At 41.9% G+C, this 203,464-nt stretch overlaps 8 protein-coding genes and 1 long non-coding RNA gene across 17 annotated transcripts; 4 read left to right on the top strand and 5 right to left on the bottom strand.

Moving 5' to 3' along the window:
• The first annotated feature begins 2,599 nt into the window (after window positions 1-2,599).
• Window positions 2,600-49,654, top strand: pxdn (peroxidasin). Of its 2 annotated transcripts, XM_086127608.1 has the most exons (23): window positions 2,600-2,826; window positions 13,542-13,613; window positions 14,668-14,739; window positions 20,522-20,593; window positions 22,303-22,374; window positions 26,072-26,143; window positions 26,803-26,972; window positions 28,075-28,192; window positions 28,292-28,461; window positions 30,261-30,533; window positions 31,075-31,350; window positions 33,860-33,972; window positions 34,907-35,063; window positions 36,161-36,269; window positions 38,408-38,565; window positions 39,583-40,589; window positions 40,710-41,206; window positions 41,316-41,450; window positions 41,696-41,904; window positions 43,495-43,606; window positions 43,724-43,856; window positions 44,356-44,469; window positions 45,393-49,654. In XM_086127608.1, exons 1-23 carry the CDS (start codon window positions 2,639-2,641, stop codon window positions 45,525-45,527), a joined length of 4,434 nt encoding a protein of 1,477 aa, XP_085983734.1. In that variant the 5' UTR covers window positions 2,600-2,638; the 3' UTR covers window positions 45,528-49,654. The 2 variants fall into 2 exon arrangements, with proteins under 2 accessions (XP_085983734.1, XP_085983735.1); XM_086127609.1 differs by lacking the exon at window positions 20,522-20,593.
• Window positions 49,655-54,062: 4,408 nt separating this feature from the next.
• ccr6b (chemokine (C-C motif) receptor 6b) lies at window positions 54,063-58,703 on the bottom strand. Its single transcript, XM_086127471.1, has 2 exons — window positions 58,438-58,703; window positions 54,063-55,500 (listed from the first exon to the last, which is right to left on the bottom strand). Exon 2 carries the CDS (start codon window positions 55,489-55,491, stop codon window positions 54,403-54,405), a length of 1,089 nt encoding a protein of 362 aa, XP_085983597.1. The 5' UTR covers window positions 55,492-55,500; window positions 58,438-58,703; the 3' UTR covers window positions 54,063-54,402.
• A 1,496-nt stretch (window positions 58,704-60,199) lies between these two features.
• On the top strand, window positions 60,200-100,176 carry crybg1a (crystallin beta-gamma domain containing 1a). Of its 4 annotated transcripts, none has more exons than XM_086126665.1 (23): window positions 60,205-60,644; window positions 76,569-76,710; window positions 79,591-80,921; window positions 82,361-83,400; window positions 84,049-87,677; window positions 87,945-87,983; window positions 88,087-88,205; window positions 89,650-89,827; window positions 90,840-90,979; window positions 91,332-91,458; window positions 91,545-91,580; window positions 92,384-92,538; window positions 92,650-92,776; window positions 92,871-93,016; window positions 95,459-95,585; window positions 95,691-95,717; window positions 96,395-96,507; window positions 96,745-96,877; window positions 96,999-97,138; window positions 98,260-98,383; window positions 98,513-98,671; window positions 99,017-99,179; window positions 99,510-100,176. In XM_086126665.1, the coding sequence occupies exons 1-23, from the start codon at window positions 60,304-60,306 to the stop codon at window positions 99,596-99,598; spliced, it is 8,625 nt and encodes a 2,874-aa protein (XP_085982791.1). In that variant the 5' UTR covers window positions 60,205-60,303; the 3' UTR covers window positions 99,599-100,176. The 4 variants fall into 4 exon arrangements, with proteins under 4 accessions (XP_085982794.1, XP_085982791.1, XP_085982793.1 ...); XM_086126667.1 differs by lacking the exon at window positions 60,205-60,644 and adding an exon at window positions 78,585-78,716 and having other exon boundaries at window positions 76,646-76,710; XM_086126666.1 differs by lacking the exons at window positions 60,205-60,644; window positions 76,569-76,710 and adding an exon at window positions 76,801-78,716.
• A 688-nt stretch (window positions 100,177-100,864) lies between these two features.
• rtn4ip1 (reticulon 4 interacting protein 1) lies at window positions 100,865-108,063 on the bottom strand. The gene is made up of 9 exons (XM_086127291.1): window positions 107,591-108,063; window positions 106,637-106,788; window positions 106,089-106,157; window positions 105,860-105,984; window positions 105,731-105,779; window positions 105,517-105,653; window positions 104,402-104,585; window positions 101,363-101,455; window positions 100,865-101,022 (listed from the first exon to the last, which is right to left on the bottom strand). Exons 1-9 carry the CDS (start codon window positions 107,844-107,846, stop codon window positions 100,897-100,899), a joined length of 1,191 nt encoding a protein of 396 aa, XP_085983417.1. The 5' UTR covers window positions 107,847-108,063; the 3' UTR covers window positions 100,865-100,896.
• A 95-nt stretch (window positions 108,064-108,158) lies between these two features.
• On the top strand, window positions 108,159-116,187 carry qrsl1 (glutaminyl-tRNA amidotransferase subunit QRSL1). Its single transcript, XM_086127290.1, has 11 exons — window positions 108,159-108,271; window positions 108,725-108,884; window positions 109,319-109,417; window positions 109,495-109,591; window positions 110,986-111,147; window positions 111,226-111,401; window positions 112,508-112,620; window positions 112,991-113,183; window positions 113,377-113,494; window positions 114,152-114,357; window positions 114,729-116,187. Exons 1-11 carry the CDS (start codon window positions 108,248-108,250, stop codon window positions 114,941-114,943), a joined length of 1,563 nt encoding a protein of 520 aa, XP_085983416.1. The 5' UTR covers window positions 108,159-108,247; the 3' UTR covers window positions 114,944-116,187.
• Window positions 116,188-123,788: 7,601 nt separating this feature from the next.
• LOC147196019 (uncharacterized) lies at window positions 123,789-125,127 on the bottom strand. Its single transcript, XR_015102698.1, has 2 exons — window positions 124,989-125,127; window positions 123,789-124,311 (listed from the first exon to the last, which is right to left on the bottom strand). It is a non-coding gene; the product is annotated as an uncharacterized LOC147196019 (long non-coding RNA).
• A 340-nt stretch (window positions 125,128-125,467) lies between these two features.
• On the top strand, window positions 125,468-146,059 carry iars2 (isoleucyl-tRNA synthetase 2, mitochondrial). Of its 4 annotated transcripts, none has more exons than XM_086127171.1 (24): window positions 125,468-125,844; window positions 126,339-126,458; window positions 127,077-127,230; window positions 127,311-127,459; window positions 128,102-128,151; window positions 130,466-130,575; window positions 130,686-130,773; window positions 131,795-131,910; window positions 132,480-132,649; window positions 132,742-132,832; window positions 132,947-133,098; window positions 133,213-133,373; window positions 133,473-133,575; window positions 134,271-134,364; window positions 135,584-135,664; window positions 136,071-136,179; window positions 137,616-137,718; window positions 142,564-142,686; window positions 142,778-142,909; window positions 143,442-143,548; window positions 143,637-143,782; window positions 143,866-144,056; window positions 145,371-145,515; window positions 145,590-146,059. In XM_086127171.1, exons 1-24 carry the CDS (start codon window positions 125,578-125,580, stop codon window positions 145,733-145,735), a joined length of 3,108 nt encoding a protein of 1,035 aa, XP_085983297.1. In that variant the 5' UTR covers window positions 125,468-125,577; the 3' UTR covers window positions 145,736-146,059. The 4 variants fall into 4 exon arrangements, with proteins under 4 accessions (XP_085983297.1, XP_085983296.1, XP_085983299.1 ...); XM_086127170.1 differs by having other exon boundaries at window positions 128,102-128,232; XM_086127173.1 differs by lacking the exon at window positions 135,584-135,664.
• Window positions 146,060-149,021: 2,962 nt separating this feature from the next.
• Window positions 149,022-171,339, bottom strand: rab3gap2 (RAB3 GTPase activating protein subunit 2 (non-catalytic)). 2 transcript variants are annotated; one of them, XM_086127456.1, is made up of 36 exons: window positions 171,316-171,339; window positions 170,955-171,073; window positions 170,648-170,739; window positions 169,630-169,744; window positions 169,176-169,257; window positions 169,026-169,073; window positions 168,852-168,927; window positions 168,677-168,778; window positions 166,734-166,833; window positions 166,242-166,340; window positions 163,580-163,728; window positions 163,415-163,494; window positions 163,090-163,182; window positions 162,495-162,634; window positions 161,778-161,973; window positions 161,516-161,659; window positions 161,087-161,169; window positions 160,609-160,673; window positions 158,096-158,186; window positions 157,882-158,003; window positions 157,537-157,750; window positions 157,315-157,412; window positions 157,125-157,233; window positions 156,902-157,062; window positions 155,791-155,965; window positions 155,552-155,710; window positions 155,364-155,470; window positions 155,205-155,271; window positions 152,759-152,829; window positions 152,651-152,686; window positions 152,500-152,574; window positions 151,117-151,332; window positions 150,692-150,781; window positions 150,118-150,342; window positions 149,878-150,042; window positions 149,022-149,257 (listed from the first exon to the last, which is right to left on the bottom strand). In XM_086127456.1, the coding sequence occupies exons 2-36, from the start codon at window positions 171,055-171,057 to the stop codon at window positions 149,105-149,107; spliced, it is 4,101 nt and encodes a 1,366-aa protein (XP_085983582.1). In that variant the 5' UTR covers window positions 171,058-171,073; window positions 171,316-171,339; the 3' UTR covers window positions 149,022-149,104. The 2 variants fall into 2 exon arrangements, with proteins under 2 accessions (XP_085983582.1, XP_085983583.1); XM_086127457.1 differs by having other exon boundaries at window positions 155,791-155,959; window positions 170,955-171,331.
• Window positions 171,340-182,247: 10,908 nt separating this feature from the next.
• kcnk5a (potassium channel, subfamily K, member 5a) lies at window positions 182,248-201,402 on the bottom strand. Its single transcript, XM_086128159.1, has 5 exons — window positions 200,913-201,402; window positions 185,768-185,879; window positions 185,440-185,606; window positions 185,178-185,346; window positions 182,248-184,428 (listed from the first exon to the last, which is right to left on the bottom strand). Exons 1-5 carry the CDS (start codon window positions 201,096-201,098, stop codon window positions 183,482-183,484), a joined length of 1,581 nt encoding a protein of 526 aa, XP_085984285.1. The 5' UTR covers window positions 201,099-201,402; the 3' UTR covers window positions 182,248-183,481.
• Between the last annotated feature and the right edge of the window lie 2,062 nt (window positions 201,403-203,464).

Raw genomic sequence — 203,464 nt, 5'->3', positions numbered from 1 at the left:
TTGCTTCCAACATCTCTAAACACTGTCTAGTTTGTAGTGATTTGGAAAGTGGTTCATGAAAAGCATCTGTTTCGGTTTTATGGAGGGCAACCATTAAGGCGGACCCCACGTTCAACTTTGACTCCGACGACATGTTTAACATAAAAAAAAAAAGTTTAGTGATGCACACTACGGACTATTTAATTATTCAATGTAAAGGTAAAATGACTGCAGAAACTGTCGAGGAAAAATCTGCCTCAATAAATGTACATAATTAATCCTATGACTTAGATGTTTTAAGACATTAAGTAAAAATGAAACCACAAGTACATAAAAATGCAAATTCCACTCAGTTTCAAACCCCGAACCTCAGAAATGTGAGGCAGAGACGCTAACCACTAATGCCATGTGCTGTCTATCACAACCAACCAGCCATTCCTTTATCAAGGATACTGTTAGAGAGAATGAGAGTTTGAACTTTTCACATTTCAATGGAATGACAGCTGGTTCACCACCTTAGCCATTCTGTGAATGCTATACTGGTCGTGCGGTATAACCCCATTCATTCATTCATTCATTTTCCGAACCGCTTAATCCTCACTATGGTCGCGGGGGGTGCTGGAGCCTATCCCAGCCATTCCTCGGCACAAAAAAACAAACAAACAAAAAAAGAACCTTAAATTTATCTCAACATTAAATCTATAAGCAAACTTGTTAAAAGCATCCGAATCATGTGCAAACATTGGATTAGAGGACAGTATTTAAAACTCAGTTTGGCCAAATAGAAAGCGTTTGTCTTGTACAGTGACATGCCTGTAACTGTAGCAAAGTATAACAAAGGCCGATAAACATGTTTATTGAATCGGTGATTCAATGAACACAATCAGAAGAGCACATACAGTACACAGATGTTTCCTGTGCTTCACTGAGGTCAGAGCACATTTGTGTCTCCGGAACATGTTTAAAAACAGGATGAAAAACAAACAACGCAAATGTGATTATTGTTGGTGTGTGAGGGTTTTGCACTTTGAACAACAATGTAAACCATTTCATGTTTGTACTGTACTGTTGTCCTGACATGTATTACACACAATGTAGACTATGTTGGAGCCCCATTACAGGCTCCAATCCTGTACGGACATAATGTGACTCTGCCATCTTTAAATTTCAGACAAGAGAAACTGAGTTAGTAAAACAATAGATAGAATGAGACATTTTTAGTTTCCAGCCAATTACGGTGGAGGGGTCAAGTTCTTTCAATTTGGCTGATGGGTGACTGGGCCTTCGGAACAGTGTCAAAGTGCCCTGAACCAAGGCATTGACCCCAAGTTGAAATAATTGATTTTTGAGACCTATTTTATCAGTATTGTTCATCTACGATTTGGGCATCGTTGGAGCTAGAGGGGCTACAAACCTTACACCTGTAGTTGTGTTGTCACAGTAGTTCAGAATACCATTGCATCGTTACTTCACTGGGAAATGGATTAGGCGCTAAATGACACACTCGTACCTTGGGCCTCTCTTTTTCCTGATGCATCCACTTCTTTGCATAACACTTACTCCCATTAGGGGTGCTGGTGAGTTGGAGCCTATACCAGCTGCCTTTGGGCAAGAGACACGAGACACCCTGACTTCACTTCTATTGGCAACTCATTCCATTTGCGTGCAGCATAACAGCTAATACTGCTTCACCATGTTAGCTTTGCACTCTGAGCTCCACAAATTGAGCCGAATGTGCAAAACTAATTAGCCAGTCCCTCAACAATGAAGAGGGCCGTTATGACTATAAACTGAAATAAACGTATGACTGCCTCATATACCAGTTTTTTTCAAAATATTATTATATTTATTTTAGATGGGGAATTTGAAACAAAAAATATTTCAATGTTTTTAAAAGTGAAAACAATTTGCAATTTGGGTATTTTAACAAGAAACATCAAGTCAATACACGTAATTTGTTATTGTGGGCCACATAAAATGATGTGGCATCCTGGATCTGCCCCCCCCCCCCCCCCTTCCGGCCTTAAGTTGTGCTCTAGTTGTTCTCTGATGTGTGGCTACATTTTTAGCAATGAATGCATGAAACCTGAGTAAAATTGGGGTTTTTTTCCAAATGCGGTACATTTTTTCCGCTTTCAGTTATTTCAGTACATTCATTAAATTAGAATTATGTTGGATTTGATTTTTAAGTACATTTAATGAAATCTTTGAGGATTGTTTGTTTTTAAACATTTAGGCCTCTGTGGAAATTTTATTTAAGTTTTGTGAGCAATATATGTAAATTCCATTATTTGTAGGTACAGTTTTTACGCTCTTATTTTCAAGCACAGTGTTAAAGCCGCATAATGTTTTCCAGGGTTCCAAATATGCCTTTTGGGAATAAAATCGCTGCCTTGTTTTTGATGAATGCTTTTATTACTCCACTGTATTTTAATGTTGGCCATCATAGCGGTACTCGTAGAGCAAAGTATTTTTGAGGAGTGGTGCATAGAGTTTGAGAACCACTCGCTAAAATACAGATCATAAACAAACTGCAAGACTGCTTGACTATCTCGCCCGCGCGTGCCCGCGTATGCGCGTGAGCGTCGTCCCTCGGAGGCTGTGACCGTCTGTGCTGGGTTGTGCTGTGCTCGGCGCTGTGCTCGGCTCACAGCTAGCAATGGCGCTGCGGGCTGTCCAGCTCCTCTCTCCGCGTCTGCTTCTCGCCGCGGCTTGGCTTTTGCTCGCTAGCGGACCCCAGCCAATTCTGTCCTGTCCGAGTCGGTGTTTATGTTTCCGAACCACTGTGCGATGTATGCATCTGAATCTGGAAACAGTACCGGCTGTCTCTCCGCAGACCACCATTCTGTAAGTCGCACCCGATTTTCTTTTCTCTTCACTCAAACGGCAACGAGAGAGCCGAGATTGTGCATGCTAAGGGAACCATTTCCGTCCAACATTTAAACCCTCGTGATAACCATTATTGTCCATCGTTTTGTTGTTGTTGTTGTTTTAAGTTGCAGTGGCGTAAGCAACTTTCTCGACCACTGATTTCACGTTGCGCACAAATGCTTTTGAACGTGGCGGTATCTCTTTCAATATGTCCCAGGAAGTTTTCAACAACACCTGCTGGTGAGTTTAGCTGTTGGAACGCTGGAGTCTGGAGGGGTTAATAGTCAGGGTTTTTGGGGTCACACAGCTGCTGAAGGGGCGCTGCTTGGACAATGTGGAGTGTGAAAGTCAGTCAGTGGGGGTTCTAGCGGCAATAGTCATGCTTTTGCTGGTTGCTTGAATTTGGAAAGTTCGAATACCCTCGTTGAAGGACACTACTGACCACTGTGTGATTAAGTTATTGTTATGGAGCAGTTGGCTTCCTCGTGTTTTTTTTTTTTTTTTTTTTTTGCCGTTGTTGCTTTTGTTCTATTCTATCCCTGAGGGAAGGAATACTGTACTTGTCATTCATGAAAGATTTGTTACTGTGCCCTAGACATCCAGAAGATGACGATGTCTAATATTGTAACTTCAGAGTTGCAGTAGCCTGTCGCTGGTGTGTAAAACCTTAAAGGAACTGTTTTTTTTCCTGACACCTTTTAAAATGGGAACATATTGATCTTGTGTTATTCATAACTGGTAATGTGTAGGAAAATCAAAAGCCGAAAGTCAAACAAGAACAGTGTAGATTTTCGAGACTCTACTCAATCATGATTTTGGAGCCGATGTCCGAGCAGTGAGTTCAACAAAGAAACAATAACGGATAATCGATCAGAAGATGGACCATTCTTTCCAATCGATTTAAGCAACTTGTTTTTTTCTCCCCCCAATTTTCCTGCTGTAGACTGCAAATTTCCCCAGTGTGGGACAAATAAAGTTTATCTTATCTTATCTTAATTATTGGACAGTCAACTTTTACGGGGGATTGGGACCTGGCCCATGAATAGGCACAATTTGCATAAAACCATCACCCATTGAAATGCATTGTGGAAAAATAATAACAGTTTAACCTTAAACATATTCCCCAAAACATTGATAAACATCATTCAAAACATTGAAAATTCTGTTGCGGGGACCCAGCACCCCCTTCCCCCCCCAAAAAAACCCCTAAAATAAATCTCAAAAATTGGGGAGAACATTTGAAAAAACCCCATCTGACTAGTAAAAATAAATAAATAAACTCAATTTATTTGCAATACAAAATATTTATTTATTTATTTCAGCGAAAAGCTTGAAATCGACGAACATGACTTGCCTTCATGGACCACACAATCCTGTACCTTTTTAGCCCTAAACCGAAAACAGTTACTTTGAATATCATGAAACGTCCCTGCCTACGGGGTCAGTTAGTACAGATAATATCAGCTTGGGAATGTACCTGCACCATTTTCAGCCCAGAAAACGTCAAGCGCTTCAGGATGACGTTGACTGAGAGAAAGAACTCACACAGAACCACTTCTTCTGACATTATCTACTGCTAATGACATATAAATGGAATGGTACCCACAAAGGAACTGCTTATGTACTCTTGACCTCCTTATTAGGGAACATAACTGGACTTTTTTTGACCTTGAAAATGTACAAAAAGATAACATTGAACTTCAATATTACCTCACTGTCATATATTAGTGCAGATTGTCCTTTGCAAGACAGAAATTGAGTCAGACTGAACCCCTTTCTGACTGAGTGTACCAAGCTGAATAGCTCCCCTTTTCACACTGGAGTCAATACAGACGCCAATCAAGCCAACTCCTCAAATACATTGCCGCCTTTGTGTGGAATTGGCACTGGGATCCAGTGTCGAAAGGTCCAATGCACTGACCTATTAATAGTTACACTCTGCCAGGAAACAGGAGGACAAAGAGGCATCTTAGTCAGCTTGAACCGAACCAGCCACGATCCAGAAAATGGCCTTGTGCTTTAACATCTGGTGCCACCCCATGACAGCCTTGCAGTGAACTCATGGTCCAGCCCAGACCAGACCAAAACAGCCTAGACACACCCCACACCTCACCCCCACCCATCCTTTGCCACTGCAATAAGAGTATTGTTTAGGTGTTCGAGCAGGATGTCTAAATTTGTTGCAGGGTTGATACAACACAAGTGCATGTTGTCATTTCCTGGATGCTTTCATGCTTGAAAGCTTTGAAGTCAAAGCCACTCGTTGGCTCTCCTCCCGTCTGTTATCAGGTCAGGACATGAATACCTGGCTGCCTGATATTTCACACACAGCTGACCCTGTGCAGTAGAAATAATTTAAGAAAAAAGTCTGTTGCCCCTGCAAAAACATCTATTGGCGTGTATTAAATGCAAATAATTTATAATGGAGTCAAGCCCTCCCCTTTCAAGTACTGTCTACCATTTATTAGTGGTAGAACAAAAAACATATGTTAATCGCATAATCGGTTTTGATTTAAAATATGTGAGTGTATCAAATCAAACCAAATGAAATTGTTCCACAAATATAGTGAGATGTGCATCTACCCTATTGAATCAAATAGAATCGTAATCTCTGAATCAAATTGTTCCACTTGAAAATGAATCATCCTTGAATCATTTGGCGCCTCATGTGTCGAGATATTGAATCGTCTTTATAGGCGAGATGCACACTCCTACTCTCTCTCTCTCTCTCTATTTTTTTTGTTTGTTTTGTTCAAGTAACAAATAGTTACTCAATAACAGCTTGGGATCTCCCCAGGAAGAGTTGGGTTGGTGGATTCCTTCCTAAAGCTGCTTCTTCTGCTGCCGGACCCCGGATCAGCGGTAGTAAATGGATGGATGGGTGATATGTAGCTGATTTAGGATTTTACTGTCATTATTTTATTTTTTTCCAAAATTGGGTGAAATAAATTTTTTTTTTCAGAGGAAGATAGAATGATGTTTACACTACTGGTTAGCTGGAAATACATTATATTTATTTATTCTCAGTGAATGCTGGGTTTGTTGTTCGGTCGTGTATATAGTACTGGTAATTGGATGCAAATATTTGCTGTTTAAAGGCTACATAATTATGATCAATGGTACTATTTGAGCAGTCCAATTAAGGCGATATAATGAATCTTATACAGTATGTTCATTTTCAAAAAAACAAACAAAAAAAATGGCACTAAAACACTCAGGCTTGCTGCCAAACACTTTTCTTCAAGATATTTGCAGGAAACGGTAATGTTTTTCCCTCAGTATTTTTTCTGGCAGCCACGTGTTTTTCAGCTGTTTTCTCTTGGGATTCTAGGCATGCTAGTACATTATATTCCCTCACAGCAATTACACATCGGTATAGTTTCTCAAGGATTTGGATAAGAGATATATTTTTCCAACATTGGATTGGATGTTTTAATGTCTGTTTGTACCAGTACAAGTACTGGGCTAATGGTGAAATTACCTTCGAATTGAGTTGTGGATTTTAAATGATTTTGTTAGCATTACTAGTTACAATAGCATGTTGATCACATTGTTGTGATTTAGTATTTTAGGAGGGATTTGTATTGGCTTCTTCGCGCATCATAGTATTGCACTAATTAATTGCATCGCACAAGGGGGAACCCCAGGGATGCACTGGATTCCACCTTGATTTATTTGTTGCTCAGAAACAATGCTGTAGTAGTGTGACCCTACTAAAGGGCAACAATGCATAAACATGAATAAATGTGCAGCCGACCCCCACATATCATGACGATCCCCCTATTTGCAAATTTATTTCTAATGTTCAAAAAAAGTAAATATTTTTTAAGATAGTCATCCATCCATTTTCCAAACCGCTTATTCTCACAAGGGCCAGGGGCGTGTCGGGGACTATATCAGCTGTCTTTGATGCATACGCGGGTTACGACCTGAACTGGTTGCCAGCCAGTCGGTTTTTTTTTTGTTTGTTTGTTTTTTTAAATTAAAAAACATTTTTCAGTCAGACTCAATTACTATTTTTTAGCTAGAAAGCTTATTGGAGTTTTGTTTAGTTTTTTTAACAGGAAATTTTCTGGGTGGTTAAAATTAAAACTTTGCTGGCATGTTCATGCATTCTACATAATTACTTGGTTAGTAGTAGTTGTTCAAATGATTAAACAGGTTTGTTGTGTTGCCCGTTTTTGAGGGACCTTACCCATTGGCTTAATTTCCTCCACGTCGCTTTAAAGGGAACCTTGATTGTAATAACGTGAGCTTTGTGTGTGTTATTTGGTTGGCATAAATCATTTCCAGTTTAATACATTTTGTAGAAACCTTATTTGAATATATATTACCATTGTTGTTTTCGTCGATGCATTCTGGATAGTGACATAACATGGTTGTGCGCTGTTTTTAGCAGTCACAGTATTCTGTTAGCAGTGACGAACACCTCTGTTCAGCCTTTTCAATTCAAACCAAACCGTGGTCAAATTGAAAATGTCACATTGATATCAAATGTTGATGAAAATGTCAAATTGATGTCTTGTTCACCTGAGTAGCTGTGGTCCACGAGTCGGACATGCATGTCTCTGTCTCTGTTTGTTTCCTCCTCCAGTGGCAGGGCTGCAGTTACTGCAGAAGAGGCTTGGTTCATGGTGAGCACCGCACGTAAAAAGAGTCTGGCCAACTCGCTTTGCAGGCGTAATCTTGCAGCCCAGCCTCAGTGACACACACTATGATACAGTACACCCTCAATCACATTGTGTCAATAATAATAATAATAATAAATGCTCTTGCAATGCGAGGTCCTGGTCTTATTCGGCGGTGTTGTCACATTGCGTACAGCCGATCAGCTGCACCAGCGCCTGCCAATGACCACGGTCATGAGCCAGGTCTGCTGCGTCCTCCAGGGTAAGCCCCTGGTGCTGGAGATCCTCCCTGATGACATCAAGCCATCTGGTTTGGGGTCTGCCGCGTGGCTTTTTCCAGCCGGCTGTAGCTGGGCCAAATGAAAAGATGACATGAGTGGGGTGTTCCAGGGGTAATCGGAAGAGATGTCCAAGCCAACGGATGTCCCTCTGGGCTGCCAGTCGAGATGCGGGGGGCTGAAGGGTACATTTCTGGAGGTGTGAATTAGTAACATGGAGGTGCCAGCTGGTGTTCATGATGGTTCTGAGTGACCTGCACTCAAAGCCATTGATCCTCTTGGCCAGTTTTGTTTAAAGGGCAGGATTCTGCACCATACAAGAGAATGGGAAGAACTGCTGTATTATAGATACGCATCTTGGTCTTTTGGGACACTGAGTGGTGGCGCCAGAGGGGCCGCCATTGCGACTGCATAGCTCCAGCTGCGAGGCCGCGTCTGCGGTCGATCTCTGTCTTGAGATCATCCTTGCTTGTAATGTTGGAGCCCAGGTAGATGACAGAATCGACGACTTGCACTTCATCTGAGCCAAAAAAACAGGAGGGATGGGTGGGGTCTGTCACCAAATTACATACGTTTTGTTTTCTGCCATTTACTTGGAGGCCCAGCTTTGCTTCTTCTGTTTGGTATATTGAGAGAGCACTGCTGAGGTGTTGGAGGGAGTTGCTGAACAGGGTGCTGTCATCAGCGTATTCAAGGTCGGTCAGGTGGAGGTTGCCAAATGACACGCCTGAGACTTGCTCCCGGACTCGGATCATGAGGTGGTCAATGACACACTGACCCCACTGTTCATGGGGAACCACTCTGAGTCCTTCCCATTCACACAAACACAGCTCTCTGAGTTGTTGTAGAGTCGCTGGAACAGCGTGGATATTTTGAGTGGAACTCCAAGGTACTTACGCATGTTCCAAAGGGAGCGGTGGTCAACTGTGTCAAAGGAAGCTTTAAGATCTATGAAAGCTATAAAGAGAGTGGCATCACTGCAGACCTGCTCAAAGAAGGTGGTGACTCCATGGCCCAGTGGAGAACAGCCCCCCACAGACTGAACCCGGGGCATCATCCTGCCATTCTCGAAGTGAAAAGTGGACAAGCTACTCTGCAGCAACTACAGAGGCATCACACTGCTTTCCATACCTGCAAAACTGTTCACCCGTATCCTTCTTACCTGTGCTCTTCCTGCCATTCGAAGCCACCGTCACCCTCAACAAGCTGGCTTCATGCCCAACCGGTCCACTATCGACCACATCTCCACTCTTAGACTCATTCTTGAGAAGGTCAGAGAGTTTCGGAAGGACCAACATTGTGTAAAGCAGGGGTGAAAATCGCTTTTTACTGATTTGTAACGATGTTTAAAGTTCTGCATTATGATTCACTGCTCTTCAGGTTGGTTCCTATCACAGAAGAGTTTCAATTTATTAACCATTTCTGACAGCACTGGTGGACTGGACATTTTTGTGTTTAAGGTGTACATTCACATGGCAGTTGCCCGATATTAGATAATTAGAGGTGTGTCCGATCAACAGCAACTAGGGATGCTCCGATCGATCTGTGGCCGATCATTATGGCCGATATCGCTGCGTTATGTTAATCTGCGTCACATAAATAAAAGGGAAAAAAGATAAAGTATGCTCTGTATGGATAGCACACATTTTGGTGTTGACCAAACGAAAGGGAATGAAAATTGAATTGTGATGGAAAATGTCAATTCATTTAATATAATTGACAAATATTTCCAGAGGAGTGGACGGTCTTAAATTACCTCTCGAGTTGGGCGTCTTAATGTCCCTCTCTGACCCAAAACAGTGGACTGGTCTGTCTGACTGACAGTGAGTCAGGAAGGGAAAGTGATGGTCCATTGTTTGGAATTTGCTGCAGTTGCAGGCTTTGTGAAGCACTCAGTCTCTGCAGCATTATGGAATGCAAAGCCAGAAATCCCCAATGCTTTGCTAATTTGCACAGTTAGATTGGCCCCAAGATAGTTGTTGAAAGAACTACACTGCCCCTTCCAGCAGTCATCCAACAAGACGATTAATGCGACAAACTTCTTTTGAATTGGATTCTGAAAATAACTCCCAAAGATTTTTGTTTTATTTTTAAAGTTTAACAAAACATATTCACGTGTCGTAACAGAGAGAACATGTCATTGCAATTTGCTGCTGCACCTTGGAAAGCCCCTTCCGCAGAGAACAATTCTGCAGAGAAATTCTTGATATCGCAGGCTAAAAGTTGATGTTCCATGGGCATTTAAAAAAAAATACCAAAAATGACACGTATGACACTTAATGACAACATGAATCTAATATTTAATCATTTTCCACAATAATCTGATTACTTTCCACTTCGATCGATCGCTGTTTAGCGAATGAACAAGCTATGCTTAGCTAAGCTAAGTTAACTGGAGAAGCTTTAACTTGCACCGAGACAAATTTAATTAGGCACAACGATTTAGTTGAAGGTATTTTTGTCCCATAAATTAGTTCTGGGAGGTACTCTGACAAGGCTTAAGCTTCTTCAGTAGTTTACTTCAAAAGCGCCAAACCGTGAGCTGCACTTAGTGAAATGAAACGGGCACTTACACAAGTGTCTTTTGCAAAATGAATACATTCGTTTCTGGTCTACAAATACCACAGGGTGCATTCTAACTTGTAAAGGTAGGATATACTGTATTACATTTGCCACAGATGCAAAAAAAAAAAAGAAAAAAGAAAAATCCTACCCAGCCGACTTGTAGTCACACGTATATGTTCCCAAGTTTTTAGCGACAACAAACCTTTTGGCATATTCGTCAAAGGAAATTCCTACTGACTGAGTGACTGAGTCTGTCTGCAACAAAATGGCCGTGTGGTAAACACTGAAGTGGCTAAACATGGTTCCCACATCCCAAATGTGGTTTTAAAATTCTTAATTATAGTTTTAAATAGACATGTTTGTGTCGACCAAATTTTGTGGTCAAGTTAGCTGAGCTAGCTATTTTTCTCCTCACCCCTACATCCCATCTGTGATAGTCACTGACCTGCCACAGATGGGATGTTTCATAGCAACTTTATGTAGTGGTGAAAAGGGTCTTCCGTGACATTGTGGTACTGTATTTTATTTGTAAGGTGCAAAGGTCAACACTTGGTTGTTGTGATATGAACAAAATATTTGGTTTGGTTTCAATAAGAAATCTGTAGTTCTTTTTTCTCTCTTTTTTTTAGGTGTATTTATTTTCCAACTCTTTCAGGTTCAGTAGTTTTCCTCCATTCTGTAATGTTCTTGTTTAACTATTAATGAGTCACACAGTCCCAGACCTACACAGTCTGTGGTAAATGTTCTTGGCCATGTGTCACAGAGCTTAACTACTTTCTTGACCACAAACAAAAAAAGGAGGAGAGGCTCACACATGGCATTCAGATGGAGGATTGGGCACCGTCCAGGTTTTCCCATTGTTTGAGTCTAGGCAAGTCCTTAAAGAAACATGTTTTGTAATGCTGCTCATCTGCATATAGTTGAGCGTCTTATAATGTATGAAATTTCATCGACTGAGCTCAACTAAACATAAACCTTTTGAATGCAGACAAACTTCCCTATAAGTACTGGAACAATGACGCCATTTAAAAAAATGTTTTTTTTTTTTTTTTTGCTTTTGACTGAAAACATTTGGCTTTGCTGTAAATACTAATTAGCATTATTTGCAGCAGAACACCAAATCTTTAGGTATGCTGAAGTTTTGGAACTGCGAGACTAAACATAGATTTAAGTTAATAACACTAAAAAGGAGACGTATTATGCCTTTTTTTTTCATAATTTCATGCGATTCACTGGAGACTTCATTTAAATGTCTGTGACTTTTGAACATTGTCAAAATACCTCAAGTATTACATGACAATGTACACTTCACATGTTTTGTGATTGTGTGTGAATGGTCAGACTAGGATTGACTCCAGCATAATGTAACCTTCAACAGGATAAGTATCATAAAAAAAAAGGGTGGATGGAAAGATGAGCGGATGGATGGATTACCATACAGCGAACTTGTAGAATAAAAGACGCATCTTGTTCATATGTATATACATACATACATACATACATTTTCCGAACCGCTTTATCCTCACGAGGGTCGCGGGGGGCGCTGGAGCCTATCCCAGCTGTTTCCGGGCAGTAGACGGGGGAAACCCCGAATTGGTTGCCAGCCAATCGCAGGGCACACACAGACGAACAACCATGCACGCCCACACTCACACCTAGGGACAATCTAGAGTGATCAATCAGCCTGCCATGCATGTTTTTGGAATGTGGGAGGAAACCGGAGTACCCGGAGAAAACCCACGCAGGCCCGGGGAGAACATGCAAACTCCACACAGGGAGGCCGGAGCTGGAATTGAACCCGGTACCTCTGCACTGTGAAGTCGACGTGCTAACCACTGGACTACCGGGCCGCCCCCATATATATATATATATATATGTATGTATGTGTATATACAGTATATACTGTATATGTGTGTGTGTGTGCGTATCAAATCACAGGAAAAAAATGGATTTCGATGGAAATGCAAAATTATTTTATCACATATTTTGATCACGGTATTTCTCATTTCCAAATACCGTATCTTGCATACCATACCAACTGCCTGCAAATATGCACGTCCTAAATCGTGGTGCATATGATAAAGCATATCTGTGCTCAAACCTTTTCTCTGCAGAAATGACAGATTATAGTATTCAAGACTTGTATTAAATCGGCGTTGCTTGAACCTGCATTTGGTTCCTGCATGCCTTTATCCCTCAGAGCTGGAGGCTGCTGGTAGGTGAGACAGCTGCCTCAGCATGCCCTGGAAGTGCACTCTGCATCTTGGGCCTGTCGCCTTGTTTTCCTTAGTAGTGCTCCTCTTCACCCTGCAGTGATCCCTGCTTTTTCCAAAGAGGAACCTCACCACCCGTTACTACACCTTTGAAAGATTGACATTGATTATGCAGTGATCCCTCATTTTTTGCAGTTAATGGGGGCCAGAATCTCCCGCAAAGTTGAAAAAAATGCAAAGTATGATGGGTCCCAACCATCTAGGAATTTTTGTGTATGTGTATGTTGGTACCAGAATGTTAAAAATATGTAAACAGTATTTATACTTTACATATTTGAGAATAAATACAGTATGTTGGAAAAGCCTGTTAAGCACTGAAGCCATAAAAAAAATGTGGCTGATGCAACACATGATTGTGGCTTTGCTTAAAAAAAAAAAAAAAATCTGTTGTTTTTAGCACTGGGATCAGCAACTTTTGAAATTTATACATATATACATACATACTGTACATGCATACATACGTGTATATCCCTCACAGCCTGATTTCTAATGAAGAGTGCAAACAAAGTACGACACCCACCCTGACCCCGACATTTTGCTCCGACAGAAACAAGTCAACGCATGGAAACCTTGGTCCTCTCTGATTGAATCCTTATGTGTGGGGGCTGGGCTTGTACAGAGAGAGTGACCCATTTAAATTGGGAGTTCACCAAGAATGATAATGCAATTCACTGAGCCCTAAGACGAGCCTTGTGCTTTATCTTTGGGGCAAAAGTTATATAAATGCACCCCAGTAATTAGGAGCTTGATAAACACATTCTCATGAGATGAGTAATGAGCTCAATTATCCGAGATGCTGATGACATGACCTGGAATTTGTAAGCTTCATCTCCTGCTGCCAGCTTTGTGTACTTTTACAAAGATGCTTTCTTGCTGAGTATTTTTTTTTGAGTGTTTCCTTTGAAATCATTTTGTGAACATAATTTGTCTTTTCTTTTGCTTTGCAGGGACCTAAGATTCAACAAAATCAAGGATTTACAACCGGGATCGTTTAGCCGATTAAAGAATCTCAACACACTGTAAGTTTTTGTTTTTATTTTGCTTGAACTAATTTCTTTTTTTTGTGCAGTCAGATCGCATTGACAAAACATAAACTACTGGTATTAAGCCTGAAAGTTTGTAAGTAATGAAGCTTAAAGAAACACTCCCTTTCAAAAATCTTCTAAAGTCTTCCGACTTTCATTTAGAAAAACTGTCACTTCCGGAAAAAGTCATGCTTGTATTGCACGAACATAAAATCTTACTCGTTCTGCTCCTAATTTCACACGTGGAGGTCAGTTTTGTAATTGTAGAGGAATTTATATATCTATATATCTTTTTTTGTTTTATTTATTGTTGGCTTTTAATCTTTGTGCCTGAATGCTTAGATCAGGCTTCACCAGCCTTTTTGAAACTGAGAGCTACTTCTTTGGTACTGATTAATGTGGCTACTCGTTCGATACTTCACTTCTGAAATAACAAATGTGCTCAAATGATGTTGTCATCAGTAATTAATAATATTCATCCACGAGAAGACACTTCTCATGGTAATTATGTCTCACAATCATGATCAACAATGATTTCATAAGTTAGGAAGTATGAAGCAACACTTTTATTTCTCTAAATCAATGCAAGTGTTTCCATATTTAAATGAGGATTTTTACAACATTCCAAGAAAATCACAATGTCCCATCCCTGGTGAGCTTGATCAACACTAGAGTGAGATGCCCGCAAATCATGCTTCATCCAACAATCTACAGCCACGTCAAGTTGCTCGATGTCCTTCATCTTTTATTTATTTATTTTTGTTTGTTTTTAAATATGTCGTGAGCCTCTTAATTATTTTTAATTCAAATAAAAATGTATTTATTGGTGAGATGCACTGCTCATGTATAGGTGTGTCAGGCTACGTAGCGAACATTGCTAGGAAAATAGGGCCTGCAATTTCCTGCACATTTTGTGGTGGAAATTCAAGTAAAATTGAATTTGGAGGTGTTCCGCTTCATCCAAGACAAAATGCTGCATGCTTCCTCAAGTTGGTACAGAACATACATGTGCATATAACATGTAACCTCAAAATAACTTTCTTTGCAGCCTCCTCAACAACAATCACATACGAAGAATCCCCAGGGGTGCTTTTGAAGATCTTGAAAATCTCAAATATCTGTAAGTTGTCCTGATGTCAGTCTTTTTTTTTTTTTGCTTTCCAGGTCATGTAATGAGTCTTGAAACCAGATTGCTTAGCGAGCAAAAATTTTAAAAACAAAACTCTCCCTTAATCACTGCACATAACATCACGAGGACTGTTCTTGCTGAATGTTATTGAGCTGGTTTAGGTTTTGCATTCATTTTGAAGTTGACGCCTGGAACCCGTTACAAAAATTATGGCATGTTTACTTCACACTTTTGCATCAGTCTTCCTTTTAATTAACTATACTCAGTAAGCAATTGGGAACTGAAGACATTAGATGTTGAAACTTTGTGGGTGGAATTGTTTGCCATTCTTGCTAAATGTACTACATTGTTGTATTTTGTGCTTTGTAATTTATGTGGGAGAGATCTGAACTGCTGGCACGCCAGTCGAGGACTCGCACTCTTTTACTGCAAAGCCATGTTGTTGTCACACTTGTAGAATGTGGCTTGATGGTTTTCATATTTAGTTAGGTACTTTTTTTTATGTATCGTATTGCGAAGTATTTAGCAGACTCCAGACAATTTGGAGACCGAGAGTCAATGCCATTTTCACTATGAAATCATCATTTCCGCATTTCAGCTGAGATGCAGCTGGTCTGCTCTTCGACATGTTGTGACTTGACACTTTGCCGCTTCCACATAGAACACATTTATTATGATGTCAGTATTGCTACATTTACATTTTTGTGTCATGTATGAAAAATGTATACACTCAGGATCGTCATTAGGCTTTTGCAAAGCTTGCTGATGAGCATATCATTTGTGTTGGAGAAGGGAAACGTCTAAAACATGCCGGATAGCGGCCCTCAAGGAACGGAGTTGCCCACCCTTGGTCTTGGCTGTTGTCCGTTGTTTGTTATGCAGGATATGGGCATTTAAACCTTTTTTGGGCGTCGGCTTTAGCGTCTTTATCCAGCACAATTGCATTGATGGCTATGACTGTGTACAAAACCTCAATAAAATCACTGCAATACAGTAATGACACAGTGCCATAAAGTGTTTGGTGTTAGTGCATGTTGTCCAAACACTTCTATGATGTGTAAAGTTCTCTTTAGCACGCAGTTGATGCCCACGTATTATATGACATAGTAATCTGCCGGCGAAGCTTCACTGAAAAACTCGCAGCTCATGTTGTGCCATTCTGTGGTCCTGCTGCCGCCAGTCTCAATCTAAGACTAGTGGTGATCTGGCTAGCGACAAGAGGCTAACCACAAATCATGTCCCTTGGAGGCAAATCTTTTGTCCTTAAAACGCAGGATGTGCCGGTCGTGTTGTTTCTGCTGGTGTTGTTTCAGTGATAAAGGTCATTCAATCTGAAGTGTGGAGCAGAGGTTTGTCAGAAGCAAAAAACAAAAAAATTCTGAAAATGATATCACAGTGACTCGGGGTTCAGCTTGCGAATGTCCTATGACAAACCCAGAAAAACAGGTGAGTCGTAATTGGTCGTTACCTGAGTAACTGTGATGTCATTTTCAGTCGTCAGCAAGTGGCACAATGGCTGCTTCCTGAGACGGATAAAAATGGCTGGATTTTATTTCATATTCTGCGAAGGCAATGTTCAGCAGAATTGCTTGTTTTTACTAGTGGGGGCACATACAACATTATTGTAAAGATGAGTCCTTAAGGTTGGGTGGCTGACTACTGGTTTTGAAAATGCTTGATTAGATATGCAGCAAAACCTGCATTTGAAATGTAAATATCTCAGGCGATCCGGTTTATTTAATTGTGGCTGCCAATATCGCGATCAAGATAAAAATAGCATTAATTACGCTGCCCAAATGTATATTCACCATTATCGAAATGTTTCTAACCGACTAACTTGATTAACTTTTAAAAAATAGAATTGCCAACACCGTACGTGGCCTTCCATGCTTCTAATTTCCACTTTTTTTGTTCTGTCAGCATTAGATTCTTCAAAAAAAATAAAAAAAGATTGAAATGTATTCTGAATTATGTAATGTACATCTATGTCACGATGTCTCCAAGAATCTATTTTTGTCTCTCATCCCAAATCTTAATTTTGTATTGTTAATGTGTGCCTGTATAGATTTGTATACAGTAATCCTTCCTCTTTCATGGGATTTACGTGCCATGACCCACCACAATAACCGAAAAGCCATGAAATAAAAATACCTTATTTAAATTCTCCTCAGCTGTTTTTAGAGCATTGATTTTTTTTAATGTCTTTGAACGCATCAAAGCAATAAAAACACACTTGTATACAAACATATATTCAGAGACCTATTGTACATATATTCAAACATATTGTACAAATGGTGTGTGCGTTCTGTGTAAATAAATAAATAGTGGGACCCCGCTGGGAATTACTTTAATTATAGCTTTTATAATATAAACGATGCTTGTTGAAGATAAACTACATTGGCAGAAGGAATGGCCTGTGAGTCGAGGAAAGGTATTACCCTCCAGCTAATATGTTGGATCAGTAGACTTAAGTGGGTTGAGTGTTTAAAGGACATTGTCCCCACTATATATCTCTTTGTAGCTCAATGGCCTTCCAACATGTCAGGGCTTGTAGTGTCCCATCATCCAGTACACCCCCACTCCTCATACTTTTAATTAAATACCGTTAACTATTTACAAGCTGTTTTAATGACAGAGTCCGTCTCTTTTTCAAGCACCATTTAAAACCCACACCATTGTTCTGCCCCTGTGATTAGTTTAGAATGTTCCCTCTGCATCCACCCCTAGCTAGAGTTCAACTTCAGGCTTCAGTTATTCACCTTGTCCTAAAGCCTACAGCTTTAATGGCCATTGAACCAAATCTCCACTCCACCATCGTTAACAGGTCAGATCAAGGTTAGAGAGCATGAGTCTGACAGACCATAACAGTGCATTTGACTATTTGGAAATTATAGTGTACACACCTACTGTAAATGGTGACAAAAGAAATGCAGCAAACTACATTGTGTCCACACACTTCTAATTCAGGTGATCAAATACATAACGTATTGACACAGCACACCTCGCATCTTACCCAATCGTTTCAGCATACAGTGAAACTCCTCTACAACGAAACCTACATGTGCAAAAATACCCCCTTGTGTGAAAAAATCTTGATGCATTAAAGCCATTCCCTGTTTTCTGCTTCCGCCTACAACGAAAAGTCTCCCTGTTGCGCAATATGAAACCCTTTTCTCCACCCTTGCGTCGCAATGAGGTTCACTGCAACGGAAACAAGCCTTCCGCAAAAGTCTAATCCAACCTCAGCCTGCCACAGCCACCGCTACTACTTAGCTTGGAAACTGCAACAGCAACCACCGCACTGGTTTACACATGCACAGTAGTGCACGAAGTATTTGTTATTGTTAGCACATGGTTAGAAATGTCACTTGTAGTTTCAGACACAGCACGAACATTTCATTGCTTGGTATAAAATGGCTACAAAACGGACCTTTGCAGACCAAGGCTCTTCAGAAGGAGTGAACAAAAGAAAAGCTTTAACACTTGAAGACAGGATAAAAGTCATAAAGATGAAAGATGGAGGAAGCAAAGTAAAAGACATTGTGCAAGAAACTGATGTAAGTGAAAGTGAATGCTGATTGTAAATTTCCCAATTTCTTTCCCTTTTTCTCTTTCTACGTTGGTTGTATGAAGTGTCAAATAAGTGAATGCTCATTCTTAGGCGCTATTGGAATAAAAATTAAAGTACACATGTACGTTTTGTGTGTGTGTTTGTGTTTACGTCTGAGATAAAATTTGCTATAGTGAAAACGTCCCCTGTTGTGAAAAATTTCTGGCTGTGTCAGGTTTATCCAATTTGACACTCAGGAATAAACAAAAGGAGGAGACAGGAGACTCGATTCTGGTACCAGGAGGGAACGAGGAGAAGCGTTCGGTTTCAGTTCTCCGCACGTAACCCTAACGATCTCCCCCTTCACCTCCTCATTTATTGGGAAAGCTACTACATAGGTGTGTCCAACCTAAAGGGTGGGGGCTGTTGAACACACACTGAACTTGTTTGACTATGTGTGTGTATGTGAGTGCAAATTACGTACATGTGTGCAATTGTCACAAAAACATCACGCCGCAGCTGGTGTTGATGGCTCCATTCACTGTTCACCCTTGCTCACTGTTTAGTCTTAACACTTATCTCGTCCCAACCACGTCCTCGGAAAGGTGGTTGCGTCCCTAAACTTCCACACAGTGCACCAAGCATTCTTGATTATAAAAGTGAGTATATAATGGATAAAATGTGAGTACATAATAAAGTATGTATCTTTATTAAAAGCAGAAGCGTTCTTCATTGCAGGCATAGTCAATTAATGATTGCAAGCATAAGCGTTCTTCTTTGCAAGCATAATCAATTTATCATGTCAGGCATAAGCGAATGTATGATGACTAAAAATAATCAATCCAACAGGCTGCAAACATGATTTCGTTATAGAGGAGTTCTACTGTATCAAGACATTATGACAATGCTGTGCTTCCAAGTTTCATTGAAAAGCTTGAAAACTCTTTTCCATCATGCATGGCCATGCTACAGTGTACAAAGTGAGGTCCATAAAAGGCACGAACAGATGAACTTGATGTGGAACAACCCATCAGCGACATTTGGGTTGAACTAGAATAGAGATGGTGAGTCTGTCTCTCTTCCAACAATGGTGACCTCTGATGATCTTCCAGATGAATGGCGAAAAATTCCAAGGACCACAGAAGTCATCTAAGAGAGTGGAGGCTGTTATAGCAACAAAAAGACGACAGACTTGTTATATTTGGATGTTAGCAATTCTCCTAGGTGTCATGGCCAGGTGTGTCAAAACTGTTATTCCTAGAAATCTGCTGAAAATACAGTGCGTCTCTTTGCAAAAGTGTCCACTAACTGACGGCATGTTCCATTCACCTGAATGCGATTTGAGTATTTCAATTTCATGGAACATTATTCCTTATTTGATCCGCACGATCCTGAAACCTGATAGCGCTGACACGACACGCTTTAGCAATGACGGAAGAATGCAGTGATGAAAAAGGGTGTTTATTTTTCCATACACTACATCGCATGTTCCACAAAGGAGCTCCATATCTGTTGCCGCGGGTGCGATGATGGAACGCATAAAACAGACAGGATTCGGAAGACAGCTGCAAGCAATTGCTTTGCTTGTATCACATTTCTTTTAGCGTGTAAGATTTCCACATTAATGGGGGGTTCTGTCGCATAGCAAGGCTGAGATGCAGCCCAAGGAATTTATGACATGAAAAACATCTTAGACACTTTTTTTAACCACTTAAAGAGCACTTTTTGAAAAACTTTGAGATTCAAAATTGTAGTGCAGGGAAAAAGATTGCAATTGTTTTTGTTTTGTTTTGTTTTGTTTTTTAATGTATGCAATTCTACTGCCTCATAGTGATGTGTGCAGTTCCCAAATGCGGTTCCTTGTCCGATAAACAACTGTGGCGTGCATTTGTAATGTTTGTTATATTTTCATTGTGAACATAAGCACTTTAAAAGCAAAGTGATTATTCAGTGGAGTGTGCACAGTATCTAATTGCGCTGTGGTCTGCTGCTAAAGAGAGAACAAACGGTGCAAGAAGTAGATTAGCAACTGTTTGCTTGACTTGCTGCAGCACAGTTCCAAGTAGGTGTGTGAATTGAAAACAGCTTTTGCCGTCCTCAAGGCCAAAGACGTTCGACCTGGTCTTTTATTTTGTCTACCGACTTTCTTAACCACCAGGCGATATGCACACGATGCAGATGTCTGTATGTGATACTAATGTGACTGGTTATCTTCCCTTTCAGCTATTTGTACAAGAATGAAATCCAATCAATTGACAGACAAGCATTTAAGGGGCTTGTCTCTCTTGAGCAACTGTAAGTGAACAACTTTTTCGTCACCTTTTCCATTGGCCTGTCTCTCTGTTCCTGCTACCCGCGAAACAGCTGCTCGCAACAACTCATGAAGAATAGAAAGCGCTCCATGGTCATGAGTTAGTTCATGCCGTGACTTTGCAGGCCTTTCACAAGTATCATGCATTGCTCCTTTGCCTGTCAGTGCAGTTATTCCTCCGCGACGCCCGCCATTATCCACCTTCCCTTCGCCACCATGCATGCCGTGTGTGCACCCACCCTTGTGTACCGCGCTGGCCCCCTTTGACCCTTTTTGCATGACTCGCATGTCTTTTAGCCTCGAGGACAGATCTGCAGTTACACCGCCCCAACCCCCATGCTTGTAGCTTGATGTTTTTGCCGCTGATAGAGTCATCATAATGCTGAGCTAGAGCGTTGCTTTTGCCACTCTCGCTTTTGCTGTCGCTGTGTCCACATTTCTGAGAATCCTTCAGTGTGTTCGAACATATTTTGTTGTCTGTGTTAAAATGTGACTGCCAGTCAAGACACAACACATGTAAGATCTGTTTTTACTTAAAAACAAAAATGCTTATCGGTGGATTTCTAATTTTAATAGTTCAATTGTGTGTATTGTGATATTTGTCATAAACAGATCTCTTGAACCATAACCCATAATCAACGTGGGCGATATAAACAATTTCCTCAACAAACGAGGTTCACTCTAATCTGTGACTTCACTTAGCTGCATTAATGCAGAACAAATGTCTAATTCACTAAATCCTATTCCAACACCAGGCTCACTGCCCAACAGATGCTTTGAATTTTGCGATAATATAGGGTTTTATTAGCAAGTGACAAGTTATGAACCAGCTTTCAGACTGAGAAATAGTTTGACTACATCTCACACGGCAACATAAATATGCCAATACCTGACATTGCATGCTTCTTTTCAGGGAATGAATTGATTTGAAGGCATATCCACTCACATTTCTACATAACCCACCAACAATGATTTCATTACAGCTAAGCATGACCCCGCATCTCAAATGTGAGCAAAATATTGACCAGAAATTGGAATGCAAAGCAGGTCGCGGCAATTAAAATCCACCCTTGCAAAAGATACACTGGCGTAAAGGCGTTTTAATGCAATTTAATGTTGATGGGCTGGCTGTTTGTACCAATAGTGGGATTAAATTCTTTTCCTTTTTCCCCTTTAAGACATGTTATTTAGGACACATACAAAAGTAGTAATTTTTATATATAATGTAATTGCACAACACATGGGCACCTCACTTATAGACATATTAACAAAATATTATTTTGTACATAGTGGGGTTTTTTGGGTGGAGGGGGGCCTTCGAGACCTGCTGTGCCTCTTGCATCCCATTTAAATGAGCAGCGTTTATTGATCAGTTGGATTTTATCTTTTCTTCATGATTATTGTTTTAGTCTCCACAGTACAAGTGTATTTGGTGGACTTTTGTTTTTGTTTGTAGTACTTGATGTATTTGTCTGTTTGTCACTTCTATACTTTCTCATCTCCTCTCCCATATAATGTGTATATTATGTTTAAGATAAAACATGCCAAGCCATCCATTCTTTCTTTTATTAACCTATAGCACGCTGAAGTGGCCTTGATTCTGAATTGCCAGAAATGACAGCTTTGCATTTGTGAATAGTCAAACGGAGACCAATAATGCACTGTGCTTTGTCTGTAATTTGTTCTTCTTCAGGTACCTCCACTTCAACAACATTGACTCATTGGAACCAGAATCATTCAGTCACCTACCAAAGCTTGAACGATTGTGAGTGCTCTTTTGCCCATTGACGTGGAATAATCCTATCCTCTAATTATCACTTTAATCAGCAGATCAATTGGACACCTGCTGAATTCTGCAGGACCTCAGAAGACCAAAAACCATAGATAGTCCCTTGTACTTTGGATTACTTGCTTTAGAATTCAGGGTATGAATTTTGGATTAAGTGCGCATTATGAACGTGAACTATTTACCAAACAAATGACCGACATAATGTGTAGTTGTTAAATAAATAAATAAATACAACAGTTAACAATAATCATCATCTCCTATAAATATCAACACTAAATACAATTCACTTTATCCAAAAATCACTGGGTGATTTTTGGATAAAGTGAATTGTGTTAGTGTTGAAGATAAAAAGAAAAAAAAACATACCTGATGTCCCTTAGTCAAGCTAAATTAATAAACAAACAAACAAAAACAAAGAATGTAATTTTGAAAACTATGTTTGTGTACAATTGTAGATTTTTTAAAAATGGCACTCCCGGATTGTGTTGCATTGTATTGTATGAACTACTCAAGCTAGCAAATGCAAAGCATGATGAGAGAAGACCATCGAGTTGAGTCACGGTTAGTATTTATCCATCCATCCATTTTCTGATCTGCTTATCCTCACAAGGGTTGTGGGCATGCTGGAGCCTATCTCAGCTGTCTTCGGGCAGTAGGCATGGGACACCCTGAACTGGTTGCCTGCCACTCGCAGGCACACATAGACAAACAGTCATTCGTGCTCGCAATCACATCTACGGACAATTTCGAGCACAGGTGTCAAAGTCAAGGCCCGGCGGCCAGATCTGGCCCACCACATCCTTTTATGTGGCCCACGAAAGCAAATCAAGCATGTCAAGTTCCATGATGCTTGCTAAAGTCTGAACCAAAATTTCAAATTGTCATATGTAATCCACAATAACAGTCATTATTCTTGACTTCTGATTTTAAAACAAGTTATCCATCAATTTGTTGTGCGCTGCGTATGCAATATGTGGAGGTGATTAAAAATTTATATGGTTTCACAAAATTCACAGTCCTAACGGCCCTCCAAGGCAAACCGTCACTACAATGTGGCCCGTGACAAAAATGAGTTTGACACCCCTGATTTAGAGTGTTTCGTTAACCTGCCATGCATGTTTTTGGAATGTGGGAGGAAACCGGAGTACCTGGAGAAAATCCGCGCAGGCACGGGGAGAACATGCGAGCCACACAGGAAGGCCGTAGCCTGAATCGAACCCTGCCCCTCTGCACTGTGAGACGGACGTGCTAACCAGTCGCCCACCGTGCCGCAGTCCCTTCAAATTTAATTTGTCTTGACAGAGCTGTGAGCTGTGAAATGATCCAAGTGTTCTTTCGCTCTGCAGTATATTTGTTCAACAGCTGTCAGGAAATATTGTGAGGCCAATTTCTTTCACGGCTTCCAAAAATATTCTCTTTGGTACAATCAGTCTGGGAAAAACGAGAGTAGCGGAACAGGAAGAGAGTTAAACTCCTGGATTAGGCTGATGACTGAGTACATATCCTTGCTCCATCAGTTGATCTGAACAAACCCCAACTTGAAGACTGTTTGGCTGAACCAGCCAAAGTGTGATCATTCACGTCTCGCTTATTGGTGACGAAGGCAGCCCGGGCTGCCAGAACTCGACACGTGACCGTTGAGACTTCATACGTGCCTCACATTTATGTGCTTCAATTGTGCAATGTACCGTATTGGCCCGAATATAAGACGGTGTTTTTTGCATTGAAATAAGACTGAAAAAGTCGGGGTCGTCTTATATTCGGGGTCTAGAAATTATACCCATTCACGAGCTAGATGACGCCAGATATCATTGAAGCGAATGCTTAACTTGACTCCCCGGGCCAAAGTGAGCCCCTGTCACGAAGAATAAAAATAAAAATTGCGGTAAGAAGGAAAAGAGAAGAAAATAATAGAAGAAATAACTGAAAATGGAGAAACGTAGTGACAATCTGGAGAAAAGTGGGTCGAACATCGGCCAGTTTAAGCGGCAGCTGAGGAGAAGTTATGATGTAATTTACGTTTCAAAAACCAGAGGCCATTCATTTACGAATGTGATTGCACTTTAGTTTACAGATTTAAATGTTCAGATATTAAAATTTGAATGAGGCAAAATAACATGCTTTTTCTCTCAAATATATTGTTACAATAATTTGTTTCAGATGTACTGTAATTATTTTCTGTATCAAAATTAATTTGGTGTTCAAAAAGCCTTTTTTCAAACTTGAGTCTTAAAAAAGAGGGGTCGTCTTATAATCAGATATCACGTCTTATATTCGGCCCAATACGATACTTGACACAGTGAGATTTCAAGTTAGTGTATTATTGTATCTTAATTCAAGTCAAAAACACCTACCAATATACAATAAATCAATGTTTTTGAAATTACAGTAGCATGAAATATTTGGTGTCTCTCAATGTGTTTCAGGGCTTGACAGTGCACCCAATATGCTCACAAATGCAGCCAAAGTTTCTCTGTGCTGGTAAAAAAAAATTCATCCGGTCACACTGGCGCAAGTGCATTTTTTAGTGCTCCTCGCAGTACTTGCGGGGGTGGATGCAGTTCCAACTTTGTGGGTCTCTCAGACTGCACGCACAATGCACATCTGTGATGCGCGTCATGTTAAATCGTTCTTGTGTATATAAGAACTTTGCCATGTCAACGGCCGTCTCACTGAACGATTGTAGCTCTTTTTGCTTTTCAATGACGGCGTCCCATTCATCTTGATCCCATTCACAGAGGCACTTACGACCCACTCTGCATTTCGGCATTCGACACTACGCGCTTGTCATCCAGTGTTCCGTGTTGAATTATAAATACTGGTGGGCACACACTCAACCTTTGTGGTTCAAATGGGCAGTGTCATAACCGGATCATGGCATTAAACTTTGAAACCTCTCGTGTTTGGCAAGACACGAGGAAGACAGAAAAATGTCCCTCATTGCATTAAGCGTTCATAGCTACAAATATCCAAACTGTGCGCTTTTTCGATCGATCTATAAAACCAGACATATGAGAAGAATGATGAATGACAAAATCACTTTGCTATTTTCCCTAATTGCAATCGATTGTCCATCTAGTCACTTACTGTATGTTACAATCCCTAAACAAATCGCAAAGGGGCAAGATGGAAAACATACGGGAAAACGGCACCACGAGGACCAGAGTTTGTCATCTATGCTAGATGTTCAGGGACCGGGAGCAGTGGAGCAGAAGGCGAAATATACAATAAAAAGTGACGCAGTCTAAAATGAACTTGTGCAGTGACCAATGAGACCAAACCTTTTGTAAGTGTGCAGGTCAGTTATCACCGTTCCCTTTCAAACATCTGATTATTACCAGATGTTTAAGTCCTGTTGCATATCTTTCATTGACGCCATTTGTGGGCTGGTTTCTGCCAGCCGTATTCATACTCAGAACATCAATAACTATAAATTTTTCATGAAATAATAAGGAAAGGATGGCATAATGAGGCACATATTTCTGTGGTACACAGTGTGTGCGTCACATTGAAAAACCTCAAGTCTTAACTGTTTTGGGAAAATCTCATAAATATCTTCAAAGGTCATGAGTTACATTTTTCAACCTCTGGGCTGTGCTATGAGTGATCCATCAGTCTCTAGCATTTTTTTGGAGTTTAGACTCATAAATTTGCTTGTGTATCTCTCCTTCAGGTTTTTGCACAACAACAGAATCACCCAGCTGGTCCCGGGAACCTTCTCCAATCTCCAGGCCATGAAACGACTGTAAGTGGAAAAGCTCCATGTCAACTTCTAAAACAGCTGTGTGGGAATGCATATCTGGATCCATGTCTACCTTACAAACCGTCTCGCCCAGTGAAAAGCTGGACTTGCTAATCAGTTCCAGCACATGCCACCACAGTGTTCTTTCTGTTCTTTGGGAACAAGATGATTTCTATCGCAAGGCTCACAGCATATTCTTGGCACTGTTTGTCTGAGTTCTTTGTGTCAGCTGCAGAACTTTAATTTATTTAAGAATTTTAATCCTCTGTGTACTGACAAGCAGGGATTCAAAATTGGCATTATGTTTGCAACAAAGTATGTTTTGTTTTAAGGTTATTTATTTATTTATTTATTTATTTTAGTTAATCTTAATGCCACATCACTTAAGTGGACAAATATGTTGGTGGACTATCAATCCTTTATTTATTTATTTGTTTATTTGCTACATCTGTGCTTTTTGATATAAGGCTTCTAAAAACTACGCGAGATACCAAATTGTTGTTTTGCGTTTGTAATGAATAGTTTGGCTTCCTTATCTCTTGTTCCTTAGATATTAAATATTCAACTGTTGGCTGGATATTGAAATTTCTCTTGAAAATTCTACTACAATGACTGTCACTATTGCAATTGTGCCTGAGTGATTGTGCACATTGTGTGTTGAGGCGACTGGATTCCAATTCGTTGAACTGTGACTGTGAGTTGCTGTGGCTGGCGGACCTTCTGAAGCAGTATGCGGAGTCAGGAAATGCCCAAGCTGCCGCCACGTGCGACTACCCGAGCCGCCTGCAGGGAAGATCAGTGGCCACACTAACAGCCGAGGAGCTCAGTTGTGGTATGGTAGAGGAAAGCTACAACCATGCATGCCATTTCAAGAATGCCATTGAAACTCACTAGGCACATTCACAATGAAAATGTTCACATAGTGTCAAGGGGAGAGGTCGCCCACCTGACTGAAACCGAAAGCTGCTTCTTGGATCCTGCATTAGTAGAGTGGAGCTCAGTAGATTTTATTTATTTATTTATTTACATTTTGTGAAGTCATAATGGTAAGCATATCATAAAAAAAGGATGGTGCTACATCAACTGCATCAAACTACGTATGTTGACATCAGGGTTAATTAAGGCTCGCGCGTAGACAAGCATACAAACAATAAACAGACTGCAATATAGGCATTCAATCCCCTTCAGGCTTTTTCCTATGCCAAGTCACCTGGTCTTACTCACTGCCTTGCAGACATACACGCAGGTGCATCCCCTTTTGTCGTGTCTGAGTTAGTCAAGCTGCGAGCTGCTTCACCCAGACGTTCAATTGTATATGTTCTCTCTTTGATTTTATTGCCTGCAATTGAAGTTCGTTATCACCATCAGTAGACATTGTTTCGAAATCTCTGCACCTCATTTGAACCCTCCTTTGTTCCTCAGTATATGACTACTCTTCAACATTTGGGTACCAGGAGAAAACGGTTTACTTGATGGAAGTCATTCCACATGCCCGACCCACTTAGCCCCCACCAACTGCCCTCCCCCAGGCCCCTTGCCCTGTAAAGGCACGACACCGCACACCAATCCAAGCAGCTGTCAAAACAGCTGCCCTCCTTGCAATGAAATGCCATCTTTCTTCACAGTCTAATTGATTATTCTGTATTTACTTAATTTATTTGAATATGATGCAGACCTGGCTCCTACAAACTGGATTTCCAGGCTATGTTGTTCAACGACTCATCGTCATTTGTGTCGTTGAGTTTGATTTCTGGCAAGCCAACATGTCAATACAGTCCAAGAAAGACGGTTGTGTATTGTTAGCGTTTTACCGGCTCTCAAGCCTCAGGCGAAGTGATGCGTGTCACGTAAAGCAACACACATATGTAGAGACATGTCATCATACCTATGCATACTTGCTATCCTCAAACCTTCCATTACAACGCTCTCTGCAGAAGTACCCAGGATCACCTCAGAGCCCCAGGATGTCGACGTTACATCAGGGAACACAGTCTACTTCACCTGCAGGGCTGAGGGAAACCCAAAACCGCAGATCATCTGGCTCCGTAACAAGTAAGCCTTTTAAGTCTGTGAGAATAATGATCAAACATTTTAAATGTTCCGCAATGCAGACAATCCAATGTTTAATCATGGTTTGTCCTGTTTCAACAGCAATGCTCTTAACATGCGGGATGACAGTCGTCTGAACCTGCTGGAAGATGGGACACTGATGATTCAGGACACAAGGGAGACCGACCAGGGTGTCTACCAGTGCATGGCCAAAAATGTGGCAGGGGAGGTCAAGACCTCAGAGGTCACACTGCGATATTTCGGAGCCCCGTGTAAGTGACGTTTTATAAATTCCTAGCTCATGCATTTGGGAAATATGAGCAAATGTTTCACTTGGATTTACACCTAAAATGTGAACATCAAATTTTGGGACAAAAAAGCAATGACAATGAACTAGCTGTTTTGTGTACTGTATACACAGGGGTATCAGTGATGATAAAGCTAGGAGGAAAATTCTCATAGCAATACCACAGAATCCCCCCCCCCCCCCAAAAAAAAACAAAAACAAACAACAACAAAAAACGTAAATTACCAGGAATACAAAAAATCCCCACGGGATGGGGCCAATTTACTGTATTGGCAGTAACTCAACAGGTTCTCTTTATCAGGGATGGCAATTTTCCGCGGACACGCGGAAATCCGCCGTTTCATTTCTTAAATTGATCATTTTTGTGAATCGTCTAAATCCGTTGAGAAAATTTTAGGGGGGGTCAGGTACCTTATTGTCAAGTTTTCACGAGCTCTCCCGATCAGTCTTTCCATCTTCCGATTGTAAACAGCCCTGCGATTGGACGTGTATGATGTCTTACTTGTTGTGATTGGTCGCCCCGTCCAGGCCACGCCCCTTTCCGCTTTTTTCATCGCTAGCCATTGCCATCCCTGCTTTATGTCAGCTGCTTCAGCAACAATGTAAGGCAATACATCAGTCACATCAAGTGACCTTGGACAAGATAACTTCATTGTATTGTATCTTGTCCAGTATTGTGAGTTCTCCTCATGGGTTAAAGATTGGGTAAAAGTTTAATTTTCATGAAAATTGACTTTTTTCACGATTGAGGCAAAATCGGTTCTATTATCCGAAGTCGACTGTGTTCATTATATACAGTACACGGTACATATGAAATGATGACGCTGCACATTTGATTCAAATTTCATGATAATAAACAATCACAAAAAATATTTCATTGAGACAATTGCAACAAAAGGGTTTGAATTGAAGTTTGCCAGGAAAACCAGTGAAACATTAGAAACAAAACAAGCCATTACATTCTTGATGTATTCACCTAAGACAAATTTCACGTTCACGCGGTAGTTAGGCACGAGAATTTATTGCATCCTGCAAAGTCAGAGTGCACTGTGTCCTTCCCACACAGTGCAAAAGACTGACATTACCTCCGCATTTTAGCAGGTCAAATGACTTGGATATCTCACTTAGCTGAGAGACGAGCAGAGCATAAGAAAAAAAAATCCCTCTCAACACACGCTCACACAAACACACACACACACACACACACACACACACACGCAAACACAAAGACTCTCCTGCAAACACAAAGTTTGTTTGTGACATTCACTAACAATTTGCAACTATGTCAATGGTTTTTGCCACGGCTGTGTTTTGAAAACCACAGGGTCATTACTGGCTTGGTAGGTGGCCCTGTGAACATGATGTGCATTTCCTGTCTTTGAGTGATTGTAAACACCAGGCCCCTTGCTGTGCACAGTTTTGCTGAGTCATCGCTGTAATCATTGGCCAAGTATGGACAGAGGGACCACAATCTGTGATACAGATGGGAAGTTGCGTTTGCCATTATCAAAGCGGCTCTATAAACAGAGAGGTGGTCTTTGTAAATGACTCCTCAGTTTATCAGCAATGATTAAACAGTATTTCCCAGCACCAGGAATAATTTAGAATGGAAAAAAAATATGTTTTTAAATTTAAAGTTGCTGACCTCGAATCTCTCTGACTGGCACGCTGTAAATCAATTCTTCAGGATAGTAACGGATTCAAGCCAGATGATTATCCTTCTGATCAACTGTCGTTCCTTTCTGTTCGCCTCTACCAATTCAGCACGGCCAAGTTTTGTCATCCAGCCCCAAAACACAGAGGTACTGGTGGGTGAGAGTGTGACTTTGGAGTGCAGCGCCACAGGCCAGCCACAACCCCGGATCTCCTGGACAAAAGCAGATCGGACACCACTGCCCAGTGACACGCGCATTAACATCACTCCCTCCGGAGGGCTTTACATTCAGAATGTGGTGCAGACTGATGGAGGGCAGTACACTTGTTTTGCCTCCAATAATGTTGATACAATTCACGCCACAGCTTATATTATTGTCCAAGGTACGTTAACAGAATCACCTCTAGCCTGAAACACCAAACTCTTTTGCATGCTGCATGTTGTTCTTCCAATGGAGAAGTATTCCACTTAGAATTAAACGGCTGCTCTGCTTTCCTTAATATCTATATTCTTGTGACATGATTGAATATATGATATTACATTACATCATATTCTTCTGTCAGAATATTCTGAACTCCTTCGTGGATGTAATTTAACCCCCCATAGCTCATGTCATTCCACGTAGTTAACAGACAGAAACCTTTCGGCCAAAAATGCATTTTCAGTTTTCAGCTGAAAGACTTGAAACAAAACAGCCGAAACAGAATGTTGTGATAATGCAAGTAAAAACCTTAAAGGCAAGCACACTGGCCTACTGACACGTTTACCAGTGTGGAACCCTGGCTTCATAATACAGTATATTGATTATCTCGTTTGTGAATTATCGTACTCTCTCTCTGTGTTAAAGCTACCCATCATGTAATATTGCCTCATTTGTGACTTGAATACACTTTCACGTTATTATATTTATCTCGGCCCCCCCAGCAATTCCCCAGTTCACGGTCACACCACAGGATGAGTCTGTCCTTGACGGCCACACTGTGGACTTCCCGTGCGAGGCGACGGGATATCCCCAGCCAGTTATCGCCTGGACTCGTGGAGGAAGCCCATTACCTCTGGACCGTAGACACTCAGTCCTGTCTTCGGGCACTCTTCGAATCACTCGGGTGGCAGCACACGACGAGGGCCAGTACGAGTGTCAGGCTGTCAACCCAGTTGGGACTGTCCGCACTGCCGTGCAGCTCAGCATCCAACAGAGAGGTGAGTGTATAGGATGAAGCTTTAAAGTTAAGGTTGGTGGAATAAATTGCGTCAGTGTTTACTAACGTGAGATGACAGAGTCATGGTTACTGCTCCACTCTTCATCATGTTAGTTTTCCGCAGGCTGTTAGCGTGGCAAACACTGCATGTTTGTCTTAGAGGAGTTGAGGCATGCAAGGTGGCAAAATGTCAACATTGTAAAACTGACACACTCTTCTGAGCTAATTTAGGTTAAGTCTGTGCCTTTGTGTACGTGTGTGTTGCTAATTGCGACAGCACTGTTCCAAAGTATTTACTCGCTGAAAGAAATGCTGCAGTTTCCTCTTCTTGTAATTCATTCTGTTTTGTGTTTAAAGGCGAAATTGAGGATGATTGTGTGTCACATGCCGCCTTTTATCGGGTGCATGTTGGCGTGTGCGTACAGGATGTGTTGGTGGGATGAACCAGTGTTGAAATTACAGCGAGGGAAGCATGTCAGTCCGTAATCCTGAGACGACGCCAATTTTCCAATGGCTGTTAACATGGCTCAAAGTATATGTTGTTAAATGGTTCCACTTTTAAAATCAGCACAATGCCACACAATCATGGTGATCGAGTGCGATGGATGTGCTATGCGTCGACTGACGTGCTTCGTGCGTTATAATCTAATGTTTAGGAGATAAACGCAGGAATTAATAAAATGTGACTGTTTGACTATGAACATTAATAATAATAATTTATTAGTTGTAGTACTTGCAAAGCAATGTACCAGTACATGTCCTGCATATTCATTACCATATTTTCCACACTATAAGGCGCACCTAAAAGCATTGAATTTTCTCAAAAGCCAACGGTACGCTTTATAATCCGATGCACCTTGTATATGGATCAATATTCAGATTTGTTTTGGATGTAGTATTTTGTTTTTTATTCTGTGAAGCACTTTGTTCCAGCTGCACCGGCTGTGAAAGCTCGCTATAAATAAAGCTGTATTGTATTGTATTGTATTCCCTGTAGCGTAGCTCCATCAACCGCAGCCACTGTTGCTTCTATTCTATGCGGCTTATCATGTGGTGCGCCCTATATATGAAAACAGTTGTAAAATAGGCCATTCATTCTACACTGAAGCGCCTTATAGTGCGGAAAATACGGTATGCTATTGTTGCAGTACTAGTAGCATACTGTGCTGCATTCATGAGTGGATTGTAAATTGCTCTGAACAGTGGGGTTTTCAGGAAGCTCATCTCTGATTTATAGACAATTATTAGTCACGACCACAAATTATTTGTGGGAGGTTAGGATTTTCCCTTGCCAGGTGGCTCTCAGTTGCAGCATGGGAACGCTGCAGGAATTTGAATGCTGTGCGTGGGGGAGGGCAAATAGTTGCAGTCCACCAAACATCTTGACTTTCTGTCAGCTCCCAGACAGTATAACATGATGACTCATTCTGTATCAAACCAGTCCTTAATTTGCGTGTATGATAGAGATGTAGTCTCGGGGCACCGCATGCTCAATACTCAAATGAGAAACAGCTGTTTTATCAACACGTCATATTCAAATGTTCACTTGCTTGCAACCGCATTTGTGCGAATTGCATATCTCTTATAGTTTCAGTTGGGTTGTTGTTCCCACAATGGTTTCAACATCAACTGTTATAAAGCAAACCAAAAAATAAAAATAAAAATAAAAACAACAAAACAGTTTGGTTACTTTTGACAAGCACAAAGGCCCAAACAAACATTTTTTTTTTTTTTTTAGGAAACAAATATTACTGGAGCTCTACAGTAAATATCAAATTTCCTGAGTTTTTGCATTATCATGAAAACACTGATCCACAAGACTGGAAGAGATTTATTCCAGGGTTTTTATATTTGATCATGTATATTTATAAATACATTTTTATGAACCAATGCTTGGCAGTTTTCTGCTTCTTCTCTTTGATACATAAACTTGTTACAAAGCTACACTACTGTGCAAAGCGTTCTGGGCTAAAACTAGATTGATTTGTTGCCTTTGCGATGCTGTAATGCTCGTGGGACTAGAATTAGACCCAAAATTGTACTGTATGTTAGTGTAATAAATAAATTAAATAAATACCTGTATCCAGAACTTTATCCAGATCCTGACCAAATTGTAATGTTACCATTCTACAAAATTATGTTCAGTTAAGAAAAGTGGAAAAATGATCATTTATCCATACGCCCACCAAAATTTCTTTCTTGGACGTTTATCCAGATCTGCACCGAAATGTCTTCCCTGGGTATTGTTTCACAGTGAGTTTGACTGTAATTCTTTTGTAATGTTTAGTAAAACACAAAGACATTAACTAAACACTGACCTTTGTCTGCCCCTTTTGAAAGTGGAGGGAAATTGTTCAGTGTCTTCTGTGAGCATAAGCAGGCAGGACAGCAGACTTTGAGTTTCTTGTCTGCAATGATTGATTACAAAATGCACTTTACCTGTACTGTCTGTACTGGCCTATAATCATTAACACATGCGCGTGTGTTTGTGTATGTTTTAATTCATTCAGTAACGCCTGTTTTCACAAATGCTCCAAGGGACGTGACGGTGGAGTCTGGCCAAGACGTCCAGATTCCCTGCAGTGCTCAAGGCCAGCCACAACCTGTACTTACCTGGAACAAGGTTAGATGCTAAGACAACATTTTTCTGAGTCAGGATCAGAAGGTGGAAATCGTGTTAATCTTCAGGGATGTAAGATCATAGTTCCTGAAGAGAACTGGGTTCAACTACTGCATTGGTCATCTTTTTTTTCTACAGTTTAAATGTAAAATGCAAGATGACTTGTCTTTTCAGTGACCAATAATCATTAGCAATTTACTAAATTAGTGGTTGGGAGGGTCAAGAGAAATATAATCTCTGCCAATAAAATCGATCAGAAATGTTCCGAAAATCCGCCCCCCCCCCCTTTCCCTCTTTTATCAGGAGCCTGACTTTCAATGAGAGGAAGGGGTACTATATGTACTATATGATACGATACAGGTTTTATATATAAAGGTTGTAACCCAGAATAACAATTGCCAGTGAACCACATATTTCAAAATGCAGTCAAGTTTCTTTAAGCAACAGATATGAGTAGTTAATCGGTGTGTTTCCGTGTAACATTTTTGTTAAGCTATCAACTAAAGGGGACATATGATTCTTTTCTTCCCCTCAATTTAAAACAGTTCACATACATGTCTCTCTGACATACATTTGACAAAATAACCCAAGAAACGTGAATTGTATTACACTTTGCACATCCTTGATTTTCTTATCTTGCTGAAATTAGCCTGCCTTATGCTCGTGAGTCAGCACTTATCCCGTCTGGGCCAGTGGTGAATAGGAATTTCCTTAGCATGACAACAAAATGGAGAGCTAGCTATGGCTCATCTTTGAACCCTGAATCTAAAAAAAGTGACTGCAAGATACGCATGCACGCACCAACACACACACACGCACACACTCTTCTTCTTTTTTTTTTTTTAACCAAAGGTCCATTTTCCATATGTAAATTACTTCTACATGATAGCTTCCAAGATCATGACCTTGCCCTATGTCCGACCTCCCCAACTCTCAGGATGGTGTGCAGGTGACAGAGAGTGGCAAATTCCACATCAGCCCTGATGGGTATTTAGAAGTCAAGGATGTGGGTACTGCTGATGCTGGCCGCTACGAATGTGTCGCCCGCAATCCTATTGGCTATGATGTCGCTAGCATGGTGCTAACTGTCACAGGTAAGCGGATGGTGAGTTTTTGTTTTTTTGGGAACTGGAGCAAAATTGAAATATTATTTTTCATTCAGCCTTACACTTCTGCTATGACAACAGTAAATGAAAGATACTGTATTGCAGTGGCGCATTGATGAAGTTCAACCCTGCGGTTCAAACTGAAGCAGAAAATACTTTTTCTTTGTCGGGCAGTGCTTATTCCTGTCTTGTTATTGTAGAGTCCACAGAGTGAGACGCCCAAGTGGGAATGTGTTAGTCACACTCATGCAGTGATATCAGATGGCTGTCAGCTCTTCTCTTTCTGCTGGGATATCTCAGCACTCTGCTGATGCCTCTTAAACTGCTCAAAAGTGTTCTGCTTTTGTGATTATCTGATCATATGTGGAACAATAGGGCCACAATGAAAAAAGAAAAAAGAGTGATACTCTAAAAAGTCAGAAGGGTATGCTTGTAATGTCAGAATAAAGTCTTTATGCTACATTTATTTTTTACTAAATTAAAAAAATATATTTTCATCTTACCCTTACAGCACTTAAGACAAGAGAAATTGAGTTAAAAAGCCCTCAAGGAGGAGAAATTGATTACATCCAAAGCATGGCCACGCAAATTAAATTACTTGCGGAACGAGTGATGAAGCTGATGTGTAGCCATCTGTAATATACTTGAAAAAAAAACTATTTTGAAGCAACAGCCGCCGGGAGAAGTCGCAACATGGTTATACTTATGAACTATCATTTCATATATTTCAATTCAACTTACAAACATGATTCTACACTGTTCTAGAGAGCGAAAAATAAATTCCCCCTCTCTTTCAGAGCCAGTTCTTTATGCATTACTCTATCAATATGACTAACGCTCTTCTCTTCTTACATTAGCCAACAAAGTATCAAGCGAAGGGGAGCAGCGAAAAAGATCAAATGAAACCATTACAAAACTGATAGCAATCGAGTCATTCTGAAACTTGTTTAATAGCATGTGTGAGAAATTATTTTATTTTTTTTGTATATTTGGGGACATTGCCATGTTGCATGTAGTATTGGCCTTGTTTGCATTCAAGTGTGTGCTTCTGAACGACAACCCCTGCATGTCTTCTTGTCTTGCAGTTCCAGCAGTGAGCAGAGAGGGCGACACTTTTGTGAGCTCGTCCATAGAGCAGGCGATTCGTAATGTGGACAGCGCAATTGAGTCTACAAGGAGACGTTTGTTTGATGGGTAAGCTGTGACTTATGCAAATTGTACTTTACTGGCCACAACATTCATTACTAGATCGAATCAATTTGCTCCACGTGAAATTACTTCATCAATTTCCTAATTATGTGGTTGTACAGAGTTGCTGTGCATCCTTAAAAAGTCATGTCTGTCTGATTTGTGTTATAATTCATAGGTTGATTTTGGATTACTGATCCATGCAAACGTCTTTTTCTATTAAAAAAAAAATCACAACGTTGGACATCACAAAGATTAATTGCTTTCTTTGGCCAGTTTGCTGCACATTTATTTTGATGATCTTGACAATTTTTTGATTGCCTCGCTCACACTATTGCCAGCGAGCACTTTCTCATAAATCAGTCTGATAATCTATGACGAGTGTTCCCAACACTCTCTTTCCTTTTCCTTTAGAGACATTTTGACTCTTTAGTTTTGTGCTTTGTTTACTTGTGTAAGTTCAACACGTCAATGTGGGACCTACTTCCACATTCACTCAACTACAACTGAATGCACGTGTAGGTGGAACTTCCACCCTGCGACATGAATTTGACTACTGTATTTTGAGGTGATTTCGCAGAGCCAACGATGTTTATGCAGCCCGAGAAAAAGCACGACATAGATCATCCGCTTGTCCATGCCACAGTATACCAAAAATACAATGTAAACAAAGATAATTTATCTGCAAAAATGTCATGCGTAATGCAAATTGCGAATAAATAATCGTTCGTAACCCGAGGTGGCACTGTAAATAAAAGGGTTACGGCATTCTTTGCCCTCCAAGAATTCATACTGGTGGCCCGAAATATGTGGTATGGCAATGGTTGTATATCAACATCCCAGCAAATGAATTACATCTCCTGATTTTTGTCCTACAATGTTTTGGCCCACAAGACCTTGCTGCAGACTTCTTTAGAGATGCGCTGAGTTTAATCATAATCAATGTTACCAATTTTCTCATCTTGGCCGGAGTTTATTGGTTGTAGAATAGAGAAAGAAGTGATCTTCATCACTGTTGGCAAGTACTGTATAGTTCTTAAGTGTTTCCATCCTGTTTAAAAATGCGGTAAGCAGTTGTGTTGATCTTGGCATGCGCACACGGCGGTGCGCTTGGCTTACACATGCATGCATGATGCGTTGAACATGAACAAACACATAAACAAAGAACACAAATACACACAATTTGAAACGCTAACCCAAAAATCAGAGAAGGGGATTTCCAGCCGTAGTCTTAAATGGCAATCGCAGGCTGCCGGCAAAAATGATCAGATGAACTGAAAAACAGAAAAACAGTAATAAACGGATCCAGCAAAACTGCTGGTACATTCATTATTAGGATAGCATAGTACACCGATTGTGTTTCTTCTCAATGCCATACAGATCTGAGAGCAGTTTCTTGACAATTACAGGACACTTGTATCCAGGCGTCAAAACTGTAATTTGACTGAAAATCAAAAAGCTCTGTGACACAATACTATGAGTTGTAAAAATCTAAAGTTGTAAACATGAATTCCATTGAATCGAAGTTACGGGATGACTCTTGTTTGTTGAAGACGTTTCTCCAAGAAACTTCTCAAAGAGTCAATACGCGCAAATCAGTCTCCCTTGTGGCTTTATTTCATTTCTCTGTTACACTACTTGTGCATTGCATGGTATATATTTATTTCTGCGTGACCAAGCGTAAAATAAAAATATATGTTGTACTGTAATGTGTTGCTACCAAATGTGCGTCTCAGTACTTAACATGTCAAATGAGGTATTCATGTTGGCTTTGGCATCAGTCCATAATATGACATCACTGTGCTTGGAGTAAAAGGAATTTTGTTTGCGATATAGCTCTCTCTTAGGCAGAGTTGAAATGGTATACTGAATATGTTCACACTTTGCCACACTCTCATGTCCAACTTTGGAAGTGATGTATTACCTGCAAGATCTACAGAAGCATTTACTGTACAAGGCTTTCATCATCCATGTACATCTACAGTCTAATGCTTCTCAGGGTGATTGTTCAACTCTTAACTATTGTCATTTTCTGGGTCCTCTTCTGCTCAAGTCTGAACCTAGTTTTGAAATATTTGGATAATTACTGTTTTCTTCATTCCACTCCTGTTTTCTGCCTCTCCAACATCTCCCTATCACTCTAGTCAGCCTCGTACCCCAGGAGAGCTACTTGCACTTTTCCGTTACCCACGTGACCCGTACACCGTGGAGCAGGCTCGTGCCGGCGAGATCTTTGAGCAGACTCTGCTTCTCATCCAGAACCATGTCAACCAGGGTCTCATGGTCGATACCAACGGCACTGGTGAGGCTGATTTGCATATCAATCAACTGTTCTGATTCTAAATCTAGGGTAAGATAAGATAAGAAAACCTTTATTAGTCTCGCAATGGAGAAATTCCCAATTCACAGCAGCAAAGTTATCAAAGGAAGAAGTAGAACAACAAAATATAGGACATATTGTATTTCATAATTGATCCATACATCCATTTTACTGCTTATCCTGGTTTAGGTTACTGGGAAGCTGCGGCCTATCCGATCTGACTTAGATTGACAGGCGAGTCACACCCTAAACTGGTCACCGATGACAGGACTGGCACTGCATGGATAGACATGCTCGCTTGTAAACCTAAAGGCCATTTCGAGGTGTCATTTTAAAAAAAACTAAAAAATATGCAAGCACCCTGACCAAAAGCACGATTCAATACCTCGCAAACATTCACGTGAAAGAATGGCTCTCTTTCCTGAATCACTGCCAAGCAACACAATGGTACAAGGGTTGGCCAATCTAATGGTTCCTTGTGAAATATTCCTACTGTGCCCATGTAGTAAGTCTCCCAGTAATTCAACCAAAAACGTTTCAATGTGGATAAGTTATGAATCTAAGCACTGTCTTCTCTTAAGCGAGGCCAGAGGATCGAATGATTGACTTGGTATTGAGCGACCTGCTCAACCATCAATCACTGCTGGAGAACAGGGCGCATATTTTGTGTTCTGTCTCGAATGAGGCATCTGTCAAAAAAAAAGCAAACCAGCCATTTGTAAAATTGGATGCAGAGGCCTAGTAAAGGTCCAACGAATGTACAGTGCAGGTCCAAGACGTGTTTCCCTTTTAAAGTAAAGGGTGTTTGAAGAAAAGACACAGACAGATGAATGACTCATCCAGACTTTCTTGAGTTTGGCCACGTAAACTCATGTGCGATGACTCGAGAAATTTAGTTCCAAATAATCCGTTTAATTTTCACAATTGTCAATCACTAAGATTGAATTGCAATCCCAAAGCAGTCTGTCCGCATACTGGATATCCTCTATGTTCCGACAGAGTTTCGCTACAATGACCTGGTGTCCCCACACTTTCTGGATGTGATCGCCAACCTTTCGGGCTGCACAGCCCACCGCCGCATCAACAACTGTTCCGACATTTGCTTCCACCAGAAGTACCGCACTCATGATGGAACTTGCAACAACCTGCAGCACGCCATGTGGGGCGCCTCGCTTACCCCTTTTGAACGACTCCTGAAGTCCGTCTACGATAATGGTTTTAATCTGCCAAGGGGAGCCACTGAGCAGGCACACAACAACTACAGGCTGCCTCTGCCGAGGCTGGTGTCGACCACTATGATTGGAACGGAGTCCATCACTCCGGATGATCACTACACCCACATGCTGATGCAGTGGGGTCAGTTTCTCGATCACGACTTGGACTCAACTGTGGCGGCCCTCAGCCAGTCGCGCTTCTCTGACGGACAGCTGTGCACTCAGGTCTGCACCAATGACCCGCCGTGCTTCCCCATCCAGTTCCCTCCCAACGATCCACGACAGCTGAGAAGCGGTGCCCGTTGCATGTTCTTTGTGCGCTCCAGCCCCGTGTGCGGCAGTGGGATGACATCTTTACTCATGAACAGCGTGTATCCAAGAGAGCAAATTAACCAGCTCACAGCCTACATTGACGCCTCAAACGTCTACGGCAGTTCGCGCCATGAATCTGAGGAGATCCGCGACTTGGCCAGCCAACGGGGTTTGCTCCGGCAGGGAATTATCCAGCGTACGGGGAAGCCACTGCTGCCTTTCGCCACAGGACCACCCACTGAGTGTATGAGGGATGAGAATGAGAGTCCGATTCCTTGCTTTTTGGCTGGAGACCACCGTGCCAACGAACAACTGGGACTGACCGCCATGCACACTGTGTGGTTCAGGGAACACAACCGCATAGCCACAGAGTTACTCAGGCTGAACCCCCACTGGGATGGGGACACCATCTACCACGAGGCCAGGAAGATAGTGGGAGCCCAGATGCAACACATCACATATAGTCACTGGTTGCCAAAGGTAACGATTCCTTTCCGATGCCGTTCTACACTTGTGTCTCGACTCGTTTTTGCTTGAAAACTGAAAGGTAACAGCTGGTACCGTTGATACGGATGATCAGAAGTCTTTTCTGTTTCCTAGATCCTAGGCGAGGCAGGCATGAAGATGATGGGGCCGTATACAGGTTATGACCCCAATATTAACGCGGGCATCCTCAATGCTTTCGCCACCGCGGCATTCCGCTTTGGGCACACCCTCATTAACCCGATACTCTACAGGTTAGATGAAGACTTCCAGCCCATCCAGCAGGGTCACATCTCTCTGCATCGGGCCTTCTTCTCGCCCTTTCGCATCGTGAACGAGGGTGGCATTGACCCGCTCCTCCGCGGGCTCTTTGGCGTGGCGGGTAAAATGCGGGTCTCCTCGCAGCTACTCAATACAGAGCTGACGGAGAGGTTATTTTCTATGGTCCACGCTGTGGCCTTGGACCTGGCAGCCATGAACATACAGCGAGGAAGAGATCATGGCATACCGCCATATAACGATTACAGGACCTATTGTAACCTAACGTCGGCTCGGACCTTTGAGGATTTGAGGAACGAGATTAAGAATCCTGATGTCAGAGAGAAGCTTCGGAGGTGATTCTCGAGCTACAATCAGCTCTTGCTCAATTTTGAATGAGTCACTGGAACTGAGCACTTTGTGGATTGAAGTCACCCAAACCATGTACTGTATACTGTGTGATAGGCTTTACAGCACTCCTCTGAACATCGACTTGTTCCCTGCCCTGATGGCCGAAGACCTGGTTCCTGGCAGTAGACTCGGGCCCACCCTCATGTGTCTGCTGGCTTCGCAGTTCAAACGCCTGCGGGATGGAGACAGGTACTGTTAACAAAGCTTTATTTCTGTAGCTGTACTTTATGAAACACAATAGTAAAAAAAATAGTAATGTTACTACCCTAACATACTAGTGCAACCGATCCATGAAGGAAGCCTGGAGCAACATGGGTCAGATATAGAACATTAACATGTAAACATCGGAAATCAAATGCGGACCGAACTGACCTGAATTTTACTGCTTGGTTGGTTATTTCTGAATATTGCTAATCCACCGATGTGTTGTGCAGGTTCTGGTATGAAAACCCAGGAACGTTCACGCCAGCCCAACTGACTCAGCTGAAGCAGGCCTCTCTTTCTCGGGTGCTGTGCGACAACGGAGATAACATCACCCGTGTGCAGCGCGATGCCTTTCGGGTGGCAGAGGTGCCACATGGCTACGGCAGCTGCGACAACATCCCACCGATCGACCTGCGGATGTGGCAAGACTGCTGTGAAGGTAAGAATCCTAATCACACCTATATTCTCTTTCGTATTTATTGAGCCAAATGCATTGTCAAAATAATATTCATTTCATTTGTAGAGTTCAACCCAGAAACCGATCATATCTGTAGTGTTTTCTTTCTTGCCTTTTATTTTAGCATCAGCACACAACAGGAAGTCATGTTTTTTGATATAGTTTTAAACAAAATGTTGTCTGGTACGTGCAAGGGCTCTTCACCTTATTCTTGAGGGCTCCTCGGAAAAACTATTATAGGCACAACTTCCTGGAATACACCGGAAGTCACGGTAAGCCATTGGGCTTTCGTTTCCCAGACCGGTTTATTTGAAAGGTTTTTTTGCCGGTCACAAGCCCATGTCGAATTTTAAAATGTCTTGCTTGCACGGCTTGGGAGTTTGTTGGCAAACAACCAGAAGTCGTGTCTGTGGCTTCAAGAGCTATGTTTTAAACATTCATCCTCCCCGGCTGAGGAGAGACTGTTGATGTGATCATTGGCACAGTCCCCGGCAGGATTGAGAATGACAGAAGGATTAGTCTGAAAACGTTCATGTGAAAAAGACCACCAAAACTTTGTACGTGTGCTCCTTAAAATTTGTGGACAAAAAGTCCCATGGTGCCGCATACGCATCAAACTTTGTGCTTGGTTCTATGAAAAACCGCCGAAAAGATTCACTGAATGCCACATAAAAGAATGAGAGCAGTGTCACAAAAACATGAGGTATGATTTTTATGTGTATGGGGACACAGCACTTATAATAATCAACCATTTCAGCATGTGCATAATACATTGATTGTTAAAGGATTCTATATTTTCATTTTAATCTGCACTAATATTGTTGCTGTTATTGTATACTGGGTTTTTTCCTTTTGTTTTTGGAGCACATACGCAAAGTGATCCCAAGCAGTGGGAAGTAGTGGAGTTGATATAAGATTAAGGGTTTGGCTCGGTCCTCTGTCTGCTTTAAGGTAAACAAGACTGTGTCCAGTCTCTTTTAACAAAACACGACCAACTATGTTACTGTGTAAATTCTCATACATGTCAAAGCTTCTGAGATTGCTCATTGCCTCACGCTCTGAATCAACAGAATTCAGAAAGTAGATAAAAATTCAACTGTACGGTCTTGAAACTGCACGTTGTTTTGAGGTCATGCTCCTACCTCACTACTTTACAAGGAAGCGGGGTTGAAATGTTTTCACTTTTCAGCTGCAGCAACCAGCATTCCCACATTGTTTAAGTCTCTAACTCTGACAGTAATCCCTCATTTTTCGCGGTTAATGGGTACCAAACCGGTTTTTAAATGGTGATGGGTAGCGCTATGACATTCATCTTGTCTTCTCATTAGGTGTAATAGGTTTAAGGTTTCTTTTTTTCTTAGCAGACAACGGTCTTTTTTTTTTTTTTTTTTTAATGATTAGTCAGCGTTAAAAATGCAGATTTATGATGTTGAGTATGACTTTGCTGCTTGGGTTTGTATTCATACCTACTCCAATACATCAAGACTCGGTTAAGAACAAAATCCCATGGAAACCATGTTGCTGTGCACACCAAGTGAGCCGCATTGCTTTGTTGTTTTTCCACACTGGCAGACTGCAGGACCAAAGGTCAGTTCAACGCACTGTCCTACCACTTTAGAGGGCGCAGATCAGTTGATCACAGCTACAAAGACGGCAGACATGCTGACAGCTTCATGAAAAACAGGTGACACGCGCGCCGTGTGAATCATTTTTCGCAGCAACAGGCCATTTATAATTTCATCTCCGTGTGAATACGGCGTTGTATGCCAATTTTATTTTTGTTTGTCTTTGTGTTTTGCAGTCACTTAGAAGAAGCTACAAAAAGCCATGTTAATGTAACTGTGACCTCAAAAAAAAGTACTGATACCCCAGTCAGCGAATTCCAGGACTTTGTCTCTGACATGCAGAAGACAATCACAAGCTTACGCAAACAGGTAAATTCTTGTATCCGCAGACAATTTGGAGATTAGGAGTCACGTTCGGTGGCAGATTATTCAAGTTCAGTACAGTGTTCGAGTTAGAGTAGTTGTTTTATGCCAAGTGATCATTGCATAGTTTTTACTTTGATCCCTTTTTTCAAGCATGCGTGTGTTTGATATAATTTTACGTAGGTGCATTCCTTTCCTTTCCCAAACATTTTGTTCGAATTCCAGCTGTATTATTTTTGTACATTTGGAGCCTCGGTGCCCCTGACCTACGCTACAAAGTATGCTGAAATTATCATACTCTGTACCTGTCAGAACACAGACATGACAGCGGTTAAAAACCACTTAGGCAGGAAATAACTCCAACTTTTGACACATTAAGGACAGCCGATCAAAAATAAATCAAGAAACACAGCATGAGACCAAATCAATAGAATGTCCAGCTTGGCGTGGTCTCTACCCGCAGAAACAGCCTTTGAGTCCGCTGTTTGTCCTTTCATGTTTTCAGATTAAACGACTAGAAGCCCGACTGAGCAAGACTGACTGCACTGACAGTAACGGGCGTGAGCGGAGAGATGGAGAGCGGTGGAAGCAAGACCCGTGCACTCAATGTGAATGCAAAGTAAGGTCAACATATGCTGAGGAAACCACCAAATATTAAATGCACATTTTGCAGCACACATAGGTACCTCGATAGAGCATAAACATAGACAATAGTGTTAGATTTCTCTTCTTATGGAAATGTTGGCTCATTGCTAGCCTTTCTACAGTGCATTTTAAATTGCCGTACTTAATATTTTTCTCCTTTCAAAAATGTTACCATATGAAAAAACGGTTACCTTTCTTAATAATACGGCAATATTTGAAGGTTTGGAAAATTATTAACCGTCGTAGGAGGAGTAACCACAGGAAACTAAAACTAAAACTAAAATTGCGTACAATGGTCGGATATTGCACATCTACCCCGTAGGCGATTCATTCACCGTGGCTCTGGCCGAAAATTCCACCACAACTTCTCAAGAACAATTAAATGCCTCTGGTCCACCTCCCGCCACCCTTGTAGTTCCACTGAATGGGTCTAACTGACCACATTGTTTTAGCTAGCCTAGCTAGGTCGGCTAACACTGCTGTCACTCATGGCAATGCAGCGGTCCAAATTATTTTATATATATCCATAGTTAGTTAGTTAGTTTAGCTTTTTTTTTAGCAAAGGTCCACTTCACTGATGTTCGGTTTGCCCAAGTAACCCACACGACGAATTACATTATTGTTGAATCTTTTTGACACTTTTGAGGCTTTTTTTTCTGCTACTTATGTGGCATTCTACTTCCACTGTACTTTCCCTTGAAATTTGCGGACTGCTCTCAAAATGCTCAAAAGCCAAAATGTTTGACGACTGAGGGTGTGTCACAGTTGTTTGGTTGGTCTCCTTCCTGTTCTATTGTCGACTGGAGTTCCCAATTGTAACCACAGGGAACTTTTCAATCCTCCGTAATCTCATCAAGTAACCAACCCGTTTGCCCCCTTCTTTCTTTGCTCCCGCAGGACACGAGAGTGACCTGCTTTGTGGAGTCTTGTCCGACGGCCCAGTGCACACAGGCTGTCAAGCTAAAAGGCGCCTGCTGCCCTGTGTGCCTGGATGTAGCCAAGTGGCAAAAAGCAGACAGCAGCCATGAGTAATCCTCAGGACCTCCCGCCAGTCACGCTCAAGTGTCTGAAACACTCAGACTTCCACGGAGAGGAGGAGAATCTTGAAAGTGTCGGTTGGCCACCAGTTGCCTCGATACACCCAATAGCCTCATTTTATTTTTTTTCTCTTTTCTATTCTTTTTTTTTTTTTCGTGTGTGTGATTAGGGGAGAGGGTCATGTTTTGTTATGTTTGGATCGCTGCCTCCTCTGGGACAAAATGGATTCATCGCTGCTCCCTGAGGCCTCTGCAATGCAACAATTCAGTCTCTGTGTTTGCCCCCCTTTTGGCGTCAAATCACAGGGCCAGTTGCCATCAGCCCGCAGGAATGGGAAATAGATTGAAAGGAGGCCGGCCAGTGTTTTCTCAGGTTAGAGATGCCGAAAACTGGTGCTATTTTAACCCTTATGAATGAATTAATCACTAAATACCTTCAAAGTATTGTCATTTGTATGCAAAGCAGCCTATATCCGCTTGATATCTGCCTATTTTTTTATGTTAAATCACAATTGAGAAGATCATTTTATACAAGTTAAAAGAGGTTTTCTAGTTAGATCATCTTTTTATCCAAGGTGCTTCAATGTATGGTTATTATTATTATTATTTTTTATCCAAACAAACATAATGTGAAACCCTATGAAAATTTAAAAGGTAAAAAAAAAGAGAGATGTCTACTGATTTCTGCTCCGAAATGTCTCTGCCGGCCGTTTCTGATTATATACTGTCATATTGTGACGTCATGTCAGTCCCAGTGTTGTCCTCGGTCTGCAAAGCCAAATATTAGTGAGTAACATCTAGAATGTATGTAACTATGAAACCACATTTCATCTGTGATGCTGTTATATCTACTGCCACAGTACTTGTCGTCATAGTTCACACACTACTCACAGTTGTTGAAGGACTGCAATGATTACTGTCGACTTTTTTTTGTTGCCTGCCGCGGACCTGCAGCACTGGATTGCATGCATTCAGTTGTCAAACATGTACATGTTGACTTTTGCAAATCATGTGTTTTCATTTCAGGAGTGTCTTAACCCCTTTTGAGGGTCCTCTTTCGTACTGATACATTTAGAGAGATTTTGCCGTGCGCGCTTCATTGCCAAATTCTTTTCCAGAGTGGCGTTACGTCATTTAGTCGAGCACGCCACTGAGCACAGGTTTCTTTAACCCTCTGACCCTCATTCCGCTGTAATGGAAGCCATATGAGAGGTGGGAAATAATGTCGGGGAAGGGTCCTAAATGTTGGGATACAGACAATCAAAGCACATTTCCTACGTAGTGTTTTTGCATGCAACAAGACAGATTCTACGGCTTGTACACAATAATGTACATAGAAAACTTCCATTCAATGCACTGGCTCACGTGTGTAACTTAAAATCATGTTTTTTTTTGGCTTCCTGTTTTATGACAAAGCAGCCGCAGTGTTCCCCTCCATTGTTTTCTTTATGCGGTAACGTCCTGAGCAAGCATCTGTCACTAAATCGAAATAATACTGTCTGGAATGTTCCATTCAGGACGGGTTTTTACATTAAACTGTCCATTGACAGGTCTCTCCTTGCCTGCACCAGCATCTAGTCCCGATTGTAGTCTAACATGCTTCAATGTGTGTCCGTTTTACTGAATGTAGTGTTCTGATGAATATTCCTAGACATTAATCTTGAATGCGTATGTATGTAGCTGATAACAGCAAAATGTAATTTGGCCCCATTTCCAACGTTGTGTGTGCCATAGCACTATGAGGTCTCTGTTACCTGGGGAAATATGTTTTACTGGTCACCTTGACAGTAACGTGCCCCTTTTCCCTTTTTTTTAAAAAAATCATTCCCAAGTGTCAATAGAATGCAGTGTTTTTAAAGACCGAACATGACTTCCCAACACTGTTCCTTACAGTTGGTCAACGTGGCTATACTAGTACCTATCCAGACATTTGTCTTGTATGTTTGCCAAAGAACGTTTTGCACTGTAATGTATGCCTCTCAACATTAATAATAATTAAAAAAAATCAAGCCACGTTTGTTTTATAAACAGTACATACACAATCTTTGCTGGTTCTTCTGAGTACCTACAAGTCTAATGAAGCTGCTCGAAAAGGCTGAAGACCACGCTTCACTGATCGCAACGCAACAACACCAGTGATTGATCGACTCCAAATCGTTAACTCAGAATCATACACTGGAAAAGTGAGATCACTGGCTTGGTAGAGTGGATGGCCACACGCCCGTATGCCATCCATCCAACGTTTTGAGGCCTGATGAGATGATTCCTTGGGAATCTCTTGCCAGACTTGGACCTGGAATCAATTTATACCTCTCCACTACAATACTCCTCCTGCTCCTTGTATGGCACAATGATAAAAGTGAATACATAGAAATACCCCCCTCCATAGTTTTAGTTTTTATATATGTCTGAAGGTTCTTTTCTACGAGATTTTAGTGCCTACTGTATTTTATTTCAGGGTGCAATATAAGGTTTTCCAGCAGGGGATGCTCAGAACCTTGCTTTTCAGCAGAGGCTGGCTACCATCGAAGAAGACACGTCGTTGTGTGATTCTGCAAGTCAAACCGAGCACCGAGAACACTGACAGACATTATTGTAATTGGACAGCTTCCCAGAATTCCTCAGTCGTTCACAAGCAAAGATCGGGCGTGATTCGTCTCTTTGTAAACAGCTCCGTGAGAAAGTAATTTAATGACAATGTTACTGAACGTACAATGCCGAGGAAGTGAGGGATTTCCTCATCTACGGTCTATAATTATCATCAAATGGTTCAGCGAATCACTGCATGTAAGTGGCAAGGCTGTTTTTGTTTCAACCCTGCAACCTAACAATGCCACATTGCCCCATTTACTGTTAGTTGACGGTAGGCCGCGCAGTGAAAATTAGCAGGAAATGAAGTTTCCATTTGGTGAATAGATAAAAATCTTGATGATTTTACCAGGCAGGAAAATACTTTATCACCCCCACAATAAGTAACCTCTCTTACTCAGTATTATGTCTATTTTAGTGGGATCCAAATGTGATGTGTACTTCCTCAATGATTTGTTTTCCCCCATATTGTACCTCTCTTGTCCGGAAGCAATCCATCACAGTTGCAGGTGGTGTTTAAAATCAAGCTGATATCTGTTTATTGAACCGGAAGATTAGCAGACTATTGGAGCAAAAAAAATGTTTTTTTTAATGCAATAACTTTGCTAATGCTCATCAAAAGCCAAATCTTCCCACCATCACATTTGGGAATTTCATTTAAGCAAATGTGGCTCTTTTTTTAATGACCTTGAGGAATGTCTTTCCCCTTGGAGGAGGAAAGTCATACTCATTTCCAGACCAAAGAGTATGAAAGAAATGTGGTGTCCCACAGAGGCGAAAAAATGACTTTTTGTATCCTGGGAGTGAAGCAGAGTGTGGGAGAGAAATGTAATGAAGGAAGGCTTCCAGTATGTGATCGTCCCTTGACAAACAAGCCCACACAGTGAAGCATGTGATTGCACAATCGCAGATGCAAAAGGATGCAATATATTGACTCACTGTCCCTCTTTGGACTATTTCAGAGACTTAACCATTACGCTTTGATTTATCAAATGTATTCATCATTTGTTGATAGACAAGTTGTGTGTTCCATCTGTGGAATTATAAGCACAGTGTATTGCAGGCCTAAGTTGGTTCCTTTATGTACATGCACCGACTGGAAAAGAGAAACGCACGACAAATTGTCACATCTCTCCACAACTTGGTCAACTTAAGCTGGGTACACGCATCCTGATGCTCGGGCCTACTTTGATCATTTTAGCCCCGTACGATCAGATTCAGCAAAGGCACAATTATTGGATGTCGTGACCAATTATCCTTTGGTGTATGGTATCTTAAGAGTGTTTTTTGTTTCTCCCTGATCTGCGTACAAAACTGTCTAGGCCTATCATCTTAAATGTTAAACAGTCAATAATCAGGATCGCAAATACTAATTGTGATCTGAAGCTCACACTGTTGTCAAATTCAAATAAAGGAGCAATTGGTTGTGTTACTGGTTGCAATTAGCAACCACATTGTAGTTACCAGATTAGCTAACAGTCGGGTGACCGAGCGTCCTCTTTTCATACTCAATAAAATAAAAGCAAAGTGGAAGTTTTTATTTCGTAAAACGGGGCAATTGTGTTTCTGGCCTTGTTCTCTGTTGCTTGGTTTTTGTTTGTTTGTTTGTTTGTTAAATTCCACTGACTAATTTTTCACCATGTAAATGCAACTTTTGACCCTGTCCTTTCTTGGCCTCTCACGCCTCTTGTATCAAAATACCAAACTTGTTTCCCAGCTCTATTAAAATGAAATAGCCAAAACAGATCATATCATCTCAAGACAACAGATGTGAAGATGAGAGGACAGTAATTTCTTTTACATATAGTACGTAAAAGGAACTCGGGGCAAGTGCTGGGCATTTGCTTGAGAAGAATACACATTTACAGTGCTACACTGTGCTCCCAAAGAACTCTCTAATAAACTGATCAACAGTAAAGGCTGGCTGAGAGCCTCGCTGGCAGATTGAGCGAGTGGCAGATGGAATGAATCGTCAGTTCGTGACCTACCTACTTGTTGCTTTGCTTGCATTCCTTGGCGGAGAGCAGCGGGGTACAGTCTGACCCAGCACGATAATCCTTGAGCTGCCAGGATCTCTTATCAGCTCTGTTTTGGGCCCTAAAATGAGCCAACAAAGGGGGGGGGGGGGGGGCAAGGAATGTATGTTGCCATGCGCAAGCACAACCACTTTGACATGAAAAAAGCTTACACGTCTAACAAAGGAGCTACATTAGTTCCCTAAAAGACCAGGACGCCTGGCAGCTAAGCGAGATTGGCTGATACTTTGAATGTCCGCCAAAATCAAAACATGTGTTCAATGGTTCGTTAAATTAGAGTGGGGCACCAACCTTTCATAGTTTGTTATTTTATTGTCTAACACTCCTGCATTGAGCCTAGTCTCAGAATCTCCCAAAGTGTCCAATAACACCACAAAAAAATGCTGTTGCGATCCACTTTTTGGCTAGAAATAGTTGCTGGTGTGATCGGAAAAGTTGATGAATTTAAGCAAGTCGATAAGTTGGCAACCCTGGTCGTCCTGGGGTCATCATGGTAAGAAAACTGTACTTGGCATTCGCATGACACTGAATCACACCGCTAAAACAGCCAGCCCCCCCCCCCCCGACCCCCAATATCCATCCATTATCTGATCTGCTTATCCTTCGGGCAGCAGGCGCTGTACAACCTGAACTGGTTGCCAGCAAAAAAATTCACACTAATTAATCTTTGCTGTGGAACTTGTAGGCGGTCCGCTGCTCGTCTGGTTAGCTTGTCGGCCTCACACTGCAGAGGTGCAAGGTTTGATTCTGACTCTGGCCTTCCTGCATGCAGTTTGCATGTTCTCCCCGTGCCTGTGTGGGTTTTCTCCGGGTTCTCCTGTTTCCTCCCACAGTCCAAAAACATGCATGGCAGGTTAATGGAAGACTCTAAATTGTCCCTAGGTGTGAGTGTGAGCGCGGATGGTTGTTCGTCTCTGTGTGCCCTGCGATTGGCTGGCAACCGGTTTAAGGTTTCCCCCGCCTACTGCCTAAAGACAGTTGAGATAGGCTCCAGCACGTCCCGCGACGCTTGTGAGGATAAGCGGATCCAAAAATGGATGGATGGATGGTTGGATGTGGAACTTGTTGTTTGGCAGAGTTCATAGAGTTCAATCTTAACTGCCACATCAGCATATTAGTAATATGACTAAACTAACAATACTTTTTGTCATGAACACAGACATACCCTAGCACTTTAATGAGTAGTTGACAAGTTAAAAGTTATTTATATACGTTTGATTCACAATTAAAGGCATCCTCCCAATTAGATATGAGTAAATTATACCTTGAAAAAAAGCAACCATCTCGGAACTGGTGAATAATCTTAATGAGAACATATTTAACTGTCACATCAAGTGTGGAAAATGACATCAGGTCCAAAAGTCTCGGCGATGTCTCTCTGCGGTGGTGTTCCCCATACAAAATGAACTGCACTGTGCTTCTCCTGCATTTTTGTGGCTGAGGGTGCACGGTTTCCCATGGCTGTAATAACACATTAAAAGCTTGTCGCAAAGAATCCTGCTCCCCTGGAGATCGCACTAAATATTTTGTTTCAGCTATATAAACCTCCTCTCAAAGTACCTCAGCAGCCCATGTGCGATTATTTATATTGCCAACCGAGCTTCACATGTGCCCCAACACAAGAATGAAAGAGCGTCATAAATCTGTGAAACATTGAGTTGGGGAAATTTGCGGTCAAGCTGGAATAAAAACTTCCACTGATTTAATAAAGCTCATGACGGTACAAAATTATGACACTCTATGATTCATACACTGCTTAAATGTACTTTATAGTTAACATCAGAATGCATGTTAGCTACTTTAACTTTTGTTACATAGTATTAGCTAATGGCGTAAAATTCAGATATGCGGCATATATTTCACCGCTGTCTGAAGTCATCGATGTGGTGGTGTCTAACTCAAGTAAAAATACTTTTATTCTGCTGACGGCCGGCAAATTATTTTCCCTACTCGCTGGGCTCTGCTTTCACAAGTAGAAGCCACTTAAGTAATAACGCCAAACCCCCACACCCGGTCTTTATGAGGACAAAATCCGGACTCGCCCCGCAAGAGTCGATACGTGGAGTCAGTCGCTCCCTTGCATGAGACAAGTTATCCCTAGCTTTAAAAAAAAATGCTGATGTAGCAGTATTTAGTTATTTCTTCCATTAGGTGTTGTATTCATCAGTCAAAGTAATATCCAATCGACCTCCATCCAGGCTGTCATGCTGTGAGAGCATCTTGCGGCAAAACCCTTCAACATCGCTGACAAGGCAAAATAAATCAGTCATAGCAGTACATACGATTGATGGGACTTCATGGAGACACCAGATGTTGAGGTTAACACATTTCAACGAGGCTAAACATGACACGGTTGCGCGCATTTCCCCACAAAGGATATGGTTGCAGTGAGGTCCCGTAGATAACATTGAGAGTTACTTCACAACATTGCCACAACAGTAGAATTTTCTGGAACGAGGCCAAGACTTAAACATCTCGAAATCATTGCAGTGACATCGTGTTCCTTTACAAGGAGTCATTCTAGGAAGCTTATTCGAGCACTCGTATATCTCCCGATGCTTTTAATTCCTCACCAGAGAGTGCTTGACCTACGAACAGAGGCCTTCAAACATTTTCAGACACACCCACAGTCCTTGAGTTAATTCTTTGTTATTGTAATTCTGTGCAGCGAATGTCAACAAACGATCACAGTTGAGCCAGTTTTCGCTCTCTGTGAACGTACAGGGATGCATTGCGTTACATCATTTAGGAGACTGTGATTCTCTATTGACTCCAAATCACCGCAACCCTGCATAAGCAGTGGAGATGAATGGATGGCTTGGTGCTTGAAAAGGACTGATGAATGGGTGTACAGGCAGCTGTCCGTGTGCATGGATGGAGGAACAGAGCGACGGACACATGGACAATGGCTGGGTGGAAATAGCAACGGATATATGAACAATGGATTGACGTGTACGTGACGTACTGATTGGCTGAATGGAGTGTTGGATTGATGCACAACAAAATAATGATGAGTCATGAACAATGGATGGAGGTATGGACTCTTGTTTTGGGAAGTGCAGACAAACTGATGGCTGCATTAATGGCTGAATGGACAGACATGGACAGATGGGTTGATGAGCTGAACATGAATGAAAGTCGGGTGAGTGAATGAATGGTCTTATTTTCACCTGTTAAATTTCAATTTTACTCTCCACTCCATTATGTATGATAAGGGAATGTTTTTTCTCATACTGTCGTAAGCCAAAACTCAAAGAAAGCTTACTAAGGACATCTAGTGGTAGTATAAGGTACAACTAATGGTGCTTGAATTCAACCCTTGGGATGAATTACTGTATAATCGTGAGACAGGTTCTCGTGATTTAATTTATGAGGTCCTATTCTTCTCATAATATATATATATATATATATATATATATATATATATATCTCCTGCAATTGTCAGGAAACCAGTCCTGGATATATACCCCACTTCTCACCTACAAGCAGCTGGAATAGACTCCAAGCAGTCCAGCTGGATGGATGGGGGCATAATCCATTCATCCATCCACTTCCGGGTTGAGTGAACGCTGGCGCGTTTTGGCTGCCGCTGCTCAACCCGTATTGTTTTGTGTTTTTTGTTATTGTAAAGTGTCCTTGGGTGTCTTGAAAGGCGCTTATAAATAAAATGTATTATTATTATTATTATTATTACTTCCCAATTGGGGTACAACCTGGACTGGTGTCAAGTCAATAGCAGGGCACATACAGACAAATAACTACAGTAGACACACTTTCACACCTAGCAGAGTCAATTCACCTAAAACGCATGTTTGAAGGGGAAGTTGCACAATCACAATGCTGGTATCCTAAAATTCCAGCCACAATTTATTGAGGGCATAAACAGAAATCACTTATGACAGGGAAACAATTTTTGTCGGCATGTTTATTTACAGTTTATGCCACATCTCGACAGTTATACTTAAAGCATGTTTTCTCTTGCTGCATCCAAGTTTTAGTACAGGGCGTGTGAGTGTTGTAACCTATCTTGTCCCTCCCTTATGGCAGAGTATCAAGGGGTCAAAGCATTCTGCATCCATGTGCAATTGGCAGAAAAGGTAAAGATCAAAAATTTCAATAGGTATGGGATTGGCCACTCCTGGCGACTCTGTAGCTCTGCTCTTGCTTAGCTGATGTATGTTGCCTTCACTGATACGTGCAGATCCATTTTCACCAGAACTTTCCTGAGTTTTGTTCATTGAGGTATCACACACTTAACGAGGAGAAGTTGTTGGAGCCATCTGAAGACTTGAAGCCCGAGATGCACACGTCAGACATGACACGTGAAGAGCGGGCCGAGTAGACGTACCTCTTACCGAAGCACCACAGGTCGAGAACTATCTTCTTGAAGTGGCTCCTAAATTTGGAGCCAATGAAGGCGTAGAGGATGGGGTTGACACAGCAGTGCAGGTAGGCGACACTTTTCGAAATGGCCAGAACTTGGAGACGGAGCTTCTCTTTCTGACAACCTCTTTGTTCAAATAGATCCAGCGTGTGGTTGAGCAGAGCCACGTTGTAGGGCAGGTGGCACACAATGAAGAACACGACCACCACCAAGACCACACGGACGGCCTTGTGCCTCTGGCTGCTCTGCGCTCGAATCAAGGTGCACACGATGCTGGAGTAGCATAGCGCCATCACCGTTAAGGGCAGCAGGAAGCCAATGGCCATTTGAAGGTAGGGGATCAGCATTTTGATCAACTTTGCCGTCTCGTCTTTGCTGAAAGACAGCTGACACATCGCATGCGCGGTCTCAGCCCCCACACTGGTCTCTTCAAAGCGTTCGGTGTATATAAGCGTAGGCAGTGTTAGCGCAGCCGCACAAAACCACACGGCAGAGCAGATGATGCGACTGTAAATGAGAGAACTGGAGCGAGCCCCAAAAGAGCGTCTGGCTTGGACAATGGCAACGTAACGATCGCCGCTGATGCACGCCAGCAGGAGCATGCCGCTGTAGAGGTTGATGCTGTAAACCGACCTTAACACCTTGCAAATCCCACTGCCCATTGGCCAGTTGTTCTGCTCGTTGTAAATGATAAAAGGCAGGGCCAGCACAAAGATCACGTCGGACACAGCCACGTTGACTAGGTAGACGTCTGTCATTGTCTTGGTTCTCTTGTAGAATATGTAAGTGACCACCACAAGGAGGTTCCCGATCAGGCCGAAGGCACAAATGAGGGAGTGTATGTAGGTTTGGGTCAGGACTTGAGCAGGATTTGGGTCCAAGTTGCACAGCTCCCAATCTGTATAATCGTCAGTGCTGGGATTATAATAGTCTGGAGCAATTGAAGACATGCTTTGGTTCTGTTGAACAAAGAAACATTTCAAGACCCCGCAACATATATTTGCATTTCGAGTCAATCTAAAGAATCACTTGAAAAAGACAAATGTAATTTTAATGCAGATTTTCTTAAATGGCTTTTCATTTTTGGGGTTCTAAAGCCATCTTATAAAACGTGTGCAATACAGACATTACCGTGAGTTGTATCTTATAGCTATGTTTCAGAAAAAAAAATCCACCTTAAATTCCCGAATATTACATACTATATTATGTCATTTTTACTCTATTACTTATTATATTGTTAGATGATGATGATGATGATGATGAAAAGAAAACATGGGGAAGATTCGTTATAAGCACAAAAAAAACAGAAAAGTTTACTTGGAGCTCTGATTAAAAAAAAAAAAAAAAGTTTAAAAAAATGTTGACCAGTGTTATGTACACTTGGAGCATGTTGGTCTAGTGCAGTGGTTCTCAAAGTATGGTACAAGTACTTGTAGTGATACTTGTGCTCCTTCTTGTGATATGTGAAAAATCACCAAATGTTATGTTCCATTATTGTTACAGCGGGTGAAACTTTTTTTTCAAATCCAGAACAGCAGATTTATGAAGTATAGTTCCGTTGTGTCGAACTTGTAAGTACAGTACATTTGCATTTCATCTTTCAGAACTGTTTCTTTTCAAATATTCATGGAGATATATTTTTTGGTTACCCTTTTCATGCACCAATAGTGATAACCTGTAGCCTGAAAACATGATACGCTGTCCACTGTAGTAACCGCTGTCCCTGAAAGGGTTAAATCGTATGTGTGATACATTTTAAATGAATCGCGATTTGAGGACCGTGTTTCATTTTCCTACAAGTGTTGATGTTCAAATTGTGCATAATGTCACAGCTACTTACAAGTGCTGTAACATTAAATACTTCACAGCGAATAAAACGTTTGCCAGTTTTTGATGAACACTACGGCCTAGTACTCTTGTGTATTTTAATGTTGGTCATTATGGTGGTATTTGGAGAGCTACGTATCGTTTTATAAGGCGGTACTTGTAAAAAGTTTTACAACCTGTCTAGTATTTGGTATCCTGCCTCAAGAGTTCTGAGGTTCTGGGTTCAAATTTCAGTTCTGGCCTTCCTGTGTCGAGTTTGCATGTTGTCCCTGTGCTTGGTTGGTCTGTCTCCGGTTACTCCGACTTCCTCCCACATTCCAGAAACATGCATCTGAGAAGACTCGAAATTGTGAATATGAGTGCAAATGCTTCTTTGTCTACTCTATACCATGACTATCCAAACTACAGCCTGGGGGCAGTCTGGCGTACATTGGTTTCATTTATTTTTGTATACACTGCACAACATTTCTAGTCATAACCCCCCCCCCCCCCCCCACTCCCGCCCCCTCTACTGAATGAAGATAATTCAGTTTAAGCAACAAAACGTGTGGCGTGTGATTGTTTTATGTACCTTCTGCTCCATGACAAGGTCAGTTTAGTTGAGATTGCCTTTTTTTGGGTTCTGAATGTGGCAATGTGATTCTGCTGCTGCTCAGTCCAGGGGTTGATCTATTCCAATGGGATACAGACCAAGGACACCCCAAAATTGATCACCGAGCTGCCTTCTTTTCTATCCATCCAGCTGCTGTCTTATAGGGGGGGATAGACTCCAAGTTAAGATGCCCCACTATAAATAATGAGTAATACTGCAAATTTCTGATACAATCAATGCAATGTCAGCAAAAACATGACAACCACTTGCGCTTTGTGTGAAGAATAAAGGCTATGTTCTAGTTTGTCTCTTCCTCTGGTTGCACATGACCTAGTTTCAGCTCCTTTTTTCAAGTAAGCTACTCACTTGATCTTTCAAGTTGATCTGATCCTTATCAGTGAAGATCTCAGACATACCCGAGAATCAGAGCACACGCAAGAAAGTCACACATCTGACGGTCGAACAAAAACAGGTCACTAAGGATCATGATAAAAGCAGCAGTCAAAAAAAAAAAAGAATAGAAAAGAAAAAGAAAAAATATTCTGCACAGCATAAATCATCATACCTATAATACTGATGAGTTTTTTTAAAGCATACATTTTGGCCTCTGAGACACTTTTTACATGTTTAGGTCGGACAGATATTTTATAATGTTTTACAGCACAGTTAAATAAGGCGTACTGGTCGTGTCTATGTGAAAAACAAATATGCAGAATTGAGCGGAAAAAAGGAAGCTGCAATTTTTCAGATGGCCATTTGGAGAAGGTCGACCACTCTTTAAACTGTAGCCTTGTTCATCCCGTTTTAAATACTACTATATATGTAGCAGTGTTGTTTCTGTGGTTACCTTGATATCAGAAATGTATCTGCCAAAGAAATACAAACACTAATTACAGTTGGGCATTCATGCTGATTTCAGTTTTGGAAAGGCAATTAAGACTGCATGTACCGGGACACTCAATGGTTACATATAATACTATTAGAGCTGTGTGGAAAACATTTGCCTTGGCAGAGATGATAATGCTCAGATTTAATTGACATTGCCAGTGAGCTCCCAACAATTAATCAAATTACATTAGAGGTACAAAATATCTCAGCTCTAAGTATTGTTATTAGTTAATATTGTTGTTATTTTATTGATGTTTCACTGCATTCATTGCAAGAAACAACAAATATGACAAAACTAATAACAATCATCATCATCATCATCATAAGAAAAACAACAATAATGATAAAAAAGGAAAGAATATATTGTTAAATTATTACCCTGCTAAAAAAAAAATTCAAAACAAAGAATGATTTTCTTTCAATGGCAGAATTCTCGATTGCACCACTTGGACTTAATATTGTCTCCGCAGTTTGTAATATTTTTTTCAGTGTTTTTAGATCTGATTTGTAAATATGATCCCCTCATTCTTAGACAAATCAATCAAGAAATATTTACATGCAATAATGGCATTTTCTGTTCATAACATACCTACAGAATGATGTTTTCACAGAGTGAAGTTTTCTTGATGAAGTGTTGACAAAAAAGTACCAGGGTGTCACCAATACAGTATCTGAGCTACTTATGAAAGAATAATTGAGCAGGGGAGATTACAGTCACAGGCTTGAGCAGCAAAGTTAAAAAAAAAAAAAAAAAAAAGAGGAAGAAGACCAGAGTGAAAAAACTCAAGTCAGTTCACCCGCCTATTTCATTTTCCTGCTTACCATTTCATTCGTACTGATTTTTTCTGCCCTCTGCACCGGTGATCCTCCTCTGCAAAAACGACATTGATATGTGAGGACAAATTATGTATTCATGCTTCATTCCACTCCCTGTGAACTTCATGGAACTAGATTCAAAGAATAATCTTCATTTTTAGATATGAGGGATTACATTCTAATCGTTATTTGCTTTGTCACCCATTTGAAATCTCTGTTCATCATAGCCTAATGTTTAAATGAGCAGAGGATGTCCTTTGTTCAAGTTGAGCGATTTGTTTCTATTTTGGACAATTCAATCCCTCAATGACATATATACAGTATACTGTATCAACATTTAAAAAAAATAAGTTGACGCTCTTTCCCAATATGACCAGGAGATAGCGCTATTATTCCAACAAATTTAAAATTGTGGCACAAGGCTCTTGTAATGTAGTTTTAATTTGGAATACAATACATGCCTTGTGCAGTATGAAACCACTTTTTTTGTGGAGGAAAACATGTTTTATCACACTGAAATGGTCTAGATTTATTGATTATGGATTTCTTTCTTTAGTTATTCATTTCATTGTGGGGTACACATCCAGATCCAGGCAAACAGAGTCAAAATTTAAATGAAAGCTGCGCAACAGTTAAAATTAAATGCTTGCAAATAAAAATCGTGTAAAAAATAATTGTGGTTATGAAGATTTAAATAAAGGTGAGAAGCTCGGTCATCCGGGAGGGGCTCAGAGTCGAGCCGCTTCTCCTCCACATCGAGAGGAGCCAGATGAGGTGGCTTGGGCATCTGATTCGGATGCCTCCTGAACGCCTCCCTGGTGAGGTGTTCCGGGCATGTCCCACCGGGAGGAGACCCCGAGGAAGACCCAGGACACGCTGGAGTGACTATGTCACCCAGCTGGCCTGGGAACGTCTCGGGATCCCCCGGGGAGAGCTGGAAGAAGTAGCTAGGGAGAGGGAAGTCTGGGCTTCCCTGCTAAAGCTGTTGCCCCCGCGACCCGGCCCCGGATAAGCGGTAGAAGATGGATGGATGGATGGATGAAGATTTAAATAAATGGAGCTTCGCTTTGTATGTTGAATTGTTGAGAGACTTAAGATCCTGGGCGCTGTGACAAGCATGAAACTTCAATACAATGCAATACAATACATCCTGATTGATATAGCGCTTTCACAACAGCTGCATCTGTAACAAAGCGCTTTACAAAACAGTTAACATAAAGTAAATAAACACAACACACAACATAAACATAGGGACATCGTGCAATCTTGCCACTTTTCGCTCATACGCTTTCAAAATAAAAGTAACAATTGATGTGTGAAAATATCACTTTAAGGCTACGTATCCATCCATCATCTATGATCTAATCTTTTTTTCCAACAATGGGGACATTAAATACATATTGTTGTCGTGTTCACTGAGTTGGGTGCATTCACCCAACGGGTACGCACAGCTGTATTTTATTTTGAAGACTGCAGCCGGAAATGTTCCCAAACTCAAACTAGGGAGCGATCACCTGGCAGGTAACTCGCCCTGCAGGTTCAACCAGTCGATCACGCCTCCAACTGATAACGCAAATCGGCCACTTCGCCTCTTAGTTTTTAAAGTCTCTCTGTTTTCTGACGTCGTTTCCCATGCAACATGAGTAAGTCGAGCACTTTAAAAGTGAAGAATTTGTTCAAAGTTAAGTCACCGGACAAAGAGGGCAAGGGAGCCAAACAGTCGGACTCCGTCAAGGATGGAATAGCTACCGTGTCCAGCAGAGACAAGTCGCGGACTTCACCAGTGAGCCCCGCTCCTGGGACCCCCGGAGACGCCGCCGCACTGCCCGGTGATGGCTTGCTCATTTTACCCAAGGAAAAGAAGGCAAGGCGGACGTTGTCGTTCAGGTTGAAACGAAAGAAATCTAAGCAGAAAGACGACAGAGAAGGAGGCGATGATGAGTTGTTCCCCAATGAACTGGAAAGCTTCGGCAGCGACATGTAAGAGTGACAACCAGCTTCATTTTTTACACGTCGAATGTTGTTAATGTTGACGAGTGAGTTGTCGTAGAGATTTGTGTTATATCCGCATATGCAGTTATGGCAGCTGCAAAAGAAGTATGTTGCACTATTGGTCATTTTGTGGAGATGTTTGTTATGGAAATTACACTAATGCTCAACACTAAATCAATTAGCTTCATTGATATTCTCTCACTGGATGACAGCAGCTCCTTATTTATTCACATTCAGAAACACGTGAGAAAGCCCTTCACAATGTTTTGGATCTAAGACATGCATTTGACCAATGATTATTTTTCTTGTTGCAATGGAATTTGATTTAATTGCCTCAGATTTGTCTTCGTCAAGCAAACTCAAACAAAAATATGAACAGTGACGCTCCCCTGCATTGCAGGGTATACGATCCACACCCATTTATGAAAGTCTATGACACAGGTGTCTAAGTCAAGGCCCAGGGGCCAGATCTCGCCAGCGACACCATTTTCTGTGTCCCGCAAAAGCAAATCAAGCCTGTCAAGTTCCATGATGCTTGCGAAAGTCTGAACCAAAATCTCAAATTATCATATGTAATCCACAATAACAGTAGTTTTTCTTGTCTTCTGATTTGAAAAGCAGTCATTCATCCATTCGTTGTGTGTATGTAATATGCGGAGGGGATAAAACATTTTTATGGTTTCCCAAAATTCATAACGGTAAGAAACCGTAACTAGAATGTGGCCCGTGACAAAAATTAGTTTGACACCCCTGGTATATGATGTCGAGCGACTATAGACAAAGTGTGTCAGTTCCAGGACTAGTGGAACAAAACCTATATTTCAACCCAGACCACAAATTTTCTCCCTAAGTGTGGGTCAGCTCCTCAAGCAGATCATCTAGAGATGCTGCTGGGCTTGCTTCATTCAGTGTGCGAGAAGTGAGCTTTGCAACAGGACAACTTGCTGCTGCTTCACAGTAAGAACGCGCCTGCTCACAGTACCCTGAGCATCAGACCGTTCCTGGCCGAAAGGAACATTGCAGTCATGCTCTGAATCATCAAAACTGATTTGAGATTTAGGTTCTTGTGCAAGAGTACTTGTGAGGTCACCAATTTGATTATGCATACCAAGAGGTCACCAATGACCATGGTATGCATAATCAAATTGTGAATGCGCGAAAGGAAGGCACATTCTATTCTGACAGTGAGTTGAAATGAAAAAGAACCATCTTAAATCCTTTCATTATGAAGGGCTGTTCATTGTTGCAAAATCCCAGCAGATGTTTTTAAAAAACGGGGATTCATATCTTTGTTTTCATTCATGGTGAGCGGTGTCTTAACGAGGACTAAAGTGGCCCTCACTCAAAATATAAAATTATTGACATATTAACAGATAAAGATAGCATCCATCAAGGCTCCTCCTAAATCTCATGAGCAATGCTATTAATCTATAGCTCAAATGTAAATTGTGACTCATTGTTTTTGTCTCATGGGCAGGCCGCTAGCCCTTCAACATCATCCAACCAAAGTGCGGCACCTTGTGTTTTTATTGGACAGATCCTCAATGGGGACCTGGAACTCGTGAACGGAAATGAATCCAGTATTGTCTTTTATTCAACGAGCATCAAACGAGCATTCCAAAATGAAAAATAATTGTTTCATTTAATAATCGATTAGTCATTGTTTAATGGCTGAACCTAAAATAAGCGCGTTACCATTTAGTGTTGTGTGTCATCACTGAGCCATTTCATGACATTTGAACACTGAAATGAATTATTCTAAATAATATTTGGGCAGTTTGGTTTTGAAAATCTGCAAAGTCAATGTTTCACTGCACAGGTTGTGGTCAAACTTGAACGTATAGCTGTAGTGTACTTGCAATATCTTTCATTTAGTCGGCACACCGAATTAACAACCCAGGAGTACATTGCTTTATACCCAGCCATCCTCATCATAATTAAACCTGAACTTCCTTGTTCAAATATCAAAGAAGAAATGGAAAAACTAGTCTGCCTTAATTACGGAAAAAAAAGGAAGGGGGAAAAACCTTGAGATGTGTCACAGAGTCTTAGGTCGTTTGCATCCATTTAATTTACATCAATCAAATAAAACAAGATTAACATAAACCCAGCCCCCTGGTTCTTGTCGAGCAAGGAGCCCGTCAACATGTGAAAGCAGGTTTGTCATGCAAACATAACCAGCCTTGGATACCTTATGGCTATTATTTCCGACTATTCGCGTTTTCAACAATTTTGTTATGTTTCGAGAAGTGTTCCATGCCAAACTTTGCACTGTATTTGTCTTAATGCATTTCCATTTCAAAGCAGCCGTAATAGGGAGCAAAGAAGGTGTTGGTTGCTACCGAGGGGCGACATGTTTTTGTATGCCATTGCAACAGGTTTTAGCAACTGCACAATGTCTTGATAAAAGCCTTAATTTAATTACATTCTGAATTATTCACGATATTTTTACAATGAGAAATAGCTTTATAATGCTGATTGCTTAACATGCTGGTTGGTACAGTATATGGATTAGCACAGCTGCCTCACAGCTTTGGCCTCCTTGTGCGGTGTTTTCCTTGCGGGCATTTTGTGACTTTCTTCCAAAAAACATGCATGTACGGTTAATTTGAAGACTATAGGTGTGAATAGCTGGTCTATTTGTACCATACAATGGAATGGCAACCACAGCTTGCCTCCAGCTCACTCGAACCGTGACCCCGATGAGGACAAGCAGGACAGTATTTAAAATAAATAAATAAATAAATATGGTTGAATGAATGCCCGTCTGTTGTCTAAACCAATTGGACAAATGGTGGCCTTGCTTTCACTCTACTTCTGTTGTCACTAGATTGACCTGCAATAACAACGGTTAGTTTGATTTTTGAAGAAACCTGTAATGCAGGTATGACACATCGGTAATTAACTAAAGGCAACTTATTCAGCACATTAGCTAAATGTCACGCAGAGAAGCCGGAAATGGAACACTGCTGACTCATAGACGCACGTGGCGGAGATCATCAGCACTGCCACTTGTTTACTGACATAATAAGTCATCCCATCCCATACCTGACAGTAAAACGGGATTTTAGTTGTGCCACAATTCTTTCTTTATTTCACCTTGCTTTGTCTTGCATTTCCTCAAGGTTTACTTGGGGAAAAAAAAATATATTTGTCTCTGAACCTGCTTACGAACAACTTCACTCAGAGCTGAATTTCAGAAATACCATCTTGTACATCGCAACTACGTCTGCAAGCAGATATATTCTTCATAATAAATATATTTGGTGATGGGCCAGGACTGAAAAGGTGTTGAATATCAGTTGATCATTAGAAAAATAAGAAACAAATATTATAGGGAGAGACCGCCAATGGAAAAAGCTCAATGCTTTCAGAGAATGCTTACTGTTGACAGGCTGATATTGTAAGGGAATGTTCAAATTGAATTTAAACCATGTCTCTAAACAGTTCATAGATTGTCAACATATTTGCTCACTCCCAATCAGCCTGCCATGCATGTTTTTGGAATGTGGGAGGAAACCGGAGCACCCGGAGAAAACCCACGCAGGCCCGGGGAGAACATGCAAACTCCACACAGGGAGGCCGGAGCTGGAATCGAACCCTGTACCTCTGCACTGTGAAGCCGACGTGCTAACCACTGGACTACCGGGCCGCCCTCTAGATGTATACAGATTTTTGGAAAACACTTAATTAGTAGTTTAAAAAGCTAGATGTTAGTTTGATGTCATAATAAGTACTTGAGTACACACGGCAAAAGTAGTCGCAACGATCTAGTATAATTATATGTTGGCACCGTGTTGAGTCTTTTTAAATACACACCTTCCTGAAAGTCCTTTTTGGCAGTGAAAACTACCACTGCCAAAAGTCTTTTGAAAGTAAAATGCCCAATCTAGTTGGTAAGGGTTAACTTTAGGGTTTTGTTCACCAAAATGAACATCTAGATCAGTGATTCTTAACGGGTGTGTCGGGATCCAATAGTGAGCCATGCACCCAGGACAGCGCGTAAATTATTACAGGGGATCCTCGACAGTATCGACATAAAATATTTCAAAGTCCTCCTTCTTCCCTTTTACATTGGATTGTTTTACATTTATCAAGAGTTTTTCACGTAAATTGCTAAATTAATTGGGACATTACTACTTTGTTATTGTAGATTAGGCCACCGTGAAAACATAAGTGAAAAACGGTGTCCTGTATTTTCAGGACCATACGGCACACTGTATTAAAAGGCGCAGTCACATCACTAGCAATGCGAATTGACTCAATGCAAAACTCTATTGCCAGGCTAACTGAAACAATACAGAACACCAGTATTTGTTGATGTTGCTCTACTATAATAATTCATGGAATGACTCTCGTCCAGTGAAATTGCTTGGTTGAAGCAAATTATTGTTCAATCGGTACTTAAGAATCCGATCATTCATAATGAATACATGTATACTGTAAGACATACAGTAATGTCACAGGGTGTAAAACCAACAGAAAACTGAGGGGAAACTTCCTCTTGCGTGATGGAACACTTTTGAATACTGTACTATTGTTTGTAAACAATTTGCCCCACGGCAACTTCAAACACAAGTTATTGCATGGAAAATAAATAAATAAAAAGATAACAAAGCCATCAATCGTTCACATTCCAAATTACAAGCCGGCCCTAACGGATTCAAAGTGAAATTGATTTTTTTTTTTTTGCTTCCTGATTTATGAGATTGAGACTACATTTCAGTTGTTATGGTTTTTGCAATATTTGGGTGGTTTCATGGGATTTCTTTCCCTCTTTAATGAGGATCTGTGGGGTTAGAGCCCACTGATAAACGATGTTAATGTGTGATGCTCTAATGCAGCTGAAATATTCTTGAACTCATTTCAGGACTCCGCGTGGTCTAGCTATCTCATTCCACACCTGCGTTATGGACTGTGGCACAGTCATACTGAACAGGAAAGTGATTTACCCAAAGTTAAAGGCATATAATAGTCTTTAATCAACTGATACAGTGGAGCCCCGTTACTGCCAGGGAATAGGGACCAAGCCAACCTGCAAATAGCGGAAATCTGTGCCCAACTAACAGTCCGTTGAAATGCATTAGCAAAAAAAAAAAAAATTAACCCAAACAATCCTTCCACAAAACGCTGAAAAACATTCAATATGATGAAAAATTAAACTTACCAAAAAAAAAAAATAAAAATCAGAAAGCAAAAACAAATTAAGATACTGTGGTTGAAATATTGATATTCTGGAGGAATTTGGGGTTCTACCAACTTCTGATTGATGGGAAGGACTGACATTTCATGACCTAAATAATGCAGCCATTTACCAGAAGCCAAACCTCGAGTCATCAACACAGTAATACACCAGGTGTGCTTGGAGGCTAAAATGGGGTTGTGCATGATTGACGGCGCTGAGTGGCCTGAGCCGCAACCCATTGTTACATGCACGCGTCATTTCACGCCAGCGCACTCGACAAGCCTTTGTCAGGGTTAAGTTAGCTAACACTGTATTGCCTTTTAAACTAAAACGCTGTGTGAATTACAAACACGTGTTATCAGCCTTTAAATAAGAAAAAAAACAGTTACTAGTATGCCCATGTTCTCATTATTATTGTGCTCAGCAAATAATGTCATGTGGGCTTTTAAAACCGCCTTGTTTGGCTCTGTTAAGTTGAGCTGTCGTTTATTTACCAACCTGGAACAGTTTGTTCAAGCAGGCGTGAACACATGGTTGCACACAGGTGCAGACCAAAACACCCAAGCTCTCACTAAGTTGTTTGTGATGTGTACTGGTTATGACCCCGACAGTATTCAACCCAGCTATCAGGTAGTCCCTGCAAGATTGGGCAAAATAGCTCCCGTATCCAGTTGTGCTTCCAGTTTTGGATAGCTGTAGACCAGCTGTAGATCATTTTAAACTAACTTTACATTCCTTCATTTACAATGCCTGTAAAGTGCTCATGATTCGATTCTCTCACACAGGTTGTCATGCATTTACTTTTAGTGAACCTTAAAGTCAACTGGTTGTCACTATTGATTACAGGATGTATGTTTTCAAACTGATGTTCGCGGTGCAGTACAGAGTCCGCTCACTAGATTAATGATGCAATTTTAACTTGACTCCACACATTTCAATACAGAAGTGAGATATCGGTAGGTCATAGTGCAATCCTAATACTAGGGGCGTAACGATTAGTTTTCTCAACGGTTCATTGCATCTGATTAGATTGAAGGACGTATTTGGTTTATTTAGAACACTGCAATCTGAAACGATTGAGTGGCTTGAAATCAATTTACTTTTTAGTCCGAAGTTTAACCAATGCGGCCGTGATGTTAATGCCGGGATACTGGACAGTGCAGGTGAAATTCTCTGTTTGTAAATTGTAAAATTGTAATTGATTATATTTAGTATATTATGTCAGCTAGGTAAGTTCAATAGAGCTTTTCTTCAGACCGATGCCAGTGCGAGAATTAAACACAAGTAGTCAACGATACTGAGACCAAGTAACAGATACCACAAGTACTTTTGAATTTTGTATTCATCTGTAACAAATTAACAAAAGTGCAAACTGACAAACTGCCAGCTCCCGGAGTTTGAGCCTTTGTTCAAAATAAATTCAAGTGGAAAAATAACAGCTTCAACTGTCAACTTCAACCAGCATGACACATACTGTATTTCATATCAACTGATATTGAACTCTCTCTCTCTCTCTCTCTCTGGTATATACAGTGATCCCTCACCACTTCGAACTTCAAGTTTTGCGGCTTCAGTGTTTTATGTTTTTTCTTCTAAATTGATTTAAAAAAAAACATTGGGGGAAAAATACAGCCATATCGGCACCCATATTGTGTCTTTACACAATATGGGTGATGAAAACGAAAAAAAAACCTGAAGGAATATGCACCCAGGGAAGTGGGTTTTTGTCCATCACTGGAATCGTCACTAATAGGGTCAGGACCAACAGACCTTCTCGGTCAGTCACTGACAGACTTTTCTCGCTGCTCACTGATGGAAACACGTGCTGTATGTCTTGTGTTGGTTCGTGGGGTGAATATACCGGGGTTGTTTGAGCGGATGGCAGTGACTGTGTGGGCTCATGTCATTCCTCTATTGCACCTTCCTCGATCCTCGTTCCTCTGTTTTCATGCGAGCATCTCTCAACAGAAATTCCATCAAGTAGAGAGGAGATGACAAAGAAGCAAAATGAGAAGAGGTAGAAATGTTTTGGGGGGTAACTTAGCTGATGAGCCAATGAGAACGGTCACGTGTGCGCGGGTGGTTGCAGCCGTCAATATGCAGAACTCTGTGCCCAAAACACCAACACTACACTATATCCCTTGACATGAAGTAAAGAGCTTTCCGATTCCCCCGTTTTCAACTTTTGTTACTAACTGGATGTGTATGTATTCAGCCAAGCAACTATAATAGTCTCGTCAATATGGTCCTTTGCTGAAGATGTGTGCTAAATGCGACACATCATTGACACGTCACAAATGCACTGTCTGCATGTCAGAATTATTACTATGACCACAATTGTCCACTATATGCTTAGTTTCAGGTGGGATTAAATTAAAGTCAAATATCAACACTGTCACACTTCACAACTTTGCAGATGTGCTGGTGCCGGTATTACCTTCAATTGGGTGTCATGACAACAGAACTTTTCAATCTTTTTCTAATATATGGATGTATATTTATTTGCATATAAACCTCTATGGTTATGGTTTTCTGTTAAATCTTGGTGAAATTATTTTTGTGAACAGTTACTTTGTTCGGCTTTGAGTCAAGGACATGCATATGTCGTATTTGTGTTTATGGAGGACAAAAGTTAAACATATGACAACAGCTCTGTATTGAAGCAATAAAAGTGCATGTACACTTGATATCAGAATAAGAATCATCTTTATTGGCCAAGTATATAGAACACACAAGGAATTTGTCTCCGATAGTACAGGCTACACTCGTATTATCAATAACAAGCAACTACGATAAACAAGGACATAACAAAGTATCGAAAGACTTAAACAATATATAGTTTTTATTCTCGATGAAATAAAATGTAATACTCGTGTAGGGGTCAGGCACGCGTTCCATGTAAGAGGTACTCTCCCTGCTGACTTCAACAAATCCAAAACCGCTGTCTTCAAATATGTTTTACAACCCTGTACGGCCAAAGGTCCTTGCATGTGAATGCGGCCATTCGTTTCAGTTTGATTTGCGATTCAGGGGATTTGCTGAATCGATATTGAATTGCAAGTCAAAGTATTGCAATGGTTTGATGAATCAGTATTTATACCCCACCCCTAGGAATAACTCGGCAGTTTGCAATAAATAGCTGTCTTTGTTATCATACGCTGAGTCAGGAAAGGGGAACAGGTCATCCTCCACTTGATCTATATTTTCTTTTTCTGTAGGACTTCACCTGGTCAGCAGGATGCAGGTCAGATTGTTCGAAAAGCTACGATTTGCTTTGCTCGTGCTTTATTGTAAGAAGGAAATCCCCTGTTGGTGTAACCTGGGTTATCATTAATTTGGACAAACTGTGGCTCTCTATTCACATTTTAATGGCGTTTACACATTTTTGGGCTTCTTTGCAATTTTGTATTTTATTTTTTTTTGTACTGCAATCAGAACATGTTAGAAAAAATAGCGCCGATTGAACGCAATCAATCGCCTCAGGGAGCAGCTTGTGAAATGTGACATTACATGTTTAGCCCAAGTGAGTGGGGTGATTTCCAACCTGAAACAGTGTGCACTGTTCATGCTGTTGTTTTTGGCTGGTTTTTATTTTCACAGCTACGTAATCTCATCAACCTTCAAATGGATCACCTTTCTTTCATGCTTGTTCTTGTGCTGGGATCGAGTGTTTCTCCAGCCAGGTTTTCACTTCTTGTAGAGTGTTCTTCTTTCCTCTTGAGTGGTGTTTCCGGATTTCTCCACACAGCACGATCTAGAGCAGGGGTGCCCAAACTTTTTGGATCGAAGATCTACTTTTCGATTAACTCACCTCCCGGGATCTACCCTTACCGGCGCACGCGCACACACGCACACGCACACACACACACACACACACACACACGTGCGCACGCCATGATGAGAAACAGCCTGAAACGGAGGCATGCGACGCACTTTTGCAGCCTGTTAACTATCGTAGCTCACACGTACCGTTTTAAAGTGCTTCCCTCGGCCCTCCAAGATTCCTATTCTTTGCCCGTGCCCTCGGTGAATTGTACACGTAGCCAACTCTCAATGAGAATCATGACAATAAAGATAGAGCGCAACGGCTCTGATCACAAGCTGCAATTGCAAACTGCTGAGCGCTAACAACTTCCGGTGATGTAATCACGCCACCGTAAATCTAAGATTTACCTGCTTTATTTTATTTTTTAAATATTTTTTTTGTGAAAATGAGACTGATAAGATGATTAGGGTGCAGTGTATATTAACACAAAAAATATATTACTAACATGTACAAAGACACACAAATGGTTGTTTGTTTGTTTTTCTCCTCGACACTCCTTGGATCTACTTGGGACCTGTCTTAGATCTACCGGTAGATCAGGATCGACCTAATGGGCACCCCTGATCAAGAGTGAATGCAAACTTTTTTTAAACACCAACTACGTGGCAACATGGCTGTCGGGATGATACTGCACTAATTGCTGCTTATGAAACAAGCCTCATCATATAGGAGGAGGATGAATGTGAATTTCTGACCACAATGCTCAGTACCAGTGTTCATCCCAACTCTTCAATTGATAGAGATTATCTTTCGGTTCAAGCGTGAATTTGGGATGTGGATTTCTTTTTTTTTTCTTTTTTGATGCAACCATCTGGTGCAGATGTTCCAGTTTGGATCCTCCTGATGTCGAGCATTGTGAACTGTGCAGCATGATCAGAAAATAACAAATGTATTTGTTTTCACTTGAAGCGCCTTGAGTGGGATTTGTGTTACATCACAAAGGTGCAAGTCGTTGTTCTTGGAAATCTGTTGGATTCCTGGCTCAGATTGGAGTAGCACACAACAATGAGAAATCTTTTTGGGTTTGTGTCTTTTCAAAATATCTTTGGCTTTTGGGAGGGCTATGAAAACATTCAAATCATATTTTGAATAGATAATATTACAGAATTCACAAAAAACTTTGAAGATTGTAGATAACGATCCTCCAACCATCTGGTCTCTATAATGCCGCAACTTTAAGGTTTACGGCAGGCATATCAAAAACACATGCTCTTGCTGTATTTGAAGGTGTGCACATCATATTCTCACACACAGAACAACAAAGCATTCACAACAAGCATAAATCTGGGCCTGTATCAGGAGGAGTGTTTTTTTTTACACAGTCCAACTGGGATTTTTAGAAGCAGAAGAAAAGCCTTATTGTTAAAGGATTGTCCGAATAGTATAATTCACCTGAGAAAACATTTGAATAGCTTTGGAAAGGGTATGCGATCTCATCAAATACTTTCTCTTCACATTTCATAATTCCTCAATTGCTTCTATCAAAGGAGTTTTACAAAGTGTCAGCAATCACTACAGTTACTGGGAAGATGAAAATGGAGTAATTAATATAGATTATTGTGAATAAGGGTAAGTAACCCTTACCAGTGTGTCCAAAATAGACTGGACCCAAAATGGGCTGTGGGTAAATATTTACCGGGGTGCAGATTTTATTGATCGTCAATCAGGCTCACAATTTCATGTTAAAGGCCTTTTTAAATTCTTGTTTGTTATAATAACTGCATAACCGTTGCATTGCCGTTAATGTACTGGAGTGTTGTCACAGTACACAATTTCGTGGAGCAGAGGAAATCGGAAAATGTATTGATGGAAAAAAATGTATACATTATTCACTCAAGCTTTGACACCATCACCAAGCGTCCCCTCAGTTTCTGTTGATGACCTTGTAAATGCTTTCCGTTCTGAGGTTTTGCCTGAAATGGATTCCGTTCACCCCAACTACGTCAACAGTTTTTATCAGTGAGGAAAAAGTCCCTGGCCCTCCTGATGGTCTTAAAAAAAGGCTGTCGACAAGCAAACTTTAATTAAGTCATCAAACTATGAGTGGATGGACCAGAATTGTCTCCAGCACAATTCAGGCCAGTCAAAAGTGATTGTTTTTGGCCCCAAAGGGAAAGGTCCAGTCTGAGTTCTCACCTTAACTCATGTCATTGAAAGCTACAAATCAAGCCAGAAATCATTGACTCAGACCTGAATTTTAACAACCACTTAACTTAAAAGCCATTTCTTAATCGCCACCTGAAAAACAGATCTTGAAAAAAAATTATTCTTGCTTTTATTTTAAATTACTGTAATGGTGTCTTTTACAGGTGTAAAAATAAATCAATCTGGCTGCTGATCCAAAATGGTGCAGTTTGAGTCCTTACAAACACCAGGTTTCTTTCTTTTAAGGTTTTTAATTTGAATTGCCTTGCTCATGAAACGTGCTATACAGATAAACGTTCATTTCTGTTCCATGGCATGGAAGATCCACTCATTTTCAATCAGTACGTCTCCATGTTTTAAGCTAGCGATCGCTTCATACTTCGAGACCCAACCGACCTTACGTGTTGTGTTTTATAACGGTAATAAACAGTATTTATAATGTTAAATTGCATGAGCGCTCACTCGTCACCAAAATGCACCGAGTGGGCATCACGAGCGCGTCAGCGGGGAAGCCACCTCAAATGTGCACACACCTTGCTTTTAAAAATGCCCGTGTAAGAATCCAGAATGGGATATTTATTTATTTACATGAGAAGGATTTAACCGGATGACGCGATTTGAACATACATTGTATGTTGATGTCATATGTATGCTTGATTTATTTAGCAAACATAGGTAGGAGCACATTTCTAATTTGAGTATGGCTATCTGTTGCAATAATAATTTGCATGACCAGACTGAAGAAAAAGCCAGCTTCTATTCCTTATAATGATGAGCATTCATTCACAGGGGCTGGAGAATGGAGGCTTATGTGATGAATATAAACTCATAAGCGGCGATGGCGTAAGAAGGATAGAAGAGGTCAAGGAAAATGAACAAGTACAGCATTCAATATTAGCCAGCATTTTAGTCAATAGCTCACTGCATGTCACCGGCAAACTGGCATACCGTGTCATTTTTACAGTTGTAAAAGAAATGCCTTTATGAACACTTTAGCTCAGTTTCCGCTCTCCTGTTGGTTATGAATTCCAAGGGAAGTGAAGTGGCTGCAGTCTGTGGAGCGTTTCAGACACACCCAACATCTGGCAAACTGTCATTTTCCAAGCACTCCCAAACACAGTTGCGCTTTCTAAACAAACACCGAGGCCTCATGTTATCAGACATATCGGTGCCTGCTTTCCTCTAATCTGAAGCAATTCAGGAAGTCGCGTGAATTATTTTGCAATGAGACAGAACCTTTGCTAATTGTCTGAACTCTAACTCAAGTTTCAACATGCAAATGAGTTTTACATTGCTTCTAGATTTTTTTTTTTCTTTAAAAATGGCCATTTACTCATTGATCTGAGATCATACAGACTGACAGACTAGACAGCAGCAATTGCATGCTTCTGTTTTTGTTTGAGTTTGCTTCTCTGGGCGGGTTACAACTGGGAAGGTAAATTCCTTGTTTGATTTGCATAATTGGCCAATCGGATTCTGACTTCTCTGTACAGTGGATGTTAGAAAATCTCAATAAAAATTCAATCATATACCCTGGAGAGAGAGAGAGCATGTGATTCCTTTTCACTGCCTTGCTCAAATGCATGAAGGCGGTCTATATTAACTGTTAGACCTGTGTGTTTGTGGCACTCGGTGACTGTTTAAACGTCCTGTTTATAATGGCAAGATGAGGAACTGTTGACAGCTGTTAAGTGTTTAGCTGGTTGTGCTACATCGCAGTAGTTAGAGCAGTTCAGTGTATAGAGGGAGGTATTTTTTTGTACAGTTAAAATCCACAAGTATTGCAAAAAGCACAATCCTCAATGCAAGTACAGTAGTTAAAAATTGCTTTCTTATTCTGAATCATATATTACATACATTTGTGACATTAGACATTAAATATCATGCTGGACTTTCAGTACTCCTTTAAGGTACTCGTAAATGTCTGTAGAATGGGTAAATTTTATCAACAATTGTGCAATGGGGGGGATCTTGGATTTTTGTTTCTAATTTTCGAAAAAAAAATCTGCGTATTATTCATGGGAAATGATTTAATAGCCCTCAATCAAAATAAACTGGTGAAGTGATTCCCACAATTTATTGTTAAATGTACAGCATTTGGGGCGGCCCGGTAGTCCAGTGGTTAGCACGTCGGCTTCACAGTGCAGAGGTACCGGGTTCGATTCCAGCTCCGGCCTCCCTGTGTGGAGTTTGCATGTTCTCCCCGGGCCTGCGTGGGTTTTCTCCGGGTGCTCCGGTTTCCTCCCACATTCCAAAAACATGCATGGCAGGCTAATTGGACGCGCTAAATTGTCCCTAGGTGTGAGTGTGGGCGTGGATGGTTGTTCGTCTCTGTGTGCCCTGCGATTGGCTGGCAACTGATTCAGGGTGTCCCCCGCCTACTGCCCGGAGACGGCTGGGATAGGCTCCAGCACCCCCCGCGACCCTAGTGAGGATCAAGCGGTTCGGAAAATGGATGGATGGATGGATGTACAGCATTTGTCCATCGTACCAGTAAAACAGTTAGGGAGAAGTAGCAGCAGTAAAGAGTCACTACCTTTTCATTTGGCTTTTGTAGTTGGCCCTTCTATGCATGCAAAGTTTACAGCATGAGGTCATGCATACAGTGCATCACTGGGGGGGTTCAAAGAATTGCAGCTCTTCAACACTGATCTGGCCCTTGCCCTGCGTTCAATGTTTCTTTTCTCAGTTGCTGTTGTTTCATTTAGCCCTCTGTGCTATGGAATTCCCTGCAAAGGTGTCTACCTATTTTTGAGATCGTAAAAGGCACTTTGTGCATCTGTGCCATTGCAGTGAACATTACACATGACCTTTTCATGTGTTATGTACTAAAAAGAAGTCTTATTGTGTGCTCTGCAATGACAAAGTTCAGACAAGTTGGGGCGGGTTTGTGCTCGTGTTGACAGAAAGGTAGATTTTACCCAAATGTGTTGAAGCAAGTTCAGGGGTTGGCTTGAAATGGGGACGCATTGACTAGTATTACTTTTAGAATGACACACTGTACGATCGCATACGTCGCACTCTTTGGAAATACAGACTTCAATTAATCCGGCAGTGTTAAAGTTTACGCAACCTGTGACTCTTCCCCGCATAATTTTTCATTAATTGAAAGGCCTGTTTTTGTCTGACCCCACCATGTGCTCGTTTCTAATATTGATAAGGACTAATTTTGAGTTGTGAAGTAGTCTGCAGTGCCTTAATGTAATCATGAGCTTCTTCAATGATTAACCATCAGTGAGGTTAAATCAGGGCTGGCCTTCTTTGTTCTTTTCAGTAAAATACAAAATTGACCACCTATGCTAAATAAAGGCATGGATTCACCGTGACACCGAAGAGCACATCCGCATGTTTTTGCAGCGATAACTTGGCACTCCACGTTAAGTTCTAAGTAATTTCACATGCTGAGGATATCGACAGAGAAACACCCTAATGCCAGATGCAGAGACACTCAAAACGTACATGTTTCGCAATGATCACTCCATGCTGTGGAATACTGTACACGTAATGACCACATTAGTCTCACCGCAATTGACAACCAGTTACTTTAAACTGTATGTAGACTAAATCGATAAGCCTTGCCGTAGGTATTCGGAGTGTGTCTGTGGAATGTTTTGAGAAAAAGTTTGTGTGGTCAATCCAAACCTGGCTCAAAATCGCAGTGATGTAAAATATGCTTGCTGATGGTCTGTGTTCTCAGGTACTTCCGCAACAAGCTAATCGTATGTCTTTATGCACCTTGCTTTGTGCACTGGGCCCCATACTGTACATACAGTAAATGCTGGAATAAAAAAAAAAGAGATCCTACATTTGAGCAAAATGTGCCATCCATTTCATGGGTGAAGTGAGGTGTGCCTAGTTCACTGAGCAACTCAACCATACAAAGAATGTCAAGATGATACACTGTATCTCCTCTTCTGCTTTGGTATTCAAAACAAGGCAGAACCCTGACTGACAATGTTTTGTTTTTTTTTAAACTTTTTTGCATATTAACTGAGAGGTGATTGGAAGTTTTCAGGACAACTATCAGTCCTGACTCAAAATATTGTACACTAAAAAGCCACGACCGCTCATGGTGAGTGGAAAAACATTCTGCCTCTGCCCCCTTGTGGAGAAAGCGCCTTATTGCTGATTCCTGTCTTGGCTCTGAGTTTTTGTTTTTCTTTTTTCTTTTCACGTGTATCTTGTCTAAGAAATTCCAAGCAGACTTGACCCAAAATGAATGTAGATGGACAGTAATACCTTATCACATGAGTATGTTTTATTATTTTCATTTAGCACAACACATTATGAGAGTGTGAATCTGATTTTGCGGTAAAACACTGTCTGCAGCAGCAGATAAACGCTTCTCATGTCTCACGCATGAGCCAGAATCCACAAAGGCCCTCTAATTGCTCGGCAAACGTGGTACCCTACTTTGATGTTGCCCGCCAAGGGTCATATTGTGCCTCTCCTTTGAGTTTAGTTTTCTTTCTCTTTCTTTTTTACATTTAAACTCTCCTCAAATGCAGAAAGATCCAGGCCGGCAGAGTTAAAACAATTAAATAGCATTGCACCTCGCAACACAAAACTTGGCATGGGAACATGAATCATTATTCAGTGGCACATACTGTAGCAGCAAAGCCTGAGTGAAATCTTTTGTCAAGACTCACTGAACAGTGAGAGGGGGGGGGGGGGGGGAAAGCTAATGACCTCATATCCTTTGCCCCCCTGCACCTCCCCAATCCCCTTATTCTTTCCCGCCTCGCTTTATTACCAGGAGCTACGACCAAATGAGTGTTTCAACAGCGTACTCATTCCAGACTGAATCGGACTGGGACCTTCGTTCTGATTCCAACTCCATGATCTACTTAAACATGCCTCAGCAAGGAGGTTCCACTTCGCCATCCAAGTACTTCAAGGTCAGTGTTAATTCGTGTCCATCAAATTCAAAATGTGTGCACATCCTATTCCTGTCCTGATACCTGCTGTGATTTGCATTGTTCCGTTTCAAGTTTGGTTTCTGTGTTTGATATTGATGCATAATTAGAACTGCTATCCTCTACATTTTAGGGTGAACATTCCTTATTTACTGACTGACTTGTGCAGTGTAGTGAAACAAGTGGTAGTTATAAAATCCAGACGATGAGGACATCTTAAACTGAAATTTTACAGAATATTTGAGGTTACAATTCAGTTGGACTGCATTACGCTGTTGTTTCTAATAATGCGGTCAACCATTTGTAGACACTAGAGAAACTCCAGTCTAGAGAAAGTCCAGTTCAATCCTGCCCATCTGCTGTGACCTCGAATAGAATAATTGCATCAAAACAAGGTGGCTACTGATTAACTTTACAATGTCGAATTGATTGCATTGCTTTTTGCATTGGCTTGATTTAGTTGCTATTCACCAGCAAATGTTGCAAGTTTCCTTTGCATTTTGCTGCACTTGGCACCAAATCAAATCCACACCTGTCTGCTGAATCAAATTAGAGAGCTGTCACTGCATACCGTTGGTCTCTAATGTAGTTCTGTATAATTATTCTGCCTGACTCGCTCAATTATTTGTCACCACATTTTCTTTTTAAATCCTGATTCGTATCGTCACTTTTAGACAGTCTTAACTCATTTCTGCCGGCAGGGGTCGCAAGCTAACGTGTCAGATAGCCTAACATACATAGTATCCGGTGCGAGACAAGATGAATATTATCCCGTGGGATGTCATTTCCCCTGGGCTATATCACGACCTGAACCTGAAAATCCTGCTCTTCCACCTCTGCATTGCTGTTGCCGATGGAAAAAAAAAACCCCACTCATTTTTACATGTGAAACATTTGATTCAGCTCAAGCTTTCCTTTGAACTTTGAGAGACAGTACTTTCATTGAGCCCAAAACGGTGTGTGTGTGTGTGTGTGTGTGTGTGTGTGTGTGTGTGTGTGTGTGTGTGTGTGTGTGTGTGTGTGTGTGTGTGTGTGTGTGCGTGTGTGTCAGTCTACTTGTCAATGTGAGGGTTTGTCTGTGCGCTGTTGCATATCTGGGTTGAAGGAAGTTTGTCTTGAAGCACTCTGTCATGATATAAAATCTCCTCCTATCTTAAGTTGACCAATGCTCATGAATCAGTATAAGTGGAGGCATTAGCGGTTAAACATTTTTTGGGCGACGGGGAACAACAAGTAGCTGTTATTAAATGCTCACTGAGGAAACACGTTTTTCCATGTGGAGGATTGAGTGAGTGTCAGAAAAAATTTGGAGGCACAGTACAGTGTTAGAGTGGGTAGCATAAATGGGGAAAAATGGAAATTCAACATCTAACAGAGGTCACATGGGTGTTTTTTTATAAATTCTGTTTAAACATGAACAGGAAATCCCAGCCATGAGTTGCTGTTTGTTTAGTCAAATTGTGGTAACATTTAGCACTGTGGTGTACCAAAGGTGTTTTTTTTTTTTCATTTTAATTCCAGAAATTCAAGAAAACCGTTGTGACACACCCCTAGCAATTGGTGTTTGAATTCCATGTTGAAAGAGCAAGATCGACATCGATTTTTGTTGCGGAACAAATGATAGACACTAGAAAAAAGATATCATGCGATCCCCTCAAGCTGAGGAAGGGTGGGGTTTCCCTCTTTTCCACACCCTTTTAGTTTTCTCGTACTGTAAATTGCTCGTTTGCCATGTGAGACGCCATTTTCATCAATGCTTTCACAACGTTGCTGCAAATGCAAATGGCCATGCCCTCAAGACGGGCACGCTGCTCAAAGAGCCGCAAGCTACCAAAGCTGTTTGTTGTCACTCGTAGGCGGCAGGACTAACTACATGTTGAGATGGTTCCTATGACAGCTGTTTTGGGAATGATTCTAAAGAAGATTGTCTGTGCCGGTTGAATGTATTCCAACTTAATCTGCAAATAACGATTCCAGCTAGTCAAATGGTATGTAACTTGATTTTCTTACACTCTCCTCATAGGGTTGTGAATAATTGGCATCACAGTCAGAAATGGGATTATTACCGATCCCATTTTCGTCACAGCTGTTGCCTCTAACAGTGCTCCGTTTTAAATTTAAAATGAAAAGATGCATAAACTAAACATACACTTGCACAGTTTGATAATCTATATATCATTACTCGGATAGTAATGTTTCGTTGGTATTTCATAATTTAAAAAATTACAACAAAATTATTAAAGTACTTTCAGTTTAGTTTGAAGAATTGCACGTGAACATACAGAGAGGTTCTAATATTTTGCTCCTCATAACTAAAGAGAAAAACTTCTCAGTATGATTAAAAAAAAACAACAACAACAACACACATGATCTTTTCTAATGTGCCAACACCTCATCCAGCCCTTTGCATTGGATTTGGAGCTCATTTAATTGGGATTGTGTCCTTCATGAATTGGTGAGACGATAACATTTGAGCTTTGTATTCAGTTTTATAATATATTTATATCTACTAAATTAATTATTCATCTCAGCTTGGCTGTTGTCTTTGGCTGTCGAGATGTTTATTTTGGAGAAAAGGTATCCAAAATAACAATGTAAATGAATTCAAGTCGTCATACTTGAACTACATTGTTTACTGATTTTATATTACTTACACGTAAACTTTAAATAAAGCAGTTGTCTGAAATATTGATCTGTTTTTCAAATTGGCTGAATATTTTGTTTAAAAACAGAAAACTCTGAATTATTTACTTGTTGAATTTTTGCTTTTAGATACTGTAATCTAAAGACAACATGGGCGTGTTGCCGCTGTCATCACTTGGACATTTATCTTGTGTCTGCATCTTGTCTGTCCTTTGTCAGAATTCAGAGGAAAAAAGGGGTGTGTTGGATCGTCTCAGTCACTTCTTCAAACCCAAGAAAAGGAAGAGCCGAGGCAATGAGACTTTAAACACTTTGGTCGATGCAAGTTGTCCAGGTTCGCCCACGTCCGCCTTGTCTTCAAATTCATCCCCGCTGAAACAGGAAGATGGCTCAAAGACTCCCACTCCCTCGCGAAAAAATGACAAGCCGCCCAAGACCGAACCCCGAGCAGGAGTGGAGATTGGAGATACCCTCAGCCAAGGCTCCAGCCCCAGTGCCTCGAGTGTGGTCTCTCTTTTGACTGATGGGGCAGATATTCCATTTGCAGACTCCAACAGCAGTGGCTCTAACAGTGTGCGGGAGGTTCCTGTGTGCGGTAGTCAAAGGAATTCAGGGAATGTGACTCCCACTGCTCTGGACTTTTCAACCACCACTTTGCCACTTTGTTCTGATCCACATTCAGAAGTGGGATTTGCAGAGTCAGTGGTGGATGAGGTCAGCAAAAGGCTGCAGATGAATTTGGACGATGTCACAATGAACAAGGCAGAAAGATGGACTTTGGGTGCTCTTAAAAAGCCATCCAACTTGCCAACAGTTCAGATTCCCTTTCCCAACAATGCTGCAGGCCCTAAGTCACCTAACTTAACTTCCATAAGTGTAGCGACAACAAAAACATCAGTTAAAGTTGGAGAATATATCCACAGCACATCCCTAAAGGGAATAACATTGAGCTCTCAGTCAACCGCGGCAAACCTCATCTCGACTCGTGAGCGTGCTCCAGATGTTGACGGGGAAAATTCAGCACTTAGCCATTCACCGGAAGGAAACCAAGTCCCAACCAGTGAATCTCCTACTCACCTCTTCACAGCCATATTAGTAGATACTCACCTCGTAGAGGAGGAGAGAAATGGGAGGGAGGACATGAGGGACGTTGGGATGGAGGAGGAGAAGGAGGAGGAGTGTTTCATACCACTTTCGCCTGCCGTGCTGGCCATACCTGTCACAGTATTTCCTGAGGATGAGTCCATTCCTCAAGGGAATACAGGCACCACGAGCAGCTTGCCAGAGTTGTCGTCCTCAACGCCAACTACCGGGGATTTGCAAATTACTTTACGACAGTCGGAGGAGCCTAACACTGGCACAGACTCAAAGAAACACCCACTTAAGGAGAAACAAGGGTCAAAAGAGACTTGTGTTACACGCAAGACTGTGAATCTGCCTTCAAAGCCCAAGGTTGTGGCTAAAGAAATGCATGGTAGCCCAGCGCTAAGTCTGGAAGGGAACAAGCAAGATTCCAGTTCAAAGACTTCTGGGCAGTCAAAGACAACCCTGTGAGTATCTGCCTTTTTTTTTTTTTTTTTAATGGTCTCTTTTTGAAAAGTCCCTTTGAATGGAGAAAAAGAAAGCAGGTGAGTTCAGCCTCCCTTCGTGCAACCTGATCTAAGGATTCCCATGTGCTATTGTACCAGCGAACACGCAATGACTGAAGCGCTGAAATATTGATATTGTGAGCGTCTAATTATACAGAGTGGTGCCAGTTTTAAAACATTTCAGGCTTCAAATATTTCTGATGCAATTACATTACCATGACTTTTGTACTCTGCAACTTGAGTGTAAATCATCACCATTCCGATGCGTGTCTTGGATCATCTTCTCCCACTGAGTAAGTTAGTCATTACAAAATTTGACAACCCGCGACTACAGCTCACTTAATTTGTTACATTACAATTGTAAAGAATATGCACAGACACTGATACAGGTAAATAGGTTTGCCTGAAGAATGTCTGATTAATATACCGTGCAGGGCGATTCTTTTGCCAGGTTTGTGGTTGATCAAATTTATATTCTTTTTGATGCGTGAAAAAAAATGAATTTCTCAATCAAAATACCTCTACTATTGTTTTTCCTTATACGAAAATGTACTACGGATCAAGTTCTAAACAGCTTTTAAAAAGGTGTACAAATATTACTCAGATATTTACAAAATTACTTATTTCAGATTCACCAAATGAGTGAGGCTGTCTTAGTTCATAGTCAATCATTTGCAATGGCATCATACACAAGCAAGCCTATTGCGAGTAGCAGAGATGAAATGGTATGAAAATTTCATAGTCGTCACCTCAGTCTTCTTGGTTACCAGTGACATCAGAATTCTGCACTGCTAATGGAAATGTAAATTAAAAAATGCAGATATATGCACTTAAAGCACTGCAACAATAACAAAATGCACATCAGAAAATAGTTTTCCTTTGTTTTCTTTGTTTCATCGCACCTGCGTCCTTATACAGCACAGGTGTCAAAGTCAAGGCCCGGGGGCCAGATCTGGCCCGCCACATCATTTAATGTGGCCCGCGAAAGCAAATCAAGTTTGTCAAGTTCGATGATGCCTGCTAAAGTCTGAACCAAAATTGTCAGATGCAAGCCACAACAATAGTCATTATTCTTGACTTCTGACTTTAAAATTAGTTATTCATCAATTTGTTGTGTGCTATGCATGTAATATGTGGAGGTGATTAAACATCTAGATGGTTTCCCAAAATTCATAACGGCCCTCCAAGGCAAAGCGTAACTACAATGTGGCCTGCGACAAAAATGAGTTTGACACCTCTGTTATACAGTATCTCGTTCCTTTCGGGTTATCGTGCAGACAGACGTGAGGCCATCAGCATTTGGCTGATTAAGCTTTGTAATTTTTGTAAGCATATCATTCCCTTACTCATTGGGGCAGATTATGATGCATCTACTTATGTATTCTTCTCATTATTTGCAGATTGCTACGGCTTCAAAACCACAACGCTGATGCAAACAGACATGCAGACACAACGCCATTCACAGCATACGATGAAACTGAAGACAGAAACGCATCTGATGTTTTAATTCAACAAACCACTGTCTCTCAGACATCTGAAAGTGACGATAGCCTCGCAACCCCTGATATGCACAGAGCAAAACTACAACCCGGGCTATCTGGAATAAGAGGCAATGGGAATAACCAGGCAACAGCCACTAAAGCAGGAGTTAAAGTAGTAGCTGAAACCCGGCGTACCACTGAAAGCATAGCAAGACCCTCGGCAACAACAGCAGGAGACAAGGCCAAAAATGTGGCAACAAAAGCTAAGGGCTCCACAGAGGACATTAAAGTTACAAGACCCAGTGATCTACTGCCACTAAAGCAACAAAGCAATGAGAAAACGGTCCCTGCAATAACACCGTTAAAAGACAAATCCACCAGTGGTCTCACAAAGTCAAGAATCCCCAAAAGGCAAATATCAGATGGTGATATAAAATTACCATCTTCAATAGATAAAACAACAGAAGCTGATGGCCCTTCAGCCATTCCCAAACTACAGAAAAACCTGCGACTAACAAATGAATCTATTAAATCATTAGTGTCGACAACCAAAAGTCTCAGAAAACAAAGCTCCGAGGAGGAAATTGAAATAAATACTCGCTCAGGTGGCAGTTCTCCTACTAAAGCATTATGCCGGCCATTGACAGAACCTGTGAAAGAAAATCCAACGGATATGGACTTAGTAAATGGAGTGGAAGAGGATCTTAAAATAGGACAGTCCAATAAGGATAAACAGGCTTCCATGATGCCAAAGAGCCGGCTGCCCGTTTCATCTCCAACTAAGAAGTTCAATAATGACCAACCTAAAACAAATGAAAGCAATTCCAGAAAAGTTACCTCTCCTCGATTAGACACAGACAGACACAAACAAGCCCAGAAGTGCCCAGACCAGCCAGCAGCAGCACGTGAGGAAAGAGCTGCTAGCAATATCTCTCCTCCCCCTGGAAGTCCCAAGAAAGGTAAAAGAACACTTGTGATAGAGTCCATAGGTTTCTTGTTCCCTGGAAATTGGCTTTGTAAAAAAAAAAAAAGTGGATTTTAACTGCATTTATGCTGGTTAATTGTTCAACTGGATTGATGCTGGTTAATTGATAGACTACATGTTTTTGATACTTGTGTATTTGCTGTAGAATAAGCTTAGATGAAAAAAATCGACTTGCTAAGTCCTCTACAGAGAATCGCTTCTGCTTTTCTGCTTCACCGGTTAGCAGTTATATTGGGGCTGCGGTAGCTCTCCTGTAAATATTTGGGATTTGGAACGATTGGATTCAAGTCCTGATGTGGAGAAATGCTAGCTCATCAGGTGTACAACTGTTTGTGTGCCCCTTCTCTCTGACATCACTTCTTGCATGCCAACATGTGTGTAATCAGGTTCTATTTGTGATGTTCAACACAAAATACATGTACAATATACGTGTTGTTCAAAGGCGACTACTTGTGACGAGCAGTCAAAACTGCAAATTACTTTTTCTTCCCAACTCAAGAAAAGTTGTTTATGAAATGCACGACAAATTACATCCTTCCTTGAAATTTGGGTAGGGGTTGGAGCGTGTGATGGTCTGTCATTTGATGGTGTCTCTGTGTTTTTGTGTGTTTCTGCCCAACAGGAGGCATCTTATCACTAAAACAATTGAGTCACATCTTTAAAACAAGACAACGCCACGAGGACACTGACACTCCTTTTGTCACCAGCCAAGATAAAAAAGACTCAAGGTTTATCAAACAAAACCCGAAGTCTCCATTAAATAGTCCCGGTCCCCCATCTCCAAGCAAGCTCCCGACAAGAAGCCAGAGGAGCCCCGCCAATAATAAATCAAGGAAAAGTCAACATGTTTCAAGCGGTGATACATCAAATATGTTTATACCCAAAGAGGACAGTGTTCATCCCAACAGCAGTACAGAGACAGCTGACAAATCTGCAGACAGTGTGGAGGCAGATCATTCGGAAGACAGTACTGCTGTGGATACAATTCATCTTAAATCTGTGTCTCACAAGAAAGAGCACAGTGTGACATTCACAGATCATTCTTGTGCCCGTGAAACCAAAGGGAAAACAAGAGAGTCACAGGGGCTTGAAGAGGCCCTCAATAACAGTCCTAAAGGAAGCATGTCAAAGACTCAGATAATCAAAGAAAGGGAAACGGTGGTTATAGTAAAACTTGAAGACAAAGTTAAACCAATAAAAGACACAATAGCTGAGGTAACACCGGCCAAGGCGGTCCTCAGTTCTGAGATTAATAGGCCAGGAGAAGAGCATGAAGCACTACAACAACTGAAACCAGAGCATTCAACAAAAAATGCATCTCATCCCCAATGTGACAGTACTGCAATGGAATTGCAAACCGAAAATGTAACGGACAAGGTATTTTCAGAGACAGCCCAGCTCACAAATGACACAAAACTGGAAAAGGAAGAAGATTCAGTCGTGATAGCTCAGGGTGTTAATGCATCTCCAGATAATGTAACGGATAGTTCTGTGAACCCTTCCTGGGATGACATCCATCAATGTGACAACATTATACCCTCTCACCAGGAAGGCGCTCCCATTGAACCAGCTAAAGAAAATGCAAGTGTAGCGCCAACTGAATTTGTTTCAAAAGACCATGATTCTGAGCTGGAAAATGTTGTTTCAGCGACACCTTCAATTTCTTTAAACACCACTGACAAGATCAAGGATTTTAAAGTCATTGTGGATCAAATTACAAATACAATGAATGAAAATGTGTTGCCATCGGCATTGGCCACAGATTCCATACAAAATGCTACAGGAGGGGAGAAAAGCAAAGAAGAGGTCGGCACGAAACCAGCGGACACAGAGAATGAAGCTGTTTATGAGGCCTCCAAGAATGTTGAAAGTCAGTTGGACAAAGAGCCCCTTTCACAAATACAAGAGTCTAAAAAGGAGGAAAAAGAATCAAAGTCAAGTGAAAAGCTGAATGACACAGCAGTGATGGGCAGCAAGTGCATCGGGGAGCTCAAGGCATTCAGCACAGAGAGCGAAGCAGACAAAGACGTCACCACGCCAAATGAATCAACCCAACTAACATCAGAAAATGAATCTTTACCGCTGACCACAGAGGAGGAAAGACAAACAGTCAACACTGCCGAAAAGTACAAGAGTCAAGCACAGAAGGCAGAACAAATAACTACAGCGTGTGGAAGTACAACCAAGACGTTGGATTCCCAAGAAGCTATTAAGGATTCTTCGAAGGAAGCTACTAGTGCAGCTAAGGAATCCCAGCAGCCAATGGGGAAAGAACTGTCATGCAATGTACCGCTAACTCAGGAAGGGATAGCCAGGAGTCAAAATGAAATTCAGGACAAGCACAGTTATGTTAAAAGGGGGAATCAACAGGAAATAAAGACAGTTGAGTTTAATAAAGATGGTGAAACAAATGCCTCATCAATTAAAAGTTTAGGGAATGAGAGTTCCAACTCTGAAGTGATTAGCCGAGACGAAACGGAGCCTGTTGGAGTACAACTTAAGAGTGTTGGCAACCATGATGAAATTGCCGATACGGCAAAAGCATTAAATGCTGAAAAAGCACTGGAAAGCCAACTTTGTGACATATCGTCTACTCAAAGTTCTCAACGACAATCAAATGATTCTCCATTAAAACGTTTGGAAGATGAAGCGTCAACTGACACCAATAATGATGAAGTTGGGGATGTAATTGACAGTGCTGAAACCAGTCATGTTCATTTCCAAAACCAAGAGTGCTCTGTAAACATCACATCTGATCATGAGAAGATCAGCACACCGGATGAAAACTCTCATCAGTACACAGGTTGCAAATTGTCAGAAGTTAACCAAGAAAGTAAAGCAAAAATGTTGCCGGCGGAACCTATCGAGAAAATGGCCAGTGATTCTGAAATGCCGACCAACTTGTTCACAAGTACAACAGACGCCGGTAAGATTGATATGAAAGAAAATGCTAATTTAAAAGAAGTCACGGAGAGAGTGTCTAAACAAAAAGATGAGCAAATAACTGTGAAGCAAAAGTTAAAGCCCGGTCAGATTGAGGACAGAGAACAAAAAGTCACGGCCACTGATGGTTTCCAAAGCCCATCTGATCAGAAGGCCAAAGAGACCAAAGAAAAGAAAAGGACAACACATGAACTATATGCCAATAAAGAAGCTAAAAAGCTGAATGCTTCCCAGCAGCCAATAAAACCACCACTTAATGGCGTCTCGCCTCTTGCCACTGCAGTGAAATCGTTGAGTCCACCTGTGGGACTTCAGCTAAAGGTGGAGTCGCCATCGAGCTGGTTAGACGTGGAACATCATCACAAACAGAAAAAGGACAACAGAAGGAAACCAGACGCCTCGGCCAGCGAAGACGAATCTCTTGAACCGGACGAGTTTGAGGATTTCATCAGCAGCATTAAGGCAGGTGGCATTCCCTTCTCACTGCCTCTTAAGAAGCACCCACATAAAAAGGCCCCATCTCCCCCTTTTGCAATGCCAGCCATTAGGGAGGATCATTTTGAGAAAACTTTTGATCCCGAAGAATTCCAGTTTGGCTTGAGAAAGAACGGAAAAGGTTTCAAGGACCCATCTCCAGCAATGGTGTTAAAACAAAATGCAACTAACCGGCACGGGCGAACCATGGAAAAACACGAGCCAGTCAATTCCACATCCACAGTCCAAAGGGAATTCCTTGAGGAGGAAAAAGGAAGAACTGAAGTCAAAGAGGCCCCAGCGATTGAGCAGAACAATGGAGAGGAGCCTGGGAAGCTATCATCCCGATTCGAAAGGATATCCCTCCTGTCTAGTTTACTGAGTTCCCCTCGGTCCAGTAAGAGGCACAAAGAGGAAGCGGCCGCTGAACAAAATAACACTTCATCCAAACAACAGAAAAAAGTACTCTCGCTTGGAACGCAGGAAGCAGTTGATGCACCCTTTCCTGAATACGAATCGGCTACGGAGGGTGTGACAAAGAGCGGTACAGACTGCACTGTGGGTGGTAGTAAAGATGCCGCCAATGAATCGACCATTAGTCCCTCCCCTCTTTCTCTGCCCTTGGTTTCTCAAATCAAAGCGCCTCAACATAACCCCGAGGACAGAAAGGAATCAGCTGAGACTGACCAGGACTTTACAAAAGCACTTAAAACCAGGCAGAATCCGGACGGACATTCTACTATGGACGAGGCTTTAAAGCCTAAAGTCAATAATGGTGAACTACCTCCGGCCACCAAATACATCCTAAAGAATCTTCCAAAGAAAAAGTTGAAGGTAGGCTTTTGATGATTTGAATTTCTTCAGTCTGATGCAAGTAAGAGGGAAGGATGCATCCAAGACTTTTATATTGTAGTGCAGTAAATGTAATGCCTGTTTAGTAGTTTTACTCCCTGTGGTGTTTCAGTGTCACCGGATGCCTTTTTGTTGTTATATCTAAGTTAAACCATGAAGAGAAGGGTAACAAATCACAAATGTGTTTCATATTTACATTGTTTGATTTTACCAGCACATAAAATAAGCCATTTTAACGTTTCCTTACAGACAACTGTGGTCAAGGGGTTCCACAAAAGACCTGGAAAGGTACAAGCAAATGTTACCTCAATACATTGTTTGAACATTTTACACATAATTAAAGCAGTGCTGCCACCTCAGATCGTAACATCACCTCTATGTCCCGGTCCAGCTTTTCATCCACGAACATGACAACGTCAGTGGTGAAGTCTACGAATTATGTAGTGACGTTGAGGATGCCACACAGATGAAACTCTCTCCTGTCATCTTGGTACGAGTCATCAGAGGATGGTAAGCGGGCTTTACTGATCTAAAGTTCATATGGATTTATTAAGAGAGTTATGTTAATTATTGTGTGAGTTACTTTTACTTTGCCGTGTTAATTATTGTGTGACTTGGTGATAGTTTGTCTACTACTTTGGGCTCGTACTGGGGTAATGCACCGATTACAATTGCAGGGAAGTTGTGTAAAATGTAAATAAAAACAATACATTTTTTTGTCACTTATTTCCAACATATATTTGATTGAATATACACAAAGACAAGATGTTTCGTCATGTTCAAACACAAACTTTTAGGGTAATAATATTCACTCTTTTTTTAATTTTATTTGATGCCTTCAACACATTCCCAAAGAACTGGGCCCTGTTCATCACTGTGTTACATCACCTTTTAAGAACACTCAATAAGTGTTCGGGAACTGAGGACACTAATTTTAGATGGAATTATTTCCCATGCTTGGTTGATGTGCCACTTCACTTGCTCAACAGTCCAGTCTTTGATGTTGTATTTTGCACTAGACAAAATTTTCAATGGGAAGTTTGGACTGCTGGCAGGCCTGTCTAGTACTTTCTTACCATGCAGCCACCCCATTTTTGTTGTTATTGTTATTAAACATGCAGAATGTGGATTGGCATTGTCTTGCTGAAGTGAGCAGGGACGTCCCTGAAAAATACTTTGCTTGGATGGCACGATATATTGCTCCAAAACATGAATATACCTTTCAGCATTAATGGTGTTTTCACAGATGTTCAAGTTATTCATGCCATGGGCATGAATACACCCCAATACCGCCACAGCTGCTGGCTTGATTGTTTTATGTTATGTGTTGTGTTTATTATTTTACTTTAATGTTAACTGTTTTGTTAAACGCTTTGTTACAGCTGCCGCTGTTGTGAAAGCGCTATATAAATCAGCATGTATTGTATTGTATTGTATTGTATTGATATGAGTTCCAAAAAATAATTTCAAGTGTAGACTCGTCAGACCACAGCACACTTTTCCACTCTGAGTTAGTCCATTTCAGATGAGCTTGGACTCGCAGAAGTCGGCTGCATTTCTGGGTGTTGATGCTATATGAGTTTTGCGTTGCGTAGTAGTTTTTTTTTTTTTTTTTTTTTAGATTTGTTTATTTAAAATATTCTTGTGAAACTGATAGGATGCTTAAGGTGCAATGTACACAAAATTATACATTATAATAAATTAAGATGCCCACAGACACACAGTTTTTCTTTTCTTTCCATTTCCCCCGATATCCTTCGCGGTAAAAAAAAAAAATCTTCATCAGTAAGAACATTAAATATGTTATTTTTAGTGCATTGAATTGCACGTCGGTTAACAAGGATTAGCAAGTTATTGTATTCTGTTTTTGTTTACTTTTTACACAATCTCATTGGTTTGTACGTACAGCACTTTGGTATCTATCTAATTTGATACTTTGTTTTTTTATATTTAGCTGGCTCCTATATGAACATAAGGGCTTCCAGGGTCGTGTCATTGCCCTTGAGGAAGGTCAGACAGATCATTTAATGAACGTGTGGGCTGACGATGGAGCCCCAACAACTCTGGATGAGAAGGGTCAGCCTGTGTCAACGACACCCTTGACCATCGGTTCTATTCGACTGGCAGTCAACGTAAGTTGCCATCTTGGATCTGTATCTCTAAATGTGTAACTTCATCGCTCAATTGTATTACTGTCAGATCACTGGACACGACATTACTTACAGCTTCACAATCTGATGAAAGCCAGTGCAAGAACGACACCAACAATTCAGCTTTTTAACTGATTATCTCGCGTATGAATCATTTGCGGTCACATTTTGCCCTTCTCATGCAGTTAATAAAGTCACAAAAATACTACAAGCACCAGTCAGCATGATGCAGCGTTTTCTACACACCACTGCAAAATGTCTTCTCTTTACTATTATGGCACAAAGCAGATTTCTGGACGATTTTTGGATTGCATCCAGCACCCCCCGCGACCCTTGTGAGTTTTAAGCGGTTCAGAAAATGGATGGATGGATGGATTGATCCTTCTAACATTGGAAATACCATTTTTAAAAAGCTGGAAAAAATACTTTACATGAAAGATTTAATGATGCCTGGGCAGATTCACTTGCATTTACGGTGCCTCTGAGAGCTGCTTACCAGTATGCTTAATTTGTGGTGAAAAACCGGCCAACAATAAAGGTCAAATGTAGAAAGACATGTCCAAAATTAACACACAGGCTTTGCTGAAAAACATCCGGAGTGAGAAGAGAGGGGGGGGGGGGGGGGGGGGAGCTTTTTCAGAACTGACGTGGAAGGTTGATCTGAGGAAAAATCAATTCAAGAGGTGGATGAAGTCTGAAAATTCAACCATCCATAAGTTTTGGGGCCGCTCGGAAAATAGTCAGATATGGGACCGGGTCGAAATGGCTCTTTGAGCGTAAAAGGTTGCCGACCCCTGATCCAAGCTAGTTGAATCTGGGAAGTTGAAAACACAATTAACGAGGTTATGAACTCCCTGAATGACTGTTTATACCTTTCAACGAAAAAAAAAAAAAAAACTAAGTCATATATGTCAAAAATGAGAGTGGATTGCAGATGTAGTTGTTGTTGTTATAAATGCTCCACAAAAAATACGTGTTATTCTCTCTGTTGCAGGACTATTCCCAACCCAGAATTGACCTGTTTACAGAAGTTAATGGTTTGGGAAGGGTGTCCTCTTACTATGACGACACAATTGAAATTTGCTCCTTTAGGATCCCCCAGACCACTGGTTCCATCAAGGTCCATTCGGGAGTGTAAGTTGATGCTACTCATGCGACATAACAGCGACTGTTGCCTAATTGCAGATCTAATGTTGGTTGATTTGCATTAGTTACAACTCATTTCCAATTGAGAAAATACACAACTGCTCTGCAAAATACCTTCTTTTCGCTTTTAAATATTTTCCCCATTTACTTTTTGTATCTTGAAAGTACCGCCTAGTGATCTAAGTGTAACTTCTGTTATTAAGTCCAACTAGCAGGTTAAACATTGGATCCTTACGATAAGAAGATAATTATAATTAATAGGTGTGTGTTACTACTTCACAATCATTCTTATCTTTATAAAACAACGGTCCACTTTCTCTCCATGTGTCCGTCTGTTTAGCTGGCTTGTGTACAGTGATCCTGGCTTTGGAGGTTTCGTAGGAGTGCTGGAAGTTGGCGAATTTCCTTGTTCAGAGACCTGGGGATTCCCACAGCCCTTTGTTGGCTCTCTCAGGCCCCTTCGAATTGTAAATATCTACTGTGCAGGGTGTCTGTCACTTTGATGTCATTTTGGATATTGACTAATTCTGATGCTCTCTGTCTGTCTTTACAGGGAGCAATAAAGGTGTATCATCCTAAAGACGTCAAGGTTTGTTTCAAGTATATCCACCTCTCTTACATTAAATTTATTGTGTTTCCTATGGACTATATTGATTGCATCACGCACAGCCTTGGAATCTGGAACAGTTGTAAATGTAAGTGAACATGTCGTAAAAGAAAGAGCCCAACCTAAGTTAAACACTCCTGAAATTCAAATAAACAATTGAAACTGGTAAGTTACAATCTTGCACAATGATCACTTTTAACTGTAAAGGTGACATCAATACGCTAAAGGATGTGACGGTTATTAGTCATGGGAGAAGTCTTGAATCATAAAATCTGACGGCAGCCGTAATGAAGCTTAGGTGATACTGATCCTTCTGTACGCCATGATTGCTGCACTCGAAAAAAAATTTTTTTAAAGATATGACCGAAACCAATGAAGTGCAAAATTCTCAACATATTTTGTGTGTCATTCCCTTTTGGGTTGATCTTGGCTGCTTGTCCATGCAAGTATGTGGCATGTTAAAGAATACACGACAATTGAAGATTGAAATATTTTATGAATGATTGTACATTTGTAATGGAATGACTTTCGCCGCAATATAAATGTTCCTGCTGTTTAGTCTTTCCTAAATTGCGAAGTGAATGATGTAAATTGTATTTTCAATCGCCACAATATTTGTTCGTTCAGAACACAGGCATGATACTTGGCATTAGGTTGAAAACGACCTGTAGCATTATGTGTTGTGCTGTGGTGGAAAATTACTCGGTTAATCTCCAGGAAACAAAACCACAGCGCATGAACTTGTGTCAACTAAAAGGCCTTGTCATTGATTTTGGCCCGTTTAGGCACTGGTGTTCGAGAAGGCCAATTTTGAGGGAGAGTGTTTAGAGGTGGATGGTGACTTGTACAACTTGGGAGAGGGAGAAGCCGAACAAGGCGACTCTGGTGGAACTACAAATACAATCTCTTCCGTGGGGTCCCTCAAGATACTCGGTGGTCTGTGAGTATTTCAGTCCATAGATGCAAGTGGGTAGAATATGTTGATATTCCTGATGAATATGAGTTACAGTAGAAATGTGTAAAATGCCCTCTCTGCGTTTTTGTATGGTAGCTGGGTTGGTTATCAAGAGGAAGACTTTGAGGGTCAGCAATACATCCTTGAAGAAGGAGAGTATTCGCATTGCAGTGATTGGGGGGGTTCTGAGGATGGTCTCCTCTCCCTTTGTTCCATTAGGACGGTAAGCTTTATTTTATTGTCGTACACCTTTATCTAATGCTACACAAGGTATTTTACAAGTCAGTGATCATTTCTTTTCATGCTATCTCGCTTAGGATTTCCTGTCCCCGCACATTAAATTGTTCAGTGAGCCCAACTTGAACGAACGGGGGCTCAGTGTGGATCTAATGGGCCCCGTTGTCAGCATGGAGGGCATCGGCCATAGCTTGAAAACCCAGTCCATCAACGTCCTGAGTGGGGTGTAAGTCAAATACTCCCTCTTTTTTGCTTTTTCTTGTTATTTTACACTTCGAGGTGTGCATTGTAAACAAATGCTTCAAATTGCTGGAAAGAAGTAGAGACTTGAGAGTCGACTTTCAGCAGACTTTAGAGACAGTAAAAACAAGGGGTAACATGAAATGTCCTGATTGTGTTCTCTCATGCAGACACTTGCAGTTTTAGGTGTGTGCTAGTCTACTTACAAACATGACTAAGAGTTCTTTCACTGTTCAAACGCTTGACACACCTTGATGGTGCATGCAAACAGCCCCCGAGGATACATTTCAGAGTAAGCTGGCGCAACTGATCTGCGCACGTCATTGTCTTCTGTGAATTTGAATGGTTTTCATTTCCTGTGCTTAGATATTTGCATTGATGGCACCGTTGATGCTCGTGAAAGGGTCTTGGCAATATCGGACATAGTTTTTAACTGATTGATTACAGCAGATCATAAATGGAAATTGGCTGGTTGGTTTGCTAAGTTTAAAAAAATACATCTTTCACATAAGTACCTTTTAATGCAACAACTCGGGTCATTTTCTTTTAAATATGCTTGACTGCAAGGGCTCTGATCAAAATATATGTTAAGTACGTTTTTTTTTTTGGTAATCAGTTTGATTAAAGCCAGCTACTCCCTTCGGGTAAGCGCAATTGAACCATGCGCACCAAAACCAGCGGACGTTCAATGTCTTCCCTCTCACCATTAACTCCCGAAACAGTAACTCAAATCTATCGAGGTTCTTTGCATTTTTACACACCCTTGATCATTTTAGCTCCAGCTCTCAACATACTTGAACAATTGTCATTGATCAATATTCCACAGCATCAGACACTTAAAAGCGCTCAAGGACTTTCTGTGCAATTGCACACGAAAAGATGTTCCACACATACTGCAAGGTCGTTTTAAAATGGCGCAACGATTATCTGCACCAAGTGCACATCCGTCATCGTATTCTATTGCGCCGCTGATCCAGAGGCGATTGCTCTAAGACTGCAAGGGAATCTCAGCTTCCCCAAAAATGTCCAAAAATAAGTGATCAAATACATGTGTGTCCATGTCATTGACTAAATATGCGCTACAACGCGCTCAACTTTTTTCCGAATCAGCTTCTTATTACCGGTTACCACGCGACTCTCTTCTCATTCATTCCCGCAGCTTCACTGTGCTTTAACAGTGCGGTGTCTCCAGCGCGGACGCTGGGCGTCGAGAGAGAGTTCTGAGTAGGTTGTCCCAATGCATTGAAACGAGACGAGTCATTGGATAAATGCTGGTTTTGTCCCGCCCATCGGACGCTCAGCGTCTCTGGGAGTCTATGGACAGTGGGCGTTTATGGGCTGGCCCGGACGCTCAGCTTTTCTGCATGATGATTGGATGATCTGTCGGAGGCCGAATCTCTTTTTGATTGACAGCAAAATGAGACAATCACCGATCTTTTGGTGTAGGCAGCCGCGGGAGCATTTTTTCAATTCTCATTCTGTTCTGAGTTGAACTGGAGACTTCTTCTAATCACCTGTGCGACACTCTCTTTGTTGAAAACGACTAGAGACAAATTAATCTTTTATTTCTGGTGGGTTTTATTGTAGTTGTTGCAGTTGTAGGACACTAGTTAAGTCCCTGGAAAAGACGCCTCGTTGGTATGACAGGGTCACAGATCATTTTCTTGAAAAGGAACGGAGAGTCGAACCCACGTATAAATAAACCGACGCATTTTATGATGTAGGCCGAAATTGAGCTTCCCCTCCTTGACGGACCAGCATCCGCCACCGCGCTGATCACTTTATCTCGGCTGCATGACTATGCACATTGTCACGGAGCTGTCATTGGGTGGTACCAGTGCACGACGGTACCCTTACTTTACGGAAAGCCTTTCGATACTTATATGTCATGTCTTTGTTTATCGTAGTTGCTTGTTATTGGTGATACTAGGGTAGCCTGTACTACCGGAGACAAATTCCTTGTGTATTCTACATACTTGGCCAATAAAGATGATTCTGATCGATCTTCCTGCTTAATCGGCTGGGTTTAGCCTTTATCTTCACGTTCAAGTAAACCCCTCATGATTTGTTCCAGAAATCAGGTTGTTAGAAGATTCGTCCATATTTAAACAGCTAAGATGTTCTTCACCATTGCAAGGGAATTTTAAACGATTTTGTCAAATATTATTATTTGTATGATCACAGACCATATCGATTTCAAAGAATATCCAGTCTTATCAGTATACCTAAAGTAAAATCTAAAATAAAGGTACCGGTACTTTACTAGTCATATGCAAAATGTATATCAAAAATTGTTCTGTGGATTTAACCCATCCCTGAGGAGGTGTGGGTGGTCACCGTTTAGTACGGTAACCGTGAACCTTGGTCAAGGAAACTGAATGGAAATGGAACATGGCTTTGACTCAGTTGTCTTTTGTCTTGGTGACAGCTGGGTGGCATTTGAGAATCCAGCATTCAGCGGTGAGCTCTACATCCTGGAGAGAGGCCTATATTCGTGCCCAGAAGATTGGGGTGCCCAGAATTTCAAGATATCATCAATCCAGCCAGTCTTCAATGTAAAAAATTAAAATAAAATAAAACTTGCATTCCCACTATGACTCAATAAGTTACTTTAGTTGTTCTGAACGCTCATTCAGATTTCCTCACTTCTTATTTTCCAGGAAACGTTGCTGCAATCTCAGTTCAAGGTACGTACTGTAACCATTTCTCCTCCTGTTTCGAATATGGGGGGAAAGGTATTTTACTGGACAAATTCCTGGAGTGAGTCTGTGGGAATTTGCAGCCATTCTTCCAGAAGAACTCTTGTGATGTCAGAGGTTGCGGATGTTGGTCAAGAGGGCATGGCTCACAATTGCCATGCCCTCGGTAATGTATCGGGCCACAGTCGTGCTGGAACAGAGCAGATACCATGCAAAAAGCAAATTATCCAAAATGCCACGCTGAGATGGAGAAATGCAATTCATCTCAAGACCCGATGGATAAATTGACCAATTGTCCCTTGGGGGTCTTTTTAAAGTGTGATTTGCCTCAATAGCTACTCCAGATAAAGACACTTTTTACATCGAGTGGTCCAATGGCTTTTTCTCACCAGGGTCAAAACAAGCAGCCATTCTCACCTATTGGCAATTGAGAATGTTCAATTGACTGTGCATGCACGTCTTTGCAATGTTGGAGGATTTTGGAATTCCCAGAATTTCAAACCCAAAAGCCTTGACTTTGAGTCAGATGCACCAAACACACCATACTGTGCCATCTCCATTACATCCAATACTTCTCAACAGTTTTGTATTTAGAAGGTGGATTAATGTTACAACGATTGTGTATGTCTCCGAAGCCCGTAAGCGTGTGCTGTGTTGCTATCCAGGTGAAGCTGTTCTCTGAGCCCAACTTTAAGGGTGAACTGATGCTTCTGGAGGACAGTGCCGAAGCTTTGGATGAGGACTTTGTGCCCATGTCCTGTAAGGTGCTAACTGGCAGGTACAGTATAGGAGCCACAACGGAACGGACAATTCAGTACCACAGCAAAATGATGTTTATACATTTGCAAGCGTATGGAAGTGCTTTAATTAACACTGAAATATGTAAAAATGTGACGGCTACATTTGAGGCAAACCTAGTGTAAAATATCAACCTATTGGAAATGCATACAGTATATCCCGATCACATGGTACAGCATGCCATCGTAATGTATGTGTGTCTTTATTTAATGCTCAGCTGGATCGCATATGAAGGCTGCAACTTCACTGACAACATGTACTTATTGGAGGAGGGAGAATATCCCGACGCTGAGTTCTTGGGCTTCCTGTCCTCAGACGTGAGGATCCGTTCCATGCAAACTGTTGGCCACGTAAGGGCTTTGTTTGTATGCGTTCGATGACGTGCGTGCACCTGTGGCGAACAAACTGTCTGTGCAGTGAGTGAGTGTCGTGTTTCATGTGAGTAACAAAGCTCTCTACTTTCTTATGTAGGAGTTGTCTCTACCCTCCCTCTTGCTGTTCAGCAAGCTGGGGTGCACAGGTCGCAGAGTGTTGCTGACTCATGGGACTGTGAACCTGCACCAAGCAGGCTTACCCGCTCACATACGCTCCCTGGTGGTGGAGGGAGGAAAGTATGTACCTACCTGCGACTCAGGTTGTTCATGTTTTGAATTGCTGGGTTTTGTGTGCAGCTTCCTGTCCACAGTTTTCAATACAAAACATTGTTTGTTGGTGGCCAGTGGCTACACTGGCTAGGTATTCTTCCGATATTTGTTGTGATGATCCAACATGCGACTTTTTCAATGAAATGTGATGAGAAGCCGTGATGTTGAATCAGACTAAATCCAAAATTGGTTCAGACTAAACCTTTGTGCACAATTAAAGGTTTACGAAAATGATAATGGTGTCAGCGAAAAACTATTCGCATTTGACATAATTGAACCATACTGCTGATGCAAAACGAATGTAATTATTCCTCGAATCTTTTTGCAGGGTTGCCTCAGATCCTTAACAGGCACTGAATGCATGCATCTAAAAATAAGGCCTTCATTGGCATTAAAATGGATTTAGATGGAGCTTTCAATCGTCTTAAAAATGTTAGCACAATAAATTGGAGTTTAGGATTGCAAATAGTCTCAAATCTCAAAATAAACCAACATTCCTTAAAAATAAATACAAAGTAAATGACTGCTGGTAATATTGAGCAGTCACAAGAGTGGAACCAATCAAACAACCAGTGTGTGTGTTTCAGTTGGGACTCTTAAGAATAGATGCACATCATTTTTAGTACGTACTCCAGCAACTTTGGACAATATCGGGCATTGGGAACATTGTGAAGTTACCGGTAATCTTAAATTTAATTGCAACTGAATGAAAACCTTTTAAGAAGTCTTCCATTTTAATTGCCGTAAGCTGTAGGAACCCTGTTTTGAGTGTGTACTTACATGTACCTTACATTCTGTCCTTTTGATTATAGATTCAACTTAAAGCAATGTCAAAGTGAATGAACTGTGAGAGCACTCAAGGCAATGTACTTCTAATCGTACCAGTCCTGCAAAAGTTGTCACAGATCTCTAAGAAATTCCTTTACATGGTGTTAGCTGAGGTTTAACAGCATAGCATCCAATTAGGAGCAGTAATTGTGCCAAAGATGTGAGGAGTTCCAAACGGGGAGGCGCTCGACTAAAAAAGGCTTTTTCACTTGACGTTCATTTTTCTCACATTGTCTCGTATTCCGACCCCTCCCGTCTAGGTGGGTGTTGTACGAAGGCAGCAACTACCGCGGTCAACAGATCCTGCTCCACCCGGGTCAAATCGCCGACTGGTGCAAGTTCAGTGGGTGGAAGGGAATCGGATCGCTGCGGCCTTTGCTGCAGGTATTGAGCGGTCTTCTCTCCCAAAAAAAAAATAAATAAAAAAGATGCCAAGTTCTGTCATCTGTCTTGCTCATTCTCATGCTGTGGGGGGCTTTCGGTTAACTCAGCTTTGTTGCGTTTTACCAACAGAAACAGATTGGTATCCGTTTGCGGAACAAGGAGACTGGATGTCTGATGTCATTGACCGGCGCGCTTGAAGACATCCATCTGATGAGGGTGCACGCTGTGGAAGACACAGGGGGCGTCGAGCAACTCTGGCTATATCGAGACGGTCAGCTTGCCTGCAAGGTAAGCATGTGTAAGCATGTCAGCGCTCCCGACCTTCTTATCCAAATACACTACTCAGTATGTCTAAATGAAGTGCATACATATTTTCCAATGCCATATTCAAGTGCTTGTTGAATATCTCAGTTGGATATTTGCACAAGCAAAAAAATAAATGCTTTATATTTGACCATCTATCATAACGACAAGAGGCCATTCCGCATCAGAAAGTGCTTGAATGCGAACTGTTCCAATTTCATTGAGACCCAACTTTTTCACCATTGTGATCAGGAATTTGATTTATTTTTATGAATTCACCTTTTTTCTACACACAAAACTAACTTGTAACTGCGTCCTGTTTGCTTCCAGCTTGCCGAAGACTGTCGCCTGGAGACTGCAGGTAACATGGTGATGGCAGGCAGTCGGCTTTGTGTGTCTCCGGAGGCAGGAAAAGACAACCAGCTGTGGGACATAACCTCAGATGGCCTGGTGCGCTGCCACTTCCAGCCTGGCCTGGTCCTTGAAGTCAAAGGTCAGATTCCCCTGTCTGGGTTGTATCGTGTTTGTCAACTACAGTAAACACTATAGTAAAGGAATTTAAAAAAAAACAAAAAAAAAACATCCCACTATTTCAATTACAAATAATACGATCCAGACTGTAATTTCTCAAATGTGTGTACAGGCAATGTTTTCAGTGACATTTTAATCTTTTTAACGGACGTGTGTGCAAAGAACAAACAAGTTTCCATTTGATCATATTGTTGAATTCATTCGCCTTCATTTATGAGCTTGATACGTGCAGATGCACACTTCATGACCTTCCATGCCATAATTTAAACATACCACTTTGAATGTATCGCAGGAGGTCACCAGTACGACCAGAACCAGGTGATCCTCAACATGTTTGAGGAGGGAAAACCAAACCAAAGATGGATGCTGGAGATTTTGTGACTTGCCGGGCCACGGTGTGGCCCTCAGATGCAGCTCTGCTAGTGGAGCACCCACCACTCAGACAAGTCCTGAGTGAGACTTTGCACAAACACTGCACTCCTGTAGCATCTGGACCCTTTTGGAGGAGGGAAACCATGTTCGGATTATACAGTACTCATTAATTGAACACTTTTATTTTGTTCATGTTGTTTTTGTACTTTATAACGAAGAGAAAAGTATGTTCTTATTTATCTGGCCACACTCTTTTTATATGGCGCATTGCTTGTTTTGAAATGTCAGCCCGGGTTTAATGCGGCGATTCTCTGGGCTTTATGGTACGCGACAACTCTACCCCCACACGGTTTCTTGTTCCTCATCTCATGTTGGTGGACGCAATGAAGTCTAAATTCCAAAGATATATTTTAGTCACACATTTTGTCACCACTGCTGGTAATGTTGTAAAGTTTTGCAATGTTTTCCGAATAAGTTTTAACACTGAATCTGATGCATATGTTTCATTTGTGGATTAGATTTTAAATCACATAATTTTTGAATCAACGGTTGAAAATATGTAAATATAAAAGAGAAAATACCTGTTATGTTGTCGTGTATGATTTAAAACAAGCAGTATTTTGACTCTAGGAAACGGTTTATTGCTGTGTTTTGCCCAATTTTGAGGCCAAATGTAGCCCCGCAACCAAGTTTGCCGATTTTAGAATGCCAGAGTAAGCTGCCTAATTAGAAAAAAACGAATGTCAGGAGGTCATTTCGAAGTTTTTGGGGAAATTGCCTCACCATAGTTAGGTCACAAGTAGGTATGTTAATACAATGTTTTTTTTGAAGAAGAAGAACATCTGCCTCACAGTTCTGAGGTTCAGGGTTCAAATTCTCAGCTCCAACCATTCTCTATGGCATTTGTGTTCTCCCCATGCTTCTGTGGGTATTCTTCCTCCCAAATTTCCAAAATGCCTTAGGTGTGACTGGCCGAGGACTTTTTAACCAGTGTCCAGTTTACCCCTGACCTGGGTGATGTTGGTTTCAATTCGGGCTCAATCCCTGTGAAGAGGCTACACTACGACAGTAATGATTACTGATCTGTCAAAGATTTTTTGGGGGTGGGAGGGGGATACACAAACGTCAGTAAAAATGAACAATCAGGATTTAAAATGAACACTTTAGGATGAGGGGGGAAAAAAACATTTTCCAGCATTTATCAGGTAGAAGGTTTAAGGTCTTTACACTCAATTGGAGCAAACACATCCAAGCTTCATGCATCTGACACGAGTATTTAATTTATCTCTTTATTTATTCATTTGGTGCTACGCGCCATCTGTTCCCTTGTTGATCTGGACCACAGTCTTTCCTCGAGCATGACCCTTCTCCACCTTTGCAAAGGCCTGAGGAACCTGTGCAAAGCTGAAGGTTTCTTCGACAACCGCATGGATCTGCAAACGAAGCCAGCACAGGCAAAGTGAGTTGTGAAATCTGTAGACTAATCTGATGCCTTTTTTAAAAAAACAAATTAAACAGGCCTGCACTCTGTAAACATTAGCAACATATATTTCAAGTGTTACTGGAAATTACAATCATGCCAAATTATTGTAATGAGAAATTAATTACAGTTAGTCAAACATTTTCAATTGATGAATGGGTATCTGGGCTGCACGGCATCTACGTGGTTAAGTACGTCTACCCTAACTTGGTTTGAATCTCGACTCACACTTGCTTGCATGCTTCATCAGAACAAAGTCACACAACAAAAGTGAGGTCAGGATGTTGGCACACCTGTCCTGAATCTACCATTTCCCTTATTTCATCCAGTGCTGAACCGCTCGGTGCAAAGAATCCCCAACGGTAGTGGACCCCCTTAACAAGGTGCTGCAAAAGAACAGAATAAGTACATGAAAAGCAACTTTTAATTTGTGACAAAACATTTTCCTTCAGCAGGTTAGTCAAAAAACCGAAAGCTGATTGGTGTATGCTAGATGATGGTAAAATGACAACTGCCTCCCTGCTTTACTCCAAAAGGTATTTCCAAGCATTGATGAGTGTGCCAGGAGGCGTTCCGTGAGAAATGATTTAATTTCACTTCATTGGGTGACCTTTGCCGCACATAGCGAAAATCTGACAGTACTTGACGCCACACCTAAAAAAGGTTTACAATTGCCTGTGGATGCCACAAGATGGTGGCAAGGCACTACTTGTGTCAACATGAAAATTCTCCACTGACTTCAACCTAGTGCATTGGTACTAAGATGCCAAATGATGGCGCCAAAGTACTACTTTTCCTGCTTCGGACACGCGTTTTGAATTGAATTCATCATACTCTGTACTTCAATAATTCCTGAACAATATAAAAGGCACAGAGTAGAAACACAGAAACAGCAATCAAAAATTGTGTGTGTCTGTGTGTGGGTTCCTGCGCAGAGCTAAGAGCAAATGTTCAATCAAAGAATTCCTGGCTGTCGCCAGTGCAATAATGAGGATGTAGTTCTAGCTGCTGACATTCTAAGACTTCCTGTGTTGCTTTCCACTAATACCAGTCACCTGAGCTTTGAGTTGGATGCACTGGAGCAGCTTTCTGTTGTTATCCATGTATATGGATAACGCAAGACGGGCCTCCAGACAAGAGTGTGTACTTTTGATAGCAGGGTGCGGTCACCTACTCGCGACAAAAGAAATGAATTGATGTGTATGTGTCACGTAACATGTGCCCTTCAGGTACGCGGGAAAATAAGGACACTGGGAAAATGCTGCCGCTCATACGCGGAATAAGAAGCTGAGCAATATGGAGAGGACGTTTGATTGATCAAGCAGCCAATTTAAAAAGAATGTGATGGTGACGGCAAGTGAAATGACAGATGAAGGTAGGAGCAGTATGAAACAGACACTGTTGATACACACGAACTAAAAAAACATGCTAATGTGTGTGCTTTTGGAACGAGGCAATATCCAACTACACCTGTTCTCTGAATCGCTGCTTGAATCACATTCTTTTCATAACTGATCAACGATGGATTCGACTACTTCACACTAAATAGCAAGTATATTCAATTCAATGTGATATTTCAAACTGACGGTTCATTAAAGTGGCACCGTTGAAATTTAAAAAAAAAGAAAATCTAGTTAAACAGTACAATAGCTTAACAACTGCAAATTGACATCTATATTTTGTTTTGTAAATGTTGATAATATGCATAATGTCACGGTGCCGAACAATAACAATTATCAACCTTCCACTGCAAGGAAACCAATGGGAATTGACGGTGGCCGAATGTTGTGAGGTTTGCTGCCGCCATCTTGAAGTAGGTCGCAATACCGCGTTTCTACCTCGGGCACTCAAAGCATTTCACACTGTGACCTCATTCACCTACAGCGTTCGTGCGTGTGTTAATTAAATGCATCAACATGGGCAATGTACCAATGTGTCCATGCAGGACCGTAGTAAGGTTAAGCGGTTTAAGAATGTAGTCGATAGGTGTGTTGTTGGGGGGAGTTAACCACTCACCATGACGATGGTTGTCTATTCATGACATGGCGATGTGGTGTGTGGACTCCCAGCAATATGAATTGTGCCGGATCTTGTTTACAGAGGATTCATTTTTATTAATCCACAAAATGATGGTGGCAGCCATCGAAGACCTGCATTGCTAGCGAAATAGGACGCAGCCCGCGCTTCACTTCAATTGAGTGGAGCAGTGACGTGTGGGCTGTTCGTACATTTTTATAACAAGCTCTGGTATTATATCCACCAGTAATTTTGATATTATACATAAATGGCCACATGCTGTTCTAAAAACAAAACAAAACAATATAGCTCAACGTGTACGGTTCGTATTTCCTTGACAGCGCAGACGGAAGTGGATTTCTTTGGTGTGTGCTGTCTTGGTAGCAGCGGAAGCGTATGTCGCTCTCGCCCTCCACAAAATGATTGTTTTCGGCTGGTTTGAACAATGAAATCAACACCCATCTTGGAAGAAGGAATATGGTTGGCTGAACTGAGATTAACAAGCAACACAAGCATGGCGAGGTCACGTGACTGATATCGTCTTTATTTCGATATTAAGATTTTGAATGTTCATCTGTCAGTTTCAATAAGATACAGATAGAGCATCCAGCCCTTGCTACTATGAACACAAAGCCACTTGATATCATAAAGTGCGAACGTCATGGGCACAGATGCTGCTGTGGTAAAACTTTTGTCAAGTTGTCTGATTTGTATTATTTTTCTCTTGTGTGATGCTTCTCTATGTAATGTACTATCTGTTAATAAAAATAAATAAATATTTGTCAAGTTCGTTTATGTTTAAAGGGATCATCCGCGTTATGGAGAAGTGACTTTTTAAAACCGTAATTGGTTGTGTAGTAGCAGCTGTGTGTCTGGAGTGTCTGACCGTCCACCAGGGGTGAAAGTAAATATTTTATTTATTTACCTAGTTATGCGTATTTCAACCTAATTCTGAAAATGTTTGCAACATTTGATTTGGCGCGTTTCCATCTTCCCACCGAATGTTTCCGTCCGTGACATGACAAGCATGGCTGGGCCAAGATCCACAGCCACTTTGGATCCGAAGCAATGCGTTGTAAATGTAGGTTAGTGCTTCTAACTATTTAATGTGATATTCACATACGAGGAACGACCTTATTACTCATTCAAATAAGGCACAGCAAGGCAGTTTTAATCATATAGCACATTTCATACACAAGGCAACTCAATGTGCTTCACACAAAGACAACACCTACAAGCATTTACAAACACAGTTAAATCATACAAAGTAATTCAAATGTAAACATTGTTTTTAAGGAGATTTTGTTTTTTCCTACCTTGAGGGCCTTGCTGGCCACAGTGGCAGTCGTCTGCAGCATTCCATCAGCAATCCCGAGGGTGTCAGTGTTTTGGAAGAAGGGCGTAACTAGGGTGACGTACTTGGCGCCACTCCATGGCTTGAGCAGATTCAGCGCCCAGCGTTCTGTGCTGTCTCCGATGTTATCCAGGATCAGGTCAAACCTTCACGAGGCGGAGGAGGAGGAGCAGGAAAGGAGGAAAGAGAGGCATCAGTCAATTCACCAACACATCCAAGTTCCAAATCCAAAGTTCATGCCATACGAGGTCAGCAACAAAGCAAAGTGCATCAATCCGTCATCACCCAACACAAAAAAAGCTCAGTGATCGCAACGCAAACTGTTTTTGGTTTTTGTGTTTTCCACGTATGGCTGAGATGTGATTTTATTAGATAATTACTTTAGTTCTGAGTAGATTAGTGACAGACTACGCTGCCTACAGTTTATGTCCTCATCGTAGGAACGCAAGTGGTAAAATGGGCTGTCATTTATATCGTGCTTTTCTACCGTTGGTACTCAAAGCGCTTTACACTGTTTCCTCATTTTACACCTGCATGAAGGCGAAGGTTGAATACTGGAGAGTGCAAGTCAGGATGGGGCCAGTTTGCTGAGACCCCAAACTTCCCCTAAGTGGCCTCACCTTCTTGTAACCTAGGGACCTCAAGAGCAGATAAAAAGAGAGGTCTAGGGAGGGGCTGCTTTAGGACAGCTGAGAGAAATGTGCGCAGCCTTCTTCCTACTCTCCTCGCAAACAAAAACAACAAAGAGACCTCTCCTCTCTTCCTTTCTATAAATGCATATTTGTCAATTTATATTATAAACCTGACACAACCCTTATGTCGTTGCACAGTGAACAAAAGCAAGCGAAGCACGCGGCGCTATCCGATATTTCATGTTCGGTCCGAACCTAGCATAACAGTGCTAATCTATCTATCATTCGCTTTTCGAGAAGCAAAAGGTATTTTTACTTTTTTTGTTTTTACTCAGATTTTTGTGAAAACAAAAACAAAAAGGAGATTTTGTTTCAAGGCCACATTTCCCAGTTCAGTCAAGCCCTCCCGTACAACACGGAATGAAAGTTTCGTGCTTGTCCTCACTTGTCCAGGGCAGCGAGCGGCACCTCAACAGGCCCAGCCGTGTAGTCCGCCACGTGGTCCGCGCCGAGCCCCCTGACAAAATGCTCGGCATTCTGGGAGCATGTTACGGTCACATGGGCTCCCCATGCTTTCAGCATCTTAAACAATAATAAGTCTTAACATTTGATATTAGATTAAGCTATGGGTGAGACTTCATAGCAATCTTCCACTCAACCTGAATGGCAAATGTTCCCACTCCTCCAGACCCGCCAATGATCAAAACACTGTGACAAAGAAAACAGGGAATATGAGACTGTGTGTGTGTGTGTGTGTGTGTGTGTGTATTGGATGCATATTCCCTCACCGTTTCTTGGCACAGTTGTCTTTTGTGAGCCCGCCGGTGTTGACAAGCGCCGACCAGGCCGTGGTCGCCACGTAAGGGATGGCTGCAGCCTCCGTGTGGCTCAACGATTTTGGTTTGAGGGACACCTGAGTGTGCCAGTGCAAAGAAGTAAAAACGCACACGTTTAGCCTCCGTTGCATGATTCCTCCGAGTAAATTCCTCCGTTGCATGATTGTGACATGATTCTGACCTCATTGGCACTCAGCACAACAAACTCAGCCAAGCTTCCCCGCTTCCACGGTGGGATGGCAGCCCACACCTGTTGAGAGCACACAGTCTCTAACTTTATCTTTGACTTAATGGAAAAGTGGAGTGCCTTTTTAAGGAATCTGTTCAATGAACCCATTTTGTGATTTTTTTTTTTTGGCGGGGGGGGGGGGGGGCTCTATTTTCAAGAAAGAAAATATGATGCTCATAGAAATGTAAAAATGAATGCTTTTCATTGGAATATTTGCTTACCAGTGTCCTTGAATCAGTTTTTTTCCCTTGGGTATTTAAAATGAAAACCAATGTAAATTAAACAAAAATAAGAAATCAGGAATCTAAACATGTTTTAGGTTTTTAATTCAGATACAAATTGTAGTTCAAAGAATTAATTTTTAGGAATTGTGAGTCCGTTTATGTATGGTTCTCTCTTTCATCTTATTTAATAGCTCGATTTGAGTATAAATGTTTTGCAAACAGTGTTACATATGTGTAATGTTTGAGGCTAATAAAAATGTGTCACAATATTTTTACCTCATCCCTTTCTTGGAAGTACTTCACATCCAGGCCACACTCCATGATAACCCCAGACACGTCCCTCCCCAGGGTGAGCGGGAACTCATTGCCCCGTTGATTAATGTTCAGAGGGTCTCTCTTCATGGACATGGTTGCTGCGCCATAGCCACCTGGCATATTGCAAGACATCATTGTTGGACACAGTATTGGAGTTTATTATTCATTAAGCATTGTAGGCCAGTCGTTCAAAAATATCAGGGTCAAAATAATCTGGATTTGGAAATCCCATTTTTTGCTATTCAGGATCAAGTAATCCGTTTTACTTTTATGCCGGTTTTACCAAAGCAACATTGGATTGGATCACCCTAATACACCGTTTTCACGATTACCAAATCCGGATCAGTAGTGCTCTTACCAGGACAATATATCACAATGTGAGTTACCAGCAATGTCAAGAACAACAGGTAGAAGAGCCAACATGGGGTCACTTGTCTTATCTTTAAGTAGACCTTGAAATGTCATTTAAGTGCAGTAAAAATTATGTTTAACAGTCAGCCATATTGTTTTGATAATAGGCTCAGTGGAAAAACACAAAACGATATCTGAGTTTTCCCTTTGAACAGATAAAAAAAATAGGGAATGATGACAACAGAAAGAAAAAAATATATCACACCTTACACCTGCCTGTATTTTTGTGAACATTAGAATCTGGTGGTTTTTGGCCCACGACATATCACATTCCAAGAATCGGTCTGAGGGCCAAAAACTCCTACTTTTATCTGTTTGCAAATGTAGGGTGAGTAAGTAAAACGTCGTCCAAAGAACAATCGTGAAGGACAGTACAAATGCCTGAAAAATCTACTTTTGCAGAGTACCAGTAACTTTAAGTATTTCTAGTACTTCGTTACTTCTCACACCACTGTCTTGCATTTACTTACGGTTTGAATATTCAAGACTAGAAATGTCACTTGCCTCTCATGCTGACGTCAATGGGGTTAAGGCCTGCTGCAAACACTTTGACAATAACCTCATTGGGGTAGGTGATGACGGGGAAGCTGGCGTTTTTGGTAAACCGCAGAACATCATTGCCTCCATATTTATCAATGACCCATGCGGGCATGACACTTTTGCAGCTGCTGGAGGTCTTGAAAAATCTGGAAACGAATGTCCTTGAAATGTTCCGGTGAAATAACCGCCTACTGTTCACCACAGGTCGAGTAGCTGCCATCTCTGGGTAGTTAGATGATTATTACAAAATAGGACACCCTTTGCAGCCCTGTGGAAGGAAAGCGAGGGTTATACTTGCAACGCCATCATTGCGCTGACAGTTTCTTAAAGCACTTCTCCCTTGTTCCTGTACAGATATTTGTTCTTAATTGTCATATTGAAGAAATGTAAATATATTGTCCTTTCAAAACAACGTGCGTCTCCCAAAATAAATAAATTAAAAAAGTCTTCCTGAAATGAGTATGTGCTTTAACCAATCAGAGGCAAGCTTGCTCTAAGCGCAGACCAATGAAACAAGCCGTCCTTACGACACCCGGACTTTCCAAACAAACATGGCAGCCCTCCGATGCCGAACACCGTTGTGAAGGTTAACTGCGAAAAAATCCTGAGCGTATCGGAAATATGCTCAACCTGACTTTACGAGAGGTTAGGATGGCTTCATGTTTAAAATTTGCGGTTTTGTGGGTTAAATGTAACATTCTAGAACATTCTGTCTGTTAATCCTTTTCTGACTTCCGGGTTGAGTGAACGCTGGCGCGTTTTGGCTGCCGCTGCTCAACCCGTATTGTTTTGTGTTTTTTGTTATTGTAAAGTGTCCTTGGGTGTCTTGAAAGGCGCTTATAAATAAAATGTATTATTATTATTATTAATTAGGCTTGTGTGTGTGTTTGTGCCGAATATCGAATTTGATTTCTTTCGTCAAATGATTATTGACCAAATAACCAGCGAAAGCAGTACAGTAATACCTCCTATTAAATAAACCAACATTTGAAAAGGAGTGTTGTTCATGTTCAGTGTGTAACATTTATAATATAATTTTACCACAGAAATTTATCTAATACCGGATACAGAGTTTGAATGTACTTTTTAATTTTCCAGGTTTCCATTGCATTCAGAGAGAGAAAGATCTCCCCAACTGAGCTGTGTAGAAAATGCTTGAACCGCATCAAGAAGAACCAGCATCTAAATGCTTACATCACAGTGACGGAGGAATTGGCCTTGAAGCAGGCTCATGAAGCTGAGACCAGACTACTACGAGGTACATCCATCCATTATCTAATCCGCTTATCCTCACAAGGGTTGTGGGCGTGCCGGAACCGATCCCAGCCTTCTTCGGGCAGTAGGCAGGGTACACCCTGAATTGTTTGCCAGTCAGTCGGAGGGCACGCAAAGACGAACAACCATTTGCGCTCACAATTACACTTAGGGACAAATTAGAGTGTTGCATGAGCCTGCCATGCATGTTTTTGGAATCTGGGAGGAAACCGGAGTATCCAGAGAAAACCCACGCAGGAACTGGGAAAACATGCAAACTCCACACAGGAAGGCCGGAGCCGGAATTGAACCCTGCACCTCTGCACTCTGAGGCGGACCTGCTAACCAGTCAACACCATGCCGCCATGAAAGAACATGCTGCTGTTAAAGTGTAACATCTCTAGTCTATGTAGTCACAATTTTCATGATCTTCTATAGGTACCCCTAAGGGTCCTCTGGACGGAATCCCATTTGCACTCAAAGACAACTTTAGCACAAGTGACGTCAAGACCACATGTGCTTCGAGAATGCTGAAAGGTATGCGGAGACATGCACAGTGTGTGTTCATTTGATATAATTAACAAACCGTGGTGCTTCGATGCTCTTTGTTGCAGACTACACTCCACCATACAATGCCACAGTAGTCCAGAAGCTGTTTGACCAAGGTGCTGTTCTCCTTGGGAAGACCAACATGGACGAATTTGCTATGGGGTAAAAACATTGTTGGCAGTAGCAAACATGTCACACACCTAACATATATTTCCATTTTCTCAGTGATTCCCTCTTTGATTTACTAAAAAAAAAAAAAAAATTATGATCTGTAATTCCAGTTTGTGATGTCGACAGTTTGACTTTGAATAGTCATAATTCCAGTTGAAGATATCTTGAATTCACCCTGATTCAAGGTATTCACTTGTCCGTCTTAAATTAAATTTTAACTAGGCAACTTTAACTTGAAGATAACTGTACTGTGATTCAGTCACTAGTTTTAACTTGACAAAATTAAATGGAAGGGGGGTGAAAATACATATACAGTCAAACCTCGGTTTTCATCCATAATCCCTTCCAGGAGGCTGTTCGAAAACCGAAACCACGCTCTTTTTACAATAAAAATGTTTACTGAACACATCTGCTCACAATGGAAAGCAACACGAGGAAGCGTCACTTCCTCGTGTAAGGAAGGCGAGAGGAGTCAAATGGTGCATTCACGCGTGCTCAGTTCGTTCGAGAACCGAAATTTGTTCGTCATCCGAGGCATAAAAAAAACTCAAAAATTTTGGTCGAAAACCGAATTGGTCGAGAACCGAGACGTTTGAAAACCGAGGTTTGACTGTATGTTAGATATAATCATACAAATAAACTCTTCCTCATGTTGGGGAAAGAGTGGCCTTTCTCTTCCTCCGCGTGTTCGTTAATTTCGGAAGATGAGGATGTTGGTTCTCCAAATACAGGCTGGAGTAAATGAACAGTTCCTTCGAAGGGTTTAATTTATTTTCTGCAGTTTACGAATCAATTCGGGCTCCTAACGGTTCCAGATTTCAGTCAGGAAGCGTAAAAGAAACACATTCATGAGATTATATAGAGACAATATGATAATGAGAGGCGGGGAGGTACGCCTCTCATGCAAATCCCGGAAATAAAGAAAGTAACATTTCATCTGACCCGGTGTGGCTGGAAGAAGTTGGGAGTGGTGAGGTGAGACCAGACCACCACTACCCACCATTTGGTGTGATAGCAGGAACACAGGTACTTGAGATAACAGTTACTCTTTTGATGTTAAACATGTCCTATGGAGGGGGGATGAAATAAGAACCTATTTCTCAGCAAATCTTGTATACCTGAACTATTAAAATTTTTGCAGCATTTGTTCATAAGAAATAAACCTATGATCAATGTATATTGTTGTTGTTTGTGTTCTTATCATATGCAATTGAATAAGTTGACCATTTCAGAATTCGAAATTTGGGACTCTTGATTGCATGATGGGACTCATACTTTCCTGATCAGCGAGTCCCTGGGACTCGCAGGACTCAAACTGTAAAATTATCACTGAATATGGTCTGAGTTTCAGCTGTTGATCAGCGTTTTGCTCCTTTGTCTTCCAGTTCGGGCAGTACTGATGGTGCATTTGGACCAGTGAGGAACCCGTGGAGCTATGCTACTCCCTACTGTGAGAGGACAGGAGCGGCACCAGACTGTGACTGGGTTATCTCCGGAGGAAGTTCAGGAGGAAGCGCAGCAGCTGTCGCCTCCCTGACCAGTTACCTGTGAGGCGTCACCTGGTTCAATCTCCAAAATGTTCCAAAGTGAACGAGAATGACATTGTCATATTGTCTTCATGGCAGCGCTTTAGGGTCGGACACGGGTGGTTCCACCCGTAACCCAGGCGCACTGTGTGGCGTTGTGGCTTTGAAGCCAACATATGGACTGCTGTCGAGACATGGCCTCATACCGCTGGTCAACTCCTGTGATGTTCCAGGCATTTTGGCACGAAGTGCCAGCGACGCAGCCATTATTTTAGGTAGGTTATTATGAGGTCATATATCATTAGGTCATATGTTTTTTGAGACGTAACAGACCTCATGAGTTGCTAAACAGGGATGTAATATTTTACAGCTTAATTCATGAGGACGAGAGTTTTGTTTTGATCTGAATATAGGGTGTAGCAAATGGGCTGTGTGAACAAGTCTATTATTTGTAATGGATAATGGCATGACTGATTCAGAATGTGTATCATAATTTTATTATAAGTACAAGTATCCCGAATTCTTCTTTCACTCTACCAATGCTGAGGATCAATTGCTGCCAAATTCTTCCAACTGAATGTTTTCTAAAATTTGAAAAATCATTGTTGTGCAGTAAGAGTTGTCTCACTGTTGGCGAGCTCAGGAATTTGTCTGCTGTGGCATGTCGATACACCCATTGACGATGAATTGATTAATATAAGGATTTTTTTTTCTGATGATGCTGAGGTTAACATGTTAGTAAATGCTTTTGATTCCAAAATATATAAATTTTTAAGTCTTAAACGGCGGGTGTGGGGTATTTTTCTTGCCCTACACACTGGATGTAGAGCTTTTTCTTTTTTTTTTTAATTTGAATTTTTTGCAAATTGAGGAAGTCATCAAAAAAAAATTGACTTTTTAGAAATGCTGGAACTAGTTTACAAATAAGCATAATTTATGAGTTCCTGTCCTATTTTTCCTAGTAGTTCCCAAAACATTGTTGATGGGCCAGAGGCGAGTATGGATTTTGTTACCATGACTGACTTGTAGACTTTTCTTTGTGACTAGAGGCCTCATGGTTTGCTTCGCCAGTGTGTGTGTTTCGGCGAGACACATTTTAATCATTAGGTAGATAGCAGAAGATTGACATGGTTGTTTAATTTCACACATGATGGGTGGGGTAGGCACTCCAGAGACCAATCATTTGTATACACACAATTAAAAAGTCAATTTTCCAAAAAAACAGTATGTTCCCTTTGTTACCACATGTGGTTCATTGTCCTCCACAAGGCATCTCGAAATGAAATGTAGGCAGGTTATTCATTTGTTGTCTTGTAAACACTGCAAGTGTTGAAATGTAACCGGGAAATCTTATCTGAGATCTTGTTTGCACATTAATTAGGTATTCTCCAAGGCATTGACACAAAAGACTCCACAACGGTTCCTGCACCTCCATCGCCAACAGAGCTGCCTGAAAATTTCGACGTCAAGAACCTCTGCATAGGCATCCCAAAGGTTCATTTATTCTTATATTTTCGTAGGACACTCATTGAAAGATTTGCAAACTAAACATTTTAACACCAAACATTTATTGTAGTAAGCTCTATTTTGTTCCACTATTGATGCACCTGGATAATCACATATCATGTGATGTTACATGATTGGACTGTATTTTACTTTTGTCTTCTATTTTACCGATACTTCTTTGATTTGCTTCCAGTACCGGTAATCTTTTGCCATCCATTTCATTTCCAGTTATAAAATAATTGCTTTCCTTATAAAGGACAATCCTATAACACGTACATACCGCACACAAGACAGCATTACATTCTTAAAAGTTCATCACAAGTATGAGCGGTTGTTCCCATGGCAACCTGCCTACCAGGAGTTCTACGCCCCTGGACTGTCCGAGGAGACCGCTGCACAGTGGAGTCGGGTCGCCGACATGTTTGAGAAATCGGGTGCTCGTGTGGAGCAAGTGTCCCTCCCCCACAGCCACTATTCCAGTGCGTGTTACCACGTCCTGTGCTGTGCTGAGGTGGCGTCGAACATGGCGTGCTTCGATGGCCTCCAGTATGGTAAGAACCAACAAGAGGTGCTTTCATATACCACATGCATTGGGGTTGCACAGGAAACTGTGTTTTGAGTTGGTACTCGTAGAAAAAGCTCGAGGGAAACTCCCCTGCTGCCTCACTTAGATAGACATGCAGTATTGAAGTCTGAAGATGATAATGATGATGATGATAAACATGATAATACTCCATTGCTCAGGCCATCGAAGCGAAGTGGACAGTTCCACAGAGGCCATGTATGCCACCACACGACACGAGGGGTTCAATGACGTTGTGAGAGGAAGGATATTATCTGGAAACTACTTCCTGCTCAAACAGTAAGGGAACTTTTTTTTCCCCTCATGAGACAAATAGATATATAGGATGGAATACAGTTTAAATGAGATCATTATAAAGGAGGCAGGAGTGGGGCAGACTAAGCATAAAAATGCTCAGGCTCATTTTTATTAATGTATTTATTATATATGCCCCAGTCCACCCCGAGCATTGTCAGTTGCTTTTTTGGGAAAGTACAGTAGTTGCTTTCAGGGTTCAGAGAAAGTTGCTACGATAGCGACAATAAGCCTCAGTCACGAACATCGTGTATGCACAAATTTATGCTTCGATCGGGCAATGCACAATTGAGGCGCATATCTGTGATTCATGGATCCAGTATTTTGGATTATTTTTTATTCTCCCCCCCCCACCCCACAAATAAAAACTGTTCCCGGGTGTTAAAAACACACCAAGGAACAACAATTATCAACACATTTCACCAACTACTCCTTTTGTCTTGCTGAAATCAGCCCTTTGAAAACGGCAGCCCCTGCCTCATCCAAATGAGCCTGCCCTCCTTTGAACATGAAATGGTTATTCAACACACTCAATCAATTGAATTTAGATTGCAGTCATTTTGGCAATATTTTTCAGTGATTCCTCGAACATATTTTCTGTTTCTTCTCCGGCATCATAACCTTTTCCTCCCACCTTGTCAGAAACTACGAGCACTACTTTGTGAAGGCCCAGAGGGTTCGTCGGCTGATTGCAGACGACTTCAACCGTGTGTTCAGCTCGGGCATTCACATGCTGCTGACACCCACCACTCTCTCAGACGGTGCACGTTACGCCGACTTCACACAAGAAGACAATCGAACACGTAGCGCGCAGGAGGACATCTTAACCGTTCCCGCCAACATGGCAGGTACATAACGAGTTGATAAAGGATGTTAAATGTTCCATATCAAATCAAAAATGGAGCAAAGTTTTTGGATGGGCCTCTAGCTCAAAGCCACAAAGGTACGAAACAAATTGCTTCACGCCCTAAAATCAGCAATTGATTGACAATAGTTGTCACAGGCACAACCACCATGCTTTCAGGGAAAAAAAGAGTAATGTGATGGTCATCAAAACGTCACAGTCATTCTCGTGTGTGACTAGAAGGGCTGCACGATATTTGAAAAACATGTGATTATGGGTGTTGAGTAATCATATTATTGTGATATTTAACATGCACGTAAAGCAATGGCATATTTTTTTCCAGAGTTTTTCAACTCTCGTTTTTCCTCACTGCAGGTCTCCCCGCTGTTTCTGTGCCGGTGACCTTATCCAGAAGAGGCCTTCCCATTGGCTTACAACTAATCGGCCCCGCCTTCCTTGACAAGAAGCTGCTGAGTGTTGCCCAGTGGATCGAACAAAGGGTTGGGTTTCCCTCCATCAGTGACTTTGAGGAATCTAGCATAAGGCAGAGTTCCAGTTACAATAATAGTTTTGCCCAGGGGCAGAGATGAATAGATGTAGTAGTTGAAGGTTGAAAGTTGTAATTAACTTAAAGAAAAAACCTTCAAAGCCATTTATACATTTCCTGTAAAGAGGAACAGCCAGCCACAGAAATCTGGTTTTTGGCTCTGAGCCCTTTCATGCACCCTGTAACCTGATAACATGACAAGCTGTCCACTGTAGTAACCGCTGTCCCTGAAAGGGTTAAAGTATGTTATTTGTCTTTGTATTGGACAAAGCTGAAGCGAATCAAACAAATCAGTTCTAAACAACTTCATGGAATGCTGGTCACAGAGGTACAAGCTTCAGAAACTGTCATGCACCCTCATAAATGAAATCACTATTGTCTTTTATTTCATCTTTCAAGCGATAAATTACCATACAAAAGTCCGAAGGAGACTTGTAGATAAAATCGTGAGATGCGATGCAAAACCTTTTACCTGTAAAATATACGGCAACTTTTGAAATCATGAATGAGAGAGAAGCATTTTTTTGAGAATCGTGTATTTTCCATAGAAACTGTCCGGGCAGCCATGTTTTATGCCACTTGCCATTATTAGGGTTATGCTGCAACCTATCCTAATTTGACATTGGATGAAAGGAGGAGTACAAGCTAAACTGGTCACCTGTCAATCACAGGGCACATCTCAGCAAACAAGCATTCAAAGCTGTGGACCTTTTAAAGTCTTAAATTAACATTAAATGCATTTTTCAGGAAGGCTGGAGCAAAGATTTGAAACCTCTCTATTTTGTGGCAGGCACCCTAACCTCTATTTCAAATTTCAACGTGTATCTGTTGATGATTAATTTTCAGTTTGACTGTACATAGTAAAAATCACTCACCACTGGACCGACTGGAGCACTGATTCTCAACATTTGGATCAGGAGGCAAAAATTGGGTGGAAGAACCATTTGGAGTTGAGGCCATCAACAATTGGCTACCTTGCTGTTTTCGAGAGCATGGGGATGGAAAAAATTTTTTTTTGCTTAGTTGAAGTTCTATAGAATTGAACTGAATGACCAAGTGAGACGTGAGAAGCTTTGCATTCAAGTGCCGAGAGAGCACAAATGAAACTGACGCAGCCATCAGAGCTGGAAAGGTGCTCAGAGAAGAGTTTATAGAAACTCAAATAAACTGCTCTCTGTTGACTTCAGCTCCATATAACCCTCCCCTGATCTATTGCTAATTGGCCCAACTATGCTTACTGGTACAGTATAATTCACATTCAAAATAAAATGTACCTGTGTGAAAGTCTTGGTACTGCCTTTTGTTGATCATTGACTTCATACGGCATCCGCTTATTCAAACATTGCCAGTGAACATTTATTTCTACTTATTTAAAAGAGCCTGCCTCATTCTTTCATAATTAAAACCGTACCTCTCCAAGTACTCAAATCCTAGCTCACAGTTGCTACATTTAGCTTGCTGGCTAACTTTAGGTAACTCCCACTGAGAGTAACACAATTTATGTACTGAATTTCAAAGTCACTTTTATTTTTATTTATTTATTAATTTTTTTGCTGCGGCCAGATTGTTCCACTTTTTAGGGCAGTGTTGTCTTTCGTCCTCAGATAAATTCTGAAGGGGAAAGAGCAGTTTTGATCATTAGCACCACTGTGCCAGGGACACATAGATTCAAGCAATTTTAGGGGGCACCTGCCTAATCTAATGAAACATGATCTACCGTAAGAACTGTCCGGATCAAAAGGTCTACCTTTAAAAATATTAGTTTTGAGGTTCATTTGTAATGTATGATGTTCATGTATCTTTCGGGATGTCAAAGGTGCACACTGCAAAAGTGAAGGATGTGTGTGTGTATAAATAGCGTTAAGTTGTCATTTCCAAAAACTGAGGTAAAGTGACAGCTTCCTGAGTGACAAATAAGTCACATTGCATGCAGCATCAAAAGCAGGTCATGCAAAACGTTATCTGCAGCAAACTCGCAGCAGGGCCACAAAGTGTACAGATGGCAGCCAAATGATTGGCCACTCTGCTTAAATGCGACCACATTTTGTGGAAATGTTTTTGCTGCCTTATCTCATATCTGGGGTATGTGGAATAAGATAAGTACCTCAAACAAAGTTGACATGCCCACTGAAGCATCATGTCAGGGAGTCATTCAATACAAGGTGCTGTTACCTGCTCACTGATTTGTCGCTGGTGTTGAATAGCTCAAGAAATACAAATAGTGCTCACATTTACTCGAGTGTGAAGGGAAAAACAAATAGTGGAGGTTAAGCAACAAATTTATTGAAGGTCATCCTTGTCCTGTTGAGGGTTGTGAGAAACTGGGGTCTATCCCAGCTAATATCAGACAAAAGGCATGATTACACCCTGGATTTGTCTTCACTGACAGAGCTTTATTTAATTCACGCATGTGGAAAATACACTTGACTCTCAGCAACTTAATTCATTGTGCATGTATAGTTTAAAGAGGTTACACATTGCAATGCCATCCAATTTGGGTGGGGAGTGGTAATCCTAATCCGCAACAAGTGCATAGAGATTCCATTAGTTGATAGGGTCCTAGTGACATGTAAAAAAAGTGTACTATTAATTGTAAAAAAATTATGGATGAAAACCGAGTTTTGACTGTATGAGGATCCCACTTGAGAGTGACAATGAGTGGGGTCAGAGGTCACAGATGGTGCACTTGACTTGTACAACCTGTGTTGTGGTTCATGTTTCATGGCTTCTAGGTCAGGGCTCTTAAGTTCTAAAATACCAACAACACCCAACCACGCTGATACTGATATGATGGAACAAAAACAGGCATTCTTCATACTGGCGAGTATAGAAAATTAAACGGTATACATGAACATGGCGTTTAGTGATTCAATGCTGTGAGACATAATTGTCGGTAGAGTAAGAGTTTTCTTACAATTAACTATGTTGTGCATCAATCTCGATCTTATGATCGACTCTACCGTTGAGATGAGCTGTGGTTTGCACGCAATGCAAGCCAAACTCAGTTCGTGGGAAGAACATCGTTTCCTGAAAATTGTCAGTTGCTGTTAGTTTCATGTTGGGTAAACCACAATTCAGAGAAATGAAGAGGTGTAACAGAGGTCTGAATGCATTGATGAGTTCGATTGACAATTTTACAATTTAAAAAAAACTGTTAAGTGTGTGGTATGAGATTGCTTTGTGAGATAAAATTCATATTGTAAACCAATTCACTCAATCCAGAGTGTCAATGTACCGGTATATCTACAAATTTAATGTCGGATTTGGTGCGCTTTTAGTTTTGATGTCTAAATCTCAAGCCATTCACCTTCCTGAACCCAAACCTGTCGTGTTTGCTTTCCTCCCCCACTTTGTCACCACACCCCAGCTCAGATTTCCTTCAGTTTCAGGGAATGTGTGCATTGGCGGCAAAGGGAAGTGGAAGAGAGCTTTGAGTGGTCACACTCTGTTAGTCGACTAAAACACAAGTCTTGTCCCCATCACCTGACCACCCTCCGCCTGCATCCAAGAGTTGCTACCGAGCTGCAGGAATGTGACCACAGCAAGTTCCAAAAGTCGGTGTTCTTGACTTAAGATATGAAAAAGCCAAAGGAGAAACTTGTATGCGTAGTAGCGGCAGGAAGTAAAAGGAAGAAATGAGAGATGGGTGCTATGTGGCACACATCCCAATGAAGTCTGTTTTTCAGAAGATAAGATGAGCTGGACAATGCCGCCATTGTCCTAAACTGGGGTTGGAAGGCAATTCCCACACAAAACCAAATCAATGTGGAGTCCAGTGAATTCCATGCATCACTCTTGGAAAGAGCCCCTTTGTCCAAGCGGCAGGTAGAGGCTGGACTGGTCAGTGTATAAATTATTCACCTGCGAAAATCAATTATTGAGCCTCCGTTGTGTTTTATCGCCATTTGTTTATAGCTGGTTGACTTTGTCACGATAGCGACCTCGGGCCTTTTCATTTAATGTTTACCAATTAGCAAAGTTGTGCAAAACGGAGGGGCTGTATTCATGAAGTAATTGTTAGCATTCATGCTACTTTGACACTAGTTGTACCAAAGGGGTCACCATGACAATTGAGTGCAGTTCGAAAAGTGCCTCAATTGAGCGGCTCCCCTTATTCCATCAAAATACACCAAGGATAAATCGCAACATATCAATTTGTCACACTCTGGCTTTGGACATGCTGTTTTCAGCCAAGCAACTTCAGTGCTTTGACTTTCCTCAAATCTCAACACCGCCTATCATTTTAACCATTTGAGTTTAGTTAGCCGAATTTCTACTGCTCGTTGCATTTTCTGGCAGTCTGACATTACATCTGGTTTGGGGGGAAGAATGCAGTGGAGGTGTGTGCCACGTTGACCATCTTGATGACACCACGCATAAGTCATTGGTCTCCCTTTTAAAAAACACATTTTAACCCTGCTTGTGGTAAAGTGAGCCATGCGAAAAAGACTTTTTGAAATCCTTAAATTACCCAATCCGTCACCATCTAATTAGCACAGTGTCACTGGACTGAGTAAAGAGCTTCAATTTAAATCTTGATACCAGAGCTGTCTAAGTCCAGGAAAGCACAGGATTAAGTAACTGCATGACCAATTGAGCTCAATTTTACAGTACCGTATTTTCCGCACTAAAAGGCGCACTGGATTATGAGGCTCACCTTCAATGGCCTATTTTTCAATTTTTTTCATATATTGGACGCACTGATTATAAGGCGCAATCTACAATGCATCCACTAGATAGAGCTATGCTTCTGTTCGACTCAAGAGGCGTTCATAACCGCCTCCAAAAAAATGTAAATTAACTATTACAGTACTTAGATTGAACTGCGAAAATTGAAAATGCAGAAAAACAGAAAATCAAGCGAGGATATCACAAAATAAATTCTATAGCCCCCACTTGGCATTTCCTTGAGCGTAACTCCAACAGAATGATCAGATGTTAAATGTTGGGGACTGGACTGTCTCAGATGTTTTTTCCTTTGTGTATTCAGAAATGAAATCATAAATTCTGTCGGGGGGGGGGGAGAATTTATTTTGTGATTTCCTCGCTTCATTATTTTCCATCCTCTCCGTGAGCCGTCACCTTACCGTGGTGGAGGGGTTTGTGTGTCCCAATGATCCTAGGAGCTAAGTTGTCTGGGGCTTTATGCCCCTGGCAGGGTCACCCATGGCAAACAGGTTCTAGGTGAGGGACCAGACAAAGCACGGCTCCAAGACCCCTTATGATGAGTAAAATTAAAGGATCTCAGTTTCCCTTGCCCGGACGCGGGTCACCGGGGCCCCCCTCTGGAGCCAGGCCTGGAGGTGGGGCTCGTTGGCGAGCGCCTGGTGGCCGGGCCTACACCCATGGGGCCCGGCCGGGCTCAGCCCGAAGAGGCAACGTGGGTCCCCCTTCTCATGGTCTCACCACCCGTGGGAGGGGTCAAAGGGGTCGGGTGCAATGCGAGCTGGGCGGCAGCCAAAGGCGGGGACCCTGGCGGTCCGATCCTCGGCTACAGAAGCTAGCTCTTGGGACATGGAATGTCACCTCTCTGGCAGGGAAGGAGCCCGAGCTGGTGTGTGAGGTAGAGAAGTTCCGACTGGATATAGTCGGACTTGCCTCCACACACAGCCTGGGTTCTGGTACTAGTTCTCTCGAGAGGGGTTGGACTCTCTTCCACTCTGGAGTTGCTCATGGTGAGAGGCGCAGAGCAGGTGTGGGCATACTCATTGCCCCCCGGCTCAGTGCCTGTACATTGGGGTTCACACCGGTAGACGAGAGGGTTGCTTCCCTCCGCCTTCGGGTGGGGGGACGGGTCCTGACTGTTGTTTGTGCATATGCACCAAACGGCAGCTCAGCATACCCACCCTTTTTGGAGTCCTTGGAGGGTGTGCTGGAGAGTACTCCTGCTGGGGACTCCCTTGTTCTGCTGGGGGACTTCAATGCTCACGTGGGCAATGACAGTGAGACCTGGAGGGGCGTGATTGGGAGGAACGGCCCCCCCGATCAGAACTCGAGTGGTGTTTTGTTATTGGACTTCTGTGCTCGCCACGGATTGTCCATAACGAACACCTTGTTCAAACATAAGGGTGTCCATATGTGCACTTGGCACCAGGACACCCTAGGCCGTAGTTCGATGATCGACCTTGTGGTTATATCATCGGATTTGCGGCCGCATGTTTTGGACACTCGGGTGAAGAGAGGGGCGGAGCTGTCAACTGATCACCACCTGGTGGTGAGTAGGCTCCGATGGTGGGGGAAGATGCCGGTCCGTCCTGGCAGACCCAAACGTATTGTGAGGGTTTGTTGGGAGCGTCTGGCGGAATCCCCTGTCAGAAGGAGTTTCAACTCCCACCTCCGACAGAGCTTTTCCCATGTTCCGGGGGAGACGGGGGACATTGAGTCCGAGTGGACCATGTTCCGTGCCTCTATTGTTGAGGCGGCCAATCTGAGTTGTGGCCGTAAGGTGGTTGGTGCCTGTCGTGGCGGCAACCCTCGTACTCGCTGGTGGACACCAGCAGTAAGGGATGCCGTCAAGCTGAAGAAGGAGTCCTATCGAGCCTTTATGGCCTGTGGGACCCCAGAGGCAGCTGACGGGTATCGACTGGCCAAGCGGAACGCAGCTTCGGTGGTCGCCGAGGCAAAAACCCGAGCGTGGGAAGAGTTCGGTGAGGCCATGGAAGCCGACTTCCGGACGGCTTCGAGGAAATTCTGGTCCACCATCCGACGTCTCAGGAGGGGGAAGCAGTGCACCACTAACACTGTGTACAGTGGGGATGGGGCACTGCTGACTTCGAGTCGGGACGTTGTGAACCGGTGGGCAGAGTACTTCGAAGACCTCCTCAACCCCACCAACACGTCTTCCTTGGAGGAAGCAGAGTCTGAGGACCCTGAGGTGGGCTCTCCTATCTCTGTGGTTGAAGTCACCAATGTGGTTAAAAAGCTCCTCGGTGGCAGGGCCCCAGGGGTGGATGAGATCCGCCCGGAGTTCCTCAAGGCTCTGGATGTTGTGGGGCTGTCCTGGTTGACACGCCTCTGCAACATCGCGTGGTCAACGGGGAGAGTGCCTCTGGATTGGCAGACCGGGGTGGTAGTCCCTCTTTTTAAAAGGGGGGACCGGAGGGTGTGTTCCAACTACAGAGGGATCACACTCCTCAGCCTCCCTGGTAAGGTCTATTCAGGGGTGCTGGAGAGGAGGGTCCGTCAGGAAGTCGAGCCTCAGATTGAGGAGGAGCAGTGTGGTTTTCGTCCCGGCCGTGGAACAGTGGACCAGCTCTACACCCTTAGCAGGGTCCTCGAGGGTATGTGGGAATTCGCCCAACCAGTCTACATGTGTTTTGTGGACTTGGAGAAGGCGTTTGACCGTGTCCCTCGGGGAGTTCTGTGGGGGGTGCTTCGTGGGTATGGGGTACCGAACCCCCTGATACGGGCTATTCGGTCACTATACCACCGATGTCAGAGTTTGGTTCGCATTGCCGGCAGTAAGTCGGAATCGTTTCCAGTGAGGGTAGGACTCCGCCAAGGCTGCCCTTTGTCGCCGATTCTGTTCATAATCTTTATGGACAGAATTTCTAGGCGCAGCCGAAGCGTTGAGGGCGTCCGTTTTGGTGGCCTCAGTATTGCATCCCTGCTTTTTGCAGATGATGTGGTGCTGTTGGCTCCTTCAAACGGGGCTCTCCAACGCTCACTGGAGCGTTTCGCAGCTGAGTGTGAAGCGGTTGGGATGAAAATCAGCACCTCCAAATCTGAAACCATGGTCCTCAGTCGGAAAAGGGTGGAGTGCCCCCTCCGGGTCGGGGGAGAGATCTTGCCCCAAGTGGAGGAGTTTAAGTATCTTGGGGTCTTGTTCACGAGTGAGGGCAGGAGGGAGCGAGAGATCGACAGGCGGATCGGTGCAGCGTCTGCTGTGATGCGGACGTTGTATCGGTCTGTCGTGGTGAAGAAGGAGCTGAGCCAAAGGGCGAAGCTCTCAATTTACCGGTCGATCTACGTTCCAACCCTCATCTATGGTCACGAGCTATGGGTCGTGACCGAAAGAACGAGATCCCGGATACAAGCGGCCGAAATGAGTTTTCTCCGCAGGGTGTCCGGGCTCTCCCTTAGAGATAAGGTGAGAAGCTCGGTCATCCGGGAGGGGCTCAGAGTCGAGCCGCTTCTCCTCCACATCGAGAGGAGCCAGATGAGGTGGCTTGGGCATCTGATTCGGATGCCTCCTGAACGCCTCCCTGGTGAGGTGTTCCGGGCATGTCCCACCGGGAGGAGACCCCGAGGAAGACCCAGGACACGCTGGAGTGACTATGTCACCCAGCTGGCCTGGGAACGCCTCGGGATCCCCCGGGGAGAGCTGGAAGAAGTAGCTAGGGAGAGGGAAGTCTGGGCTTCCCTGCTAAAGCTGTTGCCCCCGCGACCCGGCCCCGGATAAGCGGTAGAAGATGGATGGATGGATGGATTATTTTCCATTTTCATAGTTTCATTGAAGGAAACGTTAATTTGTTTTTCGGAGGCGGTCACGAACGCCTCTCGATTCGAACGGAAGAAGAGAAGGCACGGACAAGGACAAAGATGGACCAGTGTTTGTTGAGAATGAAAACCCATTAATGAGAGTTAAAGAAAAACAAAAAAAACACCACAGCTCTTTTTTCAGAGCGTCAACAAAAACATTGAATGAAGCAGCGACGCCGTTCACTGAACCAACAGCAAGTTATAACATTGCAAGCATGTCTCCAGCAAAGCGCCATCTTGGGGTCGACATATTACCGAAATCATTTCACCTTGTGTATGGTCATTTCGGCGATACACAAGGCGCACCAGATTTTAAGAAAACTGAAGACTTTTGGGTGTGCCCTAGAGTGTGGAAGATCCGTTACATGTCACAAAACCCAAGTAAACATTTAAAAATTCAGCCAAAGTCACCAAGTAGAATGTTTATTGAATTTACAAAATATTTCAAGACCTAAAAAGCACTGCGTTATATTTTCAAAAGTACAAAGTTTAATTGGCATCCTTTTACATTTAAAAAATATATAGAAAAAAAAAAGGGACACACACTCACTGGACATTTCAGACAAAGACGTTGCCAAATATTAGACAGCACACAGTGCGTTACTTCCTGGTGATAGTCCAGTCCATGAAAGACTTTGACGACTTGACAAAGAGCTTCTGCAGCACATTCAGACCATCAAACTCCAGGTGTCTCATCTTTGGACAAACCAAGTGGCAAGGCCATTGAACTCTTCATGTCCAGTGAAGGGGCTCTTAGCGCACACATCAGCACCATGCATTGTAGAACAGAGGGACAAAGGCGAGGGCCAGGGTCAGCAAATTGGAGGGGTTGATCCTGGAGCATGCATTCATGACAGTCGTGTTGGCTGGGGCTGGGCTCATGGTGGATGCAGCCAAAGTTGTCGCCGTCGTCGCAGTGTTAACGACCACCTGCAATAGAAACAGGCAAATAAGTTTCGGCTGCTAATAAACACCAGTAAGTCACAATGTTCCTCTACGAAGAGCTGGCATCATTGAGGAATTAATAAGGTTTTTTTTTTTTAAATCACACAAACCAACAAAGAATTTCTAAACCAAATGAGGAACACGAAGGTTTCTCTGCATGTATCTGAAGATTTGTCTACAGAGATTAATTTTGTTGCCGTTTCAAAATGTTGACATAACTTTATATGAATCATCAGTGCCAGCCATTTAAAAAAATAAAAATTTGTTTAAAATAAATGGGCACCCAGTATTAATCGTGCTTTTAGTCAGACAAATAAGTGTCGTAAGCACCACCTCCACTGAAATAGTCTTCCATTCAGGAATTAGGCAAGTTTAGCCTCAGGCGAACCAGAAAAACACCTGAATGGTTCTCAAAGGACAGCTTGGGTGGGGGGTATGCAGTTTAGCGTTTCATTATTTTGAGCGCACATCTCCGAGAAGCAGACAAAATGTCTTTGTTCCCCAACTTAAACTAATTTAACACTCCCGTCCGTCAACGCCAAAAGCCTAGTTAACCACAAATGAACGCAACGGGCGTCCGCTTGTGAGAAACAAAGCCACTCTGAGTTGAGTTAAAAATGTGTTCAACTTGAAATTAAAAAAAATAAAACTTTTCAACTTACTTGGGCTGAAAGCGCAAGAACCACGAGGAAAACCCCAACGGTAACACACAGCTTCATCTTGTTGGGAGCGAAAAGAACCTTGAGCGTCCAAGAGGCAATGAAGGTAGATAAGTGGCAAGATGATTCCAATTGCAAGCCCAGCCCATATTTATACCCCAGAAGACGTCACGCAGCGACGCGCCGACGTGTGCTGTGCGTTCACGTGTTGTCAGAAGCGTTCTGCCGATTTGAATGATAATGTTTTATTTTTAATTTGTATTTTTTTATATGAAAGAGAGAATGAACCTCACGTGAAATCGTTGTTTTGATATGTAGCACACCTTTCTGATCGTCTAAAGCGACACGCATGTAAAGCAGGTGAATAGTTCAGTAAATAACAATGAATATGAAAGTTGCTAATAGTGCCCTCGACCGGATGGTGGTGACATTCTTTGCGCGACTATTTATTTTGACCACACAGCTTTTCCGTACTTGTCCTCCCTTTCTTGTTTCTTCCGGTAGACACAATCCGAGTGCAGAAGGACGTATTAAAACGCCACTACTCAGGATAATCGCTGGCATTTCCCACCACAAGCTCAATAATATCTCCATGCTGCTGTGCCGTGGTTTGGCCGTAAGCCGGACGCTAACGAGATGGGGACGTGGGGCACACCGAGGAGGAGACCTCCATCACCGGTCCTTCTTGTATAGCTCGAGCCGCTGTCATGGTGTTTCCGCGGGCGAGGGCAACGCTCAGTCTGCCGAGACGGGCTCTACTCAGGGACTGTACCGGGACACCGTGCTACTTCCCCGGACGGACTTCCCCATGAAACTGGCGGGACAGAAGCTGCTTGACAGAGAAGTCGAGATTCAGGAGGTACGACCGACCAGCTTTGGACAAATCTTAAGTTCCAAAACCTTCGAGATGTTTGATGACTTCCTTGTTGACGGCATGCCCCGCGTAACAGTAGTTTGGACCTGTTTTATTATTTGTGTCATCAGTTCGCCATGAAACACGAATACATCGTTGTTCCAGTATACCCCGAAGGGCACAATTTAAAATACATTCACAGGCCTCATGTGACGAAGGAAGTTAACTTTCATTTTTGTGTTACTCTTTTTTGCTACATTATGAAGCAGACAAGTTGCACACCATCGCCGACTTCAACAATAACACTTTATTATCTTTACGTTTGGCTTAGCTGCAGTGAATGAACAATTCTTTACCTACCTTGTCCATTCACACACACACACACACACACACACACACCCACGAACACACACACACGGACGGATGTTCACCCTCATCCTCTCAGTTTAACGTACATTCTTGTCACAAGGTAAACATCTACGGATGTGTTTTGTTTGCAGAAGTGTGGATTTGCAAGTTTGTACACTTGGCAGAGCGAGAGGAAGGCCAAGAAATTTTGCCTTCACGATGGACCCCCATATGCCAATGGAGACCCACACGTAGGACACGCGCTCAATAAGGTCAACATTTTAAATCACCCCCCCCCCCCCAACCCCCCGTTGCACACTGTCGCAGTTAGGGATGGGTATCATTGAGATTTTAATGACAATACGCTTAATGAAACTGCTAATTTAGCCGGTACTATTTTGTGGTACTGTCTTCTTTATTCTTCTTTTATCCGTTTTTTTCTCAAAACAAGTATTAGAATGTATGCTACTTTTTAAATTATTTTTTGAAATATAAATTCACTTGTCTCGGAGCTACATAGTCATTCATCTAAAATAAATAAAAACCAATAACTTACAGAAAAATAAATGGTTGGAACAAATCACTATTAAACTATGACACATTAGATGGAGTCAAATACTGCAGTTTGAAAATAAAATATGCCCCGGGGTTAGTTTAATAACGGATCTCATTACCCATCCATAGTAAGTCAACAGAGAAATTGGTTCAAACCTAGTGTTGTTTGAAATCATCAGCTGCGGATTCTAAATTAATCCTCCACATTTGAGTTGTAAAAAGATTTGAGCTAAAAAATAAGAGATGCAATAAATATTTATTTGTTAATTGATATGAATGACAAGGAACTGTGGCATACATCAGTTCCAATTTATATATTCATTCCTTTGATCCAGATCCTGAAAGACATCCATAACCGTTTTGAGATGCTGAGAGGCCGACGGGTGCACTACATCCCGGGCTGGGACTGCCATGGTCTTCCCATTGAGCTGAAAGCTCTGGGTGAGCTCGGTGTCACGGATCTCAGACCGCTGCAGATCAGGCGCAAGGGTAGGAAAGAAATGCAGGTGGCTCTGTAAATTTGCTGTGTGTTGGATTTGATTCGCTTCACTATGTTGTTTTGTTTGTAGCTCGTCAGTTTGCAAAGGGGGCCATAGAGCGTCAGAAGGCTGCTTTCCAGCGCTGGGGGGTGATGGCCGACTGGGGCCAGTGCTACTACACCTATGATGGTGCCTACGAGGCCACTCAGCTGAAAGTGTTCCAAGAGATGCACAGCAAGGTAGGTCATTAAGAAAATCTGAACATCATTTTTATTTTTTGTAAAAATGGCCATGTGTTAGAGGAATCTATGAGCAAAATTGTATCATGTTTAAAGTTTCATTTTAATTTGGGCACATCGAAACGTTTGGGTGCGTATCCCGCACCCCCTAATGCCTGTGCATAAAGGCGCCGGCTACACAAAAAACAAAACAAACCACCTTTAATGCAAAGATCCTTTCGGAAAGGATTCTTATTGTTTTGTGGGGGGGGGGTACACTTTTGCAACGAGCTTCTTTTTAATTTCGACCCCAAAAAATTGTGTTATTTTCCACCAAACACATTTAATTAATTTTCATTTTCATTGTACAGTTTTTAAGTCTTATAGTTATTAATTATACCATTCCCAAAGTTTATAAAAGGGATAAGCTCCAGCCCCCCTTGCAACCCTAAAGAAGACAAACGCTATCGATAATGGATTGATTGTGAAAACTCTGATCCATCGTGGCTTCATCTGCTTTAATTGTCTTGCAGATGTCAACCATTTTGAATGCCCATTGCAATTATATGATTGGAGAAGAACAACAGCTTTTCTGTGCTGAGTACTGTTTTTGCTTATGTTTCCTTCATTCAACTGCATTCATTTCACTTTGTTGTCTCGTAGGGGCTCATCTATCAAGATTACAAGCCAATTTTTTGGTCTCCCTCATCAAGGTATGAAGATATTTTTCGCACAATTTGCAACATGAAGGCTTGGAAATTTGGTTTTCAAAGGAGGAACAAAAAAGCAATGATGTAAGTTGTGTCTTGGAAGATCAAAGCCTCTTGGCCGCCGAACAGCGAGCAATGAGCTTGAACTCGACTGAACTGCCGCACACTCTGTGGGGTTCGGTCAGGAGTTTTGCTGCAATTTACTGGACAACATCCCAGGTGTTACGATCAATCCAAAATGCCATGTTGTATTGAGCTTTGACAACCAAAATCTACTTTTTCAGGTGCATCTGAATATTGGCTGGCCGACTGGCATTATCCAGCTGTATCCAATACAGTATAGTGCAATATATATTTGATGTTTCCAATAAAGTATTGTGCTGTATACACTTCGCGGTTCACAGCAATACTTAACGATATTTTAAATTTCATATTTACCTGATGAAAAAGAAAACAGCTTGAGAATCTCTGTAGCGGAAACTTACAAATACAGTCAGTCACTCAATTGGGCCACTCAATTATATATACTCTCTCTCCTTTTATGTCTTACCTGTTTCCTCTCATTTAATGGTATTATACCTGTTGCAATCGATGAAATGCACGTCTTACTTCAAAATAGCATCATGTTTTTTGCGGTTCAAAAACAAATAATACAGTGAACCTCCTCTACAACGAAATCATGTTTGCAGCAAGAATTTTTTCACAACAGGTTTCTTTTCACTGTAGCAAATTTGATCTCAGATGTAAGCACACACACACAAACAAACGTATGTGTACTCTATTTTTATTCCAATAGTGCATAAGTATGAGCACACACTTATTTGACACTTCATATTGTCAGTGTAGAAAGAAAAAATGGGAAAGAAATTGCGAAATTTATGATCAGCATTCACCTAAACTTACATCAATTTCTTGGATAATGTATTTTATTTTGCTTGCTCCGTCTTTCATTTTGATCACTTTTACCCTCTCTTTCAGCATCAGAGCTCTTGTCTTAGCTGCTTGACATCCAAAGGTCCGTTTTGTAGCCATTTTAGCAATGCAACGTCCATCCTTGTCTGAATCTAACAATAACAAATACTTCCTGCCATGCAATGAACTTTTAAGCCAGCCACGGGACGCTTCGTAGTCCTCGATGGCCATAGTTAGCTCTCGAAGGCTAAAAGCCAATTGGAGGCCAAGATGATGCTCGGTAAGCCAATGGCAGAGCAGCTATGAGTATGTTGCATTCAGGAAACTCGCAGCTGTGACCGAAATAAACATCGTTCAGGTGGTTGCTGTTGCCTTTTTTCGAACGAAGCAGTAGAGGTCGCTGTTGGATCAGACTTCGTTGTAGTGAACGTCTTCGTGAGGCTGGAGCAGAGAAAATGATTTCGTATAACGCAACGGGGGTTTTCGTCGTATGGGGGGCAGGAGAATGGGAATTGTGTTAATGCATGAAGATTTTTTCAGACAAGGGGATATTTTCGCCCATGTAGGTTTTGTTCTAGAGAAGTTTCACTAATAGAAGAATAGAGTTCAGTGTATGGACCACCTCACCTTGGCTCCCAATATGGTTATGGCAGTTTTTCCATTGTAGCAAGTTTGTTGTATCCCGTACCACGCCACGACACTTCATTTTTGTAGACAACAGAAAGGCTTTGCGAGTCATGAAGGAAAAAAATTACAAGAAATAAAAAACAATTAAAAACACTTTCCATACATACATTTTCTAATCCGCTTATCCTCACAAGGGTCGCGGGGGGTGCTGGAGCCTATCCCAGCTGTCTTCGGGCACTAGGTGGGTGACACCCTGAATCGGTTGCCAGCCAATCGCAGGGCACACATAGACGAACAAGCATCTGCGCTCACACCTTGGGCCAATTTAAAGTGCTCCATTAACCTGCCACGGATGTTTTTGGAACGTGGGAGGAAACCGGAGTATCCTGACAAAACGGAAAACATGCAAACTCCACACAGGAAGGCCGCAGCCGGAATCGAACTCCTCTGCACTGTGACACCGGCGTGCATACCAGTCGACTACCCTACCACCCTAAAAACACATTGCAAAACACAAAACATTAAAAAAAGAGAAAGGAGAAAAAAAAAGCAAACATAGGTGCAATGATCATCGCTTGATGTGCGATGGGGAGTTGCCGATTTAATTTGTCACATTATTTGAATGGAATCAGAATTTTTCTGCTCATGTTTGTACCCGTTTAACCATTTCTGTTTCGATGCCATTTGCCATCCAGAACAGCATATCTCAGCATTTGCACTTTTTTTTTAAGCGCAACCTATGTTTCATGATGCAATTATTTTATTCCTCTGCTGTTAGAACTGCCTTAGCCGAGGCAGAATTGGAATACAACCCTGAGCATCTGAGCAAAACCATCTACGCCACATTCCCATTGGTCACAGATCCACTCAAGATAGCATCTAAAGCAGGTAATGAACACATTCACATTTTGGTCACTCAGAAACAGCATATTTTGTGTTGGGTGAATTATCTCTTAAAATGTCTGTGAAGTTCTGTCTTGACATTTGTGCATCTGCAGGCCAGGGTAATATTTCTGTATTGGTGTGGACCACGCAGCCTTGGACAATCCCCGCTAACCAGGCGGTCTGCTACATGCCAAATGCCCAGTAAGGAGAAGCGTGAGACTCGTGCAGATGTTGCTCTCACTGAGAGATGCCAAAAAGCACTAGTTCAAAATGCCATTAAGCACTATCATCGGTGCTGAACTCATTTCAAGACATGTTTATCCAATAATTGCCTTGGCTTTTTGAGGTTTAAAAATATGTCACGCATTAACAAATGAAAGGTCAGTTGCTTATTTTTGCTGTATTTTAAATTGACCCCCTCACCCCCGCCCCGTTAATGTTACACCGACAACACTCTTTGTACACATTATTTTTTAAGTATTCTTTAGTGTGTTGTCACTGTCTCACTCTCAATTAATGGAAGATTATTATATCACATCACTTTGAGGAGAAGGAAAGAAGATTCCTTTGCCGAGGTTAAGTGTGCTTCCCTCAATCTGTTTATTTTCCACTCCCAGTTCACGCATACTAGAAAACTGACACATAAAACAAAATAGAATTTAATATTGTACATTTGAACAGCAAAATATTCAATCGAAATATATAATTGTGTCTGAAGAAAGTCTGGGTGAGAGCTTGGTGCTAAAAAAAATGTCATAAGTGAGCTAACAAAAATAAGGATAGATGTTACAAAAATGTTAAAACTTCCAACAACTGTGACTTTAACACATGGAGCAGCAACACATACAAACAGCATGCAGCAATACTCACACTTCGACATTCTCTCTGCTCTGTGGCGACGGACCTTTTATTAATTATCACTGGAGCTCATTTGAACTTCAGGACCTTTCCCGGCTCTTCTCTTATTTATGCTGCATCTCTTCCAATTGAGTGCTGCTGGCCTGTTGCAGGACCATTTTGTAAATGAAGTCATGGAGCACCCTTTTTGTCTTTGTTTATCTGACCACATTGTAACAACCAGCAACCACTGCGACTAAAACAAGGTAGAAAATGCAATGAATTTCTCTGATTGCATTTTGAATTACTGGGAAATCAAATTTGAATGCGTGTAGATGTACAAATAGCCCAATGTCTTGCGTTTGATGGTGTAATGTATTTACAGGTACTCTGTGGTGAGGAGGAAAGACAACTCTCAACTGCTCTTAATGGCCACTGAGCGCTGTGCCAGTATGGCAGCAGTGTTGGGAACAGAACTGGAGAGTGTCGCCACCTTCACTGGTAACCTCACACACACACTTGCCAAAATAAAATTTAACAAACCAAACACATGAGTATCTAGTACAGTGGTGGGCAAACTACGGCCCGCGGGCCGAATCCGGCCCGTTGGTCTTTTTAATCCGGCCCGCCGAAGGTTGGTCCACAATTAAGGTTCGATGTGAATGATTGCATTCATTTCAATTGGTCTTGTAATGGCAGGCATTTCACCGCCAGGTGGCACATTGACTTGAAGTTGCAGAACACGGGGAGGGGGGCGGGGCAATCTTTTCGACCACCTAGTACCTCTGTATCGCTCTACTTCTACTGGTCTGATCACAACCCATCTGCAGCGATGCACAGGCTAAAATAGGTCATCAACAACACTTTTGTCATTTAACAAAAGTATATTAATACCGTACTTTCATGCTTTTGATCTCTTGATGTTTGATATGGACTGTCAACAAATGCAGTTTTTTTTTTTTAATGTACCATAGCTCGTGCTGACCTGGCCCTTCTGTCAAATTTTAAAAGTCAATGCGGCCCCCGAGCCAAAATGTTTGCCCACCCCTGATCTAGTATCCTAACAATAGGATCAGAACTAGAGGGTGGCATCTGCAAGCATCCCACTCTTCCCGGCAAGGAAGTCCCACTCTTGCCCGCCAATCATGTGACAATGGCGAAAGGAACGGGATTGGTCCACACAGCACCAGCTCACGGGATGGAGGATTACAGCGTGGCTTCTCAGTTCAAACTCCCCGTGGTATGATCTACTTAGTGAAGCTGAAGAAGGAACTTGAATGAGAAAAGTCCAAGTGCTTGACGTGTGTCCAACGGTTGTGGTTTCTTTTGAAGGAATGCCTGGTGGACGGAGATGGCAAGTTCACAGAGCTGGCAGGCCCAGAGCTCCAGAATCTGTCTGTGTTTAAAGAAGGCAATGAAAAAGGTATTGAGAAAATGTGCCCCCCCCTCCCCCCCCCCCCAAAAAATGGAAGCATTCCCTTTGTTGTCTGGGATTGGGCTGATTTGCCTTTTCTCTTCCTCTGTGTACACCTGTTAGTGATCTGCATGCTGAAAGAGTGCGGGGCTTTGGTAAAAGAAGAGGATTGCGTTCATAGTTACCCATATGACTGGAGGACGAAGCAACCTGTTGTTATCCGACCCAGCAAACAGTGGTTCATTAACACAGGCTCACTCAAGGACAAGGCAAAGGTCCAAACTTGAAAATTGTCTTCCATCTTTGTTGTTGTTGATGCACATAATCAGTGTCTGGCTTGTGCTAAAAGAGCTGCGTGTGTGTGTGTCCGTGTGTGTCCGTGTGTCCAGGACGCGCTGCAAAAGGTTCGTGTTTTACCGGAGTCAGCACGGAGCAGCCTTCTGACCATGCTGGACAGACGCACCTATTGGTGCATCTCGCGGCAGCGCAGCTGGGGAGTCCCCATCCCAGTCTTCTACCACAAAGAGACTGGCGAGGCGCTCATCAACAAGTAATACTGTGTCCTAAACTAAACGTCATCATCACAAAACACAAAAAGGTTGAAAATCAGTTGAAATGATTGCGGTGCCTGCCTTTCCTGCCTGTGCAGACACACAGTGTCCCATATAGCGGCTCTCTTCAAGGAAAAGGGCAGCGACTGCTGGTGGGAGCTACCAATTGACACTTTACTGCCAGCAGATGTCCTCAAGAAGGTGGGTGTGTTAAAACGTGTGGACTCGGCGGACACTTTATTAAAAACACCCGCATGTTTAAACGACATTCCAGTGCAAGAGCTTCATCAATCACTCCCATTTTGTCGTGTCCTATAGACTGAGTTCACCATTACAGAAAAATGATTTTCGGTTTCCAAGGTTTTTTTTTTTTTTCAAACAAACAAATTCAGGGAGTTGTGGTTATCTTTAACATCAGCAAAACAACACATTACAACACAGCTGGAAATCAAATCATTTGTTCATTTTAGACTCGGAGTCAAATTTTTTGTGATATGGTAAAAAAAAAAATCGCATCGCACAATATCATGTTACTAATTTATTATATTTATTGCAAGATTTATTATGGAAATTCCACCATCTGAAGTTAATCCGATGCATTGTAATTATACAAAAGCAATGTCACTATTAATGGCACAGCCGAGTAGTGATTGAAAACTAGTAGGAAATAAATGGCTTTTAAAGAGGCAGTAATGCGCAGTTGGAAATGACAAGAACTTAAGTTTTTTTTTGTTGTTTTTTGTGGCTGCAGTCACAAGGTGTAAATTTACACTGGATCCTAATGAGAGAGACTGTATTTATGTCAGTACAGAGCCTGCTCTTATAGTAACTCTCTTATGATTGGCTCGTGAGTATGTTGTTCACTGTTTTCCTGTTTTACTGTATGCCCTGATCAGAGTAAAGCAGGGCCCGCAACTGATTATGTCTGTGGAGAGGACGTGCTTGACATCTGGTTTGACAGCGGAGCGTCATGGGCAGCTGTCCTAGAAGGTAAAACTCATTCTATCAGCTGCTAGCTTTTAAGGTGCAAAACGCCCTGGTGAAACTAATCAGATCGTTTTCGAGAGTACGATCACCACAGACGACATCATCAGTCCTGTTGCAGTACCAAGATATTGCATTATTTTTAACACTGAACAGTTAATGAATATTGTGGAAAGATGTTAATGGGGCAAGAAGGCTCCATGATTCTTTCAGTGGTGCCATCAGTTCACATTCACTTACTGGGTGCTTTTAGGTCCACTCCCAACATGGGAATAAAATGCAATACTGCATTGGAAGTTCTGCCCAAACAATAAAAACGCCCTGTTGTAAGGGAAATGTACGTACTAACACGTTGCAGGGTGGTCCTCGGTTTACAATGAAGTTTTATTTCTACTCTGGTTTTAACCCTGCGGTCAAGTCTTTCTTCCAGCAAAACTAAAGTATGAACCCCCCCCCCCCCCAAAAAAAAACCCCAAAACGATTCCAATGAAAAACTGTTACTGCGGCCGTAACTGTGCTCTTGTACGTCTCCTGTCCTTGAGCTGTAATTTCCTACGTGGGCAACCCGGTGATCTGGCATATATTTATTTGTTTTCATTTACGGTGGTGTCCTCAGAGCTGATGAAGGGGCGTCTTCAACTTGTTATAACGACTACGGCCACTGGGGGGGGCAACACTTCCAAGTATTAAACGTGATGCAACAGTGCTACTCTTCTAAATAGAATTTAGGTGAACGTGAGGAATTTGTTCCTCATCGTTGACATACTGCAAAACAAATCTTGAGTGGTTGTAAGGTGGGTTTGTTACTAGCAGTGAATGCAAGCATGTTGGATGTTGTGGGGTGTACGAGGGAGGAAAGTCTTGAGACAAAAACTTTGGAACCAAACAGACTTCAACAGTGTGGCCCGCCGGCTGGCGTCCCACTATTGCTCGAAAGTGGCTCTGAATCTTCGCCAGCCTAGCTGGTCGTGTCATGGGGGGAGAAAGTCACAGCTGGGGTGGTTATATTGTGAATTAGCCACATTGTGAAGTTTTCACTCATAGAAATAAGCAGACCATTTCAGACTTTCAATTTTGTTTCACACTTCATTGGGCCATGGGGGATGGGCACTCCAGAGACAGACTCAACCTTTTGTACACAAACATTTCAAAAGTCCATTTTCCAGAAGGTTCTCCATAAAGGTTCGGTGAAAGTTTTCCAATGTTGGATTGTTGTCATTTTCAGAGGAGCTGCAGGGAGACTCTGAGGAGCCTGAGTCTCATTTCAGCTGGCTCCCGATGCCACTCCGCAAACCGCTGGTCACAGGTTGTTGGAGCAATTTGCTTCATGGTCGACACACAGGCCGGCTCTTTTCCTTTTGCCAAGCTCTTGCTCATCTCGTCCCTCCAAACGCTCGTTCTTCCACACTTGGGCCTTAGTTGCGGATTAGTGGTCCCCCATTGGTTCATGGCCTCCTGTTGCTCACCCCCTTTGCATGCAGGACATATCCTGATTTGTCCAGCTGCACATCTTTACCACCAATTTTCTGTGCAGACTGGTTGAGGATGAGGCAGACTGCTGATTGTTTTCCAATTGCCTCTGCTATCGGCTATCGGCTGTCGCCCTCTTTCCACGTTCAGTGCTCCGTGGACGAGAACTAACAGAAAGTAACCCTGCTCCCGATGCTTTATCGCTGGCATGAACAGTGGGCCTCTTTTCCTTTCCCCTAAAGAGGCAGACTGCAGGGCGGACGCGTACGTGGAAGGGAAGGACCAGATCGGAGGCTGGTTTCAGTCATCGCTGCTCACCAGCGTCGCCGTCAGGAACAAGGCGCCTTACAAGTGAGTTTTTGCCATCATGGAAACATTTTTACAAGGGGGCAGGCAGAGAACACAGACGTTTATCGACTGCAGTAACCAAACAGAATCAGAGATGAAAGTCCTCCGGAATTCCGGGTTTTTCAAATTTTTATGAAAATCTCTCCGGAGAATTGAGGAAAAATGGCCTCAAATTAAGCCGGATATTAGTTGACAACATTGAACGAAATTAATCCGGATATTAGTTGACAACATTGAACGAAGACGCGTTTGAGTTCGTTGTTTTGCTTTCACGAGCGTAGCCATGTTGAGACACTAACACTAGTAACAGTAAAGAGATTTTCATCTCTTTATAAACACACTTGCTAAACCCCAGTGGAACAAATAAAAGACACCGTGGACAAGACAGTTGTCGTAAAAAAATATATTTGGACAAAAAGGGAAACACAGATTGGCAGAAAAACGTGTCCGTCCGACTTCGAGTGTCGTCTCGGCTAGCTTAGCTTAGCTGTTGTCGTGTGTGACGTCGGGTTTCTGACATCGTTGCGTCGGCGCTGATTGGTTGAAATCAAAAGACGCGCTTGCGTACATGTTCGCGCTGAAGCACGCAGAGCAGAGAGCAGCAGACTATCTACTGCTGAGGCTCGCTCAGCTTGAGTGGCGTCGCCCCAACAGTAATACCCTCGGCTCGCATTTTCATGGCCTCGCCATATCTCTGAGATTTCGAAATTTCGGCAAGAACAGAAGCCACAAAGGGTGCACGCGTGCACACAAAAGGAAGATTAATCATTGAATGTCGAGTATTTGAATAGCGTTTTGTGTAAACCAATTCATGCGAGATCGGCCAGATCTGTGCGTGCGCGCGTGTGCATGTGTCAACTTTGAATAATAATTGAATGAATAATGTTTATTGGCCAAATATCTGAGAAAAAAAACACAAAAGGAATTTATCACTGCTATACAATCAGTGGACAGTATCAATCTGAATGTGAATGGCTGCCTGTCTCTAATGCGTCCTGTGATTAACCAAACATCCATTTTCCTGATCCACTTACCCTGACAAGCATGCTGCAGCCTATCCCGGCCGTCTTCGGGCAGTAGGAACCGGTTGCCAGACAATCGCAGGGCACACACAACCATTCGCACCCACACTCACATCTAGGGACGGTTTCGAGTGTTCCATTAATCTGCCATGCACGTTTTTGGAATGTGGGTGGAAAACGGAGCACCCGAAGAAAACCCACGCAGGCACAGGGAGAACACACAAATGGCACATAGGAAGGCCGGAGCCGGAATTGAACCCTGCCACCTCTGCACTGTGATGCCGACGCGCTAAACACTCGACCCCCGTGCCGCGCTGAATGAAACGTTTTTTTTAATGAATACAAATCTTATCTCTTTGTTCATCTATCTGTGCCAGTGGCAGGCAGAATGATTAAATCCTTGTACCACTTGAACAGATCACTGGTGGTCCATGGGTTTGCGGTCAATGAGAAGGGAGAAAAAATGTCCAAGTCTCTCGGGAATGTGGTGGATCCGGATGCAGTCATCCATGGTGGGAAGGTAAAAACAAAAAAATCGAATGTCAGCCCCCATCCTTGCATGCACATGTGACTGGAGTCCTCTAGCGCGGAAACAGCAAACGTGGGGGGACATCGATGGCAAATAATCGTCTTGAGAAATCGCCATACTGCATTTTTGCGACTTCACTACACTGTTTGTGTATGTACGTATAAGAAGAGGTTTCTTCGGTTTTACGTGAAAATCTGCTCCAATGACATACTGTAATTTTCCATGATTAATCATTAAGGAAAAACAGACCAAAATTGTCCTGCTGTATTGTACAAGGGTCGATTAAAATTTGCATCATTTTACAGATAACTGCAAGTATCAAGAGGTGGAGAGAAAAAGTAGACATACATGCCAACATATTAAATATGTACCGTAATCTAAAAAGCAGCAACATTAGCCTGCTAGCATCAGAAAGCCGCTCGGGGCACCTTTTCTGTTTGTTTGTTTGTTTATTGAACATAAAACATATATACAGTAATAATTTGACAGAAAATAAGGTAGATAAAAAAAGTAAAAAGAAAGAAATCAATCTTCATTCAACACAGTTATTATGTTCAAGGGAGTAGGAAGAAGTAAAAAACTTATCTAGTCCTACCCCGTTATGTGATTGTATCTAATAAATCATTTTTATATCAATCAGAAAAGTAAGAAGAAAGAAGTCTCCATTAAGGCTCATACTTTACCCTTAACCGTGATATTTTTACAACTTTTGGTTTGTATCGGGATTATATACTTCCACACCCTGACACTCTTGTGTCAATTTTCTCTTAAATTCATAATGGATATTTATATACCTTTCTCTATTTATCAACTTAGTTCTGATTTATCATTATATTTAATGTTTTGAATTTATCATTTTAACTCTGATTGATGTAGGTTGTTTGTACTATTTTTTTGAATTTGTTTTTTAACTCAGCAAGCGATTTACTCATTTTCAGGTCCGTTTCGAGATTATTCCACAGATTAACACCTTTGATAGATACACTTCTTTGCTTGATGTTTGTTCTTGTTTTGAGTTTTTTGAATAAGTTGGTACCTCTTAAATCATAGCTGCTTTCTCGAATTTCGAAAAACTTCTGAATGTTTTGGCAGAGCAGGTTATTGTGTGCTTTGTACATTAATTGGGCGATTTTAAAGTCAACCAGGTCATAAAATTTCATCGTATTTAATTTGATAAATAGTGGATTTGTGGGTTCCGTATATTTTGATCTATTAATAATTCGAATTGCTTTTTTTTGTAGGTTGAGAATAGGGAGTGTGTTTGTTTTGCAGGCATTTCCCCATATTTCCACACAGTAGGTCATATATGGTAATAATAATGAAGTGTACAATGTGTACAAAGATCTCTTATTTAGCACTTCCTTGGTTTTGTAGAGGATCCCTACGGTTTTGGCTATTTTTCTTTTTACGTTATCGATATGTGGCTTCCAACATAGTTTTGAGTCTATTACTAATCCGAGAAACTTGGTTTCATACGCTCTTTCTATCTCAATTGAGTTTACCATAATTTTAGCTTGGTGTTTGATTGGTCTTGTGCCAAAAACAATTAACTTCGATTTTTTCAGGTTAAGTGACAATTTATTTCTGTCGAACCAGTTTTTTAATTTGTTTAATTCGTTTTCTACGGTTGTCAGGAGCTGTTTCAGATTTATTCCAGAACAGTAGAAAGTTGTATCATCAGCAAATAGGACACATTTAAATTGTTTTGAGACCTTGCAGATATCATTTATATATAAGATGAATAGTTTTGGACCAAGCACTGACCCCTGAGGAACTCCGTGAGTGATTTTTAGTTGATTAGTTTTTTTATTGTTGAGTTGCACGTACTGATATCTGTTTTCTAAATAACTTTTTATCCATTTATAAGCTACACCTCTAATGCCATATCTTTCTAGTTTTTTCAATAATATACTGTGATCTATTGTGTCAAAAGCTTTTTTTAGATCTAGGAAAACCCCAACAGTAAATTCTTTGTTGTCTATATTAGTGGCTATTGCTTCCACAAACTCCATAACTGCCATTGAGGTGGTCCGCTTTTCCCTGAAGCCATATTGATTCTCACTTAACAGCGCATGCTTTTGTATAAAGCTATCAAGTCTGCGAGAAAATAGTTTTTCTAATATTTTTGAAAATTGTGGTAGTAGTGATATTGGTCTATAATTTGTAAACCGATGTCTTTCTCCACTTTTATAGATTGGAATAACTTTAGCAATTTTCATTTTTGATGGAAAGATACCAGCTTTGAATGACAGGTTGCATATGTGCGTGAAAGGTCGCACTACATATTCTATAATCTGCTTTATTATTGTCATGTCAATATTAAAGCAATCAGTTGACTTTTTATTTTTAAAAGTTTTTATAATATTTGATACTTCTTCTTGTTTTACAGCAGTAAGGAACATCGTGGAGGAGTTTTTTTCTACATATCTATCTATTTCAAACAAGTTTGTTGGATCAGGAATTTGTTTTGCTAGGTTACTGCCGATGTTGACAAAATACTCATTAAATTCAGTTGCTATTTCTGCAGTTTTTTCCAAAATAGTATTTTTGCCTTTGATAAAATACTCTGGATAATCCATTTTTTTAGGACTATTTCTGATTACTTGGTTAAGTATCTTCCATATTTCTTGTGTGTTACTTTTATTCTGCTCTAATAGTGCATGATAATGATCTCTTTTACTGGTTCTTATAATATTTACTAGTTTATTTTTATAGGTCTTATATTTTTTTTCTGCTTCTTCAGTTCTCAATTTTAAAAACAATTTATATAAATTGTTTTTCTTTTTACATGCGTTTTCTATGCCTTTCGTTATCCATGGCTTACTTGGGTCTTTATACTTTTTGGAGACTTTAGTTAATGGAAAATGTTTATCATATAAGGAGATTATGGTAGACTGAAATACTTCAAACGCTGTATTTGGGTCTTCGTTTGAATAGACCTCGGTCCAGTTTTGTTTTTCTAGGTCTTGCTTAAAGGCGTCGGTGGAGCGTTGGGTTCTTAGTCTTATTTCTGTTATGCGAGTTGTTGACTTAGCTTTTCTATCAAAATAATTATGAAAAACTGCAAAAACAGGTAGGTGGTCACTTATGTCATTAATGAGAAGTCCACTTTCCATTTTATGGTCAATCTTATTTATAAATATGTTATCTATTAATGTGGCCGTGTCAACTGTTATTCTGCTAGGTTTCAGGATTACTGGGAAAAAGCTGTTGCTGTACATAGTATTTATGAAGTCGGTTGTTTTTTTGTGTCCATTTGGGTTTAATAAGTCAATGTTAAAGTCACCACATATTATTCGTGTTTTCTTATCGTTGTTGTAACTGAGCATATCTGTTAGTTTTTTATTGAATGTGTCAATACATGATCCTGGTGTCCTATAGATGCAACTTATGATGATATTTGATGCCTTTTTATTATGTATTTCAATGGTTAGACATTCCATTAGGTTTTCTATTGTGTTTGTCAATCTCTCGATTTTACTGCATTTAAGTGCTTTGTCTACATATATTGCAACCCCCCCTCCTTTTTTGTTTTCCCTATTAGTTGCAAACATTTCATAACCTTCTATTTCCATTTCAGTTGTTTTATCTTCATCAAGCCAAGTTTCTGATATGGCAATTATTTTGAATTTATTGAATTTAGTCAGGTATTCTTTGATTTTTGTGAAGTTTTTATAGAGACTTCTACTGTTTAAGTGTATTACTGAAAGTGCATTTTCCAATTTTATATTAGTGTTGAATTGTTCATCCAGGTAATAGTCAGAGTTTGTTACCCTTTGTTTGTTCTGGAAGAAGTTGTTGTCTGGGTCCAAATTGTTCTCGGGATCGAATGGCTTATAGTCAATATCTTCAAAGGGTTGGAAGTCCATGTTTTTGGGATGTGAATTTCCCGCTCCCACGCGGTCGTCGCTGGCTCCCTCGCGGTCGTCGTTGGTTCTCTCGCTGTCGTCGCTCGCTCTCTCGCCGTCATCACTGGCTCCCTTGCGGTTGCTGGCTGGACGTCTCCTGGGTCCCTCGTGGTCGCTGGCTCCCTTGCGGTCGTCGCCGACTCCCTCACGCTCGCTGGCTGGCTGCCTCCTGGCTCTCTCACGCGCGCTGGCTGGTTGTCTCCCGGCTCCCTCAGGCTCGCTGTCTCCCGGCTCCCTCGCGGTCACTGGCTCCCCTGCTGTCGTCGCTGGTTTCCTCTCGGTCGTCTCTGGCTCCCTCGCGGTGGTCGCTGGCTGGTTGTCTCCCGGCTTCCTCGCGGTCGCTGGCTTCCCTGCAGTCGTCGCTGGCTTCCTCGCGGTCATCACTGGCCCCCTCACGGTCGGTCGTCGCTGGCTCCCTCGCGGTCGGTCGGTCTTGAAAAAGTTATTGTCCGGGTCCAAGTTGTTCTCAGGGTCAAATGTCTTGTGGTCAGTAGGGTTGGAAGTCATCAAAGGGTTGGAAGGGTCATCAAAGGGTTCGAAGTCCATGTTTTTGGTATGTGAATTTCCTGGTCACTGGTTCTGAGCACGTAGGAGCATATAGCGCCTCTTTCACAGACAAGGCTTGTCGGGCGTCCCGCTGGCTGCGCGAGAAAGTGGGAGTGTGTTTATTCTGCAAGGGTGGCACCTCACTATGCGTATAAAATTGAGCATCCAATCATTTTCATGAATTGGGTGCTCAATCTATTCGAGAGCAGGAATGAGCAGAAAAGCTCAGAGACGCATGCATGGAAGAAAGCGCCACGTTGGGGGTGTTGTTGGTGAGGGATTAGCATGGAACATGGATACCAATTCAAAAAGTTGCTATGGCATGATACGGACCCTTTAAGTTGCAGTTTCCCCACTGTGTCATTTTTCCCCACATTGCCAGGACGGCAGCATTCCAGCTTATGGGGCAGACGTGCTGCGATGGTGGGTGGCCGAGTCAAACATATTTTCCGAGGTTCAGATCGGACCTTCGGCCCTAAACTCGGCCCGAGAAAACATCAACAAGGTAGCGCTGGCGTTAGTTTTGCCTGGCGTTGCGCTGATGACGTCTTTCCCAACCATCCAATTGCTTTCTTCTTCTTTTTCATCTCTACCAGCTCAGAAACACTCTGCGGTTCCTGCTCGGCAACGTCCACGGCTTTGACCCACGGACTCAGGCTGTGGAGGCCCAAGACATGATGTACATCGACCAGTACATGTTGCACCTGTTGCGCGAGTACAGCATGAAGGTAACAAAAACATCATCAGGACTGTTTTCAGACGTGTATATAGCTTGCTGATGAGCTGGTCATTTGAATCGGGTGTCTTGGAGGCAGGAGACATCTAAAAGAGGACCGGACTCGGGGACCGCTCTTCTAATTGTGCCGTATGTTTATTCGATGGATTTCGCGCTATTATGCTAGGTTCAGACCAGACATGAAATACCCGGTAGCGCCACGTTGCTTGCTTGTGAGTTCACCGTGCAAACTACACGGGGGTTGCTTCGCGTGGAGGAAGGGGATCTTCAGGCGGATTGAAAAAAAAAAGGTTGAACTTCGCTAGCCAATCTGGTGACCGTTTTTTGCGGTAGAACTTTATAACTGTCAACAAGTTAATGCACTCACCATTCTCCAAGCGCTTTTGAACTGCCCGAGAAGCTATTGGAAGCCGGCTGGGTTGGATTTCTCATTTCTCACAGCACTCGAATAGACGGTGGGCAGCCTTGGCGGAGGTCTGTGCCCTCCAGCTTCCCATTTGAATTGTACTTTATCCTTTTTAAAGGTGACAGATGCTTACAGCGAGTTTGACGCCGGCCGAGTCATACGCCTCCTCCTAGCCTTCATGACCAGAGAGCTCTCCAGCTTTTATTTCAGCATCATCAAAGACAGGTAATGTATTTTCATAATCGGCTTACGTCACGACGCCCACGACCACGCTGAAGGTAAGCAAACTTGTTTTCTTCCCACTTCCTTCCAGGTTGTACTGCGATCCCGAGGATTCGCTGGGCCGAAGATCGTGTCAGACGGTCTTGGAGGAGATTCTGGATGGGGTGACGAGATCCATTGCCCCCATCCTGCCTCACCTGGCTGAAGACGTGTACGCTCACACACCGGGACACGGCGGTGAGTAGAACACACTGCAAATCGTTTGGCTCAGCCGAGTCGTTCGCATGCCTAAAGATTCTTCGTGGTGGGGCCTTGTGCAGAAGAGGAGACGCTATTTCGGAGCGGGTGGATCAAATGCAGCTCTGTGTGGAGGCGACCCGGACTGGAGGAGGCGGTGGAGGGTGCGTGCGCCATCAGGGACTCCTTTTTGTCCTCTATTCCAGGCAAAAATGCGGCCCAGTATGACCTCACCATCGCCATTGAACCCGGGCTCTTGTTTGAGCTGATGGAGGTAAGACATGACATCATGAAAGATAGTTTTTTTTTTTTTCAGAGAATGTTTGATTTGTTTTGTGAGTTTTCAGGATTATTTTCGACAACCCCCTTTCCAATGAAGTCGGGATGTTGTATAAAACATAAATTAAAACACAATACAGTGAACCCTCGCTATAATGCGGTTCACCTTCCGCGGCTTTGCTGTTTCACGGATTTTTTGAGTGCATTTTTTTAATGCTTTTTTTTTAAACAGTGAATTGTGTTCTGCATCCTGATTGGCTAAGGGACTGACCAACGTGAACAGTCTCCGCACCTCATCTCTGTACAGCTTGCCAAATGTACCCATACAAAGTTTTGGTCTTGGGTTTCATTGTATCAGTGGCGAATGCTGGTCTGTCAAGGAGGGGAAACTCAATTTCTGCCTACATCATAAAATGTGTCCGTTTATATGTGAACTCTACTCTCCGTTCCTTTTCAAAAAAAAAAATGAAAAGGATGCCTTCGCCATAAGGTCGGTGATTGGCTTATTTCGCTGTCAATCAAAAAGAGATTCAGCCTCAGACAGATCATCCAATCATCATGCAAATAATCTCAGCCAGCCCATAAACGCCCACTGTCCATAGATTCCCAGAGACGCTGAGCGTCTGATGGGCGGGACAAAACCAGCATTTATCCAATGACTCGTCTCGTTTCAATGCATTGGGACAACAGGCTCTGAACTCTCTCGACGCCCAGCGTCCGTGCTGGAGACGCTCAGCGTCCACACAGTTTAAAGCACATTGAAGCCGTGGGAATGAATGAGAAGAGGGTCGTGTCGGAACCAGTAATACGAAGCTGATTCGGAACAAAGGTTGAGTGCGTTATAGTGCATATTTAGTCAATGACATGTCCACACAATTGTACGTACACAGCTGAGCTTCCTTTGCAGTCTTGGAGCAATCGCCTCTGCATTGTATATATAGTTCAGTATTGTATAATAACTGTAAAAAATAAAGCTGACTACTTCACGGATTTCGCCTATCACGGGTTCTGTTTGGAACATAACCCCCGTGATAAATGAGAGTTCATCCATCCAGCAAAGGATTTGCAAATCATGTTCAACTTACGTTTACTTGAATACACGAGAAAGACAAGATATTTAATGCTCAAACTGATTAACGTCATTGTTTTTGGCAAGTAAACATTAACTACGAATTTTTATGGCTGCAACATATTGCAAAAGGATGCAAGGGATAGGTGGCAAAAAAGACAAGTTAAATTGTATTTGTGATCAATCCGTCGTCCTGTCTTATTTTATCCACACAAAGTCACTCTGGGCTTCATCTTCTAGTCTCTCCAAGAGGATCCCACCTCGACTTCCTCCCAGCTCGTTGAGCTCATGATGGCAGCCCGAGTCAACCTGAGGAGCGCGTTGCCTCGTGACCTTCCCTCTGACACCCTTGTGAGCCACGGCACATTCCTCATCAACTTGGAAGGTGAGACACCACACCCCAACCCGAGTTAAAAAACAAACAAAAAAACAGTTACTGACTGTACATGTACGTCCAAGGTGGCGTTATTCGAGAGGAGTGCAGCTATAGTATAGCAGCGGTGCCCACCTCCGCTGATCGATGCCCACGATGCCGACGCTACACTGCAGAGTCTCCAGACTGTCTGTGCCCGCGCTGTCAGACTGTTCTCGCCAAAACGCAGTAATGGGCCAATCGGCTCGAAAACATTCTGCTTTTTTTGCCCTCCCGCTGAGGAATGTGTCACCCCAGGAGCTTCCCAAAGACTTTTAACACTTTGTACTTATGATGTTGAGGTGGTTTACTGTATTTCTAATGGAATGCATTGACTGAAGAGGAGTCCATCAGGGAGCCAGTCAAACGGCTGTTTTAGTTTTGTGTATATAAGTAAAGAGGATGAATTCACTACAAAAGTGTCACTATGTGATCATGTCAGGAGTATATAAGGTAAATCATGTTTGTAAATTGCACTTACATGGGGGACGAGTACATTAAAAGAAATCCAGTTATATATGTGCGTGTATGCTGTTTGAAACTGGTGAGAATGGGCAGAACTAGCATGTGTGCGTAATCATTAATACAGGTAAGTATTGATGTGGCTTGACATCCTCTTCCCAAGACGATGCATGTGTAATCTACGATCAATTTGACGAAAGAATTTAACACACGTCATAATTAGTTCTACCAACAGTTAACATTAGCATTACTACACCTTGTGACGAATGTTTTATTGATAAAGTTACCATGCTACAACAAGTAAATTATAAAATAACCAATACTGTTTCATAATATTTTTCACAGCGATTAGCCTACAAATCTAATGACCAATTTGCCTCGTAATCGTGCCTCGCGTCGTATTTCGCTCGCGCGTTCTGTGCATACGTCACAGGTGAGTTTTGTGATACGCCCTTTGGACGATTCATACGAAAAATCAGACACATCACAAACACACATACAGGCGCAGTGAAATCGCGTTGATCACACAGTCAACTCAAGTGCGGTGACTTTTATAATTAAATTATTTTTCGTACCGTGAAAATGACGACACGCTACCGGTCACGATTGTTACTGTGAAATCCTCAGGCTTGCCCTAGTTTTTTGTTTGTTTGTTTGTTTTGCCTGAGAAATTTCCTTGCGTCCCAAAAACGCACATTGTTTGGAACTGTGCGTCCCGTGGGAAAATTATGCGTCTAGAACGCGGAACGCAGAGGTAACGAGATGGCCGAATCTCTAACCATTCTCTGAGTACTGCTATTATTACCACTACCACTAATACTACATTAATTTAATACCTTCAACTTCACAATAATAATAAATAATAATTAAATCAACCATGATTTTAAACTATGTATTATCAATATTCATTATTCCAAACATGAGAAAGCATTCAGCAAACATAACTGGAATCGAGCAAAAGGACTCCAAATCCCAACAGCCAAACCCGGAAGTGAACTGCCGACATTATTGACTCCAGCTGTAACGCAAATTACTTAGTTCAAACAAACATTCTAGTGCAACCGCACAAACGTGACGACTGTGCAAAAAGAACTAAATAAAAGACACCACTGTTACAGAAAGGCTTTACACGCTATTTAAACTGCCGATCGCGAACGCAACAAACCGTGATTGAAACTAACTGTGATGCCGCTCTTTATACGTTGCGCTAACTATTACCTGTCAGTAGCAGACCCGCCCCTCTTAAAGCGCTAGAGTTAAGCCATCAATATGGGTTTCCTTGCATGGAATTTATTCGATTCGTTCGTGATTACTGCGGTACTTATACAAGTGTTTCGAGACTTTTATCCTGTCTTCCTCAACTGTCGGACCGCGATTCACGACCGGACTGCCGGCCTCCTCTGTCCGGACCCTCGGCAAATTGTATAAAATAATAAATTATAAAGTGATTTTTACGTTATACATTTTATATTTTTGGACTATAATCTGCAAATTACCCGTTTTATTATTTGCGTGCACGAACAGATGTATCGCAGAGGATGCAGCAGCACGACTGTGTGTGTATAATGTTTGACGAACCGGAGACCCTGGCTGAGCAGGGCATGTCGGCAATAACGATGCGCTGATTGGCTCCTCTGAACTTAAGGTGTGCCCATACATAAGCGTCAGCATATACAATGCGCTGATTGGCCCCTCTGAACTTAAGGTGTGCCCATACATAATCACGCATTCAAAATGGATGATTGTGTCAGGAAACAGACGCATGCGCGACGCCACAGTGTGCTCACAGCTTCAGCACAGGAGAGCCGCACACAGACAATTAGACAAGACGAATCGCGGGAGGTTTCGATTGTGTGCAGTTTTGCTCCCGTCTACCCGGGGATCTTTGCAGCTGTTTAACAGCAGAACACCGCAACATGGTAAATGAACATCCCAATGGTGTCCTCAAATAATATTTGCATGCTTCAGACATTGCATTCACCTTTAGTGGAAGAACAGCACTACACATTCCTGTGCTCCCTTGTGTCAGTATTTAAAATGGTTAAGATAAGAAAAAAGATAAGAAAACCTTTTAGTCTCGCAATGGAGAAATTCCCAATTCACAGCAGCAAAGTTATGAAAGGAAGAAGTAGAACAACAAAATATAGGAGCTGCTGGAAAGGCAGCCACTCTCGCGGCGCCATTTTGAAGTGAAAAGGGGAATTGTACAAATGAAAATGATATTTTTGTTTTCATGTTTAGTATTTATTTTGGTAAAATGAGTATTTTGTTTTGCTTTTGTTAAATTAAGGGAAAAAAAGACAACTACTGTTTAACAAAGTTAAAGTAAAAATGTCTTATTTCCCTAAAAGGGCTATTTCTATTATTAAGCAGGCACAACTTAACAAAATAAAAGAGTTCCTCTGCCTCAACACAATACCTCTCATTATTTGCTGTGTACTGGCAAAGTTAGTTGTGAGGAGTGTTGATTTGTATAAGCTTGGCTTGACCATACTAAATTGGCATATAGCCCTGCTACCCATGACCGCCGGACCTTGGTCTTATAAAAAAAAAAAAAAGTGGACCTACAGCCTTTCTAGTTGAGGACCACTGCTCTAATCTCTCATTGTGTCTGAGGACCGGCAATCCGAGGCTAAGGCCAAGGCCAAGGCCGAGGACCAAGGACCGCCCCTCGGTCCTCGAGCCGGTCCTCGAGGCCAAGGACCGGCTCGAGGAACACATCTCTGGTCCATTGGGACCAGAACTAGTAAATAAAAGGCTTACAGGCACTGCGAGTACTGAAGTGCTTGCATATATGCACATCCATCCGTCCATTATCACAAGTTTATCCAGACACACCATGAAACAAGGTTCTTCCTCTTCAGACATAAGTTACGCAGACTTGAATGAAGCTAAGGATCATCAACTCAAATATCCAGGAGTATCATAAATTGCTACATACAAAAATATGGTATGTTAAAAAGATTATTAACACGAATAAGGAAATAAACTCCATGTGAAAACAAGGGAAATGTGGCCTTTGTTGACTTAACATTATTTATTTGAGGAGCTCATGATATGAGTCATGTCCTAAAAAAATTAACTGTCAATGTCCAGAGAGTCAATCTTCCGTTGTAAGGGCGTCCACGGCCTCCAAGAGGTGCAGGGCCAGGCTGTACTGGGCGTGGTTCTCCGGAAGCATCTCGATCACATGGCCCACCAGCCTGCTAGTCTGACAGAGGGCCACCAGGGGGCAACGCAGCTCACTGGGGTCCTGTAAACCCACAGAAACATGCAGTGCCGTGCAAAGGTTGCAAACTTCAGTGCACAAAGACACAACTCCATTTTTAAAGCAGACAAGTCATTCATGGATGACGTTCAAATGACTATAAAATTGGCATCAAGGACCATGAACCACAACTAATGAAGTATTTAAATAGAAAAAAAAGGTTTAATCACAAGTACCCAATTATTTAAATTAGAAAAAAAAAGGTTAAGGAGGTAATGGACCCCTGCAGAGTTTGGCACCTGCAAGTTCACATACCGTATTTTCACAACCATACGGCGCACTGCATTAAAAGGCGTAATGTCAGTTACAGGTGCTATTTCTGTATTACCCGCATTATTAGCTGCCCTGTCCATTTTGGAGAACGTTTAATAATTTTAAGTGCGCCTTCTGGTCGTGAAAATATGGTATATTCGAGGATTTTGTCACACACACACACTTATATATATTTAGCGATTTATTTAAGTAATAAAATTTATTTTCCCAAATTACCCTTGAAAATAGTAGGAGGACACTGCTGTGTATCCCAAGGGAATTTCAAGAGGGCCTTGGCACCACATGTTAGGACCCGCACAGATGTCAAAAGAAGAAAGTGGCAGGGTCCTCACCATAGCCTTGAGCCACGTGCACAAGGTGGGGGGCAGGCGGGCCAGTATCTCCATAGCGGGCTGCGTCTGGTCCTGACTGTGCAGCAGTGAGTAGCTCAGCCTTTGTCCTGTGATCATCAGCAGCTGAGAGCCCAGCACGTCCTTGTCTTCCACCTCCAACATCACCTAAGAGGCACAACCGTGCGTCAAGTCCAAATGTGGTATTATGTGCTCATCAGTACAGGTCATTAGCAGACCTACCTCCTCTGCGTGCGGGTCCAGGCCCTGGTTGTAGAGCTGGCACACCAGGTGTCGCCGCAGGATGTCGGGGGTGACCTGCAGCAGGCCTCCCAGCTCCAGACACAGCGAGGGCCACCACACGGCCTGGGGACCATTCGAGGGCGGCATGCGGGGTCCGGTACTCGAGGCGGACACGGACGGATCGTCCATAAACTGCACCCAGGCGGTGAGCACCCGGAGAAGAAACTGAGGGTTGAAGGAAGATGAACATGATAGACAATGATGACAAAGGGCATGAAGATAATCATTTAGCAGCAGGCTATAGTTTGGAATTTTTCATCACTTTTTTTCCTGCAATGCTTCCAAAGGTGCGTATGTGTGTGTTGGACTTGATTTTTATCCAATCCGAATTCAGCAATGCACTGCAATGTCAATCTAATTTGCCCTCAGAATCAGTAACACTGGGCCAACAATCAAATGTGGAAAGAAAAAAAAAAAAAGGATTGACATCGCACTTTTCACAGCGAAGGTTCATAAAGTGTTTCACATTGTTAAAATACAATAATAAAATCAGAAAAGAGAAGAGAAGTCTCACCTCCTGTCTTAATAAAACCAGTCCTGGGTCGGTGTCTCCACTTGGCAGGAGCTGAATGGTGGTCAGGTCTCGAAAGAAAGCATTCTTACCCTGGATAAATTATCCCAGTTATTTTTTCAGATAAATGAGTATTTTCACTGCCCATACGCATCACCTTAGCATTTTAATGAAAGAAAAAACAAAAACAAATTCACACTCCAACTTTCGGACAAATTTGGGTTAGGTCAACACCAACAGAACGGAACGCTGTTGTACAAACCCAATGAAGGAGCTTGGGCAATCAATCAAAAATGTAAACACGGTTTCAATTTTGACATGTTGCGATCTTCAAAACATGATAATGTGTAGAACAGCGTAGTGCATTTTGGCGACATTTGTGAAAGTAAATGGAGGGCCCGTCCGTGTATGACTCCCGCCTCCCTCACCTTACTGTCAAACAGACTGAGGGGTTTGACCTTCAAGCTGAAAGTCAAGGCGGCGTGTAGCAGGGAGGCTAGCAGACAGTGATGCTGCACCAGGGGATAGTGAACACCTTTCTGCTCGAGGGCAAGTTCAGCAATGGAGGCAGGGCCCTCGGCTCCGGACCACACCTCCTCCACGGACAACTCTGGAGGAGGAACCTCAGCTACCGCAGAATCCGCCTGGATGGAAGCAAGGGCCGCAGAGAAAAAAATAATGATTAGAGGAGAAAAAAAAAAAAAGATGAAACAGCGATTTTGTAGCACACACGTGCAAACATGCTAGCCAATAAACACAATAACATTTTCGTGGTGTTGTTACAAAACATTACTTAGGTCTGCTTTTCTGCAATGCATCCGGATTGTAGTTACAGCATTTCGTAGGTTTTTCTGTACCTGTGCCCAGATTTCTGCGTCAAGACAATCCTGTCTCAGAGGTCTACAGACAAATCCTTTGACTGCATGCTTGTTTTGGGCTCTGACTAGGGCTTGGCAATTATGAAAAAAAAAAAAAAATCCTTGGGAGGCTTTTATGGCCCGAGCAGTCCCATATTATCGGAACGTACTGCAGCCAGAAAATTCTTGAAGTTAAATGATTATTTACTGGAAACCAAGTTATCATATTTCCCACACTATAAGACGCTTCAGAGTATAAGGCGCACCTTCAATGAATGGCCCATTTCAAAACTGTTTTCATATAAAGGCTGCACCGCATTCTAAGGCGCATGGAATAGAAGCTACAATAATGGCTGCAGTTGTGTTTTGCATCCGTTAGGTGGAGCTACACTAAAGGAAATACAATACAATACAGCTTTCTTCAGATCCCGCTTTTACAACCGCTGTAGCTGTAATGATTGTATTCTGTTTTCATTTACGTTTAACACAATGTCCCAAGTTCATTGGAATTGGGCATTTACGTTCACAAACCTCGGGAATTTGTCATTGCACAACACTGTTCTGCACATGAAGAGTTTTTTCTTCATTTACAGTGTTTTTAAGATCGTAAGAAGACAAAATCGAAATCACAATGAATTTTATATGCCCATCCCTAGCTGTGACATGCGCTGTCAACTGTGGGGACCTTCTATAGACAGCGGTGAGCCTTTCCCAATCATGTCCAACCAACTGAATTTACCACAGGTAGATTCCAATGAAAGTGTAAGGGACTTTTCAATGAAAATGAAAACCAAAAGAGCACAAATGGAGCTGGCAAGCTTCGTTTCCTACTCATGCTTTTTGCAGACAGCCACCGACCACTCTTCATGCCGTGTTGTGGAGTGGACTCTCTTTACTTACAAAGTCATTGACAAAAGACAATGGGCACTGATTCTTAACCAAGAGTCCAGTCACCTCCATGAGGACCTGCAGCAGCTGGACACAGCATCCCAAAAAGGAGGTCATAGCTCTGTCTCCCATTCCGACATCCTTCAAACATAACAAAACCCATCAGAATCAATCTTTGGAGAAAGTGAGTGATTTAGAACGTTTCGAAGACACTTACCCGTCGGCACAGGCGGTCTTTGGGTGCCTTTCCCACCTGGAAAATAACGAGATGAAACATTCCAGTTTGGGGAAAATAATTCTTTGTTATTGTGAGGGAACTGCTTACCTTCTCAATGAGGAAGGCTGCTGCCGAGAAGCGTTTGACAATGAACGTACTCCACATCATCGTGCAAATACCTGTGAAAAAGAATGTTTCACACAGAAAGAAACTGATTGCACTTGTGCCAATGGCCGATGCTCAAAATACAAACAACATTTACAATTCATTGTAAAAGAAACCATGAATGGAGTGACATCTTTTTCAGCCTTTTTGAGAGCCTTTAAAAGCAATAGCCATACTTGCAAAACAAAAGACGGAGGTGAACCCCCCCCCCCCCCAAACATCTATGTACAGTACACAAAGCAAGAGGGTTTGGGAAAAAAAGGGTGGTATCATTTTAAAAAATTCCATCCATCCATTATCTGATCCGCTTATCCTCACAAGGCTCGCGGGTATGCTTGGAGCCTATCCAGCTGTTTTCGGGCAGTAGGCGGAGCACACTCTGAACCGGTTGCCAGCCAATCGCAGGTCACACGGAGACACATAACCATTCATGTTCACACTCACACCTAGGGACTATTGAGAGTGTTCCCTTAACCTGCGTTGCATATTTTTGGAATGTGGGAGAAAACCCACGCAGGCACGGGGAGAACATGCAAACTCCACACAGGAAGGCCGGAGCTAGAATCGAACCTCTGCACTGTGAGGTGGACACGCTAACCACTGGACCAGCAGGCCGCCAAGAATGTGGTCCACATTTTCGTCGGTTGCCTTATTCATGGCAAATATGTTCCTCTGTAGCATTTTCAGGGGGGAAAAAAGTGAATTCCAAATAAAAGTCGTTATCCTGCGATAGGCTGGCAACCGGTTCAGGGTGTACCCCGCCTACTGCCCAAAGACAGCTGGGATAGGCTCCAGCACACCCGCGACCCAAGCGGATCAGAAAATGGATGGAGTTATTATTATTATTATCATTATGTTTAGGGAGAAATGCACACCTGCCCTTTTGAGGAAAGTTCAGCTTTGTATGTTGCCAATATACCATGGGCACAAAGATATGACACGTAATGGATCTGGATGGTGTTGACTCTTGACAGTGCCTTCTTATAAATAGCGCATGCTTAGATTATTAGCTCCACCAATGGTTGTGACATGGAAAGCTTGCGCTCTGCTCTGAAAGCCAACACTCGCGCTTTTCAGGTGGGAGACACAGCGGTGCGTTTGTTCTCATCGCTGCGGTAAGCCTAAGGTGTGCTCAGAAGAAGAATTGCAGCCTTGTGTGTGGATTCTGACTGGTGGCGGAACAGGATGTTTTACTCATTTTTTAATTGGCCAATTATGCACATGAACATACTTGACTGTTTATTTTTTTTACACTACAATCGGTAAGGCAGGCAATTTTCTCCTTTCTCATCGTGCCATACCCATCTCTATATTTTGGACTCCAGTGTCGATGTTTCCCACAGCGGCACCTTCCTCCACAAAAAGGCGTGCCCATAACTGCCGTGTCAATTTCATCTGAACTGCTAGTCAAGTTTGATTAAAAAGTCTATTTTTTCAGTGCCCGTCCCCTCCCGTGTGCAAATAGTGTGTATTGTGATCGGAAGACATGTCGCAAAGACTTACGGTACTTAACACTTCCACCGCACCTAAAAAATAAAATTCCCGGCATATTCCATATTCCAAGCTTTATTGTGACAAAGTCTGACGACAGTGCATATTGTATGTATAAATTTCCAACAACTTCCCTGTCAAAGCGCACAACGGCCAATTTTTTTCCCCGTTGTTATTGCTGTAAATTTTTCCGAATGACGGAATTCCCTCGTGGCGAAGGAAGACTTGAAGCCCTGAACCTAAAGTGACCAGAACCGACTAAACTTGCCAATCTTGCCAAAATACAGTCGAGAAGTTCCCTCTGCGCCTCCGACACACATCACTGTAACAAAATTGTCTGTTCTTACAGGGAACAACAACATGAGGTACATTCCACATACTGTCCATAGGTAGAAATACAGTAGGTTGGACTGTAGGACGTATATAACTGTAAAAAGTGAAGAAACAGGTTGCTACAGAGAGGGGACACGGATGAAAATAAAGGAGGGAGTGGGGATATTTTAAAAGAAGCACCCTCACACCCATTCAATTGAATGCACCCGGATCACGATGGACATCGCTAGCGCATGTTTTGGCAACAGTGACCGCAAGATTTGCTATTTCATCCACAGCCACCTATGAAATAAATAAATGAAGTCAATAAAGTTACTGGCATGGCGGCTGTCTGGGTCGAAACCTTCAGTGCAATTTTGATTGGAGTCGCCACGTTGTGCAATTCTAATTCAAATTTTGAACGGCTGCAAAACCAGGGGCCGAGTTGGCCACACATAAAAAGTAGTTGGCACACCCCACACGCACTGCGTCAGCTTCCACTGCATCGGTCGATGTGCGGCAGGCCTAAGGCTTTGTCAACGTCAATGTCGACACTGGATGACTGTGTTATGTGAGAAAAGCCTACCTAGTTGGATATGCGGACTGGAAACGAGCTTCAGATGTTCAACGGCCCGGCACAAGTGTGGACCCTCCTAAAGGAGCAAAGTGAAAGATAATGTCAACAATGATGCATTTGAAAGAAAAATCTGAATGTGTGAGTGACTTGATTGTGTGTGATTCGAACCTCTGGGTCTTTGTTCCACTGCACCACATACTCCCAGCAGCAATGAGCGAAGAGCAAGTTTGGGGAGAGGGAGTGTGGAAAGCGCTTGCAAACAGTCATCAACACCTCTGCGTGTACATGCATATGAGATGGTATACATGTGGAAGGTACACGAATGTCAGATCACCCTGATTTGATTTCATCCTCACCTGCTGTTCTATCCGCGTTCTCTTGGCTTTCTACCACTTTGACATCTTCTCCTGCCCCCTCTTCATCCTTATCCTCGCTCTCCTGGAGGATTTCTTTGAGTTGCTCAGGGGCCAGGTTGTGCCTGAACACCCACTTGGAGACATTGTCAGTGATGCCACCTTGAGAGAAAAACAATGGAGTTTCAGGCTTAAGAAAGATGTAGCAAATACAATAAAGAAATCATGATTAGGACTTGAACCTGAGCCTCCCTCCAGCAGTGTTTTTATGGAACACAGCGCAGCGGGGCCTCCTGCTGCTCCGACAGTCGGCGGCACCAAGAGTAGCGTCTGCAGCACCAGTACATCTTCCAGCTGACGAACGCACACCACCCAGTGCTCCAGCTCCAAAGACACTGCTTCCCACTCTGACTGTAACTTTCATATGCCCACACAGAAAAAGCAACACCTGTAATTTACTTGCTTCAGACAAAACATGTTCTGACCATGTAGTGGTCACATTTTTTTTTGGACTATTTAAAACAGTTTGTTGGCATATACTAATTTGTCCATTGTGAGACAAATAAAGGTTTTCTTTTCTTATCTTCTAAGTGGATGTTTTTTGGTTAAAAAAAATACACCAAGGACGAAGAATTACAGCACATTAAACGCGCTGCAATACTCGACTTTTTCGGTTACGTCTCATGCAAAATGGGCCAGATATCAGTGGGGCGGAGCTAGGAGGCTTACAGCAAGGTGTATGACTAGTTCTTCTCAACCACTCCGTCTGAAGAGATAGGCAAGCAGAAACACAGCAGCAAAAATGGACAGAAACTGACTCATGAAGGCAGCGCTTCAACACCACGCTGCCAAATTACAATTCAAGCAGTGTGAAGATCCGAGACCCAGCAGACACCCCCCCTGCATGCCGACTGCCAACTTGTCCGAATTTCTGACTTGTCGGTTATCATAAGTTGACGTAGATTAAGATGTTGGGTATCATTGTAGATCTGCCTGATATTTTTGGGGGCTTTGTCATGATAAGACACAGCTTTCAACTCTGGCTCTCGCTTGGAAATGGCGGCAAAGTCATGATGGAGAAACACAGTTGTTGACGCCGTTATGTAAATTAATAGCGGAAATTTAGAACAGCTCACTCACAGAGACAGTTTTGGAAAAATACCGTAGGCAAACAAAATAAGTTAACCTTCAATAATATGAGAGTATTTTGGATTTTTATTTTTCCATTTATATCTTAAGATGAGTGGGGCTCAAAGAAATAAAGAAACACTTTCTTCAGTGATCCAAAACGGAGGCCCCGAGTGACAATACCCACTTTGGCTAATTCCAAGTGTGTGTGTGTGTGCATTCTACCTTGCTGTCTGCCCTGCTGGTGATGCTGGCCCGAGCGGCACGATGAGCAACAAAAGCAGCCAGCAGAGCGGCCGCAGAGTTGTGTGACTGTACCAAGATGTTGCGGCACTGCTGCCACCAAGGGGAGACAGATTGGGGGTCCCATGACTCTTCGATGGCGCCTGTTGAAAAGGGGCAAAATGCAACCTTGTGTTTGATCATTCAACAGATAATTTATACATACCGTCCATGTTGCTGAGGAGAACCAGTAATTCGTGAAGGTTTTTAAGACACTCTGTCGGGGTCTGGAGCACCTCCTTTTCTCGTTGCAACCATACACTTAACAACAGAGACTTAAATGAGACAAAGGGACAAGATTATGTTGCTGTTATCAGCCACCAAGAAGAAAATGCTATTTTTATCTGTGGTCTTACTAGTAGCTGCGCTGGGCCAATGGCAGCCTGTTGTAGTTTGTCACAGATCTTATGTGGTGGGCTTTTACCACACAGGCAACTCCAGAAGATGAAGCTCCCTGCAGAGAAAACATGTACTGTAAAGTCAACCCTCAGACTGTCCTTCATTAATGTTGGCAATTGTGTTGGGGTTACTGGCACATCTAGAAAGCTAATGCAAAGAGAAATGATAACTGTGTGTACCTAACTGGTTCCATTCTGGTTCAGAATGGTGGATAAGCTTTAACTGCCCATCCTCTGTGCATTCAATCTGCGAGAGGAAGGTTTGGGCGGGAAGAGGTGCGTCTGGTGCGTCTTGAACAAAAGAAACGCTGGGCCTCGAGTTGAGCTTGGTGTAACGTTGCAAGGTGGGACTCACACGTGCCAAATCACCCTCAATGCCATCAAGGGAGTCCAGCTGAATGTGGGGTTTGTAGAGAAGGATTCCAATATTTCAAATCATTATCTCACTTCTTCTCTGACTCAGCTTAATGCCAGTCAATTCAAAAAGCAAATTTTGTTTTGGTGTGGCTGCGCGTGTGCACCTACAGCTTCGTTGCGATCCTCACTGTAGGCAGAAGAGTTCATGTGGTGGATGTCAGTATAAAGCTGAAGCAGTTTCAGCCGGGAGGAGCAGAGCTGCATTAACACTGGATCCACTTGGTCGGCGTCTGGTACAGAGATATTTTGTACATACCGAAATCAAAATTAAAGATATGATGAATACTCAAGCAAAAATGCTCTTTCAGATGAGCGGCTCCACCTTGCTGCTGCAGAGCGCCGAGTAAGGCGCATGTGATGTTTGTGAGACACAAGACAGGAATGATCTTGTTGGACAGCAAAGACTCCAAAGCCTCCAACGGAAGAAAAGAAAAAAAGACAAACCAAACTTAGAAATGTGTGTGACTTTGACAGCAAACGCGTGTTCTTATTTGTAAAGCTAAGTTTACACCAGGCGCGTGCGGCCACGGGAGGCAGACAACGAAATACGAAAAAAATATCTATAACACATGTTTCCGCACTACAAGGCGCACCTTTGATGAATGGCCTATTTTAAAACTGTTTTCATAAATAGGGCGCACCTGATTATAAGACGCATAGAATAGAAGCTACGATAGTGGCTGCGGTTGCGTTATGCATCCGCTAGATGGAGCTATGCTAAAGGGAATCTAATACCATACAATACAATACAGCTTTATTTATATAGCGCTTTCACAACCGCTGTAGCTGTAACAAAGCACTGTGCAGGACATTTAAAATACTATGTTCAAGAAATTAGAATACTTTCCATATACAAGCCGCATTGGATTATAAGGTGCAATGATGGTTTTTGAGAAAATTTCATGTTTTTAGGTGTGCCTTATAGTGCGGAAAATAAGGTACCATAAGGTACCGGTATACATTTTTAATTTATACTAATTCTTTAGTCTGTGCTTTGTTGATTTTCATTTAGATTCCAATAATGCCCACTGTATAACTTGTAATATGCATTCAGATTTTCTACAGTCAGTATGCATTTAATATTTCTACATATTTGGTTTGGCTGATCACAGGAAACCACAGATGAAGTGCGAGGTGAGGCAGACAGCATCCTGCCTCCACACTGTGACATTTTTAATTTATTATAATTCATTTACATAATTCATTAAACAATGAAGCCAATGTTTGTTTTCTTTGCGATATGACTGTACTTCTAAATGGAAGTACTTAGTTTACAGAGAAGATAAAAATTGACTAAATAAATGAAGTTAAAACGCCATAACTGAACAATGCAACAGTGCAATAAACTTTTCAAAATTCGTAGTGCAGAAACACATTTCACTATATACAGGCATATTATGTTTTATAATTTTTTGGGAGAAGCGTCCCCAAACAATGTTGCCACACATGGGAAAGCCCCCTTTTTTTTATTTTTTAACCAGACTCCACAGACAAACCATCTGTGTCAGAATTGTAAAAGTAGGGACCAACTTTGCTCATGACGTGTTTGAGGCTCCCACAGCAAAAGAAAAGAACACTTGCATTCATACGTATGCTAAATGCGGAAATCTCGTTAAACCAGAATCCGTTATCTTAATTTGTTACCCCAGGATGATGTTCTGTCAGCTATGATTAAGTCTGCATGTGGCATCGAAGAAAGGAACTTTAGAGACTGATCGAATGACTGATACAGAGAGCAAGATATTCATTTGGACATGTAATTTATAAATGGAGACACAGTTTTTTTTGGGGCCACGACGTTTGTCAAAGGAGAAGAATCTGTGCTTGGTGGTTGCGCCTTCCCGGCAGCGCGTGAGTGCCAGAACTGATTTTGTTTGGGAGGAATGTCAGCGCCATCTGACTGTCGTTGCTGGACAGCCCTGGGGCGCTTGTGTTTTTTGCACCTGAAACGGGCAGCATGTTTCACATTCCTGCTGTGTTCATCGGGAATGTCGGTGCTGTTGGACAGTCTGCGGCTAGATGGATGGCTTGTGGAGTCGACGATGAGAAAAAAGGAGCGTCAGCGCAGAGCGCCGATGCATATGTGGAACTGGGAGTCGCGGCTTGGAATTGAAGCGGATTTACATGGGACAGGAGATGTGAGCCAATCTCTTTTTCGTCAGTGGACGCTACAGCTTCTTGTTTGCTTTCAAACTTAGCTTGTAGCAGACGCGTGCACATTTTCAGCATGACGTCTTTGATCCACGGGTGAAAGGACACTTTGATTCGCTCCTCTTTCATCTATAACTGCTTCAAACGACAACATGTGTGCAGAAAAGTGGTTCCGATTGCACGACTGTCTGTGTTTTATGTGTTGTGTTGTATTATTTTGGCATTTTATGTTAACTGTTCTTTTGATGGCGGTGCAGGCACCTGCAGCGGCTCCTCTCTCTCCTGAGGAAAGAAATTTCATCTGTGCTGTATGTTGCACATGTAGCACATTTGACAATAAAGTTGACTTCAACGTGAACTCGGTTTAATAACAGCTCATTCAATATCACCCATTGGGTTTATGTACAAATTCTGACACAATTAAGTTTAGGCTAGTAACGCAAGTTGAATTCTCTTTTTTTTTCTGTGAACTCTGAAACTCACTCAACCTCGTTCTACCACGTCCGACTACATTTCTCATTAACGCTGTAACTGCTGTGGCAAACTCTGTTGACAATATGCGAATCTCATTGGGCATCCACCACAATCGTGGAACGACACGTTCGCCTTTTCCATTCACCGTTCCCTGAAATGCGCTTACGGCAGCCGTTGGGAACAGAGTATAGAAACAAAGCATCATCAGACCTGTTTTTGAATGGAGGAGTGTTTGATATCCAGCAGCACGTCTCTGGCCTCACTCTCCAAAATATCTTAGAGGAGAAGAAAAATCATCACACTGAATGTCTGTGATTTTGTTAAATCCAACCAAAGACTAATGCTCAATTTAACCTAGCAGTCTCTTTGGCAGGGTTATTTTAAAAGACAACATCAAGTTTATAAATTAAAATGGCTTTAACAAAGTATTTATTGCACTTAAGACTCCTCAAACCAGTTACATGCTCTTGATACACACAATTGTCCCTCAATTAACACAAATAGTTCATAACTTTCATATAACCTATTTTTTTCTTATTTTTATATTGAATATACACTACACCTAAAATCCAAAATAAACAGCAATTATAAGTGTGCACAATTACAAAGTCAATAGAGAAGAGATAATTATTTTCCTATTTGTACTGTCAACGGTAAATACAAAGTAGGGTCAAGAATAATCTCTCACCAGGCTCCATATCTCTGCTCTTGAGTATTGTTGTCAGTTTCTTAAACAAATGCATATCTTTGGCCCCTTCACTCTTCTTGTCGCTGAAATGAATCCAATGCATTCAAATCATTCCAACAATCTTTCTATATCACAAAAATACCTGAAAGTGAATCTCGGGGGCCCACATAGGTTATTATGACTGGGATCCCATATAAATGTATGCTTGTCTTATATTATCAAATATGCACAACAAATTGTTGGACAACTAAGTTTTGAAATCAGAAGCCAGTAAAAAGTTAGCCCGGCAAGCCACGTCTAGCCATCGACTAGTCCGCGGGCTACCGGACAATCGCGATCAACTGGTTGGGCACCTCTATTGTCATGTACAGTATATCTGTATTGACGTGAACCAGTGTGTACACATGTACTGTCGGTGAGTGGAGCAACCTGAGGGCCAGGTGGAAGGGAACATTCACAGTCCTTAGGGTTCCTGTGACGGGATCCAGCAAACACACTTGATGGGTGTGGATCTTCCAGCCTTGACTGGTCACACTGTTCACCCCTAACAGACGGTAGCCCGCATACAGCAACCTGGAGGTGAACACACACACAAACACACACGCAGATCCGAAGAAATCCAGAGTGGTATCTTATATGCACTGGCGATACACCAGCCAATTGACATAAAGCACTGGTTTTCTGTATGCACCTGCAGTGTTTGCCGACATTGAATGCGCCCACTCGAGGTCCATATTGCATCGCCCATATCTCCAGGATCCCCCTGCGCGGGGCATAAATAACCAGAAACAGTGCATGGCGCCTGGGGACGGAAGTTGAGAGGGAACTTTCCCGACTGACTTGCTCCTCTGGAACATGCAACCAACCCAGCTGCGCATCTCTGTAACCTTCAGTAAACAAACAGATTTTTATGAAAATAAGAAAAAAAAAAGACAAAAACACGAACAACATTGTCCAAGTCATGTCAAAATTCAGGTAAGTATATTTTGCCCTAGACACAACAGTTCCACCGCCTATGCTTGGCCCATCACGACCACAATGAACAAACGCTCTATTCCCCTCACCATCTCAAAAAGAAGACTAAGCTAGCCTAGTCATGCCCTTACATAATCAATTTACACCATAATGCTTATATAATAACATTACTACATCAAAGAGCATACTACTTGCTTTTTTCAAATTAATAAACACAAGCAAGAGAAAATGAGGATAAGGCAGTTGACCTCACTTTTTTAAGATAAGATATCCTTTATTTGTCCCACACTGGGGAAATTTACAGCCTCCAGCAGCAAGAACTTTGCACTAAAGATGCCATTTACAAAGCATCTTTTAAGTATAAGCAACAGTATTGACTTCATAGCACCATTCTTGTGGCCTGCATATTATTCTCCCCCTGCTTTCCCTTTACCTTTCCACATGCGAATTGCAATCCCTCTGTTTAGGTCCAGCAGCGTGACTCGACCAAAGTCATCAGTTACTCCGGCTAGCGTGTTACAAGGGGACAGGCAAATGGACTCGCCATGGCGGCGAGAGTCCGGGAGACCAAATCTGAATGAGAGAGGTCAGTTTGAAAACTGTACACCAACAAGCCTCATTTTATAACATTTACAAAACAATACATTTAATTACAGTATTTATCGTGGCCAAAACATTGCTGTTTTTTATTTCATTTGAGGCTACACAATGGTGTAACCTCAACATATAAGTTGAGTCACTTGAGAAACAAGTGACCCAACTTATATGTTTTTCGACTTACGAGCTGTCATTCAGCTGATTTTATTTTTTACCTAGATTTACTAGCTCAAACTTGAGACACAATTGCTGTACAATACTATGGAGGTATTTTTTCTCATTAATGTAAATAAGTCTGGAAGCGATTAATGGTATTTACAATCATTCCAGTAAAAAAAGATATTTGGAGATATGAGTCTTTTGAGTTATAAGCATGTTCACAGAACTAATTAAATCCGAATCTCAAGGAACCGATGTATTTTGAAAGGCACCTGATCCCCAAGGGTGTGGCAGGTTCAACTTTGGGCTTGTGTTTCTGGACTGTCTCATCTTCATTCTTATGCTTGTTCCATCCTAGCCATCCACTGAAAAAGGAGCGTAGAGATGAGACAAAAAATCAAAAAAGGAGAGGGAATGAAGCCGCACACAAAATAATAAAATGGGACAAAAGAGGAAGGATTGCTTGTGTTCGAGTATTGTCTGTCATTAGCTGGGATCATTAGTCAAGGTTATAATAATCATTCGGACAATATTTTCACCAGTTAAGCTCTTATGTTGTTGTTTCCATTTTGCACATGCATTCAAAAGCTTGCACACCTGGCAGCACTGAAGAGGGCTGATGTCAGTTTACTGGCCACAGCGAGAGCCACGTGAGAAAGAAGAGGCTGGGTGCTTCCCTGAGAACACACACTGATGAGTATTCATGCCTTTCGTTTACCCCAGGCTGGAAATATCTTTTTACAAGTAATGTAATGGACTCACCTCGACAGCATAGTAAAAGCCAGTGTATGGGCCCCCTCCGACAGTCACGTACTGGCTCATGGCAGGGGGGCTGCCTTTGACTGAAGCATTGAACCCCCCCAAAATAGAGGCATTCTTCATCTGATCAAACACATTTAGCGTCATGACACCTACCAGAGAGAGAGACAGAAATAAAGAAGGATTTGTGTGCGTGTGTGTGTCTGCGGGTAAACACTTCATGAAGTAAACACTTCATCAAGTTCTGTGGAAGAAAAAAAAAAACTCAAGAGACAATAGGGGTGTTCACACGGCACACATTTGCTCCGGCGCTGCACCGATGTATTTTGTTGCGATATATTTTGCACCGCAGCAAATTGTGTGGAGCGTTCACACGTACAAAGCCGCTGAGCGTGTCTGCACCGGCACAGCGTCGGTGCAGCCCCACTTGCGTTCACACGGCAGTTTCTGCAGCGGAGCAAAACGACAGAAAACAAATGAGCTGTCGTGTTGGTTCTTTTTAAAACGTATAGACAACTCAAGCGACTACTGGACAGGCACGTCCTTCTTATTCTCGGTCTCCGTGCCTTCTGCTCGAGAGTGACCGCCCCCGAAAACGTAAATCAACGATGACTTCAATGACACTCAGAAAAGCAAACACATCATGCGCCAAACAGAAAATCAAGAGAGGAAATCACTAAATAAATTATATGGGGAGCCGTGTGAACACCCCTATACTGTGTGATGAACTTATGACGGCCGGCATGTACATGTATCTTAAACATATTCTTCAGAAACAAAGACTGTATTTTAATCTCTCCAGATCCCAAATAACAAAAATGGATACCACATACACAATAGGGAAAAGTACAAATAGAGTGGAACCAGAAGGAATAATTGCACCTCGAGATGGATACCGTCAAAGTTACCCGATATTTGAAACATTGCGGGTAGGGATTTAGACAGCTGCCAAATTCATGGACAAACTGTCGTGAGTGAGCTTGTTGGTCAACAACAATGTTTCATAACAAGAGCAGTTACACGGACCTTTAGAAAAAAAACTCACAAAATGAAGAAATTATTTTCTCTCAATTTACTCGCAGGCATACTAAGTGTGAAATATATTATATGTAATATATATTAGAGCTGTTAAACGATTAAAATATTTAATCTAATTAAAAATGCAACTGTCATAATTAACTCAAATTCACTAAAAATTAATCGTGATTCCGCACACATTTTTTTTCGTTTCTGAATTTCCTTTTATATTTTTTGTCCTATTTTTCCCCATTTTAATACTCTCATCAACATGGAATCATGAATCAGTTTTCTATGTGCAAAATGCAAATATTAATGAAATAGCAATTTCGATTTTCAATTTTACATGAACATTTTTCACTTGGAGCAGTTATTCACACATAATCTCTCACACAATATTACTGTCCATCAACAACAGTGAAAAAAATATTTTGTCACACAACAGCTGCTTTAACAGCTCTTTTTATGGAATCAAAACAGAGCAATATAACATTAGAAAGTGCACATCTAAGGTAAACTAGTACCGGTACTCAGCCTATAGTGGATTTAAGCCATGGTTGCATACTTCGTTTTTCTCAAGTTTGCTTTGAACACAGCAGTCAGGCTATGTTGATTCTGTTGGTCCTTCTTGCGCGGAAGTCTCTCTACGGTTTTGTGTAGACATCATTTCGGATGACTACACTTGGTTCGATGACAACACTGGAGACGTTGTATTTTCGCTAGGTCGCTACCACTGCACCGCTGAACTTCACCGTCACTGTCAGGCGAACACAGAGAAGCTCCACCTGCTCTATTTGTATGGACACGGAACACTGTAACCTTCCACGCAAAATAGTTCCAAACAAGTAACAATCGCGTCAGTGGCATACATCGTTTACCTGTATGATACAGGTAACTTTGGTCTTGTCAGTAGAGCAATCTGGCAATTTTTTTAAAGTAAACTTTCCATTCATAAACTCTTTAAGTATCCGTTTTTGGTGTCTCGCGCTGCTGTGGCTGGCAAAACAAACGTGCGTGGACCTATGCAGCGCGCTTGTTGTTTTGTTTCTGGTTTATTTATAGAGCAATGTAACATCCGCTGTGACGTGTGCCGCGTTAATCTCGTGAGAAAAAATTTAATCCCGTTAAAATTCATTTAAATTAATGCCAATAAAAACACGCTAAACTGACAGCTCTAATATATATACAGTATATACCGGTATATATATATACATATATATATATATATATATATATATATATATATATATATATATATTCTGTGTTTGATAAATGTAGCTATTAAATGAACACATAAATTATGTTTTTGGGGGGAAACTCCAGGCAACACTCTTTTCCACAGTAAATTCATGATTTAACAAGGGACAAGTCCTTTTTCACACAGGGCCAGGTAGCTATGAATATTTTTAAAATTTTGAATCAATAAAACGGAATGTTACATTTACTTCAGTTATCTTTGTCTAATATTTATCGATTTTTTATTATTTTTCATGAAAGAAGAGAAACTGCAAAAAAGTAAGAATTTGACGAGAGAACATACTTTTTCAAGCTCTGTGCATGGTCAATAAAATAACTGCTGCTGCAACAACAAAAAATTGGATGACGGAAGACTCATAGAACTCAAAATAAGTCTCAATGATACACTTACCCACACTACAGTGGTCTACAATAGCGTCCATGTCCTGGAGAGCCCACTTCTTATAAGCCAGGGGAGGAGGCTGAATCACATCACTACCAACGGCTGCCGCTAGATGTATGAAAATGAAGAGGAAGGGTGGCAACACCCGGTGGGAGAAAGAACTTTAAAGAAAGACAGGATGAACAGAACCCATGAAACAGTAATTTCATTATTCATTATCCCGTTAATCTTGCATGCAGCCCACAGAGAGCACTTGTAAAAGCTTAGCTACTGGCTTTGCGTGACCAAGAGGCTCATTTATATTGAAATTCTTCAACATTAACGCTGTCACGCTTGGCTAGCAAATAAAGAAAACACTCATAATTCAAAAAAATGTGACAACATTGTGCAACCCTTCAACTGTCCAACCACGTACGCACACACACAAACGCACACGCACGTGTACGCATACACACGCACGCGCGCGCGCACACACACACACACACACGCGCGCGCAAATACCTCTTGCCACCTGGTTCCGGCAAGCGCGCAGTGACTGGAAGAGGCTGAAACCATCTATGGTGACCAGGGCAGCAGGGTAGAGGATGCTTAACTCTTCATGCTGAGATCGACAAAGTTATTTACTGTAAGCCATTGTGTGATTTGAACGGAATGTGTAACTCAGGTTAGCGTGTAGCGGGCTAGCAACTTTACTTCTTCCTACTCCCTTGAACATAATAATTGTGTTGAATGATGACTGATTTCTCCTTCCTTTTTACTATTTTGCTTACCTTACTTTCTGTCAATTGTTTATTGAACATATATAAAAAACATATACAGTTTTTATGTTCAAAAGACAATAAACAATAAACAAACAAACAAGTTCCTCCGTAGCAGGACACCGCAGGACTCTTGACATCTTAACCTTTTCTTTTGTAAATGTTATTTAAGGTAAATCAATACTTCAGTAATGAGTATGTTCCAAACTCCTCCTGCTTTCAAATTGGCTATGTAGTGTGTGGGGGGGAGGACATATGTTCCACCTATAACCACCTATATCCACTCTGCACTCTTGACAGTGATGTACACCATCCATCCATTCATTCAGCATCTGAACCGCATATACTTACAAGGCTGGTGGGCATGCTGGAGCCTATCCCAGCAGTCTTTGGGCAGTAGGTGCGGTGCACCCCGAACATGTCGCCAGCCAATGGCAAATAATAAATAAATAAATAAGGGTGGCCCAGGGTTGTTCGTCTCTGTGTGCCCTGATTGGCTGGCAACCGGTTCAGGGTGTCCTTCGCCTACTGCCCGAAGACGGCTGGGATAGGCTCCAGCACCCCCCCCCCTCAACCCTCCGTTAGAGATTTTGACCTTATTTTATTATTGTTATTATTTAACAAATTATTTTAATGTATTCTGAATACAATTTTGTGTGTGTGCTTGTGCAAGGTTTACAAGGGCCGCAAGTATCCAAAACTGAGTTCAGTTTCAGGGTAAAAGTTGTGATTACATAAAACATGAACGGAAATTCCAACAGACTTACCACAAAACCAAATTATGACTTATCCTGCAACAATGGGCAGTGGGAAGAACTTGCTAAGACAGTATGTCTTATTTTTCAGGCAATGAACCAAACAAGACACACAATGAAAAGAGGTTAATAATTTTGAGGAAAGTTTGAAATTTGAGCTTGTTAGAAAAATCTGCCATGCTTCTACACTTAGCTCCTGCAAAGACATGTCTGAGCTTCTGAGTGGATAAAAGCGGGATGAGGAATTGCATGCCATCAGTTGAATTTTATGGAATATAACTACAAACCCCAATTTCAATGATGTTTTCCATCCATCCCCCCACGCGACCCTTGTGAGTGTTAAGCGGATCAGAAAATGGATGGATGGATGGATAAATCAATTAAATAAATAAATAAAGGGTTTCGGTTATTGGTATCAGTTTGGAGAAGCAGGACGTTATCATTGAGGAAAAAAATGGTTTTCATGCATCCCTATATATTTTTTTAATTATTTCTATCCCTTTATTTGAAAAAAAACAGGACATTATTAAAAGATGACAGTGTAGAAAATGTTGAAATAAATGATGATTCAGTTCCTGGTTAGGTGCTTAACATGTGAGCATACAGATAAAATATGTAGATCGTTGTTTTCCAGAGTAACAGCAAATGTTTGCAGATATCTTTTTGTGATTAATAATAATTCTACTTTCATAGAGAACTACAGAAATCTCAAGACTATTTACTGATGAGAGGCTGAAATTCAATTATTTTACATGAAACAATGGCTCAACATTTTTTTGGATTAGCAAAAAAAGATGGTCAATAATTTGATAATCGATTGCTGATTATGCGCTGCACTTCTCTTTACTATTATTAGTGATATTGCTAATGAAGATTCAAGATGAAAGTGAGGGCGGACACCCTCCCCCCCACGATTTCACTCATTTCCTACCTGCTCAGTTACTCCAGGATGGCGAGGGATCTCATACGTGCGACACTTCAGCCTTAAGACTTGGTCCTCGTGAAGCAGTTGCGCCAGAAGCAGAACTCCATTCTAGTGAAAACAACATTAACTTCCCTGACTACAACGGCATTACGATGCTGCAAGCAATAAGGAGGTGGCAGACCTCTGTGTAGAAGCGGACATGGCCAGATGTGAAACCAACAACAACACATGTCCAGTCCGGTCGCCCAGTGGAGCTTCTACAAAAAAACGGACACATGCATATCCAATCAAGCCACCTCGTTATTTATATACAAGAAATAACAAATACTTCAGGAAAAAAAAAAAGAAAGAGTACCTTTTCTGGCTTGCCAGCGGTATACAGATGGTGCTGCTCACGCGCTCTCTGAAGAGAGAAATCCAAATTACACTTGGCATACATTAATTTCATCATATTTCACTGAATACCTGTTTGTCTGCTTTTTGTCAAAAAGGAGAATCATCTCACCCTTCTTCAGTGCTGAGTATTCCACTCCAAGACACAGCCAGGGTCATCTCTTCTCTGCCACCACCATCTGTTCGCCACTTAGCTGTAAAGAATCAGCCAATTATAATGCCCGTGTTCATCAAGAGATGAGTTATCTCCCTTTTCTGTGGGTATTGCCAGGAGAGAGGTGTGAAAATTAACACCTGACGCTCGCTTATCGCGAGCCAATCGTTGAGAGCAAATGTTTCTGTCTTTACTTGAAATTTACATGTCTAACGTGACCACATACTTGCGCAGACATTGCCATGCATCTAACTAGCTGCTCTGCATACACACTTGTTGCAACAACCTGTTCAGTATCACTGACACAACTGGATAAATATGGCCCTGTGTTTTTTTTTGTTCGGGCTTTGATGCAGCAAATTTATGTGATCTTCTCTTGAAATAGGTTTCGGTGTCTGTGTTGACATCTAACCTGAGAGAAAGACAGCCTTTTGCTCACGAGCCACCACAAGCAGATCTGAGCAGGGAGAGAGGGACACCGTGCAGTTCTGTAGCCATGGTCCACTTAGCTCTGTGGTTTCCTCCACCTAAAGGTTTGTGGGGAAACATCACTAATAACAACAGCAACAGAATATTTGTCACTTCCTCCATCAATTTTTTGATAGCACTTAAGGGTCCCAGGTGAGCTATCCAAGTTGACTTTGGGTGAGAGGCAGGGTACACCCTGGACTGGTCGCCAGTCAATCGCAAGGCACATATAGACAAACAAGCATTCACACCTATGGACAGTTTAGTCTTCGGTTAAGAGCTCAGAAGTATATTTTGGGGGTTTAGGAGGAAGCCAGAGTCCCCTGAGAAAACCTACTCAAGCAGGGGGAAAACAAGAAAACCTAGTTAAGGGAGGGACTATGCCGAGAATCTCTCAATGGTGAGGCAGCCTGATAACCTGATATGTGTAGCGGACAAATAATCTAACAGAATGAATGAAAACTATGGCAGCAGTAATGATGAGCAGTCTGCCTTACAGTTCTAAGTACAATACTGTACATATTTATTGATATTTTAAACATTTTTCGAAGAAATACCTGTAGTAGCAATTGAACGGATTTAGTTCCCACTCAGTAATGATTTTAATTAGTGTGAGAATTGTTGCTTGTCTATATGAGCCCTTTGTTTGACTGGTGTCAGTGTGTACTCGACTGGCAACCAGTTCAGTGTGTACTCTACCGATTTAAAAATGGATGGGTTGCTTGTTACTTCGCTTATCAGGCACTAATGCAACTAATAGTTGTATGATTGCTTGTATGACTCAGCATTCTCCTCCATCAGTGTCTTGCTCTCATTGTCCACACCCCAATCCCCCAAGGATTAAATAAATAAATCAATCCAAAACAACAACTGGCGTTCTATTAACTTTTGCAGATGAACTCAAGTACATCTCCGGTGGACAAAGAAGTGATTTTAGAATGATAAAAGACGACATGACAAACCGATGTAGCTGATGTAGTTTCTTGCTGTTTGCTCTTGTCACTGTCCCATGCTGTTTCCCAGTCAGAGGTGTCCCACGAAAATTCATTTTCAGCTGCAGAGGAGGAATGTAAACACGACAGCTCACTTCAATGTACGCAAGAGATTCGTACGCAGTGCTTTTAAGCCTATTTGTATACATGTGTGTCCAAAACACGAAGAAAGATGGGGTGTCAGAGAAAAAAAATACTCGTGGACAGCTGCTCCTGTGTTATTTCCAGGAGCAGGCAAGAATTAGCCTCGTCTGTCAACGATGATGATTTCAATTACCAGTTTGATTGTTCTCCACAGGCTCAGTTTGACCGTGGAACAAATAGTCCCTGACCGTCTTCAGCTCTTGGAGACGACAAAACTCCAACAAGCCGCAGGACATGTCCTCTCCGTCCAACCTGGACCCAAATTTTGACAGGAAAATAAAACAATTAGCCTGTGTACTAAAACAGTCCACTAGTAGAAGAGCAACGTAGCCTCGCGTTAAACTTCTAAATCCCCGCTGTCGTGCTAAAGCACCCTCCAAACAATATCACCTTCTGTTATTGCCGTAAGAAAAATAACGCGACCTGATACGAATACGTGTCTACGATATTAAATGTGCGCAGTACTCGCCGTCCAGAAGTGGAAGACAACTCACTAGCATAACATTGGATAGTTTCCGGGTCACGCACAAGTCGAGGTTTTCAAAGTAAAGGCTTAGTGCGCTTCATTTCTGAAAAAGTCGGAAATGCAACACTAAAAACGACAATAAAATAAAGATTTTCCCAATGTAATGCTGATATGTTCATTTTATCCCCGCAGCAATAAGTAGTGCCCTATGTTTTAGTCTTGTTTTCTAGACTTGATAAATACGTTGCTTACCAGAGAGCAGCTGAGTGAATTTTTGTTGTTCTTTCTCATTTTGCTGGAATTATATTGAACCACGTACCTGCTATAGCATTTAAAGGTGACCCTGCTTTTGTCAAAATATACACCAACGGTCAAAAAATACTATCTATCTATCTATCTATCTATCTATCTATCTATCTGGTTCCACCAGTTCAGGGTGTACCCTGCCTATCGCCTGAAGACAGCTGAGATAGGCTCAAGCACATCAGCAGCCTAGTGAGGAGGGTAAGAGGGTCTGAAAATGGATGGCTTGATGAATGTTTCTTTTATTAATGCATTGGTTGATTTGGGAAACCAATTCAGGGAAACGTGTCCTTTTCTGTGCCAAAGATTTCATAAAGTGGAACATCATATTGTCATTGAAAAGATGAATTCACTCATATTTCTTTTGTCCTTTTTTGAATTTTTTGCATGCCTCACTCACGCTATCACCGAGTGTGTTCATCTTTACAGAGGGCAACTTTTCTTTTGGAGTGGACATGGCTGATTCTGGCATCTGGCATTAATTGAACGTATATGTGGAACTGATGACATCCATTGACATCTATTTTGACATGATTACACTGACATTAACTCTTTGTTGCCTAATTAAAAAGGCACCACAATTCAATGAATAACATACATACTGTAGATACAGTACAATTTTCTGAACAAAATAAAATGATTTTCGCATCATGTCATTTGTGATGGGATGATCAAGGATGCACAGGCGGAACTTCTGCTTACACATGCAATGGATTTCAGCCTTACGCCACAGAGGATTACAAATAGTTTTCACTTTCAAGCAATGTGCTATTCGCCTTGCTAATGATGGTTACGCAGCGCAAGAAGAAGCATACATCGATCCACCCTATCATCCATGCCAAGACCATTCTTATAGCGAAAATAGCACGTACTGTAAATAGAGGTAATTTTTGTACAAAAATTATGATTGTAAACAGTAGCGTTCGTAACTCGAGGTTGTACTATGGTTATTTTGTATCATATTGTGACTCTTTCACCCTTTTAGGCTCCAACGTGCCCTTAGGTCAAAGGTCAAGGGAATGTTTTCCTCCTGTGAATGTAATAATCAACATGTCCAGTTGCTGGTCTCATTGTTCAACACCGTGTCTTTCGTTGCCATCCTTTCATCCATTTAATAAAAGCAGCAGGCGTGTTGCCAAAGTACTTCCTGTATCTTCACGAACAAATACACCATGGCCCACATCCGCAATACGCAAGTGCAGAGTACAGTACGAGCACATATAAATAAACACATACAAATGTTCCTCACGGGGGTACCCAAAGGTTTCTGGTCCGGAAAGTCGGACACCGAAACTCAGGAAACAATTGGGTGTCAGAGAGGTCCTTGGGCCTGTTTCAGTCACATTTCCCCATCCTGGTCTGTTAGGTACAGAGCTGTTGCTGGGTCTGCTGAATTACAAGCCACAGAAACAACTCTACATCTGGTTCCCCTTCTTCCCTTGTTGACACTGGCATCACTCTATCCCTGGATAGACATGACAGTGTCCATCACTGCTGAGGTTTGTTTTATCTTACATGTTTTCAGCCATATTGGCCACAAAAGATAATTATTCAATTATGTGCGATGAAACATTATTCCTCATAGAACCACATAAGTAAAATATATTCATTACCCAATATGTGTTAAACGACGTGTAGAAAGGGCAATTTATACGTATGTTATTTAACCATCGGAAAGGACTTTGGGGAGTAATCTCTTCACAGATACACTCTACTCCCGTGAAACACAAACTTTGGAGAAAGTACCAGAGTGTGAAACCCGGGGCCTGATTCAAGGACTCCTTGTGTAATGCATACAAAGAGAATGCAGACAAGTATTTCTCTAAGTGCTCTAAGGGTTAAGGTGTTAAGAATTCTACAACTTTAGCGCTCCCGGAGTATTATTGGCCTTTTGATGAAGAGATGTGGGAAGCTTTATATAGGACCCATCCTCATTTTTATGTCAAAAATGTTAGCCTGATTAGAGTTACAGGTGAGCTGGAGCTCACATCTGGGACTGGTTACAGCAGGGCACATAAGACACACATGCCCACGTACACAAACATACATATATTTACACAACACTTGGACAATTTTGAGTCTTCAGGTAAACCTGACATTCCTGTTTTTGAAAAAAACAAAAACCTCTTGACTGTTCGGCAGTGGTGCTGTAACATTGTGTCATATTAAAAATAATAAATCAAATTAGAGTACCGGCAAATATGTTTTTGGTCTTGTATTTAATGACACACTGATGTGTTACTTTTGCCCATCATTTCTGACCTGTGCGATCCCATTCAACATATCTGTGCAAAATTTCAATAGTTTATCACACCATGGTTCCATTTTTCTGCCATTTGTTAAAATTCAGCATGGGTCATACAGCTTTATAAAATACAATTTTCAACATGTTGAAAATTCTACTAATCAATATGTCACTGTGGAGAGGTTGTAGCATAATATAAGTTTCAGGGTTGACCACAATCTGTTTTGTGACACTGGTTGCCAGCCAAGATTGAATTACTATATAGACTGTATATATATATATATATATATATAAAATTCCTCGTCTCACCCCCCCTCGGGTGGTGTCCGTCCCTCATTCAGCTCGGGTCCTCTACCAGAGGCCAGGAAGCTTGAGGGTTCTGCGCAGTATCCTTGCTGTTCCCAGCACTGCACATTTCTGGACTGAGATGTCCGATGTTGTTCCCGGGATCTGTTGCAACCACTCATCTAGTTTAGGGGTCACTGCCCCGAGTGCTCCGACCACCACAGGCACGACTGTCACCTTTACCTTCCAGGCTCTCTCCAGCTCCTCTCTGAGTCCTTGGTATTTCTCGAGTTTCTCGTGTTCCTTCTTTCTGATGTTTCCATCACTTGGGACCGCTACATCCACTACAACGGCTTTCCTCTGCCCTTTATCTATGATCACGATATCTGGTTGGTTCGCCATTACCATCTTGTCAGTCTGGATCTGGAAGTCCCACAGCATCTTCGCTCTGTCATTCTCCACCACCTTCGGAGGTGTTTCCCATTTTGACCTTGGGGTTTCCAGTCCATACTCCGCACAGATGTTTCGGTAGACTATGCCAGCCACCTGGTTATGGCGTTCCATGTAGGCTTTCCCTGCCAGCATCTTACACCCTGCAGTTATGTGTTGGATCGTCTCAGGTGCCTCTTTGCACAACCTACACCTTGGGTCTTGTCTGGTGTGGTATATCTGGGCCTCAATGGCTCTGGTGCTCAGGGCCTGCTCCTGAGCAGCCAGGATGAGTGCCTCTGTGCTGTCCTTCAGGCCAGCCCTCTCTAGCCACTGATAGGACTTCTTGAGATCGGCCACTTCAGTTATGGTCCGGTGGTACATCCCGTGTAGGGGCTTGTCCTCCCATTATGGTCCCTCTTCCAGCGCCTCATCTTCTGTTCCCCATTGTCTGAGACATTCTCTGAGTACGTCATCCGTTGGAGCCTTCTCCTTGATGTATTCATGGAGCTTGGATGTTTCATCCTGGACAGTGGCTCTCACACTCACTAGTCCACGGCCTCCTTCCTTTCGGCTTGCGTACAGTCTCAGGGTGCTGGATTTGGGATGGAACCCTCCATGCATGGTTAGGAGATTTCGGGTCTTAACGTCCGTGGTCTGAATCTCTTCCTTTGGCCACCTTATTATTCCTGCAGGGTATCTGATCACTGGCAGGGCATAGCTGTTTATTGCCCGGGTCTTATTCTTGCCATTGAGCTGGCTTCTTAGGACTTGCCTCACTCGCTGGAGGTATTTGGCCGTAGCCGCTTTCCTTGTTGCCAGTTCGAGGTTGCCATTGGCTTGTGGTATACCGAGGTACTTGTAGCTGTCCTCAATGTCTGCTATTGTTCCTTCAGGGAGTGAGACCCCTTCAGTGTGGACTACCTTTCCTCTCTTAGTCACCATCCGACTACATTTCTCAAGCCCGAATGACATCCCGATGTCACTGCTGTAGATCCTGGTTGTGTGGATCAGGGAGTCTATGTCCCTTTCACTCTTAGCATACAGCTTTATGTCATCCATGTAGAGGAGGTGACTGATCGTAGCTCCATTTCTGAGGCGGTATCCATAGCCTGTCTTGGTGATTACTTGGCTTAGGGGGTTCAGTCCTATGCAGAACAGCAGTGGGGAGAGTGCATCACCTTGGTATATGCCACATTTGATGGACACTTGGGTAAGTGGCTTGCCATTGGCTTCAAGTGTGGTTTTCCACATCCTCATCGAGTTCGCAACGAAGGCTCTTAGGGTCCTGTTCACCTTATACAACTCCAAGCATTCAGTGATCCATGTATGTGGCATCGAGTCTTAGGCTTTCTTGTAATCAATCCAGGCTGTGCACAGGTTGGTACGTCGGGACCTGCAGTCTTGTGCGACTGTTCTGTCAACCAGGAGCTGATGTTTGGCTCCTCTGGTATCTCTACCAATGCCCTTCTGTGCTTCGCTCATGTATTGATCCATGTGTCCACTTATCTTAGCCGCAATGATGCCTGACATGAGCTTCCATGTTGTGGAGAGACAGGTTATTGGCCGATAGTTGGATGGGACTGCACCCTTTGAGGGATCCTTCATGATCAGGATCGTTCGCCCTTCGGTTAGCCATCCTGGGTGAGTCCCATCCCTCAGCAGCTGGTTTATTTGTGCTGCTAGGCGCTCATGGAGTGCGGTGAGTTTCTTTAGCCAGTAGGTGTGGACCATGTCTGGGCCTGGTGCTGTCCAGTTCTTCATATCTGAGACTCTTTCCTGTATGTCTGCCACTGTTATGGTAACTGGGTTCTGTTCAGGGAGGTTGCTGTGCTCCTCTCTCAGGGTCACCAGCTATTGTGCACTGCTGTTATGTGCAACCTCCTTCTCCCATATGCCTTTCCAGTACCTTTCAGTTTCCAGTCTTGGTGGGTCAGCTCTGTTGTTAGGACCCTGCCACTGAGCGTACACTTTCGCAGGTTGTGTTGCGAACAGCCTGTTTATTCGTCTGGCCTCATTCTCTTTCGTGTACCGCTTTAGGCGGCTGGACAAGGCTTGGAGCCTTTGTTTGACAGTTTCGAGTGCTTCAGGTATGGTCATCTGGATGTACCTCTCGGGTATCGGCCTTTTCATCACACCTCTCTGGGCCTCCGTCAATTGACTCACATCTTTCCAAGCCGCCTTGATCTTAGCCTCCAACCGTCTTTTCCATGGTGGGTAACGTATCTCATGGCTTCCATGGTTGCTCTTATAGCCAAGCATCTCAAGGATCACTGATGCTGAAGCGCATATCAGCTCATTGGTTTCCGTGATCGTTACGGTAGGGATCGCCCTCAGTGCTGCATTCACACTTTCCATGAGACTTTCAGGTGGTACTTCACATAGCCGTTGTAATCGGTTTCTAGGTTGCCCAGCTTTCATTCTCGCCATGATCTTAGCTTTCAGGTCAGTTGCTGCCTCGCTCAGCATTTCATTCATTGGGGCTGGCCTCCCAATCTCATCATCTGCATTCATTGGGGCTTGCATCCCAATCTCTGGTATGACCTCCTCCTCTGATCTGGCAGCCTGGGGCCTTTCACCATGGAACCTGCGTTGTACCTCATCAATCTCAAGTTGTGACAGCAGTTGCCGTTTGTGGATGTTGTAACACTGAGCTACTAGTCGTTTCGTGGTCAACTGTGACTGTTTCGAAGTAACCATTTAGCCCACATTCTCTGCATGTAACCCCTCTGACTAGGGTTGCTTGAGTAGTAGCATTCCAGCAGAGCCATGTTATCGCATCTCGCCCATCTCCGCTTTGTTCCAGTAGCCCATTTTTCATCAAGGTGCTCTGGTTCCCCAGCACCTGACGCAGACCTTGTTTGGCCGGGCGACGTCTGAGCTGGCATGTCATTCATTTTACTGTCTCTCATCATTGTATGAGGTAGGCATTAGCGTGAAGGATCTTGCCCAAGGACCCACACTGGATGGTGTTATGTGCTCATTTTTTGCCCCAAGCAAACCACCGTCTCCCGTATGCCAAACCGATGGCTTACCAACTGAGCTATCCAGCCGCTATATATATATATATATATAAATATATATATATATATATCGATAAATAGATATTTTTTTCATTCCATAGGGTGGCACGGTTGTCGACTGGTTAGCATGTCCACCTCACAGTGCAGAGTCCTTGGGTTTCATTTGGGGCTCTGGCCTTCATATGTGGAGTTTGCATGTTGTTCTCGTGCCTATGTGGGTTTTCTCCGCATACTACGGTTTCCTCCCCTATTTCAAAAACATGCATGGCAGGTAAATGGAACATTCTAAATTGTCCTTCGGTGTGATTGTGAGTGTGAATGGTTGGTTGTCAATGTGGGCCCTGAATTTTGGGGGGCAACTGGTTCAGGTTGTGCCCACCTACTGCCCAAACAGACAGCTGGGATAAGCTCTAGCACGCCTGCGACCCTTGTGAGGATAAAGCCGTTCAAGTGAGACTGGATTGACATGGCAGCACAGAGAGGCACAAATATAACTTAAAAAAGAAATTTGATATAAATATACATGTACTGAAAGCACTGAGGAGAACTACACTAAAAGAAGCGAATAGACAGTTGAGAACAAATTTCAACCATTTCATTGAACAAATGCTAGAATTGAATTTCTAAATGATTTCCTTTCTGATCCGATGGGCTACTGAGTAATATTCAATGTGATTTCAATAATGTGTGTAGATACCTCATGTATCGAATTAATGAAAAAAATTGTGGATTTCAAATCATAGCTTCATGAAGAAGACAAGACAGAGTCATTTATATGGGCCTTCTACGTTTTATTTAGCCCTTTCATCCGGGAGGGGCTCAGAGTTGAGTTGTTCGTAGGATGCCTCTTGGATGCCCCCCAGGTGATGTGTTCCAGCCACAACAGTGGAGAGACTGCCTGGCTGGCCTTGGGCACATATTGGGATTCCCCCAGAAGAGCTGAGGACAGGGAAGTCTGAGCTTCCCTGACAAAGCTCCTGCCCCCGCTACCCAACCCAGGGTAAGCAGAAGAAAAAGGATGGATGGAGGGTTAAATTGATTTTAAACTCAAAAGTATGCTTTGGTAAGAGTCAGGCACTTACTGCTTTTTTAAAAATCTACATTTTGAAATGTGCGATTAACCGTCGAAGAAAATTGTATTTCTACATGTTCCGTTTAATGATATACTGCACATTTTTGATACTTCACTTATTTAAGCAGCATTTTGATCCAATAATCCATTTTACAAAACGATCAGGTATTGGAGGTGTTAATATTGCATCACTATCAGTAAATCTGATCGTGTTTCGGCCAGTGGAGAAGGTCTTGCTGGCCCAGAGGTTTGAAGTTTCATTTGACTTTTGGGGAATGTTTTCTCCCAGAAAATTCAAGTAGAATTCTAAATGGAACCACTTTTGAGTATTGAGCTGCAGTCGGTTGTACTGTATAATACTTTGGTTGTTCTTTAGCTGAGGCAAATGAAAAAAGGCACAATTTGAGTTTCCTGATGGCATATCCTCATCTGACAAACTCGTGTGCTTGGAAATTTCCAGCAATACAGATTAATCACTGCTTACATTGTGGTGAAGTTTGTGAAGTTTAAAATTGCGTGAAATCGAAGGCAAAAGTCTTTTTGATCCTTATTTATTTTGCATCATTTTCAAAATGAGCATGAGGAGATAACAATGAAGCAAGTTGTATGTACAGTAACGGCAATTTATGAAACTGTCCCAACCATCCATCTGTTTTCTATGCCCCTGTTTTCTAGGCGGAGTGCACCTTGAACTTGACTAAAACTAAAATATAATTGAAAAAAATCATTGATGAAATCAAATAAAAAGGAGCATGCTTTAAAAAAGAAAATTAATTGAAACAAAAAGGCATTTTACAAAACTAACCATCCTATAATTACAGAGAAAATATCTTCTGCATTCATCTTTGTCAATTGAAGTCATACATGAGCTTTCAGGTTTACTTGAAATGTATTTATGTAGGTAGTACTGTTTGGCCATACAGAAGAAGTAAGGTCAGCAGTCATTTGGAAATTGTAATTTACTTTATTTCACAATACTTAGTGACTGTGATGTTTTTTTTTTTTAATCTTGCAGTCAAAATATATTCTTAAACTAAAACTAATACTGAAAGCAGTACAAGCTAATCTAAAATGATGGATTAAAAAATGAGTAAAAACTAACAAACCTACTTCAAAAAACAAATAACCAAATTTAAAAAGGACAAGTCAAAATGAAATAAAAACTAACTATTAATGAACAATCCAAAGCCGGCCATAACGTTGTTGTTTGACAGTCAGTAGCAGGGTAAGTGCAAAACAAACAAACAAAAAAAAAACATTTCACGCTGACATTCACACCTATGGTTTTTGCAATGTGCGAAGAAACTGGAGTACCCTGTGTAAACCCCACACACGCACAGGAAAACGAAAACTCCACACAGGATGAGCCTCTGCTGAGATTCAAACTGTGAAGCTGTGTGCCAGATATGCGAATCGCTAACCGCTGTGCTGCGTCTGAAAAGTCCCTTTAATTAGGGAGTAACTAAGACGAGGCAGAGCACAATTTGCAATTTTGGGGGAAAATGAGGGTATTTTAGGTTTGAGCACATTGTCCACACTCGAGGGCACATCTTTTAGTAAATTAAAAATTAGTGTGTATCCATCAAATGCATCCTAGAGGTTCATTAGTCATTGTAAATTGCAGTGGTAACCCACACACTCAGTTTTATCGTCGGCAGTCAACTACTTATTCGAGTACTTTGTTGTGAACTTGAAGTAACAGGGTTATTTGTAAAAGTTTACTTTTTTATTTCATTGCATATATCACATAGGTTATGATTTTTATTATTTTTTAAATTGTCTATTCACAAAGAAAAAGTTAATTTTTAGCGCCTGGAAACATCCAGTTTCGCTCCCCATACATTTTGATGATTGATTCGACATTAAACTTGCTCCAGTCTTGGCCTAGATCAGTGGTTCTTAACCTGGCGAGACACACCTGACTCAAGATGTAATTAGTTATGACACGCCCGCTTGGCTATCGCTGGCTGCAGATGATCACATGACATTGCTTGTCCAATCAGTGCTGCGGGAAATTTAGTTCACTCAGTAGTCAATGTGTGACTGTCGTGATAGTACGTCATACAATTTTTTAAAAAACTATATTTAGGCCATGTCATTTTATTTACTTTTTTTCTGTTTTTAAAAAAAGTGTTTGTTTTTTTTAATGTCTTGAATTTGTAAAAGAAAAATCTAATTTATTTTTCAATAATGAAGGGTTCGGTGAACGTGCATATGAACTGGTTGGGTTTGGTACCTCTAACAAGGTTAAGAACCACTGGGCTAGATGCTCTTTTTGCACACTGCTCTTTTTGCAGATAATCTCCCGGGAACTATGGCGCTGTTTTTTTATTTTATTTTTATACAGCCACCTTTAACATGACTCTACACCAGGCTGATTGGCATATTTTTTTATCCAATAGACCAAAGACATATTGAAGGATGAAGGGCCCAATCGAAAAAAAGGTTCGTGGGTTGTCCCTATTTGTCCTGTTCTTGACTAGCAAGCAACTGGTCCAAAGCATACTCCCTCATTTTGTCCCTAGTCAGCTGGTCTACAGGATCCAGTTCCATGTGACAATGAACAGGATAAGCAATGTATGGATGTATACTCTAAACTTTATCTGTTTGTCCCCGAGTTTAAAGGGCTCAACATCAGTCAAATAAACACATCCTGAAGCAAAAACTGCTGCACAGACTACCGAATAGAGTCGGTGTATTGTTTTTATGATTTTATTCCAGCCTCTGCAATCTACAGATCCAAGTGTCTTTGATGAGTGGTTGCAACACTGTACTTGGTCCAGCGTGCAGCTCTATTTGACTCACAGTAAAAGTACAACATAGTCGGGTCCTTATGACCAATGTTGCCTGCAGAAGGGAATCCACTGCACAAATACAGCAAAGAGTCTGGACTATCTTAACAGACCTTTGAAAACTAATAAATCCTTTGTATTAGATTTTAAAAATGTTTAAATAACCACCATTTAATAGGAGTGAAATTAAAAAAAAGAGTCACTTTTCAACAAATGTTTATTTTTACATGAAATATACAGTTTGGTTTGAAATTCATATGCAAACAATAATTTAATCATAAAAAAAAAAAAAAGAAAACACAGGACAATGGGTTTAACCAGTTACAAGTAAATTTTCTTTGGACATGTTTGACAAGTACCAGGACTGCATAACAATGGCGCACCTATGTGGATACCATAATAATGATAATGAAAGAAATGTACAGAAAATGTGACCAAACACCAAAAAACGGTGGGGCCCAAAAGTAGAAATGTATAAAAACACCCAGTGTGAAACACTAAAATTTTAGCATTATACTTGAGTTCCTCTGCTTTGCAGTGGATTTAAGGCATTGTGTAAGGCAGAAATTGTTCCATGGGTGACAAAAAAAAAAAAAAAAATCTTCCATTACCCAATATTTACAAACTAGGAACTAAACCCGACTCAGATTTCCAAGTCTACAACAGCCCTGTGTGACACTGCATTTGTTGGCATCTTCCCATTAGAAGTAACACTCACGTTTTTGTGTTCAAGTGCATGTGCAAAAAGCAGGAAGTGAGCATATAAAGGCTTCGGATAGGACTTTTTGACCCACAAACGCACACACACGCACACACACACACACACACACACACACACACACACACACACACACACACACACACACACACACACACACACACACACACACACACACACACACACACACACACACACACACACACATACGTCATGAGAGCATGGATCTGCGGTGTGTTAACCTATCTGGCCGTCATTTGCAGTACTGCAGTCATTTGTGTCAGTGCGAGCCCCCAAAAGCAAACAAGTAGCAAGGCCATGTCCTCAGCTGAGGTGTTTGTGGCTGCCGATGGGCTTTCAGACAATATTGACTTGACAAACGCAATGCGGTGGAGGGAGTGATGCAGGGAAAAAAAGTGATTACTTGGCTCATACTTTTCCATCATATTGCCACATGAAAAGGCCACTTCATTCATCAGCAGCACAGTACAATAATGTAGCATGAGTAAAGACATAAGTGGATATTATTACGAGGGCCGTTTTTGGCATACAGGAAGTGTTGTTTTATCACTTTTGGTGGTTGTCTCATTTCGGGAATTTACATGCACCAGTTCTGCTCACAAGTTTTCTTTTTTCCTTTCCAGTTTTACAATACCTCTCTGAGACTCACTGATGGCGCTTTGCCAAAGTCTGTTCCGTGCAGTCAACACAAAATGCAATCTCAACCAACTATTCATCAAGGACTTTGAAAAAGAAACAACAAAATGAACGGAAAGGGTTTGGCTCAGGTTAAGAAAAAAATAACATCTGCATTGGAATGGACTTTGGTCTGTGCTCATCTGATGGAATTGTGCAAGAGACACAAACACCCACGTAGCTACAGAACACTACGATGCCCACTATTTCAAATACTTTCAAAACACCAATATGGCGTATGTGACAGCTAATATACTGGAACATATAGATAATTTATTGCTGTAATGTGTAGAACAGATGCAGTCGAGGAAAAACTTGTTAATTTGGGCATGATTTGGATATACAAAAACGGATGACTCTTTTCTACGTGTCTACAAAAGACAGCTAGAGCTGATCAAGTCTCAAATCAATGTTGCGAGTGAGGATGTAAAATGTGTTCAAGTCCCAAATGATAGGGATTTTAATTCAATAGAAGCATGAACATTCACTTGAAGGGAAAGAACATTCATTTGGCTCGGCAGTTTATCCTTTTCCAAACCCAACAGTGCAATGGACTTACCAGTCTTTTGAGTTCACATTAGAAAAGCTTCAAAAGCATCAACGGAGGCAACGTTGACTGTGCGCACAGCAACTAAGGTTCTGTATTGCCTTCCTTTGCATATTCCTCTACAAGAGTCTCGTAAGAGTGGCTGTGTTCAGAAACATCACTGGCAAAAACCGAGCCGTCCGACTCGGAGCTCCTCTCCTCCTTGGAGACGGTTTCAATGTTTTCGTCACACGTTGTTATTGAGAGTTTCGCTTTGGAATCATCCTCCTCATCCTCCTCCTCCAGATTATTGCCAAGAAAGTTTTCCTCATCAATAAAAGTAATGTTTGCATTTTGGAATGTAAGAGAATGGTATTCTTTGGAATCCCATGTCCTTCGAGTAGTTCTGCCGCAATCTCCCACACTTCCGCTCTCGTGATCCACGTCTTTGTCGAGCTGATTTTCATACACTTGGTCCTGGTCAAGTACGACGTCCCTGTCGCCATGATTCTCTGTTAGCAGCAAACCATTGTCAGAGCCCAGGAGGTAGTTTTTGGACTTGGAAAAGGCAACGGTGACACGGTCGCTAAAGCTATATCGTCTCTTCTGGCGTGGTGAACGGTCTAAGCTGAGGATGGTGTGGCCATTAAACATGAGAGTGTCACTGCAGCTCTTGGAGCAAGCCTTGTCTTTTGCTTTGGCTTTGTTCATGGCGTTCCCTGTGCTGGTGTCGAGTCTCTCGTCGCTTTTAGTTCCGATCTGTTTGATCAGGTCGTTGTAGCCTTCTTGCTTCTTAGACAGGAAGCTGAAGATGTTGACATCATTGGGAGTGGGCGGCAGACGGAGCGCGGCTTTGTGAGATTCTTTATAATGCCGCAGCTCATCGAGGGATAGTTTGCGTAGCTTGCGTCGTTTCTTTAGCGCTTTGTGAGCCTCAATCACCATTCGCACTTTCCAGTTGAAGAACAAGGAAAGCCAAGCCAGACCCAAATAAATCCAAACCTCCACAAAGTAGCGATATAGAGTAGGGTAGTCTTTGGTGGGCTCCACACCTGAAATGACATTTTAAAAAAATTAAACACTAAGTTTAACCTCAAAGTAATGTAAAAAAAACTAACACCGTCAGGAAACTGGGCGAGACGGGCCTTCATGCCTAATTGGCAACGCTTTCATACTGTAACTACGGCCCCTGTCCGTGTTATGTACCGTATCGACTGTTGTTACCCTGGACAGGGTTTTTTTTTTTTGTATCACACCCTTTGGGACCAAGAGTGATTTTCTTCTCTTTTATATCAGGCACCTAACCCTAGACGTGTGCGTTACAACTTCTCTCAGCTTGCAATGATGTTGACATGGTAAAATGGAAGAAGGTCGCAATGCTACCAAAGCGATTCATTGAAATGAACATAATTAATCGTTTTGACTTTGAAATGGATGCACAAAAAAATATACCTTTATTCTTGATGGACAACTCAAAATATGAAATTGTTAACAACGGTTGTTGAAATTTGATTTGTAAAAGCAAAGTAACAGTTCTTGTCTTAACGGTCAGTATTGTTTTCACTCCGATTGAATGTGAGAGGCCTTGTGGTTTGTGGCGGAATGTTTGAATGGAAATTTCAGTCAAGGAATGGATGAGCTTGTGAGGTTGCTCATGTTTCAACAGTCCGTGTGGGAGAACACATAACATCTGTTTAAAAAGCCTACCTCATTATTAAGTTCAGCAGCGGCATATTGTTTCATAATGGCATTTCTAACTCCTTGGTTAACAGTCAATTAGAGTGTATTGCCACAAACATACCTGCTACCAAGTCACCAAATCCAATTGTAGTTAAGGTGACAAATGAGAAGTACAAGCCTTCAATATATGTCCAACCCTCCTGGGACATAAACACAAAAGGCGGAAGGACTAAATGGAGCAGCAAGCCCCAGAGAAGAAAAATAGCCGTGCAGGTAAATTGAGCCTTTCTCTGGAATAGAAACAACAATACATCTGGTGAGGTTTTGTACAGTCTTTTGCATTGACGTCATAATAATAATAAAAAAAGCAAATATTAAGTTACCAGTGAAAATCCTTTCTTGGTAAGAAAATGACCAAAGTGCTTGGCTCGTCCACCAAAGAACTTCCCAAGCTCGCTGATCCAGGTAAGACACAAAGGCACCCCAAAGAGCCCGTAGAAGATGCAAAATCCACGTCCCACTGCTGTTTTGGGAGCAATGTTTCCATATCCTTAAAAATAAAGCGTGCATTATAGTTAGCTTAGATACCTGAAACCACTGAACTGAAATTGACTTGACTTACAGCCAGAAGTCAATTTCTGAAAAATATCTTGAACAAGGGGGAGTGAGATCTCTTTCCAATAATTTTACATAACCAATAAAAATAGCTACCTATCGTAGTTATGACTGTTGCAGCAAAGATGACGGCATTTGGCCAGTTCCAGTTGTTGAAAGTCTTGTTGCCAGTTATGGTGACTCCTTGGCCAGCAGCATCGGAAACCATCTAGAGACAAACATGAGAAAAAGTATGGAAAATAAATCCGGTTATAAGGTCTGAGTGAATGGTAAAAAAAATAATAATAATACAACAATCAATTTCTTATGCCGAAAACCAGTTGTATTTTGTGTGTGAGCTTATACTTATACACGACAGAGAAGATGAATTGATGCTATGGCCCATTAAGCTTCTAATTATCATCATAACCACTGTTTACAAAAAGGAAGGACGTCCCTTATCAGAAAAAAAACATCTACACCACTTTGACCATTTTTTTCCAAAATGTATAAACTAGATTACTCATTATAATATGTTGTGGAAACCTGTGCATAGAATGCGTTTGATAAAATCCCTGTACAGAGTAAATGTTCAAGAGAGACAAAGAGTAAGAGAGACGGAGTGAGAGAGAGAGAGAGAGAGAGAGAGAGATTATCATTCAATGTGGAAATTAAGCATTGGTCACTTGTAGATGACATGCCATGGTATGATACAATTAAAACATTGGTTAGAGTTGTGACAAGTTAAATTTCTTAAAAAACTGTTATAGTAGAGGTGGTGAAAGTTCGAGTTTGCCATGTTGGCAACACTACGTAATGCTTTGAATTAAAATGCGTTATTTTTCCCCACTAACTGATGACATTTCTATGACTCATTTATTGTAATGACAAAATATGGGCTTCAAAATTTCCTTGAAGCCCAAATGATAAGATGATTTTAAAAGGTCTGCATTAGAAAGTGACACAGGAGTGGATTTTCACTCCCAACCTCGTAAAAGTCCATAGTAAAATCAAATCAAATCAATAAATAAATACATTAAAATAAAATAAAATCCTATGCCGTCCTGTTCCCAGTGAAAACATCCCCCACTCCTGTCCTGCCCCCATTTAGGAAGTTTTTTTCCCCCTCCTCCCGACTGGATAATCCCGCTCCTCTGCGCTTTTATCCTGTCCTGCCCCAAACCCGTGACGGAAGGTAAAGATGATCCCACAGGATTCTCGATAAAATGTCAGCCTGTAGTCTATATGTAAAAAAAAATGCTAGCACTAAAATCACCCCCCCCCACCCCACACACACACACACAAACCTCAATAGTGATTTAATTATTATTTATGGTGGGGGTGCTTTTTTCACACATCAGCCTGACTAATATCTTTGAAGGAAGGAGGCAAGCGTTGTACAATTGTTTCCTGGCGCCTAATGTCGCTAAACGCTGACCAATCAACAAAATTCACATGCACAGTTCTACTCATGTGCACTTCAACCTGTGAAAAAACCAAAATAAAATTGATCGACACAATATTTTGGCTTTTACTAAAACAACATGTGATGTCATTTATGCTTGTATAAGTGATAGGTACAGTAGGTATATGTGATTACCGTTGCCGTTTGGTGTATACAGTATTCCAACAAGTATAATTATGACATTGACAGTATAACACGGTGTCATGGGGTTTAAGTTTATGACGAATAAAGGTGTCATGAACACACCATTGTCTGCACATTAATTAAATTAATTTGCTTCCTTCTACGGCGACACATAGCATCACTGGAGCCTGCAGCAGAAGCGGCATATTGACAGACATGGATAGCAATTATCTACCGTGTATCTTTGCGTGCGTTCAACCTGTTTTTTGTTTTTAATAGCCGGAACACCACAAATTATGGCGATAACAAGGTTGGCAGTTGGCAGCTCTGGATTCTGCACGCTTTGCTTCGTTCGAAAAGAGCCCACAACGCCCTGAGTGTATGGCATTACTTGGCTCGTAATGCCTGAACTGCAGAGGATCCCATAAAAAAAAAAAAGTGGCTGGCAAAGCGCATTAGGCTCCAGGGGAATACTTGGAAGGGGGAAACGTGTTGTTTGAAGTTTTGATTCAAAATTGATCTTTTATTGACACCAATCCATGAACTTTTCTCACACACCTCATTTGAATATTTGCCAACTAGGCATAGTTTGAAGACATCCCTCGCCTTCTTTCTGTGGAAAGGGCATGAACAGCATGTACCTGTATTCATTTTATCTGCCAGATCCCAAAAAAAAGTGCTGGATTTCATGAAAGACAAAGCGCTGATTCACAGGAATACAATAGGGGTAGAGTACAACCTTTCAAATATAGAAGGCAGAGGTCAAAATGCTCTCAAAAGTCAAAATACTGTATACCAGGCAACTCTAAATTGAACAATCTTAATCATCTCATTCTTCAGTGTTTCAGGAAACTATTCCCAAGCACACAAACAATGTCATCCAATGAGATGATGAGTGTTCAGGCTTTGTAATGCCAAAGAGTGAGTATAAAATACAGTGTAAAAAATTGTTTCAGTTACAAACTGAGCCCGGCGGAGCAACTTTGAAGGATGCTTATGAATTGTTTTCCCACAGCTGACTGACTCTCCAAGGAAAATCAAGAACGTTTTTCAAACGTGCCGTTGGGTTTTTCTGAGTGCACCAAACCGTTGTTGTTTTTTTCTCTCCTCTTCGATAATCATACAAAATAATTTCTCTGTCTTACCTTTGTTTTTTTCTGTTAAATCTTTCATAATTATACAAAAAAAAAATAGCTTATTTTGTCAGCCACCGTTTGTCGCAGACAAACGTCTTTTGCAAATAAATCTCTCGCCACTGTCAATCTTTACGTAACACGAACAAATAGCATGCCCAGTAAGACAACTATCTATTAGCAAATATGACCCTGTTAACGTTAGCGTAGAGCCTGGAGTATGAATTGGATGCACTTCCGATTGATCATTAAAAATGGCTCCTGCCATGGCCCCAAAATAGTCAGTGACACTGGGACATTCAGTTGTTAAGCAGTGTTAAGCCAATGTCTCAAATCATTGGCTCTCATTTACTGATAAATGCGCAGAAATATTCACACTTTGCGCACGAGTTGAGCATCCATGCAAAATCACCGTCAGATTCACAACATAAGATAAGAAAACCTTTATTAGTCTCGCAATGGAGAAATTCCCAATTCACAGCAGCAAAGTTATGAAAGGAAGAAGTAGAACAAAATATAGGAGCTGCTGGAAAGGCAGCCACTCTCGCGGCGCCATTTTGAAGTCAAAATAACACAACACATAGGACAGACAGCCGTGCAATCTTCACCACTTTTCTGCATACACTTTGTTGTCTGAAGCAGTTCTAGATGAAAGAGGAGAGGATCAAAGTGTCCTTTCACCAGTGGATCAGAGACGTCATGCTGAAAATGTGCACACGTCTGCTACAAGCTAAGTTTTGAAAGCAAACACGAAGCTGTAGCGTCCATTGACGAAAAGAGATGAGTTCACTCCTCCTGTCCCACGTAATCCGCTTCAAACTCCAAGCCGCGACTCCCAGTTCCAAATCCGCATCGGCGCTCCGCGCTAACGCTCCTTTCTTCTCATCGTCGGCTCCTCAAGACTTACATCCATCCAGCCGCAGACCGTTCAACAGCACCGATCTCTCCGCTGAACAAAGCGGGGCTGTGAAAAATGCTGCCCATTACAGGCGCAAGACACAAGCGCCCCGGACTGTCCAGCAACGACAGTCAAATGGCACCGACATTCCTCCCAGTCAAAAACAGTCCTGGTATACCCATGCTGCCGAGAAGGCGCAACCACCGAGCACAGAGTCTCCTCCTTGATGAATGGTGTGGCCAAAAAATGCTGAAAAAAGTCCACATCAGGTCCACACGACGTAAACAACACAAAGTGACAAAACAAACACAAAAACAACAAAAAAAAGCAAGGCTCATGAGAGCACTTGCTGACGGCTGCCTACTCGGGCGCCATCTTGACTTGACTTTTAAATGGCCGGTCAAATTTAAAAAAACAAAACAAAAAAAAAGCTACGAGAGATGGCTCCAAAACGTTCAGAACTTTCTTAGTCTTTATCCTGTTTGCGAAAGGTTTGTATCATCGGAAAGATGGCTGAAAAACAGATTTTGACAGCATATAATAACAAGATCAATCATTTTTAATTAATTTCGAATTTAGATTATAGAATGCTGTGCACAAGACACGCTCAATCAATTATGAATTCATTGAAATGGGTAGTAACCGATAGATATAGCCCAGCAATGAACTATAATTTAAATTCATGCCAGTCTGAGTTATGACACAAGCGACCAGTAGTGACATGTCAAGGATCTTTTGGAAGGTCGTTTGTTGACTGTAAACGTCTGGAAATGTTGTCTGCGTGTGTACTATTTGATCAGATGAAAACTTTAACGCTTTAGATTCGCTTGGAAATGCGGGCGGTTCACTGGCTGGTGCACGCTCAGCGTTCTGATGTCACTCGAATGTGGACACAGACTAAGGCGGATTCAATTGTACAGTAAGCGCCTTCAAGCACTGAAATGGCAAGACAGGAAAAGTGACGTGAAGTGTCTTTCGCTGTGTTTTGGGGCATCTGGTCAACTCATTTGCAAATTCTCAATCTAGGTGATTACTGTGACAATTGTTCTTAGTGTTTACATAAATTACTTTAATTTCAATCATGGCTAAAAGATGTCTTTATTGATCCCTCATTATTCATGTGTCCGCACAGTCCAATTTCTTCGACACTTCTCTTGTCACTCTTACGTTTCTCACTTCAGGTCAAGGTTGTCCGTTGCTGAAGTCACTTTGAGCTTTGTGTGGTTTCAGGTGATCATTATTTTTTTTCCTAATGCTTCTGTCTCATTTCGTCAGCTCGCTTGCTGATTGGTTCCCATTCTATTCCATGTGATAATCATGAAATCTCTATCTCGTGCATCTTCAGTTATGACCCAACAGGACAGGATAGTCAATTGTAAACATTGAACAAGTTGAACATTTATAATTGTCGGCCACGACCATTTTACATGCGGACTGGGGTGGGTAAAACTAACTCTTACTATAACTCTCACCACAGGATAATCTCTCAAATGTCTGGTAAAATTTGCCGTCCCGTGAAAATTCGGATTAAAATGGCCACTTTGAAAAGCAGATGTAGTTGATATTACATATCCTTTAGACCAGCTGGAGCCAAGTTCTAGCAGGGAACCGTTGAGTTGCCCAGAGGACAAATACACCTGGATGTGTTGTATAATTAACACAATCATTTAGACCAACATTTATTAATGATAGACGCCACCTTGCACAAACAAAAAAACCTAAAACCTACCCTCAATTTAGGAACGTTATTATCATAACATAGTGTTGTTTTATCAAATAATGGCTCACATAAACTGAAGGTGAAGTGGGAACAAATTCAGAGCAATGATGAGTGTGGGGACAGGAGGGAGTAACCCAGCCCAGGCACATCTGCGGTGTTCATGTTGCTGTAAAAATAGGACATTTTGTCCGTGTTGGGGGGCGGCCCGGTAGTCCAGTGGTTAGCACCTCGGCTTCACAGTGCAGAGGTACCGGGTTCAATTCCAGCTCCGGCCTCCCTGTGTGGAGTTTGCATGTTCTCCCCGGGCCTGCGTGGGTTTTCTCCGGGTGCTCCGGTTTCCTCCCACATTCCAAAAAAACATGCATGGCAGGCTGATTGGACGCTCTAAAATTGTCCCTAGGTGTGAGTGTGGGCGTGAATGGTTGTTCGTCTCTGTGTGCCCTGCGATTGGCTGGCAACTGACTCAGGGTGTCCCCGCCTACTGCCCGAAGACGGCTGGGATAGGCTCCAGCACCCCCCGCGACCCTAGTGAGGATCAAGCGGTTCGGAAAATGGATGGATGGATGTCCGTGTTGGTGAAATGTTCAGCATACAGAAGACAATGTTATTCATACTTTAATCATTCATACGGAGATGCAAAAAAACACTGTCATTTCAAATGTGCCCCTATTAGTTGCACACATTGCAACTGCTGGGTGTTATCTTACTTTTGATGTTCACATACATACATATGTACAGTATATATATATACATGTTTATCTAAAAAGACATGCTTAGCTAAACATAATTTTTCAATCAATCAAAACAAAAAAACCCCCACTGCTACTGGTCGGAAGGACATATTAAAAGGGATATTTCACATATGTAAACTATTTGCAGTTGTAAAAAGTTAACTCTTGTCTATAATTCATTTGATAACTTCATTATCTTTCATGTACACTTAATACATTTAAAAAATGCTTAAAAAAATATTATAGCTGGCCGCCATGTTGCTCCATTGACGGACTTGCTGTCCTGTCGTGCATTACCCAGATATTGTGGGAGTCGGGTCGTCAAACAAACAAGAGAGAGATGGGAATCGCGCTGCAGAGATGGCTGTATTTATGGCACTCATTCCCTATGCCCTTTAAATACATGCAAGATGCTTTTTATTCGCTGACAATTGCTTCTTAAACAGCCGCTATGTGTTTATTGATTGGCTCATAATTGATTGAGAGTGTCTTGTGTACAGCATTCTCCAATTTAAATTTGTAATGTCTGTCTTCAGGCAGTCTGTCCTGCCCTTACGCGTGCACATTCCAACCACAAATGGCGAACGGATATTCAGTATGAGGGCGGACACTTTCATTGGTCCACTGTGTTTGGTAATTTCATCGGTCAGATGTGACAAGACCACGGGTAAATCGAATGGCGGCTTGAAGCTTCTCAGTCAAAATTCATAAATAAACTGCATGATATTCAAAGCCGAAAGGTTCAAAGAGTGGGAGGAAAAAAGTGTTTTATATTCCGGAAATTCCAGTACAAGGTAATGCTATACATCTTTAATATATTGTTTGGATTACGTGTAAACATACATATGCAATCGGTCGTGTCCGACGACATTGTGTTTCAGAATATTGGCGACGCGCAGTAGGATTTCCTGTATTGGCTGCGTTTAATCGTCTCAATCACAAAGCCTGACGAAAATAGCCGAAAACAATGTCCTCCCGTCAATTAGAGTGACACAGCATGGCCTTCCCCAACGACATAAAAAAAAGTGACACATGACCCAAACAAACCTGACCAAAATATCAGGAAACAATGTCCTCCCGTCAGTTAGAGTGATACAGTGTGTCCCTAATTATATGGCACAGCAATGTATGAAAAGACTTAAACGTGTAAATAAAAAAAAAGTTTTTTTTCCCCAGCTATAAAAATGCTTACCTCCCAATGGACATCAAGAGAAAAAGGGGAAAGTCAAAGGTGGGAGTTATTAATCAAAAAATATTTTTGTTGGGCGGCCCGGTAGTCCAGTGGTTAGCACGTCGGCTTCACAGTGCAGAGGTACTCCGGCCTCCCTGTGTGGAGTTTGCATGTTCTCCCTGGGCCTGCGTGGGTTTTCTCCGGGTACTCCGGTTTCCTCCCACATTCCAAAAACATGCATGGCAGGCTGATTGGACGCTCTAAATTGTCCCTAGGTGTGAGTGTGGGCGTGGATGGTTGTTCGTCTCTGTGTGCCCTGCGATTGGCTGGCAACTGATTCAGGGTGTCTCCCGCCTACTGCCCGGAGACGGCTGGGATAGGCTCCAGCACCCCCCGCGACCCTAGTGAGGATCAAGCGGTTCGGAAAATGGATGGATGGATATTTTTGTTCCACCCGTTGATAATGGAGGACATAGTAAAAGAACACGTCAGGTATTTATCATTTCGCAGATTTTGTGTAATTATAATAAAGTATCCTAAGTTGTTTACTGGCCCCGTTACACATACCTCTACCAATTATGACGTACAATGAGCTCTCCACATAATTCATTTTGCTTCAGTTAGAGCTGCATCTCACGAGGGTGGATGACCAGTGATTTCAACACAAATCAAAAACTAACAGGTATTGGTAATGTAAAACGGAACCCTGATAAAGGTGACAAAGCTACATAGTGTGAGTTGAGGTATGGTGATATTCGTATTGAACAATTAGTATTTTAGTCTGAAAATGCAGCTGTGCCCAGCCAGGCTAAAATGACAAAGAAAGTATTCCTTGATACGAATAAAGAAGTGAAACAATCGCCAAATTGCAGGCTTAGCAGTCTCCTGTTGCTATTCTGATAACCAAAGAACTGTAAAAACCACGATTACAAACCCCAACTGTTATCTGGCAGCTGGCAGCCGAGCACGACACTCCATTCCGAGGTATTTTTCCACTTGGAGCCGATGAACACGACACAGTCGAGGAGCAACAGCTGCCCTGAGGCAAGATCAACCCGGTCACAAACAATGAAGTCACTCATGCTCTCTCATTTATAAATTGTTTATTGATTTCGGGTTCAGAGGTTGGTGGGCGTCGAACATTAAGGACAAGCAAAGTTAGCGGTTCAATTGTCTATGCTAGTGAAAATAAAGGATAAACACGTGAAAATCTGGAAAATCCGTGTTATGGTTGTACTTTTGCTGCTGGACATAACTCAGAAATAAGCAGACAATGTATCATGCTTACAGTACAGCTGTGTTTCGACAGTTACAAAAATGCCTATTTGGCAGTAAAACACGAGGCGTAAACCATACTACCGTCCGCCATAAACACATTTGCAAGTGGCTGCTTTAAAGTCGCCTTGTTAAATTTCATGAGGTTTGAAAGACTTGGCCAATTCGTACCACATGCAGAGTTGCTGTTTTTCCTTGTTAATCCTTTGTTGAGTTGATTTACATTTAAATCAGTGAGTTAGGGATTCTTTATAGGTGGGGGTTGGGGACAGCTAGTAAAACGCTATGGGTGGTGGTCCTTTTCCAACTGACACACAACTTATTTCCAATTGATTATTTACTACTGATAACGACTGTACTACAAACCTCCATTGTAAACTCACCCACGTGCAACCCTGGTCAAGGCTTCCTTTTATTTGGAAAAATAAATTTTTAAAAAGACATTTAAGGTAATGGTACATGGAACATATTAGGTAAGGGAGTTTCCAAAAAGAGTCGATCAGTGCTAAGGCACAGGTGACATTTTGTGGCCATATTTTGCATGTGTTTTTTTTTTTTTAACTTAGGGGTTTTACATACTCGCAATTGTCATGCAAATCTTCAGTTTCTTGATATATTACTCAGAATTAACCTTGCCCGCAAACTGAATTCTTGCAGTATTTGTGAGTTTACAAAACCCCAAGACTCTATCTTGTCCTGGGCCTGCTGATTTGCTCCGAACCAATCACAAAGCAACTGTGTTTTAGGGGCAGGATACGGGGCTGTAACGAAAACAAGAAGCGTCCAGGTCGGGGGAAACAAACCAAACACAGCAACAGAGGTGTTAATTAATAACATCCGTTATCCACATATTTACAATCAGTGCAAAGCATTCTACTGAATGTCCCGTCTTTTCCGAGCAGATCAGATTGGAGTAGTCCCAGATTGATGCTATGGAAAACTCTTTTGAGTGATTCACTTTATCAATCTGGCTAGTTTAGTACTGAATGGCACTTGGAGTATGTAAACATAATGTATAATTGTTTAAAAATATGATATAAATCTTTTCAAGGGCTATTTTATGAACAGATTTTCTCCACATAGATTGTTGTTAATGTATATAAATCCGGGTTGCAACACAGCAACAAAAGGAAAGTGTGGTTGAGAATCACTGATTTAAATACGTAAATCAGCATAAAACTGATTTGACCACCAGCAACAGCTGTGCAAAAACCACTCAATGTGGTTGCACATCTTAACAAGTCGGTCGCGCACATCCGATTGCGGGGCGATAGAGACTTTGGTTCTCGCACGTGTGGGGGCGGAGGGGCGCTACACAACCCCACGCGCGCACAAACCCTACCCCGCACGCATGCCGTCAAAACATTAGCCCTAATAAAACAGGTATGCACGCACGCAGTCACGCAAAACATTGACCGTTCCAAAACAGGTGGCCCACAGTGGCCACACACACGCACATCCTGTATATGCACTATTTAGTGTTGCTCATGGTGGGCATTGGATAATTTCAACAGATTTTTGATTTCGGAGCGTTGCATGTGGGCACGTTGGCATGTTTTCTATATGTAACGGCAGCGTCCTTCCACTTTCTTGTGTAATTTTGGGTCATGTCCCTTAAACGCCAAATGAAACCATCCAGGCCAAATTATTTTATGGAGCTTTGTGCACATCTGGTCTGAAAACGTTCAGAGTGGAGAATGAATCCTCGCATATTGGTATGGAGGCGCAAAATGCTTGGCTATGTTCTGTGTGCGTGTCTGTGGTGCTTTGATATAAAGTAATGCGACTGCAACATTTTCTTTTTTTTTTTTCTTGGATTCTCTTCTTTTAAGTTATTGTTAGTGGCTGAAATAAATATATTTATATTTTGGTTACACTATATAAAGACTGGCATGAAAAGGCTACACTAACACCTTGACTTATTTGAGGCGGGGCAGTGGTGCCTGGCCCATCACGCCGTTATTGCCTTTTAACAATCGCTGCTTTTAAATGTTGGTAGTCAATTGTAGTTTGCATTGTGTTAAAATAGTTACTATCTATTGATTCATTAGTTTTTGCTTTTTTTTTTTTTTAACCCCTACACTTGTAATTTGGTGCTCTGGTCCAGTCAAGATAAAGAATGGGGAGCTTAGGTCAGGCGTGCTTAACAATCACACTTGCATTATTATCACCGGACCAAAGGTTGCCCAAGAAAAAGCATACGGATAAGGTCAGAACATTTATGTAAGTGAAGGTGACAAATACTTTTGACAATTTCACTTGACTTTTTTCTGAGGAGCTGGCAACACTGGTCCTCTCTCGTCTCAACGGCAGTAATGTATGTAAGTCATAACTATGCACGGGGTGATTACTAGTTTGACAGTTTACCATGGTTTGCAAACGTCAAGGTTTCAATAACAGCTAATCATCGCTGCCGCTGGCAACAAGCTCTTCTTTTATTTTAGGTGGGGACTTCTAAGCAGGGCACAATATGATTGGCTGCTTACAGAGTTGAGTAAACAAGCAGCCTTTTTGTAGTTAAACACCAACTTTTTTTCTCCTCGGGGAGCAGAGAGAGGAGGGGTGAGCAGTTACGCACAGAGGAGGAGGAGGGAGGAGAAACTTCAAAAGAAACCCGTACCGAGGATGCCCATATATTATTTGGCAAGATAAAGTTTACCTTCTCGCCGCGTTGGTGGCATGTGACTGTTATATGTAGCCTGAACAATTATTGCTGCAGTTTACTTGACCTCTTCTTGACAGTGTACATGTAAATAAGCAAGTACAGGTACTCGAGGCAGATATAGAATGCCTTCAGCATTTTTTATTTTTTCAAACCAAGGTATCGGAATCACTCGTTTCGGACCGACTCGAAATTTCGTATTTTGGGACCGTCGCACTCCGACAACTTCTTGTACTTTTTGCTGTCATTTTTACACTGTTCTGTGTCTTCTGGCACATGCAGCAGTTGGTAAAGTGATCGAAATGGCATGAGACTTCACAGTATTTGACTGGCCTCCCTTTTTTGGTCTGCTCCAGGGCTCGGATGATAGCGTCACTGTTTGACCAAACGGAACAAATTCGCAGAGCAAAAGTGCCAAATTTACTCCAACCAAACTGCAAGTGATGAGGAAGAGCAACCACCATTTCCCAAATTCTTCTAAATAAAATGTCTGTTTGCTGAGGAAGAGAATGCATGAAAGAAAATTGAGGTCAAATTAAAAAAAGATTCGGTTAGAAGAAGCTAATGCATGAAAAGGAAAATAGTGTGAGTGAGTGAAAGTTACCTTTTGTTATTTCAAGCCACAAACTTAAACTGCACCTTAGGCACGTGACAAAGTTAGCTCATCCAGAAAACGGTGCGCTACTTCATGCACTGTACAAGTGTAACTGTGACCACGGGTCATGTTTGATTAAAATGAGACTGTAGCGTTGATAAACACATCAAGTGTTGACAGAATTCACTTGGCCTTGGAAGCGTGATCAGACAGTCACGTGCGACTGGATAGCTCAAGCACTTCTAAGGTTGGGTTGTGAAGGCCAGAAAGTCATTTTGGTATACAGAAGTTTTAAAATCAGCGACTGGATTATTGGTGGTGCTTCGTTAAAGCTTGATGATAATGTTGATGGGTCTCAATCATTTCATATAACGCAAATGTGTATTCCATTTTCTTGAAAAATACAGTCGCTATTTCAATATGGGTTCTCAGTCTCTCTCTGTGACAAAAAAACAACCCCTAATGTGCACCAAGCATGTGGTCAATGTCGGCATTATATTCTGGATTTCATGCATGAACTTAACGCACACTGGCCCTTTTGTTGAAATCACGTCATTGTTCAAAAGACACCACATTTAAGTCGACAGATTGTTTCATAGGAAAAGACATGACATCTTTTCATCACTAGTTTTTTTTTGGACAGAAAAAAAGACTTTTTTCTAAACGTATGCAAATATTTTTTAAGTTTTAGGAGCTGCGCTGTGCACCTGGCTGCTCTCATTTCACGCAACGAGCAGAAAGCTTGCATCATGACCATTTATTTGCAAAAGAAAGATAATGAACACCGCCCTTGCATTGCTAAACTTTTATGACAGCTTAAGTGCCTAGATTGATGGGGCCATAAACAGCAATCACTTTAAGGGACCTGATGTTAATTGCAAACTACAAGTTTACAAAGGTAAATAAGGTAAAAAAGTTAATAAAGGAGAAGGCTAACTTTCATAAGTGGGAGTGCAGGAGAAGAAACAATATGAACCCTTACTTTTGATGTCAGGAGTTGTACTGGAAACTCTCCGGAAAAAAAACACCAACTAAAAGATCTTAGCTTTTGATACCAGCCTTTAATTGTACTTCCCAAATTTTCATGCGTTTAAAATTCCAATTCAATTGAGGCCTTTGCGGGGATTGGGCTGTTATTCCAGTGCAATGATTTAGGGGAGGTTCATGGGGATTTCAGTCCCCCAAACACAAAAAGCAGAGACAAGGAAAAAAAAAGGGGGGGATGGGCAAGGTAATAAATCTCCCGAATACTGATGTGGGCCCATACTGGGGGGGGCGACACGTTCAGACATGCTTCCCGTCTGGCTCAAAACTGTGGAGGGGGGTGGGGGGTTGGGGGGGAGTGAAACGAAATTAACAACAAAACAATGTTGAAAAAGAAACACACATTTCATCTTGGGGAAAGAGGACCCACACTTTGGAGAAATGGAAAGGGAATCAAGGAAGTGGAACTGTACTATGAGAAAAACACCTGCGGAATAGGAATGCTATACTTCTATTCCATTCATTGGAGGGAGTGTGTGAACCCACAGGTCAGTGGTTCTCGCTTTACTAGCCAAGCGGTTCCGACATTGTCAACTTTGGACGTTGTAATAGAACACCACGTCCTGCACATTTATAAAGCTGAGATTAGACAGGGCAATTTCCTTCACGTACCCATGACAAAATGCTGAGCCATGCATACTGAATATGCTTGTATACACATACAGGCAATCAGGTTTAAAAAGCACAACATGGACATGTCACAATTATTAGATTGGACACAAGCAACACATCACAGACGACATGAACAAGCAACCTAGGAAGATTGAAAATGTATGGCTCTATCTCAGGGTTGCCAAACTTTTTCAGTGCCGACTCAAATGAGAAATTGACCCAAGCTTACTAAGAACAGGATACGTTGTTAAACGATTGACATAACGCTTGGCAGAATTGAGAAAACACATGAAAATAATGTGCTGGAAATGCCAAGGCACCTAATCATAGTATTAAACAATTTTCACTTCAAGTCTTTGTCTTTCTCCCCCTGCGCTCTCTCTCTAATTTGATATTAAGTTGGGCAATGCAAATATTTAGGTATACAACTACCTGTACTGTTCAATTTTTGTCAATATAAAATTCGGTGGAGAAAACATTTGTATAATCTATGAAGTGAAATACTGTGATATCAGTACAGATTCAATGTCAAGGAGTTGAGCAATTTAAAAGGGAAGTTCATTTTCTTTACAAAATTATGTTCAACAAGCCCATGCTAGTCTCAACGCTGTATTCTGATTACTATTGCATTGGTGGAATATGAATTAAGCAGCAAAATACACCTGTTTTCATCCATCGCAAAGGGCAGCCATTTTGCCACTTGCTGTTGACTGAAAATGACATCACGGGTTGTTCAGAGCTCAAGTAATGACCAATCACGGTTCACCTGTTTTCTGAGTTTGGTCATGTGACATTCGCAAGATGAGCCATGACTGGTCGTTACCTGAGCCCTGAATAAGTCTGATATAATTTTCCTTTTGCATTAAAAATTGTATTTTGGCAAAGCTGGTTTTAAGCATAACCAAACTAAATGTGCGGATTTTAAAAAATATACCTACGTAATAAAAATAAATAAATAAATTATGATTCTGTGGTTTATTTTGTTGATTAAACACCAGCTAATTAATTATGATTCAGTTACTGGTTTGGTTTGTACCAATTCAAATGTGGGGCAAAAAAAAAAAAAGATGATAATTTTTCAAAGTAAAAGCAACTGTTTCATTTTGACTCAACACAATATGTATTTATTTATTTGGGGTTGTGTCTCTCCATGATTGACTGTTTGGGGATGCAAAACCATTCAAGGGCAGTTTGATTTGAGAGTGAAACGATTCGATTCGGTTCAACTTAGTGGGATGCTGATTTGATTTGACGTCATGATGTTGTTGTCATTTCACATGCTTTGTACATTGAATGATGTAAATGTCCCATTTCCATCCAAGATATAGATCTCTCCAATAAAATCTGATTGGCTATGTATTGATATATTTCAAAGTGAAACAATTCAATTTGGTTCAATTCAATGCACTCATCTTTTAAATCAAAAATGATTTTCCCGCTTCATATATATATATTAAAAATATATATTATATACATATATATATATAAATAAAGTAGTAGAGCAGAGGTGACATTGTTGTGGTGAGATGGTGGCCCATATCAAATAGCTTCAGAGCCCGGATAGGCTTGTACCGGCAATGCATTTTGGGACCCAGCTTAAGCTAACTAAACCCCGATCTACAGTATTGTGTGTATAGTATGTCAAAATGCAAACCCCGGGGCTGCAAAATTAAGCCCTGCATTCACAATAGCAATGACTTCATTGATCGCCAAGAATAACCGACACCGGCAATTCATTCCATAGCAGATTCCCTTCACGAAAAAAAAAGTTCACCCGTCTCTCACGAGTCAATAACTCAAGTGTCGGCTGAATGACTGACTTATTATTCATACCTGTAGTATTTTTTCCAAGTCATCTTTCGTCAGACAGGGGTAGTCCTTAAGTATGTTTTCCTTTTGCAGTCTATAGTGCTTTGCGGCCAGCTTCCAATTGGGCTCCTCCAGCACTTGAAAAATAGCTGCCCCGATGGACAGGTAGAAAATAATTGCAGAAGTCAACAAGGGGCCTTTATCCACCATACTGGTGTGCCTTGACTTCTAAGTGGGGGAGAAGAGGAGGAAAGTAGGGAGGGGAAGGCTGACAGCAGCGGTAATAGGAGTGCAGCTCAAGCAGTCATTGTCGGAGAACGTTGGAGTTTTCTTGTTCCACGTCAAGTTTATGGAGAGTCGACGCGCGCCACACTTGACAGCAGTTGTCCTCGCGACATAGCCCAAGAGGTTCGTTCACATGGGTTGCAAGATATTGTCCCCACCAGATCAAGTGCAGTCACTCTGCTATTGTTTCCACGTGCAGCCGGAGAAATAGGGTGAAGCCGGAGTAGGAGTGGAGAATTTCTCACAAGATCCGCCCAGAAAGAGAGGAGGGAAAAGGTTCGAAAGCCACCACGAGGAGGAGTGGGGGTGTTAACTTTTACTTTTTGCTGTGTTCCCCTTTTGACTGCTTTTGACAGGTGTGCGCTTCGCAGTGAGGGAATCCACAAGATTGAGGGGTCGGCAAGACTGTAGTATAATTCATGACTGAGTCTGACCAGCGGTGGCAACAGTACTCGCACTGTTTAAGCAGAAGTACATTTGTGGAAAAACATGGGGAACATTAAAAAACAAAGAACAGACACTGAAAAATAGACCTACTACATAAGTAAATGTCTTATGTCTTACGTCTTTTTTTTTAGCAGTAGAGATGCTAACATTAATTTGAGTGATTATTGATATCAGATTTCTGACATTACTTGACATATTTTTTTTTTACACTTGCATTCAGCGTTTTAAACTGCGTCCGTGTTTCAAGTTGTTGTTTTCAACAGAGAGCGAGCTCGTTGGTTTGACTAGTCCTAGAACTTAAAGAACAGAGAAACCTAAAAAAAAACGTAATTAGCAAATTTTAAAATATTCAACTTACAAATATAGGGTTTGCACAGTGCAAAACACAAGTCCAATGATTAGGAATATATATATTTTCTCTGGATCTGTTGTCTTTGTTATTGATCCCTGGTTCACATTCCTCCTTGATGTCGCTGATGCCCCTGTTTTTTCCACCTTTCAATGCCCCAAGATCTCAATCAATGAAGGTTTCAACCATGGTTAACTTCTTTCTACAGAATTGAAGACTTGTTTACGTTGTCATCTTTTATGAAGGTTCAAAACATTACAAACCTATTTTGAATAAAGGAATAGAAATTTGTGAGGAAAAGTAAGACGTCAGAAAAATAAGTACCGTACAGTACTCACAAACCACACAACTACCTGAAACATCTACTCAAATATATTAACAAAGTACAAATACTGGCTCAGGACTTTTTGTGTGGCACTTGAATAGGTTGTCGCCTCCTCCCACATTTCCCAAATGTCTGCCATATATACAACAATATTCGGAACTGGTATTGCCTGAATGAAGCCGTTTTAACGTGAACAATGACAATGGCGTGAAGGTGATTTGCAGCATACTAACATTTAACCATTCTTGTCACACAAGGGTAAAATGAAGTAATTCACTGTTCAATATAGAATCAATGAAACACTAACTTTTTGATGACGCAGCATAAGTATCTTGCTCAAGTACACTTCTACATGGTACCAAGGGCTGAGGATGCGAATCACAACCATCAGGTTGGAAGACCACTCTTCAACCTGAGCCATTCTGCCCCTTTATCTGCTCTGTCAATGCCTCTTAAAGTTGGTGATGTGTGCTCACTCATGTCTGCTCAAAGAATTCCATCCATTTTTGTATACCGCTTATCCTCCCTACGGTCACGGTGAGCTGTATCATTTTATGTTAAGTGCTCTTTTGATGGCGGCGCGGGCACCCGCAGTGGCTCCTCTTGTTGTCTTGTTGTCTGTTTAAGAGGGAGGAAATTTCATCAAGTACAACATTTGAAAATGAAGTTGTACTTGACTTGACTTGACTTGTCAGCTGACTTTGTGCGAGAGGTGGGGTGAGCCCGGGACTGGTTTGGAGCCAACACAACACAACACAACACAAACACAAGTATTTGTCTTACTTGGTTGTTGTTTATCTCTGTGCTGTCATTGCCTGGAGTTAACGCTTGTTAAGTTATGAGTGCAACGTTCATGTATTGTCAATGTAAATTCGTCTGTATTGACATGTGTCACGTGATATGTACATGGAAATGGACAGTAAAATAATGGGATATGAACATTTAATTGGAACTGGGCACTTGGACCTGCAACTGTAACTGCTTCAGCACAGAAACAGGGAGGTAAATCATTGCACACCTGTTCATGAGCTTGGGCATGAGCAATCAATCATACTGTGGACTCTGACTTTTTATTCATATGTGGTGGTTATCATAGATTACTCACCAGAGGAATGATAACATTGATGATACAACACTGATAGGTTGGGCAGCCATACACAAGCAATCATG

The sequence above is a fragment of the Hippocampus guttulatus genome, chromosome 13, assembly GCF_054856545.1.
Source record: "Hippocampus guttulatus isolate MCC_2025c chromosome 13, RoL_Hgut_1.0, whole genome shotgun sequence".
Classification (NCBI taxonomy): domain Eukaryota; kingdom Metazoa; phylum Chordata; class Actinopteri; order Syngnathiformes; family Syngnathidae; genus Hippocampus; species Hippocampus guttulatus.
This window is presented reverse-complemented; position numbering and strand designations above follow the sequence as displayed.

Bases quoted from the DNA above. Each gene is read 5' to 3' on its own strand.
- kcnk5a (XM_086128159.1), bottom strand. From the start codon at position 201,098: ATGGTGGATAAAGGCCCCTTGTTGACTTCTGCAATTATTTTCTACCTG. The intron at 185,880-200,912 runs GTATGAATAATA...GTTTGTCTCTAG, and splicing joins ACTTGGAAAAAATACTACAG to ATGGTTTCCGATGCTGCTGG. The intron at 185,347-185,439 runs GTAACTTAATAT...TTTCTATTCCAG, and splicing joins CCAAGAAAGGATTTTCACTG to AGAAAGGCTCAATTTACCTG.
- iars2 (XM_086127170.1), top strand. From the start codon at position 125,578: ATGCTGCTGTGCCGTGGTTTGGCCGTAAGCCGGACGCTAACGAGATGG. The intron at 125,845-126,338 runs GTACGACCGACC...TTTTGTTTGCAG, and splicing joins GAGAAGTCGAGATTCAGGAG to AAGTGTGGATTTGCAAGTTT. The intron at 134,365-135,583 runs GTAAAACTCATT...TGTCATTTTCAG, and splicing joins ATGGGCAGCTGTCCTAGAAG to AGGAGCTGCAGGGAGACTCT.
- ccr6b (XM_086127471.1), bottom strand. From the start codon at position 55,491: ATGTCTTCAATTGCTCCAGACTATTATAATCCCAGCACTGACGATTAT.
- rtn4ip1 (XM_086127291.1), bottom strand. From the start codon at position 107,846: ATGGCAGCTACTCGACCTGTGGTGAACAGTAGGCGGTTATTTCACCGG. The intron at 104,586-105,516 runs GTGAGGACAAGC...CGCCTCGTGAAG, and splicing joins CCGCTCGCTGCCCTGGACAA to GTTTGACCTGATCCTGGATA. The intron at 101,456-104,401 runs GTAGGAAAAAAC...GTTCTTTTGCAG, and splicing joins TGGCCAGCAAGGCCCTCAAG to CACCTTGTTAAGGGGGTCCA.
- rab3gap2 (XM_086127456.1), bottom strand. From the start codon at position 171,057: ATGTCCTGCGGCTTGTTGGAGTTTTGTCGTCTCCAAGAGCTGAAGACG. The intron at 163,495-163,579 runs GTGAGTCCATTA...GTGTGTTCTCAG, and splicing joins GCTTTTACTATGCTGTCGAG to GGAAGCACCCAGCCTCTTCT. The intron at 158,187-160,608 runs GTCTGATGATGC...CTTCCGTTGGAG, and splicing joins ACTCCTCCATTCAAAAACAG to GCTTTGGAGTCTTTGCTGTC.
- pxdn (XM_086127608.1), top strand. From the start codon at position 2,639: ATGGCGCTGCGGGCTGTCCAGCTCCTCTCTCCGCGTCTGCTTCTCGCC. The intron at 2,827-13,541 runs GTAAGTCGCACC...TTTGCTTTGCAG, and splicing joins TCTCCGCAGACCACCATTCT to GGACCTAAGATTCAACAAAA. The intron at 41,207-41,315 runs GTGATTCTCGAG...ACTGTGTGATAG, and splicing joins GTCAGAGAGAAGCTTCGGAG to GCTTTACAGCACTCCTCTGA.
- crybg1a (XM_086126665.1), top strand. From the start codon at position 60,304: ATGAGTAAGTCGAGCACTTTAAAAGTGAAGAATTTGTTCAAAGTTAAG. The intron at 92,777-92,870 runs GTAAGCTTTATT...TATCTCGCTTAG, and splicing joins CCCTTTGTTCCATTAGGACG to GATTTCCTGTCCCCGCACAT. The intron at 96,878-96,998 runs GTAAGGGCTTTG...TTTCTTATGTAG, and splicing joins CCATGCAAACTGTTGGCCAC to GAGTTGTCTCTACCCTCCCT.
- qrsl1 (XM_086127290.1), top strand. From the start codon at position 108,248: ATGCTCAACCTGACTTTACGAGAG. The intron at 108,885-109,318 runs GTACATCCATCC...GATCTTCTATAG, and splicing joins TGAGACCAGACTACTACGAG to GTACCCCTAAGGGTCCTCTG. The intron at 109,592-110,985 runs GTAAAAACATTG...TTTGTCTTCCAG, and splicing joins ATGGACGAATTTGCTATGGG to TTCGGGCAGTACTGATGGTG.